Source organism: Aythya ferina (assembly GCF_964211825.1).
Source record: "Aythya ferina genome assembly, chromosome: 2".
Classification (NCBI taxonomy): Eukaryota; Metazoa; Chordata; class Aves; order Anseriformes; family Anatidae; genus Aythya; species Aythya ferina.
In genome coordinates, this window is record NC_140297.1 from 4761009 (window position 1) to 4984103 (window position 223095).

The window sequence follows — 223095 nt, forward strand, 5'->3', positions numbered from 1 at the left end:
CAATTTGTATTTTTTGTTTTGTTTTGTTTTGTTGTTTTTTTTAAGCACACAAATCTCAGCACATGCAGCCCAATTATCTGTACAGAATAATTCCTATTTGCTTCTATAACTGTGTCTTGCTCTGAATGCTCACCGAGCAAGGTATAACTCCAGGAATGGTAGAAGTGCAGAAGTGGTAGAATTCAAGCTATGAAGTAGGCTTTAAACTTAAGCATTTAAGTATGCTGAAGTGGTTCAGGAGTCTCATCTTTTTGAAATTCAGTGGAACTCAGATTCTTAAATGCCTGCCTGACTTTTAAAAAATGAGACTTACTCATAAGATTTCCAGAAAAATATGTATTAGCCAGTTATTCTGAAACAATTTACTGTATAATAAGGGGCCATTCTAAAGGGGAAAAAAAAGAAAGTAATTGGCACTATCAAACAAGTATGAAGGTCATGAGTTTTTCTCCTGCCACACAGCAACATCTAGTCCCCCTCCACCTCCCATCCTGGATATAAAAAAAAAGTTTGAAAAGATCAAAACTTTCTCCTGTAGGTGTTTAAAAGGTATTGTGATGCTTGAAAGCTGATTGTCAAAATGTGAAATGTATGTTTCCTTGCAGTCATTAGAGAAAACCATCCTAGCAGACTACCCTGAACTTGGGGATGGGAAGACCTAGGACCATTTCCCATCTGACTGTGAAACTGTAGCACCCAGTCAAACTGCATCTTAGACTTGTTAGTAACACAAGCAGAGCCAAGGTCTGTTTTCTCTTCTTGAAGGCAAATGGTGTGGTATGGCTTTCATCCTTAAATTAAACTCCTCCCTTCTCCTTCTCCCCAGAATGGGGAGCTGTCATCCCTGATGATTCCCAATCTGCTCTCTCTAAAAGGTGGGAGAAGGAAGAGACATCTGTACTTATCATCTTGCTGTTTAGGAGAGCAGGCAGGTTTGACCACCCACACAGAGTGACCTTACTTTGGGCTCTTTGACTCTGTTCCTTGTGGTGTGGGCTTTTATAAATTGCTGTCTGCCTCGTATTGAACACAGTGGTATCTGATTCATCCTCCTCTGGTTCAGGGCCTTCCTCAATAGAGGAGATTAATGTTCCTGTTTGCTTGATTTTTTTTTTATTTTCATTTGTGCACAATTTGCTGTGCAATGACCTGAATAATAGGAGGAGAAATCCCTCTCTGCAGAATACCCCATAGCCTGTTTGACTTTAAGAGTTTAGGATCTCCATTGTGTGTGTTTTTTGTTTGTTTGTTTTGTTTTGTTTTGTTTTTAGATGGAGAAGCTTTCAGTCCTCCATGTGATCTCTGATTGACTTCAGCAGCATTGAACCAGACATGTTTGTTTCTTCACTCTTGACAGACCCAGTGCCTCTGGGAAGGTGAAAATAAATGCCCAGGACCTTACCTGCAAAAACACCACATACAAAATGAAAATATTGATGAAAAGGCACAGGAAATTCATCCCACACAAACAACAACAAAAAGACAAATAAAGATCAATTTAGGAATGTTAATGCTTGGGAGATATTTGACTTTCTATGCTCATAAAATGAAAGCTTGCTGTACTAAATACAACCAAAGCTCTTTGTCAATCAGCATGTCTTATGCCCCGCTTTAGTGAATTAACACACCTATTTTTCTCATATTCCTAGAGGAAGTTTCTTTTAGCCTTCTGCAAGGGGTGATGGTTAAATCTTGCTGTATTTTCTTCCTTCTTTAATTTGATAAAGCGAGAATAGCTCCAATCAATCATCAGAAAGGGTGTCATACATAAAAGATCAAAATGAAATGGTGGGGGAAACAGAGAAGGTGGAATATTAGATGAAACAGTTGCCTGGAAAAACAGGAGGGAACTGAGTCACACGGCTGTGCCTTGATGCATGTTGGATGCTCTCTTTGCTGTTTGGTAGCCTGTGGTTTGACACAACATCTCTTTTAAGTCCCATGCTCTACCACCACAGGAAAACCAGCACAATGGGCAGAGGGAGCACAAAGCCTTAGCAATGGATTCAAGGCTGGTGCAGGAATTTATGCTCTTCCTGCTCTCTGCCCTTGGCTGATACTGTCAAACATAGCACCTCCATCCACAATAGACTCATCACCTTGCCCCAGCTGAGCTCTCGAGATCTCTTGCTCTGACAAGTTGCTTTGCAAGGTGCCTGGCACCCTAGGAGATACGGTTTTCAGGTTTGCATTTTCCTCCCTCTGAATCATCCTCTGTGACTGACAGTTTAATTGTGCACCTAAATGAGCAATTTCAGGTTCTTGCTCAGATATGATCCTGCAAGCTGAATGACTGTGATTAGCATCTGAGAGCCTTTGGATTCTGTTAGACCCTCGAGCACCCTGGCAGACAAAGCCCAGAATTGTTATTCTATTCAGAGTCCTCTCAGACACAGATTTGCACAAAGATTTTCTGCTTCTGCTCAGCTATGGTGAGGCTTTTGGCACTAAGGTGAGCATGAAAGGGAGGGAGAAAGCTCTGTCATTGCTGCTATGTGTGTATGGATAGGGGGGGATGAAGGGAACTGAGTGGTTCAGTCTATGAGCTCTCAAATCCAGAAAGCACTTTCAAAGACTATTGCCAGTTGATTTGCCAGTAAGGTCCAAGGGCTGTCCTGGGGTAAGGGGGTGTCAAATAATCTGACCACATTCTCACTACCACTTGCTTTATCTGCTTTAAAAAAAATATTGCAATAACTACAATACTGCAGGATATCCTATCTTTGAACCTCCTTGAACATTCCTTTATTCCTGAACTGTATATGTCCTCTTGTAATTGTTTTCCTACACCTACATGTTCATCAAATGGGAAAGTGTTCCTCTACTTTGACTTTTGAATTTAATATTTTTAACTTTTTTTTTTCTTTTTTTTTTTTTTTCCTACTGGTCTTTTCCACTCCTCCAGAACAAGAGAGCAAGAGAGAAGTTACGTCTGAGATGTATTTCCTTTCTTTCTGGGGAAACACAATTGCATGAGGGCAACTAATCATATTTTCCACTTAACTGCTCATGTCTGGTAATGGAGATCAGTAGGTGTCCATTTTTAAAGACATGGCTCTTTTCAAGTGAATACACCATGTGCAAATTTCTGGAGGCGGAGTACAGTCCTTCTGCCTTGAACAGCATCTGGGAAACGAAGCAAAACTTCTTTCATGAAACTATATGAGTAATTGTTTGTATGATCATGGGTGAATTCAACTTCTCAACTGCAAAGCTCCAGAGCTGGAGCAGGTTCCTACTGCTGTGCTGAAACAGGGCAACTGCAAATCCTGAAACTCAGCTCTTCAGCTGCATGTTTCCCATGCAGGGCAGTTAAACCTGGCTGGAGACAGCTGCCTTCTGATTGCAGCTGATGTTGTGGCATGGTAAATTGGGGATTCATTTGGAAATTAACTTACCTTATGTATTTTTCAGCCACCATTGAGCATGTGAAGTTGCTGTGAAGACAAAAGGGGTGACAGAAGTTAGTAGGTCAAGCATAGAGAAAGGGCCCATGCATATAACAGATGCTGCTTAAGAAGTCTCCTGAGAATCCCCCCATGCTCACAGCCATCAGAAAGCCAGGCCCACCCAGCCTAACCAGCCTGGGGATGCCTGACATCTCACCTCTGTAAGTTCTCTGCAACAGCAGGAGTATCTGGTCTGATAATATTCAGTACACGCCATCGAAACATCAGCTTGTTAAGTAACTTGTGCCTTAATTTTATCATGTCGTGCCTGCTTCTTGGCTGAATGATGAAGTCCTGTGGTCAGGAAATAAAAAATGACAAGCGACATGTAATGAATAGCCCCACTCCAGATAACCTGTTGTTGTTTTCTTTGGTTGCTTGTTTATTTTTAGAGCTCCATGACTGCATCCCTGAAAACCGGAGGCACCTAAATTTCTGTTTGACAATTGGGTATGATCAACAATAAAGGATATTTTCAGAGACCTCTTCTAACACGCACACTGTAAACTCTGTGTCCTGTGATGAAATAACTGCTGTGCTTCATCTCCATCTAAATAAATAATAGTAATGAAGAGACTCCTCTTAGGAATAACAAGGGTGGGACAACAAAAAGACCCTCCTGTATGACGCTGGAGTTTCTTTAGAGGTCATTCTGAAGTTTTCAGGTTGGTGTAACTTCATTTTCTTCATAATTGCTGGGATACTGCTTGTACACTGGCCTCAGAGACAGGGAGCACTGGGAAAGCTTAGCAGCTTATTATTCCATGAAATAAACTTTCAAAGGAAGTTTGAATGTATAATGAACTGTGAACATGTACAGGGATTTCTGACCTTTCCTCATTTTCCTTGTGAATTCCCAGCATTGTGTGTTTTAAATGCAAAATATAGGCTCAAGACAAATGCAGATGCTAAACCCTGCAAGTACAATCTGTGATCCCTTATAATAAGGCCATATTCCTAAACTGGGTCTACATAGCACAAAATTATTTCTGCAATAGGGTGTCCTATGACACAAACTCTGGAATATGCTATTATTTTAAACTCCCATTTTCTTGCTTTTATTGTCTTGTTGGGTTGACGTGTCCTGAAGCTGAAATACAGGAGAACAGACATTATATATATATATATATATATATATAAAATAATTAATAAAATTGGGGGACAGGAGCACACCTGAAAACAAAAGAACTTCAGGAAAGTAGCCTGAACAGTAACTTCTCCACCAAGACTGTAAGGCATATGCCAGCGTTCTCCAACCAGATCAGAGATGGATTAATTTTAAAAATTGAAATTCATCTTCAGCTGACTTCAAGCTCCCATCCACAGTGAAAAAGGATTATAAGCCATTGGAGGAGAAGGTAAGGAAGATTTTGAATAAACCAATTAATTCACAACAGCTTTCAGCAGGAGGGATTTTATTGAAAAATATGCTTGCTCAACCTAGCAGAGGCACTGCAAACAGTTTGCCTATGTGCAGGATCAAGTATATGCACCTGCATAACTCTTTCGGAGCATTGCCTTGCAGAGATGTCCTGTAAGAAGCTTGTCTGCATAGCCCTGAGGAGGAACCTCTTCGTTGCTGTGTATTCCTGGACATTTTACATTTTGGAAAATTTCCATTGACTGGAGTGGGATGCAAACTACTCCATCCCCCTCAAAAAAAAACACAGAGGCTTAGCTAAAGCATTGAACTCCAGTACTGAGGCTGAAGCCTGCTTAAAACCCACGTCTGCAGTTACAGGTTGAGGTGATTGATAAAACACAAGCAGTTTGGTGATTAGCCAACATTCTATGATCTGGAGGTAAATTCTAATAGACTATGTAAGACTTCAAGTATTCATGCAAATTAAGGAACAAAGAATGTGCATCTGATTTTAATGCTTGCAAATGCTGAAAAAACATACAAATCTATCATAACAGTATATATGTTTATGAATATGCACAGACTCACACACAGTGATCCCATATATCTTGTATGTACAGTGGTGACTGTAACACAGAATGATAAAGGAAATGTTAATTTTATTTTGTAACAAAGAAAGGCAAAATAGAAGAATATATAAATTACAGAGCTCCATTAAAGGATATAAAGCACAGATTTGTTATTGTAATGAAGAAGAGCAAATTACCTTAGGCTACCGTCCATCTGAAGCCCAATGAATCTGTAAATATGTGCATACTTGGTAAGAGCTGCAATTTTATATTGTCTTATTATTTGTACATTATAATTTATCTTTGGCTTCATTGCACCTATAGTAGAAGAAGCAATGATGTTTCCTAGACTGCACTCTTATCTGCTTTGTGACTTCACCAGCTTCATGTGTCACTAATTGAAGGAGACAAACCTCATAAATTGAACATAAAGCCAGGTTTTAATTAAACTCAGTGGTGCAGCCAACAAAAGCTAAGGAGCTCAGTCTTGGGAAGGGAGGTCTATGTCCTCCCTTGTGAGCAGTGTCAGCTCTCACTTTCAAAACAAGGTCTTTCAAACACAGTTAAGTCATTTCCCTAGCATCAAAAGAGCTAATAATGCTGCAAAATAAGTGAGTGTGTAACTCCTTTAGACTCTCTTGATGATTCTAATCTACTTGACTACTTGAAGGCTTTTGTCTTGTAGGGCCAGGTGAGACAGTGAAGAAGTTCACAATTGATGTGCTGTGAAAATGCTTCAAAATCTCTCCCATGGAAAACAGACAGCACTCATTTTTCTTTTCAAGAAAGTGTTAGACAAAATGTCCAACATTGCTTTCAAATCCTCCTGCGTGTCTGAGGAAACCCCAAATGGCTTTCTACTTCTTGAGCTGTGTAACACATCTCTGAAAGAGAAATGACCCAAGGAAAAAGGCACGAGTTACTCAACCTGAGGAGAGCATCTGCACCCTTATGCTGCCAGATATCACCTTTTACTGGCCTGGAAAATTTATTTTATGTAATACAGGAATTGGTCAAGTTTCTTATCAGGGGTTGTGGCCCCATGTGATGCTGAAACCCAGTAAGAGACGGCTTCTGTCTTGCAGAGCTTGTAAGCGTAGCCAACAGCGCTGATAAAGGGAAGGTTTCAAATAAAAGCTGAGACATCTGCCACACTTGAACAGCAGATCAGGAGCAGAGCTATGAGCTGATCCCAGATGGGTTTCAGTGCTGGGTCAGGCTAGTTTGATACTTTTAAAAGTAATAAATTCAAACCACATTTGCATTAACCTAGGACAGGGTGGATAGTGGAATGCATGAGGAGAAAAGTTCAAAAAGGAGGGCAAATCAAAGGCATTGGGGGTCCGCAGACTGCGTAATGCAAACAGAGTAAATCCTGGCAATTTGCATCCTCTGGAATCACAGACGTTTGGTCTTTGGATGCATTTTGTGTGGCAGTAAGCTGCTATTTTTAGTTCAGTCTTGAAAAGAGCAAAGTCAGAACACCGTGTCAGCATTTTGACCTGCTGCAAATTGTTGTACAGTGGATGGCTCTGTGCAGGGGCAGGCAGCTCTGTCACCCAATTAGCCTGAGTAACACTGCTGGATCTCCATCACAAGGGCCCTACTGACCTTTTCCAGTCTGTGGGGATATTCCAGTTTAAAGCAGATGAAGTTCTGGTCCACCATCAAGTAGCCTAACAGAGAAGAGATATGGCCCCTTCTTCCCTCCCCATGATTTTCTCTACTTTAGCATCCCTTGAGCTACAGTAAGAGTTTGTGTTTGGTGGCAGTAGCTGAGGCTCAGTTTTTACAAAGAACTCATAAGGAACTGGGTGAAGAGAAGTACAAAAGCTTAAGCAGGATCACAGTGAGTCCAAGCAATGAGTTTGTTTTTATTTATAACCCCCGTTAAAGATTTAACTGTTTGGTCGAAAGACATCCTGGAGACTGCCTTGTGTTGCATCTAGTTCATCACTTTGGTATTTGGTGGGACTATGCTGTGGGTAAGCAGCATGAAGGAGGGTTGTATATCAGACTTTGTTAAACCATTTCAAACCACCTGAGGTGGCTCATTTCAATTATCCACTTAAAAATAGAATTGTTTTTCTTTCCCTGCTCTGCTGATTCCTGCCTGGTTTATTTTAGAATCGCTTTGAGGCTCAGGGGCAGAAAGTACCTAATGAGGATTTAGCTCAACAGATGCTTATCTGGCTGCTTCTCCTCCATTCTTCAAATGCTATAAGCCATCTTACATAGGCTGATCTTTTACAAATGTGTCACTGGGTTATTAGTCAGTAGGTAAAGGATTAAAAAATAAAAAGCCAGAACATATAATAGTGCTTGGTCAAAAGTTATTTTACCAAAAGCTCATGCTCATACTCAGTCCCAAATCCTGCAGTTATATATGCCTTTTTTTTTTTTTTTTTTTTTTTTTTCCAGGATCATTTCTAGATCTGCCTTCATTCAGGGAATAAAGGTCAAAGATCTCCTTGATGGTGTCTGATCCTTACAACCCCATTATTGCATCACGGATCCTCACAGCCCCTTCTACATGGTGCCTCAGCTGCCTGCTTTGTTTGCTTGCTCCCACAGTCCCGGCATCTATCAGAAAGGATTTTAGGAAGCAATGACACCATGTTGGCTTTCTGTGTGGGAAGTGAGATATCTGCATTAATTATACATTTCCCAGCCTCTTCACAGAATCACAGAATTTTCTAGGTTGGAAGAGACCTCAAGGTCATCGAGTCCAACCTCCAACCTAACGCTAACAGCCCTCCACTAAACCATATCCCTAAGCTGTACATCTAAGCGTCTTTTGAAGACTTCCAGGGATGGTGACTCCACCACTTCCCTGGGCAGCCTGTTCCAATGCCTCACAACCCTTTCTGTAAAGAAGTTCTTCCTAACATCTAACCTAAAACTCCCCTGGCTCAACTTAAGCCCATTCCCCCTCGTCCTGTCACCAGGCACGTGGGAGAACAGGCCAACCCCCACCTCTCTACAGCCTCCTTTAAGGTATCTGTAAAGAGCAATAAGGTCACCCCTGAGCCTCCTCTTCTCCAGGGCAACAGCATGTGCAAGAACTGGTGGTTATTTAGGGCCAAGGGGGATGTGAGTCTGGGGCTGTTGCAACTTAAAGAAGAGATTGCTACGATGACAATCAGGAGCTGCCTGCTTCTCCAGGGAGCAACTGGGGGGATCTCTGCAGAACACAGAAGACAAGTCAGCAAATATGTGTGTGCTGAAGGATAAAAGAATTTAAAGACTCAGCTGAAATGAAGCTTTCTGGCAACATGGAGTTCAACATGAAGGAACTTAATAATTCATTATAATAATAATATCTCTGTGGTGTTTGTCTTTGGGCCAAGGAGAATATGTGGAAAATGCTATTGTGTCTGACAGCAGCTTGGAGGTGTTTGCAGGATCTTTGCTGTTGTGGTTTTTGTTTGTTTGCTAGGTTAGTTGTTTTTAGGTTTTTCTTTTTCTCGCCTTTATTTTTTTTATTTATTTTTTTTTAATTTTAGCAGCTTTCAGGCAATTCACCCAGAGAAGTCTCCAACAGAGGTATTTCAAGAGCATAAGTCCATATGAGAAATTGAACTGGGTGAATGTGCTTCTCTGGCAGTCGATAAAATGAGAGGGAGAAACATGGAGAAACTGTGATTTTGAAAACCTTCACACATCTGAAAAGCCAGGACTGTAATTTTAAGTAACTGGGGGTAGGTGAGGGGGCTGCCACTGTTAAGGAATCCCATTAGGTTATGTGGTTAGCAGTTCATTCCCCACACATGAAGGAGCACAGAGACACACAGAGAGGAGACGGACCCCGATAACCTACCCAGGGAAACAACCCCTGGCGTCTGCAGCTCCCAAGGCTGCCCCAGGAGAGCCTTAACCCCATGGTCTGGGGGTGACAAACACCTCATAAGCCAATAAATCCTAGATGTTCCCCAAATCACCTTACAGACTGGGAAAGTGTGGGGCTCCTTATGGCATGCAGGGGAAGAGCATTTGGGGATTGCACAAGAATTTTTGGGGTGTTTAGGGGAGGAACCAAAAGAGGGAAGAAGGAGAGAATTGGGTGGTTTGGAGAGAAAAAAAGCGTTGGAAAATAGAAGGATAAAGAGATAAGTGGGACCAATGACATATAAGCAGGTTGCTGGCCTGGAATTTCTTGTCCACATCAGCGCAGTCTGTCCTGTCTCCTCATTAAACTTCATTTCTACCTATGCATTCCTCATTAAACATCATTTCTACATACTTCCCTGGCGAGGGGCTACCTATTCTGTGTTCCCATGTGTCTGTGGGGACCCCGTAAGGCAACCAGAATCACCCCACAGGTGTCTCTGTGATGGCAGCAACTGGAGAGACAAGAGCATGTGCATGTTGTGTGGGTGATTGCAATTTAACAAGCCAGGATGGTTGGTGAGGAGGCTATGAGGCTTAGGAGTGGGGTGACCACAGGTCTGGGTTGAATGCTGGAGAGCCCTGAGACTGGCAAGTTGGCTGTTGGAGAGATGAGAAGGTCCAAGCCAGATATTGCAGGGACCATGAGATCTGGGGGCCTGCTTAGAGACCTGCTTGCACGTGTACATGAAGCAATAGGAGACGAGGGGATCCAATAGACAGCTTCTGGGTAGACTGTGTCTAAAGCCAGCTACTGGAAAGATCCACATGATATATGTGTATAGTTGCAGGATGATTCTTGCTCTTGGAAGTCTGTTTCATGTGCTGGAAAAACCACTCTTCCTGATTTTCTTCTCCAGTGTCACATGCCCCAGCTCCCATCACCTGAAGGTCTCCTTTCACACTAAACTCAATCATCTCTCTATTTCCTAGAATTACCTTAACACTAATGCTTTGTCTTCTGGTGCTGTTCCATACCCAGTAGTCAAGAGTCCATTCAGAAATATCACAGCAGTGATACCAGGTATCGCTGAATTATTCCTAGTAGTTGGATCATCCTGACCCTCCAAAAGGTGTTTGCCACAGTTTGTTTGATCCAAAGAAAGTTACAAACAACAAACTTTAAATGACTCCCTACAGTCATCCATCTAAAAGTAAAATTTCTGTTTCTGAACTCTGAATATCCATTTGCAATTTTTAAGGATTGTTTTGAGACTTGGAGGCAGGCACAGTTTTAGAAGGCATTAGACAGGCAGATATTTATCTGGCTGTCTCTGTCTAATTTCATTCCTGAAAGCTAATGCTCTGTGTTGTCTGGGTATGGGTCTTTTAAATAAGGAATTTAATATTTCTGTGGCTAGGTCTTTTCTTTTTTTCTTTTTTTATTTATTTTTAATGAAGTCAAGCCAGTTATTATTTCACAGTGCATTACTAAACTACTCTGACATATTTTTCAGTTTCTTATCATAAATTAACCTTAACTGACTGTGGGTAAAGTCCAAATTCTACACAATAACACAGGATCAATTTCTTTATTATGCCAACATAGACAGATTATTGTATGTATAATTTCAGGCTGTTACTTCTGATTCAACAAAAGTTTTAAGCACTGCTTTAAGACCTCTACCAATTGGAGTTATGATAGCTGTACATCTCCTGTATGGAAAATTACACATGGAAGTTGATACAGCAATACAAGAGTCAAAACTGCTAGATGGGTCATCTAAGGTTCAGGGCAACTTCTGGTAAGTTGCTGTGGATGATTTCTGTCTCCCTTTTCTTATGATTCTTGCTATGGAAACAGGAAAGAAAATTGAAACACTTCCCAGGGAAAACCCATGGATGGTTAGAAAGCAATCTGTATTTATAGTCTACATATCAGTTCAGTTTTTGGAGACCTTTGGTGAGCAGCATGTAACAGAAGTTCAATCAAATATTCAGGGTGTGTGAACTTTTCCAGTTCTGAGATATAAGTTTGTCTACATCTGAGTGTCCAATGTTTCTGTTGTTGAACAAGACATTGATAAATTCTTGGCTAGGATTCCAGGAGCATCAGACATCTGCTGGGGAGAAAGGGAGCCAGCCTGAAACAATCACTGATCAGGCATGAAACATGAAAATCTCTGTCTTTGGAGATATTCAAAACTCAACTGGATGATGTTCTGGGCAGTCTCACCTAACTTTGCAGCTAGTCCTGCCTTCAGTGGCAGGTCAGACTGGAGACCTCCAGAGGTTCTTTCAGTCCAAGGTTATTCTGTGAATCTTTGTTGGAATTATCTTTACATGTTATAAATGTTGTGACATTTCTGATATTTTTCTTGTCTTATTGTGATATTTAGTATTTTGTATAATTTTAATAAACCGGGGTATACCAGTTTATACCGATCCATGTTTGCAAAGTGTAATGTCTCTAATCTAATACCATAGTCTGTAGCTACGGACGAAAAATGATCCAGATGAAAAAGAGGATCTCTTTAAGATGTCTCTCTTGGACACAAAGGTCTGGATGTAGTTTCATAATCCACAGTGCCTCCTCAGGGGAGAACAAATCTCTGAGGAACAGAAATAGCTACTAGGACTAAAGAGTGAGGATATTGATATTGCTGGGTCAAATGCAGTTTGGATGATATCTATCTACTGGTTCCAAGAGATAATAAGGGCCCAAGACTTGACGCACAAAAAAATACATATTATGGTACTGAAAAAGAGATGAAGCAGATTTCTGTTCCCCTCCAGAAATAAAGGAACAGGATTGCAAATTTTGATAGAAGTGATGTGGAAGGGGGACATGTTTATGTTGTTCGTGCTATAAACACACTGTATGCTGTTACAACACTTTCATGCTGGGTTGCAGAAGTCTGTAGGAAGACGCCTTCCCTTCCCTTCCCTTCCCTTCCCTTCCCTTCCCTTCCCTTCCCTTCCCTTCCCTTCCCTTCCCTTCCCTTCCCTTCCCTTCCCTTCCCTTCCCTTCCCTTCCCTTCCCTTCCCTTCCCTTCCCTTCCCTTCCCTTCCCTTCCCTTCCCTTCCCTTCCCTTCCCTTCCCTTCCCTTCCCTTCCCTTCCCTTCCCTTCCCTTCCCTTCCCTTCCCTTCCCTTCCCTTCCCTTCCCTTCCCTATCCCCTTTATGAATATATGCTTCTGCCTCAAGAAAAACATGAAAACACTAGGAATGAGGAGAGGAACACAGGGCCATGTGAAAGAGCAGTGCTGGAGGAAGAGTCTTTTAGAAACTTAAGATTCAGACACTCCATTCCTAAATGCAGGAACTGAAGAACAATTCTTATTCAGTAAGAACATTTCCTTACCCTTTGCATGCCTACTTTGCTATGCGCTTTGCCTGTCTTGTACCAGAACTGTTAGTACATGCTGGCTCTTTCTAAAAAGTCATGCCATGCTCTTTAGAGGGGCTCCAGTCCTTCATCACAGCCCTTCAGCCTCCTGCAGAAGGAATAGCAACGAGGTAAAGAATACCAGACTCTGGGAAGAAAATCTTCCCTGTAATACAGTTTTTATTCCTCAGATTTTATTTTTAGTGCTATGGGAAGATCTGTTGTTGGTTTAAAGGTCTGAGACGATTTTGTTTAAAGACTAGAAGTAAGTATTTAAGGGCTTGGGCCAGGTAATACTCAAGCAAACTGCTGGAATTGGTGAGTTCTAGGCTGGGATCATTCCTTGTGAGAGTGGAAGAGATGAATATTGTGTATGTTGGTGATGCTTTGTGGAATACAGAGGGGAGTTAAAAATGGTTTCTTGGTCTCTAAACTTACTCGCTGGAAGAAAACAACCATGAAACCTGTGACACTCAGTGAAGATGCAATGGCAAAAAGCAAGAACTACTGTTTGTTTGTTTGTTTGTTTGTTTGTTTTTTATCTCCTTTACTACTATTCTTTTAAAGGGTCTTAAAACTCTTCTCAGTCACAAGCAAAGATCTGAGATTTTAAAGGTCCGTTCTTCTGTCACTGAAGTTGAGTGTTAAGTGCATTTTGTAAAAGGTCTCTTTAGGCAGTCAAATGGAGAGCAGAAGGATTCTGGCTTCATATTTTTGTCCAGGTGACAGTTTCAGTGATTCAAAGGAGACACAAAACTCCAGAGTCAGAAGTTAGCTGATAAATATTTGTTGAAATGTTTTCACATTGGTCTGCAAAAGTCTGGGAGAATGTATATACATCTCCAACAAATAGCCCCTTACTGACAAAGGTGCTTTATTGCCCTACTAATCACCACAGAGCAAGCAATGATCTCACCTTTCATGCTAGATGAAAATACCTGGGTTTTCAAGTGAGCAGCATCATACTGCCCATCAGCATTAAATTGCAGATTAGTTTCTAAGTGTACAGTGTTCGGTAACCTCCTGTTCTCATACAGAGGCAGAAAAGTCTTATGCCCTCAAAGCTCCTTTCTTAGAGAGAAAGTATTCCACCCAGCAGTGTTTATGTTACACAGACACCATAATCCTCCAGCTGTCTTTTTTGTCTTGCCCCCCCCTCTGTTTATCACTCAGCTCCAAAGAACACTTTGTGTCTCTTGGTCATTCCTGAAGTATCTGTCAGAGGCATCTTCTCTAGCCCCACATCAAACCAGAGCATTACTTTGTAAGGTTGCCCTGACTTTGGGATTAAATGGAGATGTTCTCTGAAATGCTCAGTTGTGCATCAAAGGTGTCTGACTGGCTGGCTATAAAAAGGTGGGGAAAGCTGGAGAAATGCACTGTGTCAGGGGATAAGACTTGGCAAAAATTCTTCTTTGAGGGACTGTATGGCACTCATGGAGAGGAAAGACACATAGTCTAGGAGAGGCTGCTGACCTTCCTTCTGCAGCAGAAGGGACAGTCTACCAGAGATTTAAAATAATAAATAAATAAATAAATTGTTGTGTGAAGATTTATGTATAACAACCTTGAGGAAAAATAAACAGAGCTCTTCATTTTGCTTGCTTAGAGCAAGTGCTTGGCTTCCTCCACCAACCCCCAAAGTGCATTCCTGTCCCTAAGGACGGTTCGGTGCTACCAGGACTGAATCTCAACTTCCTCATCAGCCCACACCAGCTCCAGCCTCAGCTGAATGCAGAAGCTGGAGCCAAGCAGGCTGTTGTTGGCTGCAGGGCTCAGGTGATGCAGTGCTAATGGATCTAAGGAAAACATGCCAAAGCCAACAGCTGACTCCAAGCATCTTTCCTCACCTATGGGTCTTAGAAGAAAACACTATTCGTGATCAGGGTAGCTGTCCTTCCTCACCTTTGCTGAGACATATGGAGCACACGTTGCACAGAAAGGTCATTGTAGAAGTCTGCATACTGAAAGAGGTTTGTGCTGGTGAATTCTGTTTCCTGCATCTGAGCGCAGTGCTGAAAACCTAATACTTGCTGGGCTGGAAAATCTGATTTGTTGAGAAATTTTCTGTGACTTTGTATCAGTATAGCAGGGAAATGGGAGAAAGGAGGGAAGGAAGAAAGGGAGAAAGAGAGAACAAGAGAAAGAAAGAGAGAAAGAAAGAAAGATAAAGAAAGAAAACAAAATCTCTCAACTGTTCACGTGGCTTTCTTTGTGGAAATTTCAGCTAGGATAATTACTGAGTAACTTAATTTATCAGCAGAGGCCATTTTGGGAATCTAATGGCATATTGCCTCCTTGTTCCAGGCAGGTGTCCTTGTCTTAAAAAGAAATTAAGTGATAAGAAGCAGAGAGGGACATAAATCCTGCAAAGTAGAACAGCAGGGACTTCAACTAGGTGGATGTGATCAGCAGATGGAATCAGATTATCTTCAAACACATTAAGCTTCATTTTAATAGAATAAATCTGGAGAGGAGTATGGACAAAGGAACAATTCCATCAGGAGACTGAAAAATATAGTAGGTGTTCTCTTATTTGAGACAGAAAGTGATCCCAAGACACGCAGACAGAGACAATTTCATGTTGGAAGGTACTGTGCATATAGTGCAAGTACAAGGCAATTAAATATAATTGAGGTACACAATCTTACTTGGGATACTCCTGCAAGAAGAAGGTGGAATCTAGAGGTCTAGTTATATTAGCTCTCACACCTGCCATGACTTTCCACAAAGGTTATTTACAGTTGCAGATGCACAGAGATAACAGTACCAAGATATTTTTTAAAAAGATCTGGTATTTAAATTAATCCAGTGGAAATGAGTTTAATCTCATAAAGTTTAATTTAAAATTTGATCGTGGTCTATTACAGAAGGTTTATTCCTGCTACTGTACAGCATGTCCAAGTCATCTTCACAATGCCAAGTTTCTCAGACAACAGTGTTTTGTCAAACTGAATGGCAATTTAATTATTCTTAACTGTTTTTAAATTTGTTATTCTCCAGCACTGGTAACTGAAATAAAACTAGTGATCCAGAACTTCAAGTCACTGCAGAAAGACTCTCTCTGGAACCTTAATTAACATGTTTCCAGCTAACTCAGGCTCCTCTGACACTGTGGAAAGTGTAGCTTAATGTGAATGAAAGAGATAATATATATATATATATAAAGAATTATTTAAATCTATTTTTGCACATTTTTTATTTACTAATATATTATAAGCAGAAAATATATATATATATAATTTTCATTATATATATATATATATATATATCAAGCTAAAGGCATTAAAAATGAAGCTTTTTTCTTTCTGATGCATTTTCACAGTGTCACTCATGTAAAATGATGTCCAAAGCCCCTGTGGCTCAGAGCTGGCAAGCCTTTTTTAGGTAGTCCTCCTGTAATTTTCCTCTAAAGACAGCATAATATAAGCACCAAAAGACTCTCAAATTCTCCTTCATATATATTAAAAAAGTAACCTTCTACACAGAGAAAACAGTGATCTGGGGTGAGACATTAAAATAAAAAGTTGAAAACAAAGTCTTCCTTACTTCACTGTATGCTTTGGGGCAGTATCTGTCCTTTATACTCATTCTCAGTCAGCATTTCTGAGTTGTAACAAAAAGTCCTGACATTTCCAAGACTCCGCTGTGCATCTGCTCCCAGCTCTTCCCAGTCACCTCCCAGGTGCATTGCAGCTGCAGGCTTCCTGCGTTACCGTTATTTCTATTGACTGCAATTAATCATCCAAGAATTAGCTGGGAATGTTTGGTTGTTCTCAGGGATGGAGCAGGAAATTCAGCCTGGCCCAGGGAGTTGCACACAGCAAATAAAAATTACTTTGTCTAAGTTTAAAGAGTCTTGTTATATTCATTTATTTTTTATTTTGCCTTCAGCAGTTGGCTCTTCATTGTCCACCTATGTAATTCTCTATAGTGGTAAGGAATAGTTTGGGTCTGTCTCCTTTCTTTGTTGCAGACCAGTTGTCTTGAATATTCATTTCTCTTCCATTTTCATTTTTGCCATATGTAAAAGAGGAAATAGCATGAAGATTGTCATGTACAGTCCTATGTAATGAGAGGCTGAACTTTGGATGGACCTGTTGAATTTGGACTTCAATGGCTGGAAGTGAAGTGTACATCAATTCCTCAGTGTTTATTTAACTTTTTACGTTTTGTAAGGGGAGGTACTATTAGGCTATGAAATCCTCCAGGCAATATAAAGCAAGTACTTTAATGTGCTGCAGATGCCATAAGAATACCAGATTACATTTGAGGTCTGGATCAGAGCTGGTTCTTGATTGGGAATTTATGCTTTGTGAAATGCACAAGGGCACTCCAATGGTTGTAAGCACAGGGATCTTGATTCTTGGGGATCCTGACTCTTGTTGATCTTGACTCTTGGAGCTGAGGGCTTGCAATATGCTTAAAAGAGAGAGGCTTCCACACAAGAAGCAAAATGGACAATGGCCACCAGAAGTCTGAAGGATAACAGTAAATAGCGAAAGGCCAATGCAGATATCTCTCTATATATGTATGTTTCTGAAGATGTAGTGAGTTGATAGAATTATTGACATTTGAGTGGCAACTATGTCATACCTCAGGGTGAATCATTTTCAGAGGAGGGAAGGAGGACTTGTCAGAGACTTTGCCAAACCCAGCAGCCCAGGGCAGGAGAGCCACAGCTGATGTCCTGCTCTGGATGAGGCACAGTGGGAAAATGTACAACAATTACCCATGAAAATGTACTACATCGAGTCAATTTTTTTTTTTTTCAGATGAATTGAGGTGGACATGTATTTGAAAAGGATTCTTGCAAGTTTTCAGATCTGGATTGGACAAAGCTGTAGGCAACCTGCCATTACTTCAAAATTATTCCTGCTCTCAGCAGCCAGTTCAGAAACGTCAAGAGGTGTCTTCCAACATAAATTATTGATTCTAGAATTGCAGATTACTTTTTTTCTAAAGGCTTTTATAAAGCCTTTTTTGAACTGGAACAGGATTTTTATTCATTTATTTATTTTTCCTAAAAAGCTGGTAATCTTCTCTGCAATTTGCCTGAAAGAAAGAAAAAAAAAAAAAAAAAGAAAGAAAAAGAAAAGAAAAAAAAAAAAAAGGGTTAAACATTTAACCAGGATCTTAAGGCCTATCTTTAGCAGCTGATACCCCAACACTGTATCATGCTGCCAAGCAGCCTTCCATTTAGATGATGGCTACTTCTGTGCCTGCTGTTGGACAGAGAAGAACTAAGTTAAGCTGTTGGCTTTGCCTGAAGTTTAAACATCTTTTCCATTAATACCTTGAATAAACCACAGAAACTTTTCTAAGTGAATTCACTCAGAAAATTACTTAGGTACATTGGAAAATGCTGTCTTCTATTCCTTCATCCTTGATAACAGATGATAATCATTTTCCATGTTGCACAAAGAATTGTGAGAATTAAGGCACCTGTGTTTACATGTCATGCAGCTTGTGGTGATAACTGTCTTTATAAGAGTGTTGATAATTTGATTAAGTCTGTTTGGTTTGGAGTGTAATGTTACATTCTGCCTGCACCATAAACTCAGCCATGTGGAGAACATCAGCATTTTAAAATATATACTCACTGCAGAAGTGTATCCAGCATTACAAGTTGCTTCAAAGCTTGCTCAGAAATTCTGTGCATAGGATAAGGAAGTAATTTACTTTTTCTTTAACTTCCACCAAGATACCAGCTCTCAAAAGAAGCAGAAATATCTTTGGAACTCCACCAGAACTCACTCAAAAAATTTTGTCTTAAATAAGAAGACAGGCATGGAACAGCATATTATTTCATTACCAAAGCAGATAGAGAAAAACTGGTAACACTCATGGAGGGCTATGGAGAGACCTCATCGCCAGGTCTACATTGGACATTAGGAAGGATTTCTTCACCAAGAGGGCGGTCAAGCATTGAGGTGGGCTGCCCAGGGAAGTGGTGGAGTCCCCATCCCTGGAGGTACTTAAGAGACGTGTGGATGTGACACTAAGGGACATGTTTGACTGACGGGACTTGGTAGGTCAGGTTGATGGTTGGAACTGTTGATTTTTAAGACCTTTTCCAGCCTAGATGATTCTATGATTTGATAATTCTATCATTCTATGATCAGAAAAAAACTGCAGATTTTTCTGCTTGTCTTGCAGCCCAAGTGACACTTGGGTCCTGAGGGAGAAAGGCCTCAACAAGTATAAAATCGATCACATTAAAGACCTGTATGGAAATGTCAGCATTATATGGAACTGTGGCAAGACTACACAGAACTGATTAACATCTAGGTCATGGTCAGCCAAGGAAAACAAATGTCATTGCTTCTATTTAATCTGGCAAACAAGCTTCTAATCTGCATGCCGAGTCAGGTGGCAGCTGTGACTAGCGGAGTAAAACAAATAACCTCAAAGGCATTTGCAGAAAGTCTGGTCCTGCTCAGTGACTCTGGAGAAGGAAGGAGTAGGAGCATCTGGATCAGGGCGTCATTCCATAAATTTATGGACCAGAAGAGTCAGATTGAATAGTGTCACAGGTTTCAGGTCACGCTCAGACAGTGACTGTGAGGCCTGGGAAGGATGCACTGAAAGTCTGTGGTCACTCCTGGTGAGATGAGCTGGCAGAAAAGATGGGGCCCTCTGTCACAACACCAAGGCCAGATCCAGCAGAAAAAAATAAGACATGGCTTACCAGAATCAGAATGTCATGTTAATAAACATTGTAATTTACGTAGAAATTCTGTTCATTGCATTCTCTTTGCCAAGCCTCACATTTATCAGAGAAGTCAAACCTGAAGGAAACCTACCACTGCAGCTAAGATGCCAGCATTCAAAGGGTGATTAAGGATGCTTCTTTTCTTCCTTTCACATGCAACAGTTCTCTATCCACCAGTACTAGAGGTGGATTTCTGGGTATAACGAGATTTGCGAACTTCATCCCTGTATGCAAGTTTGCTGTCTGCACAGGATAACCTTCTCAGTAACATCAGTCTGCCAGATTTCCTTGATGAGGGAGTAGAGAAAAACCTTGAGATGATGTGTATGGCAGCAATAAAAATAAATTAATTAATTATGGGCAAGAAAAATCAGCTGCTAATCTATTCTTTTATCTTGCTGGCTGACACTATTTCCTTTCCCTTCCCACACAGCTTGTATAGTGCTAAGAGTCTTCTTGGAGAGAATACAGAATTTGTCACCTTTGTTCATATTCCTTTCTTATTACTATCCTGAGGACATACAAATTCAATCACCTTTCCAGGGCCTAACAGGTTATGAGTTGTCTGTGTGGTTATTCTTATCCCAAGGCAAATGGCAGCTAATACAAATTGTTCTGGATCCCCTTCATTGACAGCTGTGCCCCAAAATAAATTACTGTTTATTTCCCATGGGCTGTAAGCATGTACCATCACCACAGCTCAGTTAACGTAATCAAATTTGTGGATATCTACAGCTGAACATGTTACATGAGGTTTCATTTCTTGGTGTAGGGGATTTTAGAAAATAGGAAATTTTAGGGCACAAGTCACCTGTAAGGTTTCCAAAGTCTAGTTTCCAAAGTTTAGGGTAAGAGGAATGTAACCTCTAAAGCACTTATTTCTTCCTGTTATCACTGTGAATCTAGTCAAAATCAACAATGTGGCACTTTGGTCATCAGTACCTCACCTGGTGAATTCCACCCACTGTCACTTTTAAAATCATCTCAGTTGTGTGCCTGGTGTCTAACCCTGGGAAGGAAGAGTAGAAAAAGAAGTAAAACACCTGCTGTACCCTGTCTGATACCCCTGTGAGGATTGGGAAGACAGCCCAAATGTTTTCATCATCAAATTATCATTCAAATTTGGCTTATAAATACAGCTATATGGTACAGTGCATTTCAAGGTGCTGAGCTGATACTGCATGACAATCTGAATGGCACTGTACACTATCACAGAATACATCTTATGAATGAAGGAGAAGCTAAATGTCAGAACTTGGATGTGCCTGTCAGTAGAGAGTCATTATTATTTATAGGGATACTTGTAAAGTTCTTCAGGAATTGATGTTGGTCCTTGTGCTGTTGAAAGCTTCCTGCCACTTTCTGGAAATACATAAAATGATGGTTTATTATAAGGAAAGATGAAGGCAGGATACCAGCACCCAGGCTTGTCATTTTGATGCTTGTGACAAATCATTTTCCCTACCACCCCCAGGCCCATGCTCTGCCACCAAATCCTGGGCTCTGTGGCCACGCACTACAGCTCCCTTCATCTGATGTAGGGAGAAGGAGAACACATTTAGCCCATTTCCTTCAGCCTTTCACTAAAGTAGATCCCATGAACACAGTCCAGCAAACCAGGACACTGCTGGCTGCTGTAATAGGAACAGCCCACATCGGGTCCAACACTGATGGCTTCTTGGCAGGGCAATAAAAAGAGACAATTTTGCACAATGGTCAAAAAATATACTTGGGGCCTTTTCCTCCACTCTTCAGCTGAAGAAAAAATCACTGCCAACTGAAAGAAACTGTTTCTTTGGTAAAAAAATTGTCAGCAATTAAATCTTAACGCTACTAATATATCAGCTCGTCTCTTGTATCCAGTTGGAGGACCATCTTATCTATTCCATCCTGGTGCAGACAAGCCTTAGGAAAAGCAGATATTTATGTCAGTTCTGCAAGCCTTGTCCCTAGGCCTTTTTAGTCCACTTCTAGTTATTTTAGAGACACACACACACACAAAAAACAAACAAACAAACAAAAAAACCTATTCCAGTGTAGTGTAACTGTGAAAAAGGAAGAGTTAATTGTACAGGCCAATGTCAGAGAGTAAGGTAAAATCATCTGCTGTTTTTGTGGGAATTAAACGATTTAGGCTACTAATCAAGTGTATTTCCAGAGAATGTAAATTTGTAAACATAATTATTCCTTGGAAAAATGCAATTCTAATACCTCTGTTCCCTATGCAAGGAACCAAAATGCAGAGAAACTACCCAGCACATCCTGAACTTTCAATCCCTGTGTTCAAACCTCTGTAATAACTAGATTGTAAAGAAAATAACAGACCAAGAATCATTCACAGATGAGATCTGACGAATAAACTATTTCTCTGAACTGTTGCACAAAACAAACATGGTGGGAATATCAGGATAAGGCAAAGTTTTTTTGAAACCAGCAGCAAACATTTGCTGGACATCTCTTGCAAATTGGTAGTTTAAATGACCAATAAATAAACAAATATATATATTAATATCCATCCGTCTGTGCTGTTTGCATTTAAATGTTCTTCAGTTTAACAAGTGTACTGTATATTTGGTATTGCTTAAAAATTTGATTTACGTTACAGTCAGTCATAGCAATAGCTTTATCTGCCCTGAAATAAAATAGTGTTAGCCACTGGCTTATGCATCATTCCTGCAGGGGAGTAAAGCTTTTCTCAACATAATGGGCTCAATTTTTCCATTATTCCCAAAGCACTTTACAGTTTAGGCTTGGCAGCTGTTGACACTGAGGCAGCAAAATGCTACCACTGTGGGTGGGTGTGGAATTTGAGCCAGCTGTCTCCCACATCTAGTTTTTAAAATGATGTCCAGAGGAAAACACCTCCAACAGAGCTGCAGAGCCTATGGATCCCTACACCCACTCCTGCTCAACACAAGTTGGAGTTTGTGAGGTGCCGTGGGACCTTCTATAGCTCTGCACTTGCTGAATGAGTTCCCAGGCTGTTGGGATGTATTGGTACAGGGACTTTGTTTAAAGCCTTGTTTTCAGACGTCAGCACTGGATTACAGGATGGAGTTATGAGAAACACTGCCTCAGAGCATTACCAGAAACACAGTAATTCAATAAACATAAGAGCCCCCAGATTTAAGTACAAGATATATCCTTTCATGTTAAAGGCCACTGGCTGCACATGCAATAGTTAGATGACTGGGAACTGTAACTTCCCTTCGATTCAGTTTTTTACATGGTCTCTTTTGTATTTTTGTCACGAGAGTGTAAATGCCTTTGGGTTCTTCGGTAGTGCCCCATATCCCAGCACCACACCTCACACCCCTCTGTACCTGTGCTATCCCAGACACCATCAGCATCACTAAATCGATTGTCATGAGTACACATTACAATCTTTATCCTGGATTTTATGGTGTCCCAGAAGTTTCATTAACCTGTCAGTAGAAAGTTCAGAGAGATCGATGGATTGCATATGCAAATTACCTCTTCACTGCAGGAAACAAGCGGTTTCTGGTGTATTTCCATATCTATTTGTAGAACTCTGGTTTGTGCTGCAGCTTTGCTAATGCTTACATATGGGACCAAATCAAATCAGAACCCTTCTCATTTGTTAACTAATACCAGAAAATAAATTAGATAGAGAAAAGGTCTATAAAATATATTATTCTGATAAAGGCTAATGGGATCCTAAGAAGGTCTGGTTAAGAAATTCCTGGCAATATATATATAACCTTCAAAATTAACCATTTTTTATGGAAATGAGAATAAAATTTCAACAGGGCTGTAATTAAGGAAGGGTCTGACTGAAGGGGCACTAGTTTATTGTTTATTCCAGGAGCCCTGAGATTAAAATTCAAATCTACCTCCTCTCAGATTTAGGCCAGGGACTTGCAATCAGACTTTTGTATCACAGGTGGGTGTTGGTGCCAAGTGTAAGATTCAACCTTTAATCAATCAGTACCATCCAAGAGCACACCGAAATAGTAATTCCCTGTTCTCCAATCCATTTGCTGTCTTCTAGACAATATCTGCTTGAGATTTATGCTTACATTCGATCACCCAGTTTTCATGTTAGCTCAGTAGCAGTAATAAAACAACCAACAGAAATAAAAGATCAGCTGTAGTGTTGCCCAGGAGATGTGTGGGGATGTGTGTGTCTAAACAGGTTTGCAGAACTGGAGAAATGACAGCTCTTCTCCCAGTCAGTGGCAGTTCTTAGAAATATAAAGGCTCAACGCACAGAAAGCAACATACTGGCTTCATAAATGCAGACATACAATATACAAGAGCTCTCTGGGAGGAAGCAGAGTCAGATTGCCACAGGGAGTTACATATGAACTAGCTGCTGCCATTTGTATTATTACTGTAGGACCTTGTTGGTACCTGAAAATCCCTGGGGGGAAATTTGTCAGGAGATACACTGCAGTAATAACACTTGAATAATGGTCAGGTTTGATTACCAGTCACTCTGGTCTGTGCAGTAAGGCCAAAAATTGCCAGGTCTGTAAATTGCATAGCAATCCTGTTTTCCTGAATGTAAGGAAAAGCACAGCAGGAGCTGCCCCTGCTCAGGTGCCATTTACACTCCACAAACATGTGGGGCAGGAGAAGGATTGGCTATAGCAGAGCAAAACCCCTTGTCTGATGCTGACAGCTTGCAGTCACCAATGTTTCAAATCCCTTCATTGCAGTTACAAATCCCTTAGCCAGCACAACTCAGCACGAAGCTCATGGGGTCCCCCTGTAGTTGCTGGTCCCCCTGTAGTTGCTGGATGGTACAGCATCCATTGTGGTGGCCAAATTTGTCCCTTCATTCCACTCACATCTCTGTACCCCTGGTTGTCCAATGCTGTAGTGGAGAGAGGAATTATCTAGAGGTGCCTGAACAACTCTATTTTTTTTTCTCTGAGGTCTAGCAGTGTTACTCACTGTAGGAAGGGATGGAACAGTTCATTTTTAGTGAATATTGCAAAACAATCTGAAAACAACAAACCAATAAATCCATGATTGGTACTAGCCAAGTAAACACAGCTGACAGGAGACCTTACACAAGAATTGACACAAAAAAATTAAACACACAACTCCTCCTTCCTGAACAAGCTCCAGTGGCTTGGAGGACAGAACAACTGCTTGTTCTTCAATTAAGCCTAGTTCTTAGAAGCATAAAAGCTCATTACCCAGAAGAGACTATTTACTGCTAATTACTCCTTTCAGATTTGTAAACAAGGCTCTTTGCAATACAAGAATAACTCATCTGAAGAGTTATCCTCTTCCAAGGAAGACACAGAAACCTACTGCAATCTTTCTGAACAAGCTGGTTCTTTGATGTCAGATGATGTGTTCTGTCAATATACTGCTCATGACCTGCTTCGAGAGCATGGGTGACTTCCTAGAGTGTTTTGGTAGGAATTTCAGGGTGGGGGGCGGGGGATAAAGGAGTAATTACTGTTGAGCAAGGGCAAATTACAAACAGAAACAGGAGGTTAAATCAACTCATTTAGCATTATTTGTTAATTCCGGATGAGTGTGTTTCAATTGACTTTGTGCTGTCTTTCTCTGAATTGCCCAGATCATGTTATGGTTGACCTTTTTTGTCTTTTTAAAGACAGCATTGACTTTGTTTCTATTTTTATTGGACTATATAATCCCTTCTTGGACTGGTGACATTAATATCCTCAGGGGACTGTCTTGGCTCCAAGTCAGTGAGCTGTTTTGCTTTCCTTTTCCCATCTATACACAGCAAAGACATTACTACCAACAATTAACTCAATAATCCACTGGAGCACCTTTCCAAGAATCTCGTATGAAGTGTCTTTTGAAAGTGTCAGGCTTGATTAGACTTTCAAACTGAGTTTTCTGAACTGACATTAAGATTTGTGGTTTAGCAAGTATAAACAAATATGCAGATTTAATCTGCCTTAATTTTCAGTTGAAGGCTTATTATGAAACTATGAAAGAAAGTAGAAAGATTTTAATCCATGCAACTGGGAAGATTATTTAGTGAAAAAAAAAAAAAAAATCAATCTACTGTACAACACATGGTGTAGTGACAAAGAGACAGATCCAAGTTTGGACAAGTGTTGGGATGCTGAGATTATCCAAACTGCCCACGCTGACTTGGGTACCAGTTGCAATTTAGACTACACACTCTCACAGACCTGGAATGAATGAGCTGGCCAGTTGGAATCACTGAAAAGCGTAATACACTAGAAATGCTTTCTCTTTCTGATTCAAGCACTTCTGGCTGTATTTAATTACCAATATAAAAGTAGGTTTCAAAGCCCAGTAGGTTTCTGGGGACAGATATCTCAATCTCATACAATGAGGGGACACAAAGAAATATTCCCTTGATATTTGCTTGGACTGTTTTTTGAATTTCCATTAAATATTGAAGGTGGAGGAGAATCCAAATTCAAGGTCTGTCATGGTTTCCATCCCAAGAACTGCAAAGTGGTTGGGTCATAAGGCATCCTAAGCAGTATCTGGGGGAAAGCTGCATGCACAACATCCTGGCTGTTCTTTGCTTTGCTTCCATTTCTCAGAGTTGAGAGCTCTTATTTGTGTCCTTTTGTCAAGTACAGATGAAAACCACCCAACCTGACTACTGGTGAGGCCAGTGGAAGGGGTCTAACCTTCAGAACTACATCCTCATCCCTTTAGTTTCACCTACACTGAGAAATGAAATTCAAGCATGCCAGGAGCTGTTTCTAGAGTACACTCATCTCTCATGCAAGAGGGAGGGAGGGTGCTGCCGGTCACACCTCAGGCTTGAGCCAACAAGCATTTCCTGGACAGGTCAGGAGTTAATACAGACCAGCATCTGTTCCTGAGAGATTTTTTGGATGTGGGCCCCCTGTTCCAGAGGCCAAGCTGTGTTCTCTGCTGGTTATTGCCCAGGGCCAGGGGATACATTTAACTCATCTGTATAGATGTCTGCTTGGCCTCCATTGTACTGATGCAACACAGTTTTGAAACCATGACCACAAGTATCCCAAAACAAAAGGCACCAGAGGAGTGGCTGAGAGCTGCTTGCTTACCCCCTATACAACACCCAACAGCCTTGTTTAGCACTCCCTGAAGGCCATCACACATAACCATTGTTTTAGACTATGCTAACATGTTAAAGAAATTGCTTTTGAGCAACCACATGATTACAGGAATCACGCATATCCAATCCTTCTCCCCAAGTCTTCTACCCAAGTGACCTCCAATTTAAATGATATCCATTTTCAAAAGTTTTATTTTGTGATACTGTCTGAGTAATGAAATATCCTCTGTATAAAAATCAACAGCACTGGTAAAATCTATCAGACTTGAGCTAGGAAAAATTGATTGTGATGCCTGGATTGGCTGTTGCACAGCTGAAGATACTCGTTTAGTATCTGCAGCTTCCTTTACTTAGCAGAATTTATCTTGAGTTCCTCCTGGGCAATGGAGGACAGACTTAGACTCTTTAAAGCAGCCTTTCTAAAAATAAGGGACTAAAGCACTCACCATGAGGGTCGTGCCACTGCTGGGATTTCAGTGAAGAATTTAAAGTCTCGCTCCACCTCCAGGGTCAAAAGCCTCACACTGACACAATAGGGAAATGCAATGTTCTATGAGTGTCCTATGGCAGGGACAGGCAGGCAGTGTTCCCAAACACACACTGCTATTTTTAAAGGAGAGTTGCCTTACAAAACATATGAGTCTGTGTTGAAGGTTTATGCAGGAGGCATGTGTGTGCACATGCATCTGTGTTTAGTTAACTGAGTGAGCTGAACTGTTGAGTCAATTATTATATTTATGTATGTTTGTCATGGAGGGACAGTGGACACAACACAAGAAGCTAGAAAAGGTTGTTAGTACAGATGAGTAACATCAAGTCAATGCACTTAGATACTAGATTAAAAAAAAAAAAAAAAAAAAAACCTCCCCAGTTCTCCTCAAACTTCCATGGTTGCTATATTTACCATTACAAACTCTAAACATCCAGTCAAATAACTTTCCTGACTCTCCCAGGCTGTAGAAAGCTATCAGTGACTCATGCTTGGTTATACATGTATAAATACTTATCTAAGTGTGAGCTGCCCATCAATATGGAAGAGCACCTTAATTTCATGCCTGTCCACATGTCAGTGCTGCCAGCTCACAGCTTTCACCAAGGACTTTGCTAGTTTTTCACTTCTGCAACTTTTGCAGTGAAGCCATTGGAAAGAAACTCGCTTCAGCAAAGAAAACCTACAGAATCCTACTTTTTTTTTTTTTCCTGTCCTGGCTGGTTGTGGAGAGTCTTGAAAACCTGATGCAAAGAGACCAGAGAATCCCTTCAGATTTAGGGAAAGGCTTGTAAATAAGCATCTTCAGTATCTGCCTCTCTCCAAATACGCTTTGGGTGAGAGATACTCCATATCACTTCTAAAATTTAGCATAGATAATACCAATTTTAAAAATCACTGCTGATTTGTGCACTTACCAGAGACTTCCCAAGAAGCAGGTCAGATGAGAGCGTGCTGAAGCACAGTGCTGCCTCACCTCTCTGCTAGTAGTTCTTGGTAAATTTTTCATCATGTCTAGTAATTACAGTCAAGACTGGACAGCCTTAAAAGTTAAGTCTGCAGAGTTTTTTGTTGTTGATATTTTTTTTTTTTTTTTTAAGAAATAGTCTTTCCAAGGCTAGTCAGCAATGAGTGCAAGCCCCAATTTATGATTTGGGATGGAAGAGGGAAGAAAAAGACGACAATAAAACCACCTATATTTCACTTTTTTGAGTTGATTCTTTACTTGCTGGCTACCTAGTAACTCCCCATGACCAGTATTTCAGAAGGGATAGATATATATAAGCAAAAACCATAATTACATATGACATTTTCTGCAGCATCAAGGCTGGTTCATGCTCCCTTGCTGTTCACTTCCATCTTCATATCAATTCACCTTCACTCTCAATGAACTGTTTTAACTCTGAGTCAAGCTGCAAACCAAATCACCAAGTCAGTTGGGGTTAGAAAAAGCACCAAACACAAGTAAACCCTGTAAACATTCCATGTTTCAAGAATACCTCCTAAAAGCTTCTCAGGTGCACTGTCACTCACAGGGACCATATAAATGTCTTTCTTGACCATAACTCTTACATGCTTTGTAATTTGATCTGAGAAATGCTACTATAATTGTTGTGGTCAATTTAGCAAACATTCTCCATGATATATGAAGCCTTTCCTCTGCTCCTTTTCAGGCTGTTTCACAACTTTGTTTTCAGCATTATCCAGTGGCATGGGATAACTTCTGTTTCCTTCACCTATAAAGGTTTCTGTCATTCTTCCTCCCTCCTGATGAGGTTTTGCTTGTGGTGGAATTGCTTGCCTTAGGGTTTTGGAGCTGTGAGCTGTTCAACACATGGCTGATGATTAAGCCACATCTCAAGTAATGAAAAATTGCTCACCTTCTTATGGGGGTTTGGCAGTCTTTGTGAAAAGCTGGAGCTGGTCCTGTTCCAGGTTGTAGTAGACAGCTGTCATGCAACAGCATGAGCTATAAAATGCCTTTGTCAGGGAGCAGCAAGGGCCAGCTGCTTCCCAAGGCACAGAGAGCCAAGAAGCAGGAGTGATAACACAGCTAGCAGGGCAAGGGCCTCACATGCCAAGATCTTGTCCTACAACCCCAAAGATCCAGAGGTAGCATCCATATTCAGGCAAAAATCCAGATCATCAGGCAAGCTCCTGGTGATAAGGCAGGATTGCAGTTAAGCCAGGAAGTCAACATGCAGATCACAATCAGGTCTAGCAGCAGTAGCCAGACATAGTCCTATGATTATCACACAAGTCCTCAGTCACAAAGTAGCTCCAAGGCCAAGCTGAAAGGTCAGCCCATGGGTCAGAGCTTGGATCAATAGCATCTATGATCAGACACAGCTAAGACTGAGCCTAGGACAAATATTCCTACAACATAATTCAGATTAAGGCTGAGTCAAGGCTGAAGGCCTAGGTCTAAACTTAACTGGAGCCCCTGATCCCATGAGCAGAGAATGTGGTTCCTCTCTGCTGATTATAAAGGGAACAAACACCTGCAGGTGATCAGCTGAATATCACAACAGATATAAATCAATCTCTTCCTCAGTTGGTCTTCATTTCTGATGGTGCATAGCCTAAAATTAAGATCTGTTTCAGAGGAAATTTTTCATCACAGTTAAAAGCAGGGAGCTTTGAGAAACTAGAATGTCAGTTACTGAGTATTGTTTAGTTTCTGCAAGAGATGGATGCTGGTCTCTGTATGCAGCACTCAGTAGCTAAAGTAGGTAATGACTACATAATATCTCTTGCTAATGCTTCAAGCATTGGTAACTCTTCTCTCTTTTTTTTTTTTTTTTTTAAGATATTAGGACATTTTTAGCATAAGTAGCATCTTTTCAAGGCCCTTATCAAAGATTCTACTAAAGATCTGCATGATTGGTTCCCTTGTATATCAGCAAAATACTCTGAATTACAGCATTTGGGCTGTACATGGGGAGATATTGCTATTGTTCATACAAAGAGACCTCAGCCTAAAGATTTATCATGCCAGCAAACAGGATGCATTCTATGGAGATCAGCTGAACATTCCTTTAGATATCTGCTACCTGGTAAACCTTAATATCTGAAATTTGTTTTTATTTTCTTGATCTATACCAAGAAAATGTAGTCTGACTTTAAGTCTTTGTGAGCTGTTGAGTTTTTTTGTTCTCTTCTGTTGTTTTTCCCCCACCTCTAATCCACTCCCTACCCTGAGGTTTTGGTAGTATGATACACACAAGTGGGACTTGCTGGATTGGTAGAGAATTGAATTGGGTACAGTCTGTCACTGTCCTACAGCGTTGGCTGCGAAGAGACTCTGGGTTAGACTGCACTGATGAAGTTTAAACAACTTTTAAAAGAGACCTTTCTTGATACATGAGTATTTTTATCTCCATGGCTCTGTCAATTCAGTGGCTCTCAAACTAATGCATGGAAAGCTTGGAACAAATTCCTGTGTGCCATGGTATCTGGCTATGGGACAATCTCCTCAAGAATTTCAGGCAACTTCATTTCCTGGTTTTCCTTGGAAAAGATTTCAGCACCTCAGTCTTGGGGAAGATCCCTTCCATTTTGAAATTCTCCCACACTTTCCTTCACTACCACAAAACAACACAACAGAGCTAAAAAAACATTGTATCCTTAAATATATTCTGAATCTAGGAAGGCAGGATGCCAGAGAACCTGAACAATACTGCTGTTCCTCTTGATCGTATATGGAAAGCAATTACATATTATAATGATATCTGGCAGCATCTGTCTCCAACATGGATAGATTATGGATAAGTCCCATGGGAAATATCTACGTTCTGCAATGTGCTGCCAAAACTGAGATATTCAGTCTAGTCCCAACCAAGCTAATTCTGGACATGGAAACAATATAGTTGTGTCAGTAGGATGTTTCACACAGATAAATTTGCTGTGCTAATTGACCCATCATAGGTCCATTTTGAGAGGCGTATGGCCTGTGACAAAATGAGTTTCCATGACTGTCATCCAGATCTCCCCACAGAAAGGAGAGCACACGTTACTTTAGGAGACAATAATGGCAAGCCCTGGGGTAAGTCAAACTAGTCTCAGAAGTAAAATATGCCAAATGACACAGAGATTAGCCACGTCTTCTTTCCTCACAGCTAGAATTAACCTAAGTTTATGTTGATTTTTGCACTGGAGTGAGCCCTGATAGCGGTCCACACCTGCTGTGTTCATGACCATGAAGATTTTTGTGGAGTCAGCCAGATTCCCAAGGTCAGTTGGTATGTCTTTGTATTCAAAAACCCTTAATATTTTTTTCTTCTATGATTTTTTTCTTTTTTTTTTTTTTCCATATATATTCCAATATTCCATATTTAATTATATACATTTCTGCATTTTCCACATTTTCCTTTCCTTTTCTGGAAGATTATAATGATGGAGACAATATACTTCTACCTCTTCTTCCCGGGGGGAAAGAGAATCTATTTTTTCTGCCCCTTTCCTTAGATAAGAATCTCTTGTCACAGGTAAACACTGAATCCTCAACACCTCCTTGAGCAGGTACAAGAAAAGATTTGAATTTTTAGGTAATGGTGATGTGATGTAGTTCCTGAGCCCAAACACACTATTTCAGTCTTATTTTTGACCTTAACTGTGTCTATTGAGTTGCAGGTAAGGAGTTGTGTCATGTCTAGTGAGCTCAGCTTAGCGTAAACTGTTCCTGCCTTCAGCAGACTGCACAGCCAGACAGAGAGATGCAAAGTAAATGTGAAAATCCATGGCAATTACACAGTGGTGTGTTTAGGGATACAATCCAAGTGGGAAAAGGATTTGGAGGGATATGAATCCAAAGGCACAGTTCATGAAGCGAATGCTGTCATTTTTATTTGCTCTATTTATTTTCAATTTTGTTTTCATTCTTTCTATCCCTGTATTCCTACCATAACTGCATAGCACAAGTTTGTACTCAATTTATAAATACTCGAACAACTTTAACCATTTCACTTCTGATTAAATATTTGGTAAACATGTGACTTAATTAAAACTGAAGAAGGAAATAGATTTTCTTTTTCACTTGAATTTCTGACAAGTGGGAAAAAAAATCGAATTTTAAATGGGTAATAGGAAAGCAACTTTCTCCAAGAAATTAAATTAATAGTAACATCAAATGCTGTTTGTTTTGGGGGAAATCAAAATATTTAATTATGATTTCTGCTCTCGTGCTTTCCCATGCTTTCATGGGAAATAAAGTAAAAGAAAAAGCTGTTTTAAATTGGAAAACAAACTCTGCAGCTCCTGAAAGACTAACCAGGGAATATTTATATGGATGTGTTCTATTCTGATTTTTCAATACAGTATTTTATCAAACCTGACATATTTCCATGATACGTTTTTCTTTTGACAGGTTGACATTTCCCAGTAGGAAAATATTCGCCGGGAATGTTTTTTTTTGTTTTTGTTTTTTTAAGATGATCTGCCATTCTTAAAGCAAAGGCACGAGTTGTGGGATGCTGAAAAGAGTTATAACAGTCTCATAAGGAAGGGAGGCAAGGTAAGGTGTGGGGAAAGGGCTTGGAAGCAGGCAGATCACTGCATTTTGCATTCTGTCTCAACAAGTCACATAAGCAAATACTAGGGCTTAATGAAGCAGGTGACCTGATGCCTCTTTATCATGAGAACACTGCCTCTGTAGAAAGCATTTAATGTGAGACTTAAGGTCTTGACTTTTAATAAGCATTCCCCTATTAATTTGTTAAGTCTCAAGACTTAAATAGCTGCTCAGAAGCTCAACAGACTGAATTTACTATTAGGGAAATGTACACTTAAAGGCATTTATTTCTTGAAAACAAATGAGTAGGACTGGGACTCAACTTTTAAGCAGAGATATCCACTGAGATGGATGAAGATTACTGCCTTTTACATATAATGATGGCAAGATCTGGCTCGGTATTTAGATCATGTTAAAAAATACAAAGCCATATTCCCACTGACATTTGTATGAAAACAGAATAATTCCAATGAAGCTGACTTGTTCTGGCAGTAGCACGTTACCTTTTCTCTGCTTAATATGATTCACTATTCTTGGTATCACAAAAGTCTTTAGTTTTTCATTATTAGAAAAAAAAGAAGTTATGGGCACTTTTTTATCCTCTACAAAATGACTGCTTATTCCTGTTGTTTTAACTGACAACCTTTCTTTAGACATTAAACATTTTACTAAGGATCATGAACCTGGATATCATTGTGTCCTCCATTCTGAGAACAGCAAAATTATTGATCTTACACCTTGAAATGTCAGAGAAGTAGACGACATATTGTTAGCCAGTGGGCCACAAATGTTCACAGCAAATTAAATAATAATAATAATAATAAAAATAATAATAACAGGGAAAAAAGTGGTTATTTGTAAGCAGTTCCTGCCTGGTTATCCTATTTTCATTTCCCAGCAGTATTCTTTGAATTTACTATGGACTATATTGCAAACACTATGGTATCTGAAAGATCTGGAGCCTGCAGAAGGTGGCCAGGGAATGATTATTTCCTGTTTCTTTCAAATCAAGAACTATGAGCTGCAAAACAAAACTGCCAAAGGTCTGTTTCAAAACCAGTTGTAGAAAATGATTCCTCACATTGTGTGAACTGTGAGACTCCTCAATACAGCATGTTATGAAAGGTAAGAGTTTCATGGGTGCAGAATAATGGGCATAAACAGAAATAAATGTGGAATATGGAATGTATGTGGAATAGAAAAAAAAATCATATAAAATCTTTAAAAAAGGAAAATGAAAACTATTATTATTTTTTTTTTTTTTAATGGGAAGACACACCATCTGACCCAGGAGACCACTAGGACAGAACTTGCTGGAGGATGAGTAAATACTCTAGAGACTCCAGGGATTGTCCCATTTTTATTGTAGTCATACAGTCTTAGCCCATGAAATGGAGTGAGAGTCCTTTGTTTTAACAAGACATAGCCACCCTTATAAAGTTATACAACCCTGAAATTTCAAGGAGGCTATTCCTCATTTAACCTGGGTCACTGCTGTGCTCACACAGGTGAGGAGGCAGATATGTCATATCAGACTTCAGGTCTGGAGAGAGAGTGTGTGTTTACCTGTGGAGGCTTGTGAAACTGGGGTGAGTGGAGCAGATGTGCTTGAAGGATGAATCTGAGATACAAATGGTTAATCAACATATTTATCCTTATCAGTTTTCCACTGCTGTGTTTACTCAAGCACTTGGAAAGTTTATCAATATGTTTGTCACTGAAGTTTCCACCCACTTAAAACACTGTTGCCCGTTGCTACATGAAACTAATCCAAAACTTGCAGACCTATTCACCTGACTGCAGACCTATTAATAACATTCTTTGCATGCTTCAGTGATCACAGGCAAGCCATACATCTAATAAGTGCTTTTGAACCACTGTCAAGCTCCTTTTTAAACCTCATTAAGATTGGATTATTTGGTTATTATTAATCTTGGTTACCTCATGCCAGTGGTCCTGACTCCTACTGGTTATTGTAACATGTTGTCCATAAGAGTCCAGGAAATGGCAAATTCAAAACTGAGGTGGAAAGAAAGAGAAAAGCAAGAAGCTATCCCCAAGCCACTTCTTGTTTTGTAGCACTGTCTGCAGGACAGATGAAGTTAGGAACCAGCATCCTGTGCTTTCAGCATAAAACTATAATGTAGTGGAGACAGATAAAGAGTTGCCTTTAGTTTGCTGCCAAAAACCCACTAATCAGTGTACTCACTATGCAGTGGAGGAGAGCTTGCTGCCTGTCACTCAGGAACAAAAATACTTCACGGTGACAGAAACACCACATGCTCCATGCTTTACATACAGATGCTACATTTTGTGGTAACTACAAAAGCAATCTGGGTCTTTCCACCTCTACAGGTACAAAAAACAGAGAAGTGAAGGCTTGACTTGAGGCATAATATGTCAGCAGTGGAATGTGTGAGATTTGAATTCCTGGCTCTCAGTCTCTTGTCCAACTCAGTAGACCAAGGCGATCTTTCCTCCCTTGTTACTTTTTTTGTTTGTTTGTTTTGTTTTTCTGAACCAAGAATTTGGATATCTGATACTTGGATAATTTCCTATTATTATGGGAATGGCATGTCCTAGAAAGCCTCATAGTGTAAGTTTTGTTGTATGGAAAAATTGAGGTTAGAAGAGGCTGAAAACCAATGGGCTTCCTTCAAAGAAAGACTGGCATAGTGTGAGAACACAGAGTAAGAAAGCTCATCTGTGTCCCAATGCTTGGTGAATTTAAGGTTTTTTACCATTTTACCATTTGCATTCTGACAATGAGCCATCAAAGGCTCGGCACAGTGAGTCTCCTTTACTGAACAGAAGTAGGACCAATGGGTGCTTCTGGCTATTGCTCTGAGTCCCCTTGAATATTGCTGAGAGGATGTCTTTTCAGAAATGAGCTCTTCTTGAAGCAACACCGCAAGAGAGAGGTACTGAGGGAATGGCTTAGCTGCCACATTTGACACCTCAGTGACAAGTGAAAAAAAGGTAGGCATTACGTGCATTTAAGCTTGCTTTTTCTTGGTTTTAGGCTTTACTTCTGTAACCTGGAGCCTTATTCTGTAAAGGACATCCCCATTGGGCTCATTAGACTAAAACCTAATGTCTTTAATCTTGATTGTTGCCCAAAGTAGATGAACGTGATTACTCTGGATAGAGGGGTCAAGAAAAAGGTTCTTATTTTGTTTATTTTCCTATTTAGTGGAAGATGTTAAGTATGATTCTGTGCCAGAAGAAGGGCATAAATCCTTTCAAGCAGGCAGAGCTCTGTGGAGAGGCACTCAGCCATGGGAAACATCCTTTGCAACAAGTGCCTTTTCCTTTCTTTCAATAAAAATATTTTTGTCTAGTTTTGCTCTGTGTCCCTGTGAGCCTGTTTATCTTCTCCAAAATTCTACTCACGAGTCAGATCAGACCGCCAACTCACTCAGCTTTCTCCTGATTCCATTTGGTTGATAAAACCATTGGCAGGGAGGTATGTGGAAGCGTGCCTATGCAGCATCCAGCTCCTAGTATAAATCACATAACAAGAACTTAAACTGGAAATGTCCATGTTCTCCTGACAATAAGTAATCTTCACCTTTTTCCCCATTAGGAGTTCTGCAAACACTTTTCTCAAAGGAAAATTAAATGGCAATGAAATACAGAATGGTAGAAAAACTTAATCTGGAAAAAACCTCTGCAGATCTCTAGTCTAATCGCTGCTCAAATCAGGGCTGACTTCAAAGTCAGGTTCAGGAAGTTGTCCAGTAAGGTACTGAAAATCCCCAAGCTTATTTTTTAAATAGGCTAGTTACCTGCAGCACTGATAGGCTCTCTGAATCATTTTTGATTAAATAATGTAGAATACATCAGAGCTCTTTCCAGTTTGGATCAGAAGAGATTCATTGACATGCTGAAATGATGATTTCATTCATTTCTGCTGCTTGCTGTAAGCCTCTATACAGGGTAATCTCTAGGTTTTTAATTGTTACAAAATGTTTTGGGGTTCAGTAGGTCACTGCAAAAATTAAAATTCTCATGGCCTACCTGCACTTATATGTTACCTTTAATTCAATCATTATAAGAATGATGTGATTTTGAAACCCAGCTGCATTTTTACCACAACAACTCTCAATTATTCATAGGCCAGTATGCAGGAACTGCTGTTTTCAGGGCATATTTCTATCCATACCTCCTACCTGTATAATGAATTTCTTCATATGGATTGAAAGAAAAGTCTGGGGGGTCTGTCTACCATTCAGCCAGCACTACTGACAGCTGTATGTACTTAGAGAATATTACTTTGTCAATCCTGACATGTCTTGTCCAGCTGTTTCAAAGATTTCGAATGAGGATGAATAAAGCCTTTGTTAAGTCTGTCAACAGCCTTCTGTCTCTGTTCTTCAAATCCAAGATGAGTTGAACAATTTAATACGTGAAACTTCAGTCTTTCACAGCCTAGAACCTTTTTTGTTTTGTTTTGTTTTGTTTTGTTTTCTGGGAAGAAGCTCAAGATTCAGTCAACTGCTCTCATCAGCTATTCTGGAAAAAGTATCTTGCTTACTTTCCACTTAAAAAAGAAGACAAACATCCTTGAAAAATCACACACCCTCAAGCATTTCAACTGCAGGTACGTTAGTTCAATCTCTACACCTCTGTTTTCATTATACTGTAAATTGTATTAGTCCTAGCTATAATCTTTTCCTTTCTATTTCATATCTCAATGTGTAACGCAGCATTCATTGACAAACAGCTGATACCCAGGGTACTCGATTTCTGAGCAAAATTAAATTCTTTATTACCACTTCTCTGGTAAATAAGCATGAAATGATGCATCCCTTTTCTGCTATCATAACTCATAAATCACCCTTAGACTTTGGAGGATCCATGATCCACTGCTAACTTCAGCCACGCTTCAGTGGGGAGGTTTCAGCATTTGGTATCCACACTGGCAAAGGCTGAACCATCCAAATTAAGGTAGCATAAGTAAGCCATTATTTCATTATAAAATAAGCCATTGTGAGACCTCTGGAATGACCTTTTAGTGAAAATGGAGACTGTTAGAGCTAAAGACATCCAATGCAGAAAACTCCCGTGGAAAGGGATTATGACTGCTCTTCAGCAGGGCTACAGAGAACGAGCACAAGCAGTATTGGCTGAGCCACAGTAAGCCCACCAGCATGTATTTTAATTAGGTACTGACTGAGTGCACGAAGCATTACTCTGTGAAATTTCATACCCAAAGCCATCAAGTTTGAAACTGCTGTAACTGATTACTGAAATATTTAGGAGCGAATTAACATGAATGACTAAAAGTTCCTACAGATTTCCTGCTTGTAAGAGCTCTCATATAAAATAAAGCAACACACGCAGATTTGATTCAGATTCTGGAAGACAGATGTTCATCATAGGGGGCTATCGCCAAAGGTAGCACTAATTAATTGCTGCAAATAAGATGGCCGTTAGAAATTAAATGAGCTCTTTTGTCTAAATATGATGCCTGTAAGTGAGGATTTAAGCATGCTGGGCCAGATCTTCAATCACTGTAAACTGTCATAATACTGTAGCAATGAAGAACAGCCAAGTATATGGCAAGAAATAAAACTTGCAGCGTAGGGTGTGGGTTTTTTTCAGGAAAGATTGGATGGGATTCACCTCATCTAACTTCAGATATCTAAAATGTAGATGTTCCCATCAGAACTCATGGCTCTCAGATCTTTTCGTAGTTAAGGAAAGAAACAAAACTGGGTTATGATTCAACAGACTGGCTGTAGACTTTGAGTTTAGGATGACATGAAGTGAAGCTGGACATCTCTGACTATTTTGTTTACATGTCCAGTGATTATAATGGGAGCTTGGAGAGAGCAGAACATTTGTAAGAACTTGTAAATAATGATTTTTATTGAGCCTAGTCATACTTACGGTGGCAGTTTGTTGAGCCAGAAACTTTCCTGGGAACCAATGTCTCATTTCCTGAGTCCCATTTTGAAAGTTGAATGTTCTATGCTGGACACATTATGAATGTCTCATACAGAGATTGAAATATTAATGGGATCATCTGCTTAGTATGCAATCTGTCTGCTTGCATTTATTTCTATTTATCAGCGTAATTTCTGTCCCTATTGTTTGCCAAATGGAGTATCGTGCTGCTGCTGACTCTAATAGCAAATAGCAAAACTGAGATGACTGAAGGGAGAGAAGTAACAGGAAGAACACATTATGTACAAGTTTCTTGTTTTCCTTTCCTAACACAAGATAAGTAATTTACTTGACTATCAGTTTCTTGGCAGTAAGATTTTTGCAAGCAATTTATGTACTAATGCAAATGTCACAAAAGCAAACTCTAAAGTCACATTCAGTAATTTCAGGAGAATTTACTATATGTCCAGTTTGAGGGTCCTGAGTTACAGGCATATCTAATTCTTAGTTTGTGTGGATATGTCTCATTGAAAGAAAGCTGGTCCTTACACGAATGCATGTGCTTACTGCCCAAAGTGGCTTCAAGTGGCTATCTTTAGGCACCCGGAATGGAAAAATGCAGCAAGCACAATCCAAAATAGAAGGCTATTATCCTTGGGAAAAGTTAATAGTTTTCTTTGGGAATGACACAGCACTATTAGGCTACAGAGACGAAAGAGAGAAATGCTGTTGGCAGCTGAATTCTGGGCAAGGGGATGTACAAATCCTTATTTTATGCATTCTTCCACTCTGTAAACCCTGTTCTCCTGTACATAACTCCACTGTTACTTTACTGAAATCCTCATAGTTACAAAATGTAAAATTTCCGTATTATTGCTATGACTGACAAACTGAATGTTTGTAAAGCTGTTTCTGATTCATTTACCTGCCAACTGCTGAGTCAAATTTTAGAAGTTCTTCCACTAAAGCTGACAGTGTCAGGCAACTCCATGAAGAAATATCATGAACATTTTTTTTTGGTTGTTTTTTTTTTTTTTTTGCTATGTTGTGTTCTTGCAGAAAGGTAGAGAGCTCTTGGGGGAAAAAGCAAAAAGAGAAGTGATTTTCAAATATTTCACTACAAAAGCTAAACAAGCAGTGATGTCAGATGATGGCAAGAAATAAAACAAGCATTTCATTGGCAAAAAGGTTTTCTAAGAAAATTCCTGACATGCTGAGTATAGTGCTGTGATGGAAACCCCCATACAGAAATCCTAAATTGATTCTGGCCATAAACTGTCAACAACTCAGATACTGAAATAACTGAGACCCCCACAAAAATAAATAAAGAGTGCAAAAAAAAAAAATCACAAAATATGCAGAATACATTTCTGATAAAAAAGTAAAGGAATGCTTAAAACAGACATTCTCATTCTGCTGTGTGAAGATCAAGACCTGCTTCCGCAGAAGTAACTTGAAAGTTATTTGGAACTAATGCTTTCCTGAAATGGGACCTGTGTCATCATTTATGTAATCAATATCACCTCCTTCTCCTTTGTGATCTATGCAAAAAAGTAGCTTATCCCCAGGAATAATAAATCCCTAGGTACAGGAAAAAATTCTTGGATAACAAGGGAGAACATTGGAGGAAGCCCCCATGAGACTTCAAATAAAAATATAGCTATTAGCAATATTTACATGAACCACAGATCTCTGGATGATGGAAGTACCACCACACATTTGCCCCTTCTTTATAATCATATTTCTGAAACAGATAGTGGTCTTAACTATCTTTTTTAGACTCTTTCTGACAAGTCCACCAACTACCCTGCCATCATGACTGTTACAGAGCAGCTGGGAGTGCATCGACCTATTTTCCCTGGAGAAAGGTGAAAGGAAAAAGTGTTGTCCTGCCCCCAGGGTCAGGGACAGGGACAGGGCATACAAGTCAGTACCTTATATTAGATGTTTGCCATGAGCTGATGTCTACAGGTCAAGGACAGAACAGTGCCGGTAACAGCAGTGATTTAGTGACATCTGTGGTCTCCTCTTCCTCTTACCCCTGGGCGGAACTCCGGATCTTAAAACTCTGCTGGGACTGCCTTTGTTTTTCCTTCAGGAGGGTCTTGGGATGAAGGGAGGCTCCAAGCCTTGTCCAAACCAACTGGAAATTTGGTGCTGAAACCACTTCACCAGGAAGTTTTGAGAGCCCCACAGAGCAATGGTGCCCAGGCTGCCAATTGCACTTCCCAGCATGTTTGCTGGAACGCCTGAAAGTCTGACTGCAAGGCACCCAGATCAGCATCCTCCGGCATGGCAGCTTTGCTGTCCCCCATCTGACTCAGCAAACAGGAGCATCTGGCAGTGCCTGCAGCCACCAGAACAATTTCCCCATCCCATACAGGATCGGTGTTAGCTGAGGTTTGTGGGGCTCTAGGGAAACCCTGAGCTGATTGCATTGCCTTGGCAGTGTCATGTGCAAAGCATTGATCTGGTCATCCTGTCCCAAGGAAAAGCCCTGCATTATTCCATGAGAATATGGTGTCTACACGAGTTCCACGGTAAAGAAAGCCAGAAAATCTATTTTATGCTTAAGGGGTGATGTTTCCACCTCATTTTCCTCCTCCCTCCCTACTCCTAAGGTTTATACAACACCCCAGAGACTTCACTATTAGGAAACATTTCAAACAATGGAACTTTCTTTAAATATAACCATTTTTTCCTCCATCCCACTTACGCTACTCATTCAAGAGTAACTGCAAGTACAAAGCTGCAGAGGAAAAAGCTATGTGCCTCTACATTGTCAAAGTGATTTCTCTTATCCTGAGCTTTGCTTGTTACCAACTCTGACCCACAATTATTTCAGGAAACCACTACATTCATTATTAATAAGATCTTTCCAGCTAGCTTTCCTCTCTTGCAGGCATCATTCTGGTTTCAAATGTCATCATGTGCTCTTTTCCCCATGGCATTTGCTCTGCTAGAAGCAGGCAGACTCTTCCCATTCCCTTTCCTAGCCTGACTTTTCTAAAGTCCAATGTACCTAGACCAACTCACCTGCCTCTTTGAAACTGATACAGTCAAAAGGGGACAGGTAGTACAACATTTCCAGAGATTTGTAACTGCTCTGAGCTGTCACAGCATCTCTAGAAATATTTTGGTTTTGTTAGCTTAGAAGTTTAATAAAACACATCTGATACATATTTAAAACTGGATCTACTCAGATGCTGCACAAGTTGTATCATAGAAAGTCCTCAGGTTTCCAAACATGGGAAGAGCTGTATTGTGTTACATGTTACACCAAGAGCTGGCCATGTTCCTCCTCCAGTGAGAATGGTTTCTATACAGTTTCACCACTAAGAGCAGTGGGAATATTCGCAGGCTTATGGTTGAAGATAGATATGTCTAAGTCCATTCAGGACTTGAGCTTTAAAAGGAACAAGAAAAAGAAATAGAAACGTAAAAACACAAAAACACAAAACAAGGAAAGGAGAATCATCCTTGTATGGTCAGAGTTGAAAGCAATATCTGAAAGTCATTAGGGTGAGAACTGAACAGTTGGATTCATGCCATGATCCTAAATGGAGACTCTCTCCATCCAGCTGATCAGAATTGTCACGTTCTCCTGCATTCCTAAACCTCTGTGTATTGATCTCATGGGTCTCAGTCTGTTCTCTAAAAGAATAAGGCTTGCATTTCATATACCACATCTGCATACCTCTTATGTGCACGTATCTTTGTCTGTGTATATCTCCCATCTCAATTTTAACTCTTTCACCAATTTTATACAAAGTCAAACAGTATGATGAGTGTTCCTCCAAGTTTATAAAAGGAGATGATTGAAGAATTCTCAAGAGCACCACGACTGAAGAAAAGTTGAAACATAAGCTCACCCGTTAAAGATTACAAGCAGATCTGATGAAGAGTGACCTTGTAAGCAATCCAGTCAACAGAAAGCTTTGGCTGGACTTTGCAATCAGCTGTAAGAGGAAAAGCCATAGAAATGTGGCAGAGGGAATGATTTGTTTAATCCTTAGATAGTCACAGTTAGAAGTTGTTTTGTACTGTTTCAATACAGCTTTTAGCATTATGAGACTCTGGTTCTGGGCAGCACAATAAACATAGATAAATCATAACAGAAAGCCATGGAGCAGCATGCTGGAAAACCTTTCTGGTTTCAGGGCAGCGGACCTTTGTCTGTGCACACGCAGCTCCAGGCTTCCTTTACCAGTTCTCATGAGTTCATGTAATCCCATTGCGTGTAAGTTTGCAGTCCTGGAGGTGGGTGTTTAAATGCAATGAAAACTTGTGCTGGATTTATTCCTCCTTTTGCATTTTCATGAAAGCATTCATATTAATTGGAAGCATGCAACTTTGGGCTATGGCTTTGTTTTCTTTTAATAATGAAAGAAAACAAATGGTGGTGTGCAACTGACAAGGGAGGAAAAACCAGGAAAGCTTAAATATTTAAATGCTTTCAAACAGTTGAATAACTAAAGCAAAAGAGAAAATAATGTGTAGGCATTTTTTTCCTTTTTTTCCTTCTGTGAAAACATTGCTGGTGTGTTAGGAGGAGGATTCCAGGTCCACTAGTCTATGTAAGAGTCCATCTTCTTGCTGTAGTACAGTGTGATACACTCCTGCATGGAATTATGTACTTAAGCCTCCTTGTAGGTGTTCTGAAGAGGGTGAGAAGCTGTTGCATTATGCCTTTTTGATTCAATTACAAAAGGCAAGATAAATCAAGGCCCCAGAGAAAGATGTCCAGGCACTTCTGACTCTAAGTAAGCCTTGCTAGGTTTATGCAAACACTGAGAATTTGTTATATAAAAGTAACTCTTTCCTCTGTGCTACCATTACCTTTAGGCCAATCAATTTTGATTGAAAAATGACAAAGGAGGGTGGCAAAAAACAGTGTCACAGGGAGGAAGAGGCACTGCCTCCCTGAAAGGAGCCTGTTAGCAACATGGTAGGCTTTGCCCATCAGAGGTGCTAGGCAGTGTATGGCACTGCTCCCTGTGGAAATCCAGCAACTGGGCTGGGAAGGAGAAGGTCATAACTACTCCTGCTCCGCAGTTGTGACTGATGCTTGTGTACATCACTGGGCTTTGGGGGACAGTCCCAGCTGCAGCTGTGGGCAGGTAGGGACTGTATTCACACCACAGCTGGCTGTGCTTTGGGCAGATGGGATGAAGCAGAGGAGAAAAAAAAAATCTCAGTGCTGGCACCAGGAAACCCAGAGCTTCGCCTAGTGCCCATAGTCTAACAATACCACAAATGCATCCATTGTATGGAGGGGCCTAGCTGGATGCAGAAGGCAGGGAGTAATTAGTCTCTGTTAGACCCAGGAGCTTTTGAGCCCCCATAGGGTCTGGCATCCAACTGGGTTCCCTTAGCACCAACAGCCATCCTAGGGCAATAGAGCAGGGGGGCAGAAGCCCCTTGGGCAAGTGTGTCAGTGTGTGTATGATGTGAAAATACGGGATAACCTTGTTTTGTCTTTGCTTGCATAGGGGCCCAATCTGGCAAGTATCCATTGATGAGAAGAGCAAGACAAATGTCTCTTGTTTCAGAGACCAAGAACACAAGAAACAGCCACCCAGCTGCCTAGCTAGGAGGATGTACATCCCCAGATGAGATAAGCTCTTGGGGAGCCTCACAGGGAATAGTACTGGGGGAGAAAGAGCAGTTGGGCAATAGCAAAGTTGATGCTTAAATACTTGGAGATTTGGGGAAAGGTGTTCTGATGGACTTGGTGACTGACAGGCTGAAGCCCTTTTGCCCCTGGGGTACCAGGAAGCCCAAGACTAGCTTCTATTTATCACAGAGGTAGAAGTCCTCACTGCACATAGTAACAGTGCATCTGAGGCATTTTGGGGGGGCTCTCCTTAGTCCTGGAGGCTTGGCACATGGTTCACATTGTACATGGTGCCAGGAACTATTGATTCCCAAGCTTGTAGGGTGGGCCACACTGCACTCTGTGTCTGAGCAGTGAGGGGAACCCATTGCTCCCAAAAGTTTTTGGGGAAATGGAGCTATCAATGCACCTAACAGCTTGGTAGGAGAGGTTCTCATTGCTCCTAGATGATTGTGGGGGTGTCCACATTGCACCTTATTTTGGAGGGCAGTACCTACTGCACCTACAGCCTGGTTAGGGGTGGTCCCATTGGTCATGAAGACTTAGTGTCATAGAATGACAGAATCATTAAGGCTGGAAGAGACCTTCAAGATCATCTGGTCCAACCATCTCCCTACCACCAATGTCACCACTAAGCCATGTCCCCAAGCACCACATCTAACCTCTCTCTGAACACCCCCAGGAACGGTGACTCCACCACCTCCCTGGGCAACCTGTGCCAATGCCTGACTGCTCTTTCTGAGCAGAAGTGTCTCCTCATTTCCAACCTGAACCTTCCCTGGCACAACTTGAGGCCATTCCCTCTAGTCCTATCACTAGTTACTATGAGAAGATGCCGACCCCCAGCTCCCCACACCTTCCTTTCAGGCAGTTGCAGAGAGCAATGAGGTCTCCCCTGAGCCTCCTCTTCTCCAGACCAAACAACTTAGGGACAGCAGAACCCCCAGTAGACAGGTGTTTGAAGGGATCCTCCTTATTTCGGGAGGTTTGCACTGAAAGCATCCCTTTTGCCTGGGGAAGGGGATCACAATTGCTCTTAGTGCTTGAGGAAGGGATGACCCCATTGCACCTGGAGTACTGTGCGCAGTGAAGCCCATATTGCACCCAGTGCCGGGTGACTGCCCTCTTTTCCATCCAGTGCAGGGGGAGATGGAAATCTAGAGTATATTTCTGGAGGCTTTGGGGGTCTCAATCCCCTGCCCTCACGCCCCAGCCGCCTCCATCCCCGAGGCGTCCGGGGCGGAGGGCGGGCTTGGCTCCCCCGCCCGGCTCCCTCCTTCCCTCCCTCCCGGGGGTTTGCCCTGGGACACGCCGGCGGCTCCGGGGCTGGCTCCTCGGCGGCGGGCAGGGGGGCAAGGGCAGCAACAGGGGGGGACGATGCCAGCTCCGGGGCAGCGCGGAGCCACCGGCTGAGCGGGCAGCGCCGGCCCCGGGGAGACCCCCCCCCGAGCCCCGCCGCCTGCCCCTATGGCGGGGCGGGCGCCGCAGCGCAGCCTCCCGGCGGCGGCGGCCGCCGCGCTCCTGCTCTTGCCCGTAAGTGCCGGGGCCGGGGAAGGGGCGGCGCGGGGGCAGGCAGGGAGGGAAGGGAGGGCGGGGGACGCCCCACGACCGCGGGGAGCTCGCTCGGTCCGTGAGGGAGCGGGGGACGTGCCCCGTCCCCTCGCAGGTCCCTCCCGCCCGTCCCCTTCAGCGTTGAGGGATCTGTGCGGGTGGCGGCTAACGGAGCCCTCGGGGATCCCTGTCTGTTCCCTCAGTACCGAGGGGACCTGTCCGGGTGGCTGCTAATGGATCACGCCCGTTCCCTAAGTGCTGAGGGACACTCCCGGGTGGCTGCTGATAGATCCCTCATGGATTCTCTCTGTTCCACTCAGCACTGAGGAACCCTTCTGGGTGGCTGCTGATGGATCCTTCACGGATCCCACCCATTCCCTCAGTAGTTAGGGACCCGTCCAGGTGACCGCTAACAGATCCCTCACAGATCCCGCTTGTCTGCTCATTGCCCAAACACCCTCTCCCCGTGGCTACCCAACTGTGGGTGACACCATCCCCTCAAAGCCCTTCTTGGCTTCCCCCTCTCTGCAAAGAACCTCCTCACCATCCCTTTTCCTTGGCTTTTTGGCAAAAAGGCCCAGCACAAGGATGCCACTAGGGTTGCAGCTCCTGCCCTGCAGGAGCCCATTCCCCAAATTAAACGAGTTTTCCTGCCACCACCCCAGTTGGATGTCCCTGGCTGCTGTCCCCAGCCTCCCGCCCCACTTGCTCTCCTCGCAGCATGTGCTCAGTTTCCATCACTTCTTCACAGCTGAGATCAGCAAACACTGGTGGTTCAGCCCATGCATCCATCCAAGTGTTTGCTCTGGCTTTCTCCAGAGTAAAATGAAAGAGGATTTTCCTTATGGTCCTTCATCAGCAGCTTCTCCCTGGGTGATGCTGGGATGAGGTGCGGGAAAGATTAGCCTGTTTCAGTCTGAACTTAAAACAGCTTTCCCTGCCCACGCTCCTAAGTCAGGCTGACTTTTTGGTGGCTTGTTTGTTTTAGTGATAGTTAAGTGTGTTAAGTGATACTTGCAAAGCAAATGTGAGAGGTTAAGCAGGAGACGCATTGATCTTACTGGTAATTTGCTATGGCTGTTCCCACAGCATTAAAAAAGGGGCCGGGATCCTTCTGGACTGTAGTGCACTTGGACCAAAGGAAGAAAAGTTGTTCTTCTTCTGGATGTTTTTTTTTGCTTTTGTTTGCTTGCTTTTTATTGTGATCTAATTTACAAAGAAAGGTAGATGGAAGTCAGGTGTGAGAAAGCAAAAGGTTCCAAAAGCAAGCAACAGTTTTGTTTTAAGAACTCTGCAGTAGCTTTCTTAGAAAACAGAGAGCATTCTCTCAGATTTGTCACTGTCCTTTTTACCTGGTCAGAGATCAGTGCACATGGGACTTCTTGCTAGTGAGGTTATCAAAGATACGCAGGTACCCAGAGTTCCAGAGTTGCCAGACTAATTCTTTTTTTTAGTGACTCAAAACTGCCACATTTCCCTTAGAGATGTAATCTGTGGCTGTTTTTTTTTTTTTTTTTTTTTTTTTTTTTTTTTTTTAGTTGGGTTGTTTCTTTAAAAATAAAACAGCTGCATTGAAAGAAAAAAAAAAAAAAAAAAAGGAAGAAAAAAAAACCAACCCACAGATTAAGAATCAAAATGCCAAGTTTCCATAAAACGTGTTTATTCTGAGACAAATGTGTACTTTTGGTATAATCTGAGCGTGCTTATATGGAGGAGCTTGTTTGGATGTAGCATACGCATGTCTGCTGCAGACTCGTGTCAATGTCTGTGCATTATATGGAAATAACACACTGGAACAGGATCTTATGTTTAAAACAGCTCTGAATGCTCCAGTTGTAGAAAGAGCAGAGTTTTTATGGTTTGGGGGAATGTTTTCACCTGCAAATGTTATTGGTAAACCTGTATCTGCTTTACAGGTGGGTAAAACTTCACCTACATGTAGGAGTTTAAGAGTAACATTTAAAAGCGTTGGCTCAAATCCAAACCTCTTAAATTCCCCTTTAACTTGAAAACACTTCAACGTTTTCTCAAAGTCAGTGGTTGTATTCACATTTGTAGACTTGACAAAAGGCACGGATGCTTGTGGGAGCCAGCCCTTATGTGATTAAGTAAAGGAAAAAAGTTTTCACAGCAGCTGAGCAATTGTGCTTTATGGGAACTGCAGGTATGAAATAATGTAACTTTCTAGTGTGGAATTAGATCTGCCAGATGAAAATGCTGGTGCAAACGGCCTGTCAGATTTCACAGGGCTGGTTAGCAAGAGGGTGAAGACTTGCTTACTAGGCTCTTAGTAACCTCTTAAAGGGTTTCTGTACAGATGATATACCGGAAAATGCAAATACTTGAATGTAAAAACAAAAACAAACAAACAAAATGACACAAAGTTAAATGAATCTTTTGACATTTTGATGTAGAGCCCTTGCTGTGCTCATGTAATTTGGATGGGGGGGGGGGGATTATTCATCAAAAACAAAAGCAGAGCTTGCTTAATTCATATTCTCTCCTGAAGCTGTTAAAACCAGAGCAGTTAGAGTGTATCAGACAGTGGTGACAAGTTAAATAATATTCCTGGTCTAAGACTGCCAGAATTCAGTGCTACTGTGAACTAATGCAGCACAAATAACCCATCATGAGCAGCCTTTGCTGGTGGAGTGCTTTGACAGGGCTGTAGCCATTGTGTGGTAATTGCGGTACATTTGAAGGAGGTGGTTGTACGCGACGAAGAACGGCTGATGTTGGCTGACGGTGGTTTTGCCAAGAAATGTTTCAGTGATACTCACAGCTGCCCTTAGCCAGAGAGAAAGCAGACTTCTGCTTCTGTTCATACAAGACATCTGCTTACATATTACTATTGTGTCAAAAGCAGAGGAGAAATAATGATTAAGTCTATGAACTCTGCAGTCCTCGTGCTGCAAACCAGACAGTCTGCAGTTGTGCCTGCCCTACTTCTTGTGTGCCACCACTGAAGCTGCTGGGGGAAGACAGTGCTGGGATCTTGTTGCAGTGTGAGGACTACCAGGTCCACACTCACTTAGTTTCACTCACAGAAGTTGTATCCCTACTAGTATGTTAAGATTGCTAGGACAGTTTTTCAACCTTGAGACCAAATGCCTGAGAGTGGCTTCCACCCATACTGTTATACTCCTTCAGCCTCTAAAATGGGCACCGTGTACAAGCTGTGCATTGAGAACAGTCCATGGTGCAGCCTCGCTCCCAGATCATTCCTGGGAACTGTTTGAGATACTGCTGGATTGCCTGGGGCAAAAACGTGGCCAGGAAGCATCCTAAAAATTTAACAGTGTAGATGATTAAGTGCTTAAAACAGACCTTTGCTCTGTTTGATTTATTAGCTTAGATGGGGCGTGCTGTACTCCCATTGCTCAGGGCTCTCCATGAGTGCCCGAGGGAGGCATTTTCCTCCAAAGCAAACTCTTCATTGCTTTGAGTCCAGCGATCAGCTTTCTTTGTGCTAGAGATTACTGCGGGATCCTGCTGGTGATGTGATGATCTGAGAGATTCACAATGAAAATAGCAGGCTAGTGGATAATACCAGCTTTTTAAGGACGTGTGTTTCCGTCTTTCTTTTTATATTTGCGTTGTCCATTATATTATTAAACAAAATATTTTTAAAAATGCCATTATAACAAAAATTTGCACATTTCTGGATTTTTAAAATAGTTCTGCAGATTATTTTTTTTTTAATCTCGTGGGAGGGAAGTGAGGAAATGTAGGTGGTAAAAACACATTTTGTTCGCTGCTGAACTCGATCATTTTTAGTTTATGTCACTTTCAGGTTTGCAGCACTGTAATCCCAAAAAGGAGACTTTGGGGGAAAGCTGGTTTACTTTAGAACAGAGCTGTACACAGTAAACAACACTTCCTCAGTAATTTACTTTTGTGCTCTGTGTCTATAAATTGAAATGACTAAATCAAATATTGACCATGTACACAGTCTCCTTTTCTTTTGACCTATGCCAGTTTTGATCACAAATATAGTTTGTTCTCACTTAAATTGCAGCTATTAATTCTGAGAGGTGAAGCTGGAGCTGTCCAGCGAGCCTGTGTCACCTCCTTGCCCCTCTAGATACGCAATGTTATGTATCAAAGCAATGCATAAACATCATCTTTGCCTCATTATCTTTCTATTCATAAGTGCCAGCCTTGACAGCTAAACACTTGCTGCTGGTTTGCTTTATCAATCTATTTCTTTATAATGAAATACTTTTTCTTTTTTTTTTTTTTTAGCTAATCCTTTTATTCTTATGTAAATAGCTATATTTGGTTTGAACTGGCTAGTGTTGGGTAAAGAGCTTTATGCATTTTTTTTTCTTTCTCTGAAGTGTTTGATAAAATTCGCTGTAGCCCTTATGACAAGAGAAGACGAATAGAAACCAGTCATTTAGCACTGCGATGAGAGTCAGCTGTCAAGCACTGTCCTTCAGATAAATGGCTGCTTGAATTTCACCAGTCATGGCCAAATGCATGAAATTTTCACTTCCAGTTTTTGGTGCCAGTGTGGAGGTGACTGTTAGATGCTCCCTATGTTGGTCTTTGCCATACATCACACTGTGGTTTTGTAAGCAGCGATCACTTCTCAGTTTGGGATGCTTTAGACTGGCTCTCAAAGCAGAAGGCTTGCCAAAGGCCAAGCTTGCCAAAGACCGAGCCATTTGGGAAGGGCTGGGGTAGTGACAGCGGGGTTCTGAGAAGGGCAGTGCACAGAGATGGTTTTCAACACCCTGTCCTGACCTCTGGCTTGCGAGTACTTTGGGGCAGTGCAAATGAGCCCATGCTATGAGTTGGGTGTTGGGAGCATGCTGCTCGTGCCCCTGCGTGTCTCCTTCCCCACCCTGACAGCTCTGTCATAGAGCTTGGAAGCTGTCCTCTGAGAACGAGCCATTAAATGACATGTTTGTACAGAAAGGTGGCTTGTTTTCTCTAAATTTGAAAGGAAATCCACTTGGTATTTCAAGAAATGAAAAGTATTTCTTTGACAGAGCTGTAAGAAAGTGAAACTAATTAAAGCTCTAACAAGTTTTGTGTAATCCTGGCTGAATAACTATCTGCTCTGGGTTGTGTATGCCGGGAAAGTAAATAGTGAGCAATGCAGATGGAGATTAAAATACATTAGCTGTCCTCGCTACAATGCTAAGCCCTTGCCCTGGTAATAGTAGCTGAAGTGCCAGAGAACTGGAAGGGAGCCACCCGCCTCTGAGGGCTGTGGGATAATCTCTCTTGCTGTTACCCAAGTCCCTGAGACACTGGAGGCTCTCTGAGTGCTGTTATCTCCGTGCTGCCTCACTTCTGGGACTGCTGTCCTCCAGCGGGGGTGGCTTTTCCAGCGGAAGGGAAGTTCTGGGAGGAAGGAGGGAAGAAGGTGAAAGCAAGCAAAAGGAAGTGAGCTGATGAGCCCAAGCAGGTTGTTGGCAGGGCTGGCAGCCAGGCTCTGCTAACAGACGTCTCCTGCACGGACTAAAGTATTGATTCGCGTTGAGTGGCAGTAGCAGACTCCCAGAGCCCAGCTGCAGCTTGGGTTTCAAGAGTCTCATGCCAGCAGGAGCAGAGAGGTGGCGCGTGAGCCAGCTCCCCCAGCTCTGCTTTGTGGTGTGGCCATCGCAGGCGCCACTGCTCAGCTTTCTCAGTTCCATTCCCTGCCGTGCTCCTGCTCCTGCTGTTTCCTTGTCTTGGGAGCAAGCCACCAGCCTGCACCTTCTGTTGATGGCTTGACACTTTCAAATCCACGAGGAAAGCCAGCGTTACCCTCTGGCTGGCAGGTAGAGCAGAATGACGGCTCACAGCAGATGACAGCGCTTTGACCAGGTATGCTCCAAATCAGAAGAAGTAAGGACCTTTCTTCATCCTGCCCCATGTCCCATCTGCTGGGAGATCAGCTACTTAGTCCATCTTGAACTTGAGAGACCCTCCTAACAGTAACAACCCCCCAACAAGTGAATTTCATGAATATTCATTAATTACATGAATATTTTCAACTCTTCGCAGACTTTCAGTATTTATTTCTGACCAAAAAAAAAAAAAAAAAAAAAAAGAATGTTAAAAAGAAAATTCTACTTTTAAATATATATAAAAAATAAAATAAAATACTTTTTCATGGCATTTGGCATAATCTTTTAATTATGACTATGAGAACAGAGCCCAAAATACTAGAAATACAAGTGAAAAAAAAGTCAAGATACAGTCTCTAAATTGTTAATTATAACACTGCCAATTAGAAGGGTTTGGAAGTTACTGGCATCTTTTTTTTTTTTTTTTTTTTTTTTTTACCATGGGGGCTATATATTCTAGAATAATAAAATTTTAAAATCTACCAACGTAAAGAAAAATAGCGTTGGATGGACTGCTGGAGGTCTCTTGTCCAGTCATCCAGTCACCTGCTCAAAGTAAGGCTAACTCAAAATCAGATTTTGTTGCTTGGGCCTCACTGAGTTTTCTTTCAAAACTCTGCAAAGGCAGGGATTTCACAGCATCTCTGAATGCCATTTCTGGTGTTCAGGCACTGTCACAGTGCATACTTCTTTGTCATGCCTTCTGAAAAGAGTCCAGTTGTTCTGTAATTCCACTTTGGGGGGGTGAAACTATGGTTTTAGACCTTCTCTTGTTCCAGTTCTCTATGATATGCACTTTTCAAAACTAATAATGGGCTCCAGCCCAAGATCTAGCAGCTTTAGGGAAAAAGTGGTGGATGGACAGAAACAGAATTAAGAATGAGCCCATGAGGTGACATTGCTCATCAGCAGTGAACTGCCATGAAGTCTTGGGCCAAAGGAACATTTTATGGGGGATATAGAGGATCCATTGCTTGAATTCCCCTTACAATGAGAGCAGATACCACTGCCTGGATAAGTCTTGATCCAGAACGGGAAATGGTAAAAAAGTTGGGAGCATGCTGGCAGAGACCCTAAAACCAAGCATGAGGAGTTCATATTTGATGAGCTGGAACTGGGGGAGCCCATGAAAGGAGGCCTTGAAGTGTGAGTGGCTACTGCCATTCATCTGAGTAAGTGTCAATTGTAAATTTGAGCTACTCAGCCTGGACTCCCTGTGTGGTGTGTCCAGTGTGTAAGTCATCTCATCCTAAACTAGATCTTTGAAGCAGAGGGCATGAGTGGTGCCTTGATAGTGCTTCTGTCTTCCACTAAAACAATGGCTTCTGAGGTAGGTGAGTGGGGTGAATCCCAGCCAAGATACTGAGAGGATTTATGATAACGTGAGCTGCGTGGAAAGAGTGGGGAAGAATTAGTCATGATGTAAAGACTGAGGAAAAGGGCACACATGAAGCCTGGAGTGCTGTGAAGGACTTGCTCCCCTTCCAGGTACTGAACATGATATCCACAGATATAGGGAATGAGGAGCAAAACCCTGCAAGAGTATGAAACTAAAAAATCTTTCCTTTAAACAGTTTTATTTGAAGACAGCTGTAGCCCATGAGTCAAATGTTATTTTAATCCTTTTTAATATCTCATATTGCTTTGGGAGGGCATGGAGGCTTGGTCAGACCAGGCTGCCTTATGGGTGGCTTTAAGCAGTTTCTCAGTGTACCCAAAAAGGCTTGGAGCACATGCGTGCCTTGCAGCGGGTGAAGAACCTCTCCCTGACTCCTTTCCTCAGCACAGCACATAGGCAGATGCTTAGTAAAGGTATATCCTCAAGTTCCAAAGACAGTCGTGCTGATAGTTGTGGCCTCACTGTAGCAGATGCTTGAGTCTTTTTAATGTATTTCTGAATGAAGATGAATTTAATTTCACACTTAGAACAGAGCATGTGTTCAGTTGCTTTATTGAACTGAGGTCGCACTTCCCACTCCTTGCAGACTTGCATTCTGCTTTTCCAGACTTCCTGGAAGAGCTGCAAATACATGCTGGCCTGTAGGATCACAGGGCAACATCTCCCGAATCGTTTGGGGATCACCAGCTGGTATTAGCTGGCCTCTAGGATTAACGTAGAGGTAAGTAGTGACAGGGAGTTGAAAGAGCTGAAGGATGACTCAAAAAGCAGAGTGTTTTTCACGAGCTGGGGAAGCAACCTTTCCTTTTACTGTAACCTCAGCTGGCTCAGGCTTCAGGTCGCAGGTTCCTGTGAAAACTTCTATTTAGACCTTCTATCACAAATGGAAATTATTTTTCTGGTGAAGCGGAGCCAAACTACTGTATACTGCCAAATGCTGCTGTGTTAAGCAAAGCTAAGTTACAGAGCTGAGAATGGCCAAAGATATCTTCAGTACAGGACTGAAATGAACAGCATGGAGCTGGGACAGGGGAGGCTGGATGTTAGGAAAATGTTCTTCACCGAGAGATGGTCAGGCATGCCCAGGGATGTGGTCATGATACCAAGCTGCTAGAGCGTTAGAGGTGTTTGGACAACGCTCTCTGACACAGGGTCTGGGCTTTGGGTGGCCCTTTAGAGATGCAAGAGTTGGACCTGATGATCCCTGTGGGTCCCTTCCAACTCAGGACATTTTATAATTTAATGATTTTTTTTTGATTCTTCAATACGCATAATATTTCCACTGTGGTGGCTCTCTCTCACCATCCTTTAATGAGCATCTCCTTGCATAAACATTGGTCCAAAGTAACCATGCTACAGGAAAGTAACCATCCTCACCACAGGAAAGACTTCCACCCCCTCCACTCACAGGCTGTCCCATTTTCCCTCTCTGAGTAACACTCTTCAGTCACTGGGTTGTGTTTATTCCTTAAAGTCGTTAGCAGCCTGGAGATATTCTGGCTCTCCTTGCTCTATTGCCATCTCTTGTTGGAGAGCAAGAGCTTCTCAGATGAATGCTGGCATTTGTTATAAGCACATTCCACTGAATACCTGGTGTTTTCCCAAAAGCATCTGTTTTCACATGCAAGTACTGATGATGGCAGGAACCCCTGGAAAACTTGCCAGATGCCCACCTGCCCTGGAAACTCCCAAGCTGTATTTGAACAGGGTCTGGGTTTTGTCAAGGAACAGTGGGATTTGCTTTGAATTTGCTGCATGAAGCTCTTCCACTAATTATATTTTCATGGTGAAGTTAGATGCATCTGTTTCCCTCAACTGAGCTTCTGTGGGCACAAACTAACATTTTTTTTACATTTAATTGGACTGCTGCTCTGAGCTACTCCTTCCCAATTCTGTTATGCATCTCTAAAAATTACTGTGACTTGCGTTTAGATGAGTACTCGATCTCATTGTAGAAATGGTGCATTTGGAGAGCTTACCATTAATTTGGTTGCCTTTGAGCCAGAAGAATTTCTCAAATTAATTTACTCAAACTGTCTAATTGAAAGAATAAAAAAGGATAAAAAAGGATAAAATTTCTCCTCTCCTCTCCTCTCCTCTCCTCTCCTCTCCTCTCCTCTCCTCTCCTCTCCTCTCCTCTCCTCTCCTCTCCTCTCCTCTCCTCTCCTCTCCTCTCCTCTCCTCTCCTCTCCTCTCCTCTCCTCTCCTCTCCTCTCCTCTCCTCTCCTCTCCTCTCCTCTCCTCTCCTCTCCTCTCCTCTCCTCTCCTCTCCTCTCCTCTCCTCTCCTCTCCTCTCCTCTCCTTTCCTCTCCTCAAATGTTTTTACCTATACTTTTGTATGTGGTGTCTAAAGAAAAAATAGGAGAGATTCACTTTATTAAATGTCCATACCTTCAGCAGAGATTACTACAAGTTGCACCGTTCTTACACTAGGTGAGACCCAGCTAATGAGCGACTGGAGGTCAGGGCCTGATTCATTTGACCTAGACTATGGCAGATGAACTGCACCAGCAAAATTCCTGCTTCTCTTTCTGAACTGCAAAGGGGACCCTTGGTGATCAGCTCCCAGCAGCTCTCTGTACTGGAAGTTCTGAGCTATGTGAGATGAATCCCATTGCTTTTCTGGGAGAGGACTTCTGACAAGATACTGTTATAGTTTCACAGGGTAGATTTCTTTAGGACCTCAGAAGTACAAGATCTACATATTTTGTAGGGGAGAATACTTGTTCTGTTACTTTGCAGCTGCCTCAGATGTCAGCACCTTTGCTTTTGTTCAGCTTGCCACCAGCTAGTGTTTTACAGGGAGTCATAACGGCTCTTTCTAAAAAGTTGTTTTTTATTAAACAGCTAGAATATGGTATCTGGGGGTTCTTATGTGAGAATGGGAAAGCAGAGTGCATGTGTCTGTCCATGTTTGGCAGCATCCAGTGCCTCCCGAGCTTTGCTCTCCCATCTTGGCAGCAAATGTTGCGCTGTCATGTGTCATCCTTTTCCACTTCATCTCTTTCTTTCAGTTCCCAGTCATGCTGACTTCATCCTCTCTGCTGCTTCTAGTTGCTCAATATTTAAACTTTCAAGATGCTGTCCATTGTATTTCTGTGATAGCTGCCTGGAACACAAGTTCTATGAGGAGTGGCGAGGGAACTGGAGTTGCTTAGTCTGAAGAAGAGGAGGCTCAGGGGAGACCTCATTGCTCTCTACAACTGCCTGAAAGAAAGGTGTGGGGAGCTGGGTGTTGGCCTCTTCTCACAGAGAAGTAGTGATAGGACTAGAGGGAATGGCTTCAAGTTGTGCCAGGGGAGGTTCAGGTTGGAAATGAGGAGACATTTCTGCTCAGAAAGAGCAGTCAGACATTGGGACGGGTTGCCCAGGGAGGTGGTGGAGTCACCGTCCCTGGGGGTGTTCAAGGAAAGGTTGGACGTGGTGCCTGGGGACATGACTTAGTGGTGACATTGGTGGTAGGGCGATGGTTGGACCAGATGATCTTGAAGGTCTCTTCCAACCTTGATCCTGTGATTCTATAAACTGACAGCTTTGTCTGCTAGTCATAGGCTTTTGGGCTTGTATATATTGCTGTGGCCGTTTCTTACATGTCAGAGAGAAGAAACCAACCTCTCCAATGTGGGTGAATCACAGTATCAGCATTTGTTTTATTTCTATATATATATCACTACTTGGAAGAACACAATAATCTTTCAGATCAGGAGTCTATGCTGATTGTTTTTAAAATTAAGCTACAAATCCTCTCTAATCTGCATGAAATAACCACAAATCCTGGTAGGAATTGAGAGGAGGCATTACTATGTTGAGTCAGATATTTGTCTGTGCCCACAGTTCTCCAAGTAGATCCATTAAGGCATGTTGCATATATCATATATTGCTGTATACATGTTTTTGTGACTTCATGTTAGTAATTTATGAGAGTACTTGTGTGACAAAAACACGAATTCCATATTAATATGTGATTTTTTTCTTTTCTTTTCTTTTCTTTTCTTTTCTTTTCTTTTCTTTTCTTTTCTTTTCTTTTCTTTTCTTTTCTTTTCTTTTCTTTTCTTTTCTTTTCTTTTCTTTTCTTTTCTTTTCTTTTTTCTTTTCTTTTCTTTTCTTTTCTTTTCTTTTCTTTTCTTTTCTTTTCTTTTCTTTTCTTCTTTTCTTTTCTTTTCTTTTCTTTTCTTTTCTTTTCTTTTCTTTTCTTTTCTTTTCTTTTCTTTTCTTTTCTTTTCTTTTCTTTTCTTTTCTTTTCTTTTCTTTTCTTTTCTTTTCTTTTCTTCTTTTCTTCTCTTCTCTTCTCTTCTCTTCTCTTCTCTTCTCTTCTCTTCTCTTCTCTTCTCTTCTCTTCTCTTCTCTTCTCTTCTCTTCTCTTCTCTTCTCTTCTCTTCTCTTCTCTTCTCTTCTCTTCTCTTCTCTTCATTATTTTAAATGCTTATTTTTAGCCTTTTATGGTTTGTCTGCTTTAAATATGATTTTTGGAAAGTATCATATGGAAGAAAGCAGTTCACTCTGATTAGTGGAGAGAAAATGAAAGCAAAAGTAACGTAATATGTGGAAGGCGCTTTTCCCTCTAGCCAAATGAACCCAAGTTGACCCTAAAGCAAATGTGACATTTAACCTTTCTCGTTCCTACACAAGCTGTGCTAAACTTGACCTCTGTCTGTTCTTTCCCATCATCTTACGAAGCAGACAGCTGAACACGCAGTGTATTTACAGTACATGGAGACATCTCAAGTTTCTTCTTTGAAGTGAGAGAGTGCTTTGGCCTGTGAGGTGGCAGAGGGGCAGAGGGACAGAAGGAAGAAATGCCTCCGCTATGTCAGCTCACGTGACTGGGTCTGACATGACCACTACAGAGCCTGCTTTCTGGCAGGCTCCGTTGGAGTACTGTGCCCTGCAAGATGGCATCTGCCCTGGCTGCAGAACAGGGCTGTTGCCTTTCCCCGTCTCCTTGACCTGACTGTGCATGGCCAGTAGCCTGGAAGGCTTTGCTGTAGGAGGTGAAAGTTCAAGTCTTCCTGGGTGAGAAACAGAAGCTTCATGGTGTTTATTCAAAAAGAATAAAGTTTGAGAAAGGATTTTTGTTTGCATTCCAAGACTTTCTATTTTGTGAAATAACAGCAAAGTGAGAAATATATAGAAATGGTATGGGACAAAGTTCTTTGGAGACCAAAACTGCTGATGAATTCCATTGTCATGATAATTTATTCCACTTCTTATTGAGTGATAAGAAATTCAGTAACATAAAAAGTGTTCTGCAATCATTTTAACATGCCTTAAAGCACTGAAATATAACATCAATATTCAAGGATTATGGTTGATTCTCTGAGCAAAAGCTGACTGTGTTATGTTGGAGTCATTCAGTATAAGTAGAAAAGCAAAGGCATTTTGTTTGCTACTAAGGCTTTGTGTGCCCTCAGAAGTAGTCAGGAAGACTTCATTTCACAGTTTGAAAATTGAAGGTTCTGTCATTGATGTGTGACTCCTGAATTTTCTCAGCACATTTGGTTCTGCCTTTCTTAAAGGGCTTTTTAAGAGCTTCTCTTGCTCCAAGCAGTATCCCAAATCAGCTGCACATTTACATGTACAGTCCTTTGGCCTTCTGTCCTCAGTCTGCAGTGGGCACTTCAGAAATTTCACTTTCAACTGTGAAAACGATAACATATTCTTTGGCTTCACTCAATATCTATTTCCTAAAACTTTCTTGGTGATGTACCATTATCCTACCCTGAACCTGCAGCTTTCTCAAAGTGTCTGTATTGATATTGCTACTCTCATTTTCACTATTGTTCGCCCTCAGTGGAGGGCTCAGAACTCAGAATTCTGTGGGTCAGAAGCTTGTGTACTTTTACTGGCTGTCAAAAGTAATGGATCACCTTACAGAGACGCCAACTTTTCCGATCCGGTCAGCAGAAGCACTTTTTCAAGCCTTTTGAATTGCCCTTTGGTGTTTCCTGTCTCTCTTGACTATGTAAGGTTCTTCAGCAGCCATGTAGCCTTTTAAGGGTAGTTGATAGAAATTCTACACATCCACCCATTATGTAATGGGATGTGATTCAGCTACTCTATTTTAGGTGAGAAAAACTGTACCCCGAGCTTTGTTAAGGCAATTGACTGTCTGCCACAGGAGGAGGTCCAGGACAGGTAGTTCATTTGTAGATGCCTACCTTTAGTCACATGAATGACACCTGATGTTGTGGACCTAAGCAAGTATAACCAAAAATCCTCTCTGTCATGAGGGAATGTCTGCACCTGAACCAATTGTGAATGGGAAATGCTATGAAATACTGGGGATTTTTGTAGTCATGAATAAGAAATTCTGCCCTTTGCTGCTGCTTTACTATTTGTTTGTATTGCTTCTGTCTATTCATCCAGATAGTTCTCCACTGTGAATCTTCTGTGAACCTGCCCTTGTCTGTTCTGCTGGAAAAGTACTGTGAAGCTTTATCAGCCCGCACCAATGTCACAGGTATTTATTTCTCCATTTCTCAGTGGCTTCTTGTTACTCCAGGATCTGTTTTCAAAGTGTCCTTGCTCCAGGAACATCTTTTCCTACTGAGATAAACATAGTGCTTCCAGCCTTCAGTTTTCATTGGTAACAACGTACAGTGGTGTGACATGGAAAGAAAATTTTGAAGTTTGCACACCTGGAAAGAACTTCAGGTAGACTAATAATGGCAGCCTTTATTCATGATTTAATCTGTTGAGCTGACTGTACTCACTGGCCGATATGATCGTTGAAGGTCAGTACTTCTAAGGGACCTGTATCTATATGCAGACTGGTCAAGACTCATTGTCAAATCACACAGAATTTTCTAGGTTGGAAGAGACCTCAAGATCATCGAGTCCAACCTCTGACCTAACGCTAGCAGTCCCCACTAAACCATTTCCCTAAGCTCTACAAAGGCTGTCTGCAATTCTCCAAGTGCCTCATGGCTTATCCAGGCTGGGCAGGCAAAGCACAGTGGATGTGGTAGTAAATTCTAGCCCTTGTATGACATTCACTGTAGAAATTGGGGTGCTCTGACCTGACTAAAGCTTATACAGGCTAGGGGTGAACCTTTTACCATTTTGGTCAGGCCAATGGACATGAAAAATACCAGTCCTCCAAATCAGAACATGTTGAACCTCAAAACTTTGCAATTTCTGTTTCCTGGTCCCACCCTCAAGTCTCCAAAACCTAAATGTAACTTTTCAGGTTAGGAGAGAATTCTTTTCTGATAGAGGACAGAGATAATCCAGGGGTACTCAGGGACACTGGCAGTGGGATGAAGGGAGAATGGAATCTTGCAGACTCTCCAGAATGTTAAGCACAAACAGCAAGGAAATTATGGGGGGAATGTGCAGCCTTTGCTTTCTTTACACCAGCTTTTGAAAGCAGGGCAAAGCACTGATTTTTGTGTTTGACTCTTGACTAAAATGCACCAGCAAAAAAATTGATATTGTAAGAGATGTGAAACGATCCAATTTTGGTTCAGAAGTGGAAGAGGCATGCTCACTGGCACTGATCTGCAGGATGACCATGGTGCTGCAATGAGTGATTCAATGGGGGCAGTAGGATTGTTTTTTTCCTCTTTGTTTTCCCCACAGAAAATCCTCACGGAGGGAGTTTAAAATACCTTGTAGGCATGTAGATGTTATCATTTAAACAGTTCTCTAGCCTTAAGAAATGGCAAAGCAAATGAGGTTCAAGGAAGAAGTCTTTCCATGTATCAGATCAATTTTGGTTTACTCTGACTCTACATATTCCATAAGGACAATAAACTGATCTAGGTAAGATGATCAGACTGAGGTCTGAAAGTTTTGTTGCCTTAACTGCCTGTTAATTTGCATATAAATGGGTGTGTTGACCTGTATTATGAATCTAGTCTGAGCTTTGTAACTTGTGGCATTGTGTTCCAGGGAGCAACTGTGCCTGATGAGGTATATTTGCTTGTATAAATTTTAATGTCAGTCTGTTCTATTTTGTAGCTGTAAACAAAGGAAAGATAGATGAGGTTTTGTGAAACTTTACATAATCTTGGACCCTTCTTTCAGGTGTTTTTTGACTTTTGAATATTTCTGAAAATACTACCATAAAATTTTCCATTAATTCATAATGTATTATTTCTTTCCTAGAGCTTTTATTGCAAAAATATTATTATTTCACACCAGACTGCCTTAAACTTTGGCAAACACTTTAATTTCTAATTGTTGGCAAAAAAAAAAAAAAAAAAAATCATTTTCTGAGCTATTTACATGATGCATGAACTCAAGGCATCTTCTCAGGCTGAGTACAACTATTATAATAGCATATTAATATGAAAACGCTAGAGAGAAGTCACAGGAGCCTCTTACACTGTATTATTATTGTAAAGTATCACTGATCAGAGAAGTAAAGCACTGCTCTAAAGTTAATGAGACTTGATTGTTATATAGAGACAATCCAACATACCTTTATAAAGTATGTTTATAGAATATACCTTTCCATGATGCTCGTGACCATAGCGCCTTCTGCAGCATACTTTGAAATCTTATCATACTTTGAAACTTTTCATTGAGCATAGGCTTATACATGTAGTAAACCCATAAGCTGCCTCATGTTCGGCAAGTTGGACATAAGTCCAGATTCGTGCATGAGCATAAAGTGAACTTTGGGACCTACTGCAGGCAAAAGTTTGTTTTTTTCTTAGTATGAGTGAATGTACTCAACGTGGTGGATCACCAACATGGGGCTTCTTGCCACTGCATCTTTCTCTTGTTTCACATGATAAATGCAGGGTCTTTAAAAAGGTCTGGACTTTTCAGCTATGAGTCTTCTCATTAAAATGAAGGTCTGCAATGCAGTGATCTCCACCTTTATAATCAGTGAAATACAGCCAATATAGTCAAAAGTCTGGATTGTTACTTTGTCCTGAACTAAGATGTAATAGAAGTCTTGCAGAGAAGTCTTGCTCTTGAAATGTTTCTTTTTTTCCTCTAAAGGGATCCAAGGATAAAAAAACTCCTGTAAATATATTGCTGTTGTCCAAAATTACCTTAGCTATGTGCATCCTGCATTTTGAACCCTCATAACTGTAAGGATATATCATGCTGAAACATTGGTGTGCTCCACCCAGCAACATGGATGTGCAGAGTCAGACCAGAACCACAGAGTCTGAAATGTCTTCGTCTTTTTTTCTGATCATAATCTTCGACACTGTGCACATCTAGTCATTTAAAGAGGAAAAAAAAATCAATAAAATAAAAAAAACAACAACAAAAAAAATCCAAAGACAGACATATTGAACAATCTTTATTTATAGCTGGGAGAAGAGAAACGTGAAAGTTTTGTAATTGGTTATATTCCATGTCTCTTTTCCAGATGATGCTGTTAATTAGTCCAAGATGTTAATTTCCTCCCCTCATAATTACTAACTTCAGCCTCCAAATATGTTCACAACAAGTATCCCAAACAGATGGCATAAAATGCTTTTGAGATATTCATTTATGTTTAAGTGCACTGAATTGCTGAGTGAATGACATTGTGAATTCAGGCTGACATGATTTAAGCCAAGCAATGCTTTTTAAGAGGTGAAAGGCAATATAATTCACTCTCTTTTGGGTTTTGTTTCCTCAGAAAATTACTGGATTACATCTTCATGATTGCTTGGGTGCAGCTTTTGATCTTGATGAGATTGTGTGTGTATCTGTGGACCTGAAGAGGGATTTTATTTAATTTTTAATTCTCACTTTGTTTTCATATATAAGAAGTATTGGTTGAAATGGCAGATTTTTTTTACAGTGACTCAGCTGAACATGTTCCCGATGTCTCTCTTCGTATGGTTTGACTAGAATTACAGTAATATGCAGGATGACCAGATAACAATAATTCAATATATGTCAGATATATGCATCAAGTTATAGCTTGGATTTTTATAGGAACTCAGAGAAAAGAGGTCCTCTATTCACAGCAATATTCAGTGAATTTCATCACGCTTCCCTTCACATACTTTGACTTTCCTATCTTACATATTTCCACTAGAGACTGCAGGTCCTGTCTTACTTCTGTTCCTACTCATTTTTGATCTCCATGGAAGTCTTTTTCTCCCATTTTTTGATCCATCGACAAGTTTCACCACACAATCTTTAAGACTTTGATAAAGCACATTCATCAAAAAAAGGGATCTCCTTCCAAAAAATAAACTAGAAGGTGGATGGCCAGTGCTACAGTACTTAGCGTGTTAACATAAAAATTACATTTTCTGTTTTCTTTCTCTTTCTTACCCTTCACTCACTTTGAAGGTTGCAGTTTGCATTTCTGATGTTTAAGGCTATTCAAACAACTGAGTAAGTGCATGACAGTAGATCAGATGTGTCATGCATTTCATTTCATGAAGGCTTGGTATTCACTTAAAGGAAAAAATATTTATTTCCCTTGTTTCACTGGATCCTCTTGAGGCTGGGCATGGTTCCTTTCCCTTATTCTGGTCACTTTGCAGCATGGTGAAAGACTGCTGTCCCACAGAAATGGTGCAGAACTCCTGAGTCTACATGGTGCAGGATTCCACCTGTACAAACTCTGGCCTATACTTCTCAAGTTGTCTTCTCAAGTCTCCAGGGAAGCTCTTGTATGGGATATATTAGTGATGGTGGGAGGAATGTATCCAGGGCTGATTCTAACATGCAACTCTGGTGAAATCTGGAATTAGTGGTCAAGTGCCAATGAACGTGACATCATCTGGAGATTTTCATAATTTGTCTTCTTGCTGGGACAGTGAGTTATACTACAGGCTTCTTCAGGACTTAACAATATCACCAAACAGAAGATAGAAAAAGTAGTTTTCATTTCTTATCCTTTCTTGAACCACTTACAAGTCCCACAATGAATCTCATCAAACATGAGACATCAATAAGCACTCCTTACACCTCCTGCACAGGCACTGGCCAAAGCAAGGTTTGTCTGAAAGAAGGATTTATGAAATCACATGGCATTCTCAAGCATGAATCAAATTTCCTTTCTTGTCACTGTCACACTTAGATAACTCCTTAATCTGGCTGTCAGCATTGAGCTACTAAAACACCTTCTTGCCTAGAGGTCTTGTGTAAACCAACTACAGACAGTCTTAAGCTCAGCTCCCGTGGTATATGTTAGTATCACTTTTCAGGATAAACTGTTCAAAAACATGTTAGACAGCAGTAACAGCTACGTGGGAAAGGGAGAGAAAGCATGTGTACTCAAAAGTGTCTTTGCAGGTTAGCATTATAATTGCGTATTGAAAGATAGCAGGTGTGTATTTGTTGCATGATCTTTGTCCTTCTACCCTAAATTAATAAAATCAAGATGCAAAAGTAAAAGTGCTTCCTCTGTGACGAAAAAAAATATATGTACATAACAGTTATTTCAGACCTTTGAGTACTGTTCCATTTATCCTTCAGTGTCACGGATCTGATTCTGCTTCCAGTTATGATAAGTACGTATGTATAAAGTAAATGTACATATGTGTGCCTGTCTCTGTCTGTGTTTTGGGGGGAGTGTATGAATGTGTGTGTTTCTGTAACTTGGTGACAAAACCATATGAACTGGGGAATGGTAGCATCCTAAAGTGTGTGTTTCTTTTGAAATGAAAATTTGAAAGTTTTCTTTAGACAACCAATTAAATAAATAACTTAATTCTACTTCTGTTTTAGACATTACATTTAGCTTAACTTTAACTTGAAAAGTTCATGTACAAAAAACAAACAAACAAACAAACAAACAAAACCTATAAGATTATAAATCTTCATTTTAAACCTTTAAAACCATCAAGTCTATTTTCAGAAAATTATTTCCTATCTCTTTGGACAGAAAAATTATGAAGACTTGATGCTATGTTGGTACAGTGTTTCTGCCATCTTGAAGCTGAGCATTAATTAAAATGCTTTTATTTCCATCATTTTTTGTTTTGATGGTATCCCTAGACAGATCCATCTCTGTGAACCTGGCACAATGCAAATGTCTAAAAACAAGGTTTTGTAAGTGTGCCTGCTTGTGAGAAAAGAGACTTTGCAGACTCTGCAAAGTTTCATTTTTAAATAATTTCTGTCTTCTTGGAACTTTATTCAAACAAAATCTGAGCTTTCTAGGTTTTGTTTAGGGAGGATTTATCTGTGCTACATTTCTGGAAAGGGTTCTCTCAGCTGTAGCTAGAAGACTTTCTTTTTCATCCAGATTCTTTGTCCTGTGTTTCCTTCTAGCCCAGAATCAATGTAGGCCTTTCTCCAGGCAATCTCAATGTCTGTTATGATTTTGTGTATGGTGTGTTTGTCTGTGGTAAAGATATTTAGTGTTAAGCTGCTCAGTTCAAAACCGGGTGAACCTTTGATTCCTTCTTTATTTCTGGTTGGGACTTCTGCTGATCAGGAATCCCTGCAGGTCAGCCAAGTGTGACCATCTCATGCTGGCACATGTTCTAGTATGGCTTTGCTTGCTGGTCATCATCATACCACTGTCCTGCTTTGCTGTGAATGCAGGCCTAGCTGAGTCACTTCTGCTTAATATGTGTGTGTGTGGGGGGGTCATCTCTGTGAACCAGGAAGGTGGGACCGAACCTGGGAATTTCAGAGCAAAAGGTAATAGCTGAAAGTACAAATGCTTAGGAATCGGCATGTCCCTGGGGCTATCGTAGCCTCATGGAGTGGAACTCATCTCACAGTTTGTCATCTGAATACTGATGATTACATGTAAAATAAGGGTCTGAGCTCCCACTGTTGGATAGGATTTACTTGCCCTCATGTCAGTGCTCAGTGCCCTTTGAGGTACTTTAGGGTACCTAAGACGTGCAGGGCTGGCAGATATAGCACAGAACCCACAGGAGACCTGTGCCCTCTGGAATAGCAGGAGGAATATCTCAGGGATTGAGTGGCCTGGGATGCTTATGTGTCATCTGAATCCTTCCGTAGATCTCCATTGACTATTATTCCACTAGATGAACTGGATGAGATGAACTAGATGTTCCAGTCCATCCAGGTATCCTAATATAGGCACTTCTGCACAGGAGTTTCATAGAAGTCTGACATACAGGATGAAGGCTGCAAGATGGGAGTTAATAGTTTATAGCTCAAAGCACATATGAAATATCCTCTGACAAGATGATTTAATCACAGAGGCTTTGGCTACCAAAGAAAAATGTCATGAGTGGTTTTTTTTTTTTTGCCTTGATGCGCCAGCAGCTGAGTACACACGGGCTGCAGGTTTTGCTTGGCTGCCTATTGTTATTTTTTAGGAGTTAATTTCAATCAATCATTCTTTTAGTAGATGAAAGTTTCATGACAGAGAAACATATTCTATAACTTGCTTTCTATACAGAACAGCATAGGTGAGACACTCATTGCTCCAGGGGTTATTTATTTCTGTGCATTGCCCTACTCTGTTTCTTGGAAACGGAAGATTTGGCCTCGTTACATCTCTAAATATCCCTCCACAGTAATGGCATGGCAGCAATTCTCACTGTTTCCCTTCTGATTTTCCCAGCAGGTCACATCAGTGAGCACTTCCATTTATAATGATACTTGGATGAGCTATTCATTTTAACGTATGCTTTGCACTCTCTTGGCGTCAGCCTGCTGGCTGAAGCTACGTACTCTGCTCCTGCAGCTGCCCGTGGGGCACTTGGGAATGTGCTTTCATCACATCCACACAACTCCATTACTGCTCACAGGCATAAAGTTAACCTTGAGCAGCAGCATTTGCATGATCAAAGCTGGAGCTGAGGACACAGGCACTCTTCCTAGCACTTCCTATTTTCAGATGTTGCAATAACACTATTTAAATAGAGGTGATGATGGTGGTTTACTTTCTCACTGCCTCAAATAACATACCAGGCAGTCTAGCACTGCTTGCTTGTACTTCCCAAAATAAAGCTGCGTGCAGTGCTGTTGCACATTTTGTATTGTTGCCGCTGGTCCTTATGATTTAAAATTCATTTCCCAAGTTTGGGGCAGTTCTAAGCTAAGGATTTGTAGAAATTCTCATGTATTAAGGAACTATGTAGACACTCCAGAAAGTTACATGTTCCACTAGGATTACCCATGAGGAATATTAATATATAAATAAATTAATAAATATATATATTTTTTGTCACTTTCTTATAGACGAGACATATAAACATATCTTATGGTTCCCACCTTTACCCTAGGTGTCCAGACACTGTGAAGTTCTTCCAAAATTCACTAACAATAAATCTCTAAGCTGTGTAAACAAGGCAATAAAGTGCTCAGATCCTACAGTGATGAGAGTCACACAGAGTGATTTATTTTCTGTTGCCGCTGTTGTTGTTCTTATATTTTTTAAAAGAGTACCTATGTCTTGCAGTCTGGCTTTTTGTTGTGACTCTGAATGTGAAATATATTTTAGAAAGAATTTACTCCAGTGCCTTGATCCCATGAGTGCATGCTTTTGCAAGACTTCAGGAAACTACTAAATGAAGTAACCTTGGCTTAGAAGAGGAACCAGCTATGCCAGGAGTGGTGTTAGTGGTTTACGATGAATTACCAACAATCTTAACATCTGCAGTCACCATCCCTGAACTTTGCATTATACAGGAAGGTAACAACATTCTGAAAACCTTCATCAGCATTCAGTATCAGCACTGAACTGGCTGAAAAGAAAATCTCTAGCACATGACTGCCTGGAGTCACAGAGGTGTTGGGTATGTGGGTCTGAGGGAGGACTGTAGAATGGGGTTGTTGATGGCATGAAGTCAGGGCAGATCCCACAATCCTATTAGGAAGCAGAGGAATGTACAGTGACCAACTTGATGGCATTGGCATGGTGGTTCCATGCTGCCAGCCTGCGATACTGTGAAGAATAAGGAAAGGAAAAGGAACAGGGCCAAATTTTTGAGGAATGCAAATGAGGCAGGCACAGCTCCTAAGCAAAAACATGTTACAGTGGGGACATGCCACCGAGTTTTATTGTTTCTTATTTCAGAAGAGTGGCACACCTAAATCCTGGATCTGTCACTTCTGCATGATATGTTCTCAGCAGACTCCTGGTAATGACTGCTACAATACCATGCTTCATCACATAGCCTTAAATCTTTGAATGTATACATTTGGTACAATAACTACCATTTGCTGAATGTGGTTTCTAAATTAGATATTTTTTGTACACTTGGCAGATAAAAATATACTTTGTAGAGCCTCTCATTTTGTTGAGTCCTACTGAGCAGATGGAGTGCTTTTTCTGTTCACATGGAATCACGTCAGTGAATCTGGTCTTAAATGAAAACACCTCCTGTCCGTTAAATCAACATTTCTCTCTGGGTTTGTGGATTGATGAGCCCTTCAAGCTGTGAAATAATGCTGTGGCCAATCCACAGAACAAAGCCATGTAACAATAAGTGATACTACAAACCGCACTATTTGGAAAGGTGGGTCGTTCAAGAGGATGCCTAAAACATCTAGTGCAGGAGAATAATTATTAGTAGTAAATGGGAGAGATGGTCTAGAATGGGAAACATGGTTTTTTGCTTGTTTCTCATTTCAGTAAAATGATCAAGACCTTATAACCCAATGACTAAGTTGGCTGTCCAGTTTAGGAATGAGCCTTTACATGTGCTCTTGTTGACAATCAGTGGTTGTCTTGCCTTTGTCTCCCTGCTTTTGACAAAAAGGATCTTTCCATACTACTTTAGGAGGAGTGTTCCCGAGCCACACATAGAACCGTGGTCACCATATAAACAGATGAAGGCGAGACAGGACTCCATCCATTTCTCCGTGCTGGTATAATCATAATCTCTGTGTGTCTAATGCCCATGTTTATAAATTCATACCAGCTAGCACCACCTTACTTCAGCAGTATCTACCAAAAGCAAAAAAGGTGGGGGACCTTTTGTACATTTTGACCAATTTACATCTGCCATCAGTACATTGCAATGCATGCTCAGAAATGCTGTCTGAGAATCCAGTGGTTCGTCTAAGGAAAAGACAGTGGTAGGATACTTCATATTTACAGATGCTGTTGTGGCCTACCATGGACTAGAATGTGAATACAGGCAATGGATTAGGGGTTCAGCTAGCATAAATCACCTAGTGTAAAGTTGGAGCTGGCAGCTCATCCCTCTTTGTTTAGCTCTCTACTGCATCACTTAGATGGCCTTTTCTGAATAAACTCTGCTATGCATAGAATTAATCTCCCTTGTCCTCCAACCCTGAGATGGGGACATCTTACTGTATTGTCCCATGTATGAAAAAATCATTAAGCACTAAAGCTAGTCCAAATGCAAAGCTGGCCTGTAAAGCTCCAGCTCTATATTGTTCAATTTTGTTATTCCATTACAAAATAAGGATTGTAATTTTATTTTTTTTCCTGCAAGCATTCATCTTATTCATTAAACTGTCAAAGTGTACAAGCTGACTGTATAAGTAAAAGATAATGGAAAATGTTAGCACAGTTTCTGTAAGCCACTAGGACCTGAACTGTTCAGCTGCTTTGCCCTGTGTATCTTTCTTTACTCATGTGAGAAGACTCGTTCACCACAGTGAAACGCTCCACTGAGTAATATTACTCTTGTGCATAAGCGTTAGGCAAGAAAAAAAAAAAAATTATGGATTCAAATATTTCAAGTGCATGTACCCATAGCTAAGAGGGGAGACAAAAGAGAACCAGATTCCTAAAGGTGTAAATGTTGTGGTGTCTCATTTCCATTAATGTGCTACAGGAATTTGATCCCATGACTCTAAATGGTGCTGCTGTAATAAACCTGCTAACCTATCTGTGGATTTGTTTGTCCTTCCTAAAACCCTCTAATGAACACTGTGGGGAATGGTACCAGTGCATGGTTTTCTACCCTCACCCTCTTTAAATTCTGTCTTGTGCAGATGTCCCTGGTACGTAAGGCCAGGCATTTAGAAGCTGATCTCTTCCCAGCTAACACTGTTAAACACACTGAGGTTTACCATACCAAAGAAACCTCATCACATTCAGGAAATCCTCTGTGATGAATATGATGTCTGAGAGAGTTCTTATGTGTCTCCTATTCCTGTGTTCTTCCCTAAGTATCCACTTCGGGCTGCTGTTGAAGACAGGATGCTGCAGTAGCTGGACCTTCATAAAAAAAAAAAAAAAAAAACAAACAAACAAACAAAAAAAACTTCTTTATTTTATTGGTTTTAGTGGCAGCCTAAGGCCCATTCAGCTGCACAAGTCTACTTTGCAATATCTAGAGTTACAGGAAATTAATCACACTGCTAAGAACCTTCTTTCTTTGAAAGTATCCCTGAGGTAATTTAGCAGCCTGTGGAAGACTATTACTTTCTGCCTTCTGTGTAAATACAGGGGAAATAGTTAATAATTGGGAGGCAGATATAGTTGCAATTTCATTATTAATCTGTTCAAGGAGACTGCTTGTGAGTTCATCACTGTGAACGTGGGTATGAAATCTTTAGATTAATCCTCAATGTGTAGACACACTTCAGTGGGTATCGGGTCTTTGAAATTTGTATTAGTGAGCTAAAACCAAGATTTCTGGCAAGGACGGATGGCTTTTTATCTGGCCAATTTGCTTTATTTTGTTTTTACATATATATATATACGCATCTATATATCTATATGATTATTTTTAGAATGAAAAGTGTCATTGTGCTGAAATTGTCCTTCCTCCAGTAGCCACTAGGTGAATTAACTTTGAAAGCTTTGAAAGCCAAGCGTTTGGAGTACGATGGGCATTTTCTTCTGTAATGCCATTGGAAAAAAATCTATCCTGTTCTCTTGTTTGAGTTACTTGAAAACTTTGCACAAATCACAATTTTCTTCATGAATGGGGACACTGTCCTTAGATCCTTAGAGGGATCTGATCAGAGCTGGCAACTCTTTAAGGGTATTTTCCTTAGAGTACAAGAGCTCTAGGTGGGGGCTGGGGGAGCAGAGTCCATCCCACTGTAAGCAAAGAACAAGTTTGGGACCTCCTGACCCAACTTAACAAGTGTATGGGGCCTGAGAGCACTGAGAGCAAGCCTATGGAGAAGGACCTGGGGGTTTTGGCAGATGAAAACCTCAACATGAGCCATCAGTGTATGCTCACAGCCCAGGAGGCCAACTGTGTCCTGGGCTGCATCACCAGAGGAGTCGCCAGCAGGTGGAGGGAGGTGATTGTCCCCTCTGCTCTGCTTGAGAGGCCCCACATGGAGTGCTGCATCCAGGTTTGAGGCCCCCAGGACATGAAAGACCTGGGCCTGTTAGAGCGAGTCCAGAAGAGGGCTACAAAATTGATCAGAGGACTGGAGCACCTCTCCTGCCAAGAGAGGCTGAGAGAGCTGGGGATGTTCAGCCTAAAGAGAAGGCTCTTGGAAAGCCTCATTGCAGCCTTTCAATACCTAAAAGAATCTTATAAAAAGGATGGAGAGGGACTCTTTACTCAGGTAGATAATAGAACAAGGGGTAATATTATTTTTGCTTGGGAGAGACTATCCAATTCACTCAGACCAGGCTGATGTTCTCTCATGCTGTTTTGATTAATTGCTCTTATTTTTTACTTAATTTCTTATGGAGCCTTCTCAGATCCAAATGTAAAACATGTTAATAGAAAAGATATAGTTTTCCTGGTTACTATACAATAGCTTGTTCTACTATTAAAAACACAAATCTCTGAGATAAGTGATGCAGAAAGTAACTCAGTATGTGTACTTTATAGAAAGAAATGATGATTTTTTCCTAAAATGACAATCTAAATGAATATAGTTATATATGTTATTAAACTTCTGGCTAGTACTTCCCTAACTTAGAGAGTTATATGAAGATTTTCAACAGGAAGACAGAGACCTCAGGGGCATCAGTGGAAGCATATAGTAGAAATGATTATGCCTTCTATTTTTGTATTATAATCACCAGAATTTCATCAACATCCATAAGGAAATAAATGCACCCAGTTTATTTGAGAAGACACACAGTTGAGAAAAAATGTGTGCAGCATTACACACTATCTATTACTTAGTTTTTCTGCAGTCCCACAGTCCACAGATGAAACAAGCAAAGAATACTTGATTTTTGATCTGCATTGCAGATTTTCAAGCACTTTTTAACTCTTCATCTGTTTTGAGAAAGCCTGACTCTGTTATGCAGTATTTTAGCTTAAGTCCACCTTTTCAGTTATTTCTTGTTTTCAGTGTTGCAATACATAGGAATACTTTGTTATAATTAGCTTTCCATAATTAAAATTAAAAATAATAATAATTGCAAAATCATCCTTATAAAATCGATGCAAATTGAGGAAACTTTTTTCTCTGTTTCATATATGGTGAAAAGTTAAATTATTTGCCAAGGCTTCAATTCCAATCAGTAGAGGAACACTAGAACTTGAAATGTTTTGGTTCTGCAGTCTGGCTGTGGTACTTGGTTGATAAAATGAATAAATACATAAATAAATAAATAAATAACATAAATAAAAATTTAAAGTAAGCTGATGACATTTTTGCATTGCAAAAGTTCTAAATAAAAAGTTCTAAATAGACTATAGCAGCCTTGCAAGCTCACATACATTGCAATGAGAACTTTCTAATCAACTGATGTAACTGCTCTTGCTTTTAACTGGAACTCTTATGTGTTGGTATTTTCAGGTCTTTTCTTCTTCAAAAATCTTGGAGACACAAAGGTGAACCTGACAGTTGTAGCTCTGTGGAAAAATATGGGATTAAATTTGGATTTCTGTGGTTGGTGTGAAGTTCCAGAGAATGGAAGTAATTATTTTGGGAAAGGAGTGCTGATGTGGTCGACATGAATAATAATTTGCTACCTATTGGATATACACATAAAGGCATGGGACACAACATGTCCAAGGTCACAGATTTAGCTAGAGGTGGATTTGAAATTCCTGTCTCTCTGGCTCATGCTCTAATACCTACGCTCTTACCTTATAAAATTGTATTAGGCTTACGTGGCAAGAGTTTGGTAGCAGGGAAGCTGCAGGGGTTGCCTCTGTGAGCAGAGCCCAGCAGCTGCCCCATGTCAGGCCAGAGCCAGCTCCAGCCAGCTCCAAAAGGGACCCACTGCTGGCCAGAGCCAAGCCATGAATGAAACTGGCTGGGCCTGTGGAAGAGCATATTTAAGAAAGGGAAAAAAAACTGCTGCACAACAGCATCTGGGAGAGAGGGGTGAGAAATGGGAGAGAAACAGCCCTGCAGCCCCCAAGGCCAGTGCAGCAGGAGGGCAGGAGGTGCTCCAGGCATGCAGCAGCAGTTCCCCTGCGGCCTGTGGAGAGGCCCCTGGTGGAGCAGGCTGTCCCCCTGCAGCCGCTGGGTCCCACATGGAGCAGATCTCCACGCTGCAGCCCATGGAGAGGAGCCCACACAGGAGCAGAGGGTCTGGGGGGAGCTGTTGCCCGTGGGGGACCCGTGCTGGAGCAGTTTGCTCCTGGGGGTGGACCCCGTGGGACAGAGCCATGTGGGACCAGTTCTTGATGTTTATGAAAAACCCACACAGGCTCAGTTCAGGAAGGACGGCATCCCATTGGAGGGACCCCGTGTGGAGCAGGGGCAGAGAGGGACCGTGAGGGAGCGGGAGCGACAAAGCCTCAGGGACTGACCTCCATTCGCAGTTCCCATGTGCTGCTCATGGGGAGGAGTGAGAAGAGGGTGGATGAGTGGGAAGGTGTTATTGGTTTGCCTTTAGTTCTCATTGCTCTAGTCTGTTGGCAATAAGCAATAAAATACATTAATTCCCTTATGCTGAGTCTGTTTTGCCTGTGTCTGTAATTGGTAGGAATCTCCCTGTCCTTATCTCAACTCACAAGCTGTTTTTTCATCCTATTTTCTCCCTCTGTTCTCTTAAGGAGCAGGAATGAAAGAGAAGCATGGTGGAGTTCAGCTGTCCATTGTTTTTAAACCACCACAGAAATGTGGCATGTGCATATTTTGATGTAGAGAAAACAGAGCACACATGTTAGCATGACACTCACAGTGTCTGGCTGAAGGAACTTCAACTGTACATGCTGTAGAAACCTATTTATGCCATACCAGCCCGCTAAACACCTGGTGGTATTTCAAGGTTTTGCACTTGTAAGTAGTCCTCAAGCAGGTTAAAGTGGAGAGGCCCCTGCATCTGTCCTCTTCACCTGTCACATGTATACAACTCATTACTGATGAGTAAATGCTACTTATGGTTGCTCTGAATTGTCATGGTTATTGGGTTGTTTACCGGATAAATATATTAGGTTAACTAATTAATGGTCTCTGTAGAAAAACTGTCATGAAACAGAAGAGCGATATGTGAAAGCCAGTGCCTACAGTTTCTTATCTGATCTTGTCCAGCCTTCATCTCATCTGCAAAGTTGACTTGAACAGTAGCTTGATATTCTCAATGATGTGAAAATCCCCTGACAGAAATATACCTGAAACGCAGGCCAAGTGACCCAAATTAAAGACAGCTTTTGGGTCACTTTGGTCCTGAAGGACCACAGAGAACTTCTGCAGTTCTGGCACAAAGCCTAAGAGGGGACTGACTGCGGGATTTACCTCGGGGAGATACATGGCTGAACACCACAGCACGTGCAATTAGAGAGTTTAATGAGGCAAAAAATCTGCTAGCTTTGTTACCATGACAGCCTTTGGTGTATATATAGCTCTTCCTGGAATCTCTCAGAGTATCTCTTAAAAGCATTGAAAATGCTGCATTCTTAAGCTCTTTCTTTCTTTCTCTTCATGTCAATGCAATGTTAATCAGTGGTTACCTTCACGTCTTACCCTCTGCTCTTGGCAACTCATCTGCTGTAGGCCAAGTGCTCTGTGCAAATCAGGGGCTCCATTCTGCTCCTTCATGAGCAACAACGTGAGCTAAACTCTTCTCATCAGGACTTCTCGTACCTGTGCAGCTGCCAGCAGTCTCCATCTTGGAGCACCATCGCCTCGTGCTCCAGGTTTCCAATTGTTACTTTTGATTTGCTATTACAGCAGAAGGTAGGGTAAAGCAGTCAGTGGTAGATAATGAGATAAATGAGCAAATAAGAAGTCCCTTTGTCATAAAGATATAATATATATTTTGTGAGTGTGAACGCGTGGAAAAGATCTTACATTTAAAACTTGGCCTTTGGCCCATGATTACATCACATCTTGAAAATAACTATTCTACTTTATAATTACTACTTTTTGCCCTCTCCAGCTGAGTTACCAGGGGGTGGAGGAGACAATGCCCCATTAGCTAAGTGCTACCAAAGACTTTGTGTGGGAAAGCAATGTTTTTCCATCCCCAGCTACATTATCTTGCTGGATAATCCTGAATCATTAACATTTCACATCCTTCTTCCTGGCACTTTTTGTTTTTTTGAAATCAGGAGTAGTTGTGAGACAGTATCTGCTTGCAGACAGCAGTCCCTATCCCTCACAACTCTGCAGCTGCCTAATGTTGGGTAGCTGTTCTTTATGGCACTAGATTGTGTGGTTGTGATTACCTATGGGGAAACATGAATTGCAAATGTAAAGGTTTCACTGAGCTGTTTCCTGCTAGAGAGTACAGAGGGTAAAGGGTCAGTGTTTATTGGGAAAATTCACTGCCTAGGAAAGGAATGAGAAGTCTGGGGTGAGGAAAGGTGGACTGTATCTCTGTCCACTTCTCCAGGCTCTTCCCCACTCTCTCTTCTCTTTCTGCTCCTTCACAGACTGCTGAGATTTAAGACATCCTATCTTTCACTCTATCCTCTTCTTTGGACACACAGACCATCCTCTACATCTGTCATGGTATGGCAGAGTATTCAACAGCAGATACTCTTAAGAATTATCAAAAAGCATGTAAACATGGTCTTATTAACAAATCAGTTTTAAAATACAGCCTAGATTAAAAATAATAACACATGGCCACAGAAAAGCAATATAAAGTAAATACTACTGTGTGAGCATGCATGTGAGTGGCTTTTCCTTTGGTTCCCTACATTGTACTTAGGAGTTCCCAAGCACTAAATATTATTACTGTAAGAGTGTTTGCTATTCCTGTCTGTTTAGGAGTTTCCAGCATAAATTCTTAAGGCAATGATAATGTAGAATTCCCCATAGGCAAAACAAATTAAAAAAAAAACAAACAAAGAAAACCCTCTGTTAATGCTTCTGATGGCAAGTAGATGTCTAAATAAGAATAAAACAAGTTTTTGCCTTTAGTAAGAGCTTTTTATTTTTAAGACATTGAAAAGATTTTGGAAACTGCTTTCAAGCATATGAAAACCTGCAGAAAAGAAGGGGGGAAAAAAGGCAAACAAACAAACAAAAAATAGACCTTAATCGGTCTGTAATAATAATAATAATAAATAAATCAACTATAAATAAATAAATAAATAAATAAATTGAACAAGACCATTGACCTGGCAGCAGGATTTTTACTTAGGGTGCAGTCAGATAAATACCTGTTATTACACCTCCCTTTTAATCAAGTCGTTTCCCCTCTCCTCTCATCTTACATGCTGAAACTGATTTATGCAAAGACAGTATGCTTCTCATTCAAGCTGATGGCCCATTGTGAGTTCTCAAAAGAGATGAAAACTTCTCAAATTGTGCTAAACTTGACACAAATGTCCACATATCTTTTTCAGTTGACTCATCTGTTGTAAGCTGAGTCCAGTGAGGGTATTAAATGTATGGAGTGAAGACCAAACTACAGAGGGATCAATAATAATTTGATGGGATCTGCATCGTGCACTGTAGAGTTCACCGCTTCCATTCTAGCTACATCCCATAGATGAAGTCTGCTGACTCCCAATACCACTGAGATCAGGGTGAATATTTTCCTTCAACATTTGTTTTATGTCCAAATCAGTTGATTTTGACTGACCTTAGGAATGTTTAATTTTCAGCAATTGCTGCCACAGGGGGGAAAAATCTGTTTTTACACACATGTAAATGTTTTATTTTGACAAGGTGAAAAAACAAACAAACCTTCAAAATTTTCAGAAAATCCAAGTATTAAAAAAAATCACATTGGATCCAGAAATGAAAGACACATCTTTCAAATCAATTTCCTTTTGCTATGCCTAATCAGAAAGTGAGGGGTGGGACTTTTCTGAGTAAATTCAGACATTTCTACACATTAAGATAAGTAGGATAAAACTTACCCTCCACTGTGGATGCCTGAAAGTGAGATGAATTCTAGCCCACTTTGTACAATCAGTCATTTGCTTACATTGATTTCAGTGCTAATAAGGTATTATAAACATTTTCTTTCTGTAGCCTTTGGCTTATGTCTTTTTGGGTTTCTCTGAGAAACGGAATAGTAATTATCCAAGGAAAATGCTGTTCTGAAGAACTACAGGGATCAATTAAGGAAAGCAGCAAATGAATTTCTAGGAATGATATAACATTTCTTTTCCATTGCTATGGGCTTCTGTCCTGCTTCCACAATTTGTGTATCACTGAAGATAATTTTCAGTGATTCATAATGAAGGAATTTACTTTAATGTTGAAAAGATACCATTTACTTTTATCATCAACACCTTGTAGTGTAGATTATGTGGTTCAGAAACATTTACTTTCTCTTGGGGTCACTAAGGTAGCTGCTATTCATACTTCTGGCTTCTGAGAATTGGAGTGGTTGTTTAAGATAGGCCAAGCAGATAGGCTTCTTTGAAAACATTACAAAATCCCTATTTTATCAGTAGAGAAAAGGACAATTGTGAATCATTATAAACACAAGGACAAATGGTTATGTTGCTACTGGCTTGGAAATCCTAATTTTCTATACCTGGTTCTTTGCAAATCCATATACACTCCGTGTACATAGATTCCCAGCTGTTTTCTAGGGTAATAGTAATTCCCCTGTGTTGTTGTTGTTGATGTTTCAGCCCATCAATGTAAGCTTTTAGGAAACCAATGAATCCTCATTTGGGGGGGGAGGCACTAATCTCAGAGATGGAAAAGTCACTGTCTTTCTTTTGATTATAAATCATATTGCTATTGTTATTTATTTTCAAATTATGATGGAATCTAGAAGCTAAATCAGATCAATATGTCTCTTCAGGTAAGTGCTGTGCACATCCCAACATGCTCAGAGAAAAAAAAAAAAAAAAAAAAAAAAAAAGAGCTTTTCTCTCTCAAACAATAAGAGTTTATCGTTGCCTACTTGCCTCCTTTCCCTTTGTATTTCAACTAGAAAGCACAAGCTACAATGAAGTTTGCTGCTGTTAACTAATGCCCTTAAAATTACATCAGTCCCAAACTGACAGGCTGTATTAACAGTAGAAGCGTAAACACTGAGAAATCAAAATTTGTTTTCTATGCAAATGGAATCTATTCAGCAGAAAATCCCCTAACCCAGCACTTTTCTGTTGCTGGATATTTTTGAGTGCTTTGTGTGAATTTGGTTGGAGACATGGCCTTTGATATTAAGTGCACCCTCAGCAAGTTTGCCGAAGACACCAAGCTGTGTGGTGCGGTCACCACACCAGAGGGAAGGGATGTCACCTAGAGGGACCTGGGCAAACCTGAGAGGTGGGCCTGGGCAAACCTCAGGAGGTTCAACAAGGGCAGGCGCAAGGTCCTGCATCTGGGCTGGGGCGATCCCAATCCTAAATACAGGTTGGGCAGGGAATGGACTGAGAGCAGCCCTGAGGCGAAGGACCTGGGGGTGCTGGTGGATGAGAAGGTTGCTATGAGCCAGCAACATGTGCTAGCAGCCCAGAAAGCCAACTGTGTCCTGGGCTGCACCAACAGCAGTGTGGGCAGCAGGAGGAGGGAGGGGATTGTCCCCCTCTGCTCTGCTCTTGTGAGACCCCACCTGGAGCCTGTGCTCAGCTCTGGGGCCCCCAGCACAAGAAAGAGTTGGAGTGAGTCCAGAGGAGGCCATGAGACACTCAGAGGCTGGAGCACCTCTGCTGTGGAGCCAGGCTGAGGGAGTTGGGGTTATTCAGCCTGGAGAGGAGAAGGCTCCAGGGAGACCTCCCAGCAGCCTGCCAGGGCCTAAAGGGGGCTACAGGAGAGCTGGAGAGGGACTTTTAGATTAGATGTTAGGAGGAAATTCTTCACTGTGAGGGTGGTGAGGGCCTGTCCCAGGCTGCCCAGAGGACCTGTGGCTGCCCCATCCCTGGCAGTGCCCAAGGCCAGGCTGGATGGGGCTAGGGGCAGCCTGGGCTGCTGGGAGGGGGCCCTGCCCATGGAAGGGGAGTGGAATTAGATGGGCTTTGAGGTCCCTTCCAACCCAAACCATTCTGTGTTTTTATTCAATGGCATTTTCTCTACCATTTCTGCATTTCTATTTCTGGAAAGTGCAACTCCTACTTGATCTGGAAAATGGGGCAAAATGGGTGGGTTTGGTTCAGTTGTTTAGCTGGTTGGTTTCTTACAGCATCCTGCATTCTCTATCCCAGACTATGAATTTGTGTCAACAGATACAGATTATGGTCATTTAGCTCACAGTGTAGAAACCTACTGTGTAGGTCCATTTGCCTCAGGTTTAACCCTATGTCAAGATGACAGCAATTGCTTCAGCTTTCTCACAGCGTGTTTTACTGAGTGGTAGCATGAGAAAGCTTTGTTTCCAAATTCATTCGATTTTAGGCTTAAAGCTGATCACAGAAAGGTCAATCTCACATGAAGGGTTTACAGCCTGCTCTAACTCAGCATGCAGATATTGAAAACGTTAAAGGTGCATTCACAACATCTTTTAATTCTGCCCGTCCCCAGAGCTGTGTGTGAGCAGTTGTTGGGTGGATTAAATCATTTTAATTTGGTCTCTGCAAATTGCTATGAAGAACACTGATTCTTCTGTAACATTGATGATTTATCAGCTCAAGTACTTCCTGCTTCAAAGACCACGGTAGTTATTTTGGGTGTCAAGGCACAGCTACACACACCAATGAAATGAAAAACTGCATTTGATCTTTTTCAGTAATAAACATTTATTGTGCAAGCAATCATGCCTTGTTTAACCATCAAGAGGCCACAAATTTAATGGTGGCTAGTTTGAGAGATTAAAAACCTAAAGTCAAGCTGTTTGAATTATGCATAAGTAAAACTGTGGAATTTATTTCTAATTAATCATTAACTTTCCTCTTAGTTGGTGCTCTCTGTTGGTGAAAAACAATCAATTATTCAGTAAAAACACTGTAATTAGGAACAGGATTCCTATGTGGCCATAATAAACATCATCATGAAAAAGTTTTCAAAACGGAAAACAGAATCAAAACCCCAGTAGAAGTGTTCAACTCTCCACAAATTAAGGCTATTTTTACAGGAAACATTTCCTAGGCTTGATTTTTCTTCTATTTTCCCTACAGGTGGCATTCCTCTCCCTAACTTTAAACATTTATAGTGCAGACATGTCCCAGTGAGCAGGTCCTCCCAGGTTCCTTTTATAGTTAATGGTAAGAGAGACTTTTGGAAGACAATTTGTCTTACCCAATTTAAGTATCTTCTTTATGGTGACAGAAATCATCCGGTAGAGCCCACTGACTGCACTAGCTAGACCGCTCTTGACTTTTAAGGGAGCCTGGAGATTTCTTTGCCACCAACAGCTACTCTGCAGACTTTTAAACTGAAACAAATGGTCCCAGCTGCAGCATCTGTATCTCAGAGGAGAATTGGCATGAACGGTGTCCATGTATCAGTTCTTTTATGGGCTAAGTGGTTTATATTTTCTGTGGATTTTGTCTCCAGGAAAGACTTTTAAGGAACATAAACCATACAGACTTGTACAAATCTTCTGGAGAGGAGTGGTGTTTTCTCCGAAAAAATGGAAATCGTTTCTTATTCTCAGAAATTTTGTGTAAGGATGTTATTAGTTTTTATCTGTAAGAGGGAACAATAGGCTGTTCTTCCATCTCTGTAAAATAATCATTTGTTTCAAATAAAATTATGGCTTTCTGGGTGTGGAGGAACACTCACCTATTGATTTCAGCAGGGACTGGAATTTTAACCAGAATAACCTGTGCTCATGTCCAGAGGTGGAAAAAGGCTGCATCTCACCTAACTTTAGATGTATTTAACGTAGACAACTGAAATTAAGTCAGACACCTCAAGCTCCTCATCTAGGCAATTGCAAGTGTAGTAGCATTTATACAACTATGTGATTTAAATATACACTTTATAATGAAATGAACCATGGTGAATTGTGCCATGTTCTTTCATTGACTGTTAAGGAGTCCAGGTAAGTAGCTCAGAGGCAGAGTCCACAAATCCACTCGGTCAGGGTGGTCTCACCCAGAGCTTCTAGTCTGTGTTTTCACGGGACCTATGTCAGGTCCAAGCACAGAAAAATCCTTAACTGTAAAACAGTAAAACATCCCTGACTTCACAATGGCTTTTAGGAAAAGTTAATCAACAACTCAGTTGTAAGGATCATGACCACTCATTCAGGAAACTGCAGATTTCAGAAAAGTCTATGAAACTGAAGTAAACTCCTGTTCCACATTTTACAACTTTGTTCTTCTGTCTGCATTGTCTGACAACTGGTGAACAAAAAATCCCATGTAATTGAGACCAAACAATTAAAGTGAAATTAAAATGACCCCTAGGGTGTTATAGCTCAACTCTAGCTAGTCTTGTATTCAATGAGAGAAGCAGAATCCCAGAGAATATCTATTTTCTGTTATTGTACATAGTTTTTCTATCTATGTTAAGAGTACTTTGAAGGAGCTGGGATAAAATAGTCACAGTCAGGACTGTTTATTCAAAGCCATTTCTTCTGAGGTGAGGAAAAGAAAATATTTGCTACCATGTGTGATAGGCTGGAGGGCTTATTATCTCGCTTACCACTGAACATCCAAAGCAACTCAGAGAATTAATACCAGAATAATGGCAAAATCCACATTCTTCCAGAGCTGGTAGTGAAAGATTTGTGAGAGATGGCTGGAGGGTGTTTGACCCTTTTTTGAATTCTCAGAACCTGCAGCAGACCCCCCTTTTTTTCTAATTCTGGTCTATTGCCGCATAATGAGTATTTGGGGAAATAGCAGAAAACAGGTAGTCCGGTAGCAGAAAGGTCAACAGAGAGGTTATATTCTGTCATCTGTTTTAGATGAGCAGATTCATCTCCTGGTTCTCCAAGAGGAATTACCCAGCTGGTGTCCTTCTGGAGGTTTGAATCTTCCCGTGACACCCGTGGAAGCTGCTGTGCTCACTGCATACAAACGAGGTTCCCTTTAGTGGGGCAATGGAAAAGAGAAAAAAGACATCCTAAATTTAACCAGATTATACCTAAAAGTTTGGTTCAGCTGTAAATGACAAAGGTGTGGAGCCAAACTGAGTGAAACAGGGCCGTATAGCTGGTTTTCTCTCACCCAGAGGTAGACTCTATCCCAAATGGTTATTCTGGGGTGGACAAAGCTACATGTCTCATGTTGGCATTGGAAACACTTTCCTAACAAAAGATTTAACAAACTGTTCTGTTTCCACGAGGCAATTTAGCTTTAACTAACTCAGTCCTTTTGATCAAAAAAATGGGATAAAAAGCAACATTTTGTCAGATTTTCTCAATTGGCAACAGTCTGCAAGTGCTCACAGCAGTGTGGATGTAGCATGCAGCTCCTTGCTGGGCAGTGGAAAGCCTGACATGATCTCCTCTTTCCACGGGAGCAGCATTAATGTGAAAAGGATAAAATGATTGATCCATCAGCTTTTCCATCAGGACACAAATTGAATCTGCCAGAGGAATGGGTCTCAAGGTGGGGAAATATATTGGAAATTAGATGACAAAGGACACTTAGTTGAAAAAGTGAATTGATTTATGCAGTGATTTCAGACTGAAAGGATGTGGTGTGGGGAGGAATGGGTGATGAGGAAAAAGCTTGCTGTCCATCTCAAGCCCATAATCACTTGTGCAGTTGATAATCTTGTGTGCAAAATGAAATTTTCTGTCCAGCGAAATTCATCTCTTTTCCTATAGAGACATTTTTGCTGCTGAAGGGGAAGTAAAATACACTTTGTCCACATGCAGATCTTTGTATAACCTGATGAAATCACCTGTTTTGCTTTTGTTGTTGTTCTTGTTTATTTGTTTGCTTGCTTGCTTTTTGTTTCTGTTTTTATATCCAGGTAACTATAAACAGCTTTTACTTTTAATGTTATTAAACTCCATCAAATGTTTTTTTATGCAGTAATGGAGAATTAGGAGAGCCCTCCAGTGGCCAAGCAAAAGAAATCACACTATGGCAGTGAGCCAAACAAGTCTAGAAACTAGGTAGAGAAATACGTGCTACATGTTTCAGAGGCAGTAAATGGTAAAATAGTACAGTTGCTTCAGTTAGGGGTGACTTATTTTTTGCTTACACTCGTGCACTTGATCCAGAAGTATTCCATAGCACCTGATCAGTTCTCTGTCTATGCCTGCATGAGATGGTATGTCTTTATTCATCATTTCTGTCCAGGAGTGGTTATTTGAACGAAGGGGAAAATACTTTAGGGATAAACTAATAGGTTCTATATTTAATAACTTTGTACAGGAAATGAAAATGATGAGAACTGGGTCCTCACTTAAGTAATTCTTGGTACTGAGATTACAATAGCTGCAGAAAAATCTCTTCACAAAACAAGCAAAAAGAAATAATTATTATTTCTTCATTAAATAGCTCCCAGAGGCAAAGTTGTGATGACCAGGTGCTTGTTGCATGCAATATTGCTATAAATGGTAATTCTGATGATTTTGTTAGCTGGAGAAAAGCTGCTGAGAAAAACAAAGTCTTTTCCAGACATCAGTCCACATAGTTTGACATCTAGTTATGATAATTGCCAGTTAGAAACATCATGAATAGCTGCTCTAGTTGGAGGTAGATTTTGAAAGGTTAATGAAGAGATTTGATGAGTCCATGAGAGAAGGAGCACTCGCTTAGCAATACAACAATAAGTTATGTTCTCTTTGCAATTGAGTGTGAAAGAATGACAAAATGTTTAATCAGAATGTTACATGTTTTCCTAAAACTCTTCCGTTAATATTCATTGGGCTCGGGTGTGCAGTTTACCAAATACAAAACAGATTAACACATCATGGGAAAAGAAATCCAGTTGTGCTGTCAAATAGATTGGAAATGCCACACTTCTCAGGATTGTTTTTTCTGCACCTATTTTGAAAATATCCATCATATTTTCAGTTATTTATTTTACTTGATGACAGTTAAATGTATATTACATCTATGCTAAAATGCATCTATTTTAATGTTGGCCCTTCTTTCAGTCTTCAGCTGTTACACATTGAATTCCTGGGGACTGATCCTTGGCTTTTGTAAAAATCCAGTGTAACCAGTACTGATGTAACCATCTATAGACTAAGCTCTCTATCTAAACACCTAATTAAGAATAGAAAAACATTATTTGTTATGCTCTAAACTGTATTCCAAGGTTAATTCTTTCTGTGTAAGTTCTGACCCACCAAATGGACAGAGTCAGGTTATAGGTGGCTCCAAACATATGTTTTAGAATGAAAAGCTGTATACAAAATCAGTAAAACCCAATGGAAAATATCATAGCTGAACAAACACATGTGCCTTTCAACCAAAGCAGCCTTCAAATCCTAGTTCAACAAACAACCTCTCTTTACTAAGTCACTCAAGTGCCCCCATAATTCCTGAAGTCACTGAAAATTAAGTGTGGGTTTAAAGTTAAGCAGTGTTTAAACACCAGAGCTCAACAATGAAACTGTCTTTGTACATCAAGGAAACAGCCTTTACTGAAAATGTCCTCTCATGATGGACATGTATAGAAAACAAAACAAAACAAAAACAAACAAACAAACAAAAGTAGTGGTAAGCATAATGCATATTTTTAGTATTTCAGTGTGTTACCATAATATGAGCAGGGCATTTTTAATACACACAGGTTCAAGCTATATATGCCCCGAATGATCTTAAAGTATTTTTTTCAATTGCACAATGTGCAACAAGTGAATGGGATCACACCAACTACTTTTTTTTTTTTTTTCAGAAACTCTTGTATATGAGCATGAGTATGTGTGTGTAGAGCAGAGTTCTAACCCTCTCTTGGGCTACATCCTACAAAGTAGAACATCTAAGAATTAGGAATTTGAAGAAAGTATTTGTCTCAAAATAAAATGAATCATCTTTTTCTGATAGTAGCCATCTCCCTGTTGACTGTAAGAGAGCCTAGATACCTTGCTTTGTCTACACACCCAAATTTTGGATGGCTGAAATTAGGTGAGATGAATCCTTCTGCTGTCATGGACCTCTCAAATACCCAGCCTACAACTATGCATGGCCTGAGTTACCCTACGGTTACAGAATCAAAAATGCTGGCTTAAGATTAAAGGGTACTGAGTCTAGTTAAGGGCAAGATCTAAGGGAGGTGGATGGATTTGTTATCCTGGGAGGTATCCAAAATTATGTAGCTAGCAAGAGTCACTGATTTCAAGCAGAAGCACAAACCAATGCTACAGACGCAGGTAATGTTCTTACATCTATTTCATTTTTTCTGGGGCTGCAATCTCATACAGTAGCAGTTAGAAAGAGCTTCTCAAATCACAAATTAGGCAGTCGTTAGGTTCCTTCTCCTCAGTTATCACAATCCAATACTAAGTTACTAAATTACTGTCGTAATACCAATATTACAATAATTCACGTTTCATGTCTAATCATTCCACCTTCTACCTAGCGGGACTGGAGCTATCTGTTACAGAATGATGCTCTTGAGAAGTACTGTCTCACTTTCTGAAGTTGGCATGACTGCTCACTACTTCTGCTTAATTTCCAGGCATTTCCTCGGCGGCTAGCTGACTGTCCTGGAATCCTTATAATAACTAGCTGGCTTGCATAGGGATACAAATCTATTTTACACAGTGTTTTACTGATATCCTCTTACACATAGCTACATTCAGTTTAAAGCATGCAATCTCTAAACATAACGATATGTGGCTGACATTGTGACTTTCCTACCATATCAGGAATTTTTTTCTCATCTTTATTCTTTATGTGTTATATTTAAGCTGTTTTTGTTTGACCTCCCATTAAATAATAAGCCCAGGCTTGTGGGATTACAGTTGCCAAACATTCCAGTGAGACTGGGTGCTGGAGGCCAGTGGGGAATGGGTCAGCAACATTTTGGCCTGTGTTCTTGGCATCTGGAGTGGGACTCCCTTGACTAAATGCAGACATCTACATCAGCCCTAGTTGCTATATATTCCACTTTCAGGCAGCAGACATCTACTTGGGAGATTGGATGGATCTGAGGGCAAAATCAATCTCATCCTAAAGCAGATGACTTCAATAGATCAGGTGAATTGCATTACCAAAGTTTCTATTTCTTTCCCTTGGCTGCGAATTAAACCCAGGTTAATTGGCTCCTCTGGAGACACCTGCACTGGAGACACCTAAAGAGATGTGACACGAAACCATTCCTGAGTTTTTGTCCTTCATTACCTGGTGACCTTTGTGTAACTTTGAACAAACTACTATACTGTGCTGTTTTGTTTGGTTTTCTTCTTTTCTACATTTGTAGCATTTAAAAGAGTAAAGACTCTTTCTCCTTATGTTTTCATACAGAGACCATTGGAGGAAGGTCCTGGTGTTTCTTTAGAATATCAAAATACTATCAGGAGTATTGCTGGGAATTTCTATGTAACAATGCTTCTGAAATACTGTATGTGTAGCAGTTATAAAGTCTTCAAATGCCAGTCCAATTAAACTTTTACTACCTTTGTAAAGCTATTAAATACCACTAGCTCTACGTTATGGAGGAGAAAACAGAAGCACAACCAGCCTCCAAGACTGTCTGCAGATCACCCACTGCTTGTTTGCTTTCCAGCAGAACCAATTCAAAATTAGATTTAATTGTAGACTTTGGGGAAGACAGTTGGAGACAATACAGGTTTCTGTTCAACTGGAAAGTCTTCCTGGGAAGTGTAAGACTTTTTCCACAGGTGGAAGATGTATTAGTTGGTATATGTAGACAGCTCTTAGCAAACCCAATAACATATTCCAGCTTTTTGATTTCTTTATTCCTAGGACACAGACTAATTTTCTTCTCCTTTCCACAGCCTATTATTTTTACTAGGTCAGATTAGATTCTTCTTGTGGCTTTCTGGCGCTATCTTGCCTGGCAACTTAGTTGATATATTACAGGCTGTTTTTTAAACATAGCTTCCTCAAGAACAAGATATTTTTGGTTTGCACTTTGTCATTCTCCTCCTGGACACTCTGGCTAATTTCACTCAGAATTAAGAGAGAGGCTGAGCTCCTGCTTATGTGAGCTGCAAAGAGGACACCCTCTCTCTGAGAGAGTGTTATAAGCTTGACAATTTAATGAAGAGGGATAAAAATGGCAGAAAAGCTTCATTTACTCTCAAGTCTTCTTCTGCTACTCTTTGTATTTTAGGACGTTTCCCACATTTATTAAGGATTCAGTTTAGGTAGCCCAAAGATTGAAAATCTTTTACACATGGTAAAGCCTAAGCAATGAAAGATGCTCCCTAGTGGCATGCTGATGGTGGGCTTCACCCCTTTTATGGAAGGTCAATACTAGGAGACCAAATGGCCTATAAGCAAATTTACTATCTGAGGCTCAATCTAGTTGCATAGATACAGGTGTCCCATGCCATTTAAAATGCCTGAGGACAAATTGTCTGGCCTTCAAATTCTGCTTCATAAGGATGGTTCTTCCCTAGGCTCTGTGTTTATGTGCCAGCCTCATATAACAATCTTGGATGAGATAGAGTATCTTAAATGGTTCTGGACATCCGTTTTTGGATACTCAAATCAAACTGTAAATCTTCCTTGGCTATAACAGCAGCATATGAAAGGCAGAGAGTCAAAGCCACCTACATCTGAAAACTGGCAACTAAGTAGTGTTTAAAGCTGTTAGACTTCTGCCTTCCATGCATGGGTTGGGCAGAGGTGCATAGAGGATTATGTGAGCCACTAGTCCAGGGTCTCAAAGCCAGACTGATGATGCTTCTCAAAACCAGGCAAATCTGAATTGAATGATTTAAAACTGTAAGTTACAATACGGTAATTACAATGCTTTTTCCTGTGCAGTGAAGGCAAGACCCATAATGTAAAAGGTTTATTCTCTTACTGCGTATGTTAAGGTTGCTTAGGGTACTCTATAACTAGATCGTGAAAATCTTAAGCAGGTTGGTGGGCTACATCATTTTTGGAAGCAACTGATTTTAGCCATTATCAGAGATGGGATGCTGGGCAACATGATCCATGGTGATCATATGCTCTATCTCATACTTTGCATTCTGAGCTATATGATACTTCAAAGTCAGTTATCATGCATAGTGTCTGTGTATTTTCAGAGGAAATGGGGTATTGACTTCTGAGCATTTTATTACTTTCCACCTTTTCTTTCTGTGCTTCCTCTCAACTCAAGACTTATGGGATGACTACTCAGAACTTCCTAGCATGAACTGAAAAACAATCACAATGAAACAGAGTGGGAGGCGGGGAGAGCAAAAGCTTGATTGGCACAGCCTGAATTATGCCACAAGAAATCTTGTTGCCTAGTGTATTGCATGGAGAGCAGGGCAAGACCCCTGATTCTATACATATTTGGCAATGGTCCCATTGTACTTGATGGAAGCGAAGTGGAACTAGTAAGACACATTGTCATTGCCATCATCCATCATTTATTCAGATGTGACCTGACCTTTTTTTTTTTTTTTTTTTAACTTGCTTACTCCATAAACAGAGAACTTGGACATTGTAAGGCATATATATACATATATATCTACATATATACAATAGGTCATTTGTGTTCTTAAATATCTGTGAAACACCGACCCTGAATTTGACCTTGTATAAAATCACAGTTATTCTGAAATGAATGTTTTTGTGCTCTCATATGGTAGATGATATTTTGCACATTCATCCAAAACACCTCACTTTAAAAAATAACATTGGCAGTTTATGAGTGTGTCAAGGTTGGTTCCTTTGTGTGTTCTTCTAATCTCCCTGCAATGTCTCATCATTTGTCTCATGTAACATGATTCACTTGTACAGGTTTTATAGCTGTAGAGAATGACAAGTGTATTAATGTGCTAGAAGAAATATATTAATGTGTAGCTAGAAGCCATTTATTATTTATGCTGTTGGAATCTTTTTATACTCACAGTAAATATTTTCCAACATCAATGAAGCTGCAGAGATTCATCACCACAAATCTGCATTTTTGATTTTTGTCTTTGCTTGCTACAGTCATAGTTCATTTCCAACAAAAAAGAACGTCTCCTTTTTCTAACAAATAAGCCTATCAACTGAAATGAAGATCTGTATTTATATATGTCTGATATTCCTCTCTGCATACAGTAACTTACAACAGTGCTCATTTTGTGTACACCTCAAGTACATGTGGCAAGGACCAGATTTTGATTAGAAGAGTTGTACTCAATTTGAGAAGTGGTTTTCTTAGCAGCCTACTCCTCTAGCAGAGTATAATTCATTCTGAGAAGCCATAGCACAGCGTGGCACAGAAGTTAGCCATATATGAATTTCTAGGGTACTTCTTGAGGTGTACTGTCTGTAAAGATCTTTAAGTTGCTGTCAATCTCTTTTGCTGCTTGAATGGCTTAGCTCCACGATTGGTGACTGTCCTGTTCACACTCCAAAAAACTGCCATTTTTATAATTCCTGGAACAAGAAGGAAAAATAAATACTTTACCAGGTTATGGTCATGTTGTTGCTGCATTTGAATGTGCAGTCACATCAGTTTTACAGTGTATGTTGAGAAGAAGGATCTTCAGGTTTATGGTCCAGAAGCCCCTCTGATAAATTAATGCTTTCCTTTAAGGTATATGATTTTTCATTCTTTACCCAGATGGACAGTCCCACTTATTTTGAAATTAGATGATGGAAGGCCATTGCTTAATTAAGGATTATTGGAGACATTTTTCAAGCAGAAAAGGGGAAGGTGAGAAAAGGCTTCTTCTCATGCCGTTAGAAACCTTCCTTCCTCATATTTAAAGGGATTTAAAAACAAAAGTGTAGACGTAGACAAATGCAAAGGTAGACACTAAAGCTCTAATTACAACAGCTGAGATGTATGAGGAATTAGTTGATGACCCTGCATTTCTACCATCAGCTTTAGTTCTGCTTCTTGATTGTCCTCTAGGGATTTAAACACCTAATTTCTACAAATAAGAAATGTATTTCTTATTCCTCCTCTTTCTTCTCTTTCTTTTTTTTTCTCTCTGCCTGCTATTTTCCATCAAAACCAGGGTAGGAAAACATTTCTTTGAGATTCTCCCGACTCTTTTCTTCACTGAAAATGTGATAGCCATCACAAAGTGTTTGTGGCATTTCACATGGACCTACATTAACTCCAAAAGTGTTGGACAGCAGACTCGACCAGAAGGCCCTGTACTTGCCCTGCAGGCAACAGCAAATCAAATATTTGGGTATGCAGCTTCTTGCTCACCTCACACTACAGAAGAAGATCTATGACTATGTTAACAGAACAATTAACAGTATCAGATGACAAGTATGGATTTGGATTTTACTTAGATTAAAACAGAAGACCTAAATAGACAATACTCTGGAGAGTGATGCTATGATACCTCCATATTGGTAAGGTAACTACATATAAGTTACTGGAAGTAAGATAGGATTATTGGTGTAACCAGGTGGTTTGATGAACAACATGCATTTCTTGTCCTAAGCTTTGTGTTGCCAACAGAAAAGAGGGGTGACTATTGTGCCTGGAAAGCTTTTATTGATGTGAAAGAGCTCTTCACATCAATGAGTAGGGAAATGGGTGATAAAACAGTCATAGGAAAAAAAGGAAGGCTGGATGAAGTATAATGGGCTCTTCTGTTTCAGAACAAGGGAACTAAGGAGAGAAATGACTTTTAAAATTATTTTTATTAACCCCTTCTTGGGTATTGAAATATACAGCAGTCATCTGGCATTGTAGAGGTCAAGTGTCTGGGGTGAAAAGGTCCCTCCAGTAGGCATGACCAAGGAGCAGTCAGCTGGTTTCAGAGGTACCCCCAGCCCACAAAAAATGATATATTGGCTGCATAGGGTGGAGTTTTGGTGCTGCTGCTTGAATGGCACAATGTTATCCTTGTTGGTCACTGCTGGTGGGGCAAACTGAAAGACATCCTGTACCTATGGGTACAGTGGTGCAAGAGCTGGCATACAAAGATTGATACTGCCGGATCATATTGTATCCCAGACTTGGGCAGAGCTCCTTCCTGTTCCGGAGGAGCTGTAGGTTACTTTCCAGTCTCTCTTCATGTGTTTATACATTTATTTGCCCATCACATTCACTTCCATAATCTGGACTATTCAGATGTTCTGATATAGATCGCATCTATGTCAGATGCAATGCATCTTGCATCTCCCACAAGCAAACCAACGAACACCGCTGCATAGGAACAAGTTCACTTTTAATTTGACAAAGTTTTTCTGCCTGCCAAGTGCAATTATTAGCTTTCTTTGGTTATTCAGTACTTCTTAAAGCAGATCTCTGTTACCTAGAGCCTAGCAAGATGTGGTTGCTTTTTATTCGTATCGAATGCATCTCACAGAGGGGTACAGCATCAGCAGAGTATCGACAGTGTCAGTAGCTATAATACTTCTGTCAATCTTGTGTTCAGTTGGATTTGCTGCTTTTATAAGGAGCAACATTTTCACCTTGAATGACTCAAATTGACAGTCAAGATTTAAATGGATCCAGCCAAAGGGAAACTTTGACGAAGAAGTTAATTGTACCCAGGGAAAGTTACAAAAGGAGCTCTGCATGAAGAGACTGTGGCTGAACTGAGAAGAGATTAACAAATGATGGTGCAGGTTTGTGGACTGAGGAACAACAAATTATTTTCCACATCCAGATTTACTCACAGAGAATATTTTCACCACCTCTATAATTATTTTTGAGGTTTGTTGCTGTTAAATGTATGTAATACAGTAGCATTACCTGTGCTGTATATACTGTTTCTGATTTTCTAAATGGAACCAAATTGAAAGTATGGAAAGGAGAATCATTTTAGGATGACGATTTTCTAGCTCTTCTCACTTAAACAAAGAAACTGTTTTCTTCATTCTTGGAAAATATTTAGTTTAATTCAGGACTGTTGTTTTGGGTGTTAACTACTATAAAGAACAGTTCTGAAATTAAATCCAGCTCAGTCTTTGTCTTTGTACTATTGGAACCATTTCCCAAGTATTTCTGCAAGAAAATACAGGGCAGCATTTAGAAAAGTGAAACATTAATCAAATTTATAAGTAACTCCTTTTTTGAAACTGTCTTTCTTTCAGTAATTTATAAAATGATGTGTTCCTCCAAAAATTCATGGAAGTTTAGTGCCCAAATCCTCCAGCTGGGTTTATGGTTCCACTGTGGAAGTTGCTCCACAAATAGTGAGTAAATAGACAGGGCAGACAGGAGATGAAAAATAGAGACCGTGGCCCAAGCATAGTGATTTTGTCTTGTGTAAAGACAGCAGAAGGAAAAAAAAAATCCTGTCAGCATCCTGGATAAGTGCCCTACTCACTGACCAGTTGTGCATCAATTGAAATGGCCACTGAGCTCACTGATGCCACTGGGCACTTACAAACGCTGTCCTCCAGGAAGAACTCACAGCCATCACTAAGAAGGACTCTTGAAGAAAAAAGAAAAAGAAAAAAAAAAAAAAGTAAAAAAAAATCTGAACTTAACTGCTCCATTAGGAAAGTGAAGTAACTTAAAGTGAACACTTGAAGATACTTTGAGGGACAGACTTCTGTGAGTTGCTTGGAGGGTTAGAGCACCCTTTATACCTCTCACTTTAAAGTTCCAGAAATAGGGTTTCTCCTCAAAGCTCTGCTTTAAGACAACCAGCACGTTGGTGGTGGCCATGTTGTGTGAATGATACTGAATAAATTTTCTTTCCTGCTTTTGGGGATTAGAGATGCGTGGGACAAAGAGATCTGGAGGTGTTGACAAAGGTCAGTTTGCTGAAATGCAGATTGCTCAGAAAGGATTGCAATTTTGGGAACATTCACTTGGGAAGGAGATCGTGGCTCCAGACAGAGAAGCAAAGAGATTCGTTCACTTACGTCAGAACATTGTGCTGCCTCGATAGCTAGGGCATTTGTTAATTTGTGTTTTTTGCATATTTAAAAAAAAAATATTCATCCCAAAACTTGATGACTCTTTTGCCCTCTCATATTGCAAACTATAAAAATGAGCAAAAATCTTCAGGTTCGCAGATGGCAAAATAGTTTTCTGTCTAGTTCTCTCATTGGTGCACGTTGATAATTTATTTGCCCTTCTAACCCATGTTTTCCCCCTTTCTTTGGATAGCAAGCTTCTTTCTGTCTTTGAAGGGTGAAGAATGAAGCCTTTCAATCTTAAATATGAGTAAAGGGAAAGTCCAGACCATTGCAGGATGGGAGATGGATGTTATTAGAAGTCCTAGGCCATTGCTTTGAAGTCAGTATAACACCACGTCTGATCTAAAGTTGTGAACACAAACTGCAACCAGGAGTCCACTGCTGAATCTCTTTTTTTTATGCCAAAGTTTCTTTGTTTTCCTTGTATTTTGTTTCTGCATCTCTGCCACTACTATATATACTTATTGTGCATTTCTCCCTTACACGTCAGTTTTCTATTTGCTTCCTAAGATCCTTCTGAATCCATGGAGCTACATGGCAAGAAATGACTTTTTTTTTTTCCTTAAAAATTTCCCTACATCCTAATGTAGCAAATAAAAAATAAAAAATAATTAAAAAAAAAAAAAAAAAGGCTTCCTAGGTCTAAGCTGCTCTTCAGCATGTTCCAAAGTGCAGAATTTCACTCAGTTTTCATTGTACTGAGATCTGATTTCCCTAAAGGTGACCACCTTTCTGAGCATCTCCACCCAAACTCATCCCTTCCCTTCCCCAGACCCTTTTCATCCTGCTCCCCAGGGACCTCAGGTCCTCAAGCCCCTTGCTTCCCTCCCTCCCCACATGATGGGCTCCTCACCCAGGAAGATTTTCTTGCCACCTGGCTCAGTCTGAGTGCTCATCCTTTGACCTACTGGCTCCCCCCATCACTGGAAAACAAGGGTGTTCTCTTTTCTTCTTTGACCCCTGAGTGGTCCACTTTGATCCAGAGCTCTACTCTGCCCCCAGTGCCTTGCCCTGCCCAGTTGCCCCTCCCACGCTGCCTGCACAAGGGGCAGAAGGAAGAGTTGCCCCTGCCTTGCTTCTCCCAGCCCTTCTCTCACTCTCCCCACTCTGGTTGTCACCCCAGATTCCTCTCTCTGATGCCTCCCGTCTCTCAGACCATCTCCCCCATCCCAGCTGTTAATCTTGCCTCTTTCTCCAGGCCTGCTCAGGATGCACTATTCCACTTACTGGACGAAGTCCCTTCTCCCCCCTCTCTGTCCACACATCCCTGCTCATCCTCCGTTCCATGCGGTGCAGACAGTAACTGCGCTGCTTTCCAAAAAGCCCAAGGAGTTTTATTAGTCTGATGGCTTTTCCTTTTCTCCCTGGCTCGAATTCGCACAGAGTATTCTTGCAGAAGTGTTCTTCACCGGAGCTAACAATAAAACTCTGCGTGTGTGCGCGCGAGAGAGGAAGAGGGAGAGGAGAGGGAGGGAGAGAAAGCAATACAACGGTCTGGCAACGTGAGGCGGCATTGGAGAGCTGCTAGACCAGGGAAGCCGGCTAAGAGACACGAGCCCCTTACTCTGGGCTCAGTGTGATCCCATTGGTTCCCGAGCTGCTGTTTTAAAGCAAAGAAGAGCCTGAAGGATTGAACTGCACAGCCAGACGCAGACTCTCAGCCAAGTTGTCAGCACTCTGGGAGGGAGAGAGGCTCACACACACGAGATCGCAGGGTGTCCGCAGCTTGATGCTTGCTTCTTTCCAAAAAGGAAGAAAGGAGAGGGAACAAAAAACAGAGAAGGGGGGAAGGAGCCTGATCCAGCCCAGCAGCCCCAGGGGGAAATAATGGATGTGACCATATCTCAGTTCATCTTAGAAGAATTTGATGTCAACTGCAGCCTCCTGGATTTACAAGAGACTGTTTTAGAGAGTTTCTCTATCTCTTTCCTGGGCTTTCATGGTAGGAATCATTACCTAGCACAGGGCTCAGAGAAGCTTTTTGAGTGCTAAGATTGGGTTTGCTTTGTGATGCAAAGTGTGTCGCTTTTGTGCTTTCTCAACTGCTTCTTTTTCCCTTTCTCTCTCTGTCTCTCTTTTTTTTTTTTTTTTTTTTTTTTTTCCAATGCAAAAGGTCCGTACTGCAATGCCACCACTGATCAGATCGGGACCTGCTGGCCCAGAGCCTCAGCGGGGAAACTAGTAGAGAGACCCTGCCCGGAGTTCTTCAATGGGATCAAATACAACACCACGAGTAAGTACAAACTCTTTTTCTTCTCCCGCAAATCTGGTTTTGAGAAGGCACCTAGGGAGATCCAAATGATCTTTTCATTGAAAAAAAAAAAAAAAAAAAAAAAAGTGCTTTCCTGGGAATTAACATTTCCTTCACATTCCAGCCTGTATATTCAAAATTTCTGCCTGGAATGTTGCAGATTTCTCAGAAGCACAGACTTCTGAACACGGATTCTTATTTTCCTCAGTGTGTTTAGGTAGATTGGGCAAAAATGCTCTCATCAGTCTAAGGAGGGTATACTGTGCTAGCTGGTTGTCAGGGTGTTTATGTGTAGATATATATGTGCCTGAATGTATGTTTTACTGTAGCTGTGCTTGAGCTGTTTGGATTAAAGATGCTCTGGCTTGCAAAGTGTTTAGTCCTAACACTTAAGAACTGTGTTCGACTTCCCGTTTGAGGGGCTGTTTCTGCAAATAGGGACAAACTGGGCTGGAAGTTTATATCTAACAAACAGGAGGCTGAGGTCTGGAAGCTGTTTAGTAACTTCATTGGCAGTTTTTTTAGGAGGCTGGGGTGGCTGCATCATTAGTGCAAGAGAAATGGCAGAGGATATTATGATGCAGATAAAATTCAGAGCAAGGGAGTATGGGGCTCCTTAGAAATCTCTTGGAACTGATGCTCGAGTCTTAGAGGTAAACAATCACGATGACTCACTAAGAATTTATTATTCAGGCTGTCGGACCCAGGCACTCATTTCCTTTCCCTTATCTGTCAATATTGTTCGGACCTTTCATTAAGAGGTTTTCATGTATTAGCTCCAGGTATGTGTATCCCACTTGTTTGTCACTCATTTTTCCAGCTACTTAGGGTGCTTTAGACTGGGGTCATTTCATTCTGTGTTTCACTCCTAACTGTTGTTCAGGTGTTGGTAATCTAATTTTGTGTAGTGTTAATTTCATGGGCTAGCAGTAAAAGCATGACCCTGTCATCTTCAACTTTATTTTTTAACCGTGGAAAGTGAATTACCTCTTTCCCCAGCTCCAAGCGTCAAAGGTCAGATAACTAGACAAAAGTTCTGTGTATGTGCTATGTAACAAAACCCCCTTCCGGATTTGTTCTTAGGGACCAGCTTCTGTCATCCTCGTCTTTGAGCAAAGTACAGAAGTTACCTCAGAGAACTGCATGATCATCCTCAAATCCTATATTCTCTGACCTATGGTCTTTGCAATAAAATAGGTGGGAAGGGGTGAAGGGCTGGGTTGTGCTGTCTTCAATTCTAGCAAATAGTCCACTACCTTTCCAGTCTCAGATGAGACAAAAAAAAAATAAAAAATTCTGAGAATTAAGGACAGCTTAGACAAGAGCATGTGTATCAGAATGGACCCTAAAAGAACAGCCGTAGAAAAGGTATATCAAAGAAGAACGGGTATTTTTTTACCATTTCCTTTTTTTGGTGGGGGATGTCACTGCCTTATTTTCATATTTGCAAAAAGAAAGAATGAAGGGGGAAAAAAAAAAAGGAGAGAAATGCATTATGGATGATTCTTTATTTATGTCATAAATACACTGGAGAGAATTTAAATGATTTTCCTGTGCATGGAAGGAAAAAAATCTTTAATACCCCAGTGTATTTTTATGAACTCTGTTAATGCTTTCAGTAGTTCATCACTGACCTGATTTAAAGTTCTTCCCTGATTCCCTCCTTCTCAGCGATGGCTAATTCTTGTATTACAGTGCTAATAAATCTTCTTAAATTCATTATTCTTAAAACAGTGACATGTTAATTTAAATTAAAAAAATCCTGATGAAGTGGGTTTGTAGTAGTAGTAGTTGTTGTTGTTTTGTTTTGATTTGATTTCAGGGGCAATTTTTTTGTTACAGCCTGAGAAGATGGGCATGTTTTTCCTTTGAATATAAAATGTGAATATGCACATTGAGAAAATGTATGGCTGCAATATTGACTCGTAGTACATACTGGTGCCCAGATGCAGTAGTGTGTGTTGCTTGCAATAGAAAACTAAACTACATTCTAGCTACTGGGTTGCAATTGATCTTATTTCTTCCATGTGGGTAGCTCTTCCAAGCTGTAGCAAAGCAAAAGAACAGAAGGACTGTACCAAGATTTGAGACAACTTGTAAAATCAATAGCCTCTTGGGTACTGGTAGTACCAGGTAAATAAGGCTTGGAGAAGCAGTAGGACAGCAAGTTAAGATTTGAAGAGGTGAAATCTCTTTGGTGATCTGAAAGACTTGCCAACTAGTACATGTAGAATATATCCAGAGTTTGGGAGGCCAAATACCAATACATGGTCTGACTGCTTTTACTTGCATGGTTTCACCAAGTTAGCTTGTTGAATGACCAGCAGTCCATTGTAGCAGGACTCAGTGTGCTAAAAACCTAGACTGTGCACCTTGTGCTGGTAATAAAAACAGCACAGACAGCTGATTAAAACAAAAAAAGGGAAACAGCTTGAGAATTTCAGAGGTGAATAACACAGGTGTAAAGTCAAGGCTTGGTCAGGAGACGGATTGGAATAGGGTGAGATTTCTGCCTTGGAAAGGTAGTGTATCTTTGTCCTTTTTTTTTTTTTCATTTTGTTGGAGTAAAGAGAGAAATGATTGTGTATTACATTGTACTGAATTGTTTTTTGAGAGGCAATTCAGACAAGTTTAGAAAAAGCAATGCGTAATGCCGCTTTTCTACTAAGGGTTTATCCGGTTCTGGTCTGTAATTCAGCTGATGGTGATACTGTAAGGAATCCTGTATTTGAGAGCTGTTGCCTGTGAGGAACTGTAACATATTTTTAGTTTTGCTTTCTATGGTCGTTAGTATACTTCTCATGCTAATGAAGATATAGTGAATTTTTTTAGAAATGAAGACCTCAAGGATTCAAAGTTTGTACCAATGTTGTAAAAGTAGCTCATCATTTGGAGGGCATGAACCCAGCAGAGTTCATCACAGACAAAACCTTTTGCATTGTAGACACCAGAAAATCTGGTCTTGTAAGTGCCTAAACTTATGAAAATCTTATACCAGCCTCAATCGAGCTCAACACACTGCTCCAGAACAAACCAGCCTCCCTCACTTCTGGTCTTCAAGGGGCGATTTCTTTTCCTTGCCATAGTTTCTGTGCATGTAGCGTATGGAATTCAAGACAAAGCAGCAGGTCTCAACAACACAGATCAACTCACCAAAGGCTTTGCATGGACCTCCCCCTTGCTTGGTATCTGTTTTAGCAATTATTACGCTTTGACCATCACTCCAGTTCAGAAACCCTGAGTCCTCAGATATGGAATGCTGTCAAACCCTGCAACATGCCAGTAGAATTTCAGCAAAGGGTACTTGAGTTAAAAATAAATAAATAAATAAATAAATAAATAAGATCTGGTGCATTTAAAAAATAATAATAAAATAAATCCTGCTTGCAATTATAAAATAAACTATTTGCATAAAATATTTCCATTTTAACTGCAGAAAAAAAATTCCTGCGGTGTTGTGCTTGTGTGTCTGTGTTTCTGTGTGTCCCTTGGGAACTACAGAGTGACTCAGATAAGTTTCAGCTGGATTGGTAAAACAAAGTCTGTCAGTCTGTGCGTATTTTTCATCTCTGACACTTTGTTATTTTGTGTTTGTTTGTTTTTTTTCTCCCCTCTTTTTTTGAGAAACAAAGTCATACTGACAAATCAAGATCTGGTTACTGTGCTGTATGACTTGTGAATGCAGGCAAAATGCTCTTTGACCATGGAACCGAAAATGATGCCATCCATTTACAACTTCGCTTTTGGCAGCAAAGCTCTTGTATTAAACTCAAAGGAAAAACAAAACAACGAGGGGAAAAAAAAAAAAAAAAAAAAAAAAAAAAAGGGAAAAATGTATGTGTTGGTGCAGTGTGTGGCTGTGCACTTGTCTCTGTTCAGGATCTATATTTAGCTAAAGATGACAGTATCATTGCTGCCCTCTAGATGTGTTTATGCTTTGACAGTGTGAAGCTTTTATTTGTGTTTTAGAAAACAGATTAATTCACTTATTAGGGTATCCTCAAGCTTGATTAATTCATCAGATGGGCAGTAATGAGACTCTTCACTGCTTGCAAAAAAAGGGTGGTTGTACTTAGAGCGTTACAGGCTTAAGTATATCTACTTTAGTTCTTCCTTTTCATTGCGAATTGCCTTTTGAAATGGGGAATTCCAGATGTTCATTCAATAGACAATAAGTGCTGATTCCCATAGCCTTGGCTGCCTGGTTGGGGTTTGTCTACAACAGCCTATGCAGGGCAGGGGTATTCGGTTGTGAGACACGTCCACAAGGGCTGGTTGGCTTGGTTTGCAGTGGTTGCAGGCAGGAGGTGGAAGCACTGGAAGGCTTCTGGGTTGAAGATGAAGATACAAATCTCTGTGTTTACAGGCAGGTATCCACAGCTAAGTAGCTAAACTCTGATACAAGTTAGTGGAGCGCTGTTCACTCCAGGGGATGAAGCCTGGAGAGTTATTCAGCTTAATGTAATTGGGCAGATCAACTCAGTAGTCCATGCAGAATATCTCTTGCCATTTGATATGTCCAGAAGCATCTTGCCTGGTGCCTATCTCCTGTTTCATAGGGTCCAGGGCTTTTGTAGGTTTGTGTTTCATCTTCCAAGCCACATAGGCATTGCAGGTACTCTAAGAAAAATGATATGATGCCTGCATATGGGCAGCTGAATTCATCCCTGGGTGTTTGTTAAGCTGAACTGAACCCACACCTGAGGACTGACATTAGGAGGTCAGCCTGCTTTTGTGATCAAAGTGGACAAAAGGTCTCTATAGCTCTGGATCTCTCTGTAAATCCATATCTCTTTTGGTACAGGAAAGCTCTTTGACTGAGATAGCCACTTCAGATAAGTGTTTTGGGTATTGCACAAAGCATCCTCGTTTTCTCCAGGGACTACGGTGCAGAAAATAGGCACATAAGCACTGCCAACCTCGCATCGATGGGGATTTGGTCCCTCCTTGACTACCCCTTGTTCCAAGGGTATGTACACCACCTTTTCCTTGCTAGCCCTACAACCAGATGCCTTGTTGACAACGGTTTGGAGAGGGCTGGTGACTTAGCAACTGGGCTGTTGTTCAGGTGGACAGAAGTGGGAGAGAGCGAGCCATTGACACAAGTATCACAGCTGCATCTATTGACATGGCTTACTCTACGCTGAAAGAAAAACTCCTGCAGCTTTTTATCATCTCATCTTGAACAGAGGCTTATAATATTTTGTGTGATGAGGGAAGGGTGAAGAAGTGAATTAATAGCTCTTCTTTTTTTTTTTTTTTCTTTTTTTTTTTTTTATGCCCCCTCTTCTGAGAGGGGCTAAAGAGATTATTTAATTTTAAAACAGCAAAAGAGCTAATTTTCATAGGTTAAACACCCATTCTTTTAACAAGATCTAACCTCTGCTGTTTTTCATTACTATTAATTACTGTTCAGACTTCTTCTGGAGCAGTGGTTTTAGCCTGCATATAAAACATGAGCCTTGCTTGGAAATCATCGGTTTTAGAGTCTTGTTCATATTATATGGGTAGAGACCTGTCCCGGTAATTACAGAAATGTGCATTTTTATAAGTGGCTGGCCTAAGGCTCTATTAACATTTTCACTTATGTTTTATCTTGTGTATTTTACTGCCTGAGTACTTCTAATGATTGCATATGCATGGCTTACTTTTTCCTGAGAGATTATTCTGGTTTGATTTCTAAAGGGTGCATTTTTGAAAGCCAAGACCTTTTGTAAAAGATGAGGACCATTTATGCTATGGTGGCCTTTCATCTTTACTGGAGAAAAAGAACATAAAATGTCCATTGGCACTGTCTTGTCAGCATGAGCGGTGATTCCTCGAGGTACAGCTGGATGCAGTGAGGAGTTGCAGCTGAGGTATGGGCTGGGGGAAAGGACAAGGCAAGAGGAGAAGCATCCGAGTCTGAGAGCCAGCAGATGCTGAGCAGTGCTGGTGTGCTGCCATTTGGATTGAAGGGCTCTTTATATATTTAAAACACATTGCTGAGACACGTTTCAAAGGTCAAATACAAAACTTTTTCTTTTTTGCTAAGCAATGTATGCGTATCTTCAGCCTTAGAAAAATACTACTAAGCCCTAAAACTGCTCCTACCCTTTTCCCTTTTCTGTAACCTTGTTAGATGTCTGGAAGGCTTTTATCCCACTGGACTGTTTAATGACTAGAGGAAACTTGGGGTAAGAAAAGTTGTTTTGGAGCCGATTTCAATTATGGACTCACTACAAAAAGTTAGTAAAAAATGAGTCTGCCATTTTGCAGAAGTCATGTTTTAGCCATCCTGGGGTGACCAACACTGCACTTGCCAATTAGGGAGTCAAGTGAACATGAAAGTTAAAGGAAGGAGATGGATGAGAAACGGAAAAAACACAGCAGAGGAAAAAGAAGGCCGGAATTGGAATTCTGGGGGAGGGAAATAAACATATTTTTAAGCTCGTATAACTTCTCTCTGAGGAGACCAAATCTGCAGTTGATTAGGTCAGCTTGACTCCAATAGAGCTGTATCCAGATTAAGATTTCAACCATCTCTGTTCATTTTCTCTTGCTAGTTTAGGTTGAGCTCGTCCACAAATAAAGCAGTGGGAAGCTCTTGATTTCAGTGCATGCACAGATGGGAGAGGCTGTACATTTTTTCCTTAACTTTTTTTTTTTTTTCTTTTCTTCCCATTGTGAAGCTTAATTTGTGGTAAAAGATCACTCTGATTTTGCAGCTTGGAAGTAGAGTGTTGAAAACAAAAGGAGAAATTAAAATAACTCATCTTTCCTGCTGCCATCATCCTGTGAAATGTGTGATTTCTTCATTGAGCACAGAACAGAAGTTAATTGCATGTAGTAAAATAAGAAGATTGTTAATGTTGCATCAGCCATGTTGAGGACCCTTTTCTTCAGCTAATTAAACAGTGGGTAGAATTTTTGTTCTTCTGCAGTGAGTTATGAGAGGTGGCTTTGCTACGATCCTGTTTTGCCTGGTTGGGTTTCTCCTAAGTTTAGGCTTGATCTTTGAGGCAGACTTGACACATTCCCCAGGGTCAGGAATTGCTGTCACCATTCTGCACCAGGCAGGCCTGATCCTCTGCCAGGGACGGTCAGAGGCCTGATCCCCTGCCTTGTCCTTCAGGGTGCTGATACTGAACTTGGGGACATCATCCAGAGCTGCTCAGAACAGTGACTTGTTGCAGTGAGAAAGCACCCATGGGCCTGTGAGAGGGTTCTGAGCCTCATGGCCTTCAGGAGGGTCAGCAAACAGGCCCTGAGCATCTTTTTTGAAGGTTTCTGTGACCCTCTTACTGAGGAAGCTGCCCCACACACCTCTCCGATGCATTCTTGAGTGAGCTGTTGTCTAAAATGACAGCAGCAACCAGCTGGCAGACAGATGGATTGAGGTTCGGTCTCTTCCCACAATATAGGAATCAGACAATACTTGCACAATCATGTGCTTCTGGGGCCAGGGGAGGAGTGGAAGAGGGAACAGCTCACGAGCACGTTGGAAAGGGGAAGAATCAGATGCATTACAAGAGGAGACAAAGCAGAGATTTTTCATCTCACAACATAAAAATGGCCCACATGGCTAGATCTAGCGTGGGGCCTTTCGTGGATGTGGGCTTTCCTTCATTATTCTCCCTCATGACCGGTTTTCATCCAGCCAAGCTGTGGAAGGGTGAGGTCTGAACACTTGCAGGGGAAGGAGCGACCAGGCTGTTCCCTCCCGTCACTGAGCCCTTGAGACTTGCTGTGACTCCCTGGGCTTTGGCTTCTGCGTTTATTGCCACAAAACCTCAGGGAGTGTCACTGAGGGAATTCCGCTGAAGGGATGGTCACCCGTAATTCTTCCTCTCAGCCACAGGGTGTCACTTAAAGTGCAGGTAAAGTAAGTGTCCACAAGCATCTGCACTGAGTCACTTGGGGGGTGGAAGTGATGGATTGGGGTGAAACAAAACTGGTGTGGCTGGTGGGCCTGGTCCTGGTCCTGCTGTAATTCCTGGCAGTGCTGCCTCTGCAGCTCCACATCCTGCTGGGTGGTAAAAGAGATGGACCGAAGTGAAGTGGGGACAAGGACACTGTGGAGGAGGAGGTGGAGGATGTTCTGGAAGGAACCCTGCTGTCCTGCCTTTGTGGAGCACTTGCTAGGCAGTGGGATGCTGGCTGAAGGAACATGGTTGGTGGTGGTTTCACCAGGGCTGCTCTGAAAGGCTAAAGGAAGGGAAGCACTAAGCTTTGTTCCCAAGCAGGTGTGTATTGTGTTAGAAGATGTGGAGCTATGCAAATCTTAATGTAGCCATTCAGTTGTGGAGCACCTCCATGAAAAGCAGGCAATGAAAACCTACATTTGGATGACAGAGGAATTCTTCCTTGTAGACACCATGTTCATTCATAACTGTACTGTTTCCTGTTGCAGTACAATCAGCTGGATATTTCCTGCCAGAGTTCCCCAGCAGGGACTGTTAGATTCCCCCTATAGACCCTCAGGTGCTTGGCAGATGCTCTAGGTTCTCCCTCCTCACAAAAATAACAGATATAGTAAATGTGGGACAATGCCTTCCTCAGCTGTGACTGCTCAATTTACCTGTTGCTGATGAGAGGGGTGTTCTGCAGCTCAGTGAGCACACTGACTGGATTTAAGGTGTTTCTTTTTCATAGAATCATAGAATCACAGAATGGTTTGGGTTGGATGGGACCTCAAAGCCCATTCAGTTCCAATGTCCCTACCATGGGCAGGGACCCCTCCCAGCAGCCCAGGCTGCCCCCAGCCCCATCCAGCCTGGCCTTGGGCACTGCCAGGGATGGGGCAGCCACAGCTCCTCTGGACAACCTCTACCAGGGCTCACCTTTCCTTCTGTGTTCCTCAGTGGCATGGAAGTGTCTTTGATGTTCCTGTAATGGTGAGTCTTTATGACTTCTATGGTTTGTAAGGACAGTACTTCAAGTTGTGTCCTCATCCCAGTAAAGTTCACAGACTGCAAATGCCATGCAAGACTCTGCTTACAGTCTTCTATCCCATGAAAGGGAAACTCTTACTCAGTTTTGGACTGCAACATAGCTTATGACTTGACATCCAGCTTATAACAGCCATTCCTTAGTAGCTTGCAAAGGCAACAAGGACTATGGTATCCCATTAAATTGGAGGGGAATGGATTTTTGTAGATATTTTCCTTTTTCAGTGCAGTTTAATTCCTATCAGACATCACTCATGGAGTTTGTAATCAGTAGCTCTTGGGACAAATTCCTAAAATCAATAAAACTCAGATTGCTTTATGCTGACAAAGGTCTGCAGTGCTTGGAATACCAGAGGGCCAGACACTGCTCCGTTTGAGATTTGTGAAATAAGAAGCAATCTATTGAAGTGAATGATAAAAACAGAAACTGGTACAATGTTTCAAAAAAGAAAAAAAAAAAAAAAAAAAAAAATCTCATGAAGCATTTTCCTTGGAAAAAAATGGAAGGAGGAATAACCATACCCAATGTGCCTGCATTGTCCAAAGCCCCTGGTGGCTGGAAAGCACTGAACACACAGTGACATGAGGCTGCATGCAGTGCTTTATCCTCCTGAGTCAGCTGGGGAGCAAAGAGAGATTTGGAAGGTTAAAAAATGCTATGAAAATGAGAAAGTCAAACTAGGAAATGACTTTGCTAGTGCACTGTTAACTAAACTTAACTAAGCTTAGATGTGAACTCTTAGTGACTCTTTTTCTCACTGCTGGGAGTATTAATGTAATTATTGCTGAATTATGCCACTGATACCTGAAGCATCAGCACTTGTGTATCTTAAAGTACATGATGAGCAGTCATTCCTTCCAGAATCTTCAGGCTTTCCACCTCAATTGCCACTTTTCAACTAGAGCAGCTAAGGCAGAGTTTGAAAGTGAAGAGTATTCTCAAGGATACTGGTTTCTGCACTGATCTTAGTACACTTGACAGACCACATGCTTTGAGCTCTGTTTGGAAACCGGTGAGGTCAGCAGGTATTTAATTGCTGGAAATGGATTTCTAGGTATCATAAACTGCAAGGTTTTACATAGTCATGCCCTTGTCCTCTGAGCGGTGTGGGAGCCAGGTAACACTGCCACCAGCTCACAAGATCTCTGTAGTGTTAATGTCTTTCATTGTTCCTTATCAACACTTTGCACTAAAGCCAGAATGGCATAGATCCATATTTGGTTCATTTTGGCCATCTAGTTTGATCTGAATTTCCCACTTCACATAAACTTCACGTGTAAATGCACCCACCTGCCCCACTAGTATGCCAAAAGTTCATATTTCACAAATGTCTGCCTCGTGTCAGGCCTCTCTAAAAATGCACATTTCCACCTGTCAGCTTGTGGCACTGCACCAAAGTTGATTGTGACTAAGGAAGCCTTCTTTCCAGCACTAAAATAAGAAGGGTTGTGGGTTTGTTTTGTTTTGTTTTGTTTGTTTGAGAAGTGAGGGAACAAAGATCTTCTGGATCCTCATTCTACTTCAAATAAAGCCTCCTCAAAATGGACAGGAGCGGATGCAAATGTAGGTACAATGGTGCACTGCATTATCCAGCCCAACCCAGAGGTGAGAGGCTGCAGCACTCTGAATGCTGATATTTGCTGCAGGTTCCTATTTTTTCTTGGGAAGGTCTAAAATATCACCACCAACATTTTTTTTCGTGTAGTTAAGTCATCCCTATCTACCTACAAAACCATTCTCATCCTGGCTTTGTCTTTTTCATCCTAATCTCTCCATAACCCCTTCCTCTCTCAGTTCTCCTGTAAAATAAATTCTGGCAGAAATAGTAATAGCAGTTTTATGCTCACACAAGAGCCATTTTATACTTTATTTTATTCCTCCAGCGAATGCTAAGGGAATAGAAGGATCTGTGAGCTGCGCTGGAGAGGCGAGTCTGTCAGAAGAGCAAAAGCATCATAGTAGTTTGTTTTAGTTTATAAGGCCATGTAAGTATGTAAAATGTTCTCTTGTAACTGGAAACGTGATAAATAATTGTTTAATATTTCAGCAAATGGACGTAAAGTATTTATTAGAGATCCTCGTTTTACTGATTCTCTGCTAGATTTCAGCTGTAATCCATGACTGAGTTGCTGTGATTACATCAGCACACTACGGACGAGCACAAGTAGAACATTGCTTTTCAATTACAGGGCCTCGAGAGAATTTGTGGTGCTATTTTCTCATCACTTCTTCAGCTGCTTAGGTAACCTGAATGTCTTCAATACGTTACCTCTCCTAGGTGCTCTATCAAAACCCCATTCCTGGTTCCCCATTCCTTGCAGTAACTGGACCAGGTACTGAAGGTTAATTGGGCAGACACATGAATGAGCCACTGATGCTCTGGGACCATATGGAAATCAACCATGTGTGAACTCAGCTTCTGATATACTTCAGCTACAATTCCCTTTCTTAAATCTAAGGGAAAGAAATTCATTCAATTTTGGTAAGTCAGACATGTGACCAAGTCCTTGGGTTCTGGAGTAGTTTTGAAAACTCTACTGTGATTTGACCAGCATCTTCTAGAAGTGAACTGTTTTTAGTGATTTTGAGTATACAGCTAAGAAAGTCCTGGCTTTGCTTGGTGAAAATAAGCATGGCGTGACAACATGATGTACTGCAGGCTCTCTACTTCTCCTTCTAATCATCTATGGTTTTGTGCAATCCTACAGATTTCCAATGGCTCCTTCAGTATTCTCTATCATCCACCTCTTGTTCATCTTAGACAGCTGTGGCATGACACTTAGTGTTGGTGTTTCTTTAGTTTCTAAGACACTTGAGATGTAAGCAGAATATGCAGATTTTTTATCCCATGATATGTAACAGAAAGAGGGGGCTCAATCTCTTGTTGGAAATCTAGGTATCCTACATATTAATCTATGTAATTGTTCTGCACCACTTTACTTGCTTTAGTTCATCCTTTGCTTGATTTCTGGGGAATTAAGTGAATCGCACAGGGCACTGACCTTTGTCTAGTTGCCATGTTACCTTAATGAAAATCAGCTGGAAAAGGCAGGGCTAATTGCTTAGATTGAATCCTGAAATGTTGATGACTCATTGATGGCTCATTCAGGATAGCAGACACTCAAGGTAGAAGGACTGGATAAAAATAGCTTTCTTGAGATTAAGTTAAACAGTTTAAGTGCTGAAAGTTTCAAATGTTTAGGTCTTAAGTGTTGCATAACACTTGCTGGAAACTTGAACTCTGACTTTGGTATCCACGTCCTCTTCCATCTTGAGGTAAGAGCAATAAACCTGCTGTCCAACTGTCAGCAGAAAGCAGCAGTGACTTGGTTCCAGGTGTCCCTGTGACAAGCCTGGAGCATGCATCCAAGCAGCGATGTAAATGTCTAGCGCAGGAGTCCCTGACGCATCTGGAAGGTGACACCTTCTGAGGCCATCTGGGAACACACAAGCTATTCTTCAGATTTTAAAGGTTTCTCATCTTGCTGTGACTGACTGGTTTCCAGGGCTAATTTATTCCTCTTCCGCTAAGGGGAAGGAATTACAGAAGGTTGCAGGAAAAGTGGAAGTATCAATAAAAAAGGATAGCACCAAAAAGACTGGCCAGTGGAAGAGCAGAGCATCAGCAAGAGGACTGGGAATAAAAAGGGAGATGAAAGTGAGCAAAGACGGAGGCCTTGTGCCTGGAAAAAAAAAAAAAAAAAAAAAAAAAAAAAACAAAACATGAGTTAAGAGTCAATGTGGGAATGGGTGAAGGTGGAGTTTCCACAGAAGACTTTAGTGAAAGAGTTAAGTGATTTTAGATGCAGAAATGACAGATTGTGCAGAAGTAAGCAGCAGCAATGAGCTCCTAGACAAGTGTTGTGGGGTTGGAAGGAAAGATGGCCTCAACCTTGGGTGAGGAGTGGCTCTGAAATTGGTGCTGTCAAAGAATGCAGTGTGTGAACCCAGGTGGAGGGAAGGGGCAAACACTAGGACACACTCAGAAGGCATTTGTGGGGAACCACTGGAGTGCCATGTGTGCCAGCTGTGAGACAAAAACCAAAATCTCAGCTGCCACCCCAAAGGACAACAGGTGAGAGAGGGGACTTGGTGATTAAACCCTGGAGATAAAGAATAAATGTGATACATGCTGTACTGCATCCAAGGCAGGCAGAATGAAATAGCAGGCAGTTACCAACAGAGAAGGGGGGGTGGGAAAGAGAGAGAGCAGGGAGAAAATACCAGAGACAAAATAGCTACCTTGCAAATGAGGAGATGTATGCCTTGATTTCTAGCATTTTTGGCTTAAGTGCTTCCTCTGTTTCCATGCGTTTGTGAAAGAGTTGTTCATTCACTGTTTTTCTTAATGATCTTCTCTTGCTGCCTCTCCTCTGCCTTTCTTGGCCTTGGGATTGGTGGGCAGGCAGGCAACAGGACCACAGCCTCATGCTAGAACCCTTTTGGTTCTGATTTCATTGCCTCAAAAGTACAGCTTTTACTGAATGCAAAGACCTGCCATGGCTTGCTTTGGTCTGCCCAGGACATCACTGGCACGTGGGGTTGTTCTGGTATGTGGCCGCAGTCAATAGACAGCATTTGTCATTGTGCCTGTTTGAAAGGGATTGTAGTAGGATTATTTCACCTGCGACTGTCAGACCAGACAGAAAATGAGACCTGCTTCACACCCTGCAATTGACCTCAGGCAAGCTGCTTCAGCCTCCTGTCCTTTTGTCTTGCCCTTTGTAAAGAAACTCCAATAAATCAGGAACTCTGAAGCCTTACAACTCTTTAAAGACCTCTGTCGTGCCTTTTTGGTTTACAGTGCAAAAAGTTCTCTGATAATGTATCACCTCTATTCATCAGTGCCATTAATTTCTCTGGGGCTGAGAAGGACAGTTTTGAGGACAGAATCTGTGTTTTACAGTCCTTTATAAGAGCTTTACTACTAAGGTTTTTGGACATACAAATACTAAGTAGACTGTCAGATTTCAGTATCTCAATATCATTGTCTCCAAGGCTCTCTTTTAGCAGTAATGTCTTTTATTCTCGACAAGAAAATGTGAAGTGAACAAAAAGCATCCCTTTGTGTGATTATCTGGGAAAACTGATTTTTTCTGATTAACATCTTCAGAGTTGCAGAAGTATCTACAAGCTTGGATATTTAATCTGTGTGATCATTACTGTTGCCAATATATTCCTGTGTTTGACCATCTACTTTTACAGTTAATCTATAGCCCTTTATTTTCACGCCTTATTATCTTGGTGCAGATCTGCTGGTCTCTAGCACCTGCAATTTTTCTGTGCGCCAAAGGAAATGCTTAGTTATCAAAATCACATTTCTTCAGCTATTTGGTGCTCTACTCTGCAATGCAGAGTTGTTTCCTAGGCTACATTTGCTACTATAATACATATTCTGTTGTCAGATATCCTATCCGGTGGGTTTTGCCTCATTCCTTGATCTAGTGAAGATAAATTATTGAACTGTCTTGCTTTATCAGTGGAGAATGTCTTCACTTTCCACGAACTGAGCTCAGTTTTGCAAATGATTTTTTTTCTGCAAATCCATTTCAGATACATCACTCAACACTGTAGCACAAATGAAGAAGAGGAATTCAAGCTCTCAGGTGGTGATGTAGAAAAGGCAGTATGTTAAAAGAAAGCAACTTTTGATCAGGCTCTGCTTGCTTTTTTGTGCTAAAACCAAAGTAAGGGTATGTTGATTCTCTGAAGGCTTGTTGCCTGTTTGATACACCAGCCCTATTAGCTTTTCACTGTGCACTGCGAGGTTTGGATCTGTCACTAGGGCAGACATTGCTCATACCAAAGCTGACAATCCTGTCTCTGTCTGTCCATCCCAAAGTCCAGTTCACAGGCACTCATCAGTTTACAAGCCAGCTTCTGGTTTGCTGCAGTTACAGCAAGTGTTTGCTTTTAATTAAGGTCTTTTGGGTGCCTCTCATTAATGGTCATCTCAGCAGTATGTGCTCTGGGACAAGACAAACAGCTAGCACTGGTCAGTTTTACAGTTGCAATCCCTATTCACGAATGGCTATTATTAACTCTCCAACTGTTCAACCATCACATCTATTTATATTGCCAGCAGTGACTGAGAAGAGCTAATTACAGAGATTATGCAATTTGGTCGTATATTATACGTATAATTTTGTAATGAAGGGGTAGTGCTATTTAGAAGCTGTTCTCATAAGCCTCCCTTTGACTACAAAGGTCTGGCAGGAAGCTTTGCAAGAGAAACTTTACATAAAATGGTTATTTAAGAGTCAGATCATTGACAGGGAGAAAGATCTTGAGACATTACTATATTCTTTTGGAAGCAAGTGCTAATATATTAAAAATCTTCTTTATGGATAAGTAGCTTTTAGCTCCAGTACTGGTAGTGTCCTGAATGCTTAAATGGATCTTATGAATACATGTAAATGTAATTGATCCTTTGCAGTTTTTAAGAACTGATTTCTTTTTCCTTTTTTTTCTTTTTTTTTTCTTCAAGATCAAGCAGGCAAGAGATGTTGTTGTTGTTGTTGTTGTGCCCTTGTGGTTTTTGTCATGCTGTTCTTTGCAGTATTTTTTCCCCATTTGTTTCTTCCTGTATGGGTAAGATTATTGATGATTGTTGGTAGTAAAAGTTACCTTTGTTCTGCTTGCACCTCCCTAGTGCCTAGGGATCAGATCTTCGGTGGGCTCAAGACAAACTGTTGAAAATATGTTCTTCCCCTTGCAGCTATTTGAAGGCTCTTTAAAAAGGTCTTAGCAGGAAAGAGAAAAGGATATGGATTATGGAATAAATGTGGAAAAATCCATTCTATCTTTTTTTTTTTTTTTTTTTTTAATTCTAAAAGTTTGGAAATACAATTATGGGGACTGCAGGAGGGTTCAGGACAGAGCACAGCATGTTGTCCGGGGGAAGGGCTTGCAGAGCTCTGAGCAATGCGCTGGGGCATTTGAACAGTATTTGCAGATTGGAGTTTCTGTGCACTCTATGCAAGCTGATTTAATTCTCAGTGGTATATCCTACCTTGAACATGGAAGATTGATTATTTCTCCAAAGAACCGTGCAAGGGGGTAGGTCTACTTTGTAACTCAGAGGTGTGAATTAAGTTGTTGACTTCTAGAGGTGCACCTAGGTTAGCTTGACTCAGTACCACGAGCATCACAGCTGTAACAGCACCACCTCCAGTTTCTGATGCTCAGGCCCAGCAAGGATTGAAAGGCAGGGATGTCAACACCTGGATAAGCTACTGCAGCATCGCTACCCAGTTCAGCTTGGTTGCATTCCCATTGCTTCTCTGTAAATATTCCCTATAGTGGTGATTCTCACATGTTGTGGTAGCATGGAGGCAAATAGTGACCTGGGCATGAATTTTAAGTGAGTTATGAGTGTTTAAAATTCAACACCTTATCTATTGGTAAATGCATTACCTGGTTTTCAGCCTTCAAAAACAATCAGGATTTGGTGTGCTGGCATTTTTATCCCTTAGCAGCTTAGTGAAGTCATATGGAGAAATTCTCTTTGCATGCAGCACGTATCCTTTCCCAAAATAGACACCAGACTAAATTGGCTTGTTATATTTGCCTTAAGTTCTAGGTTGGTTGTCTTACTTCAAAGGATTTCAAAACTGATCTTTCTTTCATTGAAACAAATTCACTGATCTGTAGTAATTATCTTCATTCACTGCAAAGATTTTTACACTTTCCTGGAGTTTCTGAAATCACGTCCTATTTAACACAGTCCTTGAAACTCCACAAAGCTGTAAAAGCTGAATATGTTTCTACCTTCTCTAACTTAGCTCTAAAGGTGAGGCTTTCTCAGTTTTCAGACAGTCTGCTGCTACCAGCTGATCGTCTAGGGATGATGCCATGACATTTCCAGGCTTTCCTTCACTAACTGCTCTCCATTCAACTTGAGTTTCCATTCGTTCAGCAGCATTTGTGAATCCACTTCCCTCACAGCTATTGCAGGGCAAATTGTCTCTATGTTTATACTGATGTTAAATAGAATATTGGAAAAGGGCAGCTGATGAAGCTCTTTCTGTTCAGTATTTTTCTCCCCCGTAACCAAGTAGGGCTGTCCTAAAGGTCTGCTGAACGTAGGCACTAGCACTGACATGTAACTGCGTGAACTGCTTACTTCTGTTGATCTAGAAGTTTGATTCGGTCACACAACAGTCTTCTGAAAGCTGCAAAAGTGTCAGTCCTATTATATGGCCCACAAAATCTTTCTGCAAATGTGTTATGTGTAACTCAGCGTTTAAGTTCTGAGATTGGTTGTTTTGACTGATCCCGAGCAACAGTATTTCAGGAAGGGAAATGTGTAAGTGGACAGTAAGTAGTAAAAAGAGAGATGGTAAAAGGATTTAAAGGAGGCTTTGTAAACTGACTGCTCTCGTGTAATCAAATAGTATTCTCCGCAGTTGGAATTATCCTGTGAATAGTTTTCATAAATGATTTTCAATACTAAAGTAACAGAGACACTTGAAGTAATTGCTATATGCACACTGCATTTTAAATCTATTTAAACAGAGATAATGAGCTACACTCCTCTCTTAGACTGAACTAAATCCCAAGTAATTCTCTGAAGCTGAATGTTTCTTCCTATCGTATTCTGGCTGTACAATCATGTAACAGCTAATTATAGTGATTAACTGAATTTCACAGATGATGACCTGAAGAAACTGTTACATGATGTATATTGCATTTCTTTCGTGTTTCAACGATAATGAGAGCAAGTCGTAGTTAACATTGTACTCTCATTAGAAAGTCTGCTAACCTTCTTCTACTAATTTGATCCAAAGATAAATTCTTGTACACTGGGAGGGAAAAGGCATTTTATCCTAAACACTTCATGTGTAATTACCAAAAGAATCTTTCATCTATATAAAGATTTAAATTCTATTTTAAGAGGAGCGGAGTTAAAGAGTAGTGCACCACGTGATCTTGTTGTACATGATATAGTTAAGATCAAATACCTGAGAAGAACAAAATTCTTGGAACATTTTCCTTTAAAAAATCTTCAATGGGAACTACTGCAGGACATTGTAACTGTGTAAGTGACAGTTAAGTTGTCTTTTATTCACTAATGTTTCATTTGCATATGTTTCATTTATTTCATTTAATGTTTCATTTGCGATATGCAGCAAAACTCTCCTTGGAAATTACAGCAAGTGAAATGAGGGTTTAATCACGAACCCCAGTGAGTTTTTGTGTGGGTGTCAGGAGCACTTCTGTAGCAGTCAGCGTGGTTCTGCAGGTTGGTTCCACACCGTGGATTTGGTGAAGGTCTGTCCTGGAACATCTTCTTTGCTGTGTTGAGCTATGTTCTTTGTTAGCTGTGATCTGTGACCACTTTTTTTTAGTTATGCTGCTTGCAATCTGCTCGTGGTCTGGCTTGGATCCTGCACCTCAGCCCCAGTTTCTTCCTGTACTGTTTCTTCAGAAGTTTAGCTCTCAAAAATTTGGGAAATGTGCTGTTTTCAATATCTAATTAGAACTTAGCACTGTGGATCTCTATACTACATTTTATTACTTTAAAACAAGCAAACAACAGAACAAAAAACAAAACCAACACATTGTTTCATGTCTTTATTTCTTTCCTTCCAACTTGTCTAGAGGTAAGGTCTGACCCACAAAGGGCGCTATATGCCTTCAGGGGTGGTGAATGTACTAATGAGGAAAAACCTGCACGTCTTTGGCAATCTGCATTACTCTGTGAAAGGGAGATGATGGAGGAGTTGGAGATAGACTGGGTCTCCCTATTGTAATGTTTTAAAATAAAATTCCTAGAGTAAAAATGGAAACAAACAATGTTAGAGTTTAATAGAACAGCACTTACTTGGTCTCTTGAGGCACTGGGCCAAAATGAATATTTCCAGTGGAAACTATAAAAGTGACTGCTTATTTTTCTTACAGGAGAGGCTTCAGGGTTTGGATGCTTATTTGTGCAGAGCTTTTATGTTGCACTACAGATTTTTTCCTGGTCACGTTCAGTTCAAACTAGGTCCAAACTGTTACAGATATATTGTTGGAAAGTGTGCTGTAGCTTTTTTGTGAACATGATGGTTGCATTGCTATACAGCATAGTTCACTGCTCTGTAAAGATAATCAAATGTCCATCCAAATTTAAAAAGAACAAATTTAATTTAATTCACCTGTTAAAGAAAAAGAATTCTAATATCACCTTTTCCACATTTGATATATACGCCAGTAAATCATTGTTATTTGGCAGATGAAGTCAAGTTGCATTGCTTCAAAAAGCATTATAAATTAAAGACACCTTTCCATTCACTTTGTGTTGTTCAAAGTCCAATGCAGTTTGCCTGCCATTCACACATTTCAGCTTTTCTCTTCTACAGTGCAATTGTTCATGGCAAACTTGGGCTTTAAGACTTTGTGGTTCAGTACATGCAGAATATTAATTAAGCAGTCCTTGTTTGAATACCCAATGGTTAAATAGTACACACTCGATCTTCTCTCTGGGGACAATTCCGTGGTTGAATTGGAAATGGTACTGGAAATAAATCTTGCCCCTGTATAAGAAATTTAATTTATGAGTACTCACTGATAATTTTCTTTTTTACCAAGTAAAGTACTAAGTGTCTGAATAGGAGAATCTGGTCTAAATGAAAGTGAATGGCAAACATTAAACACTGCTCTAGGTGAATGAGCACTTTCAGACATGTAATTTTTTATTCTTGCCCTCTTTGAAAGGAAATGGCAAACCTTCATAAAGACACCTTTTTTTTTGTCTGTTTCTCTTTGTATGTTCTAAAAATTGTCTTCCTGCATTATCACTGTAAACAACCAGTCTTAGTGCCTATCTCCCATGTCAACGTGACAGGAAATTTGCAGTTGTTTAAAGAGCAAGCAAAGTCAGCTACTGAGTGATAGGAACTTTCGACAACATTCTGCTGTATGGTCCCTTCATACAGTTATATGTATTACACTTTAAATCTGTTGTGGAATCACATTTCACCAGCTCTTTTATCCTCTGTGAAACACCTAGGACATTTTCTCCCCCTCTAAGTTCTTGGCTGATGTTCTTGCTGGATGCATCATTTGCTTAAGGGTGCTGCTGTGTGAGAAGCCTGCTTTGCTCTTCTCACCTCCTTCTTTCCTTTCCCCAGTACCTCATTCATGCTTGTAATGTCACTGAATTAAAGGGAAAAAAATAATTTTATATATATATACATGTCCTATGTTTATTGGTCATTTTTAGTCTGGATCCAATTTGTCTTGCTTCTTCAGAATCTCTGGAGCCAGCGTTTTCCCCAGCAAGGTGGTACGTAAGCTGTGGCTGGTGAAATGAATAAATTTGGGTTCTGAAAGCCTCAGTTCTAGAGCTAAAGAGAAGGCCTGCATAATCAGCTTGAGGCGAGGATGGCAGGGGAAGTAATATATAGGGAAATAAAGTTCTCTTTTGACATAGCCACCTTTTTCTCTTGGTTAGAACAAGCTCCTTCTTAGCAATTACAGAAATGGAAGGGGAGTCTTAGCTTTCAGGGATGTGAGTCCGATGGCTTAGAAACCAGAATAGACAAGCTTGGGTTACTGTATCCACTTACAGTATATGTCCTCCAATCTCTTGCAGGACTGCAGAAATTAAAGGATAGTGATTATAACCAGAAATAAATTTTACAAAGATGCCTGAAAGTGAGGAATTAAAGGTGTCAGCAGTATGCAAAGCAAACAACAACAACAAAAAAAAGTAATTCCAAACTGATAGACATGGAGACTTTTCTTGGGAATGACTGGATGTTCAGGAGACACCTGAGCTAAGCCAAAACAAAGAAGCAAGTCACTTTTAGTGCTCTGAGAAGTGCCTAGAATGCTCTTTTTTGTACCAGGAAGAGAGTTATCCCACCAACATAAGGTTTCTGCCCTGTCATTAAAGCAGTGCATCTAACTTGAGAACGGGGTGTGCGATATTTGAAATGTGTGTAGTGTTTTGTGCCAGTCTGAAATGACTTTGCCTTTCCATCCACTTCCTTGTGATCACAGAACTACACAGTGAATTATTTGAAGAGAACAGTGTTCTTTGCAGTCTTTGGTAGCACCAGTTTGAGACACAGCGTATCACTAACCTTTGCATTTCAGATGCCTCATTACTTGTGTGTCAGGTGTGAGAGACTGCAATGGCGGCCAAAACTTCAATTGCCACAGGGTCTCCTTTGCCTTTTGGAACTAGTGGTCTGCCCATATGCTTCTGTATTACCTTGAAATTTGTGCTGGGAGAGAAGTACAATGACCTCTCTGCAGAGAGAATTGTCCTTCCTTGGGGTGGGCTTCCAACAGAAGGTAGTTTGCCTTCAGAGGATTGAATACCATTATAAAGATGGCTCTTGGCCAGGATTGAAAGCCTGATCCTTTTCACAGTAGGGCTTTTTGGAGAATCTTACAGATAGCAATGGAATCACATATGCAGAGTCTTGAAGAGGTGTGTGTGACAATGCTGAAGATGTCACACCACATTTACCGAACTGCAGCAAACCTGAAGCCATGTGGGAAGTTTCAGAGATGGCCTAGCAATCATTCCTAGTTGAAATGATCTCAGGCTTTTAAGATCCATCCGAAAGCTTAGCCAAGAAATGAAGCTGGTGAAATGCTTTTCTTAGACTGTCACAGCATGTGCTGACAGAACATATTATGTGCTATAAAATTAGAAGAGATTTTAAAATTCTCCTTTTCCCTCCCATGCCATTTCAAACCCCCAAAGAGACAATAATTATCAGGTGATAATTGCCAGAAAGCACCTTCCCACATAACAGCAGGTTTTCCAGATGAGTGATGCATTGTGTTAATAAGGTTATGTCAGGGGAACAGCCTCTTTTCCTCTTTTCACACCTGGCTGAGCTTGTTACAGATTAAGCGTGGTCTTCCTGGCCCATGTGTGATCACTCAGCAAATTGTGCACAGGGGGATTTTATTTGAGCAGAAAGGTCTTTTGGGTAGGAGCTGGGAGATACCTTGGGAAGCTGGACTGAAACAGAGACCAAGGAGCGCTGCAGAGTCCCATCTTGCAATCAGAATGTCAAATGAGCATCTTTGATCTGCCTTTTCTGATTCAGAAGGTGGTGTATACACAAAAGCAACCCTCCTGAAACAATGTGGTCTTTTACAGATCCCTCTCAAAACAAATCATACTTTTTCACTTCCTTTGTGATATCACTTGCAAATCACTTAATTTTCTGATATCTGTCCCGTACTAATGTACATTAGATGAAACAGTGTTTTTCAGTTTTTTGATTCCACTTAAAGTTTTGACAGATGCTGTCCTAGAGGAAGGGATAGGCACATGATGCATGTTTTATGCTACGCTTCAGGAAAACACATAAATGTGGCAGTATTTACAGGAATGGAAGAGTAATATAAGGTACAGGAGGGGGAGCCCTGGGTGGTTTAGCAGTTTGGGGGCTTTCAAACTTATAATCTAACAAGCAGGTACAACATCAGCACAGTTCATAGTGCATCTATGAAGCCAGCTAATGCCTACCTCTCTTCTTACCAGACAAAACATAAAGATATGTTAGCATATCTTACCATAAACCATAGCAGCGCTGTGCTTGGTTTATGTTATTTACTCAATAAGCCTTTTGGCACTAGTTTAATGGAAAAAAACTAGTAGGATGTCAAAACTGTAACATAAGCCCAGTGGTCTTTAAAGTAATTTCTTTAATAAATGTTTTTTTTGTGTGTATGTGTCTCTTTTTGGCTGTGTAAGAAAGAAGAAGGATCTGAGGTGGGTGTTACTTTTCTTCTAGCAAGTGTTTTCACGCAGCTGTTCTTAAACCTTCCTTATCCTGCTCCCCAGTGGGAGAAGGAAGATATTTATAGGGAGAGACAATCAACAGAAAGCACGCTATTATTAGGTATAATAGGACTTTAAGGCTTAGAATTACTGTTGTATTTCCCTGTATCTGCAGGGGCTTTGTTTTCTTCTATCAAACAGACCTGATCTGTGCTGGCTTAAAGGAGCTATTTATATCCTGTCACATCAGCAGGCATCTCCACAATCAAAATTCAGGCTTCTGGTGTTGCTGACTATTTTGCTTATCCTGCAGAATAGTATGATTAGAAGGGATTTTGTATTAAGGATAATCAAGTCAACTTCACAGAAATTGGTAGAAACTGCCCAGTTCTTATCCGCTTCTTGAAATTACTTTTTTGGAAAGAGAATTGTGTCTCAGCAAAGTGGGCTGGCTTATATCTGCCAAGAAGCACTCGGATTTTTTAAGCTCTTATATCATGTTTTGTTATGAAAGTTATCTGTACTATGCTTGCAGTCTTTTTTTTCTGTTGGTTGGTTTTCTCGTGTAGGCAATTTGTTTCTTCCTTGCACTCTCATACTAGATGTTTAGGCTTAAGGAAGACAAGGAGCTTTCTGGCTGCCAAGCCCAGCATAAGTTGACAGAGTGTATGTTGTGCTTTTGTCCAGACATCCTAAGACATGCTGTATTGGGCTTATGTGGCAAGATTTTGGTAGCAGGGAAGCTGCAGGGGTTGCCTCTGTGAGCAGAGCCCAGCAGCTGCCCCATGTCAGAGCAGAGCCAGCTCCAGATGGCTCCAAAAGGGAACTGCTGGTGCCTGGAGCTGAGCCATGGTGATGGTTGGGTCTCTGGGAGAGCAAAAAAAGCCCTGCTGTGCTACAGCAGCTTGGAGAGAGGGATGAGAAATAGGAGAGAAGCAGCCCTGCAGCCCCCAAGGTGAGGGCAGGAGGTGCTCCAGGCATGCAGCAGCAGTTCCCCTACAGCCTGTGAAAGGAGGAGCCCCCGGTGCAGCAGGTGGATGTAGCCTGGAGGAGGCTGTGGCCCATGGAGAGCCCCCGCAGGAGCAGGCCCCGGGCTGGAGCTGCAGCCCGTGGAGAGGAGCCCACGCAGGAGCAGGGGGGCTGGGGGGAGCTGCCGCCCATGGGGGACCCGTGCTGGAGCAGTTTGCTCCTGGGGGATGGACCCCGTGGGACAGAGCCGTGTGGGAGCAGTGCTTGCAGAACTTCTGCCTGTAGGCAGCCCCTGCAGGCTCAGTTTGGGAAGGACAGCATCTCGTGGGAGGGACCCCGTGTGGAGCAGGGGCAGAGAGGGACCATGAGGGAGCAGCGGGGACGAAGCCTCAGGGACTGACTGCAGCCCTCATTGCCCATTCCCCTGTGCTGCTTGGGGTAAAGGAGTGATAAGAGGGTGGATAGGGAAAGGTTTTTTCAGGTTACTTTTAGTTCTCACTTTGCTGTTAGGAACAAGCAATGAATTGTGTTAGTTCTCCATATGCTGAGTCTGTTTTGCCTGTGACTGTAGTTGGTGAGGGATCTCCCTGTCCTTGTCTGAACCCACAAGCTGTTTTTTCATCTTATTTTCTTCCCCTGCTCTATTGAGGAGGGAGAGTAATTGAGCAGCATGCTGGTGCTTAGCTGCCCCATCATTGTTAAACCACCACGCATGCCGCTGTTGTTAACCCACTACACCTGTAACAAGATCTATCTGAATCGTCTCATAAAACTGTAATTTTCTAAAATGCATTGTAATAAGAAATATAATACTGGATTTATGATCCAAAGAAGAGTTTGACATGAGGGAAAAAAAAAATCCCTGCACATCTCATCTGAACAACTGTTCTGGTTCATGATGAACCTTCTTAACAGATAAAACCCAAATGCTGAGTCTGTGGTAGTCAGGTTTTGTATATCCTCTTGACCTTTTAGCAGGACTGGTTCCCTGTATAATGTGTGATATCTTTCCCTGTATTCCCAATCATTCGTATTTTCTAAGGGCCCTCGTCTCTCCTGTGTGCTGCCTTTCGCTTGCAGCCTCTTCTGTCAGAGTGGAGGTTTCATCTGAATTCCACGTCAGAAGGCATATTAACTGTTCCAGGCAAATACCACGTGGATGGGCCCATCCTGGAATCCATTCCCATCCCTAGTCACCAGCTCCTCCCTTTCTCAGCCACTCTTCTCATTATTTTTGTGGAGTCCTTAACTGGAACTGGGTCAGGATTCCCACTATAGACCGACTTTGTGCTCTATCACAAACCATTCATACAGCTGCTGTGTTTTGCTTACGTGATTACAACTCGGATTTCATAAGGTCACCAAGTTCCTAAATGAATTCCAGGCAGTGAGGACTCTGTGAGAGGAACATAGGTCCTCGTGTTCCCACTTACCTCAGCAGAAATGAGACGAAAGGGAGGATGCACACTGGGACTCGTTTATCTCATCAGGCTGTACAAATTGTATTTTCGAGTCAGCTTCACCCTCAGGCTCCCCTCTCTCCCACTACTGTGCTAATCAGATCATAGTGCTTCTCAACTCCATTGTGCTTTACCTACAGGTAATACAGTACAGCTACACCTTTCCTTGTTGTCATTGCCATCTCTCAGTGTGTTCAGTAATTATGGCAAGTGACTAATTGAATTCTGAATTTCAACTAAGAGGCAACTATTATGAAGATCAAGTATCATTATCAGCTTCTGACCTGGTAGCATTTCAGAAGGGGTTTAGTCAGGCAGCTTTGTAGCTCTGTGCTCTCCTAGTCAATCAAGCTGAGAAATGAACTAGGCTTCAGCCCAGTGTGTGTGTGTGTGTGTGTATATATATATATGTTTTCAATAGAGAAGTAGCCCATAGACCATGAAGATCAAACCAGCTTCACGAAGTGAACAGCCACTGATCAGCTGAGTCTCAGTCTAGGTTGTGGTGACTGCAGTCACTAGGGATCAATTCACTTGCTTAAACTTAAGCTTCCATCACAATTTGTGATGCCCTTGATTGAGTGACTGCCTTGGACACCATGGGGCATCTCAGAGAGTACTCAGTATCTATCTAGCAGTGTGTGCATCGTAACTGCCACTTGCATATGGGCATCAGCATCATAACATCAGAATTGATGTGTCTTAATCTTGAGCCCTGTTTCATCTGTAGGGAGGAGTATAAGAATAGGGCAGACGTGAAAAGAGACTGTTCTTGGGTGCTGTTTTATTTAGCTTCCAGTGATCCAAGTTTCTATGACCTGCTGAACCAGAGGTGATGTCTGTGAATGTTAAACAAGTGGCCAGATGCCTGCTCGATCTTGTGTGGGGTAGAGTGGCCTAGCAGCAGAGAATAATTTGAATAGGTGTGTATGAAAACCTTAATCTTAGTATGAATTTCATACTTTTCTCTCAGAATAGGCTTTTGGGGAGACAAATTCTTGTTTCTGTTCAGCTAGCATAAAAAGGTTGGTGGTGTTTATTTTTTACCATGTGCTGACATCCAGGTGAAGGGGAAAGGTGATAACCTGAGGAATATACAGATTCAATGCAGATTGCTTCATAATCTCCTTCTTTTCTTTCTGCTTAAAGATACACATGAGTCTGCGTAGAAGATCATTGGGTTCTGCGTGCAGTCACGTTTCTGTATGTGCTGTCTCAGAGAATTAGCCACAAAGTGCAAATAGCCTTAGGAGGCTGCAGACTCACCCTGCATCTTCATGTCAAGTTCAGCACAGTAACACAACACAGGAAGAAAGTAGTCTCCATTTGTTCCAAAACAAAGAGCTCTGCAAGCTATTACAGGGTATGTTTTTAGTTCCAAGCACTGTAGCACTTTCTGACAGACACAGAAAAGGAGGGATTATTTTCCTTTTTACTCTTCCTTAATTCTTTTGACACATGTGGTCCAAGCTCAGTCATGTCAGTCTGTACAAGGGGGAAAAAAAGAGCTGTGTGCTATTTGTGAAAGCAGAGTCAACTGAGCATTTATCAAATGCTTGGGAGCCTGTTCACTTGTCTCTGTCTCCTTCGTGGTGTTCCCTTGATTGTTTTCATAACAGCATGGTCCTGGTACTTCAGAACAAGAGTTTTCTTAATCACAAGCATGGAAATAATTTCCTAAAGGAATTTATAACATTTAGGGATAATAATCATAGCTGTGAATAATAATTGTTTTGTTGAGTGATTAATAGGAGTTGTAAGGAGATGTGACAAAGAAAGCAGCTTCTGGGATAGCTCCCGAATCATCCTTCTGAGGAGAGATTGTTTCGGAAAAGGGCAACCGTCTTGGGATACCCTGCCACTCGTCACACTTGAATCCTGAGACAGTTCAAAATGAAGTTGTAAAGCAACAGAATATGCACTATATCAGAGATGTAACTTATGGAATATTTTTGTAAGCCTTTGAAGAGAAAAAAGTGAAAGAAGAAACAAGAAGAAGAAAGAAAGAAAGAAGAAAAAAAGTGAAGAGAAAAGAGTGGAAAATATTAAAAGAAGTTGTGGATGTATTTCCTGAGAAGAACTGTGTGGAGTTGACTTGACAGGGGTTGGAAAGTCACAAAGAATGTGTATTTTGTTTAATTTTGTATTAACAGGTATTTAATTAACAAAGATAAATAAAATCACATTTCTGACTGCTTTGTACAACTCAGTCTGTGGGATCTTTCTTAAGGGACTGAAATGAGAATACTTGCTGCGAGGTAGCAAGGGTCTTGCCTAGGACAGGAGCAACCTGCTGAGCACAGGGGAGGTTCATCAGTATCGGAAAGTGTGGAATGGGACTTGCTTAGGTCAGTAATGAAGAAAAGAGGTAGGGATACAAAGGCCAGTTTGTGGGTTCTGAAGTCAGGGTCCTGAAGTTTGTTTAAAAAAAAGTGAAAGCACAGCCACAGATCTAGCCACAGCCCACCAGTGAGGTGCATCTCCGAAATGAGAAGCAGGGGAACAGCTGGCTGCCCCAAGAAAGAAGGTGCGCATGGGATCCCGGTCTGAGTATTTAGTAAACATTAATTCTTGGACTTCAGTGCTTAGGTGTTTAAAAATAAAAAATGGAGAAAGAGATACAGACCAACAGAACTGTGTATGTTGAATGCCCTTTTATACTCTTCGAGTCCAAGTATTAAACCTGCTCAACTTGTCTAATAAAGTTATGTTCAGAGGTGCTGAATGCATGACTAAGAGCATCTGTGCAAGAGTGTGCACAAAAGTGTGGGCAAGACCATAATCTTTATCAGTATGCCTAATGGAGTAGGCCGTGGGCTAGAAATCTAAAAAAATGTTTTTCTAAAGTCTGGGAGCCTAAACTCCTAAAAGGTTCTGCTTCTGCCTTTGCTTTTGACATGTTACATGACCTGTGTGAATCACTCGAGCTCTTTAGCAGATAGGAAATCGATACAGAAAGTGAGCATAATTAGACTGTTGGAGCTTCTCATCAAGCATTTTAGGATTTCTGGCAAAGGAAAACAATAGAAAGCTGCGCAACATTTCTTGCGTGCTTGAAAGGCTGGAGAGACACCAGATTGGTGAGCTAGACAAAGCTGAGGTCAGAAATGTTTTTCTAAGGGAACATTTATTGCCTAAAGTACTATTTATCTGCCTTCCAGCCCTCTCCTATAAGTGCATTATAATTCTACATGAATGTCAAAAAAGCCCCAACAACATGACATCTAAGAAAATCTCTCTTTGCACAAAGGCTAGCTTTCAGGATGATGTTGGCTGCTAGACAAAGTAATAAGCATTGGCTGGATAACTCTTCATTCCTCTCCTTATTTTTGTCTGAATATCCCTCATTCACAAATAAAGTATGTGGAGAGAGATTTTTCTTTTCAATCTCCTGCACTTCTGAGCGCTGTTAGAATTATATTGAAGTGCTACCTATCGCTGTCACTTCTGATCTCTAGAAATAGCAAGCAGTGTACTGGTGCGTTGTGAATCCTACTTTCTTCTAGCTTGTCACTGCAACAATCAGAAGAAAACCACCAAAGTTCCCGGGTGGGAAAGATGGCACATGAATAAATAATGTATAGGCTGTGATTCAGTCCTTATTTTTAGAAGCCTGCTATTTTTCTGGGGCTTTGAAAAAGGGCTAAGAATAGTATACACATGAAGTGACGTATCCTTTATGCAACACCAGGCTTTTCTGTCTCATTTGTTCTGAATCCTACAAAATCTGAGCAGTCAATTTGGGGAATTTATGCAATTCGTGTTGTTTTTACTGGATATCATGGAAGAGAAGCACACGAGAAGAAATATTTTGCTTGATACCCATCAAAATGTCTTATTCTGAACATTATTTTTAAATGAATAAAAAGTATTTGGAGATGGAAAGTCTAATCACAAGTGAAATTGAACTTTTTTTTTTTGGAAAAAAAAAAAAAAACGAACAAACATAATGATATCACTTTTGAATATATAAAATACAATAACTATTTGGTTTAAATAGCGGAGGAAGCACTGAGAGAAACTTGCAATATCCCAGTGATATTGTGAAAGGAATGAATTCAGGAGCTGGGTTTAAGTTCGTCTTGAAGTCCAGCAGTGGAAGGAACAGAAGGAACAGAGCTGAAGTTCCCCATGGGCATAATGTTTGAGGCTGGAATGTCCATGGATTTTTTTATTGGTTGGTTTGGTTTGGTTTTGTCCTATGTTCCATGCGTTTTTTTGAAATTTAAAACGTCAAAATGTTTGTCCTTTCTGGGGGATAAAACCTGGATAAAATTTAACCAATTTAACAAGTGATTCTGGCTGCCCAAGAATGGTGTTTAAAAAATAATCAGACAAGAAAATGTCATCTAGCTTTGGGCTGGACACTGAGACAGGTCTTCTCCCCTTTCTCAAGTGCCAGCAGTTCACCAAACCTATTTTTATGTTAAATATCTTCCCTTATTTGTGCTTGCTCCCCCTCGAAACAAGGCAAATTATCCAAATTGGTCAGAGGACATTACAGAGGCAAAAAGGGTTTAACAATCGTCTTTAAAAAGGAAGAAGAAGAAGAAAAGTCTATTAAGATATCAACAAAAGCTTCCTGGTAAAGAAATCTAACAGAGTGTACGAAATAGTTTTACAGAGTGATTACTAGAAATTCTTAGGGTTTATGCTTTTTAATCTGGACTGAACAAATCCTATTGGCAAGGAGATGGACAACATAACGCACTGTGCTCTTTCAATTATTTGTTGCATCTGCGGTTCTCTGAGGCTGCCTCAGTCACTGCTAACTCCACTTTCCAAAACTTTGTGCTTTCCAGGGAGTTTGTTCAGTGGGGGTTCTGGTTTTCTAGTTGAAGGACCTTCATTTCAGCTTGGCTGGCAGCTAACATGGATCAGCAAACTGTCAGAGCAGTCAGATACCCCTAGCTGTGCACAGCTCAGACCTTAGCAGACTGTGGTTTATTTATTTATTCATTTCCCTGTTTATTCCTTAACTCCAGTAGCAGATGAACTTGTCTCATGATTATAGAGCCGCTCCATGCATGTGGGATCCAGGACAAAAGGTGGAAATCATTAAATTGGAAGTCTGCCTTCTCTAATTATGACTGGAAATGTAAACCTTGTCAAAGTCATCTGCATGAGGGACAGCAAAATGACTAACATCTTCTTAAAAAACAACTTGTTTCCAGTTGTCAAAGGCAAGATCCATTACAGTAGTGCTTGCATGCAATGTCTCGAATTGCCTTTCACCTGCTAATGACTGGAAGGATGTGGTTAACTGCCTGCTGAGAATTACATCCACTTACCTTTCCCCTCTGCTCATCTCTTCTTTATTTCATGCTTTTAATAGAGTTTTACTGACTAAATACAAACCTGCCACCAGGCCAATCTATACAGATTGGGTTACTGCTACCTAAGAGGTATTATTTTCTTCAACAGAAGCAATAAAAAAAGTAAAAAAAAAGTAATGACACTCATCAAATACTCCTTGCTTATTCCATTCGGAAATGCAACATCATCTGCTGTTGGAAATGAAATTAAGGTCAAGGTTTTACCTCTCAGGATGATGTAAACCATTGATCCCAAGCTGTATTTTAAGGTTGGTCCAGCACATGGTCATGTCCTATTGGTACACCTTTTGCAGCTACTCTGTGTGCATGTACGTTTTTTTTTTGGCTGGTAGTACTGGTTATTGGTATTTTAATTACAATGTTTAGGTAAGCACTTGCAATTCTGAAGCAGATACACTGAATACTAAGGGTTATCAACAGCTCTCTCAGTTTTTCTTACAGGAGAGGTACTCCAGCCCCCTGAGCATCCTTGTGACCCTCCTCTGGACCTGCTCTAACAGGTTCATGTCCTTCTTGCGTTGGGGGACCCAGTCTAAAGTTTAATATAGCTATATATGTGTATATACAAATGAGACATTCCTGTAGTTGTTTGATTACTTTTCTAATTTTATTCAGAGAAGAACCATGAAAAATAGACTGAACTGGGCATGCCTTTCCAAAAAGCTGGAGTGAGGGCGAATAGGCACCATACTGCTGTCTGCAATATCCTCACCACGCTGCAGATGTTGCTGTTTCCACTGTCGTGGGGTATGGAGGCATATAAAAGTTTCCAAGTTCATTTTAGACAGCTGGAGCTGAAATGTTGGCTGGTGCATAGAATCAAGGCCTGGCATCCTGCTGCCAAAACAGCAGCCACAGAGTAGGAGCGGTAGAGGATATTGCGGTGTGCTGTCTGAGGGGCCGTAATTGCTGCAGTTTGATTCTGGGAATAGTGCCATAGCTGTCACTGGTTTTATTGATAGACTATAACCGTGATCAGCATGAGTGATTTGGCCCTGAGAGGGAATATGAAAATGAGTATGTTATAGTGGCTGTCTTGGAGCAGGTGAGGTATATTTTCTGGACTCTAGCAACCTGAGTGACAGTCCGAGCACTACTGGATGTTTCCTTCTATTCAGGGAGTTCCCTTTTACCTCCTTGCCTGCTCCCTGGACTGATGATTAAGCAGAAGCAAGCAAGTGCCAGAAATGTTGCTCATCAACATTTTCCAAGACAAGGAAGAGGCCATAGATTGAGGCATAGGCATTAATATTGGATCATGTGTCAGAAGCTATGTGTATAATGGCTGTCTGTTGCCTGTGTCTTCATGAGTCATCTACTGCTTGTTATTTGCTTGCATGAAGATTAAATCTGCTTGTCCGGTTGTATTATATGACTGCAAGTGCACACAGAGCACGGATAACTAGAAGTTATAACTACCAAAAAACTCTTAATTTATTTTGTGTTTGTGTTCTTTAGAATTAAATCAGTAAGGCGGGAGAAATGAAAAGAAAATATACTGGGTTCTTCAGTATGCCATTTGTCTAAGGAAATTAAAATTGCCACCATTTCTGTTTCACTAGAAAGAAAAGAAATCATGCTAATAGCTCTCAATAGCTATTGTTGCTCTAGAAAGATCGTGTGTCTATTCTTCTCTTCCTGGGCATTCATTGTGTGTCTCCACAATGGAGTTGTTCATCATGACTCTTTGTACTTATTTTTTTCGTGACAATGATTAAGAACAAATGAACTTAATCTAGGATCTTTCTGTATGTAGTGCTTTAAAGCAAAGCGCGAGAATTCTTATAGCAAAAAGCACATTAATCCCAGTTCTCATTGGAAAATCAGGTGTGAAGGAATTCTCTTCTATATGTTCAATAACCAGAGATCACAGAAGTCTCTTGGTAAGATCTCTGGCTGTTGGGTTCTGTGATTCATTTGAAGTTGACATTACTTTATCCAGGGTCTTCTGTGAAGAGGTATACAAGCATAAAAACAAGTCAGTTGTGGCTGACTGTGAAAGTAGAAGCCTCTGTCCAGTGCATAAGTGGTATGTCCAATGCCCCCAAGAAATGATAGACTTACTGATGATATCCCATGGGCGTGAGCAAGAGCTGCTGCTTCACAATGCCTGCAGTGAGGCTTTTGCCCTCTAATATTACCTCACTTACTAAAACAGAAATTTCTGCTTTAAAATTCTGAGTAATGATCATTGATGTTATTAAAATAGATACTTGAAAATACAGTCAGTATGATCAGAAAGTTGTTTCCATGTGGCTATTAGAACTAATGTTGTAAGGCATCTGGAAGAACGAAAGAAGACCTTTGCTTTGGACTATGAATTACTTATGACTACTGCAGTTTGGAATGAGACTTTCCCAGAAGTCAGATCTCCTTGCTGTGTTTTGTTTCCGAGAAGTGGCTGATGCTGGAGGAGATTCTGGACTGGAGAAATTCAGAGTTTGATTTTTGTCCTCCTCTTTTTCTGATACTCACTCATGTAAGAGGTCTGGGTTTATGAGCTCCAAACTGCTTTGCTGTGAATGTTGTGTAGGATTCCTGTGTTGGCACTGAAAGAGAGCTCAGGGGTGCATTTTGTAACCCCTAATATTCTTCATGTTGCACGTCAATATGGAGGTGGAAATTAATGGTTTTCACTTCACTTAATCATGATCTGTTCTCTAATATTTCTTTTGGATTAAAAACATGAGATTTTGTGTGCAAAGGGAAATGGGCCGATAATATCTTTGCTGTCACTGGGATTCATGCAAATACCTGTTTCATCAGTTTGCAATCCCAGATGACTGTAGAACTCCCACCCATTTTACTAACAAGGTTTCAAGTGAAAATGGAGTTTTGTGGCCTTTAATGGGACCTTGTTGCATTTACCAACTACTTAGGCCAGATGGTAAAGGTAAGGGCAAGACACATTTTGGATGTCTATCAGTAAGAAAGAGAAGCACTAACGAAATTCCAATGAATGTTTAATGTAACAGTCAGCTAGTGTGAACCCAGGGGAATAGTTGGGTGTCTCCATCCCAGGGGTTCACTGCAGGTCGTGGGAGCCTTTTTACATAGGTGAGTATTTGGTTGGAGTTGTGCTGAGGATCTTCGTATTAGAAGGGGAAAGCCCGTGCTCACATGGAGAGAAATATTGTTCATTTACTAATGGGAGCATTTTCAAGTGGCCATCCTATTCTGTGGACACTCACTTATCTTTCTGAGAAGGTTGAAATGAGCAGAGAAGATGCAGTGCAGGAGACAGAGGCATCGGCTGATAAAGTAGAAAACATGGCAGGACTGTGACAGAGCTGCAAACCATCACAAATCAAGTCACTTTCAGGAAGTCACCCATTTTGCTTGTTTCCATGTGTGTAAAATGGAAACAGCAATGAGAAGAGGTGTGAAAGAAGTTTGTGGATTTTAGGAAAGCAATCCTAAAATTTACTTTCAACTAAGCAATATTTGAAGGAATCCACATGTCAAATGACTTTTCTTCCCCTAATTTTGATACTTCCCTTCTCTTACACATGACTTCAACTTATTTCTGTTTGTTGTCAATATTTTATCTGGAGGAAAATCAGAGGAAGAGTGGTTTTCCTTTTGGATGGATAAATAACTTCTTAATTCAAATATGTCTTTCCCTCTCAGGAGCCTACATAGCCCAGTTGTACATTCCAAGTGTCTCACAGCATTGTGCTTCTTGTCTCCACACCTGGAAAGATAGAATCATAGAACCATAGAATCATTTAGGTTGGAAAAGGCCTCTAAGATCATTTGGTCCAACTGTTAACCTAGCATTGCCTAGCCTACCACTAAACTATGTCCCTAAGCACTGCGTCTACACATCTTTTGAAGACCTCCCGGGATACTGACTCAACCACTTCCCTGGGCAGCCTGTTCCAATGCTTCACAACCCTTTCAGTGAATAATTTTTCCTAATATCCAACTAAACCTCCCCTGGTGCTACTTGAGGCCATTTCCTCTTGTCCTATTGCTTGTGGCTTGGGAGAAAACACCGACCTTCACCACCCTACAACCTACTTTGAGGTAGTGGTAGAGAACAATAAGGTCTTCCTTGAGCCTACTTTTCTCTAGCTTAAGTAACCCCAGTTCCTTCAACTGCTCCTTATTAGACTTGTTCTGTAGAACCTTTATCAGCTTCATTGCCCTTCTTTGGATGCAAAATGCCTAGGGAAAAGAAGAGCCAGGATAAATAAAACAAGGGTTTCTTAAGGAAGCTATCCTGGAAGTGGGATTCAGGATCTGATTAAGTACCAAAGCTTTCTGCTCAGTGTCTGGAGAACCAGGTTTTTGAAACAGACACTCAAAATCAGCAGCCAGGCAGCTTCACTGTTGGCCATGAGGAGGAGCCAAATACAGGGGCTTTCAAGGTTGAAACTCATATCCAACTTTTAAACCCATCTGAAATCTGGTTTCAGACTAAAAGATGTTTTGAGACACTTCTAGCTTTGTATGTTGAATAATAATACTGACGAAAGAAGTCTAATCACCTGCTTCTTTCTCAGGGAAAAACTGCATGTAAAATAGCACAGAAAATTGCAGTCTGTGTCTGTTTTTCTTATAAGGACATGGAATTGCATGAATTTACCAGTATATCGGTGACAGAAATGGAAACCGATGACCTTACTTTTCACACAGTTTTCCACAGTTGACCCAAATGTTACCAGTCATTTTATTTTGTTTGGCCTTGTCAGTCCAAGAAGAAACAGTGCAAATAGAAAAGGACAGAATGAAATCTGTTGGAATGTATGAATATGGTGCAACCTGGAGCTGTAGGGAAACTGTTCCTTGTTGCTTTCTATGTTGACTTCCCTCCTCTGTAGGAAAAAGCACCTTTTCAGAGCTTTCAGTGGCTTTTTCAATGGCTGTTGTCAACAGCACTTTTAGAAACATCAATGTGATACTTTCATTTGACATCTTGTTTTTCCTGATGGCTGGGTGTTGAATTAGACCATGGCAAAGTACCAAAAAGAAACTGGGTAAAGGGTAGCAAGAACATCATGAAGAGTTTGTTAGGAAGTTGTTTGTATGTATCCTCTGGGATCTGTCTGAATTTCCTGTTTTATTTTAACTTTCTTGTTTCTAAGTCAGTTCAAAACAAGCATGGAAAAAAAATCTATTTCTTGGGACTGGCTGTACTTTTGATGGCTACAGAAAGGTAGTTTACGCAGCAAAACTGCATAATTTTCTCTCTGAGTTCCTTCTGATGAAGAGGAGTGCTTGCCAGAAGCTGAAACCTCCTCCCTACCTCCAGTGCATGCAGTTTCTAGAGCTACTCAGGGCGCCATTGCAACTGGACATGAAATTGCTCTTCTTCAGTGAAGTAATTGCTGATTTTTATTTAATGACACCTTGGAAAGAGATCAGAAGGGTTTCTTTCCCGTAGGGATGGGTGAACACATCCTACCCCAGGTGTACCCATTTCTGAAATCTGTTCTCGTGTGGCCTCCCCAGCACCTGCCTGTTCTGGGACTGGAATATGTGGTTGTCTTGCTCCTCTTTCAGATTCTTTGCAGAAGTTTTACCAATAATGCTGTTGCATAGGAAGACTAGAAAATCAATATCCAGGAATGTTTCATCTAGTTTGCAGTGGGATAAATAGGAGGATAGTAGAGCAGTAAGTTTACCACATGCATACCCTCTTCCTAGGTGGAGCACTTAAGACCTAAACCTTTCTGCCCATTTATGAATACAATATCTAAAAGCTTTCTGAAAGACACTTACATCAAGTTTCTCTTGGACTGCTCTTTTCATATCTTTCCTGTCTCTCCCATTTACTTAAAGAAACTATTATCGATAATATCTTGAAAAACTTGTTGTTTCCAGATGCATTGATGTATTTTATTTGTTCTCTTCCTTCCTTGGCAGGCTGTTCAAGTCTTCCCTCCTCACAGTGGTGGGATATGTTGATTTTCCTTGTGAATAATCTTTTCGGTTAACCTCTTCTTAAATATGTGAATTTGCTAGTCTGGTTAAAGTCGAGTACAGAGTGTTCATCTCTTTTATTTTGGTCCCTACCAGGAAACGCCTACAGAGAATGCCTGGGCAATGGAACGTGGGCTTCTAAGATAAACTACTCTCAGTGCGAGCCTATTCTGGATGACAAGGTCTGTATTCTTCTTTCCCTTCATTCTTCTCAATGTCATTTCTCAGCACATATGAATGCAAAGCCAAGCTTAAGGTTAAAACGCTAATTTAGGATATCTGAGCTGGATTCCATTTCTGTCTCTGCAACAAATTCTCCCTGTGAATTCAGCAAATCATTTATCCTCTCTCCATATCCTCTATACACGTAGTTTTTAGAAAATAAAGGATGCTTTATTTCACTGTGTCCCTGGTGGTATATGTTTATGCAGATCCATCCTAGCTTTGTTGAGAGCCTACAGATGCTACGGTAAATGTTAGTGATAATAACAATAATACCAAAAGCTTCTTTGGCAGTGGAATGTAAACTTTCATTATCTGATTCAACCCCCTACCTGCCAGTTCTGAAGTCTCATTGACAACTGGCCTTTCTAGATCTCAGTGCCATTTTCCCTTCAGCAAATATGTAAGGGGGCAGCAGCAGAAAAATATATAAAACTCATACTCAGGTCCCAGCTGTCTTTAAAAAAAACTGAGCCAGCCCTGCATTATATAGTTTACAAAATGAAATTAGCATAAAGGGTTAAGCCCCTTCGGAAAAGCTGCAAGCAATTGCAAATTGTCCCTTTTTTTCAAATGTCACACCTTTTTTTGGAGACACATTAATCCTCAGTTTAAAACTTCAAGCCTTCCCTGCCATGTCCTCTTTCCCTTCCCCTGCTTTGAGTGCTACAGTGGGACACACAGGTACACTGGGGTTTTGTCCTGTCTCTCTGCCAGGGGTGATGGAGCCCAGCAGCTCAGGCCTGTTCATGTTTTGGGGTTCTTTCCACTCTTTCTGCCATTGAAGTTGTGCCATGCCAGCTTCAAATAGAGAGGAGGAAGACAGGGTCTTGCCTGCTACAAGCTGTTTGCTGAGCTAATCCATATCTCAGGCTCAGGAGCTGCACCCAGAACAGCTGTGATGTGGCTTGGCTGTGGCTTGGCACCCATCCCGTAAGATCCATGTTGCTGAATGCGGGCTTTGACAAATGAACGAGAAAACAGGTAACAACACAAAAGGGGCTGAGAAGTACCCACTCTTATTTATGGCTAGGTAATTTATTGGATCCCACCCCCACAAAAAAAAAAAAAAAAAAAAAAAAAAAAAAAAAAAAAAAAAAAAAAAAAAAAAAAGCTGGAGGCTTCTACAAAGTAAGAAACACACCAGAACAGGACTGCTCTCTATTGGGACTGGTAACATTCAAGGTTGTCTGGCATAGTGGAGAGGGTCCCATGGCAAATCGAGCTGATCTAAGATTGGGCTACCCCAGTTCAGCCCATCCTGGTATTTCCTTTCCACTTAAGGTGGAAAGACTTTACTTTTTGGGTCAGTTTTCAGCTGGATTGGTTCCCTGCACCTTCTTACTGCATTATTGCAGGAGTGCTGGTTGTAGGGCAAATAAGGGAAGTGAAAGGCTGACCAGGGTCAAAGGGGAAAGCATCCAGTGGTAGCTCTGACTGAGGTGGATTTGCAGTTCTTTGAAAGCACCCTCTTAAAACTGAACAAGGTGGGAAAGTGGAGTACAGCATCCAGTGCTGAGCTAGAGTATGGGGTAAATGGCTGAGCTAAAATCTTTCGTGTAGGTTACCTCATATGGGAAACCTGAGCTGACAGTAGCAGTCTGCTGTAGGAGGTCAGGAAAATGCTGCTATATTTTAATGAAGTTCTTTATGTGTTTTTTCTGCTTAACCTACGTAGTTGTTGTCTCTGAATACAACAGGGCAAATACAGAGGAGTTTTATTTGAAGAGGTTGAAGTGTTGTGACTAGAGTATGGGATTATCTCCTTTGCTCTGTCTTTGCTTTGAAAAAAAAAACTTTGCAGCTATGGAGATAGCTTAAAACTTCTTAAATAGCATGTTCCTTAAACAGAGGAAAGTGCAGATGTTCCCCCGACACTTGTTTGCTAAAGCTTAAAAATTCATTTAGTAGACCTTTAAAGATTTGTGACAAGCTTCACAAATATTAATATTTGCGAATATTTCCTAAATCTCTACATAATGCTCAGTGTTACAGATGAATACTTGGGTTACTTTGTGATTTAAAAAATAAATAAAAAAAATCCCCATGGATTTGCATAATCCCCCATTTTGATTAAAGGTGAGATGCAAGGACACACATAGAATCATAGAATCATAGTGGTCACACGTGGGTCTATTGTTATTTGTTGACTGATCACAGCAGATACCATGTATCATTCAGGATGTACCCCCTGTGTTTTGTGTTAGTCTTTCATGCAGAAAACAACACCACTATCAAGCCTGACCACTTACAGCCAGATTTCTATGTAAGGACGTAGTTTGACTTCAAATGCAATGATTGATACATGGGGACAGAAACAGGAGTTTTCAAGATCAGCCCAGTGTCAAGTGCTACATGCTTTATGACCATGTTGGCAATGCAGCAAGGGAAATCGCAGCTTTTTTTGCAGCTGGGAGTCAGTCTCAGGGAATATAAACTCCTGTAGCACACATTCCCTGATGGATTACTTCCATACATAAGTGCTTAGCTTGTGGTTGTGACCTGTGGCAGTCATTGAAACCGTACTCTGGGACTGCGTTGCTCCTAGACAGATGTTTTGGGTGGATTTAGTTTCCTGCATGTAGTTATGTAGTGTAGATTAAAATGCCCCAGTGTGTCTGCATGCATCTGGCAGGCATGCCATAGGCCTTGTGAGATAACTCTGTCGGTCAGCTACAGTCTTGGAGGTCTGTCAGTAGGACTGACCAGGAGGAATAGAGTCTTCTGCATGCACCTCAAGGGGCACTGGGTACCTGTGTGTGGCCACAACTGTTCCCAGCCCTCATTTCAGTTCTTGGTTGAGATTTGGATAGGTACCCAAATGTAGATGTCACAATGTCAGACTAAATCCCACTCTCTCAATGACCAATTGGCATCTTCTCCAGGCACCAGAATGAGGTACAGGAATAATTTTGATCCAACTGGCTGCTTGGCATAACATGTAAAAAATGGAAAGCTTCTCCTCGGCCTACAAGCTCCTGTATCAAAGAGACCTATGCTGCATCTGGCACAAATCCATACCCTTCTTAGAAGACAAATGAGAGTCTCAAGCAACAAAAAATATGTTTCAGCCTTCATAAAAAGCTATAAATTAACAACTATGGGCTTATCTATGTGGCCTTTGGCAGCTGGGTATGCAATCAGCTCTGCTGCTGTTCTGAGGTGGCCTGAAGCTGTGTAGCTGAGTTAGGACCATGCTGGGCCTAAGTTAATGCATCCTGCTTAGGACCACAGTCACGTCAGGCACAGCTACCCAGCTTCCAGCTGTCTCACAACAGGAAAGCAGTGAGCTCAGAGGCAGATGAGAGAGCTCCCACTTGAAAGCAAAAAAAAGCCTGTGCAGAAATACTGCCTCTTCCCTCGATTCGGCAGCAGTGAAAGTCTGCTCGTCTTTTCGTTGGCTGGTTCAGTTAAGATTCACCTCAGCTGATCTTTAATTGTCTAAAAGTTGCACATTCAGTCCAAACTAGTCATCCAGTTTTCCTGTATGGCCAAGAGATGGATAAGGAGGCCTCTTCAGGAACTGAATTGTCATTTTCCTGAACATTTTGCAGAAAGAATTGAACTATCCTTGCAACATATTCGTCCCCTCTGCCTGACTCTCGTGGAGTGCCAGGCAGTCAGCCTTGCCCAAACAATGAACTTTTAAGCAGCCCCTTAGGTGAGATAGATCTCTTATTTTGGACATCTGAAAAGATAGGAGGAAGAGGGAGGGCTGTATTAGGAGAAAGTAGAAGCAGTAGAAGCCTAAGAAGGACATTTTGTTTTCGAGCAGCATCTCACTTAAAAAATATACTTCCCTGTTTGGACGTGGTCCTGGACAACTTGTTCCAGGTGTATGAGCAGGGATTTGGACCAGATGACATCCAGAGGCCCCTTTCAGCCTCAACCAGTCTGTGATTCTGTCTCCAAAAGTCTTTGGAGAGGAGATACGGTGTCTTCAAACGAGTCAAACTCAAACCTCACAGGAAGAGGTGTGCTGGGAATGGTGGCAGGACCTGTCAGGAAGTTCTGGTAGAAGGAAAAGGATCCTTGTCATCTGGAGAGTTACAAGGGCAGGCATTAGGCGGGTGTTAGTCCAGATCATTGGCCAGTTTGGTTTGGACAAGTTCACAATCGTGTCCTAACTACAGCAAAGAGGTTCCTGGGAAGACAATGGCTCTTTCATTAACTTAGACTTGGAAACCTGGAGAAAGGTAAAGAAATAAGGCTGCACTTCCTCAGTTTATTTGGTAGAAGCTTGTTGGAAAATAATGTTGCCCTCTGTAACATAGCATCATTGTCAGGCATAGGTATGATGTGGAAGAGGGCTCTAGTGATGTGACCTGCTGTGCCCTGGAGACCACAGCCAGCGGACGTCCTTGCCATCCCCTTCTTCATTTCCTTTCTAATATAATGACCCTACTTCTGAGCCATGAATAGGATTTAAATCTGCATTTTAGTGGAGTGAAACATCTTCCTGGACGCAAAGGAATATTGTGTTGCAGGAGAAGGTTGTTAGCATTTTAAATGCATCAGTCTTCAAGAGGGTGAGACAGAACAGTTATGTAAGTATTTTACACAAACCCAGCTTTGGCCAACACATGACTGATTCTGGGCACGTGTTTTTCAGACCTGAAGGCGTTGTCTCCAATTCTACCAGAGATACAGATTGCAAGTAGGCTGGTGGGAAGTGATCTTGCAACCCTGTCAGCTTAGTTTTTCATAGGCACCGAGGCAGTTCTTGTTTATATGATATTTGAATTTGCCTTCAGGAAACCTTGTTAGTGTCAACAACAGGAAAAAATAAATGTATGCCTGTTTTTCCTTAAGCATCAGTGTGTCAAAGAGGAGTTCAATTATGTTTTTTTTTCTTTCCAATCAATTTTCCTGTGTTTTGAACCATACCTTCTTAAAATTGGAACGAAGTCGAAACAGCGCTTAGGAGACACAGGAGAAAGCTGAAGGGCCAGACTCAAGGAGCAGGATCCTTGACCTGGGAGAAACACTGCCATCTTCTAGAAGGCATCTAGCACTACATGAGTAATTAAGCAGGAGAAAAAATAAGCAAGCCAGTTTGCCAGGGCAGGAACTGAATAAAACAGCATTGCATTTCAGGTAGGCACATTGGTTAAGTGCATTTTCCTGCCCTTTAGGTGACCTAGTGACTTAAAGATAAATAAAGCTTAGGGTGGAATTCAGGTCTTGTGGGTTTTTTCTCCTCAAGGCAATTCAGAAAATGGGCTCATGCATGGGGAAGTTTATTTTAGGGGACTTTATAATAGACTTAAAAATACCTTGCATGGTTGAGTTTAGTCCAGAAACAGCACATTACTCCATGTGCTGAAGATACAGGCAGGATTCATCATGAAAATGATTCCAAGAGGGCTGACTCGTTTGCTTTCTGGCAAACTGCTGGAAGATGAACAATGGAGCAGATTAACTACTGCTGCTGGTTGTAGTTTCATCCAAACATCCATTCACTGACAAATTCCTGTGACTGGAATAAAACCTCCAGGGAAATTGTTAAAAAAAAAAAAAAAATGAGACAAAGTAGGTTCAACCAAAATTAGAAAGCTGATGCCATTCGCAGGATTTTAGTTTTATATTTTTATCACAAGGGAGGAAATTTAGACTTTAGGTTTTTTTCTTTCTTTTTTTTTTTTTCCCGAGGGAGGCAAACATCCCAAATTGTGGAAAGATCCGCTTAGCCTGAAAAGAAACAAATGCCAAAATAAAAATAAAAAATCTGTTTTTCAGGGCTGTTTGTTCTTTAAGTAGTAAATCTCTTGTCAGTTTTTAACCATCTTCAGTATTTACATGAACAGTGTTTTTCTACTTCTTCCTCTCCATCAGGCAAAGAGAGGAGATGCTTCTCCTTTCTCTGAGGGCAGCAGCAGCTTACCACTCACTTCAAGATCAAATTTTGATCACATTGCTAAATACACTGATTTATACACCGATTTAGGTGGAAGCGCTTATGCTTTTTCATTTACAGGATCAAGAACCTACCACTAATGCCCTCAGCATCCTAGGAAACAGACCCTAATACAATAAGTTTCATCACAGACTTGGGTCACTGCTAAAAACAAGAAGATGTGCTTCATCAGGCTCTCTCAAACCTGAGAAGACAAGACCAGATTCCAGCTCTTTCAGTCTGCATCAGTTCTGCCCTCAGAAAGATAAGGATCTTAGCTTGCAAGGAGAGTGTCTCAGAGTAAAATCTGCCCATATGGAAAAGGCTTCTTGTTTACTCACACTGACAACTGGTTCATTTCTGTATGAAAACCAAACCATTTGAGAAGGAAAGTAGCATAACCTGGCTCATTATGGCTGTGTAGTCTTCTAACAAAGTAATGTTTTGTAACGTGTTGCAACTGCTAGAAGATCATCGCCTGTGTCTTTTGTAGCTTTGTCACCTAAATTTTAAAGTATTATAATGATGAAAATAAGAGATCCTGTGGAAAATGAAGAAAAAGGGGGGGAAAGAACTTTTCTGCTGAGATCTGGAAGAAGCTGTGGACAAATCCCAAACTGAAATGAAACTAAGCATGTACTTCTGTGCCTGGGCCGCATGTTTGGCTTATACATAGGCATCAGCCCTGGGGCTATTATATCATTTTAAAGTCAAGAAAAGTAATTACTGTTTCCTAAACTGATTAACTGTTCCTTAATGTCAGTGCTCAGAGAGTCATGCTGATTTAATCATGTTATCTCTTTACCTCCAGAGGAAGTATGCGCTCCATTACAAGATTGCTCTCATCATAAACTACCTGGGGCACTGTATATCAGTAGGGGCCCTTATAGTTGCCTTTATGCTTTTCTTGTGCTTGAGGTGAGTAATCTGTTTGCATGCTTCTAACTTGGTTGGGTGTGCGACACTTACCGGGTCACTCAAGCCCTCTAATAACACTGTCCAGATTGTGTATGGTCTTGGAAAATTATGGCTTTTATGCTCCCAAGCATGTACATGGTTTCATTGATTGATGCACTAGATGAGTTGTAATGATGGCTTCCATGCTTAAGACTTAAAGCTTATTTATATTCAGAAAAAGAGCTACGCATGATTTATTGATGCAGCAAAAAAATTCAGTGAGCACAGAGTGCTTCATTAAGGGAAGAGGGGATTTGAGAGTGTCAAGTTGCAAGTTTGGGGGCAAGTTTTCTAAGGCACTGCATAATAACACAAGGCATTTTACATTCCCTGGTAGATAATGCCCAAATCTAGACCTGAGGAGATAAAATAAAATCTTTCCACTGTGCCTTGGGTTAATTTCAATTTTTCTTCCATTAAAGAACTTTGAATTATGCTTAAATAGCAAGAGAAACATCTTTATGGGATCTTTATCTCCACCAGTGCTCATGAAACAAGGAATGTAAATCACTGAAACTACACAGAAGTGCTTTTCTTCTCCTTGTTAATAGGGGTGGCCTGGTTAGAAGGTATTTCTATATTATTTGTGTGATTTTGACTACAAATGTTCAACCTGAACTTTGTCCTAGCTACAGTAAGTTCTGTAGAATGGTAATCCTTGAGAAAAACTGTACAATAGTATCAATGCAGAAACATGTAGAGGACCCTAACTGGGAGCACAATATCACAGACAGAGACTTAAGTGAACACATAACTGCTTTCCTAGACTGGAGCATCCCTACAGAGGCTTACACTAACTCTTCCTCTTAAGCATCCTTAACAAGAGGGTCTTTCTTGTTAATAACAGGAATCTTCTTTCACCCCAGTGTCTATAAGCAGAATGAGCTGTGCTCAGAAAAAAAAAAAAAACGCTTTAAACATTCAGTGGGAACACTTCCGATGCATTGGTTTAAACTTCCATTTAAACCTTCTTACTGTGCATATAATGCTAATTCCCATAGTGCTTGAAGCCCTGAATTAATTTACACTGAATAAAGAATGCAAATTATTCATTGCAACTATATTCCCTGCTTTGATGCTGAATCTTTTATAAATGCTTAAGTAAATAACGCAGAAGCAATTAGATAATACGGGATAAATGTACCCAGCTTCTAACACAGAAGTGGCCTAGCTGATCTCTTTTAAATTGTTTTTCTGGTATTTAAACTTTGATTTTAATGTTTAAATTTTGCAGTCAACTTCAGCATGAAAAATGACTGCAGCAATTAAGTAGTTCCCTGTACGTGCTGTGAATTAAGATATTCCATCTTTCCAATTTCCCACTGCACCATGGAAAAAAAAAAATAAATCTCTTGCCCTGATATAACTGTCCAGCCAGTGTTAGCCAGCATGAGCTATGTCACAGTCTCTGCAGAGACTGTTTTGTTTTCAGAAGTTGTAAGAATGTTCTGGTAAAGGCAGTCCAGGCTGCATTACAGATTTCCCATGTGCATACTCTAGGCCATGCGTATCTGCATCACCTTTACCTTTGCAAAATGACCCAGGAGCAAATCAGTTCTGCTAACTGAGTCTAGTTATTTGGGGCTTTTATTTTTGTTTTAGTTTGGATGGAAGAAGGTACCTACTAATTGAGTGAAACAAGAGAATATAGGCTATTCCTTGCTTAAAAAAATGTAATAAAAGACATTGAAGGCTAAGTCTGATAATTTCTTATCTTGGCCAAGAGTGGAAATCTATCAATTCCTTATTCTTGCCCCTCTCCACTAATCTACCTTACTCCATGGTGTCTGCTGAGGGTGAAGATAGAGGAAGGCTCAAGTTCTACAGCTGCATATTTTTCAGGCTTCTCACCCATCATCTGCTTGATATTTCCTTTGCTTTGCTTTTGGAGATGAGCCTCACTGTTACCATTGCTTCCCCAGTCCAGGTACTTGCTGCATTGCTGTAGAGTTTAGTCCTCGGTTCTGCTGAAGTGGGAAGGGGAAAGAACTGGATGTAGTCCCTGTTCTTCCAAGCGTGTCCTGTAACATCTTCTCCCCAGTTCTGTCTTCAGTTCTTTATGCAAACCTCTGACCTCCATTCACAACCACAGCAGCAGAAATGCTCTACTGCCTTAAACCCTAAGGAATTTTACACCAAAAGCTATTTTGAGGGACAGAAAGCTCAGATGCAGCAGCAAGCAATGAAATAAGCTGCCATCTGTGTCCGTGTTGCCAGGAGCCCCAAAACAGCTGGGAAGGGAGGAGAACTCAGACAGGGACTCCCTCCCACTGTGAAGACCTATTCCAGCCTTTTTTTTTTTTTCTCTACGTCTGTCACAATCCTTCTTCCTGGGCTCTGCAAGAGAAAATAAGCTAGTAAACATTTCATTCAGCACTAAATAACAAGAAGCAAAGCCCAACTTAGGGCAGAGGACTTGACTTTCATTGGCATACTGACTGAATAAAAACGATTCATTGAAATAGCTTCTAAAGATCTAGGTCACAGCTGGTTCCCCAGGGTCTAAACGTAGGTGCTCTTAAAAGTCTAACAACCATGCTGTCTTTACAAGGCAAAACAAAACCAGCAAGCATATAGGCAAGAAGAATTATGCTGAGAAGGAAAAATGAGGAATTTGTGCATACAAGCAGGTGTGCTGTAGAGATGTATTAATCTCCAACACAGGATCTGAAGAGATTTGCTTAGTGCACTTCACAGGGCATTGTTAAATGTTTCTGTGTTGCTGTGAATCTCCTAGGTTGCGTGTTCTCCTCGTTAATTGTAAAAGTTTAATTCATCCCTCAGGTGCACACAGGCAGTTCCTGCTGACACGGGACTCACCCTCTCACATCATCACATTGTCACACTGCTAAAGCAGAAATTTTCCAGAGGACTAATTCTGATAATGGTTATGCCAACCAAGCTTAAAGAGGAAGAAAAAGGAAAGAAAAAAAAAATAATAAATAAAAAAAATAGAAAGAATAAAACACCTCTTTTTAGTAATATTCTTCTTCACTGTTGCTGACAATGCAGAAGCCCAAATGGTTTTGTCCTGCCTTTTTCCTTGTTAGTGTGCTGTTATATCAGCCTCTGAGGTGGAGTGAGTCCTTATAAAGCTCCTGTTGTGTTATCAAAGTGATGGCAATAGCCAGCAGTGACCTGACTGGATTCAATTCCAGTAGTAGCTATTTTATTTGTGCAGTAGTGACCGAAGCAGAAGTGCTGACTACAGGAAGACCTGTTCTTTTTCTGGGAAGCATCTAAGTCCCTGCTGTATTTTGAAACTGATAAAGAAGGATCACACTAAAGGGAAGATAGACTGAAGATTAAAAATGGCAAGTCCTTCTGCACAGGTTGCAGGATGAAGGCAGCTCTGTAAAAATAAAACCCATAAGCATTTGCACAGCATCTTTTTCTACTAGCATGGTGGTAATGAAAGTAAACTGAGGGTAGGAGGGGAACTCTGTTTTTCCTGTTCTCCCTGATTTACTCTTTATATTTCCACTTCAGAACATCTTTTTTATTATTATTATTCTATTTTTTTTCTTGTGGGCCTGAGGCAGTGTGTCCTTTCTTTCAGGCATTATAGGAAGGTTACCAAAACCTCACTTTTTTTTTTCTTCTGAAAAGCTGAAACATTTTTTCCTTTCAACAACATATTCACTTTTCTTGTTTTCACTTTTCTTTCTTCTTCTAACCAGTTCCCAGGATTTAGGAGCTGAAGGTCTATTGTCCTTTATCTTCTCCAGATTCAAGCTCCTTTGAACTGCCTTTTGATCTTCACTCTGGCATGCAGTCGGTGAGGCTGATGCTGCAGGCCTCCGTCAGTAAGAATGAAAGAGACTGATTAAATGTTTTGCAGCAATCTGTCAGAACAAGAGGAGAGCATCCATGCAGAGCAGATTTCATAGAGCAGAGTGATCTGACACCTATCAGAGCCTGGATACTGAGGATATACCAGCTGGGGAGGTGATCTGTGCAGTTCATACTGAAAAGTCAAGAAGTATCTGATGTGCTTAGAGCAGAGTAGGCTCCAGACCTAAGTCACAGTCCTCCTGCACCTACCTTTCTATCATGGAGCTAGGGAAAGAACAAGTCCCAGGTCAGGGCATCAACTGAATGAATTAATCAATTCATGTCACTGCTCCATTTTGCCTTTCAGTTCCTGGATTTCCACCTATCTGCCACTTATACCAGCAAAGCCTCAAATGATGTTTTGGGTACATGTCATTTTATAAACTTTGTAGTAAATACTGGTAGTTGCAGAGCATGTGTTCAGCAGATGGTAGTACCTGTTGAGTTGGTGACAGCACTCTGTCCAGCCCTGTGAGGGTCCGTGGTGAAGTTCTCAGAGCAAGGCAGGAATTAAAATGATGGAGTTCCATAAACAAGCACATACGTGATCAGTCACCTCTGAGTAAAAAACATATACATTGTCTGTACTTCCTGAAACCACCTGAAGTATCTTGTCTCAGGGACTCAGATAAAGGACAAAACCACATTTCCTACTGACTAGCCTTAGGCCAATGTCTTTGCTTCCCACTGCTCTTAATCACTTCCCCCGTATCTCATATCTGTATCACTTGTTTCTTAGACTCTTTGTACGGAGCCTACATAAACCACAAAGGAGAGCAGAGCCCTCGTGAAGTTCTGTAATAAAACCAGTAATTAAAAGTGTGCCCAGAGAGCTATATTCTTAAGATGTGGGAGGTTTCATAATCTGTATCTGAAATAATAGTATTATAGCCTAGCATTATGAAGGCTGGCAAAGAGTATGATTGATGCTTATAAATACATCACTGTTGGATAAAGATTAGAAAGAGAAGAGCTACTTACAATCAGGGACAAGGCTAGTGCAAGAAGAAATGAGCATGAACACCCTATGGATACACTTCTGAGTAGATATTAGAGGATGATTTCCAACCCAGAGAGCAATGTGATGGAAGAAAAAAATAACTTGGAAGAAAAAAATAACTTGGAGTTAATTAACTCTTAGCTTGGAGTTAACAGATTCAGGAATTTCTTAAGGACTTTAACTCAATGGCTGTCTGGGGTTTGGAGGCTCTGGAGGCCCATCCAGAGTTTGAAATGTGCTTCTAGTTGTGTATTTCAGTCATTGCCAAGATCTTAGCCATGAGGTAGTGTCTTTAGAACTGAACCCTGACTTCTTCAATTTGTGGTAATAGAACTGCTCTTTGCAAAGCTAGATCTGTGTTGGTTGACTAGCTAAAACTTGCCTGTGCTCTTTTCTCCTTGTAATGATGGTAGAATGGTTTTGGGAGTAGTGGGGCAAAGCTTGCAACTCTTCCAAGGTTTCAGAGGAATAAAGAAAGCAAAGTTTGGTCTTTGCATTTTTTTTCTTTTTCTGTTAGATATGAATAATGCTCAAGAGTGCAATTTACTTCAAAAAAGAATATGCCCTGAGTCATTTCTGGGCAAGAAAATCAGAAATGTATTCAAGCCTGGATGTTTAGAGCTACTCAATAAAAAATCACCTGCAGGTATTCAGGATGGTTCAGTTTCAGTTTTCACCCAGGGAATTGCACGTCTGTATCCCCCACAGACTTCACTGCAGTTCTTCAGCGCCCAGTCACCTTCTCTGCTGTCTAATCTAAGATCTGCTGCACCATATTATGCTGTCAAGTAAAAGCCAAGAGTGGTGGGAAATCCCTGATTTGCATCACCCTTTACATGGGACGCATAGGCTTTTTCAGCATGTGGTCTGGGTCTGCGTGTTATGGAAGCAGCAGCCTCCTGTGAGAGGTGCCCAGGTTGAACCATGGAGAAATGTTTTCACACGGGCAGTGACCGCCATGAGGCTAACAAGTTTAGGGCAAACACAGGAATGAATATTTGGAAGGAGCAGGTTATGAAAGATCATATGTGGTCTTTCCTGTATTCCTTGACAGATAATCCAAAGTCGTGAAATATTCCACACCATGTTTTGAAGGCAGTGAGGCCAAGAAGATTGTGAACAGCAGCATCAGTGCCTTAAACTTCACTCCTCTTGCTTTATCCACACCACTGTGCACTGTTATATTTCTCAAACAGCAGCTGTAAGCCAGATAAACCTGCATCAGCTCTCTGTCTGGCTACTTAAGCCCTAACAGGAATTTGTGCAATCCAGCTGCAACGGCCACTTTTCGTAGAAAATGTTCAGCCCTCCACTGTCAGGACTGATAACTGATGAATAAATGGCCTGAAGGCAGGAGAAACAAGTTTTAGAAAAGGCTCGGTGGATCAGAGATGGCTCCACAATGGGTTTGTTATTGGTGTGTGTGCACATCCTAAGCACTCATGGAAGCTGCTGCTTCTCTTCGCCTGAGCATTTCACCTCTGCCCTCAAATAATGCTGTTACTCTCTTCATGGCTTTCACTCTTCCCTTGCAACTGTCCCTTGTGTTTCATGTGGAAATGCTTTTATTCCTCTATGCGACTGCCACCAAGAAGCTCGTTTTCCCTGCTAGCCTCTCCAGCTGCTTTCTCTGTCTGTAAGCATTAAGAGTACCAGAATATATGCACTGCTTGAACACGAGCACACAGGGGACACCATGAGGACCTAAGGGGAGGCCTCCATGTGGATGAAAACAAATAGCCCATGACAGACACACAGCCTGAGAAATAGCTTGGAGTTCGGTAGTCTTCCCATTCCATGCCACTTATGGATTGTCCATAGGCTTTGCTTGCCCTAGAAAAGACTAAAGACTATATATTTTTAAGTATTTTCCATGATTTTCCTTCCCAGTAGTCATGGGATGGACTCCAGCAAAGAGCTCTCAGATTTCTCCTGCCAGCTGTTTTCAGACAGACTTTGAGACAGCAGTCTTAATTGAACATCATTATTAATGGAATACTACATGAATTAATAGAAGGTTTCCAAGCTTCTTTAATAAAGTTATCATTTGCAATTATTTCTGTGCAGATGATTCTACTAATTCAGCTAGCTTTCAGCCATGCTGGCACATTATGATGATTGCTAATGTTAATTATTTGTGTCATGCTTTGAATCAGAAAATAGTAGCTCTGCACATCCCAGAGGAAAAAAATACCACTGTATGGATAGAGTAAGAATTAAAAACATGAATCAACAGAAGGGCTACTTTGAGTTTCACCAGCGTTATTTTAGAAACCCTTTTGTAAATCTCCATTTCTGAGTGAAATGGAGAATTTCTCTGAGAAATACAGGTGGTCTCACTGACTCAGAGAAATGGAGAATTTCTCAGAGAAATTCTCCATTTCTCTGAGTCAGTGAGACCACCTGTACAGAAAGAGTTGATCAAGTTCCCTGCCTTTCCAGCTCTCAGCACTTCCCAAGTCAAAAGAATGGATTTTCTATTTCTCTGCCTTCTATACCCAACCGTGCAATTAAGGTCATTTGACTGAAATAATTAGCAGAGCGTGCTTTCTCTGCGAACAATCAGGAACTCTTTCTGCCCACCTCTGACACAGGCTGCAGCCAACTGCAGGAGAATTCTGTTTTATTTTCATCTAACGCTATTGTTCCTGGCATGGGAGCCTGGTCCTGATAGCAAGCCGTTCAGGATGCCAGTGGTGTGATATCAAGGCAGAGAATGACGTTTCGGCTTGAAACATGGTCTGTTCTCAAATCAAATAAAGGGTTATTATGTGTAATTTCCCACCGTACACCTGGTTTTTGATTTACTAATTAGGAGGGCCAACGAGAAGTACGTTTGCTCTCACCATAATTGCTTCTTTGTGTCTGACCTCCCACTGTAGGGCTGAAGCTGTGCTTTTACAGGGCTGTGTGTGTGCAGGGAGTGGGAGGCTGCTACCAGATCATCCTACCTGGCTCTGGTTCCCAAATTCCTGCAAATATACAGCAAGTTATTTCGTAACTCAGTGTGAAAATGCGCTATCTCTTGCTACACTATTTTATCCAAGAGCTTTGCATCGTTCCCCTTGAGGCACACAGCTCCAATGGGATTTCTCTTGGCCAAGCTCTGCCTGGCAGACTCAAGAACACCACAGCCCAAAGCAGCAGACGTGGCGATGCAGCAGGACTGTCAGGCAGCAGAAGTTCTTGCCTCTTGCAGTTGTCTGAAGATCACTCAATGCGGGGCAACGCGTTGGTTATTATCATGGGGAGCCCTGTCATTCTTCCAGTACTTCTCTCTGTCCAAGTCAGAAAGCACAAGTCCATCTTTTTTCTCCTTTTCCAGTTCCTTCTGCCTGCTCACTCACTCCGCCTAACACCCGCTGCCCATTTGGGCTGGTCTGGCACTACTTCCTGAATTTTGGGGGATGTTTCAGGGCCAGAGTCTGCCTTCAGGCACCATCAGAAGTGAAATTGCTGCAGGAACTGCACAGCTGCAAGAGACACACCACGACCATGCCTCCCATGGGACGAGCAGTGTCCTGCTGCCTGCTTCCAGGCTCTTTCTAGCTCTGCTCCCTGCAGCTCCCAAGGGACAAGAGGGAATGTAGCTGTGAGGAAATGCCTCCTCATCTAGTCCTTGGGAGGGGACAGGCAAACAGAGAAGACCAACGAAGAGAGAGAAACTTTTTATTATTATTATTATTATTTTGCAATTAATAACAGTTTATGGGCTCTTCATTCCATCACTACTGTAGCATAAACAAGGAGCTGCTAACACCCTACCTCCCCTGTTTTCCGTGCTTCCCAAACTGTCTTTAACTTATCACCACACTCTACGTGGCTCATGCTCTGACTGAATATCCAAGTTCTCACAGCTTTGTGTTTTGGCCTGAATCCCTAAGTCTGTTCTGGGTGAATTGCTGCAACCCCTTTCTTCTATTCTGGGACCCATGCACCAGGGAGGAGTTAGGATAAGAGTCCAGCCAAGGCCTTGAACAACACTCTTTATCTGAAGAGGAACTTTAATGGAAACCCACAGCCTCAGTCCATGGTGTCCTCCTTGTGATGTGCCAGTCCCCAGGCTCTTGGGGATGGCACCTTGTGCTGCTGTTCTGGGCCGCTAGGCCACACTTGCACAACTCTCTCCACAAGGGTTGTGAAACAAGCAGAAGTCGCAGTAATGATGTTACCCGTCATGAAGATGAAGATGAAACCCTCTGTCACCCAATATTATAATCTAGGGGACTTTAAATGGCTCTTTAATTCACAACTTCATCCTAGAAATGGTATAATTGTGGCTCAAGTAGCAGTTCCATGCCCAGTCCCCTCATGGCCCATTTCTTCCCCCTCATGTGACCATTTGCCCCCCCCCCCGACAAAGCAGCTCTCTGCTGTCTGTCCTTGCTTTTTCCTTATGTTCTAAATGCCATTATATAGCATTGAATAACCCCAAATTTCTTAGCCTTTGAGTTGTGAGGAGATGCATCCATGCCATTTGCTTTGAGCTCCTCTGACTCCACCTCAATTCCCTAACTTCTAACAGGGCCTGATGTGTTTCAAACCCCACCTCCCCCCATTTGCAATGTGAGGATGTGAATTCCTTTTCAGTGCTGCCTGTGAAGGCAGTAACTGCTGTTTCTGGAGCATAGACTGTTTTTTTTTCATTTCACAAACTGAAGGCAATAAATAACCACAGAGAAAGAAGTTTTGGAGCCCAGTGTCACAGCAGACTGTGATGACTTTCAGCTTTCAAATACAGGTCATTTTTATGAAATAGCAGGAGTATTTCAATTTAATTTAAGGCTTATAGATTTAAGCCAACTTCTAACTACCAATGGTCAAGAAAATACCTGTGGAGGACAGACTCCTGTGAGTAAAGTGAGTTTCTTCGCTAGGCTCTGAGATGAGTAAGTATGAAAAGGTCAGCTTTGTCCTTCCACCAAACAGATGCATGGCAGGTCTCCTATTACTTAGTCATTTTTTTTGCCCAGTTTGGGGCACATCCTTCATTCCCTATTCACCTCAGCCTTAGATAGGAGTCTGGGGTGAAATGTTGACTCTACAGACAAAATTTTATGTACAGGGTGAGCTCTGGGGACCCTCACCTCAGTCAGCATCCCTCCAGATGCTTTATCCATACTAAATAACCATGCTAGCATCCACTAACAGTGCCTGCAAATGAGAGAAACTTTCTCAGGTGGCTGGCAGGAGTTTTTTTCCTCGTTATATCAATTGGCTTAGCTATAGTTCTCCACTGCTGTGCCCTGCAGCCTGCACACGCTGCATTAACCCTGCTGTTTCTCCCTACCCAGCAGGTATCTGACAGTTCTCTCTCATGCTTTACGCACCCTTGGCTATGAATTTTATTAGTGCTACTGTGATTTCTGTGCTAGTAGTAGCTAGGAGACAGTAGCAAGCAGAAACCATGTTCTTTGAGCTCTCTCCAAACAAACAAACAAACAAAAAAGGAAAAAAAAAAGAAAGAAAGAAAAAAAAAAAAAGATTAAAACCATTCTGTGCCTCGGTTAACCTCACTTCTCAACCATTGAGAAACTCTGTGCTTTAAAAGGATTTAACATAAAAAAGGGTCTAGATCAGATATAAGGAAGAAATCCTTCACTGTGAGGGCGGTGAGGCCCTGTTCCAGGCTGCCCAGAGGAGCTGTGGCTGCCCCATCCCTGGCAGTGCCCAAGGGCAGGCTGGATGGGGCTGGGGGCAGCCTGGGCTGGTGGGAGGGGTCCCTGCCCATGGCAGGGGGTGGCACTGGGTGGGCTTTGGGGTTCCTGCCAACCCAAAGCATTCTGTCATTCTACGATTCTGTGTCTCAGCCTGAGTGTACTGTCATACACTCAAATCCTGCCTTCATTTACATTGGCAGAGTGGTCCAGACATCACAAAAGCAATTCCTGCCAATGATCTGTTGGTACTGCTTCCCCAAGGCATCAAAGTGGTGGGGAATGTGACTGGGGAGGGCCTGCAGCTGGAAAAGCAAAATTCTTTCTCTACAGGATTTTTCACCTTACTCCATTAACCTCAAATACAAGAACCTTTTAAGCAGGTCAGAGCATCTGCTTAGCATCTGTGCCACATACGGAGTGTGAGAAGGGGAATGAGGCTATGATATAGGGCTGCTGATAGAAAAGCTGATATCAAAATATGCCTTTTGGTAAAGGTGGTGGGACAAGCATTAAGCCTTTAAGCCTCGTGTTGGTAGATTCTAGCTGTTGACAACATTTAATCTTTACTTAACTTCACACCAGGAGCACATCTGCCCTCAGTACATCAGTTTTTTTGAAAACAAGGACTTTTGATCTTCATAATTGCCTGTAAAGTCTGGGAGTTCCCAAAGCAGACCAGACACTCTTGCTCTCAGTGCTGAACAGACATCATTAAAAGTTGGCCTCTATCCTAAGCACCTTGCAGCCCAAACAAAAGCCTATGGCTAGGTGCAGAGAGACAGGCAAGGAAGACAAAACAGTGTGAACCAGGAGGTAGGAAGGAGGACAAAGATCACAAGCCCAGTAGATGCTGGGGTTCTAATGCAGGAGAATTTTGATCAGTAGGATCCTACTAGCAGGAAAAGCTCTTTTTAGGGAGTCAAGGAAAAGGTCTAAAACTTTTAGTTCAATCCAGTTTTCTTCTGTGGCCAGTCTATTGCCATGCTGTATGCTTTGTGGGAATCAGGTTTTCTCCAGCCAGATTTAGTTCTAGCATATGGGGTGATTGAACTACATCTAGCCAGAGACATTCAGTGAGTATAATTTTTTTTTCAACTTATTTATCTTCTTTTCAAAAAAACACATTCAGGTGGCAAAGTGCGCTAGATCTGTTTTGCTGTTAGAGCTCCCAAAAGCAATTAATTTCATGTGAGCAGCTCCACAATTTGACCTTAATTTCCTCAGTCTGTAGTCCCTTGCCTTCCTCTCCCCCCAGAAGCAGTGTTTCAAACTCCTTCCTTAATCTGCCTGTCCTTAACCCAGTGGAAGTGAATAAAACATCTAGGTGAACGGCAGCTGCAGGACATTTGTGTGCAAAATGATCAGTGGAGAACAGACCTTACTACCATCTTTCAAAGTGGGTTCCTGGGGTTCAACATGAAAGGCAGCAGATGTTGGTTTCCCATTTTCTTTGAAAGCCTAACCATGAAAAGATCGAGATCTTTTGTTAGAAGTGAAATTTTCAAAGAAGTGAGATGTTTCTGTCCTATCCCTCAGTAGCACAGGTTATATTGAGAACAACACTTTTTTGGTTTTGTAGCCTGTATAAAAGGGAATGGATGTCAGCAGCTGGAGATTTGTTTTCTGAATCGACTCCAGTCATGAGTCATTGAGGCTCCAAAACGATTTTATACCTGGAGCCTGAGTTGTTAAACTCAGAAGCTGTTTTGACATTGACTTAGTAGGGTTATACCTCTGAGCATCGTTCTGTAACTTGCAGCATCTCACATGTGGGAGGTTTTCCATTTGCGATTTGTGGGTTGCTGAGAAATCTTGGAGAGAATTGTGAGGCTGAAGAACACAACAGAATGGCTTCTGGCCCTTAGGCTGACTAATTGGGTCCTGGAAAACATGCAGTGAGGGTTTTGTGACAGCAAAACGGTGTTTTTTGGTGGGAAGGCTGGCTTGTTTGTCATGCAAAAGACCTGAGGCAGTGACAAAGTTGGTTGCTGGATTGTGATTTCTCTTTTTTAATGAATTTTTGCTGTCACTGGGGTGAGGAATTGCCAGTTAGAGTTCAGCAGGTCTGAAAATACCACAGTGTCCCATGTTGTCTGACAGCTTCCTTTACAAGCAGGGAAACCGATACACCAAATGGAGAATCCTGGAGAATACACCAAATGGAGAATCTGATGACCCCAGGAAATGTCCCTACGAAAGTGATTTTAGTAGCTGGAGAATTTTTTGTCTAGCTAAGAAAAGATCGGTTAACTAAAAACTCTGCAACTGCAGAACTGCAAGTTGGCACTTGCCTTCCTTTACAGTTTCACAAAGAATGGGAAGACAAATGATCGCGTCTCAGATGACAGATTCTGCCACGAGTAACTTTCTGTCTAGCTTCAGTGATGCTTCCAGTTGCTGGCATGGTACTGAGCCACTTTCAGTATCAAGCAGCATTTAAGATGTCCCATCTTTTATTTTATGGCACTGTGCCCCAAATCATTGTAGGTACTATTTTACATCATGCTCATATTTTACATCCATTCTGGAAGAGGGATAACAAAAGAGGAAAAATAGACACTATTATTTTCTGCTGAGTGAGAATACATTGTTCTAGAAAGCCTGGTGCAGCTGACTGAGCACGGGACTGGCACCAGGCAGCCTGAACTCTCCTATTGCTGTAATGGGTCTGAAAACTTTGAACTACACATGGGTTGGTCTGTTTGAGTCACTGGAGAGAGAGAGAAACACAAAAAAAAAAAAAAAAAAAAAAAGTATTTCAGTTTCACTACTCCAGGATATTTGTCACCAAACCTTCTGTGAACAATGCAACAAATTCCAGCACATCCTTGCTGTTTAGGGGCTTATCACTTCTATTGAGCATTGTAATAGAGCTGATGGGACTGGGGAGGTCAACAATGATATCCAAGGATGAAATGACCATTTGGTCAATTGGGTCTTTCTAGTCCTTCCAATTTCACTTGCTTGAATTGATTCTGTCAAAGGGAGCTCCTCATGTTATCAAAACAAACTGGCGCAACTTTGCAAAAGTTACACTATGGTTTCTGGGAGAAAGGTATATAGCAAGCAGCACAAATTTTGCCATCTGCTGCTGTTTTGTGTTTACACCATTTATTTGCATTGTGACTACACTGCAAAGTCCAAGTTTTGGCTTTGGCACTGGCTGTGCCATTTACGCTGAGAGCCAGAGAATGGGACCTGACCCAGCTATGCTTGCTGGTAAAGGTATGCTTCAGACAGCCTCATAGACCATTACTGCTGATCACTGGGCAAAATAATCTCCGGTTTTGTTGTGTGAAACAAGTAATGGATGGGGATAAACTGTGAGGAACTTGGAAAGTGAACAGAATTAGCTTGTTTATTTTATATACTTACTAACGTGCATGTGTATATATTCACTGTACATGATGATTTACATGTATTTCCTTGTTTAGGAGTATCAGATGCCTGCGGAATATTATCCACTGGAATTTAATCACCACATTCATCCTGAGAAATGTGATGTGGTTTTTGCTTCAAATGATAGACCACAACATACATGAAAGCAATGAAGTAAGTGTTTGGAGGTTGTGTGTCTCTGTCATGCGCTTTGGGGTGGCTGGGATGCTGAATTAGCTCAAATAACTAATTTTAAATAATTAAAAAAATGCTAAATTTTCATTTATTTCCTCATTCCTGAATATCAACTTTTTTAAAGTTATAGTCTGCCCCCAAAAAATCTTCTATCTTCGTTGACCATTGATACTTTCCAAATGTTTATTCTTCAAGACACAGTATAGTGCAAGACACTATATTTGGTGGTTCTCAAATATTTTTTATCAGTGCATCTTGCAGTGATTGCACTTGTGTGTGAAAAGTATTAGTTCCAGAGAACTTTACCTCTATGACCAGGGTACAGAAATACCTGAGATGGCTGTTCTGGCACTCAGTCAGCTTCTTTGCCTGATGACAGTGGGCACCTTGCTGTCTGGAGCCTGTGGGACTCTCAAGAATGAATGAATAAATAAATAAATAAATAAATAAGGAACAGGACCTGAAACAGCAGAATTTTTGCTCCTTTATATCTTTGTGCTTTTTTTTACAAAATTCCGTTTTTCTGCTAATGCCATCTTCACTATGCCAGACCTGCTGTTGAGGAGTGCTGTGAGATGGGTGGGCTGCATACAGCAGCATCTGCCTGTTAGAGGAGGCATCCTTCTGCCAGGGACATAACCTTTTCACTCCAGCTCCTGCTGCTTACTCTGCACTCTTTCTGCTCCTTTTCTTGATCCCTTGTGGAGGACTGAGCCCTTGGCGACAGAGTTAGAACCAGTTCAAAGAACAGGGCAGGTCCACATAAAAGAAATGGTTTTGGAATTGATTAAAAATATCTACTCCAAAATAAAAATATTTGTGTTCAATTTTCCTGAGGAATAATTCTACTTTTCCTTGAGGCATCATTCTTTTTGATAGTCCCTTTAGAGATCTTTTTACTGTTCTTACTCCCATTGTAATATTCTTATTGTGGAGTACCCTCTTTTTAGGGCTGTCCCTTGATAGTTATCTCCATAATAAAAAAACTGCCAGTGTGCTATGCACACATACATGAACACACCCTTCATATTCTTTCTTTTTTGGAAGGCAGGTGGCGTAAAGTGCCTATAAGAGCACAAGCTGGATCCATAGCTGATACCAGGCAATGTGGCTCTACTCTTGGAGGAACTGCTCCTCTAGAAATTGAAATCCACCCCAGGAGCCTGGATATCCGTTTATTTTAGTCAGCTGGGTACTTGTTATCCCTGGTTAACTTTTCAAATGTCAAATTTGGCATCTGGACTTTAATCCCACATTTTGGAAAAAGGAATAGAAAAGCCATCAGTACCTAGATAAAAACAAAGCAGCCTCAGATTCTAAGTTTTTTGACACATCTGTATAACTGTATTATTATTCAAGTAGCTGCTCCTTTAAGATGTAGCTTATGTTAATTCATTGTTTGCTTCGTCTGTGTTTCTGACATTTTCAGGCTACAGAAGATGGTGGTATATCAGCTTTGTTGTTGATAGTTTTATGCTGCATTCTTTTCTCTCATGACAATATTGTAAACCTTAATGCAGATTTTTACAGTTATTTAGGAATAATCAGTTGTACTCAGACACTCAAATGCTTCTTAAAATGAGACCACAAAGTGCTAAAGAAAATATAAACTTGCAAATACAAGGATAGATCCTCACATGCCTCAGTTTTCCGTTACTCACCTTTTCTCTGTAAAACACTGCAGTCTTTTTTGGGAAAGTGCTTTTTATAAGCTTACTGATAATGTTAATGTTCTTACTGTGGTGTAAGGCAGAATCAAAACGGCACCTCCAAAATCAATGGGGGCAGCATAATTTACACTGGCTAATTGTATGATCTCTTCTGGGCTAATCAGCAAAGATTAAATAATGCAGTTACAGAAACATAAAGGACTCAACATGAAAAAAAATTTGCATGAAGTTATAGTACTGATGTTAATAAATCAAGGGGAAATGCTGAAGATGTCTAGAGCCTAATGGTGGATGCATGTGGGGACCAGGTATCCTCAGTCAAATAAATGAAATGGTATAAATTAATGAGTTCTGCTAATTGGGTTTATTATTCAATAATAATAAATCCACAGTTCCAAAGGGAAATGAGTTGCTCAAATTCATTTTGTTCTGGTTTCCTATGGAAACAATGCAGAGGGAGACCTCACCACCTTCATGTGTATTTGTCTCTACGTGTCCCAGTGCCATCACAACCCACTGGCCAATTTCACTCAGTTATGACAGAGGAACAACAGGCTCAGATATAATTAGTTTTTACATTTATTTTTTTTTATGAAAATGGGCAGCTGTGGAGAGAAGAAAAATTGCGTAAGTGTTACAGCCGAGGGAAAGAGTGGAACAAAAGTGTAGGCATTGTATTGGAGAATTTACATGAGACTGAGGCCACAGGGAAAGGTTTAATTCATGCTCATACCTTCTTAGAAAGCAAAATCAAATATGAGACTCAGTGCCTTAGGAAACCTGGTCTTACCCGTTAGTCAAAAGTGGAGTCAAAATATATATTTTTTTTATATTAGCAAAATATAGGAGAGAGGGGGATTGTATTTTTGTTTTGCTTTGTTCAGGCCAAAAAGAGAAAAAAAAAAAAAAAAAAAGTGATTTGTAATTGGTTTAAACAAAATTTTGAAGACACAGTGGTTCATCTTCTGCTTTCTTGATTTGTTTTTAAATCCTATTTTAAGGATCAAGGCAAACTAAATTTCAAATCTTGATGAAATCACACAGAAATTAAAGTTTTAACATATCCAAAAGTTTGGTGTTTTGTTTGTTTGTTTTTGTTTTTGTTTTTGTTTTCTGTTTATTGCAGTTCAATAAACAGAAGTGATCACTTGTGAATGTGCTACCATTTTGTAAACGTGTTTCTTGTCCAATAAATTCTTAGTCCACAGAATTCTGCTGGGTTTCATAGTGCATCTGCTGCTCTGTTGACTGCCTAGAGATCATCAATACCTCATGCATATGAAGTCCAAAATGAAATTAACTGAGGGTCAAAAGTTTCAAATACTTTAGCAGAGTTAATTAAAAGGCTGGAGAATGGTAAGACCAAAAATGACATCAATGCTACCAGCTAACATAGGTAATTAATGTCATGCTTCAGGGAATACACTGAATGCCTGCTTGGTCAGGAGGAAATTTTCCCAGACTTCTGCGTGTAGTGCTATGGAAATTACCATCAGCGGTTACTTCTGATTTATTGATGTGATGTTACCATCTGCCTCTCCATAGTTAATTGTCTATTCCACAGCTGTGGTCTCACTGCACAGCCATAGAAGCTTCCTTTACTGATACATTGAGGCCGACTAAAAATTCTTCTTGACGTTGTGGCAAAATTCAGAGGTGATGCGTGCAGTGATGTGACTGACGGACTAAAGTACAAATGGCAGGAGTAGAGGGGATGAGGTAGTTGATAAAAGCATAGCTTTAACGTAAAATATCTTTTTCTAAAATGTTAGTGGTGCTCCTTCCTGTCGTGGTTCCGCTCTAGTGGGCAGCCAAGCTCCACCACAGCCGCTCTCTCACTCCCCCTCCTCAAAGAGGAATGGGGAGAAAATATGTGAAAAGGGCTCAAGGATTGAGATAAGGACGAGAAAATCACGCAATAATTATTGTAACGGGCAAAACAGACTCGGCATAAGGAGATAGTAAGATTTATTGCCTATTACTAACAAGCGAGAGAAGTGAGAAAACAAAGAAAAAAAAGCAAACCAAAAGCACCTTCCCCCCCATCCACCCTCTTCCACCTCCTCCCCCCGAGCGGCGCAGGGGAACGGGGGAATGGGGGTTATGATCAGTCTACAGCACTTCTTCTCTGCCGCTCCTTCTCGGTCACTCTCGTCCCCTGTGCTGTGGGGTCCCACCCACGGGATGCAGTCCTTGATGAACTGATCCGGCGTGGGCTTCCCACAGGCAGCAGCTCTTCCAGAACTGCTCCAGATATGGGTCCGTACCACGGGGTCCATCCCTCAGGAGAAAACTGCTCCAACCTGGCTCCCCTACGGGCAGCAGCTCCTGCCAGATCACCTGCTCCTGCGTGGGCTCCTCTCCACGGGCTACAGGTCCGGCCCAGAATCTGCTCCGGCAGGGGTCTTCCACAGGCGGCAGCCTCCGTCGGTGCAGGGCCACCTGCTCCACCGTGGTCTCCTCCACGGGCTGCAGCGTGGAACCCTGCTCCACCGTGGTACTCCATGGGCTGCAGGGGGACATCCTGCTTCACCATGGTCCTCACCACAGGCCACAGGGGACTTCTGCTCCAGCGCCTGGAGCACCTCTCCCCCTCCTTCTACACTGACCTTGGTGCAAGGCTGTTCTCTCACTCCCTTGACTCTCCCGGCTGCTGTGTGGCGCAGCGTTTTTTCCCTGTCTTAAATATGCTCTCACAGAGGCGCAAAACAACATCACTTATTGGCTCGGATCTGGAAAACAATGGGGCCCTTCCCAAACATGGGGCAGCTTCTAGATCTTTCTCACAGAAACCACCCCTATGGCTCCCTGCTACCAAAACCTTGCCACGTAAACCCACTACACTTCCCTTCAGTGGAAATGAAGCAAGACTGTGACATTAACTATTATCTTAGATTTTCTTCAAACTGCTCAGCAGGTGGGTTATACTGCCTAAAAGTTGCTTAGACTCTTATGTCATCTTTGGAAATTACCTTAGGCTACAGCTGTACCTCTCAGAAAGATCACCTACAGTCAGGCGGCACGTCGCCTTTTGTCTTCATTCCACACAAATGCTTCTTTAACTGCTTGCAGACTGCTGGTGTGGACATGCCTTAAGGCATGTTAACTTTCCAGACACGTTCAGATGGAGGGAATCCAGCATGTTGTCGTCAAACCCAAGCCACAGCAGAAAGTCACAGATACAGCTGTGAGCTCCTGACAGCACCTAAGATATTTTGATTCCGAGTACCGAGTATAAATATACATTCTTTGACTTACTTTTATCATTGTTTTTTAAGGGAATAGCAAGAAAGAGTTTTTGAAGTGGTCTCACCATGGTTTTAAAATGTTCCTTTTTTTTTTTTTTCCAGCCCTGGTGTCGGTGTATTACCACTGTCTACAATTATTTTGTGGTGACCAACTTCTTCTGGATGTTTGTGGAAGGCTGCTACTTACATACAGCTATAGTGATGACCTACTCCACAGATAAGCTGCGGAAATGGGTCTTTCTCTTCATAGGATGGTGTAAGTGTCTTGTGCATTCATAATGGTGTTACATGGTGTAGTGGTGTAACATTTGGGTGCCAAAATGGACTCTGGTGGTTTTACTCAGCTGGGCAGCTGAGCTCCACCACAACAACTCTCATGTGGTCCTGTGTGGGCTCCTCTCCACTGGCTGCAGCTCCAGCCCGGGGCCTGCTCCTGCGGGGGCTCTCCATGGGCCGCAGCCTCCTCCAGGCCACATCCACCTGCTCCACCGGGGGCTCCTCCACCCACGGGGGGGCTGCAGCGTGGAGATCTGCTCCATGTGGGACCCATGGGCTGCAGGGGGACAGCCTGCTCCACCAGGGGCTTCTCCCTTCACAGGCTGCAGGGGAACTTGTGCTGTGTGCCTGGAGCACCTCCTGCCCTCCTGCTGCACTCACCTTGGGAGTTGCAGGGCTGCTTCTCTCACATTTGACATTCCTCTCTCCCACTGCTGTTGCTCAGCAGTTTTTTCCCTTCCTTAAATCTGCTCTCCGAGAGGTGCAAACAACTTCACTTACTGACTTGGCTCTGGCCAGCAGTGCATCCCTTTGGAGCCAGCTGAAACTGGTCCTTATCTAATATGGGGCAGTTGCTGGATTCTTCTCATCGAGGTTACCCCTGCCGTCCCCCACTACCAAAACCTTGCCACGTAAACCCAATATGCTTAATGCCTGGCATTAAAGTGATAAAAACAACAGCAGCAAGAAAAAACTTGAAAAATCCTACTGTGGTGAAATCTGACATACCTAACTTTATACCTGAGAACATGTATAGTTCTTCACTGTGGTGACAACATAAAGGTAATAGGCTGGATCTGGATTTATTTTCATCACTTAGATCTTTGGGTACCTTGTGTTACAGTTGAAAAAATAATTCCCAGGCTCAGCACTTTGGGAACACAGCAGTCCATACCATGCCCCTTTCACTTTGATCAGTAAAGCGCTGATCACAGCCCCATATGCACTGCTGCTCCAGATGGCATGAAACAAAAAGACACAGTCCATGTCCTGTGGACCACTCAGTCTCAAGAGACAGAAAAAATAATTCTAAGTGAGGAGCTGATTGGAAGAAAAGCCTAATTATCTGCCAGTCCAGTCTTACAGCTGTTGTTTGAACTTCTGAAGGGTTTGTTCCTGGAAAACAGCCCTCAACAAAGGATCATATGTTGTCTTTGTACTATATTTATGGCTGCTCGAAGACAGAAATAGAGCTCATTACTCTGTTATCTCACCTCTACTGTGTGAGCCTGGGCCAGGGCAAGGGCTGCTCCTTCTCTCTAGGTGCATCAATATAGGTTGGTACATCAGTTCAGGCTGGGAGCCAACTGTCAGAGTAGCAGTCCTGCTGAAAAGGACCTGGGGCTTATAGTAGATGCAGGCAGGTTATAAGCCACCAGTGCCCTCCCATCGTGAATATAGTAAAAAACACATTGGGCTACACTAGGATTGTTGCCAGAAGACTGAGGGAAGTTACTAATTCTTTGTATTCAGCTTTGATAAAGCAGCTCTTGGAATACAGTGGTCACTTTGGGGTCTGTTAGGTTAGAAGGCATGTGGAAAAAATGGAAGTTATCCAGTAGAAGGTGGCCAATATGATCAGGGGTCTAGATGACATGAGCTATGAAGTGAGGCTGAAGGAACTGAATTTGTTAATCTAGTCAAGAGGAGGCAAAGGGAGCGAGGAGGGCCTATTAGATTCCAAGAAAAAATTGGTGTCTAATTAGAAAGATGATGGAGCCAAATTCTTCTTGGTGATAGCATATATTATAAAAAAGGGTAATGGCCGCAAACTGGGAGGTTCCAGCTGGGCATTAAGAAAAAAAAAATGCCAAAATGGTAATGCAACACTGCAACAAATGACTCAGAAAGGCTGTGGAATTTCTGACCTTGGAGATACTGGAAATTGAGCAAGATTAAGCCATGGTTGAGGTGGCTAGTGTTGTCAACAGTTCCTCTTTGAGCAGTAGATTGGACTGGGTGCCTTCATGGTTCCTTACCAAGCAACCTATCCATGACTTGAACTGAGCCTCAAGGGGTTTGGCAAGGCAAGCCCTGTGCAGGTAGCTTGTTTGGTGAATACAAAATAGGGAGCCAAGCAGAACTAGTGAATTTGGCAATTCTTTTCTGTTGAAAAAAAAAAATGTGGAAAAGAAGTCACAAATATTGTCTTTTCTGAAAGTAGAATGGCACTGTGTTCAGAAATGCCTCTCATAATTGAGCAGAAGTAATTGAATTGCAGTTCTAACAGAAAAAACAGTCTTTAAAACAAAATATGTCAATCAGAACAAAATCAAATGGGAAGAAAGGGGAGCTATAAGAAAAAGAAGACAGAAAATGTAAGAAAACATGTATGTGGTGTATTTATTCATTTATTTATTTATTTATTTATTTTAATATTTTTAATTCTGTCACAAAACTAGAAAACCAGCTCCTCATACAGCTCTCACAGACCCCCGACAGGTTTGGTCTATGGTATTTTCCTTCCCTATCTCCCCCAGGGCCCTCTGGGTCTCAGGATTGCCATGTGCTGAATATACCTTTCCTCTCAGCCTTTTAGGTGCTTTCGAGCTCTGCTTTGGCTTCCCATACACTTGATCTTTTATCACCCTCATTCTCAGTTCCCTGGTCTTCCCTTCACCAGGAGAATTAAAATGTTATCCCAGGAGAAAGGATGTGGCTGCATTTTGTCTGTTCATCCCTAGCAAAGGCAGCATTAGATACCTGGCCAGGCTCACTCCTACAAGAGGGCTTAAGTCATGTTGCTTCCAGTGGGAAGGAAGCAGGTTCCAGTGAGGGTCACTGAATCTGGGCATTCACCTTGGAGTAACGTTGGTTTTAAAGGGATGTGAAACTGGAGGCTGGAATGAGGGATGGAGCTGGAGAAGCTTATTTTCTTGTTTGTTTTTTGGCTGAGGTGACAGGTTAAAGGGAAAAGGGAAATGGAGATGGAAATTCCTCCTCTTCCAATTTTGGCATCTGTCCAGACTGCCTGGGAAATGCATGTGTGAAAATGGTCATGTCTTCCCCCAGGAGATCCATGCAAAAAGGCCAGCTCCACTTACTCTTCCTCACCTCGAATATCCTTCTCCAGAAAAATGCTCATCCCCTTGAAACTGGCTGAACTCTGGAGGCCTAATACAAAACAAGCAAAACAAGGCTAAAGCTGCAGACATGAGACTCATATAACAATAGAATTAGAAAGCAGAGGACATGGCACTGCAGGGACATTAGGTGTACAGATACAACTCACCTAATGCAACAAGAGATCAAGAGTTTAAGAGATATCAAGAGATTCTCATCATCCTGTTTCACAGGTTCAAGACTTAACTGAAAAAGTTGTTGAAGATGTTGAAAACTGGCTTCATTTAAAGAACCCAATAAATTTACAATCTTCTTGCAGCCAGGGAAATAAAAATCTAAACAATGCCCACCTCCAAATGCTGTCTATAAGGTTTTGCCATGTCAAAGGCAGGAAAATGAAAAGGGGACAGAATTGCCTATAAGCTAGCCAGAACTTTTCTGATCACATGCATAGAAAAATAGGTATATATGATACACACCGTTACACTTGTTAATGATTTTATTAACTTGTTTTATTAGTCCTAAGTTTTTTCTTGATGAGATTATTTAATTTAATACAAGGAGAGGTTTTAGCAATTGCAGTGTCTCAAGTATACCAAGATAGGACCACTTGTATTTTGAGTCTTCCAGTGCATTAAGAAAGACTCTTCTATCCTCATTACAAACCTCTATCTAAACAGAGATATATCTAATATTGTATCATCGATACATAAATGGATTAACTGATTAATTTTTTTGCTGTTGTTGCAGGTATTCCTTGCCCAATCATCATTGCCTGGGCCATTGGCAAATTATATTATGAAAATGAACAGTAAGTGATGTTAACATTTGTGTTTATGTGGCTCTCTAAATAAATTAGGAAATGGCTATAAGCTGAACTAGTAATTTAGAAATTAGGCTGATTGGAAAGAGAAAAGGTCATCTAAACCCAAATGACCTCAAATTTCAGAACACTATTTGAGTCAACTCCTGAAAGTATCAATATATTCCCAAATCTCCTTTGTCAAATTCTAAAGTTTTCATATGATATCTTTGTACATGATTTATAGTCAGATTAATCTCCTTCAATGGGAGTTCTGCTTGAATAAGACCTTGGTGAAAATTACAGTTGAGTGCTAAAGGATTTAGCCTTCTGGGTGTGCAGAATTCAGTTTCAGCCTGCCAAGAGTTGTCTTACAGTTGAAATTTTTGCATTTCTGTTTCTGTCTCTTCCAAGTGGAAGCAGTAAGTGCATGAAATTGAAAAATATTGGAGATAAGCAGGCATCTGTGTTGTTTTGTTTTTTTCCCACAAACATTGATACTGGTCAGGTATAGTTCAGCTTGTACTTTGCAACTGGTGTTTGGATCAATGTGTACTGGCTGTTACAGCTCACTTCTCTAATCTTAAAAAATTCTTTCCTCCATGAATCTGGTATTCATATGACCACACTGTCTATCTCTCTCTCTGTCTGTAGCACATATGATTAAATGTAAGTATCTACCTCATAGGTGTCTGCATCTGCACTAATCTATGGTCTGTTATGATTAGTGGTGATCAATCAAAACAGTAAATGCAGTCTGGGGTGTATTTCATCTCATCTGGAAGAAGATGTTTGAAGCAGGTTGGATGAATTAAATTTACATGCACTATTTCTCTCTCCTGACTCTAGAGGAGATGGACAGGATTACTGGCTGAGTTATGGGCATCTACACTGTATGGGAGGAATTCTGTTATGCACTGCTAAGTTCTTATTCTTTTCTCCCCACTAACTTTTGAACCCTTGACTAATCTTTTCTATAGCTTCAGTGGTGACTTTGAAGGTGATAATCTAATTCCCAGGAGTTGCACATAATGGCAGTCATCCAGACACCCTTCAACTGACAGAAATGTTTAGTGAGGCCCAATCCCAGCCTACAGCAATCACACAGGAGAATCCATGTTGTAGTTCCAAAATGGCAAATAAAAGTTTAACTGGAGCCTGTTTTTTGGGTGTCCAAGTCAAGCAGCCCTGGGAGGTAACCTCAGATGACCAGATTTCCCTAGTTTCCATGCTCACAAACATTTTTTTTCTGTGTGGGTAAAGGATTGCAACATTTTGTGTCTGCTTCATGGTCAAGTTCCTTTCTTGAACAAGCAAGGGCAGCATGGCAGCTGTCTCATTGTGCTGAAGCTAGAACTTTCAACTGTAGAACTAGTACCTTAAAACAGAGAGGCAAAATACCACATGCTTTAATAGCAGCAATGCTGATTAAACTTTCTTGTTCTGAGTGACTGAGTTGAACACTAAGGTTTGGACACATCATTTTTGAAGGACTGCTCATCACTCACAAAATAAATAAGGGCAAGCCCCTGATAATATGCCACAACATCTGCGATCGTACATGCAAGGCAGATGTATAGAGAAACTAGTGCATCACCTGTACCAGTTCCTCCTTTCAAGATCATCTCTATGCCTGCAACATGAATGTTAAAGAACCTCACTTTGATGTATCTTAGATATGAAGAAAGATATGACATGTTTATACAGCCATTATATAGGTCCTGCACAATATAGCCTTACAAAAGAAAGAAGGATGAAAAATACTGTCAGCATGGCAAGAAAAACAAAGTGATTCTATTTCTATGCAGAATGTTCTGTGGTATATAGGCTGCTCTTGTTGAGTCTCTAGGATCAACCTCTCTGCCTTGGGTGGATTATGAAATGGAGCTTGAGTTTTTAAATTCATGTCATGGGCAAATTTTCACATACTAACGTACATCATTTGGCTAAAGGGCTTGCTGATAGGGGAGGTTGCAGGTTACTTTTGGTCGACCCAGACAACTAAACCTAATGTCTTGGGATGTTTTCACATTTATGCTGATGCTTGGCATGAAGTGAAACATTCGCACACATCTTCATTGTACAGCACAGCAGCTCCAAGCCTACTGTGTAAAATAGAAAGTCCTTTCGGCTTCTGCCCACTGTTGTGTGGGGTGTAATGGCCTGGAGCCTTAGTGTTATCCTTGCTTAGTGTCAGCGGTGGGGCCAGGATTCATGTACTTCATCACCCTGCTTGAGAAACTGAGACTGGACACTTCCACAGTGCCATTCCTTTGATCTAACACACACCACACAGACAGACAGGCAGAGCTCCTGTAAATGAAGAGCTGGTAAGGGCATAAAGCTATAAGACAAGGGCTATTAAATGAACTCTGCTTTTCATGTTTGTAGTAATGGCATATGCAGGGGAGACTCAGTGAAGTAAATGAACTGAAGCAAAACTAGAAATGAATTGCTTGCTGAGGGCCTGTCAGTTATCATGAATATTCAGTCATCTTCTCAAGCATTAAAGCACATGATACTTCAGATAGCCTCTTCCTACTGCCTCCTGGTCTGAGGAAAGGGGCAGATTCTGTCAGACTAAAGCTGAGCAGTCAAACTAAAGCACTAAACGTATGTGCGGTACATGTGCATTATGTGAGATTGTGTGTATTTAACTTAGGTATTGTCTCTTCTCCTCTCCAATTAGCCATTGGGAGAGTTTGGAATAAACTTTGTGACATTTACATAATCCTTTCCCTGTGCTTTGGATAATATAGAAATCATGCCTTTAACTTGAGTGCATAACTGTGTACAAATACAGACAGAGAGAAAAGTAATTCCCAGCTTCGAGAAATAATTGCTGCCAAGATAATTCATCATCTCTCATGCCAGGAGAGGCTGAAAGAGCTGGGACTCTTTATCCTGGAGGGGGAAGAGGGGTGTCACACCAATGTTTATAAATATCTGATAGCAGGGTGTGGAGAAGATAAAACCAGTGGTGCCCACTGACAGGACAAGATGCAAAGGCACAAATGGAAACACATGATTTGCCATCTGAACATAAGGAAACACTTTTTTTTCTTTTTTGTGAGGGTGGTTGAACATTGGAACAGATAGCCCAGGGAAGTCGTGGAGTCTTCATCCTTGTAGATACTCAAAAAAACAAATGAACATAGTTATCTGCAACTTGCTCCTGTTGGCTCTGCTTTGAGCAAGGGGTGTTGGACTAAACAATCCCCAGAGATCCCTGCCAACCTCAACTGTTCTGTGAAACAGACTGACCATCCTGGCTAATGCTCCATTTATCCTAACCTCTGGAGAAACTGTTTTACTCCCCTTGAACTAGCAAACAGGACACCAATGCAAAACCTGTGCTTGCCTACAACCTTCAAGACTGTTCAGATACTCCAGTGGGCAGCCCATAATTCAGAACTTCTTTATCTGAGTATGCATTTGAGCTATAACATAAATTGTTTGGAGGTTCATGCTATGTGTAGCTCATAGTAGCTTAAAGGCTCAAAGTAATGCACAAGAAGAATGTTAAGGAAATGCTTCAATGAGCTTCTTTTTTTTTTTTTTTCCCTTTTTTATACTTATTATAAGTATGAAGAAGTGTTTTGCATAGTGAGGCCAATATAATTGGTACTGTGGCAAACACCCTGTCTGGGATTTAACAGGTTTTTAGCAAAATCTGACAATGAGTCAGTAAAAAAAGGAAAACAAAACAAAACAAAATGATTAAGAGATATTATTGTAACAATTTCATTGGTGGACCACTGGTAAGGAGAAGAACATTAGTAAGGTCTAATTAACAATAATGATAAAACCAATGTTGTTTTTTGCTATATGAAGAACCATCACAGAACCGTGGAGAATATTAATTAGCCCTATCCAATAGAAGTGTGTTTATATATCTGAGTTTAATAAGAACTGTCTTCATAAATTTTCCTCTTCAATATTTACAGAGTGTTTGTTTATTCTTCCAGAGGTAAAGAAGAGAAAGAAAAAAAAAAAGAGAGAGAGAGAAAAGTGGCTTTTACATGTAACACAAAGCTGAAATTAAATTCTGATGCACCAAGTAATTTTAAGTGTTTCAGATTTCTCTCTTTTGGTTATAAAGAGATGTGTAGTACAGATTTTACTGTGGAATAAGGGCTTATATTGGATTTAAAGTTAGAGTTAAGATGACAAGCAGAATGTTTGCAATATGCCAGCTAAGGTCTCAATTTGATCAGTTAGACTGTAAATATGAAATTCAGCAAATGAAATGTAGACATATGTAACGTCTATGGCACATATCTATCCTCTAACCTTACTCTCTTAATTTAATGGGCAGACTAGAAATGTTTAGACTGCAAAGTAACAGATCTGTTTTATAGCCTAAGTAGATGAGAATCATTCTAGAAAAGCTTTTTTATTATTATTTTTCGTCTACTAAACACAAAAGGAACCTGGATTAACAAGCTTGCATGTGCATGTAGATGCCTGTGTTGTAGAAGTTTACCTTTGGCAACAACCTCCTTCCCTCAAATTTTGTGAAAGTGTGTGTATACATACGTGGTGCCTCACTCAATACAACTTTAGTCTGATACTGGGCTTCAGATAGTAAATATTAGTATTTTTTTCTTCAATATGATCTTACAGTTAAGCAATATTTTAATTCCAGAGAGCAGAGAGCAACCTTTGCCATTTAACCTCATTTGTGCTCTACAACCTCTCTTCCAAATTTTCTGCAGACTTCTTCTGGCTCACAAAACTCTGCCACATGTCTCAGTCCCTTATTGGTCCCGTTTGGATTCCTCTTCCAGCTTTCCAGAAATTCCTCTTCTAATGGCTCTTGGTTCTCAAAGTTTCAGGCAATCTCTAGTAGTTCTCTTGAAATGCCCTTCAAAAACATCTCTTAAATCTAGGTCTTGCAAGTTCTGGAGAGTTGCGTTTCCTGCCTTGGCATATCTTAGACATCATTTTTCTTCATATCATTCCATCTTTCTAATACAAAAAAAAAAAAAAAAAAAAAAAAAAAAGAGGTTTCATTCTTTTAAAGCTGTTCTGGGGATTCTGGGGATTCAGGGATGATAAATAGACTATAGGAAGTATCTTATTCCAAGTCTTGCTCTCACTGCCAAATTTTGGAAAATTAGTTGCAAAATTATCAATTTACATTAATTTGTGGTCAGTGCACCAGGGAATAACAGATGTGTTTTCTATTTACAAAATATTCAAAGCCCTATGGTTCATTTGGACCTGAAAAAAATAAATCAAGGAAAGGCAAAAATTGTGTGATACTAAATTGTACTCCTAGAACCCTGGTGCATATCCCAATATTTCTGTACATTCAGGGCAATAAAAGCATTTTGCAAAGAGCAAATGCTCTTTCTATCTTTCTCTAAAACACAAGCAATGTGTTTTGAGGACATTATGTTATTGAAACTAATTCTAATTGAACCATAGCTTTCCTTATCTCATTTTATTTACCTTATCTACTTCTGATGTCCTGTCTTACAGATTGCAACCTCCTTGAGTCACCAAGTATTATTTCTTGAATTTTTGTAAAAGTGAAAATATGAAAATATTCATGGCCTTCTTAGCTCAGGAGCTGCCCTTGTTTTCATGTCTCCAGAAGCACTAGCCTTACCTTTAATGACAAAATGAACACAGAGGAGACATAATTTTTTGCTTTGTAGACTTGTTAGGTGGCATCCATAAAGGGAAAAAAACCCTCATACACTTGAACTGCAAAATCTGCTTCCTGTGGAACAAGATCTGGAGCTCCAATGACTTAAACCTTAAGGCATTATGGCATTATGACAGCAAAGTTGTCTCTGCTCGGTGGAACCAGTATTATGGATATATCTGTATATCATGGCTATATCTGTAATATTAAATTAGATGAGCCTGGAATCACTATTGGGGCTGGAGTCCAAATAGCATGGACTGATTCACATCCATATTACTAAACTCTCTTGGCCCCCAAATCAGGGCAGCTGCGGTCTGTTGGGAAGGTTCTCTAGTTCCTACTAACTCCAAATTTGTTCCCCAGGAATTGTTTGAGAGTTAGCTATTGTTTGGCCTGGGCCAAAGCTGTACAATATAATGGTGTAAATCACTGAGTCCAGGCATGACCTCTGCTTCTGATTAATTTACTGACAAATATAACTGATTTATGATTCCCTGTATGGGTCACTGTGAAAGCACGGGCTTTTGGAAGCCAAAAGGGCCATCTGTACCATGGGGTGCATCAAGCACTGCACTGCCAGCCGGTTGAGGGAATGGATTGTCCCGCTCTGCTCTGTGCTGGTGCGGCCTCACCTCCAGTACTCTGTGCCGTTTTGGGCACCACAACATAAGAAGTACATAAAACTATTAAAGAGTGTCCAAAGGAGGTTTACAAAGATGGTGAAGGGTTTAGAGGGGAAGACGGGAGGAGCAGATGAGGTCCCTTGGCTTGTTCAGCCCAGAGCAGAGCAGGCTGAGGGGAGGCCTCATGGCGGCCTGCAGCTCCCTCACGAGGACCCGAGGGAATGGCATGGAGCTGGGACAGGGGAGAATCAGGCTGGGGGTTAGGGAAAGGGTCTGCACCCAGAGGTGGTCAGGCAACCCCAGGGCAGTGGTCACGGCACCGAGTCTGCCAGAGTTCAAGAAGGATTTGGACAATGCTCTCAGACTCGTGGTTTGATTTTTGTGTGGTCCTGTGTGGAGCCAGGAGTTGGACTTGATGGTCCTTGGTTGTCCCTTCCAGCTCATGATATTCTATGGTTCTATGATTCTATGACTCATCTGTTGTATAACGAAGCAGGGAAAAAAACATTTGGAATTAGTAGAAGTGAGAGTCAAGCCAGCAGTCAGTAACACATGAAATATCGAGGCTCTCTGCTCATCTAAAGTCCTGTGGTTTACCTGTGCTTTCACTTAACCTAAGTTCATGCCCTTTTAGTAATATTGGATCAGGTATTTCCTAGCTTCAGATAATGTCTTTTTACTGTATGCTGGATTTGGTGGTCACCAGCTTGGTTCAAAGCCAATGGGATGCACACCTTCATCCAGTACCTTATTTACCCATCATTTCCTTGCAACTTGAGACACATTTGCTGTAATAGCCCTTACTTTCTGGAATTGAAGGGTCTTTGGGCACTGCAATAAGTAACAAATTTTTCTCCTTACAAAGAATATTTATTTCATCCCTTTTTCAGATGCAGCAGGTTACATCTTCTGCATCCTCCTTATAGCAGGTTCTCACATTTCTTGGAAATAATTGAATAGTCAATAGCCAACTACAGGATGGGAACATGAATTGTCTGATGGGAGAAGAAAATGAGGCTCAGACCCGTGTCGAAACAAAAGAAGGCTTTGTAGCAGAAAACTCAATCACTTGCTGATTACGTACATAATTATACAACTTGGAGCATAAGGGAAAGTCTCTCCATCATGTCCTTGATATTACAACCTGTGTAGAAGAACTGCATTCCCATTTATAAACATTTATCTCATTTCTTTTGTTTCTTACAGATGCTGGTTTGGAAAAGAACCAGGGAAATATATCGACTACATATATCAAGGGCCAGTGATTCTTGTTCTTCTGGTAAGGATTTATGTGGGTGGAAGGACACTGCCATCTTCCATTGAGGGATATTTTGATAGGCACCTGTGATGTTCCACTTCTACTTTCATATAAAATAAAACACAGAAAGGTCAAACATCTTCAGCTGCTCTTTGCAGTTGCCACAGTAGCTAACACTGCAAGTCAAAATTGCTGTGATCTGTTTTTGGTTGTTTCCTTGACCTCAGGCCATTCTTCTCTTCTGTAATGCTGTTTGCCTTACTTTGTAAAATGTTTTGAGATGTAGGAAGGAAAAACGTTCAAAAACAGGAGGTGTGCTATAACATCTGCTTCTCCACTTGAGCTCTTGAGAACTAGGGCACTTCTTTCATCCATGTTTTTTTAAAAAATGTAATAATTGTTGTAAGGAATTGCATTTCATTGTATAGCCATCTACACCTTCTCCATTCCCATTATTGCCACGTATTTGTTCTTTAGCCTTCCTCTTTTTAACTTTCCTTCTCATTGCCGCCCACAGTTAACAAGCTGTTTATCTGTTTAGCCAACACTCTGTCCTCTGTACCAGCCAACAGCAGGCAGAGAAAGAAGGAAGCTTTTTCATAAACTACTTGGAACCTTCAACTAAAATTCAGTGATGCTTTCCCAGAAAATAACGGGTGTGGATCAGCCAGATCAACGTTATTATAAAGGACAATGCTGGAAAAAAAAAAAAAAAAAAAAAAAAACAACGATCTTCTTCTTTCATCCCTTTGCCGTAAAAGCCAGCTAGGAAGGAGGCAGATGTCCTGACAGGGAATTCCCAGGGCTCACTGGAGTCTTTTTCACTTAGGGAACAAAGAGTGGGTATATATGTTGGAGTATGCTGCTCCAACCCCCATGGAGAAAGTGTAAATGCTTCAGAACAGGCAGCCACTGTCAGCTTTTTCAAGGCTAAGAAGCCTTGAGCTCTCACCTTGTCAGATCTGTGCTTTTCATGTGATTCACCAAGAAAACAACTTCTCTGTTACCTAGGAAGCCAGCGACTAATCTGAATATTTCCTAATCTAAGAAAAAAAAAGGTGAATTAGTCTTTGAATTAATTGTTAAGATGAGGCAAACAGATCATATTGTGTGTAGCTGAAAAGAGAAAAAAAAACGTAATAGGAGTCTGTTTTTATGTAAAAAAAAAAAAAATCTTTACGTTCTACGGAGAGAAATATATTCAGTGTGACACACAATATAATTGTGTGCTACCAAGAGAGCCATCCCAAAAGCACAAACAGCCTCACAGTGAATTAACTCACTGATATAGAGACTAACTCACATACAAATCCTATTTAGAGAGCACAAGTTAGCAAGTTTGCAGTACTCAAAGCATTTAGTTTTTACATCATAGCCTGGAGGTCAGCCCTGTGGATCTACCATAGCCCCTTTGCCTCTCTCTAGCAATCAAAAAGACCTTTAAAATTCTTTGATAGCATTTCTGACAGAGAGCATAGGTAGCTCAGAACCTGGAGAATAACTTTACTGTCCCTAGAATAACCCTTTCTACTTAAAGATAACAAAAAGAACTGAAAAATAGATGCACAGTTGGAGACTCTTCATGTACAGATCACTTTCTCTACCTGTAATTTACAGCAACCCTAAAAAAAAAAAAAAAACCTTTAAACCAAACCAAGACTTGAGCATACCCTAAATATATCACCCTGACCCAACCAACCTGACATATCAAACCTTTCCACATTGGCCTACACTGGAGCTCTAATTAAAGCACTAATGAGGTAACAACAGTAATTGCACTGTGGGGTGGAGAGCAGCTGGTACAATTTAGACAAATCACATGAGGGCAAGCCCTTTCTTCACTTTCCATATGATTACCCTTATTGGGGAGTATTGTTTGGTGAGGAAGAGAGCTCTAGGGAAATTTATTTTAAAAGGAGAATATGAAAACTCTTGGTTATAAAGAGATATGTTATAAAGAAAAGTTATAATACACCCTGATTGTCAGAAAGTGCTTTTTTTTTTTTTTTTTTTTTTTAACAACAGTTGAGTCTCATGCTTATAATTAAAAATGCATGGTTTTACAATGTCTTAAAGTAACTTGTCAGGCTCTTTTTATGATTGTTGTGCAAGTTAAATCATATGTAATGAATCAAGAATCACTTTTTGTTATAGGAGTTACTGACCCTTTCAAGGGTCCTATGAAAAGTGCTGGATTAAAACCACTGAAATTTGATGTTTGCCATGTACCATGGCAACATAGTCAAATATCTTACATCCAGCATGTCAGTATGCTTCTGCCTTAACAAAGGTGGGGGCGAAGTGCTGAATCTAGCTGCTTGCTCTTCTCTTCCCTCTAGTGAACAACAGCCATGGAAAATGGAGGGCTCAAAGGTATTTTGAAAACCATACAACTCTCTTTGACCTTTTTTGGTCACAGCAATGAGTTGAATCTGAACTAATGAATTAAAAATGTTGGATAAACTGAGCTTTGTGTCTTACCAAAGAACATGCAGGATGACTCTGGGGGAGAACCGGTGCACTGCTGGGATGATACAGAGATATGAATATTACTAGAAGAAATGAATGTTATTTCCAAAATTGGACTCAGACTGGAAGTTACAAGTCTAAAAACTTAATTAAATTACCTGTCCACATGCAAGCACTCAGCCTGTGGCCGTTAAAATTGGCTTTACCCACAAAGATAATTTTAACTAATGCAGAGAATTGTATTTTGGGTTTGTTGAGAGCCAAGTGCCCAGTGTACATCCAGCTGAGTTTTGGTTCTTTGTTAGACAAAGGTAGCATCTTTGTGTTCAAGAGGCATTACTATACCAGTCTGTGAAAATACGATTAGAGGGCTCTTGTTGGTAAATATTCTCTGTTACAGAGGGCTAAAAACTTTTGAAAGTTCTTGATCCTCTTTAAAATGTAGGATTTAATCTGTCAAAAATGAGTTCCACTGGTTTTGATTTCTCATTTCTTTGCCTCTGTGCACTGGACTGCTGCAGACCAAGGCAGAATAATACCGAGAAACAGATCATGCAAAAGTTTTGATCCCCCTGGGAAAAATGCAAGTTGTCTAAGAACAAAGCATTTCTCATGATGGAACCAGTACTCAAGTTCACCATTAAGCCATATTATTCTCTGTTATGTCTCAGGATGTGAGGATTTTGAATAATGCAGAAGACATTTGTTCTACTGCTTTCCTATTTATCTTTAGAAGAAGCTTGAACATTGACTTGCACTAAAAATGGGGAAACAGTTTCAGAGACAAAGGAAACTGGGCGTACATTCTGATCCTGTATCTTGTGTTAGATACCTGTGACCAAAGTTGTGAGGGAGAAAATGTACTTAATTGTTCTTTATTGTTTAATTCTTGAATTGATTTTGGCTTGAGCATATCCCAGGAGATATCTAGCCATCTAGTCCTCTGAATACTTTGAAATTCAGTTTCTGATAGCACTAGAAAAAGATATTCTATCAGTTATTTTCCATTCGAGTTAGTGTTTGTTTGTTTGCTTGTTTGTTTGCTTGTTTGTTTTATTTCTATGGTATCTTTCCTCAGAATGGCATAACCAAGTTTTAATCATACGTCTCTGTCTGAAGGTAAAGAAAGGGCAAAGAGCTGGAACTGCAAGCCGTGGAATTGAATTTCAGCCTGAATTTATTAAGAAAAATACATTTCTTATGTGCAATTTTAAATGTAATCCCTGTCAAAGAACCGGTGAACCATGAAAACACAGCAAGATCAGAGGAGGAACCTCAGAAAACAGTCACCAGAGACAGTTAATTGAGCTGCTTTTTTTCTCAATAACTGTGTAGTGAACTGACCCCAGATATGAACCATTCTGCAAAGTTGCTCAGAGCTAAGACTGTATTAAATTTTCATTTTTTCACTTTCAAACAGGCAGGTTGGATATTAGGATTATTTTTTTTATTATTTTTTTTTTCAGACCTTCTATTCCATTTTAATAGATTCTTTTTCCTTATGCTTGAGAACTGAACAGTTTTCTAACCTCTGCTTTTGAGGCTAGTTGAAAATAATTCAGCACAATCAATTAACTGCTGCCAGAAGTGGATGAGCTGATGGGAAGACCTGGAGTTTACTTCTATCCCTGCCTTCATCAGCTACTTGTTTCTGTCAAGTTATATTTCTGCTCTAGGTCTCAGTTTCCCCAGCTAAAAAGCGAGCTTGATGACACTTATCTTCCTTTGTAAAATCCCTGGATGACAAGTACTGTAGAAGAGTGAAGTGTCCTTAAGAAAATGGGCTCATCTATATAATAATGTGGAATTTTGACAAGGAGACAGCTGATGTGCGGTCTTCATGATGTGCTAATCAGTAATGATGTAGAATTTGAGGCTGAGCGCTGGGGTTGTTTAGCCTGGGGAGGAGAAGGCTCCAAGGAGAGGCTGCAGTGGCCTGCCGAAACCTAAAGGGGTCTACAGGAGAGCTGGGAAGGGAGTCTTGGGCAGGGAATCGAGTGATAGAGTAAGGAGTAATGGCTTTAAACGTAAAAAGGGTAGGTTTAGACAAGATATTAGGAAGAAATCTTTCACTAGGAGGGCAGTGAGGCCCTGGCCCAGGCCACCCAGAGGAGCTGTGGCTGCCCCATCCCTGGTAGTGCCCAAGGGCAGGCTGGATGGGGCTGGGGGCAGCCTGGGCTGGTGGAAGGGGTCCCTGCCCATGGCAGGCGGTTGGGATTAGATGGGCTTTAAGGTCCCTTCCAACCCAAATTATTCTATTATTTTGTGGTGGCAAGACCAAAGCTTGCCACAGTACTCAAGGCGTGACCATACAAATGGATTTTTATAGCAGTATCCTGTTCTCTGTTTTATTGTCTTTCATTCTCAGTAATTCCAGACATCTTTTGTTTCTTTTCTTGAGTACAACTGGGAACTGAGATGAACTTTTAAGGAAGCTAGCTAGTATAGTTCCAACATTTTGTTCTTGAATTAAAATACGTAGAGCTCATAACTTGTTATGTAAAGTTAAGATTGCTTTACTGCCCCACTGCATTAGCTTTATATCATGTGATTTCATGTGTCATGTTACTGCCTGGTCACTTAGTATTGTGAGTCCCTATACAGATCTTGCAATCAACTTTTATTTTTGCTATCCTCAGTAGCTTAATATCTCTAATAAGCTGTCAGCCTTCCCTTCATTCCCTAGATCATTAAGGTCTACACTGAACAGCACAGATTCACTACTAGCCTCACTCTGTTGAGAAAACAGACTACTATATATTCCTACCCTTTATTTCTTGTAATCTTATATCTGATGCTCTTCCCTCCAAACTTATAACAGACAAACTTCTATAGGAGCCTTTAGAAATTTTTCAAATTCTTTTCAGAAACCTGATTTGTTTTCTTGTTTGTTTGTTTGTTTTGGAAGTACATCTCAGAGGAGAGTTGACTTACCTGAGCTTAATAATATTATTGACATAAAGCAAATGATCATACCATTACCATTAATACGTTTAAGCTACAGAAACAAGTTTATGATATTTATTAACTGTCTTCCAATATAACTAAAGAAATAGTAACAATTTAAACAATTTACTTGAGAGGTTATTTCCCACTACTGCAAAGTATGTTTCAATACAACTGTTTGCAATAGCTATAGGATTTGACTTAATAATTGTTCACTTTCTTTGTCCTAGTTTATCAGTGCAATGGTACTTTACAGTATCTATACATTTATTTTTTTTTTGTCTTGAAATGTGCTGCTCTGTGCTTTTGAATGATTATCCTAACACCACATATGCACTTACAGTTCTGAAGAGCACAACCATCTTTCCGCCATTCTCTTATGCGCATCCTTTTCTGATATGTTTTAAATGGACTGCAGGTAAGGGGTATAGGTTTGTTAGGCAAAACCTAACATTTATGGAATTCTTCCCTTTCTGATATTGTCCAATCAGATAAAATTTGCAGTGCGTCATAATCTTCACTTCTTTTTGCTTGACTGTAATGCTCTACTCACAGTTTTGCAATCCACATTGTTAAAGTTCTGTTTATTTTGATGTTCTAAAAAAAGTCACAATGGTTTGTTCATTTGCCATTTTATATATAGAAGCATTGTGCCTACGTATGCATCTATATGCATTTCAATTTTGCTTTCTCTGAAAAGCATCCCCTAGTTCTTTGCAAACATCTTTCTTGCTGATATAATTGCTTCTCTGAATATTTTATTAGTTTCCGCTGACTCTTTTCCCACTTTTGTTTCCAATTCAGCATCATTGTTTTCTGAGACCAAGAATTTTCTTCCATTTTTATTATTATTGATCTATCTTTTTCATTTTGCCTTCTGCTTCCTGACTAGCTTATGTTTTTTCTCAGCCCCTGGATTGCGGATTAATTTAATTTTCTTATTGATTTTTTTTTTATTTCCTTGTCTCTACAGTTTCCATGTTCTTCCACTGCTAACAAGATTGTAGTCCATGACTTGCAAACTTGTAACATACCTGAATTTTTCTGACAAGACATTTATCGTCATTTTCACTAGTTTGCACGCATGCTGTCATAGCTACTTACTCTTAGAATAGAGATAATATGCTAATTTGATTAGAGTTCATCATGAGTTTATCTCCAGTTCTGCTTTTGTTGCTATTTCTCCCTTCCTGTTGCTTAAGTTCTGTAGCTCTGGAGTCAATAGTGTCTTCAGGAACAAAAAAGTGAGATATCCAATACCATGTATACACCTGCAGTGTCTCTTCTTTCTAACATTTCTGTTCATGAGACACATTCCACAGCCAATAAAAAATTCATATGACCAACAGCAGTTGCCCAGAAAAATTTCTCTGAAATTCATCCTGTGAAGTCTCTCCCTATACTCAGCGTCCTTTCCAGCTAGGAAATTGCATTTCATCAGCAAGATATTGGATGATTACTCTTTGGAAGAAGACTCTCTCTTGAGTCTTCTCTTTAACACATAGCAACTTGAACCTGCCCAGCCTGAGGAACTGCCAGGAGGATCATTCACAGCAACATGCCTGTGATTTAGGCAGTCATGTCATTTTGGTCATCTCCAGTATGCTGGGGTGGTGATTTGGCTGTTGAGAGACACCGGGGCACTTTTTTGTTTTTACTTATATATGTGTTTACTGGTATTTAAACCTTCAATGTGCCCCTGGTTTGTCAGGTGAAACATCTGAAGAGAAGTCCTGTTGAGTAATCTGTGACTGGGGGCTCCACAGTGGGTGACTTGACTTGGAAGTGACCTACAGTGTGTTCCTTTAGCAAAGCTTCTTGAATACAAGACATTTCAGGAGAGACAGATGTCCTGGCAGAGTAGGGTGAGGATCACAGACAGAGTCATGAGATTGGAAAAAAGGCTGTGGGCATGCTCATGCATGATGTGGGGCTCTAGTGAGGAATTGGTGTCACCCCAGCTGCAACTGGAGTTGGATTTGTACTTGGGTTTAGATAACAGGGTGGGTGAAGACAAGGGTCTGTGTGGGCATGTGTAACACAGACGTTAGGTAAGGAAGGTGTCCATTCATCCACCACTCTCTTCTTTCCCTAGCAAAACACTATTCCATCCCATACTGTCTTCAGGATGTGTAGTCCAGCTGTTCTTGCCTGGAGAGTTGGTCTTTGACTGCTGACTTAGAGACACTCATCCACAATTCTCCCCGTTCCCGACCATCTTAATTACATCTCATTATTCTGCATTTTCCAGCTCTTTGTTGTGTTCCTAAATGAGTCATTATGGTACCTTTGACCTCTAGGAGGAGAACTCTAGTACTAAGAAGCCCTATTTGACAATCATGTCAGGACAGTATGATACAACAATTAAAAAGAGGCATTAATAAACCATCAGACTATTCATTTGAGGTCAGGATGATGGTATACAATGCTCCAGCTAAGATGACTGCTCTAATACCAATTAGGGTTACTCGATCCTGGGGTGGATTTTACCACATAGCATAAAAGTGCTATTTTATTTATCAATGAATAAGTCTAAGTAGATTAATATTTACATTTCCTGGAAGTAAAGAGGAGGAGCAAACATTCTCAGAATCACAGAATTACAAACTTACTGTGTAGCTTAAAATAGGAATCCTGGCAGAAATGAGCAAAATGAACTCTCAGGAGAGCATAAATACTTCTCATATAAGCTCTTGAGTTTAACAAAAATTGCAAAGAATACTCAGAGTTCCCTCTTCTGTGCTTTTTGGAATATTTTGGCTATTTCATCTCATTAAGGGAGACAAATTTCCTCTCAGATGGTGTTTGGCTTTTATGATTGAAAATGTTTATGACCAAAATCTTTCACTGAAAATTTGTTTTAGTTCAAAAGGGCTTCTGGGTTTGAATATTCAGATTAAAACTGATCTCTTCTGAAACAGGTGGTCCAAGTGCTTTTTGGATCATTGACTTATAAAGTCTTTCTGGAACTTTGACTTTTCATCCCACTTTGGAAAAGGAAACAATAAACCTCCAAAGCCCTGGCAAGTAAAGAAAGCTACTTCTTTCCCAGCTGTAGTTGGAGAGGGTCTTATTCCAGCAATAAGGATATTCTTGATACATCATAAATAACATCATAAAAGTAGGAGAATAAGAAATAAGTTGTTTTATGCTATCTTCAAGACCTGTCCTTTGGACTAATTTTATCTATGAGTGCATATCAAGAGGGAAATCCTTAGTTATCTTTTCCATTAAGAAGCAGCAAATGTGTTGTATAAACAGAAATTAATAAAAATGTCAAGTCAGATTAAAAATAAATAAAAAGGATGTACTGCCTGTCAACATTACTTCTCTTAAATACCTATTCATCAGCCTTCATTTATGGAACTGATGTTTTGTAAGAGCTGCACAATTCTGAGAGAAATTAACTTGTTGACACAGAGCTCCAATAATAACAAGAAAGTCCTTAACAAATAATAGTGTACTTTGCTAGATACAGTAAGAGGTTTTAGTTTTGTTTTGTTTTCTAGAAAAACTCATTTTGCAATGGTAAGATCTTTCCTCCTTTGAAATGTTACTATAGATATGTAGGCTATATATATACAGAATAAACACCAGTATCTTGATCTACTTTGCTTGTAAATCAGAATCACAGAAATGATCACAGAATTTTCTAGGTTGGAAGAGACCTCAAGGTCATCGAGTCCAACCTCCAACCTAACGCTAACAGCCCTCCACTAAACCATATCCCTAAGCTCTACATCTAAGCGTCTTTTGAAGACTTCCAGGGATGGTGACTCCACCACTTCCCTGGAAAATCTGGAATCATTCTGGTAGTCATTAGAAATGTAGGGATCTGCTCCAGATGGGAAAATAGCTGTTTTTCTTTCAAAGACTTCAGCTTTTGCAAGCTATTTGCAGCAGCCTCTTTCCTGTTTGATTATGTCTCTGTCCAGAGTTAACTCAAGCTATGAATTAAGCTCATCCACGTGAGCTGTGGTATCAGACCTGCTTCAGAAAAATAGACAATAAAATCCATCTGATCCTGCATTGAAAGTTTATCTTCAGATTAGACCTCTTTGAGTGCTAGGTGCAAATGAGCAAAATGTCTTTCTGAAATGAAGGAATGTAGTTTTAAAATAAATCATTAAAATTGAACACACTGAAATGTGTTTCTAGTAGGCAAAACCAGGGAGAGAAAAAAAAAAAAAAAATTATTTGTGACCACATTTGTATCTTTTGCCCTGCAATTTCTTGTTTGCTAAAGTCTGCCTTTGAGATGTCATCCTGTTCTGAGCATTAAAGATCTCCCAGAGAAACACAGATGGAGGCAAAAGGGAACCCTTGATGTTGGCACCACAAAACATTTTAGACCCTCAGTAGACACAGACCCTCAGTAGGCACAGCCACACTCAAAACTCAGGTGAGGTACCCCTGGATGATTTGAAATAGCACTTTGCATGGAAGACTTTGTGTGGGTAACTTGCTCAGGTGCTAGCACTATTTATCCCAAAACACTTGCTGAAATGTGCCTGTTCTCTCCACCAAATATAAATGGAGTTTCAGATAAACAGCTGTCTGAATTGTGGTGGGGCAAATCTGACTCAGTTCCTTCTGTTTGTACTCTTCTTATCCTCACTGTGATGGAATCACTTTGTAGGCATGGCCAAATCACTTTACTTCCTTCATTAGCTAATCTAGAATTGGGAAGAATTAGTTATCTAATTCTGAAGAAGCATGTGGGAAGAAACAAGTAACAGGAGCTTTTTGCACAATGAGAAAAAAGCTGCCTTAATGTCCTCTCCTAATGCAGTGACAGCTGTGGAAAGCATAGCCCTGTGAAAAAGAGAAAGACAAGCCTTGAAAGAGCTGCATACATTATTTTTAAAGCCAGAAGGAGATCTGAATGATGTTTGTAACCTTACTTTATGCATAAAACAGACCGTAGGGTTCTCCTGACTTGATCCTCTTTGCCTCCCAGCCATCGTCTCTCAGACTGAGATACGCAGATATACGTGACTCATCTTTTTAGAACCTTCCAGCCAGCCCAGGATGCTCTCTTCCCTCACCCCATCCCAGTTAACAAGCCCTTGCAAAAAAAAAAAAAAAACAGGATTCTGGTTTTCATGGAAAGACAGATCAAATACTTGTGTTATTTCCCCCACTCCCTCCTTCTCTTGGAACCAGGTCTCTCTTTTCTTTCCAGGCAAATTTATTTTCTTTCCAAGTTTTCCTCTCTCATCAGCTGAGCACTCTGTTAAAGTGTGGTACTCCCTGCCACAGACTGTTTCAGAGATGAACCTAAGAGATAATCCTATTAATCAGACTCAGATCAGACTTTTTCAGGGAAATAAAGCTCATTGAGATACCAAGATAATTCTCTAATGCCTGTCTAAAAAATTCTCAGAGTTGCCTGTTCCTGAAAGCTAGGACAGCACTTGGGCAGTGTCATCGAATGTTTGACTTCTTACCCTCTCTTTACACATCAAGGTATGCAGCATTATCAATGGTGGGGCCTCAGGTCTGACATTTATCCTTAGGTGACTGCCAGGGCTTTGAAGGGCATTTTAGAGTTCACTTATTAAATGTTATTAAAGTGTAATCGTGTGAACAAATGTCAGGTCTAGAGTTGGAACCAGACTTTACATTGGGACCCACCCTAATAATCCAGGGGAATTTGGATCCAGGTTCTCTATTTATACAGCAGCCATTTATGAGAATCAGAATAGGAAGCAAAACTCCCAAGTTTGAGTCTCTTTCTGCATTTAGGTAAGGTGGAATTTGGGATCAGTGTTTCTGAAGCCATGGGTGAGCAGTGGGACAGGTTGTCTGTAATTAACAAGTACTACTGTTACACTGAAGTGCCAGATGGGTTAAGGTAACCAACCATTAGCCAGAGAAGTCTTGTATGGTCCGTCCATGCTTTTTCAAAGATCAGTGTGGCTTTGTATTCACAGCTGTTCCATTGGGGAACACTAAGGCTATCAAGATAGGATGTATCTCACCTAACTCAGAGGAGAGATCCCTTTACCTAAATATAGGCACTTAGTACCTTTTGAGATGCTCTGTCAGCCTCATGTGAGTCTGGCAGGGAAGATATAGACCCTCTAAAAAGTCCTTCCCCTTCTGAAGTAGTAGGATACAGCATGACACCAAAATGGCCTTCAGTGCCTGTTTTTAGGCAACTAAATGTAGCCCTGTAATACAGCCCTGTAATATATACACTCCCGACAAGTTTGTCTGTGCAAGTCCCATGAAGAGGAGCTTCAACAGAGGGAGAGACATCTCATACCAAAGTAAACGTCCCAAATAGACAGCAGGAACTCTATTGTTGAAGTAGCTATTTGTCTCTGCTGTTTATTAAAGGAGCTGTTGGTAACTAGCTTAGGGCTATCTACAAGGCACTTTTATTGCAGTCATGAGGCCATCCTTTCCCTCATTTGAAAGTTTCTATAGCAAAGGAAAATTCAGGGGAAAAAGAAGGAAAGACAACATTGGTATGACAATGAGATGTTTGCAAATCACATACCTTACTGACAAGTACACGACCACAAACATTCAGGGTGACAGTCACTCTGAAACGCAGACTTTTAGCTTACTGAGTATATTTGCAGACAGATTTTAGTTTGTCTTCAGACCCTCAAGCTTAAATTCTTCATCCCAAGTGACTAAGGATACGCAGTATATTCCAGGCCAGAACCGGGAAGAGAATTCAGGGTGAGTTACCAATGCCCCTGTCTTGGCCTCAGTGTTCCTCTCTCCCAGTAAATGTTATGGGTATAAAGTCCCTACCAGGCTTTCCTCTGACACCTGGGCAGCCCATTAGAAGTAAGCACTAACACATCTGCCTTCCTTTTGCTGTGACAGACAGATTAGGTCACTTATCAGCTCTGTCACAGCTATCAGTGCCACCCGTAGTCCCTAGCTCTGCAAGAACCTTTGTCAGTGCTATGGTCTTGGGTAGCTGAGTTCTCTCCCTCATGTGGCCTCCACTGGGATGCTCTGCTCTTGGTGGCACCTAGCACTCAGCGAGCATCAACTGAGGCTGTCAGAATTAATGCTGCCAACCAGATAAACAAGCCAACTATCACCAGGGATCAGTGTGTGCAAATAAACATGAAAATCTAGGTGAGAAGTACTAATAGATCCTTTATGTATGTCGTTGTTTTCTCTCAGCAGCCCTTGGATGGGGGAGCTCATGGAAAAGAGTGAGAAATTTCATTTATATAGAATAAGAGTATCTCTACTAAAGTAACTCCCAAACTTTTCAGCTAGCAATTCTCCTTCTGGACTGATGAATCACTTCTGCAATTTAATTTTGAAGAAGATAAAAATCCCTGTTTTTTCTGATGCAGCCTGTGGCAATTTGAATTTCCAGTTCTCTGCTGTCACATCAAACTAGAACTCCCAAAACTTGAAATGCTTTCTCCAGTCCAGTTCATCATGTTAATCCCATGTGATTAGTCCTGCTTATATTTGGAACTTGCCCTTGCCTAATAGTCTCTAATTCCATCTGGCACCTTCCATTGCGATTGCAAAAGCAGCAAGTTTTGGATCGGTGCCTTTTTGGAATCCTTGATGGAAGTAACCCAAACCTGACTCTGAGCTGACAAAGAACGTCAAGATTTGGTGGTTTAATTTCAGAGGCAAATGTTTTCTTTCTGTGGGTGAAGGACACCCCCGCCTACCTGCCCTTCAGTAGGTTCTCTCCAAACAATTCCCTTTGTGTTCCCGGGGAATGGTGCAGTTGCTAATGTGAAGAGTTTAAGATTCACGTCAAACCAGTGGTTTGAAGCAGTTGTCTCTGATGAATAAAGCGAGAACCGTTTGACTTCATGCTCTTCAATACAACAAAGACAATTCCAGCAAGAGCAAGTATACAAGCTGCATACACTGTTTTATTTATTTCTTAGGTTCCCCGTGGCCCTGCTCTGCTAAGAAAAATGTCACATAACTCTTAGAGAAGCATTTTGGTATCTCACGTAATAAGCATTTAATGTACAAGATTCCCAACACTGCCAGTCTCCCAGTGTCTATTCGAGTGCTTATTGCACCATTTGTTATAAATAACATTAAAATAACCACAGGGAATGATGTGATGGATGCCAAGATACCGTAATCATCAAAACATACCACATTTCATTGGGGGAAAAAAAGAGCATATTTCGAGAACACCTTTGTGTTAGCAGCTCTGCTGCAGTGTTCAGCTGGAAGGCAGTCACAGAGTTCTTCCATTCACGGACCACAAAATGCCAGGAGCCCTGGGACCCTGGAAATGAGAGATAAATGTGTTGATAAATGTCTTCTCACAAGCTTAGGTTGTGACCTCAGCAGTCTTGAGATAACAGTTCGGCAGTTCTGACATCGTCAACAATCTTGAGATAGTTCCATGTGTTGCAAGCTACCCTACTTTGTAGTGAAAGCAACACAGAACTTGCTCCTAGGTGCCAAATCCCTCTGCTGATCACAGTATACAAGTCACAATCTTCTTTTCAGATTTTTTTTTTCTTTTTCTTTCCTGTTTACACTGAGAGGAAACTTGTCTGAGAAACTCTCTAGCATATGCAACAACAGCAATTAGAGCAAATCTCAATTCTCAGCATTGAGATGGTAACAGAAATAATAATTACCCGGCTCAGCAGATTAAAAATAGAAGTGGTAAATCTGTTATTTCAGCTTCAATGACAGTGAAAAAAAAAATGCATTTTTCAGGAATGATTTAACTGCTCTATTTCAAATGTCTCTTGTAGTGTGCAATGAGTGGACTCCACTGAATCTGAAGGGAGTCCAGTGTGACTTGGTTACATTCAGATCTCTGCAATGCAGTCTTGCACCAGGGGTCTTGTGAGCCCCACCTAATCTAAGGATGGTTTCAGATGCATTCTGTGTCAGCACAGCACAGAGCTGCCAATACTCTACACAGCGAGCCTTGGGTGAGCCAAGACAGAGCCAGAAGCAAAGATCCAAACAAATCCCACCCTTAGCTCCTTGGGGCACCCAAAAAAGGAGTAAAAGGGTGTAAAAATAAGGCTACTTGCTGGGACCGTTAGTTTCATTCTACATTTTAATTCCTGTTTTGAAAGGATTAGTAGCTGTTGGATATTTGCTTGCATAATCTGGTATTTCTGGTAAACTTCTGAGTCTGCTGCAATCAGTGATAAAGCTGAGAGGCTGTTTTTGATCAGATTGGAATTGCAAAATGTGTCTTTTAAGGTGTATCTCATCCTTTAAGCCACTCTTTGACTCACAGGTCTTATTTTTTCCTCTCTCTTCCTTCTTTTCCAGATAAATTTTGTATTCCTATTTAACATAGTTAGGATTTTAATGACAAAGCTGAGAGCTTCAACCACTTCAGAGACAATACAGTACAGGTAAGTCAGCTGGTGCTTCTTGCTGTTTGTGGTATTTGCAAAGAACTGCCTTGCCTGTCCTGGCCTTGTCCCGTCTTTGTCTTTCCAGATGCCACTGTGATTTAGAGGGTGTCCTTCTTTCGACTTGAGCTCCTATAGTTAGCTCCACAGTATTTATTTTTGCAGGCTCTCTTTAAAGTGTGCCTGTGTTCTCTCTGTCCACTCCATTTCGATATCCAAACAATGGAAACCGCCAAGGTGTACAGGTACAGAGACAGCTGTGCACTGCCATGGGCCCAGCTCCATCAGGTTTACATTTATCTTAATGCACATGTGAAATTTCCCCCTTCCAGTGAAATCCAAACTGTCAGTGAGGACAGGAACTTTATCAATTTCTGTATGTGTACAAGCATAAGCATTATATGATACAAATATGTCCTAACTCCTCTCACTGAGGAATAGACCATTCATTAAGCTAATATGGTGCATCAGTGCTTCTTTGTGTCATTCCCTAGCTTTGTAGATGCAGAGCAATACCAAGACTTCCCAATAAGTTGTGTATGTGCATATTAAGATCCATGTTCATAATAAGATCCTACCAGAGTCAGAAGTTAAAGAACAGAGCCTGGGCCAAAGCACTCATACCACATCTGTAATCAATAGCAGTATTATTACTGATGATTACTGTGCACATACAGGCATTTAAAGTAGAGTTTAATGGTATTTGTAAACTGTAGGTTATGGGAAAAAAGGGTGTTCATGCCTCTTCAGTTGCCACCAGCATTAGCATAACCATTCAGTGGGTTGCACCCACGCTAACTAATCCTCAACACATTATTACCTATTTATGAGGTGCCTTTTTATGTATTTATTTTATTTACTTATTTTTTATTAAATACATTTTTGTTTATATATACATATGTTCTTATATTTTATTTATGAGGCAGATCAGTTCCCCGAGCTGGGTGACCGTACAACCTCACAAACACAAGTGTGGTAGAAAGAAAAAGTCAGGAATGTTTAGCCCAGGGCAGCAGAAGGAAGGTGGACTTCTGTCAGCCTTGTGGACTTATATCAGACCCAAACGGTCCTGAAAAAAATAATTCATAGAGATCAGGAGATGCCGAGTGTCTTTTCTGTCTTACTATTTGCAGTCTCCTGCAACATGAGCCAGTGTTTTGGAGCATTTATGGACAGACATGTCCTTGCTCTGAGAAATAGCTCTGTTTTTGTGGGGTGATATTGGCCACAATCCTCTAAATCATTTCTAGATAAAATCTCAGTGTATTAAGCTGAGGTTTGAATCCTGATGTCCTCAATCATCCTGCTCTTGACTTTGGAGGCAGTTTTCCTGCAGTAATGGGGGTTTGTTGTTTTACCTGGTTCCTTCCTTTCACTCCTGTCTGTGGCTTGGAGACAAATGTGAAGTTAATGCAATAGTCTGTTTTTCTTGTTCAGATTCTTCTTTGCACAATTCATAAGAAATTAAGAGGAAAAAAATTACCCCTTTTCATGCTCAAACCTCATGCTATAAAACTAAAACTAGCATGAAAAAAAAAAAAAAAAGCAACCAACAATTCAAATCTCATTACATTTTACTCCCTGCTGCAGTTGGCGGGGATTAGAGATATTAGATTTTGAGGCAATCTAAAGTAACTGCCTTCCTCCTTGAACAGATGATGATGATCTTATCCTCACTACAAGTGTAGTGAGGGTACATGCTCACATGCTCTGTGAGGGAATCTTCTTTTTTTTTTTTTTTTTTTTTTTTCACAGCCTAAATAGAAACCCTTACGATTCCAGGAAAGCCTGGGGCAAGGCTTGCTGCTCTAAAGCCGAGTACTCCAAACATTTGTTAAGCAAGTATTAAATAATGTGGCAGCCAGTTTGTTAAAACTGTTGCTGTCTCCTGACACTGACAGTGCTTTTGTGCCTACCCACCTACCTGCCTTTATCCACCTTTTGCAGCCTTATTATAGAAATTTATAGAGACTTAGCAAAATTGCAGTCTTACGTCTTTGTAAAGTACCTAGCACAATGAGGTGTTGTTTTGCTTCTGGCATCTCAAGACACTATTACAGCCCCAATAATAAAGATTAGCCCCTGATAATTCTGTTAATAACAACTAATGTTTCATTGTGCACCATCTGCTTGTTTATTATTTGTAAGACAGCCCTAAACCGTTGCATCGGGGATACAGATGTTGCAGGGAGCGTGAGCATTTACACTCCAGACAGAATCAAAAGGTGGGCACAGGGAAGGTCTAACAGGCACAGCAGTCCTACCCCTGTGCAGGATTTACCACCTTATCATCCTGAGGTGTAACAAATCACTCCTGCAAAGAATCTCAAAACCTTCAGCCTAATGCAAGCCCTGGAGATAGGACAGAAACTCTCCAGAGGAAGAAGAGGCAGAAACAGAAGGATGTAAAAAAGGTTTCTACCTCTCTCCTGGAGTTCAGGGTATGGGGACAAACAGCAGGATTCAAAGGCAAAGGCTTTCCCAGAATACTTTACTTCGAGTGGTCAGGCTCTGGTCAGAAACTTATTTCACAAACCCACCTGTGGTTTCACAACTCAAAGTGGAGGCTGACATTCTTTCCCAGCCCCCCCTGCTAAACTCTCTCCAGCCTTTTGGCCACGGAGTCAAGCTCAAATGCTTGAATTATTTGGCCATTGTGCATACAGAGGCTTTTACCGTTGCCCTTAGAGAATGTCCTATAAGCATGCCCTGAGAGATGGAGATACCTACAGGGAGCAGTTGTACTCCCTAATTCCAAGCACCTGTGTTAGACACTAGACAGAACTTTACATATGAATTTTGCTCTGGAAGTGGGTCCTTCCTCCAGTGACCATACATGTTGGACAGCCCTGAGCAGCCATGTCTTAAGAAATCCTTGCTTCTTCTTGGCTACTCCCTGTTCAAGATGGGCAGGCGCTGAACTATCTCAAGGAGGCACCTAAGTTCCCTCTCCAGCTAACGTAGGTACTTCACATCCCTCTGAATTGCTCTGAGACTTGTGCCCTCTCTCCACTTAGGGAGTGATCTGTTTGGGTGGGGTCATTCTACAGCAGTTCAGGTAACACAGTTTTATCTTCTGCTCACTTGTGTTTTCTCTTTCCTCCCCACAGGAAAGCAGTCAAGGCAACTTTAGTTCTTCTGCCTCTGCTAGGCATCACATATATGCTTTTCTTCGTCAACCCTGGTGAAGATGACATTTCCCAGATTGTTTTCATCTATTTCAATTCCTTTCTGCAGTCTTTCCAGGTAGGAGAGCAATTTTATAGCTGGTATTGGCTAAAAGGATCCTCAGTGCTTTTCAGCCATGAAGCATATGGCAGCAAAGTCCGTGATACAAATAATACTTGAAAAGTGCTCGGCTTTGTTATTTTTGCTTACTTAATATATATATTCAGCATGTCTTATGAAGTGGAGGACTCTTCTCAGGTGTATACCAGAGGGATTTACCTCCCTTATCAGCACTATGTTTAGTCTACAGCTACAGGTTTTTACCTAAGCTCCATCTAAAGTCAGGGGACAGATGATGTTTCATCCCATCAGAAACTACATGAGAGAGGATGGTGAATCATGCTTCCAAGCTGCCTCTCTCTCTTCACAAAACTAGCTGAGATTTAGACTAGATGTTCCTAAAGCAAAAGGAAACAAATCCTACCTGCTGAGTTGACTTGATTAAGACATTAACTATGTCCTAAATCTTACCCAGCCTCTCACCCCAGTGCTCCTGCAGTTCTGAATATACTCAGCCATCAGACCATAACAAATCTTTGAGCACTTGTGCCCTATTTCCTTTTTCCACTACCTTTTATAGGAGTTCTGCCAGTCGTAAAAGGCAGTGGAAGGTGAGTGTCCCAGCTTTCCGGATTTGGGAAAAAAAGAAGAAGAAAAAAGTGACTGAAATAATTGTATCATATTTGGTCATTTACTTCTGGTTAGGTGTGTTCTATGGTTCTACCTCTGCTTAAAGACCCCTCCTGGTCTGGAGTGGAATTGTGTTTGATATTAATGTTTTACCTTTGATATCTGCAGGGGCAAATGTTTTGATACCCAGTTTGTCAATGCAAATACATGACACACGTTCTGTCAAGCCAAATCTAAGGCTGTGTAATACAAAAGTTTGGGGCTTTGGATTACTGTATTACTGATTGCATATTTAGCTTTGAAGCACAGAGCATCCCACCAGAAATTGAAACTGAACATTGAAAAAGAAAAAATGATGGTTTTAATCAATGAGCAAAGGAACTTTAGCTCTTACCATTGAAGCAATCCACATTTTTCATTCCCTGAAATTAATCGTATTGCTCAAGGTCTCCAAAAATGATGCACTGCTTATTTTATTGTTAGTGTTACGAAGACATATGTAAGAAAGGAGGGATGGTGAATCTCTGCTTTATGGTGACAATAATTGCAGTCCATTGCTGAAAGCAGAATGGATGGGACTCAGATTTAAACATGAAAGCATCATCATGTTGTCGTCTGAATTTCCATTATGGTCATTGCAATCTTTGCAATTATTAGAGAGGTGTAGTCACTGCTGTCAATAGATTCCACAGTGCACTTCAGCTCAGTTGAACGAAAGCAACCTGATGAAACACAAGAGCATCCAAGGCCATTTGACACCCCCCTGTGGTGTCCAAGACATACGCATAGAACTGGCAAGCATGACACAGGACCTGTGCCATTTTGGGGAGGCAACTGGAAGCTGTAGAAAGGCTTTAGCACAACTGAATTGACAATCCACTCAATCAGTGGAAGAGCTGTCTAGATTCTAGATTCTTATATATTAACAGTGAGCTGCAAGACACCTGGTATCTTGTCATGAAATTGTAGGGTAAAGATATTGTGTTGCTGGAAATGGATGTCAACAAGGTTATGATTATACTCAGAATGATACCAGGTGAAAGCTCAGTCCCCAGTTCTTCCTGTGAAAATACTTACCTAATAACTGACTGCTTTCTATTCTTTCCAGGGTTTCTTTGTGTCAGTATTTTACTGCTTCTTGAATGGGGAGGTAAGTAGTGTCTTCTGCTGTCAGCGTGATTAATTCTTGGGAGGTGGAACCTATTTGAGTGCCTGATTGTAGAGCATGAGATGTTTTTACATGAGGTCATAGTCCCATCAGTCTGTTCCTCTTGAAGAAGTTTCTGTTAATGTGCATCTGAATTTCCCAGCCCTCTTTGTGGGTGTTCTGTGTTCACAAAACTTTATCCCATTCAGCTCCAGCTGGGAGGGCAGAGCAGAAGAGGAGTATTCTCAGATTGTATTTTTTTTTCCCACATTTTAAGAAAACCTTCTTTGAGGTTTCTCATTAATTCTTAACATGATTTCTGGGCATACATAAGCAGTGCTTCTCATCTGGGCTCTCATTAAGGTTATGCTACAGGTGACCCATTTTTTTTAATGGGATTGCCATGCTGAGCTGAGTGAGTTAGTTTTTCTGTGTGGGTATCTCTGTCTAAGTGATCAATACCTGTTGTAAATAATCGGGAACAGGGTTGGTGTGCTCCTTTTGAATTAGTTCTGGGGAACTGATACTCATGTAAGAAATGTCTCACTAATATCTCTTTGTGTTTGATTTACACCACAAAGTGTGAGAGATTTATTTTTTTCCCTGCTTACAGTGCCTGTGTCTAATTTATCTGCATTATGCATGTCATTTTATTCCAGTTAAAGTTTGTGCCTCTGCAGAAATGAATCTAATGTCTTAGTTATTCCTGCAGAATCAGTATATATTTTATATGTACTGCTTTTAGTTTCATTGTGAGCTCCCTATGTGGCACTATGTAAAGGAATGAGCATGTCTCCTCACCTTTCTAGACGTCAACCAATGAAGCACCAGCATTTTGGTGTTTCTTTTTTGTTGTTGTTGTTGTTGTTGTCTTTGGTTTTATTGTTGTTGCTTTTTGCTTTTCTTCATTTCATGCCTTCCTCATATTAACTCAACTCTGAGGTGATGTTAACAAGAAGCAACACTGCTTTCCCAGGTTAGGCACATGCTATTTTTATAAACAGCCAGCAGAGTGTCTTCGGCTCTCTTTCTAACCTTCCTCCAATGAATTATGACCACTCCATCTGCCTCTTAATAAGTAGGTAAAGTCTTCCCCCAAAAGTACTGACTCCTTAACTGGGACAACAGTTACCTGAAAACCTTGCTACCTATCTGAGTTGTTTTATGATCACACTTGTTTTTCTTTTTTGTTTGTTTGTTTTTCTTTCTTTTGTTTGTTTTTTATCGTGAGCCATTGTGCTGCACAATCTGATGAAGTTGAAGGAACCAAAAGACTCACGTATCAACAGTCAGAACTTTGTATTAGCCCAGCGCACTTCTATTTTGTGGACTTGAACTAGGGCCAGGTCATACCAGGCTTTCGCTCTTCTGGCTGCTCTTGGATTCTTTCAGCTGTCCTGAAGTGGAAGAAGCATCTCCTTCTTCACTACAGCAGTCTGAAGTTTTCTGTCCACGGCCATGAACCCACTTCCCATGCAGTAGCTTTCTGTATAACTAGTTCAAGCCATTCAATACAATCTCCTTCTCATCAGGTTAACCTACACCTCTATTTGCTCACCTGCACAACTCTAGACATTACTGGCAGTATGGGCTAGCTCTCTGCTGATTCTGATGCTTGCCTAGACACTTAGCTCACATGTAGACACCTACAAACAGCTAAAGTTGTAAGCTAAATCTTCCCTGCTCTCATATGTTTACATAATGTATAACTTGACTGACTAAACCATGGCAACTGCCTAAATAAGTCTTTGAGATATAACATAAGACTAAGTTCCCCAGATATTGCAGCATTTTCTCTTTGAAAAGGGACTTTGGATTCATCTTATGGTATTGTGGGCACGTCTTTGAAGTATCATAAAGGTTATAAAGGGTAAAATTTCCTGCTCTGTTCCAGCTGCAGCTCTGCAAAGCTTAGAAACAAGTAGAAAATTCAATGGCTTTTCAGACTCTTCTGAGTTTCTAATGATGTTGACCAGAAAAAAAATATATGTATCTTATAGTAAACCATTGTAAAAGCTCTCCCGTGTGATACCGCCTATCCTTTCCAGATCTCCCTACAGTCATAAAGTATTCTAAAACAGCTTATGTTTCCCACATCACATTCCAAAGCCACATCAGACTGCAAACGCTTGCAATTATGCCGTGTCTTGCCTCCTTGTGAAGTGTAACCTGTACAGGCAGCATTGCCAGAAAAAGGCATATGTGAGGGCCTTGGTTGTTAGCACAGCGAAAGTGTTTTTCCTTATCATTAAATTCCATATTTAAGCAGTGAAAACTATATTCATTTATTGCTCAGTTAGATTTGCAGTACATTAAGCATTCCTCAGATATCTACTATGAAAAATCCTGTATTTCTTAGTCCATGTGAACAGGATCACATTGGAAAAGAAGTACCAAAATATCATTTGCATTCTCCTACATCAGTTGCTTTCAGGGAGTCATCTCAGCTAGGAGTGGTGATGAAGGAAATGCCACTCAATCTCCCAGCATTGTAAGTAAAATCCACAGTAGATTTAGCTCATTTAATAGTTAATTGCATCATCCGATAAGATTGTAGTGTAACAAAGACTTTTTTTATTTTGAGAAGTGAATCTGCATAAATGTCCATATGGAATAGTTATTGCAGAACTTCCATAAATTTCCTCTTCGTAGAACAGCCTGAAACCTTTATAAATATCACTGAAGCCTTGATGAATTATCATCTCTTTAGTCAGCCTGGTATTCCTGTCTGTGTGATAGATGAGCTGATGATTTGCTGTCTCAGAAGTTTATAAATACATCAGGTTCTCCAGCTATGACAGACTTGGGTACTTTAAATGCATGCAATAGTCTTTAGCAGGTTATTTAGCCCACACAGTGCCAAGCCTGCTCTTAATTATGACACAAACAAAAAAAATATATAGAAAATTAATTAATTTAAAATTTAAATAATGCTGTGATCTCAGCTGCATCTCCACCATTTCATATTTGATAGATGCCACTAGGTTCTTGTAAACTCCTAATGACAGTCTGTAGTAGAGCCCATGACTGCTGGCAGTAGAGTTCACACAATATGGATCACAGATGACAGTTATCAAAGTTTCTGCTTTTTGTCAGTGTTCTACCTGTTAAGTTTGCAAAAGAAGCAGAGAAGAGTTTCTGCTGTGTAACATCTTGTAGCCTCCCTTTATTTAAACAAATGTGGACTTATGACTTAGAGCAGAAATTTGTTGCTTCTCTTCCTAAGAGCAATTTTGCACCAGATCAGAGGAATTATATTTCCCTCGATTCCACAACAGATTTCAGACTGATGTAGGAGGAGCTTTGTTGGCTGCAGTGAGAATTAAGCTGATGGGCCAGGTGTTGAGAGAGTGTGTATCATTCAAGCCCCCTTTCTGGAGATATGGCTCTTCAGGTATTGAATATAAATGTCTTTCCAAGCTGATACATAATATTATACACAAGCTATTCCAGTGAATCAAGGGAGAAGAAGCAGTTTAGATACAGAACTGACAGTCTTTTTTTTTTTTTTTTTTTTTTCTGAAAAGCTCTGAAGCTCTGAAGCTGTTGTGAACAAACTGCATGTGCCAGGGATGGGCATGAGGGGCCACTAGCACTTGACTCATACTAAGCAGCTCTAGAGACGTTATGGAAAAAAGTTGTCCTTGTTGGATGCATAGAACATCTACTAAACCTAGAGGGCAAAAATATGCAAATTTCATTTAATCTGAAGCATCTCTGCACTTCCAAGAAAATTGAGATCAAGATGTTTTGAGAATCCCAGATGTTATGAAAAATGACAATGACAAAAGATGTGTGCATTTTCGTTACATAACACTTTAAAAGTATGAATGTTGGTTGTGGGTTTTTTTTTCAGTGACTGCAAAAATCAAAATGCTCCTCAAAAAGTTCTCCATCAATTCACAAATCACAAGATTGAATTTAATTTCACATAACATAGGATTTAACAAATGAAAAGTTTAAGATGGAGTTCTCTTGGAACAAGAGTAGATGTTGGCATGGAGCTGTGCTGAACAGAATATACTTTCACAGAACTTCTATTGGATATTTTTTTCCTAGAATCATAGAATTGTTTGGGCTAGAAGGGACCCTTAAAGATCATCCAGTGCCACCCCCTGCCATGGGCAGGAACCCCTCCCAGCAGCCCAGGCTGCCCCATCCAGCCTGGCCTTGGGCACTGCCAGGGATGGGGCAGCCACAGCTCCTCTGGGCAGCCTGGGACAGGGCCTCACCACCTTCTGAGTAGAGAGTTTATTTCTTACTACAGTTCATTAAAGAAAACTTTAGGATATTTGAGTTGATGAGAATTATTCTACCTAGATCAGTTTGATTGTAACATAATAATCTATAAGCAGTGATATGCTTTCATGGTATTTCATCTTTATGTAAGTATGGATGAGAGAATAGATTTATAAAAAAAAATAAATCATCTCTTCAGCCTCTGTAGTGCAAGCTGATGAATTCCATCCAGCAACTGTACTTGATAGTATGTGTTTAATTAAAATGCTTGTCTTTTAAAAGGTTGTTTGGTGTGGGATTCATCTCACATGGTACATGATTTTTCTGACAATGATCTTGAGAAATGAATGTTGGAAGAAAACATTATCTATCAAGGTCACTGCCAGATCTGAAACTTAATAAAGGCTCAGTGAAGGTTATAGTCCTTAGGCATATGTAGAATATTCTTGAAATTCCTTTATTTGCATGATATGAAATCTAGGATAAATATTCATTATAATTTCATTACCAAAAGAGACTCACTGTTATTAGGCCTAACAAATGATCAGTGAAGACAGGGAAAAAGTGCACTTACTGCGTTTCATATTCCAAGTGTATCTAACTGTATGGTTGTGTTAGCTGTGGTCTTATAGCTGCTGTTGGTTGGAGTCTGGAAGGAAGGAGGTCAGATCTCAGATGCAATGTACCCTAGAAAAGGAAATAAAATATTTCTGGTCAGCCACTGGTAACCCTTCAGAGGAATGAGAACTTCACTGGGAGGCCTGTCTCCAGTCCTGTTACCTCAGCAAAGGCATGATGGAAACAAGAGGATAAAGAGGGAAAGGATCCCTGCCCCCAGAGAATACCTCTTCTTGTTGTTAGGTGCTTTATGTCATTTCCAATAGCCATCAGTGTTGACCCCTGAGAGAGTTCTCTGATCTTTGGGAGACTTAACAACCCTAATAGGAGATAATAACATAGCTGTACAATAACAGAGTGCTTGTGAATGAAGGTGGTGATGTGTTAGAGTGACCCAAATTTATAAAGTGATACTGCTTGATGAATGGGAAAAGAGAGAAGTCACCTCTAGCAAACAAAATGAAGGAAATAAGGGCAATCCTGATCAAACACAATGGCAAAAATAAAATAAAATCATACTGAGGGTATATCAGCATTAGAAGAAAGGCTGAGAGGCATTTTGAGATGTCTAACTTTGTATGTAGTCAAAATGGATGGATAATTCTAAAGTGTTGGACCAGAAACCTTCTGGGGTCCATTCTAAACGTAATTATTCTGTAATTCCTGAGTCTTATATCCATAACAAGGTGGTTGTCCTTTAACCATGCCTGGGGAGGATACACAGCTAGCAAGGGTTGTGTCTGAAATTCTCTTGCAAAGAATGAATTCTCATCTCAAGCAAATTCTAGTATTATCTGGTCAATATCAACAATCAGCTATGAATTCACATTTAAGATAGAAAGCAATTATCTGACTTAGATGGAAACCATAACCAGAGAGCAACAGAACACGTAACTTCATTAGATGGCACTGTAAATTATTCTCACAACTAGGTGCAAGACAAGGATAAATATGTTTAATTTTTGTATATTGACCCTTTACCCAGGCACCATCTGTCTCTCAAAATCTATTAAGCTCAAAGTGGCTTACTTTGATCTGATCATCTTGGGAGGCTATTCATTATAATAGCCAGCTATGAATCATGACCTAAATGGTTAGTCATCCACCTGCCCATCAATCTAAGCAGACTTCACATTAATCATCCCAAACCCAAAGGACACGCATTAAGCGTTCCTCCAAATCGCTGAATAAATATGAATATGGGGGTGGACTAGAGGGCTAAAGTTTAATTCCGTCTTCCACAATTATTGTTTTCTGAGCAAAGGGACCCAACAATATGGATGTGAGTACTATTGTTAAATGCCCCTGGGAATGACTGGTCAATATAAAGTCAAACCTTCCCGTTGGGACCACCAGGTCATGGTTCATTACAGGACTACAGTCTCCTTCCACTGCCCATCTCCTCACCCAGGTGTTTTCTGGTAGAAAGTCACCTTCACAGAAAATCACCTGTGAGTCCAGCAGGTCTCTTCAGAGTAGCATCCTATAAGAAAGAGAAGATCTAGGCATGCTGAAGGATAGGAACTGGCCTGAAGATCCTTCCACACCCCGTTTTCCTTTTCATCTGCAGTGCTGCTGTTGTGGCAGTGACTCCAGAGCACTCCACAACAAAAGCACAAAGTCTTGGCTTGGGCTGATTGCATTTATGGCCTCCCCCTCAAATGGTTGGTTCTGCTTTTTACCAGTCCCTTTGCGGCCCAGAAAAAGGGAGCAGCGTTTGTCTCCTGCACAAAATGTGCAACAAATCTTTACTAGTCAGAACTGTGATATCTTCTGAAACAGTTGTATACATTAACAAAATTGCACTGTTGTAATCTTGGAAATTAGGCTTCAGTGTCCCAGTCTGGCAGGTGCTGTAGAACTATCAGCCTGTTACTGCAATGTATTGAAATGCTGCCAAAGACTCTTGGGGAAAAAAAAAATAAAAGAAAAAAGAGTTGCAAACCAGTTAAGCCAGGTAATTTGGAGGGAGAAAAAGAAACTTAATAATGGTACATAAAATAGCAATGTGATGAAAAGGTCCACCTGAGCTTCATTGGTGGAAGATTACAGGATTTATTACCACATTTCCTTTGAGCTTTGCAGATTAATTTTTATACTACATCCACTCCCTACCCTACTAGGATTAAACACTGATAATGGCATCTTTATAGAGACATTTGGCTCCTTTCTTTGTCTGATGGTAAACTGGTCATCTCTGGTCCAAGATTTGGTTCTACTGGGAGTCTTGAAAAGCTAACAATAGGGTATGGTATGACATAGGTATAGTTGTTTGGTTATTTAACACAATAAAAAAACTCAGTCCTATCTCTCTGAGAGCATTAGTGTTCCTCATCACCAGATCCTCAAGTCTGGCAGTTCAGTGAGGTCTGTGCTTAGGCCGTTCTGTTTCTTTGCTTCCATTCAGGATTACACTTACTTAATCTTTACAAGGATCTGGGCTTGGTCCATAGGCTTTTTCACAACATTTACTGTTAATGCCTTTTAGATTAAATACCTTTCTCTCTTGAGGAACACCTTACTCCTCTGGAAAACAAGGTATTATGTAAAGCATCGCCTTACTTTAAATTCTAATATATAATGGATGGAATTTATTCCCCTAATGTCGGACATCTGATACACACACATTTGCAGGTAAGCTGATCACTCTCAACTCCCTTTATAGGCAGTGATTCACGCAAATGAGAGTAGAATTCATTTGACCTATTTCAATTGTCTCTTTTGGAGGAACTGTTGCCAGCATCTCTTGGCCATTCCTGGCTGTGTCTCTGCTGGATACATGCAGAGGCCAGGGCTTCAGAAGCTTCCTGGAAGCAGATTACACTACAGGATCAGACCCAATGAGACAGACTGGTGCCCTGAAATTTAAAGTCTTCATAGCCAGTTCTCTCTTCCTGCTCTTTTGAAAGTCCCTCTTCCTCATCCATAGCTTACAATATAATTGAATAAATCTTCATCAACTTTCCCACAATTTGCACCACCATTTGCAACCAAAGATGTTTAAAGTCCAGGGTGATTCTCCAGTGACCTCCAACTGCAGCACCAGGATCTGAAGCACAGCACAAAGATAAGTGAAACTTGATGAATTTGTTACTAAAACTGATTTTCACAGAGCAAAAACTGGTCTATTGCAAAGCCCATTGAGAACTATAGGAACTACTTTTCTTCCATTTGCTTTTAGATCAGGTTTTCTGGGAGTAAAAAGGGGCATATGAACAAGACAAGAACATAATTAAGGTTTTATGGTCATTAAGGTTATATAATCATTAAGGTTATATAGTCACAGACTGCTGAGCGTGACTCTTCAGTAATCAGAGTCCCTGTTGTCCCTCTGCCCCTCACTTGTTAACATTTGCATGTGTGGTATATCCTCTGGGGACAGAGTATGGAGGGGTCCCAGCAGTCTTCCTTTCAGCTTCCATTGCCATGACGGATCCTTTAATCCTATTGTTATTATCAGAGTCTTCCTTTTTACCTCTGTCACTACTCTTATATTTCAGTATTGCATCAAGAAGCCCCCAGTGAATGGACCTTTTTGTTCTAAGCACTGTGTAAATGGTTCGAGCTATCTTCTGTCTGCTAATAAGACATGACATTTCTTCCAAAAATTTATTTTAATGTCACTGAAGGCTCCTTCCTCAGCTCATTTCTAATTGATGGCTGCAAGAAATTAGCCAGCAGCTAGTGTGTAGCACAAATAATAGCAATATGAAGTTACTGTCCATTTTGTCAAAGCAAACCCTCTTTGCATCTTTTCATTCTTTTTCTGCAAAAAAGTAGCCAGCAGCTAGTGTACAGTACAAATAATAGCAATATGAAGTTGCTGTCCATTTTAACAAAAGCAAACCCTCTTTGCATCTTTTCATCCTTCTCTCCATCCCTTCCATTCTTTTTGTTGTTCTTCTGATGGGAGGCTTTTAATAATTTTCTCTGATCAGATGTGAATTTTTGTGATTTTCAGATGTGATGTCAATGGTTGAGAATTTCTCAGTTGGGTGATCCAGTTGGGATAAACAAACTATCACCCACTGACATGTCTGTCCCATCAGCTGAATTCTTTCTCTTGACTGCTGAGAGAAGTGCCCACAGTCTGTAAGCACAAATCTGTTGGTAAATCTGATTTGACCACACATTCAGGAACTGTGATTATGATTACATCTAATTTGATCGCACGTTCAGGAACTGTGATTTGCACAGGGGGCAAAATGCAAAGAGAGGAAAAGGGTGACTCTGAGGGAGCAACTATGTGAATGAAAAAGACAGACCAAGGGTCACTGCAGAGAACCGAGCTGTCTGCTCGGCCGTGTGGAGAAACTTCACATCATGTCAAGCAACTGAAGTTACACAGGGATGAAGCTTGTAAATTGTATTTACAAGGCTGTTTGATAAGCTTTAACTGCTGATGGTAGTGTGTATGCTTCTTTGAGCTAATACTGGCAAATGCTGTTAATTTCAGGTCATAGAGGTGCTAATGCTGACTCTAAGACATGGTACTGCCTCTACAAATGCTTCACAAACAGGCGTAGTTGTTCTGATGATTAATAACTGGGTTTGAAGTTGCTATTTTGCTTTTTCTGTTCTTCTTCGTCCCCTGTGTAATAGCTTTTTTTTTTTTTTTAACGTATTATTATAGCAGTTACAGCCATTTTTCTTTTTTTTTCTTTTCTGACCTGAAGTTAAGCCAGCATTTTGTCTCTGAGTTCAGCTGTAAGAGATAAATTTGAGCTTAACCTTTCCTGCTTGTGCTTTGGTCACGTCCTAATTGCAGTGAATTATTTTCTCATTAAAAAAATGCTTTGCACTTATCCTCGTAAGTGCAGAGTCTATTTTCACGGGGCTAGACCATTAGGAATGGCTCCAGCTGTACAAGACAACAGCACTTTTGTTACTACTTTTTACACAAAGCTGGTAAGCAAACCATGTCATAAAAGCCATTCAGACAACTGCTTGTTTAGACTCACGTCTTTATCTCCAGGTGTCTCTTTTTGACTTGATTGGTTTGAAGCTCAAATGATAAATCTAATCTGGCTTCTCTGTCGGAGTAAGTATCTGCTCACACAAGTTGCTCAGAAACTTTACTTTTGCATCAGAGATGAAAAAAATCACCTTTATGAAGGACTTAAGTGGGTCGCGGGCTCTCTGTGTAAGGGTGAATTCCACTCCACCAGAATGGAGGAAAAAACTTTATTAACAAAATCTCAATATTTGGTGACATATGGGGAGAAATGAGCATTCAACAGGCAATGTCCCTCTTCAGAATAAGTCCCATGTTCTTCATGGGATGATTTCAAGATACTAGTTATCCTCTGACACTTTACATCTTATTACATTTGTATTAGGTGCCCAACATTTAGCGAAGCTAGTTTTGCACTCGATGGAGCAAGTTGTACTTAATTTAATTCCACATACCTAAACCACCTCCTTTGGGGGAACATCTCTTTCTCCAGTAACTACACTGACAGCATAAATAATTGGCCAAGACTAAGTACCAAGCTTTCAGATGATACGCATCCAACCTTGCACGTACAAGACACCTACATTCTCTCCTGGGTGTATGTTATATGCTCCCTTAAATCCAGAAGCAGAAGTAAATATCCCTTTGCCACTCCAGGTAGAACCATGGTAGATTTGCAAATAGTGACAGCCAGGGAAGCACAGCACCATGATGCGTATTCCTTCCACTGTTCCTCATATTATAACTAGATGTTCAGTGAGCTAGTGAGGGCTGTTGTATGAGACAAGTTAAAGTGAGCAGTGCAGGTGGCTTCTACTTAGTAGTGTAGAGCTGAGTCAGCCCATCCTGCCTCTGGCTGTCTCATATAAACATCTCATTTAACTCACTTTGTAGGCTGACCAGCCTCCACCTTGAAACTAGTGGGGGTGTTTGTACCTACGACTTCATAATAAGAGGGTCTTCCAGAAATCCTCTGAAGTGTTTAACCACATTGTTCTCATTCCGAGCTCAAATTCATTTGTGATGATAGTGCTTCTCCTGGCAGTGCTGTTTTTCAGCTTAAATCCTTCTTTCTCTTTGGTGTTCACTCTTTCGCTTCTCCATGCAAGTGGTTCCCTGATAGACTTTATTTTTCTAGGGTCTGTCCCACCCCTATTAACTGTGAACCACATTAGTTTATATTTAATTAAATCGACAATTCAAAATCAAAAGAAAGAAACCTGCTGTGGTGCTCTCCTCACCTTGCTATAAACACGTGCAACAAAATTGTCTCAAGTGTTAGAGCAAGCAGCACAGATCACACAGAACCAAGAAAGTACCCAAAGAAAGAAATCCTTGGGTCTGTTTTGCCCAGTCTGTACCTGCCAAAAAGATTCTGGTAGAAAAGCCATATTTCCAACTTCAGGATTCCCCTGCCAAGGCACCAAAGAGGGAAATTGCAAAACTGTTTTCCAAGTTGTTCCTTACAAATCTAAAATAGGGTGTGCTTCATTTACAACTCCTGTGATGATAGGGCTCAGAGTTTCTAAGCAGTGCTACAAGCTATGGGTCTAACTCTGTGAAGACCCACCAAGAAATGAGAGAATTGCAATCATCTGAGACATGGAGTGCAGATCCCCCCTTCCCATGCTGTGCTTATAGACCACTGTATGTATTAACCATTATTCCCATTCATCTAAGACACTTCATGCTGACAGTGTGGGGTTTGGGTGGGAAATACGACTTCTACTTGAGTTCATCAACTCATTCAAGCACCCACTATAGACAGCATGTTGGAGCTGGTCTGAGGTGGGGCTGGTGAGTGTGCATTCCTCATGTTTTGAGTAGACTTCACACTACACCTGAAGACTGAATACAGGCTTTAGAAGAAACTGAGAAAAGCAGTGGCTGTGCAGCTTTGGACGATTTGTTTCAATACCATCCTCCCTGTAGTTCCAATATTGATTATAAATACACCCAGCATGGCTTTGATCTACCTCACCCAGGTGCTCAGAGCTGAGAAGCTTTGTCAGTAAGGTTTCTCAAAGGCTATGCAAGCCCATGCCAGGCCTCATATGGTTGCCATGGTAGTTGAACCATGTTGAGGTCTACTCTATGGCAACATCACTGCTACTAATACCCAAGCTTTAGCCTGGCAGTGGTAAAACGGCAATAAGAGCTCTCCTTAAATTTTGAGGGATGCAATGAAGATAAGTACATTAAAGATTGGAAAACATTCAGAGTAAGATATCTATATTGTCTAAATTTAGCTAAATTTATAATCCAAACATCTAAACAGAGCTGGTTGTCTAGACTCACTTTATAACTAATGAAAAGAAACATGCATTTTTCATTTATCTTAGTATATGATCTATTTTGGACATCTGTTTTAGGAGGAGATGCATTATACATTTTGACCATACTGCCTTGGTCAGGAAGAGAACTGTGGGTCAGTAGATGAGGTTTAATGTCTACATTATACTATTTATAACCCCATCTTCTCAAAACGTGTCTTTGGCAAAGGAGGCCCTGGCTTGATATAGAGGTTGGATTGATACAAAAAATATTCTTCCTTCAAAGTTGACTGGATTTCAGGTTGGCAGCAGAACATCAGCATCCTTTCCAAATGTCATGTCTATGATTACCTATCCAAGAAGCTGGGCCCAGATTCATCTCACCTAAATTTGAAGACTTACCTAGCTGCCTGGGTTAGGGGACTGAATTGCTCTTAAGTCGCTACAATAAGTGGAGATCAACTGAAATACGCAGAAACTGGTCTAAATAGTTCATTTCAGGTTCTGACTTTGAGTTTTGTCTTCCGGTGATTTGGCAGGAAGATGTTGCAGTCTATGTTAGGAGAATCTCCAGCCTTCCTTCCAGTTATGTTTTTGGCTAAGATCCCTATCACCTGTCTTTCTCTTGCTTGTATACATATGGATTTGAGCTAGAGCTCCTGGGCTCCCTCTGTGGTCCATACAAAAAATACTCAGAGTTTGAGACTCACCTGGCATATTACAACCATCTCCTTGAGGCTGACCTTCCAATGACTATAGAATAGCTCTCCAAGCCTGTACAGGGAGCCCACAGGGATTAGCTCAAGTATGTCCATGGTGTAGACACCAAGGTTTAGTTAGATAATCTGTATGCTCTGTCAAGTACAAAGGAAGCAGAGACAACTACAGTGCCTGTGATAGGGACTCTCTAAGACAACCATCAGGTACATCCATCTCGAGGGCTTGATTCAGCTGTGTAAGTTTAGACATTCATTGCCATTTGAAATGCTCTGGGGTATTTAAGACATCAGATATAAGACATGAGACATGAGAAACATATGCCTTTCCCAGAGCACAGTACCCAAGAGAATATCAAGTGAACTAGACGCACAAATGTAGGAAGCCGAATCAAGCCCTGTGTTTCAAATGCTCACCAGCTATCATCATTTTTCTCAGTGCTACCTAGTGTCCCTTTACTGAGGACACCTGCATATTCTAAGTGTTCATGTCCTTTCCTTTTTCTCTCACCAGGTCCGCTCTGCTGCCAGGAAAAGATGGCACCGCTGGCAAGACCATCACTCGCTCCGAGTACGTGTGGCACGTGCCATGTCTATCCCCACATCTCCAACACGAATCAGCTTCCATAGCATCAAACAGACCGCAGCTGTGTGATACACCCTGCACATATACGCACCACCTGGTGGCCTTCAGGGTTCTTCTTTCTTCACTCTCCCCAAAACCCTTTTCTTCAGACTTTCTTCCTTTATTCTGCACTGTGCTTTTTCACAATGAGGTGCCCATCATGTTTTTGTGGACTCTCATCTCCCACGTTCATAATGCTGCTTTAAGACAACCAGGCAAAAGCCTCTTGGAGTTGATGGTGGCAAAGCAGATTCAAAGAAGAAAGAGGTTCAACTGACTGCACCTTGTGGAAGTTCACAACACGAAGCCTAAAACAGCACAGTGGCAGGAACAATCAATTTTTTCTCTTTACTTTTTTCCCTTCTGTATTGTGGTGAACAAAGACTATTTTCAACATGCTGCCCATCTCACCCTGTATATTGGTTCCCAATGATTTCAACAGTTTGGTGTGTAGATAGCCCGTCTCTTTCTTGGTCCTTTGTAAAACAAATTCTTCTCCACAGAACTGTCATTTGAGAACATGTGGCAGCAGGAAAAAGAGCATCTGAGAAGTGGTGTGAAGAATCTGAATTTATCTACCTTCCCCACTTCACCCTTTGATAGACTGGTAGCTGCCAGGGCATCACTGGACTGCTTAACACAGGGCAGTTTGCCTTGCAAGAACCATGCCCTGTTCATACACAGAGTTTTGAAAGGACAGCAATGTCTCTAGATAGCTCTATAAAGTATCCTTAATCCTCTTACCCCCATGCTTTTGACAGAATGTAAGTAGCCCTTGGAAAGTCTTTGTTTGGTTTCAGCTAAGAGCATTGGGGTGGGGAAGGACAACAGAACATGTTTGCTGGGTTTAAAAAATATAAAAGGGAAGCACTGTAAAAAAAAATCAATAATAATAAGAAGGTGTTTGAGTCATGAAGATAGTGCTATATGCTGCACAAAGATTATCTATTCAGCATTTTGAACTAGAGCAGTTGTATCTACTAGGCTTTTTATGTGATGTTCAAAAATACTGTATATTTTCAATAATAAACACTACTCTGGGTTGGTTTCAATAAAACCAAGCATCATTTTCTTTACTCTGGAAAGGAAAAGGAACCCTGACTACCAGTAGATTTGAGAGTGTTCTTACATCTACGACCAAAGAAATAAATCCTGTGTGATAATAAGCCAGGAAGAACAACTTCAGGATAACATCTGAGGACATTTATATGATTAACTGTTGTGCCCCTTCCCAGCACATGGTGTTACTCTACACCCCTGTCCCCCTATACTCCCCCTCACTCTGCTTCTTTGCCATAGCAGAAGGAAAAAAACAAGCTGCGTAGTATATTCCCCAACATTTATATCAGTGCTGGAGTGATTTGTACTTTCCACTTTTGCATGCTTGCTCTGAGTTTTCTTCACAAGTATTAGAGGACTCTTGAGAGCAATCTGGATCTGAATTCCCGGATCCTGGTACTATTTAAATTGGTCTCTGTGGTTTTCAGGACTACACAAGTCTGAAAAATCTCTTGGGAGGCACTGATGTTAACTCAAGCCTTTTGGAGGCATCCTGTCATAACAGCTCCATCACATTTAACTTTGAGCTGATTGGCAATTCATAGCAAATTTAAATTAACAAGTTAAAATTGCATCACTATTCCCCATCCTAAGTCTCATCTGGATTCACGTTCCTCAATGAGATGACTGAGAGAGCGGGGAGATTTGAGGTGCTGTCTGGGAGGCCTACCATCTCTGCTGAAGAGGAGGAGCAGGGATGAGTCTTCACATCACTTTCTGTGTGGTGTGCCAACTATCGTGATAGATTGCAGTGCAGCAGAGACATGTAGGATTGGAAATGTGCCTGTCCGTGTCACTCATCACTGTCAGTGCCCTGATTTCTGCAAAGTGATGCAAGCTAACTTCATGGTAGCTGGGAAATTGAAGTGTCTGTTGCGAGACAGCTGTGTCAGTGCTTTTAAACATCACATGCATCACGACGGCCATGCGCGGCCTCCTGCCATGTCTCTCAACAACATTCATCCCGGCTGAGGGTTTCCAGTCGGAGACTGGATCCAAAGCTCCTCACATTATATTCAGTTAGCTCAAGCACTTCTGCCTGCTTTGTGGCTGCCCAGTGGACAGCCTATGAATGGTCTGTAGGCTGCTTGAGCATTTGATGTCCCTCCTGGTAGGCAATGAGGAATGGAGTCTGTGTGTCCTAGAGCTCATGTTCTGGCTCTGCCAGAGCCACAGCCTGAGGGGCACAGTCTGTGGACTCTGTGTTTTCAAGGGGGTCACCTTCAGTCTTCTCTGGGCACAAGTTTCAAGTCTCTGGAGTGACTCTTGCTGATATTAACTGACCTGGTGTCAGGCCCACATTTTCATGCTCCATATGCCCTTTGGTTCCCGATATAAAGGCAACTTTTATCTTTGTCTTTCTCTCCTCCACATCAAGAACTAGGCAGACCATAGGGCAATCGAGATCTCCTGATGAAAGCTGCCATAGAAACAGGGAGGGGAAAGTAGTCTCCATGGATATAGTGCTTTGAAGCCTGGCTCTCTTTCCCCCAGCCCATCAACTGATCAATATCATTTCATTGCTGCCTTCAGTTCACCTGTCTGTTTGTATCCTTCATTTGCTTTTATTAGGTGCAGTAAGATCCCACTCAACACTGCAAATATGATTCAGCATAGCCCATGGTAGCTGTGAAACCAGGTGAAGAGCTAAGAGAAAAACCCTGAAGAGCTAATACCCATCCTAAGTTTTCCTCACTGCTGTGGGCATGCACCCAGCTCTGAAGGGCAAAGCACAATACAGCAGCACAGTGATGCTTTCACTGGACTGGGTTTAAAATAAATAAATAAATAAGGCTTCTAGTACCATTTATTTGAAATGTTGCAGGAATCTCAGCTGGCTTCCAGCTGTCAGTCCATAAAAGTAACTTTATGGCAGGTGCAGATGTCCCACCTTCCCTAAAGTGTTCCAGATGTACATAGGCATCTATGTATGCCTTGTACACTTCACTGCTCTGATTTTCCCCTAGAGAGAAATCAAAGAAGAGGACATGGTCAAATTAGCTAACCCAGGATCCTACAGATAAGCCTTTATTTATTAAAGAGTGTAAGGAGACCCAGTTACCAAGGAGGGTCCGTGCTGCCTTTCTCTTCCAGCAATGAGTGATGTCAAGTGCACTGAAGTCATTAATATAAAGTGCACTGAAGCCATTAAGATTTGCACTACCTAAAGAAACAGGGCTACAAGGGGCTCTCTGCTTTCTCTACTGCTAGGAACAGTTCAAAAAGAAAAATATGGCAGTCTTTATTTTATTTGTGCCAACAATTAGAAGATAAAAATAACTTTTTCTGATTCTGCAAGTTCTCACTTATTAAAGCTGAGAAGGACAAGTCCCCAGTTCTCTTTATGGGTAGCAATGCTGATATTCTTGACTCAGCTGTACTGTACAGTCCAAAGGGCTGTGAAGGATTTTCATGCTGCCTTGTGAAAGTGACAATGATTTGCTGATTAGTTGGGATACCTGGGAGCAGAGCAACTGAGATTATTTACAGACGTCCTGGAGAGCAAAGGGAAATTCCTTGGCTTTATGGCTCACCTGAAGGTGAGGACCAGCAGGCTGGAAAAGCATCCAGGGATCTTTGTGGACAGTGAGGAACCCAGGCTAGGCTTATACCCTGGCAGAAAGTCAGCTAAAAGCAGATGTCTGCAGAGAAGTCAATACTTTGTGCTCATTTGTCCACATCTAGATTCTGTGCCCAGTCTTCCCACCACCCCATCCAGTACAAGAAGACACTGATAAACTAGAGCAAAGTCAGCCAAGGGACACCAAGATGCCCAGGGCTGGAATCAACCATGTACAGAAATATTAGAGGAGCTGGGCTGGTTCATCCTCAGGAGAAGAAAGCCTTGAGGGGCTCTCACAGCAGCCTGCAGACACCTACAAGGAAATTACTGAGACAACAGATCCCAGCCTTTCTTAGTGGCGTGGGGCAGGAGGACAAGAGAAAAGACACAACTGGAACAAGAAGGGGTCAGATGAGACATAAGCTCAAAGATTTTCCCCAGGGGGACAGCCAAGCAACAGGACAGGTTGCCCAGTGAGGGCGTTTAGTTGAAAATCTCCAGCATCCAGATGGATAAATCCCTTAGTGATCTGGTCTGCGGTTGTAGCTGAGCCTGTTGTGAGCAGAGATTTGGACTGAAGACCTCCTGAGGTCCCCTGTGACTTGTATTACCCTGCCATCCTAGCAGTACTGATGTCAGTCATGCCACTAACACTACGAGCAGGGTTTAGCTTCTCGTTTCTTTCATGTGCACCTCGGGAGTCTTGGAAACATGCTTATGTCCCCACCTTCAAAAAAAAAGCTTCTACCACTGCTTTCTCCTGGCAAGGGTGCAAAGATGAATAAAGTCACATCTGCATTAGGCAAACCCATCTCCTTTATAATGTGAGGCCTTTCAGTGCCTCTTGTCCCTTCAACAAAATAACATTGGGGTGATTCAGATGTGCCTTTTGGATCCGCAGGAGAAGTTCACTGCCAGGAGAATGGCTGTGAATCTGACGGGGTGACAACCTCTGTGTGTGTTCCTGTACCAGGGTATGCAATGTACATGTGCATCCCATTGCATGTGTGTGTGTACGCCCGTGTGCACGAAGAAAAGCGATCAAGTTACTTTAGATTTACAGCATATTGTGCAGGAAGCAAAGGAGGTGTCTGGGTTTCGGTGAATTATTATGGAAACGAACATCCATGAACACTTAAGTGCTTGAATCAGAACTCATAAGAGCTCTTCCAGGAAAATGTTTGCAGTGCTGAGTGTTGCAGATAATGCTCGTGCCAACTGGCATGTAAGCGCAAGTGAAAGCTGTCTTTGGATCTGGACTAACTGCTTCTTTCTGAAACTGTTTAATTCTTCTCACCCTCCCCCTTTGCAATAATTCCCCAATACCAGCTTGCAGGGGAGATGACACATCGCATCCCCCTGACCATTGCCCCTGGGAGTCAGCAATGCTGCTCTGCCGCCCCTTGCGCATGAGGACATGAGTTTGGGGACCAGGTTTGGTCCTGAGGAATCACTCTGAAGATTTGTTGGTAAATTCCATTTTAGGTGCACGGCTTCCTAGCCTTCTCTGCCATTTTTTTCTTCCATGCTAAGCTCCAGCCCCCAGTAGATAACAGTAAAACTCCCTGTATCTGGCACAGAGGGTCACTGAGCATCAGCACCACCCACTCCAGTGGGCACACGTGGGCATTGCTGGCCACCAGACCACAGCAGAGAGGTTTTCAGAGCTCACAGCATCAGGAAGGAACAAATCAAAGATGTGACATTCTGAACAGCCACCTGGAAAACCTGGCAGCACTCTGTTGGGTGGTGAGGAGAAGAGAGAGAGACAGGACCAAGCGTTTTGGTACACTGTGAGATGGGAGGATGTGCCTCCAGGGCACAAAGGTCAGTATGGCTTAAAGACAAGAGAAAAAAAAAAAAGGTGCTGATGCTTTTTGCAGAGTAACTGTGGTCAGGCAGATGTTGAAGTCCAATTTCAGATGATGGTCACAAGGATGAACACATCAAACAGGCAGTGCCCACTGGAGAAGTCTTCCCAGAGTCAGGAAAAGCTTGAGGGACTCTGAGCAGCAGTGATGCCACAGCTTGTCCCCAGAGCAAGGAGAAGCTAACCCTTCAACACCTGCAGCACCCTGAGAGTTGCAAGCATGAGGAAGATGGCTTTGGACAGCCTCTTACTGCCTCACACCTGAACAGAAATGCAACTCCTGGAGGGGCCCACGTGTCTCCAGAAGCTCTTCTCCTTCCCCAGCAGGTCTGGAGGGGCTGGAAGTAGGTCCCTGCTAGCCCCTTCTCCACTATACATTTGTTACCACTGAGCAGCAGGGTGACGCCTTAGATGGTTTTCTTAGTTTCACCCATTTATAGATGAATAAAGAGTTCTTGAAGCGTGCTGTTTCGGGGATGGATCTCCATTTGGTTGGCACTGAGGCAAACAGTGCTGTTTTCCTGGATGCCCTTAGGCTTGCACAGGATTTCCTTACAGTGTTAAGACAGTTTTGGTGGAGTTGGCTGGAATAGCACAGCCCTGAACCTGAGGTATATAGTGCATAACTTTAATTGCCAGCAGTGCTTATGACCTTGGCTTATGACCTGCTCTTTGGTCAGCCTCACCATGTCTGCAGTGTAGCTACCTGCTTCTACAGCCACCATGGGCTTTCTTATTAACCCACAGAGAGAAACAAGCACTTTGGAGGTTATGGTCTTCTGAGCTCCCACCCAGAAAACAGTATTTACCTATGCAAAAAGGATATTGTAGGTTCTTGAGTGTAAAGGCTTCACATAAATCCTTCAGATTTTTGTAGATGGGTTCATTTTAGTCCTTTTCTCATTTAGTGCAGAAGAGCTGGAAGATAACAAGCATCTCCCGAGAAACTTTTGGAAAAGAAACAGAGCATGCCTACAAATTGTGGGCTGAGAGCAAAATATGTAGTTAAAACAAAAAACATGCACCATCTGGATGGTTCTGTTGCAGTGTACAATGGTTTCTTAAGATTCTCCACGTGCTAATTAGTGTAGCAGGAAGAAAACACTTTCGATTACCATAATTACTGTAGAGCAGTGCTATAGTGACCTTAAACTATGAGGAGCCAAAGCTTTTAAAAAAAAAAAAAAAAAAAAAAAACATAAAACTTTAATGAGATCCCCAGATGCTAATGAGCGAGCCAGCTTCTATGAAAGGTATCTTATCCATGCTCAGCTGCCTCCGGAGGCTGTGAAATGAGCCCTCTGACCCTTCTGGCACATCTCCCCTCCGCATTCCCAGGCTGCAAGGGGTCACGTCAAAGGCTGAGCTGATTAATTGCACCCCGGACAGCAGCATATGCCGAGTGATTGATTCGGTCTTCTGGGGAGGCAAAATGACAACTTACAAAGCTGCTGGCAAGGTCGTAAGGAAGAGCAAGAGCACTTTGCAGGGATGTTTTGGTCGGTGTGAAGGTGGTTGTTAATGAGCTGCCTGACCCCAGATGTGCAGGGAGCAGTGGTTAACCTGAGGAACCCCAATCCTGGCCAGCTACACCCAGCTGAAAGCACATTTGGGCAGCAGAAACTGCTGCACATCCTTCCACTGGCTTGCCCGTGATTTAGTCATTGACTCATTTTGACCTGGGGCATGCTCACTGACCACTGAGTTACGGCCCGGCAGTTCGGTCAGAGACTCACTGGTCAGCTGGATTTTTTGGGATCGTTTCTCCTTGCTACAAGGCTGAAGCAACATTTTGGCTGGCTCAGGAGCAGTGTGCGACTGAGGCAATGATCATGGCCAAGCTCCAGTTTTGTTTGTGAGATCTGCTGATTGCTGTGGTCTCGTATCTCATGGGGTCCCCCCAGTCTCCTCTCTTTGCCTTGTAACTGGTCTGGGGTTTGCTCAGTTCTGGAAATGTCTGCAGGTACTTCATATAATTCATCAAGTCTAGAGCATCCTTTCTTTAATAAAAAGATTATATATCATTTTGGGACATTAAAACAAACAAACAAACAAAATACAAGCTAGTTATCCTATGCTGTGTTGCTACAACAGCAACACTCAAGGGAAAGTTGGAGTTCACTCTGAATAGCTAATGATGGCTTTTATTGGCCTTCTGTTTGTTTGCATGTATATATAGGAGCACACTTTTTTTTTTTTTTCAGTCCTGTTGTTTACTTGAGAAGATTTTTTAAGGCTAAAAAAATGACTCACAGACCAAGAAATTCTCAGAAAGCAAATAAGTGCTAGATTGGGAATGGGACACCCACGTACTCTTCCCACCACTTCTGTAGACTTTTGGTGTCACTCCAGGGAAGCTGCTTTCCTTTTATTAGTTTCCTTCTGCATCTGTGTAGCTGAGCCCTTAGTCTGGAAGTTCTTTGGGGTACAGACTTGGTGGATGTCTGTATAACATCTAGCACCTAACATGGTATGGACTACTTTTTCAATGTGTAACACCAAAATACAAAAAAATATAGTGATCTGAGAGGTGTACTGTTCAATCCACAGCTGAAACCTAGCGTACAATTTTGGGTCAGAGTAGTCCACCTGTGACTTAATGTGGCCAGCTGGGGTGTGAGTTGTATACATCATGCTAGAGGTGGCTGCCTAACACATTGTCACCTATAAATAATGTGAAAGACATTTTTCCATACTATTGACCAAATGTGTGTTGGGGTCTAAGGATGCAGGTGGACACCTAGTGGGATTTTCAGATTTCTCCATGTAGAATCCGTGCTGCAGAATGCTCCATGGCTCCATTGCAGAGTGCAAAAGAATTAATCACAGCCACTGATTTATTTATTTTCTGTTTTGATAATTTAAATCTGACCCACCAAGAGCTTTGAAGACACGAATCGAGCATTTGAACCCAGTGTCTTATACCCTGGGGAAAGAGCAAGGGGCAGGAACAGTGATGCTCTTTATCCTGAAGCCATTTTGGATTTCTCTGATGGCAGTGTATATGAAAATACAAAAAGGAAAAAAAAAAAAAAAAAAAAAAAAAAAAAACACTGTTATTTCTAACTTGTTCTTTTTTATTTCAGTGAGTAGGCTTTTGTTTTCCTGCTTTTTTCCTCTTTTTTTTTTTTTTTTTTTTTTGTAGGCTGTGTTTTCCTTTTGCAAGCGTAAGTGTACGCAAGAGGTGTCACTTATATAACCAGCTCTATCACCAAATCAGTTTTGGTGTCTGAACCAAAACATGATATTTTTCCAATAGATAGCAAATTTATGTCTCTTTCCCAAAAGGGAAATTTGCAGGAACTGTGAAATTTTGCTATTTGCAAAACTGGGTTAAATCAGGAAATAATTTTAACTGAAAGAAATGTTTGTTCAAAATAAAGTTACTGATGACTAAGCTCTGCATTTCACAAGTCAGTGTGAAAAACTGACTTTTCATTAAATATATATATATATTTATTTTAAAATGTTAAAAGAGAGAGAGAAAGAGAAAGGATTTTCAAAATGACTAGTGTAAAATCAACTGGAAGCTCTTTACCTGGTGTGTCCCTCTGGTTTTCCCAATTTCTACAGCCTTTGTAGGTTAACAAAGGAGCCTGAGATTACTTCTGCAAATGTCTAGAGACCCTAATCCTCTTGTGAATGGTTTTTAAAAATAGGAATTCCTTACTGTTTCTTCATTTCTCCCTTAGACATCAGAGATGAAAGCTGTTTGAGAAGTTCCCCAGTCAGTCAGACTGCCACACACTGCCTGTTCCCAACAGGACTGTTCTTGCTGGCTCTTTCCTTATACTAGACCAGCAACCTACAAAGCAAACGTCTGTCACTTCGGTGACCATGACACTTATGTTTCCCCTCCAATTTGTCCAACCACCACATGACAAAACACAGACTTATTTCAGACTTCAAAATCTGCATCAGCTTTGGACCTATAGGCATAAAGATGCCTACCTGGCTAGTAAGGACAATGTCTTTCATTAGACACATTCACACCGTTGGAAAAGGTAAATAAGGTTTGATCACATCATTCCTCCTTCTTCATATACTACACAGTGCAGATTTTTTTTTTGACAACCAATCAGGCACGTAGCTTTTTAGAGAATCCCTCTCCTCCTCTCTCCTGTCAAGCAGCACCTGGCACACTTTCCATTTAAAACATTCAAGTTCTTTTTCTCTTGGGTTTTGCTATCTGTTGTCATCTGAAGAACTGGTATTAGCTTTCTCCATCAGAAAATTAGGTGCTTGCTAAAAACACATCCTGCCCAAAACTGTGTTACACTGGCGTTCATTGAAACTTAGAAAGCAAAACCCACCGTCGAAGGGGAAGGAATATCCAGAGAACTGGAAGGACTGGCTTTGAGATGGATGGCTTCCAGTCAGCAGCTGTCCGTTCCATTCAGCTGCTCTAAAACTCTCTTCCTTCCAAAATTAATACAAATACACTCTTATGACCTGAATTACAAATGCAAGGATGGGTTGTTGCCTGCCTAGCAAAGATGAGCAAAAGAAAAAGCAGAGAAGAGCTCTGCTTATCTGAGTCTTGAGCTACACCTAGAGGAACAGGGAACATCAGAGGGCTGGATTACCTTTCTAGTCCTGCGAGGAGCCTCTGTCTTCCAGCCACTTCAGCATCCACTCATTTTATCCTTAGCTTCTGTTTTATAGCTTTTTTTATTTATCCTGGCTGGGCATGATACTCCAATTTTTTTCATACGCTCAGCTCCAGAATAAAGACCACTAAATCTTCTTTTGCCAAGCCTACAGCACCTCTGAGGATGCCTCCAGCTGGTCACAGCACCGTGCCCATCACAGGGAGATCCTGGAACAGAAATATCTCCAGCAGCATGAGTTCATTAGGAATACAAAGAAGATGAACCCAACTGGGCCTTCTCCTGCTGTTAGGCTGATGGTTAGAGATATGAGGAGATGGGGTGCCAGACAGGGGAAGTACGGTGGATGAGCTTGGAGAGGTTTCTGAGGAGCAGCCAATTCACAGGCTGGGAACAAGGACCAACCATCTGGGCAAGATGATTTAGAGACTGGCCTGACCAGAGATGGGAGAGAGAGTCTGAGCAAAGACTTGCTGAGACCAGGGCAAGGGTTGGATGTAGAAGCAGTGTAAATGGTCTGCCAGTTTCAGTATATACAGAAAATGCTGAAAGGTTTGAAGGCACAGGAGACTCCACTGAAAGCAGACAGCCCCAGGGTTGGAATAGGCAGGTGATGTTCTTGCCCTGGTCAAGGAGAGCTCCATACTGTGCAAGCAACCTTCATTGCCTGGGACAAGTAGCACAGAACAATGTCAGAAACATCCAATGCTGTAACCAATAAAGTTGCCTGAAGGTTTTGATTTGCCTTTTCTGATGAGGATTGTCTCATCTTAGTACTTTCGGGATTATTCTCTCTACATGCTTTACATTTTCACTGGTAAACATATGTGCCTGGCAGTATGTCTCCACAAGTATGCTCCAGGCTAGCCTTCACCTTGTTAACAGCAGCTGGCTTGCTCGTCCTCATTATTTCCCCCCACTCAGTTCATACAGGCTTCCAAAGCATTTTTGCTTTTGTCAGCATTGACAAGTATTGGGAAGCCACTTGCAAAGCAATAAAAGCAAAGCGCTCCATAAAAATATTTCATCAAAGTTGCCAGCTTCATAAATCTTCCAGGAAGGTTGTGGTTCCCTCTCCTGCTGCACTTGTAGAGGCAGAGATGTGAAATAAAACAGATTCCATCTGCCACCCCCTCCGACTCACTGTACGCCTCGGGATCGAAAGGAAAGCCTCGAGCTTGTGCAGACCTAAACCTCATCATGTGACTCCCTCAATAAATCAAACCCTTCCCACACGTTCCGAAATTATATTAGCTTCTAGCCACAAGACATTTATGATTCATGCGGGACAGGCTCCTTGCGAAATGATTACACGCAGTCCCATCTGCAGCATAAAAGCAAAAGGCTGTGCAGTCAAAGTCAATTAAAAAACAAATTCATCAGACCCCCTGGTCCGTGTTTCAGCAAGGAAGAATCACATGTTTTTCCCTGTCAGAGACTCATCAACACCACTTTGAGTGGTGTTATTTATTGGTTGTTCCTATATGAAGCAACAACCCAAACGATCAGATTGTCTAAGTTCTGTTAGTTTACTATTTACAGACAGTGTTATTTTTTTGGAAAGACAGTGTCTGTGTACCCCTCGGGTATGTTATATTCCCCATTCTGAAAAGAGCATCTTTTATTTTCTTGGGCCAGATTAGTATCTGTATCGAGAACCGTGTGAAGGACTCTCCTTAAACTCTGCAGAGATTATGCTAAGTGTGTAGAGCTATCACCATACAGAGGACAGTCTCTGTCTGGGATTTAATGGGCATTAAAAAGGGCAGCAACAACCCAGGTGCCTTGCTGCTGTGTGCTTCCTGGGTCACACACGTCGCATCCTCAAGAGACATCTCCATCAGCTGCAAGAGTGCAGCTGATGAGCCCAACCAGCCATCAAAATCTTCTTCTGCCACCCTCCAAGGGCTGGTTGGGCTCACACCTCCCCATCAGGACCCACCTCGCTGAGCAGAAAGCCTAAGATTATGTGTTCGTATGTGGATGTCTTCTAGAAGCTGGTGTCTTCACCCTCATGGTGGCCATTGGAGGTCTTATCCATGCCATGAGCACAGCTCAGAGAGCTGTCCACATGTAGGTGTTTGCCTTCAGGTGACCCCATCATCTCCTGAGCTCCACTGGATGCATTGACTACATTCCCACTGGCTATAAGAGGAGCTTGGAGGCTGGCTCATAGACACCTTCATTTATCTCAGAAGTTGTTCAGCTTGCCTAACATTGCTACTAAGTGCCACCCAAGGAGGCCTGGTGCGTCTGAAACATCCACACAGGGTGGCAGGGTGAGAAAGCAGAGGCCAAGTGGGTCTCCAAAGGCACTAGACACCAGTAGGTGAATCACTTGTGTAGGGCTCTTCTGTGTCACAAGTGCCCCACTACATTATCATTTTATGTCAAGCCAAGGAAAACTACTTTGTGTTTGTTTAACCTCTCCTCTGCTTTCTACTCTTCATTTGCAGTTGAAATGCTTTGATTACCCTGAATTAGTCACCCAATTTTCTTCCCTCTGTCATTTCCTAAATGAAGACTTTTATTCATTTTGTTCTGTTACCGCAGCTTTGGACAGCGCTTGGGAAAAGAGAGAGAAGGCCCACGGGGTGGTGTCTCATTCTGCTCTGACGACTGAATCAGCACAGAGCAGCAAGCAGGAGGCAGCACATGTGCAAAGGGAGGCAGACGGAGGCTGTAACGAGACAAGATGCCTTCAGATTCGTCTCACGAGGTAGCCACGTAAGGAGCGGGGATGGTGGCAGGGTGTAATAATGGCAAAGTAATGAGGGGATGGACAAAGAGGATCTCACTGTCATGTTGTATGTGGTACAGGCAGGTGTCACGCTGAGATCTCAGCCCTAAGAAGGAATTGCTACAAGGAAATGGCACTGTCTGGGGTCCACCACCATCATCACATTACCTATCAGGAATGGAAGATAATATGTCTGTTTCTTTACCTAGAGGGTAGTGAAGACTTGAGTGTGTTTTTTTGTTGTTTTATTTCTATGCCCCCCACTTTTCTAGTATGATTAAAACTAATAATAACAATAAAAGCTGTAAAATGGTTACAACTCATACACGATGCCAAATATGATATGGAAATATCCAATTTCCATATGGAAATTTCCAAATATGGAAAATATTTCAAAGTCACAGCGCAGATTTCCATTATAAAACTACTGGCTTTGGCTTTCAAAGTCACAGTGCAGATTTCCATTATAAAACTACTGGCTTTGGCTGGTCTAAGTCACTCAGGGAGAGCTGAAGAAAAAAAAAAAAAAAACTGTCAAAAGCAACTCTGAGCCTTTCGTGACTCAGCTGTCAGGATGCGTCAGACCCTCTGGCACAGATACATGCCTGATAGGTAAGTTAGAATCATAGACGCACAGAATCATTTAGATTGGAAAAGACCTCTAAGATCATCTGGTCCAACCATCAACGTAGCACTGCCAAGCCTATCACTAAATCCTGTCCTTAAGCACTGCATCTACACGTCTTTTCAGTACCTCCAGGGATGGTGATTCAGCCACTTCACTGGGCAGCCTGTTCCAATCCTTCACAACCCTTTCTATGAATAATTTTTTCCTAATATCTAACCTAAACTTCTCCTCATGTAACTTATGGACATTCCCTCTTGCCTTATCACTGAATGCTTGGGATAAGAGGCCGATCCCCACATTGCTAGGCCTCCTTTTAGGTAGTTGTAGAGAATGATAAGGTCTCCTCTGCACCTCCTTTTCTCTAGGCTAAACAAGATGGAGGGAAGTGAAGCCATTGGCATCACCTCCAGCAGTCCTAGGGCATGTCCCCACCATAGGCTCCAGCAACAGGGACGTAGGACCTGTCTCCCATCTCTTTGTCCTGGGGAACCAGCAGAGCCTGCATGCAACTTCCATCACGGGTATCAGCAAGGGCATCATGGACATTTGCTCCTGGGTAACACTATGTACTACATCCCACCATTCTTACTGGGGGAAAGAAGCAGTCTGACAGGTCTCACTGTGCAATTTACACTCCCAGATATATTCCTCATGATGCTTCCATTTCCCCTACACTCTGCAGTTCCCATTCCCTGCATTTCCCCTGCTACCGGCCTGAAAGCCACTCTCTGATGTGCAGGACAGTCTCTGCCCTGCTGTCCTTTTTCCTCAGGAGCCATAATAATATTTTATTATTAGCTTCATTACTGTCCCTCTTTCACAGTTCAAAGTGAAGAACAAAGTGAGCAGCAAAACATTTCCACTGGAAAGCAACAATCTTCCCATCAGACCTCGTCATGTTTATTATCTCCCATTCTCTAAATTAAAATTCCTGGCCATGCTGCACGTACATTGAACATAATAATATAATACTTTATTTATTTTCATAGAGGCTTCACACACATAATATTTTTTCTGTATTAGATCTTCTGGGTTAGTGGTGAACCCCTAATTATTGATACTTGCAGAATATGTACACAGAATTGTTATTTCCTAGGTCTGAGGGACAGAAACATGACAGGAAAACTATAGCCTTTAGTCAAAAAAGCATTATAAAACCTACAGGTCAGATTATGGCACATCCCTGTGAACCACTATTTTCTACATGTTGGAGAAAACAGTTTTTTGCAATTACAGAGCTCTCTACTCAAACAAGGTTTCTCCCTAGGTAGACCTGAGTGCAATGTGCCCTTGTGGCCAAGAAGGCCAACGGTATCATGGGGTGCATTAGGAGTAGTGTTGCCAGTAGGTCAAAGAGGTGATCCAGCCCCTCGGATTAGCCCTGGTGAGGCCTCTCTGGGAGTGCTGTGCCCAGTTTCGGGCTCCCCAGTACAAGAGGGACATGGAGATACTGGAGTGAATCCATTAGAGGGCTACTGAGGTGTTGAGGAGACTGGAGAACCTCTCACATGAGGAGAGGCCAAGAAACTTGGGCCTGGTCAGCCTGGAGAAGAGAAGGCCAAGTGGGGATCTTGTTAATGTGCACAAATATCTGAAGGGAGGCTGTCAAGAGGATGGGGCCAGATTCCTTTTAGTGGTGCCCAGTGACAGGACAAGAGGCAGTGGGCACAAACTAAAGCACAGGAAGCTCCAGCTGAATGAGGAAACACTTCTTTACTGTGAGCGTGGCAGAGCACCAAACAGGTTGCCCAGGGAGGCTCTGGAGTCTCCTGAGAGGCTGCAGAGTCTCCTCCTCTGGAGATACTCAGAACCTGCCTGGATGTGATCCTGTGTGAGGTGCTGGGCAGGGTGTTGAACTAGGTTACCTCCAGGGGTCCCTTCCAGCCTCAGCTATTTTGTGATTCAGTGATTTGGTGACCCTGTAAATGCTTACAGCCTCAATGCTATGTGAGAGCTACTCAGCCCAGGCTCTGGTCTGTATGGTCAGTAGAGGCTGCAAAAGTGAGGGACTAACAAGCTCTGCTTGTTTAGGAAAGTTTAAAAGTCAGGTTTCATCTGCAGACAGTTAAGGAATATCTCCTTTCAAACAAACATGACTGTGCTGGCTAATGTTGCATCCCAAGGACTCACTTTCTGGTCTTCTGAAACCAATGAACCATGTACACTTTCCCCATTGCCAGCTCTCTGTTTCCATCCTTTATTGTCTCAAACACTGGCCATGACAATCTCCATCTGACCTCAGTTTTCAGTGATTTTCTCTGCTTCTTTCATGTACAAGGAGGCAAACAAAGCCGGGCTCCCGGGCTTCACGTTATGCCCAGTGTAGGATTTGGCTGTCGTCTTCTCTATTGGGCTTATTAGCTAATCCAAACACAGCCTGGATCAAGAGTCATTATGGGCTCATGTTATGCCAGCACAAATTCACTGTAAGTAAAGAATAATTAGCTGGTCTGATTAGTGCTCGGCAGAAAATTGAAAGGGAATTATTCAAGGTTTGATACGAATTAGTAAATGCAGACAGCAGTGTTTGAGAGTCAGACACAGGGAAGTTAAAAATCCTCTTCTTTCTCACACATGCATATTTTTCCCTCTCTGTTGCTGCCAAATATCTGTAGCTCTTTGGAGAAATCACTGAGTTTAACTAACTCTTGGCTGTGCCATCAATCTGGAGACTGCTTGTCTAATTTCATGCAGTTGGGAGCCTTCAGCATGTGCCCAAATATCAGATGTAAAAGATCCAATACCCTCTTGTCCCAGAGCTACAGTTCTTTCCAGATATATATTTTTTTTCATTCTATCCTAATCAGGAATATATTATTATTTATCTAAACATATTCATATTATTTATATGATTGATCCATCACTAGGTTTTGCAAATAATGACAAGAGGAACTAAGTGTACGTCTGTAATCATTTTTGTCTATTCTTTGCTCCAACAAGCCTTTGAGAGCTAAAACTTGTTTTTGCTGTGGTAGGCCAGACAGAGCAAGGGGTAGACAGACTCCATTCCTCATCTGGAATCTGGAAGGATTTACCCAGACATAGAAATATTTGGATCTCCAAAGTGAAAAAAGGAAAGGATCCATGAGATTGGACTTAATAAAGTACAAGTTATGGCTTATTGTTAAGGGAAATTATCACCAAGCGCCAAGCACACAGTGATGTTTACTTTGATTCCACTTTTTCTTTTAACTTCATTCTTGACCATGACTATAATAACTAGAATTGAAACTGTCATTAATCTGGCTAATGTCTTTCCCATTTTTAAGTGCTGAGGACTGAGGACTGTTCTTGTAGAAAGTTCATCCCAGAGCATTAAACTAGCTCCCAGCAATGTTTGCTTTTCCAGAAAACTTTACACTTATTGTGGAAAGTTCTGCCATGCCAAAATGTTATCTACTGGATGAAGTTTCAGATGTTTTCCTCCTTTCCTTGTTCTCGTCATGTGGGAGAGATCAGGAGCATGAACACATTGAGGCCCAGATGAAGACCACTGGTCTAAGACAGGTTTCTGCAGACCTTTACCCTGTCAGACAGCATTTTGTTATTGAACTAAGCCACAATAGAGTGATTGAGAATAAAAATCATAAAATAAAGAAAAAAAATAGATTTTTTTTTAAGTGGTATTTGCCACATTGTTTACAATTACTGAAAACAATGACATTGGGTAATGGCATTCTTAATAATTTATAATGTAATTAACATTTGAAACATGCATAGAATATGGGGAGGTTTACCTGGACTGTGCTTTCTGAGAGCATTTTATTTTATTTTATTTTATTATTTTATTTTATTTTATTTTATTTTATTTTATTTTATTTTATTTTATTTTATTTTATTTTATTTTATTTTATTTTATTTTATTTTATTTTATTTTATTTTATTTTATTTTTACTGTGGCTTTTCTTTGTTGCCTCTTGGTCTTATACATGAAAATCTGACATCCAAGCTGCCTAGTTTCAGTACTGAATATCAGACAGAAGATTAGGTGTAAGCTACGTCTTGAGCAAATAATAATTAGGAAACAACTCCTCTAAGAAAATATTTACTGTTTAGAATCATCAAGTCATGAGTTGTTCCCCTCTTTTTCCTAACCATAGACTTTATTAGAAGCAAAGCAAACCAATCCAGGACAAACCTTACATTTTGGTGAAGGCTGGCAAGGATCGTGCTTTCTGTAAACATGCACAGTTCAACTCTCTCAGAGGCTGAAGACCAAAGGGATGCAATTTCTCTTCATACTTCTCTGCATTTTACCAAAAAAAAAAAAAAAAAGACCTAAGAGAAGTGTTTTCCTATTAGGGAGGTGGCACTGGCTGTTTTTTCTCTAGGGGAACTGTGAACTGTAAGCCCTCAAGCTTTCGTCAGGCTGATGCCAGCTCCATTTGTGCTAGCACAGACAGTGGATTTTTGCTTCCAGTCACTTCAGTGTTTTGGAGAGAGGTTGTTGTGTTATTTTTTGTTAGTCAGTTGGTTGTTTTTTAGTTGGCTGGTTGTTTTTCAGTGGAAAGAGCTGTTGTGGAGTATGTGCCTTTATGTGGGTATCCATGTGGGGAGGAATGTGTCTGTATTTGTATCTCAGCTAAAGTAAAGGCTGAACAGAAAGTTCACCTTTCTTAAACATCCTTCAAATGCTCCTCCAGCATTTTCTATTGTCTCACAAAACACTTTCACAGGGACTTGGCAGGCAGAAAATACCTTCTGTTTTCTGAAGATGAGTAGCAAGTGCACAAGAACTGAACAAAGCATGATAGCATCTCTCAGAGCCCAGGAAGGCAGGGAGAAACCTTGAAATAACACTGCAGATATTACGGTCTTCGTGCAAAAAGTCCTAGTGCCCCCAGGGGCAGCCCATATTCTGAACCCACTGGGATCATTTAATTGCAGTATCATTTCATTTTTACATTACTACAATGCAATGATGAATCATGTCTATCATTTTCCATGGAGCAACTTTTGATCCTAAAGTGGCAGAATTGGGAGGAGAAACCTGTAGATGAGATCATCATCCCTCCTGAGAAAAGCATTCCCTGAATGTCTGTCTCTACAGAAAAAAATGAAAGACTGCCACTATAAATTTATTTTGCAAAGTGGAACACTGAAATATTTATTTTATGCTACCAAATCTTTTACTGAAAAAAAAAAAAAAAAGGAAAGAAAAAAAGAAAAAAAATTATTTGCACACACAAAAGTACACAGAAAAAAAAATAATAAAAATCTATCCCTAAAGTAAAAAGTAGGGGCAAAACAACCTCCAGCTAAAAAAAAATAAAAAGAAAAAAAAGAAAAAAAAAAAATCCCAGGTACTCAAAGAAACGTTACTTACTGTGTCTTAGTAATACCCTACAGCATTAGACATATATTCGTGGGCTGACGAACACAACACAGGATGTATATGTGGTCACCGAATCATTCTGCTCTAATTTATATCAGTATATACCCAAAACATTATCCAAACACCTATAGGATTATTTCCAAATCATGCTGCTGTGAATCACAGAGGGATTTCATCGGTGATGTACCAATACATCAGTACCTTCTTCTGGACTTGGAGAAACAAAGTCTATCACAAGTGAGTGCCATAGCAACTCAGGCAGGTTTTCTTTTCAAGAAAGAGGCAACAGTGTGAGGAGTGAAGTCAAATTAAAGAAGAAAAGTGAATCAGAACAAAGAGGTGACCTTGTCTCTCATCTCTGATTAATGCTGGCTATTTGTTGTTGAATAACACTGCTAAAGACTATACTTTGTGTTTAAGGTACTATTCAGTCTATAAATAGACGGTGCTTCAGGCTGTTTTAAAAAATAAAAATAAAAATCCAGAAATAAAATCTTCCAACAGTTCACATCTTGAACAGATGAATATCAGCTTGACTTCCACTGGAATAGAGGTTACGGACAAGTACACTGAAATTTTAAACATGTGTCCTACCTCATCTCAGGACACTGAGATTGCTGCTGTTTGTCTGGAGGGAATTGAACTCTGTGGACAAACCTGGGCTGACATCTTCTTTAATGAGTACGCAGGAGTTTGATATCAGCTCGAGGTCTCACAACTTCCTTGGCTGTTTGATAAAATACCAGGAGGTGACAGGGTGGACTTAGGTCCCAGCAAGACCGAAGTGCACGTGAACAATCTCTTGGTGAAGGAGTCTTCTGCAACAAGGGCTCAAGGCAGACAACATGGGAGATGCTGGTGATCCAGCCCGGTGTGCCAGAGGAACCACTCTGTCTGTGAGAGGACCCACCCCATCCAAGCTGAAAGGTGGTGCTCGTGGTACTGGAGAAGTACCAGGACAATGTGTACATCATGAAGACTGCAGCAACCCCAGTTAGAAAGGAACCACATGCCCTGAGGATGGAGAGTATTTGATCTGAAGTCATTGCAATAAAAATCTGAGCAATGCTGATCTTCTGCAGACTCACTCATGCTTTCTGAGACAGACCACTGCATTTTTACCCCTGCTGTTTAGGACTGTGGTTTAGCAAAAATAGGTTTGTTACACTGCAAGTATTTCACTTACCAGTCCCTGTTCTGCCAGAGAGAAATTATTTGTCTATGTGAGAAGTACATAGGCGAGGTGGAGGAAACATGGCAGTAATAATTGTCAGTGAAGGAAGAAAGGAAGGAAGGAAGAAAACCAACATTGACATAAGACAGTCCTGAAGACAAGATTGACCAAATCATGGTGGGATCAAATCTTGCAGTCATTTCTACCTCTCTGGCTACATTACTCATGGCAATGATACAGAATCATGCTGCATAAGCATTTATGGAGTCCAGGTCATGGCACTTGCCTTGGGTGGAAAAGTCTCTTTTGAGTTAATTACCCTGTCCTCCTTATGTGGTCAACAGAAAGGTTGTTGAAGGCTAGTTGAAATCATCAGGAGTACAGAGCATATGTAATCTCATCTCAAAATAGGCATCTGAAATACGTTTTTAGGCCTGTACAAGTGTCTGTTTCTCTCTGCTGGTGATGAAGGGTGTTGAGGAGGACTGGCCCAGCTCTAGAAAACTGCAAGGATGTCAGATCAATCATGCTGATCTGGCTTTTTGATGTGGTTTCACACATCCCATATGAAACCTGCCCCCCATGCAGCTGAGGATCCAAGACACTAATTGAAAGCAAATCTGTAATAACAGCAGCAACCACCACCACAACACAGGCTATTCTAAAACTGTGTGTTCTACCAAACAAGTAGTGCACACCAGAAAACTGTAAGTAGCAGTAATTTGCTTGTATTTAAATGCTTTGTTGACTTAAGGCTACAATAAAGGGGAAAAAATTAGTCTTGAAGGCTTTTTTTTGTTGTTGTTCAAGGACAAAAACATTGTTAAACATTTTCAGTTCAACAGGGCATTGGTGCAGCCACAAAAATTATCCTGAAAACCCATTTTCCCTGGAGCAACAACATAGCATAGTCTAAAGAAAGAGAGGAATAGCTCTCAGCAAAAATCCCAAACCTTTTTACATGTAAGAGTATGTGCAAT

The 223095-nt window shown here is 41.1% G+C and overlaps 1 protein-coding gene across 6 annotated transcripts; it reads left to right on the forward strand.

Annotated features, from left to right (window-relative positions):
• The first annotated feature begins 45183 nt into the window (after positions 1-45183).
• Positions 45184-203193, forward strand: CRHR2 (corticotropin releasing hormone receptor 2). Of its 6 annotated transcripts, XM_084509365.1 has the most exons (13): positions 45186-45392; positions 59019-59112; positions 94701-94820; positions 131297-131382; positions 138130-138236; positions 152204-152321; positions 157363-157516; positions 161350-161410; positions 168890-168962; positions 183621-183706; positions 186817-186952; positions 188673-188714; positions 202026-203193. In XM_084509365.1, exons 1-13 carry the CDS (start codon positions 45327-45329, stop codon positions 202164-202166), a joined length of 1284 nt encoding a protein of 427 aa, XP_084365491.1. In that variant the 5' UTR covers positions 45186-45326; the 3' UTR covers positions 202167-203193. The 6 variants fall into 6 exon arrangements, with proteins under 6 accessions (XP_084365493.1, XP_084365491.1, XP_084365492.1 ...); XM_084509367.1 differs by lacking the exon at positions 94701-94820 and having other exon boundaries at positions 45184-45392; XM_084509366.1 differs by lacking the exons at positions 45186-45392; positions 59019-59112 and adding an exon at positions 94065-94529.
• Positions 203194-223095: the final 19902 nt, after the last annotated feature.

Bases quoted from the DNA above. Each gene is read 5' to 3' on its own strand.
- CRHR2 (XM_084509365.1), top strand. From the start codon at position 45,327: ATGGCGGGGCGGGCGCCGCAGCGCAGCCTCCCGGCGGCGGCGGCCGCC. The intron at 168,963-183,620 runs GTAAGGATTTAT...CTTCTTTTCCAG, and splicing joins CAGTGATTCTTGTTCTTCTG to ATAAATTTTGTATTCCTATT. The intron at 186,953-188,672 runs GTAGGAGAGCAA...TATTCTTTCCAG, and splicing joins CCTTTCTGCAGTCTTTCCAG to GGTTTCTTTGTGTCAGTATT.